Below are 230255 nucleotides of genomic sequence, written 5' to 3'. Positions count from 1 at the left end.
TGCAAGTTGGCATTTCCTTTCCTGCCAATGGAACCCCTGCATGCTTCCTTCAGAATCGGCCATATAAAAATACCTTAAAAGGAAGCTTGCCATGTGTCCTACCATAATGAGACATCCCCACAACCTAAATGTCTCTACCAGCTACAGCTTTCAAGAAAAGGCCATTAAAAATGAGGCTGCGTTTGCCATTTGCTGCGTAGTTGTGTTTAGCAAGCCTAACAGCGCTGCCTATACCGAGTGTGATATCTGGCAACCAAAACACATAATCACTGGTTCCACTTGGGACGCACTGACTTGTGACAAACAGGCCAAAAGGAAGGATGGGTAAATAACACAGGCCGACGGTCGTGCGCAAGTAACGCAGGGCGTAAAGCTTTGTAGGTGGTCCGCACGATCCTAAGAATAAAGAGTCGGGTTTCTGCAAAATGGCACGGTAGCTTTAGACAAAATGAAGCTACCGTGCCATTTTGTGCTTCAAGGGAGATTTCCAGCCTGTGTGGTTTTGCAGTGATGGATTATAGACCCCGGGGCAGTTGGCTTTCAGCGAAGTGAACCGCAGGTTTAAGTGGTGAGCCTCTGATTGTAGGGGTACGGGCCCTTTGCACGTGTGACTGATCAGCTGGCGGTTAAATGTGACGCTCGCTCCGTCTCGGCTGCCTCGCATGCCGCGCCAGCTAGCAAGCAAGCCGTCGGAGCAGCCCGTAATTACATTTCTAATTGCAGAATAATTAGGGCCGCCTGCGTTGCTCGTTAAGTCATTTGTCACCGTAGCCTCTAATGTAGCATAGAACAACACTCTAATTGCACCGAATGGAAAGTCTACATGGTAGGGAGCGTTTCACTACCTGTGGCCCGGGGTGCACCACATAAATGGTAGACTCTTTTAGTTTATCATCCTTATTATTATCATTATTATTATTATGATTATTATTACTATTATTATTATTATGATGATTTTCCTTAAGGTATAAAAGTAGAGTGAGCAGTGAATGAGACCAAAAAAAGGCTCCAGCCCCGGTAACAGAAGGCCTGCTGCTCACAGCTGTACAAACAGCTGACCCGTGCTCTTTGTGACACACCAAATACATATTCATACATTTGTAAGATCATCCAAACACACCACGGCTCGCTCTCGCTGAGCGTATCTCCCATTTCCACGGTATTTATCTTTACAGGATTTCCTCTAAATACATCAATTGTCAAACAAATTGTGCAAACTGCTGGCACGGCCACACACTGTGAAATGCTTTCTTTTGGCATTTCTCGCTGTTCCCCCAGCAGTTATGCTACATAACTCCCAAAGTTGGAATGAAGTCCCGGGTTGGACCGGGAGGCTGCCGTTTGTCAGAGCAACAGCTCGGCTTTTTTCCTTTCCAGCGTTAAATGTGTCATCATGATTCACTCTGCAGCGGCGGCGGCGGCGGCGGCCACCTCGCCAAAAAGCCGGCGCAGGTTTGTCACCGGTTGTGGACGGGCATCTGTGTGTGTCGGTCAGCTGTCGGAGCGGCTCGCGTCTGTCAGGGCTGTGAATGCACAGCTGGATGTAATGAACCGTGAATCTGTGCCAAGCCCCGGCCTGTTTCAGCAACACACACCTGCTCCAGCTGCAGCTACCTGCCCACAGCCGGATGATCAACCCCCCCCTCCCCCCAAAAAAAAGCCTCGTTTATTACCATCTGTTTAGCAGGACAGACGCTTCGTCCAGCTTTGGCTGAATCAGAGGCTACCCTGCTATAAAACTGGAGAATTTAAGAGTGTGTGTGTTTTATAATCAACTTGTTTTCCTGTCTCTGCCTCCCCCTCCCCACCTATTTAACCTTTACTTAGTCAGGGAAATTCTTCAGAGAGCCGGGCTCCCTTTTCCGAGGAAGTGCTGAGTATTCGTTAAGCATAACAACAGAAGGCAGCATCACACAATGAGCACGATAAATAAAAGATAAGAAAAGCAGAGGGGAGCGTAGATCAAAGTGAACTGATAGAAATGAACTGCCTTTGGACCTGTTGAGGCGGCGGGAGGCAGCCTTTACCTTTCCTAAGTGAGGATGAATTAGACCACCGTGGAGGAGAGAGCAAAGGCTTGGCTCCTTGCCTGCGGCTTGATGGAGGAGAGCTATGAACTCTGGGAAATGAGGATCTAAACAGGCTGTAGATCACTGGAGCCCACTGGCTCTGTCTCTATCAGACATCCTCTCTGTCTGACTCAAAAACACACACACACACAGAGAGAGAGAGAGAGTCTCTATCTAGATTAATCTCAGGGGAGGGAATCAATCAAGCGGCCCGATGGCGTCTCCGAGAGCCCCGGGGCCTTGATGGCCTCGCTGACAGAGAGTGATGTGTCTGGGTGCTTTAGAGCGATCCGCACAAAAATCTCCTTTCCATTGCTCCCTATGGAGATGACAGAGTGTGAGGGTTCACTCTGTCTTTCCCAATTCTCCCTCTACATACACCTTTATCTCTTGTTTCTCTCCTCCTTGTCACCTCTCTCTCTCTCTCTCTCTCTCTCTCTCTCTCTCTCTCTCTCTCTCTCTCTCGGTTGTGTGTCCCAGGAACAGAGAATATTTAAGTGACTCTGCTATCATTTTCGCATCATTTTGACAGCTCCGCTCCGTGAAACTGCACATGAAAGCGCTCGTCGGTGACCTGCGTTGGCAGTCCCCATTTACGGCGCGCAGCCTCGGCTTTAACCAGCGCTGTCCCCAGGATCGAGTGCTCCTATTTGGATAAAACAATCCGAAAAACGCAGCCTTGGCTCAGCCAGCAGGGGAGCGCCTCTCACAGGAGCCCTCCGTCGCTCCCTTCACGCCGAGATTTCCACAGGTTAATGGATTAAGAAAAAAAAAAAAAAAACAAGAGTTTTCTTATTGAGGAATTATGGGCTGCAATTTACATTACATTTCAAAATTAATGGCCAGGGTATAAAGTGAGCTGTGAAGTTGGTATTTATGCAGGCACTGCGTTTTTGTCATTATAGTAATTTATGGTAATCTGCGCTCATAATTCATGATAATTGGGGGAAAAATTTGTTTTTTATTTGAGGTTGTGATTTCATTTATTACACCTCAGTAGAAAATGTGCAGCCACACGCTAAATACTGCAGAACTGGATAAAAGAACGGCCCATTTACGGGGACTTTGAGCAACATGTGATATTGTGTTTAAGACAATGCACTCGCTTGGATCAGTATGGAACACAGATACTGTATTTCATTTTGGAGCGAGTGCATGAAAGTGACGTCTCCCTTTAATGATATCATTTAGCTCTGTTGTTTCATCACAGTGTTTAATGTGCACCGTGCGGCTTCTGTCTTTGTACATATAACACATTCCAAAACTAGGGCCCTGTCTTACTGCCAAGCCTTTTGTTGGAGGAAAAATCTCTTTATATGTTCAAGACTTCCTCTATTCATACCACTTCGCACATGTTTAAACCCATTTTAGGGCTCTTCAGGGGGAGACAAGAGGTCAACAGTGAATGTAAAATAGAAGTGGTGTTCATCATCTAAAGCTGGAAACCTAGAGATTGATTTTATTTACTTATTTATCTATTCAGTGTCTAACGGTTCCAACATTAAGATGAAAATATATGATGGCCATCCCCATGCGCAATTATGTCTCATAAGTTGCAGCAGTTGTTACACAGATTTGGTGCAAAATTTAACCACTTTTGACCAGTTGAGAATTGATAAACAGGGTCATAAATCCCTCCAAAGCACCACACTGAGACACCAAGACCTTGAGGAGCACCACAGAAAAATTCACTCTGTGATTTGATGTCAATAAAATTGAATCAAATTTGGCTCATTGAATCCACAAGAGTCTCAGTCAAACCCAAATTATGCAGCTCCAAGACTGTTTAGGCCCCAGTCTGCACAAATACACCATTTTACAACAGGCCAAAAGTGGCCCAAACTGCATGGGATTAGCATAGGATGGGCATGTGTGCAAAGGGGAGAGCTGTGGGTGCCCATAGAACCCATTTTCATTCAGATATCTGAAGGTCAGAGGTCAAGGGACCCCTTTGAAAATGTATTTATGATATTTAGCTGCCTTGCTGACAACTATGACGTATTTGGCACCGATGGATTCCTTAGGTTGTCTAGTATTATGTAACAGCATCTTCACTAGCTTTGAAAGCTTTAAAACTGAGTCTGCTAGAGCCTCTGAAAGGCAGCATGTTGGTCAGGCCCCCGGGCGGGTCGTCTGACTTCTAAGAGGGGGGAAATGCACAAGTAGTCAGTCAAATGGTCAAAAAAAAAGACAGACCTCTGAGGTCACAAAACAAGAGTGTGTGCAGCACACCTTGAAACGCCACAGAACTTCACTCAAAGTGGTGAATGTGCTTTGCCTCCAGACAAACCACTTCTTTCAGAAGAGCAAATTCCCCTTGAGGCATTGTGGCCTAAACAGTAAATGTGGACTGACACCAGCGCTTCAGTGCAAAGACTTTAAACTTTGTTTAAAGGAACAGTTCAACCAAAGTAGAGCAAAGACCAGCAAACTGTACGTATCCACCTCCAGTGAATATAAATCAGAGGCAGAAAGTTACAGTTTGGCAGCAGGAAATAGTTTCCAGTGATAGCCAGTGAAAGGCTGTGGATCATATCAGGCACATGTGTGACTGTTTTTGGACAGAGTTGTTGTTGTTGAGTGTTTCACCAGTAAATTTTTGATGGTTTGAGCTCCACAAAACAAAACACTGTGCTGAGGTGAGACTGGACATCAACACATCATACAAAAATGATCTGGATGGACACACTGCACTCGAGGTAAGTGAGAACATATTTTGTTTTTGTGCACTGGGTGAACTGTTCCTTTAAGCAACTTCTACAGAAGTAAAACTAGACAATGAAAAATATCAATAACTTTCTGATAGGCCTCTGAGGACCGGTTTCACGAGCACAGCCTAAAATGACTGCGCTATGATTGATTACCTAAAGTCGCAACCTAGCATCTCATTGTCTGGGGAGAGATGATAATTAAAAATAACTCTCGCTTAATAATTTTGTTATGTGAACCATGTTGACTCTTTGATCCATGCACGTCTGATCTGTGCACCAACACCCATCTCCATCTAAATGATCCTCGTGTTATCATTAATATCGAGCTGCCTGTTCTGTTGTCTGCGCTTGCCTTTGATATTTATCAAGCCATCTTTCATGCTGATGGAACCCCATTAGCTACAGACGCTTTCAGGTCAATATGTTGACTTAATTAGATGCAGCTCACACTATAAATAACTGTCCTTGACCCACGTGCACACCTCATCCAGGCGATGGCGTTCACTAACAGGGGGACATTGTGAAGGCAGAGTGACGATAAGATGCTCTAAGTGCATAGAGGGATGCCACATGAGGAGCGGTTAGTCATACTAGCACCAAGGTGCCATAAGATGCTGTTGTCATTCATTTGCATTTACTTGAGCTGTGAATGCAAATATGAACCATTCAAAACCTTGGAGGAAATCATCACTATACACCATCAGCAAGAGACAGCTAATCAAAAACAGGCAGACACGAGATGGGAAAAACAGACCTGCGGAAGTGTGTTGATAAAATCCATTTTTTAACGTCTGGGAAATGGGAAACTCCCCGGTCAAGTCTGTTGTTTTCATGTACAAAAACAGTGCTTTCAAAAATGGTTCAATACAATCCAGAGAAATAAGGAGAGGGCTGGTAGGATTTTGCAAAAATGAAACACATACTTCAGCTGAACCTCAGGCAACACTGATTGAAAATATGATATATAGATCAGTGTCTGCAGGTATGTTTATTAAGCTGTTATCTTTTGCCTATTGCCGTCTATGTGCTTTTTTTCCCCCTGTATGTGTGAATCGAGCTGGAACAAACATGTAATTTTTTCTCAAGCTGCTTCCAATCCTCTCATTTGTTCCGAGTCTATTGTTTGCACTCGCTGTACGGAGTGAATGAGCGATCACCCTCACATGCCAGTGAGGAAATGAACGGTGAGGAAGTCAAACTGCTGTGAGCCCGTCGCCCCTCTGGTGACACGACTGGATGCCCGCATTGGTTTTTCTCTCCCCCAGCAAGACATGAACAGCAGGAGCGCCGGGAGAGGAGAAGATGTTGTTGTTCTCCTCAGGCAGCGGCCCCCGACACCTCTTCCCATCAATACCCCCCATCTACCTTTGATGTCCTATAAATAGAAACCCTCTCATTCTGATCATAATGAAGCCAGTGTTGAGGAATATGCCCGCCTGGTGCGCTGACTGTTGTATCAACTTGAAGTAAAATACATAAAAACAGTACTGCCTTTAGATTACTAAGGCTGTTTTTACATCTCCTAATGATGGAGCAGTGAATCGCACTCAAGTCAGGGATCAAAACAGAGCATTTCTCTCCTCCGGTGCATTTCGTTTGTGCAGGTTAGAGGAGCCTAACTAAACTCTGACCGCTTTCAGGTGAACCCCGGAGCAGATCATTTCACTGTGAGCGAGAAAACCATCTGGACGAAAAGCCGAGCATTCTGGGTTTACTTACCTGATATCACTATCCGATGACGGTGTGTCTTCTCTGGAACCTATGTATCAATTCATTATTCACCACCTGGAGCCATGACAGCACTTGACATTCAGCGGCGGCCTCAAATCTAACAACACTGCACAAGGATCACTTGCAGGGTGCCAAATTAAATGTTTGGCTTGCATGCTAAGGGCTGGTAAACTGCAGAGAACAGCCTGTCAGCAGTGTTCTTTACTGGCGAAAATAATCAAAATATTACTACTACTCCATTTGAAACTTGTCCATTCAGTTGGCAATGGATCATGTTTTGTTTGATTCATTTCAAACTCTAACACAACTCCAACCAGACGGGGTGGAAGGCGAACCTCACTGATTTATATTTGTTTAGCATTTAGCGCCAACGTCAGCCCTGATCACTGCCCTGAGGACAGAGCTCCTACAAAAAATGGTGCTTTGAGAGAAAAAAATCCCCAAAGAAACAGCATTTTACCTGAGTGAAAATTTATCTCCAGCTCTTGTTCTGACCAGAGCCCAGTGGGGTGCGCGTGGTTCCACAGGAGGGGGGCCGCTACGCCATGTCTGCTCCTCTCTCCCTTTAAAAGCTCCTGCGGGGTGGAGAGGCAGACCTGTCTCATGATGAAGGCGACATTTCACCACAGCCAACATTCAAATGTCGCCGTAGGAGGCATTTGAGTGTGTCATCTCTGTGTGTATCACTCTCCGCCTGGAAAAATTGCATGCACCCTTCTAGATTGCCTCTCTGCATGTTTTCAGTCGGCGGCATATAAGCATGTAAGTAAGAAGAAAGGGGTTAAAAAAAAAAAAGGAGGGAAAGAGACTGGGGTGGGGATGTGTGATGGATGAACGGGTGCTTGGAAGGATGGAGGGCGGTTGGATCAAGAGATGGATGCAAGAAAGGAGCATGCTGTGGCATTGTTTAATTAGTGAGAGCCAGGGTTATTGTGTCTCACTTTGACTGATCCAATTACTCTGATAGAAATAATATTTTCTTCTTCTGTGAACATGTCTGACAGCAGAGTGCTGGAGGTTAACCGTAGAGAGACATGCTGGAAGAAAGACTTTGAAAGTGATCACAGCGAGTGGATCAGCTGCAGATCACAGGGGAGATGCTGTAGGTGGAAGGTCACAGTTTTGTAGGGCTGTAATGTGTGTGTGTGTGTGTGTGTGTGTGTGTGTGTGTGTAAGAAACAGAGAAATGGAGTGAGTCAGTGAGGGTGTGACTATTACAGTGGGTGGATGCTGCACAACTTAATAGGCCACACTGGAGACTAAAGACACTCAGTCAATTCAAGGTCACAAAATCTCAAAAGATTATACAAAAAAGCTGCTGGAAAAGAGAAAAATGTCCCTGCAGTGAGGTGTTTAATGAATTGAGACGTCCTCAAAGATGGTCGGCCGAGATCAATCCCAGGTCGCAAGCTGCTGGGCACGGGGAGGAGGAGGTGACGTGAAAACAAGCGATCAGGATCCAGCCCAGCACTTCTGCGACAGTGTAGGAAAATGAAGCTCCGCAGATCCACCAACTAGAGAGAAATAACTCCACAGAAAAGGCCAGTACCCGTTAAACATTTCCTCAACAAATCTAAAACACGTAGAGCCATCACTCTACTTCAATCTATGCCGATATGAGCTGTAAGGAAAAGTTGTTTGCTGATGATGTACCTGAATAAATTACAGAAAGTTACAGAATAGTTTTTGTCCTGTGTGTGAATGCTCATGTGAATGCAAGTGTGTGCAAGTGTGTTCATGTAAATACGATAGGAGGGCGAAAATAATTTGATGACTTCCTCAGGTTGCCTTTTATAGGAACTAGCTATTTTTCCTTGCACATGAACACAACTGAAGTGCTTCGGTCAACAGCTGTCCATGCATCCGCCAACAGCAGTGAGGTCTTTGATTAGTAATTTTGAAACATGTTTAATGCTTTTATACTTAAATACTTACAAGAATTGAGCTGTATGGACTGTTGTATACATGGTTAGCTGGTTTTTGTAATATTAATTGTGTGTGAATACAAAATGCAGACTCCAGCATGCTGGCCATTAACCAAGTGCTCTAGCCGGTAAGATGAATAGACCTTCTTCACAGCAGCCATTTTAACACGAAGTAGAGGCAGAAATAAGCCCCATGTTTTACTAATGGCATTAATAAATGTCCTGTTCCATAGACCTGCATGGAACAGAGCCAAAGAGTTATTAATGTCATTGGTAACACCTGTGTTTACCCTGCTGTTTCGTGTCAGAATGACTGCGGTCAAAAAGGACGACTGAAAAATGAAATGCATGTTCATGTGGCAAAGACATTTCCCTTGCATCACTTATGAGTGTGTTTGTTACTTTTACTGTGCTGTATTATTCTAGTCTCACTGGGTTGGCAGCTTTTGGTGTACCTTTTGGCCAAAGGGTGAGCTAAATGTCATGGCGAAGGCTTCTACAAAACGACCTACAAAGAAAGAAATGACTCCTAAAGTCATTTATTTGACTTTAATGAGACTTGTGACTATTAACATCATTTTGGATATCATTTATTAATCACAACCTGGCTTGGTGTCGTATATTTAAATATATGTTGTGTTCTTACAGATAGTTCTGTGTCCCAGTCCAGGGAAACAGAGTGCCAGTAACGTCCACCCCACTATCTATCACTTCCCTGCCTCAGATGGAGAATACACTTGTGTGAAAAGATGGACGTCCAGCCCAGAGAGGACAGACTGTCTTTTCTCACTTATACGTCTCTGGTGTGCACCAGGCTCTCTCTTGTTAAATTATATGTGCAATATAAATTGTAAATACATATGCAACTGATGCATATTGGTTATAAATTATTCAGCGAGAACAACACTCTGCACAACACATGCCTTGCTGTGCATACATACTTACCTCGGTATTTTATTCATTATTCCTCTTTCTTTCTTTCTCGTTACCTTGTTGTTCTTGTCTCTTTTGTTTTTGAATAATAGATGTGAGCACTACTGTAAACCAGAGTCAAATTCTCTGTATGCATGAGCACACCTGGCCAGTAAATTGATTGTATTTTGGATATTATTTGGTTTGCCGAGGCTACTGTATTATGTGTGCTTGAAAGTATGTTTCTGTCGTTAATGCACATTTCATATTCCATGATGGAGTCAGAATTGTCGGCTCAGAGAGGTGATGGTTTTTAAAAGCTAAGGTAAGCTACGCTAAGGACGTAGTTGGAAAAAATAATCTCCTGTCCTTGTGTGTGCGTTCTCAAAATGTTGCAGCATCAGACGAGGGTCTACGTAAAGATAATTCTCTTGTTATGCTTTTTCCCAGGTGCTGTAAAGAGAAGGAACATGAAGGCCACAGAAAATGAAATTGAGGCAGCCACGGGACTTCATTTGAAACATTACATTAAATCAAATTACCCTGAATGTTTTGATAAAGTCCTTAATACCCTGTAGGCCGTCTTATTTAAGAGTATTAAGAAATCTAATTGTGCTTTCTCTGTACCCCAAAGAGGCTCAAGAATTAGTTTAGAATTACTTTTCCATGAAAAACAATGGTATCCCTGGATATCGTTTGTAAATTTGTTAAGCATTCAGTATATGTTGGCATAATGGCACACCTAATTATTTTTACATAAGGGGTGGGATTTAACACAAATGCCTGAATAAATATGAGGCTTCCTTATCGCAGGTGCCTTAGGATTTAAGCATACATTGGCCTATTGGGTGCAAATGTTTGGTTTGTTATGAAATGTGGGCGATGTTTCATTGTGTACTGATGAAGCTCTACAAGTAGTACATGAGCTGGAACCATAACATAACGGTGGGATCATTTAAGATTATGAACAGTTTGAACAGCATTTATCTTTAATATCAGCCCCTCCATCAGACGTCATATCAACTTCCATTTGAATTCCGCAATCCCGCTTCTGGGATTCCTGGACAGCAGTGTTGCAGTCCAGTAATCCACTGCAACACCGTCATCTTTACGATACTCGCTCTGTGAAATGCACCTCTTCACATGAACCAGCATTTCCACACCCTCCTTGACAGGTCTCTCCCCACTGCTCTTGTCCACGAGGAACTGGAAACAAAGAGAAGGGGAACAAAACCCACCGTGCACATCCACAGCAAGGGCTCAGTTCAAAGTTGAGGAGAAAACTCGCCTGTTGGGATCTTGCATCAGGCCGCTCTCCTTCTTTCCCTGACATCAGCACAGGTCATGCGCACATCAAAGTCGTCATCACCAGCAGACGCTCCAGCTGCAGACGGGACAGGCAGACGCTCCCGAGTGCAGGTCATTGCCCAGGCAAAACAATGTAAAAAGGATTTGCACTTGCCTCAGTGCCCTTCAGGCAACGCGAGCCTCTCTCGGTTTCTCGCTCATGTTGGGTGGCCCCAAACTTCAGCGAGGCATGTGGCTTTGTTCCGCCAACTCTCTGTCTCAGCCTGGCCCAGCTGCCTGCCGTCAGCCCGTTCCGTTGTTTGCTTGTCTTGTCAGCCCTTCTTCCCCCTTCGCTCCCCACCCTGGTGCTGTTTCATTCCACTTTGTACCAAGCCCGGCGCAGATTGCTTGATTGAGAATTCAGCAGCTGGTGTGGTCTGACTGTCCGCAGCTGGCAGGGGATTCCCAAGGGAGGATCATAAGTATCTGCATCATAAGTAGTGCAAACAATCACTAAAGACGAGTAGAAACTGCTCATCTCTCCATTTGTTCATGAAAGCGTGTGTAGAGAGATTGTTCAGTATTCCATGATCACATTTTTCATATCTTTGGTTCATTTACAGTAGAAAACTTCACTTTGGTTCACACTGTCCAATTACAAAGTAAGGCCTTTAGCCAAAAGTAACATGGACTCAGTTTCTGTATTTAAGCGTGATGACTTTGTCTGTGCTCTTTGCCGTACAGCTGACCTTCTCTGCTGGTCATACCACATAAGAGCACATGACGAAAAAGTATAATAATATCATTCCAGAATGCAGACTTTGGCTTGCCCTTGGTTGATTTTGCTACGCTAGGCTTTATGAGTAACCACTCCCTATCAGATGTCAATATGTGTCCTCTTATATGTTTTTTTTTTTTTTTTCTTTGTGGAGTTGGTTCAGATTACGGTCACACTTAACACGACGCATCACAGTTCACTTCGAAGAGGACGGAGACCTGCACTTTCAGCAAGGTGCAGTTTTTTTGTGCCAGCTGAGTTCAAATGTCCTTGTGCTAACCTGGCCGGTGCAACTCAACCCCTTGCCTCAAATGTCCCCTCGAATAACTTCAAAGTTAGACGGGGTGACCCGGTGGTTCACCTGGTAGAGCTCATGCCACACATGAGGGCTGAGGCCTTGCTGCAGCGGCCTCGACTCCCCTCTCTCTCCTCTGCCTGTCCTGTCACTATCTAATGAAGCAGAAATACAAAAAAAAGTGAGATTTTTTTTGGGCACTTACAAAATACTTGGGCTGAGCGTCACTGAAACTACATCATACTTTACATCATATGTTACATCATACTGACAAATTCAATCCCCAGATGCCATTGTTTTATGGCTGCAGCATTACATTCCTACTGGTCCAAGTGGTTTTTAACTCACATTTTATTCACATTCAAATTTATTTTGTTTTATTTTATATTATTTTACTCATGTGATTGTTTTAATTGTGTTGACTTATGTGCAATGGTTTATTTTGTATGCTATCCACCTTTTTGTGGCCTCAATTTCTGCTCTGTGAAGCACATTTTGCTTCTACCTGAAATGAAATGGGCTACATAAATAAAATGCTCACTTGCTTACAAATGGGAATTAAAATGGAAAATACCTAGACGTCTATCTAGAATCATATTCAAAATATCTAGATGTTTTGTCCCTCATGTTATACACATTACCCTGTAGTTGAGCAGCACATATTTGGGAGTTGTGTGGGTTTTTGAACAGAGCTCAGCTGGTCAACATGCATTTTATAGAATGACAAACCCACCAATAAGACTCGCAGGGAAGAAGTGCCACTCCAAAAACACTGATGAGAGAGCGGATGGGAAAATACTGATGTGTGTGTGTGAACAAACATTTGTGTGTAGCAGTGTGTAAAAGTTTCACTTGTACATCACTTAAGTACAGGTTACAGTAACTCAATACAGAAGCCTCAGAGACCATTTCACCCTGCTAATGCAGCCTTCAATACACCAATATACATAATGCATACTGTATATTTTTCCATATAGCTTCCATATGGCTGAGAAAAACACTTTCCTGTTTTAGCTATGCACCTTGCCCTGGCATGCACATCCATCTACTCCTATAGGATATAAACGCTATTTTTAGAGCGAGGTTAGGTTAAAGGCAAGTTTCCCCAAGGACAAACATTATATGTCAGAATATGTAAAGATCCTACACACATGCAATCTGAAAGGGAAAAACACTCATTGTTGAGTTTGCATGACAAAATAAAGCCTCCAGTGCACACAGAGTGGAGAGGCAATAAAAAAAAAGGCTATAAAATGTGACAGACTGAACTTGTCATCAGTATTTGTTTCCATCTCCAACGATATTTGAATTTAATCTCTGCTATTGATCATTGCTCAGAAATAGTTAGTGAAGGAAAACATGAACTGTGAGTGTCCTGCCGAGGCTGATCCCAAATTTTGACTTTCGTGTCACTATAACAGCCGACATCGCCTTCATTTTCAAAACTGCTTGACAACCTTGAGACCAAGCCAACTATTCACACCAGACTCTAATTTGTCAAATATGCTCAAGTCAGACGGCATACAAAGTTGATCCAAGAGCAGTCATGAAAAAAAGCACAGCACTCAAGCCTGTAATAGAAAAGGGGGGGGAAATCTCCTCCTGGAAATTAATAATATTTACATCTCAATTTGTATTGCTTAACATTACTGTCACTGAACATCCTACACAGAAAAATCACTGAAAATAATAGATAAAAGAGATTCTGCTGGCTGACGATAATTTTCATTATGTAATTCTTGACAAGTCAAGCATAATTTGCTTTGTTGTTGCAGTTATGAGGACGGGTTCGGTTGTTGCCCCGGAGAAAATAGCTCAAGGTGAGATCATTTCTGTTGTGCCGGCTTGGAGTGCTATACTGACTTAGGTCATGTTGGGTTTATGTTGTTATGCCCTGTAAGAATATGCGTAGTTTTGTGTATTCCTGCCTGTATTTATATACTCATTTATGGCAGTTTATAATTCCACAAACCTAAATGACTAATGCACATCCCTGGGTTCACTGTAAAGCAAGCACTTACATTTCCTGTGGTGTGCTTATCTTAATTACAGCCTTAATGACTGGTGAAGGATTAAACAGGAAAAAAAAAAAAAAAAAACAGTATAATAATAAACAAATAAATAATACGTTCCCTTTTGCAAGAATGAAAGCGTCACCGGGACTGTACTGTTCCAAAATGAATGAAGCAATCCTAAATATAGACTGGAGAACAGCACAATTTTGAGACATGACACAAAGCTGAGAAATTGTTTTGAAGGCTGCACACTCATTTGTTTTGGTTTCACTCAAGCTCTGGTTTCCAAAATGGAGTATCTATTGTCTGCTGTAGCGCTGCTGCTGTGTCGCCATGCAGCGGCACTCTGCTTCCATGTTCAGCCTCCAGGGTGATACAGTGGCAGTGACTTTCCATTTCCTCCTCGGTCCTGGAGACACACTTGCCCTCAGTGACACCGTGCGGACCTCGACTGCCAGCCTTCATTCCAGCTGTTCTTGCCGTCTCAACAGCAGGCCAGAGTGCATCTCATGCAATTTTCGTCCTCGGCTCTTCGTACACTTTGCGCTTGAAAGATGCTCTCCAGGAGTCGTCTTAGGGTGTGCATTTTGTGAACTGCACAATCACTTGGCAGGTGCTATTGTCCATTCTGTGGCCTAAAGCGATCCACTATCTCCAGCTGAATCCATTTTTAGCTCCAGTTTGAGACTGTTCTCCTGCAAGAAAACAACCCTGTAGATCATACTAATTCAGGAAATGCTCCTCTGCTTCATATTGGAGGGTAGGAACAAACAACCTACTATATGTGGTCGTATGGGTTGGAGGATTTGTCCGGTTGTGGTGCATTTTGACAAAGCAGCTTCTCTTCTATCTTCTCCTTGTCTCTCATTGAATCTGTTGCCATGCAAATTCCATCGCCTTTTGTATCGCCTTTCCAACTCACAGGTTCTCTCCCACAGTTCCTCATTCTCTTAGGAAAATATGAAATTTCTTTGTTCATCTCTCCAACAGACTTCTTGCCACCTTACTTTTCTGCTATAAAGAAAGCTATGCTGTAGCCATTCTTTTTTATTTTGGCTGCTATCTCATCCAGTCTTTTGTCTTGCTTGTCAAAACCATCTATTAGAGGATATTTGCTCTGGTTCCATCTCACTGGTTCGTTGTTTTATTACAGTTTTTTGAGGGGTGGGAGGAGAAGCAATTCCGGGCTGTTTCGCTTCTTATGCATTATCTTTTTGTGATTCCAGTGGCATATTGGACAAAAAGGCTCACGTAAAGGTCTCCAAAGCTGTTCAGAAAAGAGTTGGAACTAGTATCTAAGCTGTAATTGTCACTTGACAGATAAGTGAGTTTGAATGATCAGTGAGTTTGAAATGGAAGATTGAAATGTTTTGACACATGACAGCACGTCCTGTTTTGGAATGAGCTTGACGAGATAAACCTATAATTGCACACGTTGTACTCACGTGCACGCACCGTCTGCTGCAAAAGGCTTTGCAAGTTCATTCCTCCTGGTGATCCAGCCCTGTGTTACACCTCATGTCCTGCAAGGTGCCACCACTGTGGGTTTAAGTCCCTTTTCCCTGCAGCAACCTGTTTAACACTCCACTCAACTCTTCTTCCCCCTGTCTCCCCAATGGTGGAATGAGCCAGCTCAGGAAAGTTTCCAAAATGTATATTGTGTCCAAAAATGACAACTCTTATCCATAAATCTTACCCCTTTTACCTATACTTTCCCACTTTTCTTGCAGTTTAATTGCCTAGAATGTTTACACAAAAAAAAAAAAAAAAATTGTACCTTTCCCTTCGTTATTAGGGGCATAGGAATACTTCTGTTGGCATGGTACCTTTGCACATTTGACCCTTGGACTCATTTGTCCATTTGTTGCTTGTTATAATGGCAGTGAGGGACTGTGAGCTCATTCTGCTGTTGCTCTCTCACTAAAGATATAAGACTGTCATCTAAATACATAAAATGTAAACTTCACATTGGCCCAGAGTGCATAGTTTTCTATGACATGATCCATTTTAAGGATATTTCAAGAGGCATAATGATGTGCAAATGAAAGGCAGTCATTAATTTTTCAGGAGACATAATTTCGTCTGGTGAGGGAAAAAAAATGACTTCCAAGAAATGTTACCCGCTTGTGAACCAAGTCCTCATGCATTATATATCAACCAACCGTGTCTTGTTAAGAAGAAAACCTGTGATGAACATTGTACAATTCAATAGCTCAGCAGCCTCTTTAAACTTGTGGCTTAATGGGACTGAACTTCCAATAAAAAAAATTGTGCAATTCAAGAGCTGAGCAGCATCCTACCCAAATCTGTAGTTTAACAAATATCTGCTGGTTTAAATGAAAGAAAATCCTACACTGCAGCAGGTGAGTGTTTTTCTACATTTGTAGCTTGTGGCTAGTGAGTAACTCAAACAATTTGGGCCAAACTCCATTCCACAGCTTTGGCCTTGACCCACCTCTAGGCAAAATGAAAAATGTCTGCTGACAAATGAGTCTGGCAAACAAAGATACCATGCAACATTAACCTGGAGTGTAGTGGTTTACTTTGCCCCAGATGCCTCAAATAATGATTTATTGAAAATCCTCTGCGGCCGTCTGAAGGCATGGCTGAAGATCCATGATGGCATTGACTTGCTCCCTTAATTCAAAAGAAATCTGTTTTTCCTTCATTTCATTGTTAATTGGGTTACACGCGATGAGGTAGTTATGGTGCCTCATAATTAACCACCAGGACTGTTGAAAATTCACTGCTGAGAGCATTTACATCACTCTCATCATTTGCAATGCAATCCCCCGAGTATCCATTACCCGTAGGAGTGTAGTGGCACATTTGGGTGTGAGTGTGTGTGTCTGTTTATGCACACACACGTGCATTATTAAGTGAGTGATGACTGAGTGTCTGACTGTGTCTTGGGTCCGTCCTGAGCTCATCCCTTCTTCAGACCAGCGCATGTCAGCTGGGCAGGGCTTTTCCCACCCCCCTGCTGCTGGCCCTCTGAGTTCACCATGGGCCAGGCGATGCACGCAGCAATACTAATGAGCTAAGACTGATGACTAATGCACTTTAGGTTATATCATGACATAATGTGGAATTGTGTATTGGGAAAAGGAGGGAAGAGATACGAAGACGGCTGCACATTACAAATGTCAGTGGAACTGAAATCAAGGGAATCAAGGGAGTGAGGAACTGACCTGTTTCAGAGCAGCCATTGTGACATGAAATAGCAGAATAAACATAGGTGCCACTAATAATATTACACTTCTTCACAAAATGAAGAAGAAAATCCCAAAATACACATGTTCTGAATTTGTTCGGTATTTTAATGTCATGTGCAGTAAGAACAGATCCCTAAAGTATTTCTGACCAGCTCTGCTCTGGTGCCACCTGAATTTCTAGTGCCCTTCTTGCCTGATTTTGTGTCCTATTTACCTTTTTGCCATGTATGTCTGGTCACCGTGCTCCACTATTCTTATTTTAATCCTCATACACCTCTCAGGAGACCTTTACACTTTCGCCTGGCTGGCTAACACTGCAGAATAAGAATGTAAGCCTAGTCTAAATTGACTTGCCAACGCGGCCAAGTGACGTTGCTAATGCCAGAGGTTTGATTCCCCAAGGTTCACGCGCACAAAAGAAATGGATCCACTCGCAGCGCTGTGCAGTCTTGTGGAAAATGAAAAGTCAAAGGGCGTTTTCTCAACCCGAACTGGCAGTTTACTCAAGTTTTCTCACACATTCTGTCAGTTTTCTTTGGCCTGAGCCCAAGACCACATCGGCACACGTTTTAGCTAAATCTTGAAACGGTGTTAAGTGAGTAATGTTTTTCCCCTCTCATGGAGGCTGAGATGCTGTATGCCCAGATGACAGATCTAAAGGTCATTTTTTAATAAGTGTTTCCCTCTCCTTCACATACTCCACGCATTGAGTGTTTTGAGATTGCTGGGCACAGACGCATTTATTTGTGCAGTCCCTATTGCATTTTCTTGACCTCAGACCTCCACTTTGTGACCGTTCATAATGCCTCCAAGTAGTAATGGTATGTAATCCCTTTGGGAACACAGGACAGCCTGCCTTATTGCTATGGCACAATTGGAAAAAATACCCCAAATATAATAGACAAAAATAATAGCCACTTTACTGCTGTGTAACAAGAACAGCTGTAATATGTGGATGAGTGGATTAATGTTCTAAGCCTGTATTGTTTTATTGCTGTTATTATGCTGTTATTATGAACGTCATGATTATACAGTATCTGACTTTTGGAAATGATCAAAAATTGATATTTTAATGTTTGGACGCAAAGATTTTATATTGTTGTCAATAAAATTAACTAACTTACTAACTACAGTAAATGTTTTTATTGAACTATGATGATTTTGCAAACAAATTTGAAATAACGCTTCTTCAGTTTACACTGTCCACTGTGCAAAATTTTAAAATATGCATGACTCAGTATTTTTGATATTATTTTTGAAAGTGTGGTTTTGAGGTGTTTTTGGGGGGTGCTTGTTTGAGGTGAGTTTACACCAAAGATTCATAACGAGACGAGCTGAAACTTGGATCTACTTGTAAAAGAATGTGGGCTGCAACATTTTAAAGCCTGCCAGTTTAGGCCAGTGCAACAAGACAAGATGGTACATCGTCTCCCTAACTCTCTTGACTTCAGTGTCTCTGACAGCTTTCTTTTCTGTGGCTGCCTAGTTTGAAGCAATCCTCCATGCTGCCTTCACAGGAACGGGGCATCACAGTATCATCTATAGAATTTCAACGAACATGGCGTTTATCGTGTAAAGTGAGGAAAATGGACTCTCTCTTCCCCGTGGAGGAAACTAAGACACTCTTCCTCTTGAAATCATTCCTGTCTCCCGAGGATACACTGTGAATGCTGTATTTTCGCCATGGTTACAGTTTTGTAAGAGGGATATTCTGCTGTTGGACTTACCCTGAACGCAACTTAGTTTCTAGCATCCAGACCACAGGACAGCCTACATATCCACTGGCTTTTTTCCCCAGTAGCCTCAGACTTCTTCCTTGGTAGGCTGCTTTTATCTTCTGTCGGAATAATTTATACCTCTTGTTGGTGATCACTAAATCTAATTTAAGTTTGAATGTCAAACTTCTAACTGCTGCATTTGTTTGACACTCTTTTATTTCTATTCAGATTTCTATTCAGATGGGTTTTCTGCTCCCTGGGAAACTAATGATAATATATTCCAACTGTCCAGTTAAATTAAATCTGTTATTTGGCATTCAATGACATGCTTTTTTTTTAATGATGTAATAATAATCAACATTAATATTCAGTGAAGACAGCTACCTTCATTTTATTTGATGGGTGACGATAAGGGACCTGGATAATATTCCGTTTGTTCCCCTCGGAGGCGATGTCGAGCAGTGGAGGTTATATTTCCGCCTTGATCCATGCAGTGCGCTGTTCCACAGCTCCACAACTACAGCTCAGTTCATCAAGCGGTAGTTTATAGTCACTGTTGCTCAATTGCCACTTTGTTAAGCTAATTGGAGCGCCGCTGTAGTAACTTCCTCAGCAAGAAGGCAGCAGGCCTAACCTGGCTTACCTGGAGATATCGCTCTTCTAGGCAAATTATCCTAACAAAGTGGGAATTTAACAAGAGTGACTATAATCTACTGCCTGATTTTGTAAAGTGAACCTTCTGTAGCCCTGGATTATTTTTGCCTGCAAAGTATTGTGGGTTTTTGTACTGAAAGATGATTGATGAGTTTTGGCCCTGTAGAGTTGAATTGAGTTGTAGTTGTGAACCTCATGCTGCGCCTCCAGTCCAGCACACCGGACGGATCGAGACAAAAATGTAACCTCCATTGCTCGACATTGTCCGTGACTGGAATAAAGAGAAGAGACCTCAAAAAAACAGAACCTGTCCTTTAATATCCCATTTTCACTGATACTAATGTTCTCCTCACACTTCAAGCTGATGAAAAAAATAATCTCCCAAAATGTGAATTTCTTTGAAAGACCATATCACTGTGACTGCAATACCATATCTATGCAAATATGATCTACTTACCATTTTCCAGAATATGCCACTTTGTTTTAGACGTTTTAATGTGTTTTTCCCATCTTGAAGCCAGTCATTCCTTTCAGTAGGCCTGCTCTACAAGATTCAGTTCAGAACCTGTCCTGACTTGAGAAGGCTGAATGTCCTCCGTTGTGTTCACATGCTGGTTAGGAAGCTCCGACATCCAGGACCTCATCATTACATTTCCCTTCTATTTGTTCAGAAAAATCAAATCCAGACAAAAATCAATAAGTAAACATGAGATATTGTGAAAAGAGCCTTGTGAATTTTGCTTGTTGTTGTAAAGCCAATAAAACAACAACTGTGTTACCTAGCTATGAAGTACAACCTTTATTTCAGATTTATCAATAGCACATGCATGCACCAGCCCCCTGTGCTGACCCAGAAACCAATGCAATAACAGAAAATAGTCCCAGAGGAAAACATTGTTTTATAAACTAAATTCAAAATCCCACAGCTTCCAAACTTAAATGATTGACTGACTGACTGATTGATTGATTGACTGATTGACTGAATTTATCGATAATGATATATTTCATATATAACTGAATAATTCATGCAGCTTCAGCAAGAGGCAATCTGTCAAAAGAATAAACACAAGAAGGCCCAAGAACATATTTCCATTGTGCTCCTTCACCTTATACCTCACTTTAATTTTCAGGTTTATAACCTGAATTTCTTTCTTTTTTTTTTTTTTTTTTTTTTTTTTTTTTTTTAGTAGAAAAATCAATTAATCTAAAACAAAAAAGTATATTACACTTTGAAAAACTCTGGAAATTGATGATGTAAGGGATGCTTGCAGTTTAGTTAAAGGGCTAAAACATGCAAAAGAACAAGTATGGTCTTTTAATGTGGTCTATATGATAATAATAATGCAAAAAACATAAAGTCAGTGTGATGGGAAAGCTAAAAGCTTTATCATCAAGGGTCTTAGATAAATGTTTTGCAATGTTTGTGGCAACTAAGATAAACTGCTTTTTATGACACTGTCCAATTAAGGTTATCTGAAAGGGGGGCCAAATTAGCTGCGGCATACTGTGGAGCGATGTTGTCGCGCTGCAGTGCAGAGCTCTAATGTACTTCAAGATGGGGTCAGATAGAATGGACATCTTAAAAGCCACAGAGTGAGTTTATCACCCGGGGCAGCAGCCATGAAGGGCTGAGATACAATCCCTCTCCCGACCACAGAACACCTCTCTATCAATCCCGTTTCCCGCAATGCCGTCCCTTGGAGAAATGCTATCCTGAGCCGACAGGAACACGCCTGACAGGCTGAGCAGAATTTATATTGCTTTATCTCTTTATCCCGTTCTCTGGGTTTGGTCAAATGCCCCGCAAAAGCTGCAACTCTCACAAACACACGGGCATGTAACACATACACTGTGCATACTTGAGGGAAGACTTGCACACACATGAATCAAAGCCACCTACACACAGGTACACAAACCCAGGCACGAACATAAATCTGTACATCCACACACACACACACACACACTCAGTCACTGAAGGAATGCTGTGCAGATGCTCTCCTAAACTTTCTAAGATGCTGACACTCACCCAGCCCTCCAGCTCAAATCCAGCCTAAGCCTACTTATTGACCTAAACCGGCACTAGTGCCAAGAGGAGTTTGATCCTAGTAGCGGCTTTTCCCCTGATTTGTTTTGACATGATTTTATTTCCCTCCTTGTCTCTTCCCTCTCCAGCTCATTCACCACTTTCTTCCTCCCGTATCCTCTCTCTCTTCCTCAGTCTGCCGTTGCTCCCATATGGCCTTTTGATCCCTTTGATTTACAGAAAACAGTCATCTCCAGCGACCTTGGGGGGCCTTCAATGGGATTAGACACTCATGCTGTCAGGGTTAGAGGGATGCTGGTTGCTTCTGGAGATGTTAGAGGTGGAATAGGATAGGAGGAGAGGCAGTGGGCAGGAAAACACCTCAAGGGCGCTGATCTCCGAGCCGATGGAGAACTAAAAATAATTACATGGGGTTTCTGATTTATGCCCTCACGCAGGCTCGGAGATCAGCCTTTTCACCCCCCGCTTTGCCGTCTGATTCACTACGTTGTAACCCCGGCTCTGAGTCTGCAGGTGTCAGTATATATGAGGAGGTATAGGAGGGAAAAGCGCAGATTTGTACTGTAGTGCAGGGAGAGGAAAGGCAGGAGAGCGGCTGCCTCCAAGGCCACGGAGATCCACAGCAGCTTTCAAATGTCAGACCTCCATGCCCCGGCTTCACTTTTTAATCCAAAATGAATCATAAAAAGGTTACTTAGAAATATCACTGAGCTCTCAGAACACTCTGGGAAGAAATGCTGAAGCAGTGTGGTTGCCAAAACAAGATTACCAGCGCTTTGGTACATTGGAGCGGAGCACACAGCGTTCTCTTTGCCTCTTTTCTTACACTAGAACTGTAAAGCCCCTCTCGTTTTTTAGGAGTCGGATACTGTAAGATGCATGGAAATTCAGTTTGACCCAAAACTGCCTCTGGTCCGAGCTTAGTGAGGCTTTGAGGTCCAGGGGCTCGGCCATGAAGCTTGGCTTTGGCCTGTGATATCAAGATGTTTGCGGTTTCCGTTATCCTGCTTACTGTGCTGAGATTAAGGGGGGATTTCAGTCCCAAATTGAATTTGGTCAGATGATCCCTTTATGCACTGATACAGTGCAAACACCTCTTTATTTCCATGAAAGCTGTCTAAAATGATAGTAACTTGTTTGTATATAAGCGTGTGTGCTTGACTTTCCTGTCTGTGAGATGCTGTTTGTTAGCTCATGGAGCTGAATGGACATAATAGGTGAATGGGTCAGCTGGGACACTGAGGTCAGTGTAATATGAGTCTGTAGCTCCTTCAGTCTGTAGATTCAAAAGTTTCTCAGTAGCCATAAAACCTAGTAATTCATAAGCCTGTTGGGGGAGAGTGTGATTAAAAAATGCAGTTTAATAAAATCACCAAATGACAAATATTTCATACACTCACTCACTGTAAAAATTGATTATCACATAAGGAGGAGATTGCTCACTGGTCCACATAGAATCCCCTTGCTCCAGAGGTGGTAAGTAAATCATAAATCTACTCCTCTGGCCACTGTATTTGGGAGCAGCACAACTTTTGGAGAACTTTTCAAAAATATAAACATCTCGTTGAAGTCATTTTGATGTTGTGCTTTTTCATGAGAACGTTTAACTTTACAGTCTAACAGGTGAAATAACATGTGTCATCACTTTAGTAAAATAATCATTCTGGATACTGTAAGTCAGGTAATTTATATTCCCAGATGGGATCATATTTCCAATCTTAGGCCAAAAATGACCAGTCAGTCACACCAAAGCGGAACACCTAGTAATTTCCTAGACAATAAACTGACCTACAGTACTTGATCTCATAACCCTCTCTTCCTCTGCATGTTTGACACTAACTTTTGGGAAAGTGTTGTCCTCCTCAGTCTCCTCTAAATGCTGCGCTGTACTTCGCTGTCGTTCCCTCCCACACACCAGATTGTTGTCGACTCTGGTTGTTTGCAAGGGGCATCTGAAATCGATAACAGAACAATGTCTCTTATTACTTATTACATTTCCACACCTTGACAGAGGCTCTCCAGACCGGATCAATGTGGACACATACCCACACACACACTCACACACACAAGGAGTACACAGAACCCCCCCCCCCCCCCCCCCCAACACGAACAAACACCTCAAGGTCTCCTTCATGTCTGAGCGACCACAGAAATTATGTGCTGATGACACCTAAACAGATCGTGTAATTACTTTTGCCCTGCTGGCCCTGGCCTGCAGTGGAAATTTTCAACTCCTAAAGCAGGTTATTACCACCCAGGAATAATGTGTGTATGTGAGTGTGTGTGTGCACTAGCATTTGTGCAGGCTTGTGTGTACATTAATGCATGCATGTGTAGCGGTTAGCACAAATAATATGACTGTCCAGTGCAATTTAAATGCCATATTCAGAACAGGTGTTTTTTTTTTTTAGACTTTTGTCCTAGTTAGAAACAAAGGAAAGTCAAACATAGCAGCCTCTTTACTTACTGTATTTTTATTTTAAACAATCAACCAATTTTTCAGGCAGAGTCGTCTTCTTCAGGGTTTCAAGACACAAAATTTTAAAGTTGCAGGAAAGAGAGAAAAGAAATCAGAGGTTAGACACCCCAGAAAAAGTCCTCCTGATGATTTGATAATCCTGGGAGCCTCGTGGCTGTCAGGTCTGGGGCCATCAGGCAGTTTTAATTGTCACCTGTCCAGACAGAGAATTACAGGTAGCAGCACTAAATAGATAGGTCTTGATCTCGCTCCGAATGATGAAACTTTGATCTCCATCATCACGCAGCTTGCTGCACAAAGGGTCTCTCAGAGTGGGGTCTTTCTAATGTAGACCCACTGTGTTCCCTCCTGCCAGGTTTGATGGTTACCACAACGCCACCACGGCGCGCCATTCTCATCTGTTCTTTTCAAAGCTGGCAGGCAAAGGTCATCTTTGTTTTGTCTGGAGACTTTCTGCTCACTAAGCTTTGAATCCATGCTGAAATTTATTTCCTGCTGATGTAGATACTGCGGGCGATTGACCAGTTGGCATGTTTATTCTCTAAATGTGTCATCAGGCAGGTGTCGGACACTACAGGACCAGCAGTCTAAATCCACCCTGACGTCTTCATTAAATGCATTGCCTGAAAATAATATACTTATCCTCAAATGCGCTCATTTATTGTGCCTCCGGGCGCATGTTGTTTTCAACTGCATCAGGGCAAAAACATCGTATTTTTGTGTGTATTAATAGATTTAAACCTACAGGTCCACTGCAAACAAGAAGTGGGAACAAGGCAAGGCCTCATGACACTGAGAGCTGCAGGTAACCTCTGCTTAATACATAAGCCTTGCTTCAGCACTGAGGATGAAACAGTGTTTAATACTCTGGCATGAGAAGAAGACAATGTTCCACAAAAGGTCACGCATTTTTTACTTTTAATTAGTGGTCAAAAGTAGTTCCAACTCACATTAACAAGCACAGATATTTTAAGTTTCAGAGATAGAAATTAGACTCCGCAAGATTTCAGGTGAGCTGAGTCTGGACTGCAATGTGCCCACCACTGGCTCCATAGTGTCCAGCATCCACTTGATGGACCAGCTATATTAGAAACATACTGATCTCGCTGCCTGATCAATAACATATAGTATTTAACAGTATTTGTTAATCAACAGGAAATTAATTTCAGCGTCCACGGCCAAAAGCAAAGATGACCTTTGCTGTCATCGCTCAAAGGAGCAAAATAAAATATGGAGCTCTATGGTAGTGTTGTGTTGATAATGAAATCTCCAGAGATCAGTGAGAGGGGCTGCAATGAGTTTGGAACATATAATTTGAGCATATACAACACAACTTGGAATATGAATGGGGAATTCCTGGAGATGAATTGTTCAGAAGCAATAAATAATACCTGCAATTAGTTCACAGATCTACTAAATCAGTGGTTATGTCTTCTTCATGTGGGTTTACATACAAACAGCAAGGTGCATACTGCCACCTGCTGTGCTGGAATGTGTACTGTTGTTTATGGTCTCGCTCCTTTGCTGGCAGGATCTCAGCCTCCTCCAGAAGTGTCTTCTGCTGAGCTGGAGAGAGGAGGGAGTAATGATTTGTCACTGATGAACCATGCAGTACATCCATCCCACACAGGGATGTCATTATAGCACTGACAAAAACACTCTAAATGCCCCATGCATTTCAAGCACTGCCCGTTGGCTATATAGTGAACCATGTAGCAGAGAAAACAATTTTCTACCAGAATATGCAATACTCAAGATGCAATGCAATGAGATTTATGAATACTGGACTGTTTACACCTGCAGCGTGTATGTAAGTAGCCTCATAATGACATGCTTAAGCAACACTGAAACAATAAATGAGTGAGAGTAATATAGTCCATATCAATTTATTCAGTGAAAGAAAATGTCTCTTTTTTTCTTTCGGAATATAAACTGGGAAGTACAAAGAAAATAGTTCCTGCTACTTCCTCATGCATTTCCCACGCTTTCATTTGTACTTTGCCATGTTTTTTTTAACCCCTTAAATGCTGTTTTTTCCTCTTAAATTACCTTAAATAGCTTCAGTGTTTGAAAAGGGTAGTTTCACTTTGGTTTTTTCTATATTGTAGAACAATGCCACCTATATGTTGATTGCAACACTTCACTGATGTGACATGACACTCATATTTATTTAAATATTCAAACCTAAGATGCCATTGTTTTAATGGCTGCATTACATCAAAAAGAAAATACAACGATATCTCGTTGTTATTATAACTGTGTTGTTATGACAGTAACAATAAAATTATTGTATTGTAAAATATCTAGTGGTTTTGTGCATCATTTTATACAGATTTTCTGTTGTTCAACAGGACATGTTTGGAAGCCGTAGGATCTCCACTAGAATTTAAAATGGAGTTCTGTTGGATTTGAACAAATCTCTGCCTTGCTGCAACCCACTGATGGGACTGGCAGGGTTAAAGAGGTTTTAACCTTTCCTTATCAAGGCCAGGATTTTTGCCTCTCTCAGCACTGCCTTCCTTCACATTAAGTTAGACTCCTTGGGGCTACCTAGAAAGCAGCTGTTGTACTGAGAATCTCCGCTTGATTTTACTCTTGCTCAAGGGCACCTTGGCAGTAGTTGTTGAGGGAGAAGTAAGCATTACCCATCAGCTTTTCCCAACCAGGGACTGAAGCCAGCGATGCACCATTCACAGCTCCACCCTTTCTGTGGTTAAGTCCCTCAGCTTAGGATTAGGTCAGGTGAGGCTTTACCGCAGCAGGTAGACCTTTTCTGTGTGTCGGATCAGGCTCACTGCAGCATGCGGTCCCCTGTAGGATCTTATTCACTCCTGCCAGCTCCTTCAATGGGGCAGCACATGCCTCCTGTCACTGTAATTCTTTCCAGTCATCGCACTCCTGCTAATGCTCGCCGTCCCTGACAAAACCTCTCAGGTGCCCTCACCTCACCAGGGATGCAGCATTCATATTTCAGGTGTCGCTCACACAAATACACATGAAATGCATGCAGTCATTCATAAATGCACACATATATACACTCGAAGGAAAGGGACATTGTAGTCAAAAGAGGTAGAAATATAGAATTTGAGCACTTTCGTTGACCTTGTTACTCTGGCTTTAGTGCGCAGTTCAGCTCATGCACAGTGGTGATGGGTTACATTTCTCCCTGCTCTTACATGCCAGTGGGATCAGTTTTTTCACAGACTGAGCATCAACCACGCACATTTGTAGACACACTCAAACAGATGCTTTTTAATGATTACTGCTCAGCAGGGCAATTTAGTCCAGTGAGAAGAGCCGATGTGTCAGTGTCCCCTCCTACATATTTCCCATCCTGGACAAGATGAAAACACACTGCCGATTAAATTGTCATAACCTCATAGATCACAGCATCACCAGCTGAAACCCTTCAAGCCAAGAAGACAAGAATAAAAGAACAGAAAAAAACAGTGTGAAAGTAAAGAACATATGCAGAGGTTTGCCTCACAGATCGGATCCAGTGAAATTATTGCTCTACCAGGATTCTTTGCCACGCTGCATGTTTTCTTTTTGGTCGATAAAATATGTCCAGGCTTTGGAAGAATCAACTGTCAAACCTTTCATTCGACTCTCTGTTTCCTCTCTCTAACTCTCATTACTTTCCATGGTATGCAAGAAAGAAAAAAAAAAAGAAAAAAAGGCTAAGTTGAATAGAATGCTCAGTGCTCATTTTAACCTCTTTAACCTGGCTGGTCCCATTGATGGTTCATCATTACAAATGCATGCTGTGAAGCCGAGTTTTAGTCAAACCCACAGCACTTTATTTTAAATTCTGATAGACATCCCATGGTTTCTAAAGACACCAAATATGTAAGTACTGCTGCATTACAGGGAAATGTGTATAAATGATGCACAAGCCATCTAGATACTTTCAATTTGTTGTAATCCTGCAGCCATAAAACAATGCCATCTTGGATTTGAATATTTCATTCAGCGTAAGGGTGATGTAGCTTAAATGAAGCAGTGCAGGTACACAATATGGATGTAACTTTGTCTTACAAGATGGAATAAAAATGTTTTTCTAACTTTGAAGCAATGGGGGAAATCAAGGAAAAATCAGAGCTCAAGGGGTTAAAACAAATATTTGTAGCTCCACATCCTAAAAAAAAATCCCTTTTACTTGCACTTTCTAAAAAATTTGGCAGTCAGTGTGTGAGTTGCCTTGATGTATTGCTCTCTACCGACGGAACGCCGAGTGGATAGTGGAAAGTGGAGAGCATTCTCCAGGGAGCATGGGGGAATATTGACAGCCTCTCTCTGTCTCCATTTGTCCTCGCCTGATGAGAGAAATAGGGGGTTTAAAGAAGGATGGACAGCATGGCGCATTCATGCAGAGATCAATCAATATCGCAGGGAATTTAGCCCACGGGGCCTTGAGAGCCTGGGGTAGTGATCAGAGGAGGATTCATGTAATGGTGAAATGGACGGACGGATGAGAGATTAGAGCTACAGAAGAATTGATTGTCAAGAGAAGTGCCCGTGCCTGTTTATTCCATAGCTCCCTACACACCCCGTTTGATCACTTACTGAAATGATGAAATCAATAAATAAATATATTTCATGCGTGCTCGCTGATCCGCCCTTTGCTAAAAGGGAGCACAAAACCTGGAAAAACCGAGAAGTGCTCCTTCCGATTTCTGTTGAATCTTTCATGTGCAAAGATGTGTTTGCCCCTCCAGTGATGACCCATCCGCACTTAAGTTCAAGTGAAGTGCAATTTCTTTATTTGCTCCATGGGACCAAGAACGCTCAGCACATCCTTGTTAATTCCATTCACAAACAAAAGCAGCTGTTTTTTTTTTTTTTTAAGGCACTAAAAGACTCTCTTTAAAAATGGACAGAGGTTCACTTTTATCTCAAAAGGAAGTTCCTTAATCTGGATGAGAGCACGCACAAAGAACAAAAGAAGCCGTCTTAACTTTGAAAAGGCTTGATGAATATTCAAAGGAGGCGACCATGATGGAAAAATCTGTATCATCCTGTGCATTTCTTACAACAAGAAGAGATGTGATTGGAGACACCAAATAAATGGTCCTGCAGAGATTGGTGCGTTTATTCTGTGTCTCCATTATAAACATCTTCCAAATAAAATACAAAATTGTCTTAGAGCTGATCCTTAATCCTTCCTCTCGGAGTCTTTTTTTTTTTAAGGTTCCTAAGCATGAAAAATCATTTGTGCCTCATTTCACACATAATAGTTGTTATGAAGGCTGGTGTTTTGCAACATATTTCATCAGCCTTTATGCCACTCTCGAATGAGTATTTCAAAACATGCCTGGAAAACACTTTGAATGAGTTGAATGAGATGTCACCGGAATATTTTAAACCTTCTGCAGTGTGTTATATGTGCATAAATATCCTGTAGATGTTTGTACCTATCATTTGAATCATCAAAGGCGGTATTGTAACTTCAGACTTTTCCCAGCGTCTCGCTGTTATTCATTGTTGGTAAGAAGGAGACTAGCTTGCTCAGCTGTGTGTTGCTTTCAGCTGCCTGCAGCAGTGTGAAGACACAACAGCCCCCATAGTGCAACAGCATTTAGAGGAGAGACAGTTTAAGTGTGTGCCCCCGCTATTCCCTGTGCACTGGCCAAAACAGAACAATAGTTCGGGTATACAGAGACTCTGTGGCGTGTGATTACTGTGTGAGCTTTAATGCAGCTTTTCATTTTTGTCTGGTAGGTTGAAGATTATGATTGAATGCGGGTCATACTTTACCGCTTGCCAAAAAACAAACCCGTCCAAAAATGTGTCAGTTTTGCTCTCCAAAAAGGCGACGTTCTCTGCAAAGATGGCAGGAGAAGACAGTTTCTCGCAGTCAGCCTGGCTGGCTGATGGTGAGATCTCCTTGCCTTGCTGTGTGAAAGCTCCACATGAACTTTCCAGCACCCCAGACAACCACCGTCTCTACGGCTGATGCACTTCATAAGGGCACGTTTTTGTGGCTATTTGCTGCACCTACTGGACAAAAGTGAAAGGGTTTTTTGTTGTTCTGTGATATTCTCTATTACAGCTTTAATTTAATCATCCATAGGTACCAAATGAACACCAAATGCATGATTATAACATAATAAGCTTTAAAGTAAATTCTGCCATAGGCTTCGTCACAGGGAACTGTTTCATAAATTGCAGGGTTGTGTTTGCAGCTGGCTCACACACACTGTTTTGGCAGCAAAAGATGAGCATAAAACCCTGAAGCTGACCTCAACTGTCCTGCCTTGTCCGACTGCCCTACAAAGTACATAATAGTGCTAAATGTAAATATAACCATCACTACCTGCCACACACAGAGAGAGACTACATGTACAGCACCATTTTTTTTCCTCAAGTCCACACTTTTTTCCAAAAAGTCTGCCTATAACAAAAGGTTTTTCTCTCACAGAGATTTTTCCATATTTGATAGTCCTCCAGCACTGAATAATGATGATTCTTGACCTTGTCACAAAAATTCTTAAATCATGAAAGAGCATAAACTCATTTTCATTTTCTTCAAATAATTGACAGAACCAGGAACACATAGATCTTTTTTCTTCATTAAATTGAATTTGACATAGTTATCAATACAAAACATTTCTTATCAACATGCCATTTTTCTTGAAAACTCCAAAACACTGATTCTTTTATTTCTTTATTATTGACCTTCTCACGATGTATGCTTCCTCACAGCCTGCAATCTGACACGAGGTGTGTCACGACCTGGCTCAAGGGAAGGACAAAATGTGGAGACCACACATGACTTTAACGTAAAAAGATAAATGTATTCAAATAAACTGAATTAATTGTGCAGTCAGTAATCAGTAGTGTGGGAAGTGTGTAGATGAATGAGGATGTGTGTGTGTGTGTGTGTGTGTGTGTGTGTGTGTGTGTGTGTGTGTGTGTGCGTGCGTAGAAAAACAATAAAATAACTCAACCGAAACCAACCAAACCAGGCAAACAAAAGGAGGACTCCAGGCACCTATATATATAGGGGCAGCCCCACCCCAATCTCAGGTGCCAACCATCTCCCTAAGAGACCACTCCCAGCTGCAGCCTTCCACAGCCTCCTCACACAGAGGGAGAGGACCTAAAGGCCAAGGGCCGTCACAGGTGTGAACACACTCTGTCCAGTGGCCACCCACTGGTATATCCCATATTAAGAGGTTCTTACACAGCCTTTCATTATCCATGCTCACTAATCTGTTCCAGAGTCTACCAACTGATTATAGTATACTAACTTATTATAGTCAACACACACATACACACACATCTTCATGCACATAGTAAAGTTACCCCTCCTGAAGCCCAGTGAGTGTGTGTACACCGCTTGTAAAACACTCTGCAAGAACACTGTGAACCGAACAGCCTTAAAATGTTAAAGATTCTTTGTTCTAATAAGACCTAATAACACATCATATTCTATTGTGTATGGCCATGAGTTGTGAAAATACTGTCAGCTCAAAGAAATTCATGTTAAATGTTGAATTGACAAATTGAAGACTAGTTTCTTTATCAGTCTTTGCTGTTCAGTCATTGCTGTGATGCCCGGAACAAGATGGAGGAAAGCCCGAGTTGGGGATTTAGAAATTCAGGCAGCCCTTTATTTTGTTCCCTTTGGGAGAAAGTATGTGATCGTCATCATGAGGAATTACGTTTTTACACCTCCTATGTCTATTTTAGATTCCCATTCCCTCCATGTCTGCTGAGGAGTTCAATTTTCTTCTTTTTAAATATTGTAGAATTTTACAGAACAACGTCCCAATCTCTGCTGTCAGCCACTGAGGTTTTATCATACACCAAAGAGATGAGTGCCCCCTACTGGCTCTGCAAATCCACTGCCAGCATTTACTGGTCTCCAGTTTGAGTTCTGCCCCAGGCTATTCATGCATAGCTCCAAACACAATCTAGCAGTGTCATGCACAGAGCATGTGCTGACTTTAGATGTCTTTTTACATTCCTCCTTCAATCGTTCTCCTCTTCCAGACAGTCCTCTTGCTGTTATCTCCTCATATACAGTATAGAGATGAGATGAGATGAGATAAGACAGCACTTCACTGATGTCCTCGGGGAAATTCAGTCACCACAGCAGCATCTAAAGAGTAACTAACCCCAAACCCAATCTTCTGTGAAGCCTGACCTCTAATACAGCAGAATAGGAAGTACAGTAAAGTAAAAACTACCACTACTACCATTACTAGTACTATCCCTACTACTACCACTGATTGAAAGATTTCAAAGGCAGTTAAGGCTGTCGATGAGGTGAAGTCCCACTTCACCTCTGCCTTTATACTTACATTTCCAGATCTTACTCAGCAGTTTGTGGTGGAGGTGGATGCCTATAACCCAGAAGTCAGTTGAGGATCAGAAGCTCCATCCTTGTGGGTTTTTTTTTTTCTCCTATTGATGATGTCGGCAACCGCAAGCTGCTGGTGGTTAAACTGGCACTGGTGGCACAGGAACTGGTTGGAGAGAGCAGAGAAGCCTTTTGTGGCCTGGATAGATCACAAGAACCTCAATAGCATCCATTTGGCCAGGCAGTTGAACTCCAGTCAAGCCAGGGGGGAATTATTCTTTAACTGTTTTGACTTCCCTCTCCTGCCACCCAGGGTCTGAGAATAGCAAGCCTGACGCATTATCCCACCAGTTCCAGCCTGCCAGTTCCCCAGCACATCCTGAGCACATTCTCCCACCCACCTGGAAACTGAAGACAAGGTTATAGGCCTCACAATCAATATCCCTCTCCTGGTGCTTGTCCTATTAAAACGCTTGTATATTCCTGTCACTCTCAATCCTCAGGTTCTTCGGTGAAATGAACCCTGGCTGCTGCATCTGTGTTTGTGGTGGCCCTCCATGGAGGAAGACAGAAAGGAGTTTATTGCTGCCTGTCACATCGTCACATCTGCGTCCAACAGAAGACCTACTGACAGGTTCCCTTCGGGCTCCTCCAGCCCTTAACTGTGCCTCTTCATTCTTGGTCCCATTGATTGTAACACAGTCATCCTCACTGTTGTAGACTGTTTTTCCCAATCTGGGAATTTCATCCCCTTACCCAAACTACTCACTGCCAAAGAAACTGCTGAAATTAGCTTCTATCATGTGTTTCTTCTTCATGGCCTCACCAGTGATGTTATCTCTGATAGGGGGTCACAATTCACCCCTCGTTTCTGGTCTGAGTTCTGTAGGCTCCTGGGAGCTTCCATAAGTCTTGCCTCTGGATTTCACCCTCAGTCCAAAGGTCAAAGCAAATGAATGAATCTGGAGAGGGAGACTGCCCGATGTTGCCTCTCATCACATAATCCTTCCTTCTGAGTCAAACATCTCGTCTGGGTCGAATATGCACATAACACACCGCCCAGCAAATCCACAGTTCTCTTCTCATTGCAGTGCTCCATAGGTTACCAACCTCCGCTTTTCCACAAGCAGGAGAAGGAGGGTGGTATCCCCTCAGTCCAGGCCTTTATCTACCGGAGAACCTGGATGCAGGCGCCCTCCACTCTCATTGTACTTCCCTCTGTAGCACCAAAAGACGCCATTGCCCTGCACCCCAATACATCCCAGGACAGAATGTCTGGATCTCCACTCAGCACCTGCCCATTCAGATGGAGAGCAGGAAGCTGGCCCCCAGGTTCATGACAGCATTCCCCATCTCCAAGGTCATTAACTGTGGTGGTTGGCCTTCATCTTCCCTGGTCTATGATGATCCACCCTATATTCTAGCCCTTACCCTGGTGGACTAGGAGTGCTATGGATACTAAAAGCACTCCTTTGTCTCTCCCACAGCATCCTGGACCCATCCCTAATCAGCCTGGTGGGACGTCAGGGGCCGTTCCCAGAGAAGGGGGGAGGGAGCTCTGCCACAATTTAGTATGCAATTGCATGTTTTGTAATTTGTCCATGTTTCTTGTTTTCTTGTCATTTTAGGTCCAGTCACACCCTTCAGTCTCATCTCGTTCACCTGTGTGTTCCCTGCCTATCTACTCACCTGCATTCCATTCCCTCCTTAGTCCCTCTGTGTATACATACCTGTCCAGTTGCATTCTCTCGCTGCCATATTGTCTGGTGTGTTTTGCCTGGGTTTCCAGTGTCCTGTTTTGTGTGTCCCTGCCTGCCTTTTCATGACCTGTGGACTGCTTGGATTCTTGCCTGCCCGTTTTCAGATTTGTTTCCCCTTTGATCGCATTACCTTGTCTGTCGTTTTAGTCTGAACTCTGAGTAAACAGCTGTTACTTGAACTTGCTTGTGTGTGGTTGTGCTTTTGGGTTCAAGACTGTCTCCAGTTATTACAAATGTAATCGAATCCATCTCACTACAGCCAAGACTGAGTGCAGTTTAATGTGAAACACATTAACACGTTTAGTTTGGGATTTGTTCAGACAATCATTGAATGTGGGTACAAAACAGTCACCCATTTATTTTCACAGTTAAATGGATAAACTAAGCTATGCATCCATTGTACATGGGCAGTAATAAAAGGGTAATACCCACTACTCAAGTCAACACATTCTCCCTTAATCCATATAATGTTGTTTCTGCTAATATTCACAAATTGTAATTAGAATGACTCTTTCTCTTTAAACAATTGAGGGACTTTCTGAGCCATGTAAAGGACAAGGATATTCTGCATAAAGGTCTCAAAAACCCCTGGTCCATCTCCTTGTCCAGTCCTGTCTGACCTGGTTACAATGAACTTTGGATTTGATAACGCTGGAACTGTGTTAAAAGTCAAACACAAACCATGAATCACACCATACACACATCCGCACTCGCGCAAGCACCCATGCACACACACACACACACACACACACACACACGTGGTAATGTGCAGGTTACATATTGACACTGCTGCCTGCTGCATTCACGTCAACAGAGTTGTGTCACTCTCTTTCCCTCTCTCTCTCTGTCTCACTTATCCATCATTAGGTCTTTTGTACTGTGTTTGTAATAGACTCTGCATCCGCTGTAATCTACTCATTTGTGAACCATGATGAATTGATATCCAGTGACACATTTAACTCTCTAAAATATTAAAAATGTTTATAGTGTTCTCATATGTTAATTTCCACATTTTAAAGCTATGAAATGAACTGTCTATTCTTCTGCAGGCACTTTACAGGCAGCAATTAAAATAAGCCATGATCATTTTAAGTGTGAACAACCTTTTCTGCTACACATTTACTTTTGGCCAAATTTGCATTTCCTATTGCAGGACTGCCACAACGAGTTCACTGCTCTGCTCAACACATTCCCAGGAAATGCTATGCAAAACATCCAAAACATATAACTCCATGTCCAGGCAAATGGGGGAACTTAGGCAAGGGCGGACTGGCGTATGGGGAAACCGGGGATTTCCCCGGTGGGCCGGGCCACAAGACAAAGAAGATGCAAAAGAAAAAGAAAGGGGAAAAAGTCTAGCGCAACGGCTAACAGCGTCGGACAGCTATTGTGACAGGCTCCGCACTTCACTCCACACTCCGCTCCACTGGATCAGCTGGAGAGGTCAGGAAATGAAGCTGGTCAACGTCTTGGGCCATCAAATGTCTACAAGACTACCTGTCAAACACCGGGCAAACAGCTGATTTCTCCACTGTAAGTGGAGAGCTTTGGTTGACTACAGCCCTAGTAAACACCTGGTTCGGTTTGTGTCGCGTTTTTTTTTTTTTTTTTATATCACGATTTTGGTTTGTTTTGTACATTAGAGGGACAAAAAAGAAGAAAAAAACACTACAGTTTCTAGTGTTCTATGTCTTTGTCATACAGTATGAAATCAACAAATATTCTTCCCAAAGCAAAAGTCTCCTTGGACTATTTAAAACAAACATAAAAGTATAGTATATAGTATTCATTAATCATCAGTGTGTGCTTACAGTGGATGTGTGTGCAACACTGCACTGTGTAGGGTGTGATGTGTGATTTTTTTTTTTTTTTTTTTTTTTTTAGTTTTCAGCAAGATCCTCCGTGAATTTTATGGAGCTTTAATTTCTATAATAAAGACAATGAAATCCCTGAGAAAAATTTCCACGGAGATTCCAAGGAAAATCTGCTGAGGCAGATTCAGCACCACGGACAGTACCTGGAAGATTTTCCACGGAGATATGCAGGCTGTAACTTTGTTCTTGTTATTAATGTGTTAATGTTCAGTTATCAGTTATTAATTAGCCTATTAATCATAGGCCATTGATTTAATTAATTTGTCAATTTGTTTGCATCTGTACATTGAAATGAACATTTAATAAATCAACACATCTGTGAAAGCTGTGGTCTTTATTTCAGAGGTAAATTAATAACAGCCTGAAAAGGTGATTCTATAACTCTGTTCAGCCTTAATGTGACTGCTTACTGTCCTTACTTTTGCTGCTTAGCCACATTAATCGGAGCTGACGTTAAATTGGGGGAGTTTATTAAAAGATCTCATGTGTTTCCACTGAAACGGAGAGAAAACCAGCAAAAAACTTTGATATTTTGAGAGCGAAATGCCCACAGTATGAATACATTTTGATTATACATTTTATTTTGTTGGTAATAGTTGTGTAATCGCATTGTATTTTGTATGAGTTTTTTTTTTTTGTATGAAGTCATCATTTTCATTCATAGTATAGGTTAAAAGTCAAAGCATTTTACTCAATGGCCTTGGTGCCCTGGCATGTGGCCTTAATGCCCTCAAAAAAGTTGCAACACCAAAGGCCAAATGGCCTTGCCCCTAAAATTGTGTAATTCCTACCCTGTCCACCACTGCTGTTGGCTTTTGTTTCAAGAAATTGTTTGAGATGAGGAAATCACCAGTGTATGCTTCTACTTAAATGCCCTACTTTCATGATATAATATCACTGTAGCGTGAACTTTTTACATTTTCCATAAATTTGACCCAAAAGCCAAATATCCCTAACTTTTTGTGAGTAGTGTATGTATATATATATATATATATATATATATATATATATATATATATACAGAAGAGGTCCTGGCTAGTTTTGCGCCCTGGGCGAACCATCCCCCCCCCCCCCCCCCCCCCCCCCCCCCCCCCCACCACATCAGGCCTATCATTTGTTAACATCCTATTAACTAAGAATAACACACTAGAAATTACTCATAAAGCTATATCACATATAGCTTACAAAATGTCATGTCAGTGTATAGGAAGTTATTTAGGTTACCATAGACCCACGTATAGCAAAAAAAAATTAAAAATTCCACAGTCAGGACGTATTGTTTACCAAATCCACAGACTAACAGGCCAATGTGAACTTGCACTTGTTGTGTTGCAAACACAAACTAGCCTATGGGTGAAATTAATTCCATGACATGATGCCTAAAATTCTAATAGTTGCTAGTTCAGCAAAACTAAAAAAAAAAAAAAAAAAAAACTTCTGTGGCTAAGTGGCAACATATTAGCAAGAGGCTAATAAATAGGGTATAGGCTACTGTTTCATTACATGCACAATTAACGTCACGCATAGAGACTTGCATACCTTTATCTTTTGAACGTTTTTCCTCTTCTTCTCTCCTTCTCTTTCTGAACTGGGCACCTGATGTTTTTTTTTGGCCTTTTGTCCATGATACTCCATTGACTTTTTGTTGTTGTTGTTGTTGTTGGTTTTTTTTTTTTTGTTTGTTTTTTTAACATAACCCAATAAATTACATGTAGCTATAAGGGGTCTATATTAATTTTATGAATGAAATACAATTTATTTGGAAGCAGCAGTTTGTGTTGTTTGGCCTGGGATCATTCATATCAGAGGTTAGTCTATCCCCCGCCCCCCTCCCCTTTGCTTTTCCTGAGACTCACAACCTGCTCGAAAAACGAGGGGCCTAGAACTGCAGGTCCAGGACCGCGGTGGAGTTTTACAGTCGTCCAGACCAGTAGGTGTCGCTGTCACGGAAAAACGAGGGGGCTAGAACTGTGGGTCCTGTACTGCGGGTCCAGTCCAGTAGGTGTCGCTGCGAGGGGCCTAGAACTGCGGGTCCCAAAACTGCGGGCCTGAATCTGCAGTCTCCGGGTCTGCAGACATGATCCCCCGCGCCCCCCTCCCCCGCGCCTTTTCTTCTGGCACACACGACCTGTATACATGACTCTCAGCAGCAAGTTGACGTGATAGTAGGGGCGCCTTAGCGCCCGCTGCACCGACTTGACATGGAAATGAGCGATATTAGTCTAGAAAGGTTTTTTTTGTTTTGTTTTGTTTTTTTTTGCGGACGCACTTTTTTTTTTTTTGGACGGCGCTTGTGCGCCCCCAAGTAGATTGCGCCCTGGGCGGTTGCCCACATTGCCCATAGCAAAAACCGTCCCTGCATATATATATATATATATATATATATATATATATATATATATATATATATATATATATATATATATATATATATATATACATATATATATATATATATATATATACATATATACATATATACATATATTTCATTTTACTTGTTGCTTTTTTAACAGCTATATAGCAAGCAAGTGCAAGGGGCACCAAATGATTAAGACAACAACTGGGCCTTTACAATTTATCATAATTTTTGGACATTATCCCACATGCAGGCGACTTTTTTTCTCTTGCTCGAACACGTTTATAAGAGCAAGAATTTACTTTCGTTTTCCGCGCAGCGGATCATTCAGTCTCAACAGGCTTGGACTTTACTGTCTAAGACTGTTTGACATCTCCTCTCTTCTACTGCATTTTTCTTAGTAGTGGCTATATCGGGTCAAGAAGTAGAAGTATAAGTTTTTGGACTAAAGGACTAAAGGCAAGGGCCTCAAGACAACAAACTAACCGACACTGTGAGTCTCAGTTTTTTTTTTCCTTTCATTTATTTATTTATTTTGTTCGTTTGTTTGTTTCTTAGCAAAGTCCTCAGTAGAACTTTGTCTTACATTATCGTTTGGTCCAAGTTTTGTTTAGTAGACTGCAGACAGTTCAGTGTTGGGATCATCACGGACACGTTCTGAGTTTGACTTTCGCTGCGGGTGAAAAGTATTTGAGTTGTCTTTCCCTCCCTCTCTCTCTGTCCCGTGTCTGTCAGCTGCTGTGTCTTCTGTTACGTCGCTTCATCTTAGATCTGTAGTAGCGGATCGTGCTTTTTAAATCACTCTTGTTTAAAACCAATTTTGAGGGATCTTGTGGCAGGAACTGCCATGAGGGTTTTGGTGTTTTGTACAGCTCAGCTCTATGTTAGCTCCACTGCTCTTCCTGTTGATTCGCAGTGAGGCTCCTTCCTCCTCTGTGCATTGTAACTGCATGAAGTTGTCATTTTTCTATTTGGTAATCGTGGTCAGGCCTGAGAGATTTGCTTAACCCTTAGATGCATACGTGGGGTCAAAAATGACCCCGGAGGTGTTTTTTTTTTTTTTTGCAATATCTTAGTCATTTTAAATTTTTATCATTTAATCTTCCATGTATTCCTCAAATAGGTTGTCTTTGAAATGAGGCCATTTGGATTTGTATCTAACTGTTATATTTTTTAAGTAATTGCATTTTTTATATCAATACCCCTCTCTTCCATACGTGGGGTCAAAAATGACCCCAAGCATTTTCTATGGAATTTCAAGGGTTAACCCTAGGAACCTTTGATTTTTATCAACTGTGAATGTCAGGTATACATCTAGTGTTGATCCACACATCTAATGCCAGCAGTCTCACCACCCTGAAGGTTATTTTTACACAGCAACATACATGTAAGTATTATCATCATTTTTATACCTCAGAATATATATATGATGACTGGAAGGTATCCCACACCTACCAACCTACATCACTGAAGCAATGGGAAGGTGTAGAATGACAAAAGCTGCAATCCAGTCACAGGAGAGAAGTAGACAGGGCCAGCAGAAGGGAGAGAGGTGTAAGATATGTCCAAGAAACAAAGATCGCAAAGCCAGCAATAGTGTTGGAAATGCAGTGACCCTGTGTGCAGCGTTTACAGCCACAAACAAGTAGTTTGTAACAGCTGCTCACAGTGAGAAGAGAGAAGACACGTGTGTGTACATATGTGTGGCCGTGCATAGACAGACAGACAGACGGACAGACAAACAATGAATGTTGCTGTTTTGATAGCTGCATTGATAGCAATATTTTGATCAAATGAAAGAAGGTGATAAATTAGGGCTACTCAACTTAAGATGGCTCAGGGGCTACTCAGCAAAATTCAGCTGTGTCCAAGGGCCACAAGCTAAACATGTCTGTCCTGTTTTGGACATTTAAATAATAACTTTGTCAAATGAATGAAACATACAGAAAACAGCTACATTTCCATCCAAGGCCAAACCTCACTGAATAAAAGATTGTCATGCAATGATTAATGATGAAATGATCAGGTTACAACAAAATGAGGCTTTATTCCCAAAAAGATTAGATAGAATAACATTTTTATTATATGATAGTGGTGGGCCGCATAAAAATGACGTACGGGCTGCATGTGGCCCCTGGGCCATGGGTTGAGTAGCCCTGTGAGTAATGAACATGTAAAACATGAAATCATTCTTGTGTTGACCAAAATATAAGAATCATTATTTTAAAACCAAAATGAAGAAATATTGCCTTAAACACATTGTTTCTAATAGGGATAATTTTTGGATGTTTACTTTTTTTGACCTATTTAAAATATGTTTTTTGATAAAATGTTTATTAAAAGTGATAAATGGACATGTCAAACATGAAATAATTCTTTTGTTGACTAAAATACAATACAAATCATCATCTTTAACCAAAATGAAAGACATTTCTGAAGTTTACAGCGTAAAACCCATTCATTTCAATTGGGGTCATTTTTGACCCCACTCATGGAAGAGTGTAGGGTTTGGTGAGCCATGCATCTAAGGGTTAATGAAACAATTAAGTTTTGCACAAAACAGATGCATGCTGCTTTAGACTAAAACGTTCCGTACTGGGATGCAGAATTGTAAAACTTTTTCTGTGTTGGACTGTCACTGCAGGCAAACGAAAATGGGAAGTGAACAGAACATCCTCCAGAAGAAGGGCTACAAAATTGAAAGAGAAACAGAACATGGCGTTGTAGTCACAAAGACTGATGACACATTTCTGATCAGAGAGATCAGTTTTGCACAGGTAAGTGTTGAGTTTGTAACAGATTGTACCTTTGTCAGCACCAGAGAACATGTGCACACTGTCAGGACTATGACTATGACTGCGAGGAAGGAACCCAAACGCACGACTCACGAGTACAACTTAAATCTTTTAATGCCAAAGTAACAGAAGTATCAAACAAAGTTACAACAGAAATTCACTATAACAAAGTAGCAACCAAAATCACTCTTAACGAGGAATACAACCAAAGGCAGGACAAAGTATCAAAAGAACCAGAAAGCAAAACTATGACAAAACAAAGTAACAAAGGAAATACAAAACCTGACTTGACTTGGTTAGACTTGACGTGACAAGGAACATGCAGGACGAAGCAGGACCAAACAAGACGAAGCAGGACGAACTCGCACAGGACAAAGGGAAACACGGACTATATATACACACACACACAAGGTAATGGGGAACAGGTGGGGAACAAAAATCTCCAGGGCGGAAGTCTATGGACGAGGCGGTGCTCTGGCGGACGACCAGGGCGCAAGGATCCATGGACGAGGCGGTGCTCTGGCGGACGACCAGGGCGCAAGGATCCATGGACGAGGCGGTGCTCTGGCGGACGGCCAGGGCGCAAGGAACCATGGACGAGGCGGAGCTCTGGCGGACGGCCAGGGCGCAGGGAACCATGGACGAGGCGGTGCTCTGGCGGACGGCCAGGGCGCAGGGAACCATGGACGAGGCGGTGCTCTGGCGGACGGCCAGGGCGCAGGGAACCATGGACGAGGCGGTGCTCTGGCGGACGGCCAGGGCGCAGGGAACCATGGACGAGGCGGTGCTCTGGCAGACGGCCAGAGTGCTGGCGGTCAAGGCGGACCCACCCTGGATGGCTGCAGTGTGGGTGGGACCACACTGCAGAGCGACCATAACGTACTGCAGTGCAGACTTGGGACCGCCAGGCAGCGGAAGCAGCAGGGTGAACTCTGGACCGCCGGACAGCGGCGACGTGGACTCTGGACCGCAGGACAGCGGCGACGTGGACTCGGGGCCGCAGGGCAGCGGCGACGTGGACTCGGGGCCGCAGGGCAGCGGCGACGTGGACTCGGGGCCGCCGGGCAGCGGCGGCAGAAACGTGGACTCGGGACCGCCGGGCAGCGGCAACGGCAACGTGGACTCGGGACCGCCGGGCAGCGGCAACGTCCACTCCAGGCCGCCGGGCAGCGGCAACGTCCACTCCAGGAACTTGAACAGGGACTGGGGTCTGGGCAGCCAGTCGGGCTCGGGGAACTGTGACATGGACTGGGGCCGGGACAGCCAGTCGGACTCGAGGTACTGTGACTGTGACATGGACTGGGGCAGTGGGTCCGGCTTGGGGAACTGTGACAGGAACCTGGGCAGCCAGTCTGGTACGGGGAACTGGGACAAGGGCAGTGGCTGGAACACCCAGTCTGGCTCGGGGCACTGGGACAGGGGCAGCCAGTCCGGTTCGGGGTACTGGGGCAGGAACCAAGACCGGGTCCGGAACAGCCGGTCGGGCTTGGCAAACTGTGACATGGACTGGGGCAGCCAGTCTGGACCTGGGAACTGGGACCGGGGCAGCCACTTGGGTTCGAGGTACTGTGACAGTGACATGGACCGGAGCAACCTGTCTGACCCTGGGAATTGGGACAGGTACTGCTCGGCTGCTAAGGCTAGTAGCTGGGCCTGCTAGGTCGCAGAGGCTAATAGCTGGACCTGCTAGACTGCAGGGGTCAGTAGCTGGAATTGCTAGGCTGCTTGGGCTGCTAGGACTGGTAGCTGGGCTAGCTAGGCTGCTTGGACTGGTAGGGCTGGTAGCCTTGCTGCTTGGGCTGGTAGCTAGGCTAGCTAGGCTGCTATGGCTGGTAGCTTGGCTGCTTGGACTGGTAGCTAGGCTAGCTAGGCTGCTATGGCTGGTAGCCTGGCTGCTTGGACTGGTAGCTGGGCTAGCTAGGTTGCTTGGACTGCTATGGCTGGTAGCTTGGCTGCTGGGACTGGTGGTTTGACTCACTTGGCTGCTGGGGCTCGTGGCTTGACTCACTTGGTTGCTGGGGCTCGTGGCTTGACTCACTTGGTTGCTGGGGCTCGTGGCTTGACTCAATTGACTGCTGGGGCTCGTGGCTTGACACACTGGGCTGCTTGGGCTCCGGGCTAAGCTTGCCAGGGTGCCGAGGCTGATGGCTGGGCTGCGACTAGCACGCTGTAGACCCGCAAGCCGGCGCCTGGCCAGCTGGTGGCTACGAGGGCCCCCAAAGGCCAGTCGGGTTCCCTGAAATGGGCTCTGGAACGGAGCAGCAGGACAGGCAACAGGGAGCTGCTGTGGCACATGAGACTGGGGTGCAGGTCGGGAGGACATATCAGTCCACAGCCTCTGACAAAATATAATAACTTCTGCTGGTGTCATTTCCCGCTTGGTCATTGTGTCAGCTGTTCTGAGTCGGCTGGGTTCTGGCTGGCGAGTTCGTTCTGTCGGAACTATGACTACAAGGATTGACTGCGAGGAAGGAACCCAAACGCACGACTCACGAGAGTACAACTTAAATCTTTTAATGCCAAAGTAACAAAGGAAATACAAAACCTGACTTGACTTGGTTAGACTTGACGTGACAAGGAACATGCAGGACGAAGCAGGACCAAACAAGACGAAGCAGGACGAACTCGCACAGGACAAAGGGAAACACGGACTATATATACACACAAGGTAATGGGGAACAGGTGGAAACAATCAGGGCGTGGCAGACAATCAGACTAGAGGGAAACACACAAGGGGAAGGGCAAGTGACCTGACACAAGAGGAGAGTGGGATGTCAAAATAAAACAGGAAGTCACGAGACAAGACACAAGCACAAAACCTAACAAAACAAAACATAATTTTCATGGCACACACACCAAGCCCCTGTTTTTGTACGGGCACACTGTGCATCAGGTTTATCACCTCAGCTCATGTGGTGTGTTCATCTGTTTCACCTTGATATTGATCTCTTAAGACAGAAAAACATATCTATATGAATTCAGCCTTAACACAAAGGGCTAACTGATTGCTGAGGAGAGCGGATTATCACACAGCACTGAGAACAGCAGAATAGTATTGGATCACTGATCAGAGGATGGAGCTGCTGTCATTACATGGAAGCGTCCAGGTTTTAAGTGTGATGTGGGGGACAGTGGAGGGAGACCAGCAGAGACATAACCTCAGGGACAGGGGATGCAGAGGGAGGCAACAGGACTTCTGTAGGAGCTACAGGCTCAAACCTGTGACCCAGCAGATCCAGTGTGCTCAGAGACGGGCCCTCTGGCAGACCATTCTTACAGCAGTGGTGTTTTTGACAGGTGCCCGCGGAAACTAAGGCAGATTTACTGAACGAGATAGAAATCCTCAAGACAACAAAACATCCACATATTGTGAGCACTGAGAATTCTTTTGAAGGTAAGATTTAAATTGATTTGGAATATAAAGTTTCCATAATATGTAGTTCCTTTTTCAATGCAAAGCACCTCTGTAAACTGTAGATTAAACTCACTCTCGCATTCACTCACTCACTGACTCACACAGTAAACTGTAGATTAAACTCACTCTCACATTCACTCACTCACTGGGCTCTAGTTTCGCAGACTGGGCGAGGCGGGGGCGCAGCACAGCTGTGCTTCGCCAACTGGGTGTGGCCAGGTGGATTTTGCAAGTTTGGCACGCCGTTCTCGGTGGCGCAAGTACTCCGCCATTCCTCCTACCGGCGGAAGGGAGGAGAGAAGGCGTGGAGTGGGTTTGACACAGCCGATTCACATTTAACCAATCAAATGAGCCCCTGTCCTCACCTTTAAATGCGCTGCACAAAGGCGTAATGAAAGTTTACACAATTGACATGGAGGAAGAGAGCAGCCGCGACACACACTAAGGACATTGAGGCCAGTCTTGGCTGCTGGAATGTTGCCGGAGCTACCTGCCATCCATCTATCCACACATTCATCTTCCTCATTCCTGTCTTTCCATTACCTACCTGCCTCGCATCTCTCTTTTTCCAGCTCTGTCACCGTCTGTTAAAGTTATTGATTTTTACAAGCAAATATAAATTTAACTGAAGCCCCCATTTTTCATGAATGTTTTTACCTCAAAGGATAATCCTTGCCATCTTCATATAAATACATCTTTGTTTTGCAACTTTCGACTCCATGACTTACTGATGCAACAACACACTAGAGATTAAAACAAAATCCGGTTCATGAAAGCTTTTACATTCGCTGTTGTAACCGCCCAGTATCTGGCAAGGAACTGATGCATTTTACATTTTTGATTTGTGTGGAATATTTATATATGGAAGAACTGGGTAGTTAACATGAGCAGCACCAGACACCATGACTGGAAAAGACATCACCATACTGGACACATTGTTTGACTGACAGGTGATCAGGTTGGGTTTCCATTACGCATGCCAAACGGTGCCCATCTCCTTTGATCTGACATCAGTTGTGACGGGACAGTCGATATGGAGATAAATTTATGTGCTGATTGAGACAGTAGCATTGAATAGTGGTTTTTGTGGGTATTTATTGCATTGTTGCCTGACATTCTGGAAATCTGCCTGTGAGGTTTTGGTGACGTGTGCGCACTGTGCGCCGGTCAGCCAAACTTCCACTACACCGGCTGCGCTCCGCCTGCGCTGACAGTAGACCTGGTTTCAGCTGGTGAGCTTTCAGCGCTTTTGGCACGAAACTGTCACTATGCCAAGCTTAATCTGTTGACACCCCCCCTTGTTGCGCCGCCACTCCCATCTCAGCACACGTCGGTCTGCCAAACTAACGGTTCGGTTTGCTCCATCTGGATGTGGCAGCTTGCTGCTTCTTACATGGCAGTGTAGCAAAATTACTACTCCCTCCCTCTCTCTCTCTCTCTCTCTCTCTCTCTCTCTCTCTCTCTCACTCTCACACACACACACACACACACACACACACACACACACATACACACACACACACACACTTGCCAGTGCAACAGCTGTGCACATTCAACTGATGTTACATCAGGAGAACTGATGCACATGCAATGAAAACATGTTCTCTTTTCACAAGAACATTAATAAAAGAAGTGTGAAAATATACATTTATAAATTTAAAATACAAAAATTAATTGGTTTTGGGAGGAATTGAGCCTTACCTGGTAGGTTGTTGTGGCTTTGCCAGAACATTATTCAATAACTTTGTTTACAATAAAGCCAATTAGGATGAACTTAGCTCACATCTAATTAGTTAATATTAACCTCCTGTTCAGATAGGCTATGAATTGGTTTCCAGTCATTTTAAAATAACTGTACTAGACTGCAGATAGTTAGGGGCCGGGCAGCCTAAGCTGCCAGGACCCTCTTGTATTCCTGCGTTTTCTTCTTCTTTCTTTCTTTCTTTCTTTCTTTCTTTCTTTCTTTCTTCTTCAAGGAAGGCCTACTTCCCATGCACGAAAAATCACCAAATTTTGCACAAAGGTCCAGTCCAAGCCCAGAGTGGCTAATCGGGAGGACCGGGATAATTCTCGGTGGGCCGGTCTGATGTTTGGGCCGCGAGGGCCGGTGTTCACTTTTTTTATTTTTTATTTTTTGGGGGCCGGTGTTCAGTCCAGTCATGGCAGTGGGTTGATCACCTTTATTTTTTTTATTTATTTTTTTTTTTTTGCAGACGCACCCTGACGTAACACGTCCATGCACTCGGTCAGTGGTGTTTCAAAGATGGAAAGTAGAAAGAGCAAGGGTGGCGCGGAGAAGGCAAGAATTAAAAAGAGGAAAGCTCTGGAAACAGACGCAGCTAAATGTGCTAAAATTGGCGACTTTTTCACTAAAACGAGCTCACGGTTTGAAACGACAAATGAGGACAATGAAACGGGTAAGGCAAGATGTTGAACTTCCTGCCTGCAAACCACCGTTCAAGTTAATTAAATATCAAGTCAATGAATTGTGTGGTGTTGTGACATATAACCAGTGGCGGTTCTGTCTATGTTGCCGCCCTAGGCGAAATTACTGGCTTGCGCCCTTCCATGTTACTACTCCTACTGCGGCGGCAGTCGGCCGCGGCGCCGGCCGCTCACCTGTTAGATCCGACAGACCTGACCGGGCGGTACAGGCCGGTGCCGCGGCCACCCCGCCCGATACCGACCGGTGCCGCGGCCGACCTGCCTGATGCAGGCCGGTGTCTTTTTTTATTCAAACAAGATTTTGTCCATATAAAAAGTAGCCTATTTTTCCGAAAAAGCGTCTTGCAAAAGAGGGGTTGTCTTAAAATCAGGGTCGTCTTTTATGCGGGTCAATATGGTAGTCTAGAAAACTAGCGATTGTTTTTTTTTTTTTTTTGTTTGTTTGTTTTTGGAGGGCACTCGTTCGCCCCCAAGTAGATTGCGCCCTGGGCGGTTGCCCACATTGCCCATAGCAAAAACCGTCCCTGCATATAACATAACCTTATATAATTTAAATAATAGTATGATGCAACGCCACATAACTGGGAAACTTTGTCTTGTAGCCCCTCAGAGTCAGAAGCAAGATCCAGCACCAAGCACCAGCCATGAGCCCACAAGTCCAGAGTGGGCAGGTAGGATTGCTCATTGAATGATTATTAGAATTAATATAATGAAGAGTATGGTGTAGACCTGCTCTATATGAAAAGTGTCCTGAGATGCTAGATGATTCAGCACTACATTAATGAAACTGACCTGAATTGATCAGAAGGCTTTGTAAAAAGGGAAGATTTGTGCTGAGAATTATGACAATTTCAAAAATGTGATTTGGTGTCAGAAGCAGAGCCAGGAGCCAGTGGTGATGTGGGGATTGCTCCTGTCAGTATGGAAGGAACAGGTGAGCTGTTGTAACAGAGTGTGAGAACAAGCAAGCATTAGTTCCAATACAACCACTTTCTATGCTCAAACGATAGTAGTGACCCGTTATATTTTTTGATTTTAATAATAATAGGTCGTGATCTAAAGTGGGCCGGTCTGAGGCATGAAACTCCAGGGCTGAAAATGAGTCCCACTCCGGCCCTGAACTTAGGCATCAGCACACAGGGTCACAGATTCCTAATGTGTAAACAGTTCTGTTTATCTGCTGCTCTTTCAGTCCTAATGGGTTGAGCTAGTGACATTTCAATTCAAATGCACCGTCAACACACACCTGTGACTAATTTAGATATTGGGACTGTAACTACACACATATGGCAGCATCACAGCTACACACACACCCGTGACTACATCACAGTTAATTTTAGGATTCAAACACCCGACTGTGACTGCATCATGGTTAATTTCAGGATGCATACACACACCTGATTGTGACGTACTTAATCCATGTACACCTGTGGCTGCATCATGGTTAATTTAGATATTAATTAAGATTGTAAGTATTTAAATATAAGTGCTAACCGGATCACTACTCAAACTGGTAGGCCTACTTCTGTCATACTCAGCAATTACTTTGTTTGGCTGCTGTTCAAGAACTATTTTGCTAGGGTTAAAAAAAAAAAACAAAAAAAAAACGCAGAATTATTACAGAATGAAAATCAAAGATTTCTTGATTTTTTTTTTTTTTTTTTTTTTTTAAATATCAGTGTTATGTAATGCAATAGCCAGTTTATTAAAGCAATAGCCCAATGTTTCCTGATCTGTGGCTTATTGCTTCAACCAATTCTTTTTTCTCTGACATGACCTACTGTACGTTTTTAACTGAATCAATAAAGCAAGGCTACTCTAGGCACGCCTCTTCGGCCACCACAATGCTCTCCACAGCTGTACTTGAACAGAACAGGGGTTTTAAGCTGCAGCATGAGGCAATTGCGCAATCGGCGCATGCTACACGGGACATTTCCTACGTGTCAGCAGAACTGAGGCGAGAAGAGGAGCCGGGACCCCGGTAAGAGCGAACAGCGCTTACTCTTAATTTCCAGCTTTATGCCTCTTCGTGCAAATCAACTTCTGAATGACGAGCTATGTGGGCTCCAGTTTACTCCGTGCTCTCTGGATGACAGCACACCTGCTTATCTGTAGCTGACCGCTCTCGGATGATTTGTATGCAGCGATAGCCAAGGGCTTGATGTAATAAGGAGGTGAGGGAATTCCCATGGCGTTTATGATCGTCCACAGACCTTTTTCCCTACAATGATTATTCATGCGCACTCGCTCCCTCCCCTCACATCGGACGCATCCCAGTGGTCAGCTCTCCACCTGGCGACCACCTCCTCTGTGCGCCACGGTGGTCACGTTATTTAAACACCACCACGAGGTGCAGCCTGCCACAGAGGGTTTATTGATAATAACCTCCTTATAATTCAGACGATCGTTAGGCTAATTGAGCAGACTGCCCAGGCCTGTAGAGTAATCTCTCAATCAATACAAATCAACCAAAGCCAAACATGGAGAAAGGTATGAGCAGGGTGAAACTGGGTGATGGTGGGGGATTGACTTCAAACGTGTGTTTAAGTGTGTGGTAATGTTGGACGCAGAGGTTTGGACTGGCTTGGCTGCTGGTGCTGCCATATACTGCTCTGTCCAAATTGTTCATTCAGCTGGTGGAAGTAATCCTTTACTGCTGTGAATGCTGGGCTGGAATGTATCACTGACTCACTGGAGCTGTCAGCTGTCAAATGATCTGTGTATTATGGCTTGCTTGAAAGATAAACACTCTTCTTTAACTGTAGATAATCAGGGATAGCAGAGGGTAAGCCCTACTCAGTGTCATTTTTCAAGTTTTTTATCAGAAGAATAGAGCTGACCCACAATTTTAGACTGACAGAAATCTTAATTATGTCAGTTATTATATGTATGTTCATATATGTATATATTATGTTGCTCTTCTGCTGATGTCTTTGTCTTGTTTGATCATGACTGACTGGAGTTCATAGTGTACCTGCTGATTTATTTCCCACCAGGTATCTGTTACCATAAACACGTTATGACAGACCAAAGCTGACTAGTACTCTTGATCAACAGTTATGTGGTGTTTACTTAATTTGCCACTACCATGACTCATGTATGAGGGATCTTTCTTTTGGCACTGTAAAGCCTGCTGAAATGTTTACTCCAGCAATAAGAATTGAAGCTACTTGGCAGCCTGGATAAAGCTGGGATTTTTCACTTCACTTGCTTGAGAGTTCCTCCCATTTTTTTTTTTTTTAACTGGCAGCTGGGAAGTGTCTTGTTTAATAATTAGTGTGGTGATTGCAACAGCCACTGGAATACAGTCAAACCAGTTATTTTGACGACCTGTCTAGTCAGCTGGCTCCTACTTGGCAGGCAGGGAAAACTGCAGCAGGTGAATTCCTTGTTTCTAAATTGTCTGTGAGCTTGTAGCTAAAGGAGGACTTAAGTGCAGTATATCATAACCACCGTATTGTGGGAAAACAACATTGTTGCTGTACAGTTGCCACATTGGTGTATTGTTTTGAGGTTGTGGTAATCAGATTTGACAGATTGTTAATCTGTGTGCCAGACTTGCCTTCCATGGGGTTTTAGGTTTGAAGAATTTTAGTTCAAAAGTTCAGTTGCATGCAATGTTGAAATGAACCAAAAATAAAGATTCAAGGTCATCTGAGATCATTTTGCTTTTATTTATTTATTTACAACTTGATAGGGAAATTTGCAGATAGGGGTTGTCAATTTTGGCACAGCATCTCTGAGGAAATGCAATTAGTACAACCTGTTATAGAAGCCATTTAGAGTTCTTCCAGACTTCCTCTAATTATAATGCAATACTAAAATGCTTATATCCAATTTGATTACAGAAATTTGCTGAGCAGGCATTCATGAGTCAGCAGTTGTCACTTTGTCTTCAGTGCTCAGTCTATTTAAATCTTAGCTGAGCTGATAGCGCTATTGTTTTACATTTAAATTCATATTCTCATCCATAGTACCATTACTGCAGTTGCTATTTAGCCTCATTCTATTTACGTTTTACCCAATTCTATGTACTATACAGTTGCCATATAATTTGTCCTCATCATCTTCTCCTGTGTGGCACCTTGACAGTCCGTGCCACCATGACAGAGTTCTGGAAGGAGCACTCTAAGGAGGCCACCGTGGAGGAGATGATGCTGGACCCCCACGCCAAAGAGCTGACAAAAGAGGAGCTGCCTGAGATCCTCTCCCTGCTGCCCTGCATGGCCGGAAAGAGGGTGCTGGAGCTGGGAGCTGGGATTGGGTAAGTGTGCATGTGTATGCATGGTTAGTCTGTCAGAAGTGAGAGTGGCAATGTGTGAGTATGTGTTCATGTGTGTGTGTGTGAGAGAGAGAGAGAGAGAGGTCATATTGGTTCACATATGCTCTGATAATGTGTCCTTGGTGAATCTCACCACCAACCCACAGGACATGTGAGTTCAGTTTTACAACTCTGTGTAGGCATGTTGATTTATGCAAACACACACACACACACACACACACATACACACACACACACACACACACACACACACACATACATACGCAGGCACATCAAACACTCCCCTGTGTCTCTGCAGTCGCTTCACCAGCCACCTGCTGACCAAAGCCAACCACGTGACTGCCGTCGACTTTATGGAAAGTTTCGTGGCGAGGAACAAACAGGATAATGGTCACTATAGCAACGCCACTTTCATCCAGGCTGACGTCACAAAGCTGGACTTTCCCAAAAACAGGTCAAAAATTTTATATCTATAAAGATGGAAGTTTGATTTACCTTGGTTTCCTAAGCACAGTAAGCAGCTCTGTGCTGCAGAAATAATGGGCCCAAACAAAGTGTACCTTTTTGCTCAGGTGTAAAATGAATGGGCAGCTTGGCATTTTGGAATTTAGTTGGTTGTTTTTCCTCACAGTTGTTATCAAGTTTACTTGAAATGGCCTCTTAGCATTTCCTCTTAGCTTTTGTCGTAAAGACCAAAGGCACAGTCGGGTCCAGGCATGCAGTATCACTTCAGAGGAAATGACAATGTAATATCAAATTTAAAGCACTGACAAATGTAAATAAGACAAATTTAATTAAGTTGCAGAGAGGAAAAAATTACCAATTGAAAAGGTGTTCCTGATCATGTTCAGCTGTAACCTGTGTATTCATGTGTGCTTTAATGGTCTCCTCAGCTTCGACATTGTCTTTTCCAACTGGCTGATGATGTACCTGTGTGATGAGGAGCTGAAGTCCTTGATAGAGAAGATGCTGAGCTGGTTGGTGCCTGGAGGGTTCTTCTTCTTCAGGGAGTCTTGCAACCACCAGTCAGGTACTGAACTTACTGTAAAACTGTCACACTTATGTTTCGTCTGTTTCAAGCCATACGCCCATATTCACCGGTCAGCCTTCACAGGGAAGGAGGGCAAAGATGACCAAAGTGTGCAGTGCAAGGCATTATTGTTACAAACTACTTACAAACTAATAAATACAAACTTACAAACTAATAAAATAAGATTTTAAGAGAAATTTCGCTGACTTTCTCAGTTGAGTCTGAGTGTTACAGTACAACCTTGCTGGTCCCATCAATAGTTTGCATGAGAGCTTTATTAGACTCAGAGATATTTATTTTAAATTTGATAAGACATCCAAAGGATGTGCTTTCTCAAAAAGGTTAAATGCATTAGATGCAGAACATTAGATAACATTTATTTGAAGGAAACCCAGATTTCCTTCAACAGTAAATAATAATGATGGATTGCATTTATATAGCACTGTATCTAGATACACAAAATGCTTTACAGTGAAGGGAGGTAAATCAGCTCACCTCACCATTGTGTAACACCCACCAAACAGGGCTAAATATCTTCTTTAGGTGGAAACATTTTGCCATGCATCATTCTTTCCATCACTTTTGTAAGACTGAAGCTACTTAAAGGGACATTTAAGGGGAAAAAATCATACCTCAAGGACTTAACAAATGTACTTGATATATCATTTTCATCATTTTTACTACAACGTAAAGAAACATTGTTTTTTATATCCAGGTGATTGTAAGAGGGACTTCAACCCCACCCACTACCGCACACAGGTACAATACAGCCACCTGATGACATCAGCTCAGTGGGAGGAGCCACATGGAGCAGAAAAGTTTGGGTTCGACATAGTGCTAACAAAGAAAGTTCAGACCTATGTTAAGGTATGACCGTCAAATGAGACAATGCAACTGAGTGTGCAAATGATGTGACTATGCATACAACATTTTTCTGGCTCAGTTGCACCTGATGAAGAAATATCATCCTGTCCTCTCTCTCCTGCCTTGCTCATCCTGTCTCCACTCTCCTCCAACTCTTCCTCCTTCAGATGAAGAACAACCAGAATCAGATCTGCTGGCTGCTGGAGAAAGTTTCCCGCTCCTCTGCCACCCAGGGCGGCTTCACCACGTTCCAGCAGTTTCTGGACAACCAGCAGTACACCCGCCGTGGAATCCTGCACTATGAGAAGATGTTTGGGGCTGGATACGTCAGCACCGGTGGGCCCAGTACGACCAAGGTATGAAGACAAGTCTAGAAAAGACCACAGATTTGGCACTGCTACTGGGTCCCAGAAAAGTCTGTAGCAGAAAAGAATCAGCAAGCACGGTTTTGGATTGGATTGGACAGCATTTTAAAAACCAAAGACGTTCTGAGCCGATTGTGATATTGTAATAGCAAAATTTAAATGCATCCTGAGGAAGAAAGAAATGTGTTGGTCACTTTTAACTTTTCAGACTATCAAAGAAAAAAATTGCCTGAACAGCCCGCTTTTGGAAAAGTATATTAATTTAACAAACCAAAAACTAAAGCAAGTAACAGCAGGAAATATTTTTACTCCCAAAAAAGAAATTTCAATGTATTGTCCAAATATGGGTATGAATCTGAAACTTTTTGATTCCTGCATTTTTAGACTTTGTGGTGGAACTATTTTTTCAGCATGGTAGGCCTACATACAGAGTATTGCTAACAATGATAAGACCAAGACCAATAGCAGACCAAGATGGCCGCAGAGACAAGTAAGAGCTGAGGCAGCTCCAACAAACACGTCCAAAACTCAGAAATGTAACGGATAAAAATGTGCTCCAGTATGTAAGTGTGACACGAGATGGTCCAGTAATACTCTTTTTTAAATCACCGACCTCCACTACGACAAGGTAAGCTCACAAAATCAACGAGAAAGTGAGCGTTTGTTTTTGGTGCCACGCGGGTGAACTAAAATCTGCGCCTGCAACACATCAGACGGTAGCACCCACCCCCTTTTTTCTCCGGACGATAGTGTTTTGTAGTAATTTAAACTGCAAGTTAAACAAACAACATGACGAGTCGTAAAGAGCCCAAAGGCGCACGGTCAAAACGCGCCCGTGCGTTTTTGGGTTCCAGTGACACAGAAGAAAGTACAGCATTCAGTGTCGAGGACCGGGAGATGTTGTGTTTAATATCTACTCAACTTCAAAAGCTGGACATTTTAAATGAACTAAAATCAGACGTGACAGAACTGAAAAACTCAGTGGAGTACAATAACGCACTAATTGAGGAAATAAAAAAGGAAAACAAAATGCTCAAAAAGGAAGTCGCACATTTACAGGCAGTAACAACAACACTGTCTAACAAAAATGCAAAACTCAAAGCGACCCTTCTAGATCTCCAATGCAGAAGCATGCGGGATAATCTCCTGTTTATGGGGATTGAAGAAAGGGAGGTGGAAACGTATGAAACATCGGAGGCCACAGTGAGGCAATTTTTGAATGAACAATTAAAAATCCCAGAAGAGGAAGTCAAAAACATCCGCCTTGAACGAGTGCATAGGCTTGGACCTCGAAAGGGGCAGAATACAGAGAAACCAAGACCTCTGGTGGCAAAATTTGCGAGCGGAAAATGTAAGGATCAGATCCTTGGCCTCAGCAAGAGATTGAAGGGAACACAGTTTTACCTGAGCAACCAATACCCAGCGGAAATAGTGGAAAAGCGACGAAAGCTTATCCCAATCATGAATGCGTTTAGACAAAAAGATAATAAAGTCCGCCTGGTTGTTGATAAACTATATGTGAATGGAGAACTGTATAGAGGAGATGGTTATCTCCGGGAAAAACATGGACAACAACAAGAGAATGAGGGCGAATGACGTCACTGTACCTGCGGATAGGAGGACATGGATTGGTTACGAGAGTCCTTGTGTTTATCATGCTCCTAGCAACGCGAGCCTCCAGGGAGTGGGGTGCATTCAAGAGCACCACGTTTTTGTTTGTTTTTTTCTCTTTCTCTGTTTTCTTTCTTCTTATTAGGGTTATTATTTTTTAACATTTATTTTCCTATCCTTTTGATCTTGTTTGTCTAACATGTTGTTTAAAAATTATTATTATTTTATTTATTTATCTATATATTTTTTTTCTCTTTATTATTAGGCTATTTTTCCTTTTTTGAGTGATATTAAGACGAGTTTTGGACGGGGTTCTTTCCCTAGGCTTTTGCAAAACAAAAAACAGTGGGATGATGGGTGGGATTCTTGGTACATGTTGTTTGTTTTATGTTTTTGTTTTTCAAGTAGATTATGTGGTTGATGTGGTACAAGAGGGATTTTTTTTTTCTTTTTTTCTCTTTTTTCTTTTTTGTTTATAAGAAAAATAAATAAAGGTTTTGAAAAACACCCAGATTTAACAACAGTAAAGTAATGGACGAAATAGGTATTGCCAGTTATAATTGCAATGGTCTTGCTGACAGTAAAAAAAGATGTACTATATTTTCGTGGCTGAAAGCAAAGAAACAGCATATTTTTTGTTTACAAGAAACACACTCAACAAAGGAAGATGAGGTATCATGGGCTAAACAGTGGGATGGTACAATCTATTTTTCCCATGGTCAGAGAAATTCAAAAGGTGCTATGATACTCATCAAGAACCAATTTCAGTTTAATTTTTGTTCTGTTCATACAGACCTGTTTGGAAGATGGATAATTTTGAGCTTAAATATACAAGGTGAAATATATTGGATAATTAACATATACGGACCAAACACAGATAATCCTGTTTTTTTTGAGGAAATAGGTGATCAACTGTATGGTACTAACAGTAGAATCATTATGGTAGGGGATTTTAACTCGGCCATAGATGGAACTTTGGATCGAAAAGGAAAAACTGTAAAAAATTACCACCCACAAGCTGTGGCAAAAATTCTAAATCTTATGGACAGTTTGGATTTAGTTGATATCTGGCGTCTCAAAAACCCTGATTTAATTAGATATACTTGGAGAAGACAAAATCAAGCTAGTAGAATTGATTATTTTTTGATTTCATTTTCTTTAATTTCAAAAGTAACAAGTGTCTCAATTGAAGATAAAGTAAGATCTGACCACCACCTTATTTCACTGAACCTGTCAACTGTGGAGAATAGGCGTGGCCCAGGGTATTGGAAATTTAACCAGAGTCTCCTCCTGGATGAGGAATTTATCCATAAGACTGAAAGGTTTATTAGCGATTATTTCACCCATAATAGCCGCACAGCAAATCCCCTGACGGTCTGGGATGCCTTCAAATGTACTTTCCGAGGACATGTAATTGCATATGCATCCTGGAAAAATAAAAACAAGAAATCAAAAGAGAAAATCTTAAATGCTGAAATAGATGAACTGACAAGTTACATAGATAAATCTGCAGATGCATCAAATGACCTGGTAAATGCTCTGGAAATTAAACAGAAGGAATTGGACTTAATAATGGAGGACAGAGCTCGAAAAAATTACTATTATAAACGAGCAGAATGGATGGAAAAAGGAGAAAAATGTACAAAATTTTTTTTGAGACTCCAGCAAAGGAACTTTTCCAAGAAAAACATCACTAAGCTTATATCAAATAATGGGCAGGTGTTACACACACAGCCAGATATCTTGAAGGAGGAGGAAAAATATTTTACAAAGCTGTTTTCCTTTCAGCCACAAATTACCCAATTAGATAACGAAATACGCCATAGTTTCTTTCCAGAGAACTATGACAAACAATTATCAGTAACTCAGAAAGAGCTTTGTGAAGGCTTGATCACTGAAGAGGAACTGCTTTCTGCTATAATGTCCTTTAAAGAAGGTAAAACCCCCGGATTAGATGGTATACCCATAGAAGTTTACCAAAAATTTTACAATCTTGTTAAAAAACCACTGCTCTCCTGTTTTAATTTTACATATGATGTGGGATACCTTTCAAATTCACAAAAGGAGGGCCTTATTTCCTTATTGTTAAAACAAGAATCTAATGGCCAATATAAGGACCCAGTGCATCTAAAAAAGTGGAGACCCATTACACTTCAATGCTATGATGCTAAGATTCTTGCAAAGTGCATAGCTCATAGAATAAAGAAGGTACTTTCAGACATTATTCATCAGGACCAGTCAGGATTTATGCAAGGTCGTTTTATTGGCAATAATATAAGACAGCTGTTGGAAACTATAGAACACTATGAATTAAATGAAAAGGCTGGTCTGGTATTTATTGCTGATTTGGAAAAAGCCTTTGACAAGGTTCGTTTGGATTTTATTTTTAAGAGTTTGAGATTCTTTCATTTTGGTGAATCTCTGATTAAATGGATTAGGGCCCTATATAAGGACACTAGTTGCAAAATTCTCAATAATGGATATACCTCAGAGCCAGTGCCTTTATTAAGAGGAGTCAAACAAGGATGTCCTTTGTCTCCATATCTGTTTATTATTGCTATAGAAATGTTGGCCATCAAAGTGAGATCAAACAGTGAAGTGGAGGGATTAGAGATAGGAGGTCTACAAACAAAAATGTCCTTGTATGCGGACGATGCTAGTTTCCTCTTGAGTCCAAAACAAACTTGCTTAGAAGCTCTCCTCAAAGATTTGGAGCTTTTCTCAAAGATATCTGGGTTAAAACCAAACTTTGGAAAATGTTTAATTTTGAGAATGGGTACATTAAAAGGTACAAATTTTAGGTTACCATGTAAATTCCCGATTACGTGGACAGATGGACCAGTAAAAGTACTAGGGATAGTGATTCCAGAAAATATAAATGATCTATGCACCATAAATTTTAATAATAAAATGGCCAAGGTTGACAAAATTTTACAACCTTGGACAGGAAAAACCCTAACTTTATATGGAAAGATCTCCCTGGTTAATTCCTTGGTAGTTTCACAATTTACAAACCTCCTCATGTCCCTACCGACTCCTTCTCAGTCCTTTTTCAAGGCATTTGAACAAAAGATCTTTGGCTTCCTCTGGAGTAATAAACCAGAAAAAATTAAAAGAAGTGTTATTTACAACAATGATTATGGACAGGGTGGGTTAAAATTATTAAATCTGGAAGCCCTGTGCCTTACATTAAAGGCTGTTTTTGTTCAAAAACTATATTTTAATAAGGATTGGTTTTCAGCGAGGCTACTGGAAGAAAATCATCCTCTGTTAAAAAAAAGGTTATACCCTTTTCTACAAATTCAGGGTAGCCACTTGGGTCACATAGACACTATACTCCAAAACACATCTCTGTTTCTAAAGGAGGCAATCCAGAGCTGGCTTTGTTTCCAGTTCCACCCCCCAGAAACTAAACATGAAATTTTACAACAGCCTTTATGGATGAATTCAAATATCATGATTGAAGGAAAACCCATCTTCTGGAAGACCCTCTTTGACCACGGAGTTTGCTTTATAAATGATATTGTTAATGACAAGGGAAAACTAATGAAGTATAATGAATTTACCGAAAGATATGGCTCAATTTGTTACATTCAAGCCTTCAACCAACTGATTTCTGCGATAAAAAAGCAATGGAAAAGGAAAATCAGTGCTGAGGATTCCAAGTTATTAGTTTGTCAGCCAGCAATAAAAAATTTGTGTTGGCTAAAAAATAACAAGATAAATCGCAGTATTTACAACTTTTATCTGACACGGAAATCCCTAGCTATTATACCCAACAATACATACAAAAAGTGGGAGGATCTTTTTGATTGCCCTATTCCGTGGAATCAGGTTTTTGGCTTGATATATAAAACAACAGCCGACGCATTCGCTAGGTATTTCCAAATAAAAATAATATATAATTTCTTAGCTACAAAAAAAATGCTTAAGATTTGGGGCATTAGTGACACTGATGTATGCAGATTTTGCTCTGAGGAGACCAAGTCGTCAGTTCATCTGTTTTGGTATTGTCGGGTGGTGTCTGCCTTCTGGAGGGAGGTACAGGATATGTGTTCCGACATAGGTCTGCACCTGGAGCTAGATTTTTTTTCCATAATGCTGGGGGACGTTAAGGAGGAAAAGAATTACATTATTAACTTAATAATCTTACTGGGGAAAAGGTTCATCTATAAAGCATCCAATAATGAGTTCTTAAATGTTCATAGATTCAAAAGTTTTGTTAAATACCAATTTATTTTGGAGAGTTTTATCACAGATAGACAGTATCACATGGAAAGATGGAGACAGTTCATTGAAGCTGAGGGGTGGTGAAAAGAAAAGAAAGGAAACAAGGAGGAAAGGGAAGGAGGAGAGGGAAAAAAAAAATAACAAACTAATTTGATTATTTAAACGATCAATGCTGAGCCATTGCAGTGTTTAGCATTACAGACAGGATCCCCTTGTTACAGTGCTTGTACTTGTTAGTTTTTGTTTTTGTTTTGTTTTGTTTTGTTTTGTTTTGTTTTGTTTTTTTGTTTGGTGTCATTCGCTTATTGGATACTTTTCTTATGTTGTCTTGTTTTTGTTTTTGTCTGCCTTGTGCTTGTGAAGTGGATGGTTGCCTGTTACTGCCACCTGATTATTTGTTGGTTTTTTCCCCAAAAGAAAAAAAAAAAAAAATGTGTATGCATGTGCATGTGTATGTATGTATATATATGTATGTGTGTACGTGTGTATGAATGTATATGTGTATGTATATGTGTATGTATATGTATGTATATATATGTACGTACGGATGGATGGATGTATGTGTGTGTATGTGAATGTATGTATGTGTATATAGTTATGTATATGTATATATATATATATATATATATATATGTGTGGGTGTATATAAAAACGAAAGAGAAAGAAAAAGATAAAAAATAAAGAAAATAAAATTTGGTCCCCATTAGGGGTGGTGGTGGATGGGAAGAAAAAAAAAAAAAAAAAAAAAAAAAATGATAAGGAAGGAGATGTGGAAATCTATACTATGGCATTAAAATTGGACCTCAGTCCTATTCCTAGTCCTTATTTACCCAACAACAGATATGCTGAACTCTTCAAGGTATGACAAGGTGTTGTTTTTTCACCGACAGGTCTTTGAGTATAACGAATGAATCTGTTTGTCATTTGTGGTAACAGGAGTTTGTGGACCTCCTGAACTTGAGGCCAGGCCAGCGGGTGCTGGACATTGGCTGTGGAATTGGTGGAGGAAACTTCTACATGGCAAAGGTGAGATCAAAGGAAACAGTGACAGTGATGATGACACTGGCCATGATAATACAAGAATGTTGCTGATAATTTCATCAATAATAATAATAATAATAATAATACATTTTATTTGTTATGGCGCCTTTCATGGCACTCAAGGTCGCCTTACAGTAAAAAAAATAAATACAGAATACAGCAATGACAGAAAAAACACAGCATAAAAACATCACAGAAAACACAGCAAGAAAACATCATAGAAAATAGCATAAAAAGAAAACATATATATATATATATATATATATATATATATATATGTATACACACATACATATACATATACCACATACCCAAAAATACATACATACATAGATATAAAATGGAACAAAACAGTTACAGTGAGTAGGCTATCTTGAACAGGTGAGTTTTGAGTTTGGATTTGAACAAGGGAAGAGAGTCAATGTTACGGATGTCAGATGGAGGAGAGTTCCAGAGTTGGGGAGCAGAGCGGCTGAAAGCTCTGCTCCCCATAGTGCTAAGACGGGAGGTGGGTACAGAGAGGTGGAGGGAGGAGGAAGACCTGAGGCAGCGAGAAGGGGTGATGATACGGAGGAGATCAGACAGATGGGGGGGGCGAGGTTGTGGATGGCCTTAAAGGTATACAGAAGGATTTTGAAGTTGATTCTGAATTTGACCGGGAGCCAGTGAAGCTGCTGGAGGACGGGAGTGATGTGATGAAAGGAGGGGGTTCTAGAAATGATACGGGCTGCAGAATTCTGGACCAGTTGAAGCTTATGGAGGGATTTGTGAGGGGCACCAAAGAGGAGTGAGTTGCAATAGTCGAGGCGGGAGGTGACGAGGCTGTGAACTAGGATGGCAGTGGAGTGAGGGGTGAGAGATGGGCGGAGACGGTTAATGTTGCGTAGATGGAAATATGAAGAGCGGGTTATGTTATTGATGTGAGAATGGAAGGACAGTGAGCTGTCGAGGATGACACCCAGGCTCTTAACCTGGGGGGAGGGGGACACTGTGGAACTGTCAATGGTGAGGGAAAAACTGTTGGCTTTGGATAAGGTGGATTTGGTACCGACTAGGAGGAGTTCTGTTTTATCACTGTTGAGTTTAAGAAAGTTTGAGGTGAACCAGGATTTAATTTCTGAGAGGCAGTGGGTGAGGTAGGAGGGTGGGAGAGAGGAGTCGGGTTTACTGGACAGGTAGAGCTGGGTGTCATCCGCGAAGCAGTGAAAATGGATACCAAATTTTCGGAAGATATTGCCAAGTGGGAGGAGGTAGGTAATGAAGAGGAGGGGCCCCAGGACAGAGCCCTGGGGCACACCAGAAGTGACGGGGGAGGGCTGTGAAGTGAAGGATTTAAGTTGGATGAACTGAGTGCGGCCTGTGAGGTAGGAGTGAAACCAGAGCAGGGGGGTGTGAGTGATGCCTATGGAGGAGAGTCTATTGAGGAGGGTGGCGTGAGAAACAGTGTCAAAGGCTGCAGTCAGATCGAGGAGAATGAGGATGGAAAGTAAACCGGAGTCAGCTGCCGTGAGGAGGTCGTTAGTGATTTTTATGAGGGCTGTTTCTGTGCTGTGGCGGGGACGGAAACCGGACTGGAATTGTTCATAGAGACTGTTTTGGGTGAGGTGGGAGTGAAGTTGAGAGGCAACAATTTTCTCAAGAATTTTGGAGATGAAGGGAAGGTGAGAGATGGGGCGGAGGTTATTGAAATCATTTGGGTCTGAACCAGGTTTTTTCAAGATTGGACTGACAGCTGCAGATTTGAAAGGAGCAGGAACAATTCCAGTGGACAGTGAAGAGTGGATAATGGCTGAAATGAAAGGGAGCAGAGAGGGGAGACAGGATTTGACCAGGACTGTGGGGAGGGGATCTAACTGACAGGATGAGGGCTTGGACTTGCTGATGAGGTCAGAGATTATTGAGGGATGAGGGAGATCAAAGTTGGAAAGAGTTTGACAAAGAGGGAGGAGTTCAGAGGAGGAGAGGGGTGAGGAAGTGGAGCCCAGGTGTTGGTGGATTTTATTGACCTTCTCTTTGAAAAATAGGAGGAGAGAATTGCAGGTGTCTGAGGAGTACAGGTGGGTGGGGAGGGAGTCAGGGGGATGAATGATGCGGTTAAAAACAGAGAAAAGAGTCTTGGTGTTGGCAGCATTAGAGCAGATAAGTCCGGAGTAATATTGTGATTTAGCTTGGGAGATGGAGTCCTTATATAGAGATAACTGAGCTATGTAGATGTCTTTATGGATGGTGAGACCAGTTTTCCTGAAGAGTCGTTCAAGCTGTCGATTTTTGGATTTCATGGAGCGGAGATCGGGGGTGAACCAGGGGGCAGACCGAGTAAAGAAAACAGAGCGAGACTTGACAGGAGCGAGTGAGTTGAGAATGTTTGTGAGACCATTGTTGTACTGCATGACAAGCTCATCGGGAGTGGAAGAGGAGTCCGGAGTCAGGGTGGCGATGCAGGAGGAGAGGGAGTCCAAGTTAATGCCCTTAATATTGCGATAAGAGATGACACGGGGTGGTTTGGAGATGGAGAGCCGGAGGGTGACATTGAATGAGAGTAGGAAATGGTCCGTAATATGGAGTTCATCAGCAGTGCAGTTAGAGGGGGTGAGACCAGAGCAGCAAATTAAGTCCAGTGTGTGACCTTTAGTGTGTGTGGGAAAATCTGCGAACTGGTGGAAACCAAAACTGTCAAGTGATGAAGAGAAGTCAATGGTAAGGGGAAGAGCAGGATTGTCCATGTGTATATTGAAATCCCCCAGTAGAATTACATTGGGTGAGAGCGTGGAGAGGTGGGTGAGGAGGGCAGAGAATTCATTTAAAAAGTCACAATGAGGCTTGGGGGGACGGTAGACTGTGGCAATGATGGTGGGAGTGGGACCGGATAATTGACAGACAAGGCATTCTAGTGAGGAGAGGGGAGGCACGGCGACTGGAAGAACCTTCCACTTCTCGCGGTAAATTATCGCGAGACCCCCTCCACGTCCCGAGCCACGAGGATTACAAATGTAACAAAACCCCGGAGGAGTAGAGTCGTTGAGCTGGGAAAAGTCACCAGGAACTTGCCAAGTCTCATTTAAACAGAGAAAGTCGATTTTGCGGTCATTAAGGAGATCCTGGACCAGATGTCCTTTACCGGTGAGGGAGCGGATGTTGAGTAGACCAAATTTGACACTGGTGTTAGTAGGCTTATGAGATGAGGATGCAGGGGCACTCAGTTTTATGCATGATAGGTTATTTTTATTCACTGTATTGAAAATGACACTCGGGCGGAGGGGTCTGACGGTTATGATGGTCTGAATGGGGAGGCCGGTGGCAGGGGGGTGTAATGACAGCAGGGGCCTGTAGGGGGAGCTGGCGGCAGTGATATACTGAGAGGGTGCAGTAGAAGAAGAGGGCGGGACCTGTGTGTGTGAGCGTGAGTGAGGAGTAAACAGTCAATCACGTGGATATGATTGAATAGTAAACTGCAGGTTGGATTTTAACATGTGGTTGCCAAATTTGTTTGGGTGGATACCGTCGGGCTTGAGAAGGGATTGACGATTCCAGAAGAGGTTGAAGTTGTCTATGAAGGCTAAACTGAGTGCCCTGCAGGTAGTCTGGAGCCAGGTGTGGAGCTGAAGGACTCTAGTGAACTTTCCCTGCCCACGACCGTAAGGAGAGAGCGGTCCACTGATGAAGATGGATTTCCCGGAGCTGGCTAGGAGCTGTAAAAGTTTTAAGAATTGTGATTTGGTTACCTCGGATTGATGAAGGGACGTGTCATTTATCCCGACATGGAGAATAATTCTGTGGATGGAGGAGGGCAGTGTGTTGAGCAGATCTGGAAGTTTATTCAGGATAACTAGGACTGTGGCTCCGGGGAAACAATGTGTAATGGCATTAACAAAACGGATGTGTCTGGTTGTTGAGTCCCCGATGATTAAGGTAGTTGGAGGAAAAAGTGGGCGAGGGGAGGCTGACTGTGGGCTCTCTGGGCTGGATGAGGTCGGGGGAGTGGTCGGTGGAGGAGACGGCGTCGCTGAACGGACAGACAGGCGGGGGCGAGCGCGCTGTGGTGCAGGTGTAAACAACGGTATGGAGCGGAAAGTCTTACGGAGAGTGGAGCGCTCAGGTATGGCTGCAGGAAGCCTCGGAGATGACGGTGGGCCCTGGTAACCCTGAGACGGTGGTGGAGGAGAAGAAGGAGAGCCCTGGGGGTCCCCATCAACAGGAAGGAAGGCGAGGGGGGCAAACTTATTCACCAGCTGGATCCTGCGATGAGGAGAGCGGGAGGAGGAGCGTCCGTTGCCGGGAGCAGAGACCAGGCACCAGGGCTCAGGGCCCGATGGAGTGGAGCTGGCCAGGGCCCTCGGCCTGGCCCCCTGACGAGTCCAGGTGCCATCAGAAGCGGCGTCAGGCGGGGGGTTAACAGCGGCGACAGCAGGCACCGGAGGAGGAGTAGCTTCAGTGGCTTTGAGAGCGGCGACAGGACCGGAGGCAGCAGCGTCAGGGGCAGCAACAGAGCCGGGAGCACAGAGGGAGTCGGTTTGTGGAGGGTTGAGGGTGATGGTATCCATTAGCGCCTCGGCGTCACGGAGTTGATATAAAGTGGATATACGTCCTTCCAGTTCTGTGATCTTCTCGGCGAGGCGGGAGCAGCTGATACAACCGGAGGGGGAGGTAAGAGGAGCCATGATGTATGTGTGTATGGTACCTGGGGGAGAGGGAAGGAGAGGAGGCCAGTACACGGGCTAGGGTGCACAGTATTATGACCACTTAACTATTAGATCTTAGCAGTCGCTAACAGGCAGGGCACGGGCACTTACACGGAGGGGCTCCCACAACGGAGCCCACAACGTTAAAGCGGTGTTAGATGCGGTGATCCACAGAGAGGGTAGCAGAGAGGGTATTAGAGCAGGGCGTCAAGATGTGGGACTTACCGGCACGGGCCCAGAAATGGGCCCGGTGCGGAGATCAGGCGTCGAGTGTAAAAGGAGCAGCTAGAAACCCAGTGAAATCCACGGTTGGTGGCAGCTATGCGGTTGCTCTGATGAATTTTCCCACGCTGTCAGTGTAGGCCGGGGTAGTGTTAAACTGATAGAAACACTAATAGCACATATCCAATGAGTAGAGAGGTAAATCCGGCCGAGGAATAGGTATAAAAAATGGCTGAAGTCCAACAGATAATAAAAAAGATGCTAAAACATAATATAAAACGGTTTGAAAGTCGCGGGTTTAGGGAGAGCACCGACTGACAGCTGCAGACGCCGACGCATGCGTAGTCCTACTGCCACAGATACTATGCTCTGCTTGTGTGTTGAACTCAAAGGCTGACTGACTCAGGCTGAAGTGATAATAATGAGGGCAATAATGAGGACTATAACTATGGCCATTACTTTTCAGACATTTGGCGTGGAGGTACTTGGCTTGGACTTGTCAGAAAACATGGTGGACATTGCAATGGAGAGGGCGATAGCTGAGAAGCTGCCATTAGTAAGTCTGATGGTTATGATGTGATCAGTCAAATGAAAGTTAAATGTCCAAAACTTGGTAATGCTACTGAAAGTCGAAGCATGGGATTCAGGACTTAATATCATCCTGCTTGAGAACAACAAGTGCTCTCTTGACCATTGACAGGATAGTGTATCATTAAAAGAATAATCAGAAACCACCCTCCCTCTGCCTCAGGTCCACTTTGAAGTGGCCGATGCCACCAAGCGGACATTCCCAGAAGGCTCCTTTGATGTGATCTACAGCAGAGACACCATCCTTCACATAGCCGACAAGCTGGCCCTCTTCAAACGCTTCCATGTGAGTGCCTCAAAGTTTCCTCAGTGGGGTTAGCTCCAGATCACAAATTTTTCTCCAACTTTGAAGTAGAACTGAAATTTTCATTTAGCAGCCATGTACACTTATTATGTTGCAAGCACGTTTTTGAACCAATCAAGGCTAACAGTTAGTTCCTTTGGCACACAGTGTCTTGTAACATTACATTATTGTTTAACCTGGCACAACTTTTCTGACATACATATTGTTTTATTCTCTTTTCCCCGTGTTCAGTCATGGTTGAAACCTGGAGGCCAGCTGCTGATCAGTGACTACTGCTGTGGGGAGAAGCCCTGGACCCCTCAGTTCCAGGCCTACGTCAAGCAGAGAGGCTATATGCTCTACACACCTGCACAGTATGGCAAGGTAAATATAGACTGGAGCCTAAATATATGGTGTTCCACATAAGCAACTTTATGGAAGTTGGCCCATTGGTTATCCCGCCCAATATCTGATGACAGAATTGATGCCAAAATGACGTCTGTGTCTGTCCACTGCAAAAGGCTTTAGCTGTCATTATGGTAAATAATTGTAGGCAATAGTATAATCCAAAGTATGAAGCTAAACATCTTATTCATTCATAGTTGGTATTTTGAATATTCCATGGTTTGTAGATTCCTAGCTTCAGAAAACAAATTTGCAGTAGTTATCTGTAGCAAAGTCCAGCACAAATAAAGAGCACCAAAAAAAAAAAACCTTTGCTATCTGGCAAACGTCACCATGTTCCTGTGAAAATTAAACAATTTGCGCTCAAAGTCTCAAGAACAGGGGATTCTTCTGTTGAAAGTGCATTATTTTTTGCGAGTTTTATGTCTATTTAACCCCTATTTAAGCCTGACAGATTAAGCCTGACTTGTAGCTGCTGTAAGTTCTGTTTTTGTCACTTTTAAGGATGATGCTAATCACCATTGTGGCCAGAACAGAGGCACAGACGTGTTTTTCGTACAGTCCAGAGGTATTTCAGGAGGTCTGATTACTCAAAGTTCCTCCCCAGCAAAGGTTCAGGCCATCATATCATAAGATTTGTAGGCCTATATGAACACTACGTTCATACTTGTGGGCCTGTGGTTCCTGCTGTATAATTAAATAAGGATATACAATCGCCACAGTACAATACAACACAATAAAAAGTTTCTGAACCGTTTCATGGTCGGGGCAGAACCATTACTGGGTCCAGAACTGGACTGAGGTCTGCTAATTGGTGACACCTGATCCAGTCTCTACTGAGTAAAGTAGCCTATAAGCCAAATTCCCAAAATGTCCAAACTTTCTTTCAGAGAAGGAGCTCAGAAAAAGTATATAGTGTGTCCACTCATTAGATGCACTACTTGAACGGGCAGTGCCTCTGTCTGTGTGCCTGCAGTTCATCGAGCAGGCTGGTTTCACCAACGTGCGAGCAGAGGACCGGACAGCTCAGTTCATCCAGGGGATTAAGACAGAGCTGGAGAGAGCAGAGGCCATCAAGGATGAGTTCATTCAGGTACGAATGCACTCACACACACACACACACACACACACATAGAAAGACAGACACAGAGAGACAAGACATTCCATCATCCTATCTATTGTATGTTCATGTCTATGAAACAATGGAATATTCAAGATTAGCTTTTAACAAAGAATTGTTTTTTGTCTTAATGCATTTAGTTTTCTATGTCTTTTATCAGTATCATATCTCTTTTACTGTGGCGTGCTTTCTATTTTTCCATTTCTTTTGTTTTTATTCTGCTGTGAAACACATCAAATTGTTGATATATGAAATCTGCTAAAAAAACAAAAAACAAAAAAAAAAACAAGGATTATTGTTATTATTGTGTGTGTGTGACAGTCTTTTGCTCTTCATGCCTGCCTCTACGCTGTGCAGGAGTTCTCTGAAGAGGACTATTTAGCCATTGTGAACGGATGGAAAGACAAACTGCAGCGCTGCAACACTGGAGACCAACGATGGGGACTCTTCCATGCAACAAGAGACTGAATGATTTGCCGAGGACAAGGGGAGATGAGAGAGGGAGTGTCCCTTCGCTGGAGCAGCAGTCTGTGTCTTGGTCTGTGTAGGACGCACTGCTAGACGTCTGACACTCTGATGCAGATTAGAACTTGAGAAAACGCCTCACAGTGATTGTTTGTACAGCTGGAAATGACAGAGGTGCTTAACTTCAAGTGAGGGGCTGTCACCGTGCCAGTCATTCTCAAACTGCATTTTACTCTTTACAATATCTTCCAGGATTCTTTCCAACCATTCAGGGGATTCAGTCAACCTGACTGAATATGCTCAGCAAAGATTTATTGCCCGAATTTAAGTGAAATGATTTGAAATGATTTGCCAATAAATTTAGAGGGAAATGGTTGTTGTTTATTTATATCTGATAATTATGTTGGTGCAGTATACTCTACTATTTCCAAAGCCATACTCTGTACATGTCTCCATCACATTTCTAATAACTCTTCAAAGTAGAAATTGGAGGAAAAGATTCAGTTTGAGTGAAAGAAAACAATCCAGTTAAATGTCTTCTTCTGGTGCAGCAGGCTCATTTAGCCTAATACACTTTGTGAAGGGTTAACTCAGCGGGCTCCAAACGTATTTGAAAGTTCAACAGCAGCACAATGCAAACAGAGGCTGTTGCCACACTGCACAGTATCTGGCTTTGAGCTGGTCAAGCAGGCAGTGCACCATGACACCGACATGAAAAACTGTTTCCATGGTGATGCAACGAGGTCACACCGTGTAGAGCAAAATGCAACAAGTGAGTGAGAGCACATGGGTCTGCAGTACCTCTGACCCTGCTGCCGCACACAATACACAGTGAGCATGCACTGATAAAACAGAGCGCTATCATACAGCACTATTGTGTTTTGAAGCCCAGCACAAGCAGTGTGCACAGAGATATGACTGAACGCAAACTAATAACAAAAATGTGAAGCTGTAATGTGCATTTTTTAAACAGAAAAATAACAGTAAATGAATAGGAAATATGGTACATTATTAGTCTGTCAGTTTTTCATGCACAATAAACTTTGCATGGATATAGCTGTGCATGTCCAACTAAGGGTGAGGAGAGCAGGATGTGCGATCAGTTTCCTGCCACCAGGTGAAAAGTTGCATATTGTAGCTTTAAAACAATTGCTCAGTGTTCAGTTAGTGTCAAAGAGCTGCCTTGTAACATACCAACACCGTGAAACAATTCAAATTCTTGTTCCTGACAAACACACCTGATTGTGCTTCTCACAGAAGCACTATCAGTACAGTACAGTACAGTTTCCCGCAAGTCATTGTGTTTTCTTGTATTTTGGAAGTCATCTAAACACTGATTTTTTTTATTTTATTTATTTATTTATTTTTTTTACATATAGTTTGATTGAGTGAAAAAAAAAGTACCTGGAGAGGAAAAGGTGTCCTTGAAAGTAAAACAAGCATGTTATGTCTAACAGCTGTCGGCTTGTGGCACAGGAGGAAAGGTCAGGGGTCACCCAGATTGCAAGGTTTCATGCTCTTCCAACACAAAAGCTGTCACAGAATTACAGCCCTTACAACCATCACTAGCTGCACTGGCACTGTTACGGCACCTGGGCCTGCTGGTGGCAGTGTGGGGACAGTCAGAGTCATCAAAGCTCAGAGGTGTCATCATCTGTCCCACATGCATATATGAGTGATTTAACCATATTTCATGGTGAGGCCTCCCCACTGGCTCACCATATAGAGTACACACCATGTAATACTAATGCTACGCTGCAGTGTCCTGGGTTTGAATCCTGCACAGACCCTTGCCTGCATGCCCCCCCTCTCTGCCTTTCCCCACACAAATCTTTAAAAAAGAAAAAAAAAAACTGGTTGTGCATCAAACATATTTGGAAATACCGTATTTCCCCAATTAATCGCCCGGGCGTTTAATACGCAAAATCAACTTGGACCCCAGGCGTTTAGAAGAACCAGGCGGCTATTCGCTGCAGGCCTTTATTTATTTTTGCACAGACCTGCACCAGGCCATTATGGAGATGACAGTTACTGTCCAACAAATTTATAGTTGGTCATTTCAGATTACGGTACACCCTTTTTTCTAACGTTAGCTAGCTCTCTTATTTTGACAGAAAACGGAAGTGCCGCACAGTTACTGTGCGGCTAACTGTTTACTTCTGTAAAAATAAGGTGAATAGCCTTATTTTGGGTTACCTCAATATAATGCAAATAATCACCCCGGCGGTTATTTGGGTGGGCGTTTAATACGCAAAACGGGCGCAGACTCCAGGTGTTTATAAGAACCAGGCGGCTATTTGCGGCCCAGCGATTAATTGGTGAAATACGGTATGATGCTCTGGACATAACTGATGTCCAACCGGACAACACAGTGACTCTAGGCGAAATTACTGGCTTGCGCCCTTCCATGTTACTACTCCTACTGCGGCGGCAGTCGGCCGCGGCGCCGGCCGCTCACCTGTTAGATCCGACAGACCTGACCGGGCGGTACAGGCCGGTGCCGCGGCCACCCCGCCCGATACCGACCGGTGCCGCGGCCGACCTGCCTGATGCAGGCCGGTGTCTTTTTTTATTCAAACAAGATTTTGTCCATATAAAAAGTAGCCTATTTTTCCGAAAAAGCGTCTTGCAAAAGAGGGGTTGTCTTAAAATCAGGGTCGTCTTTTATGCGGGTCAATATGGTAGTCTAGAAAACTAGCGATTGTTTTTTTTTTTTTTTTTTTTTTTTTTTTTTTTGAGGACGCACTTTTCTTTCTTTTTCTTTTTTTTTTGTTTGTTTGTTTTTGGAGGGCACTCGTTCGCCCCCAAGTAGATTGCGCCCTGGGCGGTTGCCCACATTGCCCATAGCAAAAACCGTCCCTGCATATAACATAACCTTATATAATTTAAATAATAGTATGATGCAACGCCACATAACCGGGAAACTTTGTCTTGTAGCCCCTCAGAGTCAGAAGCAAGATCCAGCACCAAGCACCAGCCATGAGCCCACAAGTCCAGAGTGGGCAGGTAGGATTGCTCATTGAATGATTATTAGAATTAATATAATGAAGAGTATGGTGTAGACCTGCTCTATATGAAAAGTGTCCTGAGATGCTAGATGATTCAGCACTACATTAATGAAACTGACCTGAATTGATCAGAAGGCTTTGTAAAAAGGGAAGATTTGTGCTGAGAATTATGACAATTTCAAAAATGTGATTTGGTGTCAGAAGCAGAGCCAGGAGCCAGTGGTGATGTGGGGATTGCTCCTGTCAGTATGGAAGGAACAGGTGAGCTGTTGTAACAGAGTGTGAGAACAAGCAAGCATTAGTTCCAATACAACCACTTTCTATGCTCAAACGATAGTAGTGACCCGTTATATTTTTTGATTTTAATAATAATAGGTCGTGATCTAAAGTGGGCCGGTCTGAGGCATGAAACTCCAGGGCTGAAAATGAGTCCCACTCCGGCCCTGAACTTAGGCATCAGCACACAGGGTCACAGATTCCTAATGTGTAAACAGTTCTGTTTATCTGCTGCTCTTTCAGTCCTAATGGGTTGAGCTAGTGACATTTCAATTCAAATGCACCGTCAACACACACCTGTGACTAATTTAGATATTGGGACTGTAACTACACACATATGGCAGCATCACAGCTACACACACACCCGTGACTACATCACAGTTAATTTTAGGATTCAAACACCCGACTGTGACTGCATCATGGTTAATTTCAGGATACATACACACACCTGATTGTGACGTACTTAATCCATGTACACCTGTGGCTGCATCATGGTTAATTTAGATATTAATTAAGATTGTAAGTATTTAAATATAAGTGCTAACCGGATCACTACTCAAACTGGTAGGCCTACTTCTGTCATACTCAGCAATTACTTTGTTTGGCTGCTGTTCAAGAACTATTTTGCTAGGGTTAAAAAAAAAACAAAAAAAAAAACGCAGAATTATTACAGAATGAAAATCAAAGATTTCTTGATTTTTTTTTTTTTTTTTTTTTTTTTAAATATCAGTGTTATGTAATGCAATAGCCAGTTTATTAAAGCAATAGCCCAATGTTTCCTGATCTGTGGCTTATTGCTTCAACCAATTCTTTTTTCTCTGACATGACCTACTGTACGTTTTTAACTGAATCAATAAAGCAAGGCTACTCTAGGCACGCCTCTTCGGCCACCACAATGCTCTCCACAGCTGTACTTGAACAGAACAGGGGTTTTAAGCTGCAGCATGAGGCAATTGCGCAATCGGCGCATGCTACACGGGACATTTCCTACGTGTCAGCAGAACTGAGGCGAGAAGAGGAGCCGGGACCCCGGTAAGAGCGAACAGCGCTTACTCTTAATTTCCAGCTTTATGCCTCTTCGTGCAAATCAACTTCTGAATGACGAGCTATGTGGGCTCCAGTTTACTCCGTGCTCTCTGGATGACAGCACACCTGCTTATCTGTAGCTGACCGCTCTCGGATGATTTGTATGCAGCGATAGCCAAGGGCTTGATGTAATAAGGAGGTGAGGGAATTCCCATGGCGTTTATGATCGTCCACAGACCCTTTTCCCTACAATGATTATTCATGCGCACTCGCTCCCTCCCCTCACATCGGACGCATCCCAGTGGTCAGCGTTCCACCTGGCGACCACCTCCTCTGTGCGCCATGGTGGTCACGTTATTTAAACACCACCACGAGGTGCAGCCTGCCACAGAGGGTTTATTGATAATAACCTCCTTATAATTCAGACGATCGTTAGGCTAATTGAGCAGACTGCCCAGGCCTGTAGAGTAATTTCTCAATCAATACAAATCAACCAAAGCCAAACATGGAGAAAGGTATGAGCAGGGTGAAACTGGGTGATGGTGGGGGATTGACTTCAAACGTGTGTTTAAGTGTGTGGTAATGTTGGACGCAGAGGTTTGGACTGGCTTGGCTGCTGGTGCTGCCATATACTGCTCTGTCCAAATTGTTCATTCAGCTGGTGGAAGTAATCCTTTACTGCTGTGAATGCTGGGCTGGAATGTATCACTGACTCACTGGAGCTGTCAGCTGTCAAATGATCTGTGTATTATGGCTTGCTTGAAAGATAAACACTCTTCTTTAACTGTAGATAATCAGGGATAGCAGAGGGTAAGCCCTACTCAGTGTCATTTTTCAAGTTTTTTATCAGAAGAATAGAGCTGACCCACAATTTTAGACTGACAGAAATCTTAATTATGTCAGTTATTATATGTATGTTCATATATGTATATATTATGTTGCTCTTCTGCTGATGTCTTTGTCTTGTTTGATCATGACTGACTGGAGTTCATAGTGTACCTGCTGATTTATTTCCCACCAGGTATCTGTTACCATAAACACGTTATGACAGACCAAAGCTGACTAGTACTCTTGATCAACAGTTATGTGGTGTTTACTTAATTTGCCACTACCATGACTCATGTATGAGGGATCTTTCTTTTGGCACTGTAAAGCCTGCTGAAATGTTTACTCCAGCAATAAGAATTGAAGCTACTTGGCAGCCTGGATAAAGCTGGGATTTTTCACTTCACTTGCTTGAGAGTTCCTCCCAATTTTTTTTTTTTTTTTTAACTGGCAGCTGGGAAGTGTCTTGTTAAATAATTAGTGTGGTGATTGCAACAGCCACTGGAATACAGTCAAACCAGTTATTTTGACGGCCTGTCTAGTCAGCTGGCTCCTACTTGGCAGGCAGGGAAAACTGCAGCAGGTGAATTCCTTGTTTCTAAATTGTCTGTGAGCTTGTAGCTAAAGGAGGACTTAAGTGCAGTATATCATAACCACTGTATTGTGGGAAAATTCATCCAACATTGTTGCTGTACAGTTGCCACATTGGTGTATTGTTTTGAGGTTGTGGTAATCAGATTTGACAGATTGTTAATCTGTGTGCCAGACTTGCCTTCCATGGGGTTTTAGGTTTGAAGAATTTTAGTTCAAAAGTTCAGTTGCATGCAATGTTGAAATGAACCAAAAATAAAGATTCAAGGTCATCTGAGATCATTTTGCTTTTATTTATTTATTTACAACTTGATAGGGAAATTTGCAGATGGGGGTTGTCAATTTTGGCACAGCATGTCTGAGGAAATGCAATTAGTACAACCTGTTATAGAAGCCATTTAGAGTTCTTCCAGACTTCCTCTAATTATAATGCAATACTAAAATGCTTATATCCAATTTGATTACAGAAATTTGCTGAGCAGGCATTCATGAGTCAGCAGTTGTCACTTTGTCTTCAGTGCTCAAGTCTATTTAAATCTTAGCTGAGCCGATAGCGCTATTGTTTTACATTTAAATTCATATTCTCATCCATAGTACCATTACTGCAGTTGCTATTTAGCCTCATTCTATTTACGTTTTACCCAATTCTGTGTACTATACAGTTGCCATATAATTTGTCCTCGTCATCTTCTCCTGTGTGGCACCTTGACAGTCCGTGCCACCATGACAGAGTTCTGGAAGGAGCACTCTAAGGAGGCCACCGTGGAGGAGATGATGCTGGACTCCCACGCCAAAGAGCTGACTAAAGAGGAGCTGCCTGAGATCCTCTCCCTGCTGCCCTGCATGGCCGGAAAGAGGGTGCTAGAGCTGGGAGCTGGAATTGGGTAAGTGTGCATGTGTATGCATGGTTAGTCTGTCAGAAGGGAGAGTGGCAATGTGTGAGTGTGTGTTCATGTGTGTGTGAGAGAGAGAGAGTGAGAGAGGTCATATTGGTTCACATATGCTCTGATAATGTGTCCTTGGTGAATCTCACCACCAACCCACAGGACATGTGAGTTCAGTTTTACAACTCTGTGTAGGTCATGTTGATTTATGCAAACACACACACACACACACACACACACACACACACACACACACATACATACGCAGGCACATCAAACACTCCCCTGTGTCTCTGCAGTCGCTTCACCAGCCACCTGCTGACCAAAGCCAACCATGTGACTGCCGTCGACTTTATGGAAAGTTTTGTGGCGAGGAACAAACAGGATAATGGTCACTATAGCAACGCCACTTTCATCCAGGCTGACGTCACAAAGCTGGACTTTCCCAAAAACAGGTCAAAAATTTTATATCTATAAAGATGGAAGTTTGATTTACCTTGGTTTCCTAAGCACAGTAAGCAGCTCTGTGCTGCAGAAATAATGGGCCCAAACAAAGTGTACCTTTTTGCTCAGGTGTAAAATGAATGGGCAGCTTGGCATTTTGGAATTTAGTTGGTTGTTTTTCCTCACAGTTGTTATCAAGTTTACTTGAAATGGCCTCTTAGCATTTCCTCTTAGCTTTTGTCGTAAAGACCAAAGGCACAGCCGGGTCCAGGCATGCAGTATCATTTCAGAGGAAATGACAATGTAATATCAAATTTAAAGCACTGACAAATGTAAATAAGACAAATTTAATTAAGTTGCAGTGAGGAAAACATTACCAATTGAAAAGGTGTACCTGATCATGTTCAGCTGTAACCTGTGTATTCATGTGTGCTTTAATGGTCTCCTCAGCTTCGACATTGTCTTTTCCAACTGGCTGATGATGTACCTGTGTGACGAGGAGCTGAAGTCCTTGATAGAGAAGATGCTGAGCTGGTTGGTGCCTGGAGGGTTCTTCTTCTTCAGGGAGTCTTGCAACCACCAGTCAGGTACTGAACTTACTGTAAAAATGTCACACTTATGTTTCGTCTGTTTCAAGCCATAGACCTAAAACACATCCACATTCACCGGTCAGCCTTCACAGGGAAGGAGGGCAAAGATGACCGAAGTGTGCAGTGCAAGGCATTATTGTTACAAACTACTTACAAACTAATAAATACAAACTTACAAACTGATAAAATAAGATTTTAAGAGAAATTTCGCTGACTTTCTCAGTTGAGTCTTGCAGTTGAGTGTTACAGTACAACCTTGCTGGTCCCATCAATAGTTTGCATGAGAGCTTTATTAGACCCAGAGATATTTATTTTAAATTTGATAAGACATCCAAAGGATGTGCTTTCTCAAAAAGGTTAAAATGCATTAGATGCAGAACATTAGATAACATTTATTTGAAGGAAACCCAGATTTCCTTCAACAGTAAATAATAATTATGGATTGCATTTATATAGCACTGTATCTAGATACACAAAATGCTTTACAGTGAAGGGAGGTAAATCAGCTCACCTCACCCTTGCGTAACACCCACCAAACAGGGCTAAATATCTTCTTTAGGTGGAAACATTTTGCCATGCATCATTCTTTCCATCACTTTTGTAAGACTGAAGCTACTTAAAGGGACATTTAAGGGAAAAATCATACCTCAAGGACTTAACAAATGTACTTGATATATCATTTTCATCATTTTTACCACAACGTAAAGAAACATTGATTTTTATATCCAGGTGATTGTAAGAGGGACTTCAACCCCACCCACTACCGCACACAGGCACAATACAGCCACCTGATGACATCAGCTCAGTGGGAGGAGCCACAGGGAGCAGAAAAGTTTGGGTTCGACATAGTGCTAACAAAGAAAGTTCAGACCTATGTAAAGGTATGACCGTCAAATGAGACAATGCAACTGAGTGTGCAAATGATGTGACTATGCATACAACATTTTTCTGGCTCAGTTGCACCTGATGAAGAAATATCATCCTGTCCTCTCTCTCCTGCCTTTCTCATCCTGTCCCACCCTCCTCCAACTTTTCCTCCTTCAGATGAAGAACAACCAGAATCAGATCTGCTGGCTGCTGGAGAAAGTTTCCCGCTCCTCTGCCACCCAGGGCGGCTTCACCACGTTCCAGCAGTTTCTGGACAACCAGCAGTACACCCGCCGTGGAATCCTGCGCTATGAGAAGATGTTTGGGGCTGGATACGTCAGCACCGGTGGGCCCAGCACGACCAAGGTATGAAGACAACTCTAGAAAAGACCACAGATTTGGCACTGCTACTGGGTCTCAGAAATGTCTGTAGCAGAAAAGAATCAGCAAGCACGGTTTTGGATTGGACAGCATTTTAAAAACCAAAGACGTTCCGAGCCGATTTCGATATTGTAATAGCAAAATTTAAAAGCATCCTGAGGAAGAAAGAAACATGTTAACTTTTCAGACTATGAAAGAAAAAATTGCCTGAACAACCCGCTTTTGGAAAAGTATATTAATTTAACAAACCAAAAACTAAAGCAAGTAACAGCAGGAAATATTTTTACTCCCAAAAAAGAAATTTCAATGTATTGTCCAAATATGGGTATGAATCTGAAACTTTTTGATTCCTGCATTTTTGGACTTTGTGGTGGAACTATATTTTCAGCATGGTAGGCCTACATACAGAGTATTGCTAAAAATGATAAGGAAGGAGATGTGGAAATCTATACTATGGCATTAAAATTGGACCTCAGTCTTATTCCTAGTCCTTATTTACCCAACTATAGGTGTGACAAGGTGTTGTTTTTTCACCGACAGGTCTTTGAGTATAACAAATTAATCTGTTTGTCATTTGTGGTAACAGGAGTTTGTGGACCTCCTGAACTTGAGGCCAGGCCAGAGGGTGCTGGACATTGGCTGTGGAATTGGTGGAGGAAACTTCTACATGGCAAAGGTGAGATCAAAGGAAACAGTGACAGTGATGATGACACTGGTCATGATAATACAAGAATGTTGCTGATAATTTCATCAATAATGAGGACTATAACGATGACCATTACTTTTCAGACATTTGGCGTGGAGGTACTTGGCTTGGACTTGTCAGAAAACATGGTTGACATTGCAATGGAGAGGGCGATAGCTGAGAAGCTGCCATTAGTAAGTCTGATGGTTATGATGTGATCAGTCAAATGAAAGTTAACTGTCCAAAACTTGGTAATGCTACTGAAAGTCAAAGCATGGGATTCAGGACTTAATATCATCCTGCTTGAGAACAACAAGTGCTCTCTTGACCATTGACAGGATAGTGTATCATTAAAAGAATAATCAGAAACCACCCTCCCTCTGCCTCAGGTCCACTTTGAAGTGGCCGATGCCACCAAGCGGACATTCCCAGAAGGCTCCTTTGATGTGATCTACAGCAGAGACACCATCCTTCACATAGCCGACAAGCTGGCCCTCTTCAAACGCTTCCATGTGAGTGCCTCAAAGTTTCCTCAGTGGGGTTAGCTCCATATCACAAACTTTTCTCCAACTTTGAAGTAGAACTGAAATTTTCATTTAGCAGCCATGTACACTTATTATGTTGCAAGCAAGTTTTTGAACCAATCAAGGCTAACAGTTAGTTCCTTTGGCACACAGTGTCTTGTAACATTACATTATTGTTTAACCTGGCCCAACTTTTATGACTTACATGTTGTTTTATTCTCTTTTCCCTGTGTTCAGTCATGGTTGAAGCCTGGAGGCCAGCTGCTGATCAGTGACTACTGCTGTGGGGAGAAGCCCTGGATCCCTCAGTTCCAGGCCTATGTCAAGCAGAGAGGCTATATCCTCTACACACCTGCACAGTATGGCAAGGTAAACATAGACTGGAGCCTAAATATATGGTGTTCCATATAAGCAACTTTATGGAAGTTGGCCCATTGGTTATCCCGCCCAATATCTGATGACAGAATTGATGCCAAAATGACGTCCACTGCAAAAGGCTTTAGCTGTCATTATGGTAAATAATTGTAGGCAATAGTATAATCCAAAGTATGAAGCTAAACATCTTATTCATTCATAGTTGGTATTTTGAATATTCCATGGTTTGTAGATTCCTAGCTTCAGAAAACAAATTTGCAGTAGTTATCTGTAGCAAAGTCCAGCACAAATAAAGAGCACCAAAAAAAAAAAAAAAAAAAAAAAACCTTTGCTATCTGGCAAACGTCACCCTCTTCCTGTGAAAATTAAACAATTTGCGCTCAAAGTCTCAAGAACAGGGGATTCTGCTGTTGAAAGTGCATTGTTTTTGTCGAGATTTATGTCTATTTAACCCCTATTTAAGCCTGTCAGCCTGACTTGTAGCTGCTATAAGTTCTGTTTTTGTCACTTTTAAGGATGATGCTAATCACCTTAGCACAGACGTGTTTTTCGTACAGTCCAGAGGTATTCAGTTAAAATTTTAGGAGGTCTGAGTACTCAAAGTTCTTCCCCAGCAAAGGTTCAAGCCATCATATCATAAGATTTGTAGGCCTATATGAATGTAGTCTACATGTGGGTCTGTGGTTCCTGCTGTATAATTAAATAAGGATATACAATCACCACAATACAACACAACACAATAAAAAGTTTCTGAACCGTTTCATGGTCGGGTCCAGAATTGGACTGAGGTCTGCTAATTGGTGACACCTGATCCAGTCTCTACTGGGTAAAGTAGCTTATAAGCCAAACTCCCAAAATGTCCAAACTTTCTTTCAGAGAAGGAGCTCAGAAAAAGTATATAGTGTGTCCACTCATTAGATGCACTACTTGAACGGGCGGTGCCTCTGTCTGTGTGCCTGCAGTTCATCGAGCAGGCTGGTTTCACCAACGTGCGAGCAGAGGACCGGACAGCTCAGTTCATCCAGGTGATTAAGACAGAGCTGGAGAGAGCAGAGGCCATCAAGGATGAGTTCATTCAGGTAGGAATGCACTCACAGACACACACACACACACACACATAGAAAGACAGACACAGAGAGACAAGACATTCCATCATCCTATCTATTGTATGTCCATGTCCATGAAACAATGGAATATTCAAGATTAGCTTTTAACAAAGAATTAGTTTTCTATGTCTTTTATCAGTATCATATCTCTTTTACTGTGGTGTGCTTTCTATTTTTTCCATTTCTTTTGATTTTATTCTGCTGTGAAACACATCAAATTGTTGATAAATGAAATCTGCTAAAAAAAAACAAAACAAAACAAAAAAAACAAGGATTATTGTTATTATTCTGTGTGTGTGACAGTCTTTTGCTCTTCATGCCTGCCTCTACCCTGTGCAGGAGTTCTCTGAAGAGGACTATTTAGCCATCGTGAACGGATGGAAAGACAAACTGCAGCGCTGCAACACTGGAGACCAACGATGGGGACTCTTCCATGCAACAAGAGACTGAGTGATTTGCCGAGGACAAGGGGAGATGAGAGAGGGAGTGTCCCTTCGCTGGAGCAGCAGTCTGTGTCTTGGTCTGTGTAGGACGCACTGCTAGACGTCTGACACTCTGATGCAGATTAGAACTTGAGAAAACGCCTCACAGTGATTGTTTGTACAGCTGGAAATGACAGAGGTGCTTAACTTCAAGTGAGGGGCTGTCACCGTGCCAGTCATTCTCAAACTGCATTTTACTCTTTACAATATCTTCCAGGATTCTTTCCAACCATTCAGGGGATTCAGTCAACCTGACTGAATATGCTCAGCAAAGATTTATTGCCCGAATTTAAGTGAAATGATTTGAAATGATTTGCCAATAAATTTAGAGGGAAATGGTTGTTGTTTATTTATATCTGATAATTATGTTGGTGCAGTACACTCTACTATATCCAAAGCCATACTCTGTACATGTCTCCATCACATTTCTAATAACTCTTCAAAGTAGAAATTGGAGGAAAAGATTCAGCTTGAGTGAAAGAAAACAATCCAGTTAAGTGTCTTCTTCTGGTGCAGCAGGCTCATTTAGCCTAATACACTTTGTGAAGGGTTAACTCAGCGGGCTCCAAACGTATTTGAAAGTTCAACAGCAGCACAATGCAAACAGAGGCTGTTGCCACACTGCACCGTATCTGGCTTTGAGCTGGTCAAGCAGGCAGTGCACCATGACACCAACATGAAAAACTGTTTCAATGGTGATGCAACGAGGTCACACAGTGTAGAGCAAAATGCAACAAGTGAGTGAGAGCACATGGGTCTGCGGTACCTCTGACCCCGCTGCCGCATACAATACACAGTGAGCATGCACTGATAAAACAGAGCGCTATCACACAGCACTATTGTGTTTTGAAGCCCAGCACAAGCAGTGTGCACAGAGATATGACTGAACGCAAACTAATAACAAAAATGTGAAGCTGTAATGTGCATTTTTTTAAACAGAAAAATAACAGTAAATGAATAGGAAATATGGTACATTATTAGTCTGTCAGTTTTTCATGCACAATAAACTTTGCATGTCCAACTAAGGGTGAGGAGAGCAGGATGTGCAATCAGTTTCCTGCCACCAGGTGAAAAGTTGCATATTGTAGCTTTAAAACAATTGCTCAGTGTTCAGTTAGTGTCAAAGAGCTGCCTTGTAACATACCAACACCGTGAAACAATTCAAATTCTTGTTCCTGACAAACACACCTGATTGTGCTTCTCACAGAAGCACTATCAGTACAGTACAGTTTCCCACAAGTCATTGTGTTTTCTTGTATTTTGGAAGTCATCTAAACACTGATTTTTTTTATTTTATTTATTTATTTTTACATATAGTTTGTTGGGCACTTTTTGCCTTGGTCATGATTGAGTGAAAAAAAAAAGTACCTGGAGAGGAAAAGGTGTCCTTGAAAGTAAAACAAGGATGTTATGTCAAACAGCTGTCGGCTTGTGGCACAGGAGGAAAGGTCAGGGGTCACCCAGATTGCAAGGTTTCATGCTCTTCCAACACAAAAGCTGTCACAGAATTACAGCCCTTACAACCATCACTAGCTGCACTGGCACTGTTACGGCACCTGGGCCTGCTGGTGGCAGTGTGGGGACAGTCACAGTCATCAAAGCTCAGAGGTGTCATCATCTGTCCCACATGCATATATGAGTGATTTAACCATATTTCATGGTGAGGCCTCCCCACTGGCTCACCATATAGAGTACACACCATGTAATACTAATGCTACGCTGCAGTGTCCTGGGTTTGAATCCTGCACAGACCCTTGCCTGCATGCCCCCTCTCTGCCTTGTCTGTGTCTAATAAAGCAGAAATGTTCCCCAAACAAATCTTTAAAAAAGGAAAAAAAAAAAAAAAAAAATGTCCAACTGGACAACACAGTGACTCAAGAGACTGGCTTCTGAGGTTAATCTCAGAATATCCTAGATTAAAGTAGAATTATGAGACAAAGAGGGGTTAGGGAGGGTCTAGCCCAAATTATGATATCAAAGCAGAATTCTACCTCAAATGTCAGAATTAAGTCTCCAAATAAATTAGATTGATATCATGCATTTTTTTTATTTTCATGTGGCCCTAATCCTCCTTTGTAAAGAAAGAAAGAAAGAAAGAAAGAAAGAAAAAGATTGCCACTTATATTTTTTTTACAGCTTCCTCACCATTCACGCTTGCCACATACTAACCAGTTTGTCCCAGAAAGTTCTTTAATTGGCTCCGCTCACTGAGGTTTAATCCTCAATTCATCAAGTGAGATTATCTGCCTCAAGAACACCTGTAATCCCAGTTGCAGGTGCTTTTAAACCCTTAACAGATATATCCGATATATCCCTCCGTCCACACTCTCTCACTGTGCTTTTTTTTTTTTTTTTTTTTTTTTTTTAAAGTTCACACTCGCTGCTTTCGCTTTGCTCTCAACTTCCTCTTAACAGGAGGAGAGGCTGCACTCTGTGTGCACGCGGCGCCCGCCACAGCGTCTCTGTGCGCACGAGGACAGAGAGCGAGTGAGAGAGTGAGAGAGAGAGAGAGAGAGAGAGAGAGAGAGAGAGAGAGTATATTCGTGAAACATGGCGAGGTTGAGCGAGCATGGGATTCGTCTGAGTTCCGTATGTATTATTTCTAATATGTATATCGTGTTTGGGTGCAGCATGCAGAGTTATACCTGTTGAGAAACAATGAAGGTGATTTTTAACAAAGTGCAGCGCGGCTCAGCGGCTTCTGTAATGTCTCCTGCAGATGAGCCCTTCCTTCCTGAGCAGCAACTCTACGAGTCACACCTGGCCGTTCAGCGCCGTGGCGGAGTTGATAGGTACAGTATGACCGCGAGCTTCAGCTTCAGCCTCGGCGTGACTTTCCAGCTGCGTCGCCACAGCACCTTTACTGCCTTTGCACTTGTTGCCTGTGTCCTGTTGACACACAGCGCCACGGCCTGTGTGGATTCAAAGGCACTGGTCTCTGTAAATGGACTGCATGGACTTCCTCTATTTCACTCCCTAGCTAATAACTGTGTTATGTCCCCATTTTTATTGTGTCTGTGGGTTAAAGTGACCTTACTGTATTTTATAGCAGTGTCTGTCTCCTAGTTAAGGTAGCACTGGTATAGGTATATTGACGCTTACAGTTTTGCTGTGATCTTTCCTGTGGGATGACTGCACTTTGTCTTCATGTATGTGTGAGAAATTTAAACAGGGCCTATATGCCGAGGGCTTTCCCCCTATAAAGAGACGGTTCACTAAGTCTTTCTGCAGGATTATATTTCCTTTGATTGTCACATTTGTTCATACATGAGACATGACGCACCCTGTCAACAATGCCGTTCCTCCACTCTGCTCTGTTATTGGCTTAGACGTGCTGTCTGTCTGTTGGAGGCTTGCAGGAGGAGCAGATTATTTAGGAAGTGTACTGTGCACAGGCAGTTATGCAGATGAGTGTGTGTGTGTGTGTGGTGTGTGTGTGTGTGTGTGTGTGTGTGTGCGCACGCACTTCCTGCACCCCTCTGTGCGTATGTGGTTTCTCTTCAGTCCACCTTTGCTCCAGATTTCTCCTCAGAACAGTTAAACCTTCCAAAATGTAATGTGTAAATTACACAAGCTTCTTTAGTCATCATCTCTTAAATTGCAGACACAACAAAAAATCATAATGTTCTTGTAGTAATCAGATAGGGACGTCGTGAGTTTAAAGGGACTTTATGCAATTTATCCTCAGGGCTCAATAAAGTATGTCTGATTCTGATTCTGATATACTTTATTGTTCTTGTATAGATTTTAAAGATTGTACCATTCTATAAAATTGCTGAAGGGGTTTCTAGCAGGGGTGGGAAAGATGCTATTAACACATTTTCCAAACAATAACAAAGGTGTCTCACCCCGGAAAATGTGAAATCGTTTTCCAATGAACAGGAATCAGTCAGGCTCGTTTTTCTTGATTACTGTTATTGTTGTTGTCGGTAATTACCTGCAAGGCTACACCAGGCTGTTGTGAACCACACAAAATGTCTTATTAAAAGACCAAATGTTAAAAATCCACAGCAATTTATTTGACCTGTAAGTAAAATAGGCTTCACGTTCGAACAGGTTTAAAAGTGCAAATTGCTATGGCAACTTCTTTAATGTTTAAAACTTGAACAAATTAAGTGCACAGCAGTGCATTGTCAACTACAAGTAAGATTTTATTCATAGTAATGATGTCTACAATTTTTTGATTTTTCTAATTTGACTGCAGTACCAGCACATGCCACTGTTGCGCTGTATGGTGATCAGCACAATGCATTTGGGAGGCATGGCCGAAGATGAAGAAAACTTCTGTGTTCACTAGCTACAGCCTGTCTAACAGACTGTTGTGGGGGCAGTAGAGGTAGATTAACTACACAGATACTACAGAAATACTTCAGGTGGCATTGTGTGTGTGCGTCTGTCACGTATCGAACTATGGATCTGCACTGATGGCAATGCATCCTTCATTTTGATTTGCATAGCAACTGCAACATGTACATGACAGATAGCTAAAGGCAACAACAAATACACCTCATAGGAACTCAGATGTGCATCTTTGTAAATTCAATTGAAAATTCAAATATTGATACTTGGTACAAGTGTATCAATAATGTATCACAAGAGAAAATATTGTGATATATCGACATTTCAATATTTTGTCCCACGTTCTAGTTCTAGTGTGTCCCTGGTACTCAATAGTGAGTTTATCTTATTTAATATTTTAAGCTTGCGTAATTTATCTCCTATAGTATGGTCCTGCTATAGTATTCTTACTGTATAGAAACTTTTTTTACACTTCTAATTGCTATAGGATTTCTGTTGCCTTAGGATTAAGTGTTCTAACAAAACGATTCAAAAGGATTAGACTTACATTAGTTGCTACCTGTTGAAAGATTTCATTTTAACGTCATTCCTTTGTGAGAGCAGCTGTCACATTTTTCTAAAACGTGGATTTATGGTTGTCAGACAGCTGGCCATAGTGCCCCTTCCTCTTGCAGAAGTGCAGAGACACCAAACAGTGTTAGGGTGTTGTTTTCTCCCTTACCCTCTCTCTCGCTCTCTCTCACACACACACACACATACACACACACACACACTTTCTCCCTCTCTCTCTCTCTCTCTCTCTCACACACTCTCTCTCATATTTACCAGACAATGCGTCAGATCCTGGCGTAACTGCTAAACAGATCTGGATCGATGTCATTGAGGAGTCGGGTCAGCTCTGTCTCACCTTCACTGATAATGGCAGTGGCATGACCCCCAGTAAGCTGCACAAGATGCTCAGGTGAGGGCTACACACACACACACACAAACACACAAGCCAACTGAGACTGAAATATTATCAAAAATGCAGTATGTGTGTGCAATATCCAAGTCACAGGAGCTGCATTGTTTTATTGGGATAAAAATAATCATCGATAATACCATTATGCATTATGCATTTTGGTGCTAGAGATGCCTTGGCCTATAAATCCTATTCTGAAGACATAAGTAAACATGTATGTTTTGCACAGACGTCAGCGAACATGATCATCATTTTAATTGTGTTTTTAGTGAAAACGAAAATTATAATGCCAAATTAGCTTTCCCACCAAAATCGTGAATCATCACAATCGCAATATCCGGCCAAAAAAACTGCAATATGATTTTTTCACCAAGTTGTCTGACCCTAGTATCCACACACTATCTCACATCAAGATGCTTCACAAATGCAGCTAAAAAACACATGCACAGTATTTCTCTTGCCTGCTCAAACCACAGAAAATGAGTCACCACAAACCAGCATGTGGGCTCAAACACACACACACACACACACACACACACACACACACATACACACACACAGACACAGAGATACACATTTCACAGTGTCCGTCAAACACACCCACACTCCCTTGATGATAAGCTTGTATTTACGCCCATGCACCCACAAATACACATGCACACTTCCTCCTTCTAATGTGTCACTCCACCTCTTCTAGCTTTGGCTTCACAGAAAAGGGTTCGGGTAAAGCCAGCCAGCAGGCTATCGGCATATACGGGAACGGCTTTAAGTCTGGCTCCATGCGTCTGGGCCGTGATGCCCTCATCTTCACCAAGAACGGGGGCTGCCAGAGCGTGGGCATGCTGTCCCAGACCTACCTGGAAAACATCAAGGCCCAGGCTGTCATCGTCCCCATCGTCCCCTTCAACCAGCAGAACAATATCCTCACCACAGAGAGAGGGAGGGGCGAATGTTGTAGGCAGCTGTATGAGTGAGCGTGTGTGTGTGTGAAGCCATTGGTTCACATGTGCTCGTACATGTGAACCAGATGTATTTGTTGCAACACACTTATTGCACATTATTGCACAACACACTCATGGCCCCTATATATGTCTACATATACATGTAGACATGTATAGGGGCCATGCCTAACATTTTTCAGCATCAGTGTAAGAGTTTCGAATCGTGATGTACTGGTTTCATTGTGCACTGCAAATAACGCAGAGGGTCAACTTACTGCGAGTGAAGATGTTTGGATTCAAATGACAAAAAACGCAGAAAAAGCACGTAATTTGATGATTGAATCTACATGGCTCTCATTATCGATCTGACTCACATGTTTATTCTGTTTTTTGTCTGTTACGTCTGAGGGGTCTGCACTTAAGCCAAGGCAGTTTGGCTTGGTGCACCTTCAAATTACTGGAAACAAATGGGACCATGGTACAGTGATGCTATATTGTGGGTGATAGCGTGTTTCAAAAGTAAAGACCACATTTCCTGGCTTCGTTCAGCAGAGAAAATAACACTGAAGATAATATGTTGGTAATGATCTTTTCACCAGACTCCCTCTACCATGGCGTCCTCTTCTTGTATTGTGCCATAAAGCATTAACCCTTGTGCTGTAAAGAAAAAAAGTGTATAGGCTGGTGTAAGCTCCAGGTTTATCAGAGATGGTCTCATTGGTTTACATAATTAATGTGGTAATGATTTATTGATGTTGAAATGCTACACAAAGCATATTTAAAATGCCCACTGCTGTCTGCTGTTTCCATTTGCACATATGCTCAAGCATCACTGCACCTCCAGTATATGGACCAGAGCAAGGTCATCACTATTTAAGCTCCCTGATGCCCTCTCCTTGACCCAGTGTTACAGCAGCTGGTGGTGACTGAGGACTCGGAGGCCAGTCTGGCAGCCATCCTCGAACACTCTCTCATCAACTCCCTGGAGCAGCTCCTTGCACACTTTGACTCCATCCCTTCTAAAAAAGGCACCAAGATCCTCATCTGGAACATCCGCCGGTCAGAAGCTCACATCCGTGCTGACACCTGTCTGTTGCTTAAGTTTGAGGATTGCTGGAATTTGCAGTGGCTAGCAAATCGTTAACATTTTCAGCTAGGTTGAAATGTCAGAAAGTACAGGTAGAGCTTTATGGGGTCAGGGTTCAAAGTTAGAACAATGAAAACACAGGCGCACCGGCAGGCAAATAGGCATGAACGCACACATGCCCGCAGCTTATGCAGACAAATTTATGCATAGTGACACACTGTCAAACACTCATCCACAGAGGAGTGATACAAAGCATGTCAGTACCTGCTCTAACCACTAACCTCTCCAACTGATCCTGAAGGGCTAAGGACGGCAAGTCAGAGCTGGACTTTGAGACTGATGTCACTGACATCCGTATGCCTGAGATCCACATAGAGGAGCTGAAGAAGGACCTGAAGAACAGTGGCTCCCAGAGAGCTGAGCAGAATATCCCAGACATGGACTACTCTCTCAGGGTAAGACATGGCTGGAGGTTAAATGTGCTATACAGTCTATAACATTTTAAAGTACTGCCCCACTCAAAAAAGGTGCTTTTCTTATGTTTATGTCCCCTAAAATGCCTGACCCCGACTATTCTGACTTATATCTGTGCAAAGTTTGCATATTCATAGATCCCTGTATTTTTAATGAGGACAAGGTTTAGTGTTATATTTAAGCAGTTTTAAGGCAGAAAGGGATGTTTTTTTTCATCCCTTTTCAAGAAACTTATCAATGTGCAATACTGACAATCGGAAATTATTTTTTAGGGGCTTAATAAATGGATGGAGGAGGACAATATGTCAGTGTCAAATTAACTGCTTTGATTTGCAGGAATTACAGTAAAAAAAAAATGAGATCATGATAGATACAATTGTCAGCCTCTATTTCATGCTAAGGTTATGGTTATTGCCAGTTATTGCTTGTTCCATAAAATCACAGTCATGTTTCCCATAAGCTATTTTAATGGGAAATGACACAGAAAATCTCACTACTTATGCTATCTTGTTATCACTCTATCTTTTTTCTCTTTTTTTTACTGAAGAGGATAAGCATGCAGTAAATTCATCCACTCACTCCTAAACCTTTCAATACATCTGCACTTGAAAAACAAGAAGAACTTGAAATTTCCATCAGTGTTGTAAATCAGTTGAGAGGGTTTGAAATGCATATGATTGTGGCAATGGTAATAGTTGTTTACAGTGTCAAAATTAATGATTTGTTGGTGTTAGACTACTTACATGTAGCAGGCTTAGAGAATACTTTTAAATTTCCGTGTAGCTGACAGTTTGCAGCTGGTGAGAGGCTGTTTCTCAAATCAGGACAGACTATTTGAAAACAAGGTTCCTGAATTTTAATTTGTCATCAGCTCTTTAACACTCCAGTGTAGCCATATGATCAGCGTTTTTTGGTATCACAAAGCAAAATCTTTAGTCAAGTCACTGTCTTTCATTATAGTACTTCTGCTCAATCAGTTCTCTCTGTCTGTCTCTCTCTCTCTTATCTCTCATCTCTCTCTCTCTCTCTCTCTCTCTCTCTCTCTCTCTCTCCCTCCCTCCCTCAGGCCTACCTCAGTATCTTGTACCTGAAGCCCAGGACTCAGATCATACTGAGAGGGAAGAAGGTTCTTGCCAAGTTGGTGGCAAAGAGACTCACACACATCGAGCATGATGTGTATAAACCCCACTTCAGTGTATCCTAACTCTGTGTGTGTATGTGTGTGTGTGTGTGTGTGTGTGTGTGTGTGTGTGTGTGAGAGAGAGAGAGTGAGAGAGAGAGAGGGAGTGTGAATACACCATTGTTTTTTTGGTTAATAGTGTTTTGTCACTGTGACTCAGTTGGACACAGCCCTTTCCACGTAAATTACACATCAGCTTTTTGGAAATGCGCATGTAGGGGTGGATGTGAGCTGCTCAGTTTGAATCAAATGGAACATTTACTGTAATGTGCAACTGGGTTTCTGCATAACTCCCTCTTTGATTCCTCTGGGGAAAAATGTATTTTGAAAATCCTAAGCCAAATAATAACCATTGCTGGTAACAACTGGTCATTTTTCCAACTTAACCTTGACTGGTGGCTGTTAGAAAGAGAGAGTAAAGGTGACCTTTGGACTGAACCCAAAGAACAAAGAGCACTATGGCATCATGATGTACCACAAGAACCGGCTCATCAAGTCCTATGAGAAAGTGGGCTGCCAGATCAAGGTATGGGAAAGACACTGTATGCCTCAAAGGAAAACTCCAGTGTTTTGGGTAAAATACCATTTTCTGACTTACCCAGACTGAAACAAGATGATGGGTACCATTTTCACCTCTGTACGTCCAGTGGTTCAGTTCCTATGGGTAGCATTTCATGTTAGCTTAGCATAAAGACTTGAAATCTATGGGAGTCATTAGCCTAGTTTCATTAAGTGAAAAAAATCAACCTTACAGCAACTCTGAAGCTATTTTATTTACACATTGTACCATTTGTATTTGAATTACACATCTTGGGATTAATGATTAATTTTTTTTTTAAACAAGAGTCATTTTAGGAGAAGTAAGTCAGAGGTAAGTCAGTAAAAAGGTATTTTGCCCAAACCATTGGAGTATTCCTTTAAAGGTAGACGGGTACACAGCACTGCCATGTTTTTGTGTAAATGCTGTTAGAATAAAGAGATAATAAAATCGGTCTGTTCCTCTGCCTTTACGTCCCGCCTTCCCTCCATCATTCTCTACAGTCTTCAGGTCAGAGGGCAGGAGTCGGGGTCATCGGCGTCATCGAGTGTAACTTTCTCAAACCTGCTCACAACAAGCAAGACTTTGAGTATACCAAAGAATACAGGTACACCATGAACACATACAGACGCACAAACAGGCAAAAAAAACAGAGATTTTGGCCTCACAAGCTCTCTTGTAGTCACTCGGCGCGATACCTGGCAAACAAACCATACCAGCGCACACAGTCATGTGCAAGTGTAGCCACCGTGAGTGAAGCAGCTGTTCCTTTAAGTCCATTCATTTTCTGCAGATCAGAATAATCACAATCAACCAGTTTGTTGCTGCAGAAAAACTGATCATAGCTGAACTTTTGACATATATTACTGCCTTCTGTGATTCCCAGGTTTCTTTCCTCTGTTGACAAAAAGTTGACTGCCTGTGTCTTTGCTAGTGTAGATCCAGATGGTTATGCTGCTCCCACCAATCAAACCATTTGGCTGCAACAACTCACTGTGTCATTAACTGTTTTTTTCCAATTCAGTGGCACTTTTACGTTACCATAGGAACCACCGAGACCAAGATACTCAACCTTGTGAGGCAGTTTTCCGTAAATGAGATGGCAGGTTGCACTTATACTGCAGTAATAATGATAACATGAACACCAGTGACTATTGAAAGCTTTATTTTCCTGTCTCCAGATTGACCTTGGGCGCCTTGGGCCTGAAACTCAATGACTACTGGAGAGAGGTGACAGTGAAGAGGGCCAGAGAGAGAGAGTTTCATGCTATGGAGAGGAAAGGTGAAAAGGAGGAGAGCCAGGAGATCAACGAGTGAGTCATGATTGTTTTTGTTATAGTTGCTGACTCATCAGTTGGGCTTTTTGTGGAGACCGTGTCTGCCTCCCCCACTCTGTGCACACCATGAGTACCAAAATGAAGTATCAATCAGCTGTTTGCTGAAACAATGCCATGAGTAGCTGAGGTGCAAGTGGTCGGTTCATCTGGTTCATCAGGTTCTAATTCCTGTGAAGTCGTGCCATGTCATGCACGGTCTGTTTTTATATGGGGCTGTATTACAAGGTGATGAAATGCAGTGTACAATGCTACAGTGGTTAAAAGACATAACAGCCTGTCTGAACCTACACAGCACCATTAGCTTCAGACCCTCAGTGAAGACAGGGAAAAGTCATAAGGAATAAAAGAAGCCTTGGGCAGACCAAGTCAAAGGGGAGTTTAGCATGAAGTATGTGTCAGGGCTAGGGCTGGGTGATACATGGATTGAACTGATTAATTCAATGTATGTTTTAAATCCATGAAAAAAATGGCTGAATTGCAAAATCAAGATTTCTACCACACATATTAGCGGTAAAACAGTCACTGAGTGCTCTGTCATACAAGCCCCAATTCATTCATCTACACAGAACTTGCATGCCCAGAAACTCATGTGCAGTCCACCAGTCTCATGATCATGCCTGCAAACATTCCCATCAGTAAGTAGTAAGAGTTACTGAACAACAAGAAAAATCTTGATTAAAATAAAAATCAGGATTTTATTTTTTGGCCATATTGCATGGCCTTAGCTGGGACAAAACAACAAAATGGACTGTAACAGTGAGATAAGAAATCAAATGAAGACAAACATGGTGAGGCAGAAAGAAGGGATTTCAGTGAGCTAGGCAAGCACTAACCTCCACAAAGTCTGTATTTGAAATGGCAGATATAGAACCATTGACACTGTGAAATTATTACATGGACAAGATCTTCAGTATCCTCTGCAGAACTGACAGTGACTAGCAAACTAGGAAGATGGGAGTTGCCTGATAACCTTCACCTTTCAAGCAGGAACCTGTGAATTCAACTGAAAGTGAAATCAGACAGTACTTTCCCATAGCAGAAACCAGAGAGCCCCGACGCTGAAATGGATACCTTGAGCTGTTTTTCGTGCAATCATGTAGAAGCTGACCTTGCAAACTTTCACAAGTTTCAGGTTTGACATTGCGCAACCAGATGGGCTTTCTTGAAAAGGCACTTCTCAACTAGAAGGAGTAGTGTTCCCGCTGCAGGATCACATCAGCAGGACTTTAACCACAAAACAAAGTGCTTCAGTGCTGATGAAAGGGCAAGAGAAACATGAGAGGAACCAATCTGAACAAGCAAAACAGAGCATGCACATTATATATAAAGAGGTAAAAGACATTCGCACTGAAAGGCCATTTAGTAAGTGTAGGGCACAGTGCAACAAAATGTGTCCCATGATGAAGCCACTGGGTGGAAACATGGCGCTCTTGTTCGTAGCTTTGACAGACATGTTCATGTACACAAGTCTACACCCCCGCAAGATCACTGGATTAGCATGAATTTTGCCTTTTGGTGGAAGGACTTCCCCTTTAAGTTGTATGCCTGTTTTAAGCTTGACTGATAGTGTGTGTGTTTGTGTGTGTGTGTGTGTGTGTGTGTGTAGGAGTCCCATGTGGTTACAGTGTGAAGAATGCCTTAAATGGAGAAGCGTCCCCCCGGGTCATTACAGCGTCACTCCTGAAAACTGGAACTGCAGCCAGAACCCCAACCCACGCTTCAGGTGTGTGTGTGAGTGTGTGTGCAATAATAATGACTGCATTTACACTTCCCTGCTTGCGTGTGTCTGTACTGTACTGAGTATATATGAACGCCTTTATTACATATGGGTACATTTGTTTATATTCAAGTGATTATGAAACCACTTACTTATTTCTACAACCGCTGCATTACTTTATCTTGGAGTGGTCACAGGTCGGAGGGTGATAGGCGGTGGCTGTAGCGATGGCCAATCAAATCACCCGCTGTCCCCTTTCAAGAACACAAAAACACATCCCTTTCACAGGGCATCGTTTTATTATGCACCTTGTGTAAGCCACCAAGGGCAGATCATACCCTGATGTGAACTCCTGAGGTATATCTTAGTTCTGCTCTTTTGAGAACTGAGTGGCATCCATCATTCTTTACCACATCATAGCAAGGTGGGGTACTCTCCCCCTTTGAAACCTCATAGTCTGCCTTTAAGTGATTAAACAGGATGCGCTCAGTTAGACATTTGTTGAAGCATTTATGTCAAAGTGAAATTAGCAACATAGATTTTAAAAAAAAGGACTTTGGACAGGTCTTTTTATATATGTGCTTCAGGAACTGTGCCACCTGACGTCACAAAAATAGCATATATGCAGAAAAAGAGGCATGGATAAGTGGAAGTGCAAAAACTGTGCCCCCCTTTTGCTACAAGAAATGCCATGGTGAACCAGGAAGTTAAATGAATGGTGCAGTTGGGAAGAAATCAGCCTTTGCATATCGCTGGGTCAGCGTGCCTGATCTGCACTGGCATGAAAACAGGGCCCCACAGCGCATACCTATATGGCATAGTAGCTCCAGCCTGTGCCTGGAACTGGTTCAGTAAACAGAAATAAATAAATAAATATTTCAGAAACCACTGGGGAACAGATATGTGCTTAAATAGCTTTGGAAACTGTGCCAGTGTGTGAGCGTGTCTGTGTGTTTGTTGTAATAGAGGAGCCTTTAGCTGAACTGGAGTTGACAGCACGGCACTGTCTGCTATACCAGGTCTGTCTGTGTCTGTGGTTTGTCTTGTAGGAGCTGTTCTTCACCAGAGGAAGCAGAGGAAAGTGAAGAGATGTTAACACCCAGCTACCAAAAAACCCACAAGAAACAGTAAATTCCCATTCCCATCATCCTCTCTCTCTCTCTCTCTCTCTCTCTCTCTCTCTCTCTCTCTCTCTCTCTCTCTCTCTCTCTCTCTCTCTCTCTCCCTCTCTTTCTCTCTGTTTTTGTCTACCTCTGTGTTAGCTGGTGTATAGAAGGGAGTCTCACACTGTTATTTTCAGAATATGTGTCCCCACCCATCTGCCTGTTTGCATCTGCATGTGGGCTCTCACGCTCTTTTGTGGTTTCTACCTGACAGTTTCATGCTCTTATTTCCAGTGTGTGCACAAGCCCACGTGTGTGTGTGTGTGTGTGTGTGTGTGTGTGTGTGTGTGTGTGTGTGCACATGTGTGTATTTGTGTGCATGTGTCGGTATTTTTCAGTCTGACACTAAGATAAAGGTTTAGTTTATACCACATTTTAAATGACACACCTACACCGAAATGTACTGAAATGAGCATTGCAAGTCAGTTTTTCTAGTTTACAGCATAGTTGTGATGCATTTTAGCATATAAGGAATATTATAATGAGCTGTTTTTGGCCAGTATATGTAATGCACATTTCAAGGATTCAAGGATTCAAGGAACTTTATTGTCATACCAGCTCACATTTACATGTTAGTGGTACGAAATTAGCACTCAGGTCCTGGTATAAGCCTAAATAAATAAAGAGAGAAAGGTAAAAAAGAAGTGTAAATATAAAATATAAGTACAAGCAGTATATATAAATATAAACAATATGTGTGAATATAAACAGTATGTATAACTATAAACAGTATATATAAATAAATATACAGCCTATAAATATAAGTAGTACATATATATCTATCTATCTATCTATCTATATCTATATATATATATATAAACAGCCTATATATAAACAGCCTATATATAAACGGTGTATATATATGTATATATATATATATATATATATATATATACACAGTCAGTGCTGAAATTTGAATTGAACACTGTTGTCATTAAGCGGGGCTAACTCTTTTGTTTTCCCAGATTATGATTGGCAGGGGAATTCTAAAACTTGAAATGTTGCAAATATTTTTTTTTTTTTTTTTTTTTTTTGACTGCTGATTGGTAGCATTTTTCCCGCTTTAATCTGGTATGTCTTTCACACATACATAAAACTGAACTGAATCTCTAACAATTCTCAGAGGTGAATCAGAGTTCATTCACGTCATTTTAGAATTATTATGGTAATGAAGCAATCCTGTTCTGTTCTTCTGTGCAACAAGAAAATTGAGCCATGTAAAACTAGACTGACCCACATATGGTATGTTTGCTTTCTTCAACTGTGCCTCTGTTTACTTTCCGCAGTGAGTACTCCAAAAGCAGGAAACGAGAAAAATCACTGGAGGTCGGTGTAAACTGTCTTGCTGAAACTTAGCAAGCCTGTTAATAAAACAAAATGTTGTTTGGCTCCCACGCTTTCATACATATTGCATGAACTGTGTTTGCTTGTGTGTGTTCCAGGTGTGCGGGTTCCAAGAAACGGAGCCAAAACATCAAATGGTGTCACGTAGTTCATCTGAGCCTTGCCAGCCCACCTTCCAGCCCCAACATACAGCTGATGACACATTCACTGAACCGTCACACACCAAGGACACACATGCACAAGACCAAACACACACTGATCACCTTCTGGATCATCATGAGGATATACACAGTGGAGATGATGCACAGATACAAGAGGAAGTTGCGCTAGAAAACACACAAACACAAGAGGGACACACTGGAAAAGATGTGAACGTGCGAGACCCGGCAGAGTTTATGCAAGAAAAGGGCATGCAAGGACAGCATGCAGAAAATGACACCAGTGATGAAGCCACACAAACTCTTGAGGATTCAAAGAGCGGCAAAAAGACGGAGACAAACATAGAGCCAGAGCAGAGAGAGGAAGACAAAGTGGAAAAATTAAGGTGAGGATATACTGCAGGCACACTGTATGTGCATACACGAACATCAGATCATAAAACCACAGGGGCTTGAACGGAGCCAGCTAGTTATGAGCGGCACGTTCACGCTCTGTTTATGTGCTAAAATTGTTTATTGAGACCTGTTTTGCCGTGCTGAGAGATAGAAATACAGTATTCTGGATTAGCAGACCATGGGAGCAGGGATATTTCACCACCATGTGGACATGATGATACAAAATTCAGGTAACTAACCCAATACTCTACCGCTGTTCAATTTTGCTTCATATAGGAATTCGGAAATAAGATCAGACAAACTTGCTGCTTCTTTGGATACACATACCGTTGTTTCACATTCTCATTGTTACTGGTTAGGCATCTTTGCATGATAAATATGTAATAGTTAAATGAATTCCCTGTGGTGGGTACTGACTTGGACTTCTGGAACGCCACAGTTGCACTCCGTGACATGTCTCCAAGTTGGCTTGATCAGCAAGCTCTGAAAATATCAAGCACATCTCCAGCACCTTGAATCAACATTTAGTTGAGGTGAATTCAAAGGTGTGTGTGTACGCTCACACAGACTGACTAGCTGTTTGTTTTCTATAGCCTCAAAAGGAAAATATCGTGGCCACTGTGCCACCTGAAAAAGGTGTCTCGCCCTTGGGAGGAGCAACAGCCTGACTTGGAGGACATGGCAGAGGAGGTGCACCCTGGGAGAGATGCCACTAAGCCCCAGACACCGTCATGGGAGAAGACCAAGCAGGACAGTGGCGGCCGTGTAGAGAAGCCAGGTGACACTGCCCAACATGCCTCCAGCCTTGCCTGGACTCACTCACCCCCGCCGACCCAGACTGTCATGGTATCTCCGCTGAGTCGAAACGAGGGCCCATGGAGCAGGCCGCTGCCTCCAGAGGGAGGGGACAGGGAGGCAATAATGCAGAAGCTGGCCGGACTGGAGAAGGAGGCCCAGAGGCTTCGGAAGCTGCTCTGCCTAGAAGTCACGAAGACAACTCAAGGAACAATGACAACCGCTAACACCAGCGCTGAGAAGCCACCAGGCAGGACAGAGACACTGCCAGCCTCCACAGAAGCCAGAGAGGTCGGCTGCCAGACGGAGGTGGGTGAGGTCATGTGTGGATTTGTAGCAGGTCAGGGTTTGTGTCAAAGTATTTGTGTCAAGCTAGCTCCGGTTCAGAAAGTTGCATTTGAACACACCGCCAGACTACAGCCAGTGGCAAACTACCACATGTGTTCTGCGCCTGCGTGAGAAGGAATAACTCTTCATACCAGCAGGTGGTGGTAGTCTGTATTCGTCATTCAAAAAAGGAAACTGCAAGACACTGGAATGCAGATGGTAAACAAAGCAGTGTTTGCTTACCCTTTTCACACGACTCTCACTACAATCAGTTTTGTGATATAGCTGCTCCTAATTGAGAATATGTCTGATAAGAAGTCGCCAATAGCACTGGTGTTGTAAGCCGCTGGTCTTTTGATTGTGGAAGAAGAAAAGAAAAGGCAAAGGTCTGTTTCTCTTCTTGGGCACTAATTTGCCAAGCTGAACAGCCAATCAGAGTGATCCCATCCCCGCTGCTGATTCAGCATACTCAAACGTCTGAAAAGGCACCAACAGGAGTCCCACTTGTGTGCCAGACACACCACAGAAAACTAGGCCCATAGAAGCTCACCGATGGCCAAACACTGACCAACACCAACAGCTGACCAGCTGCTTGGTGAGTCACAGCCTTAAGTGATAGCAGTACAATATGTGACGTAATATGCTTTTTTCAACAAATATGGCCAACATCAGCTGACATGGAAAAACAAAAACAACCTGAACAGGGCACGCTGCTATTGTTGAAAAACTCCATTACTGAAAGATTCTGTTTGTCAGGTCAGTGGATTTGCATATTTATTTGCATATTTATTTCAACACAGCTGATGGAAACACACTTGCTCACATTTTATTGTTTTTGTTATATTTCAAAGTTTAGCTTAAAATTTGTTTTATAGTTGGTTGACACCACAGAGTAGCCAAAGCAATTTTTAATTTTTCAACAATAGCTAAAACTGAGATTGGATTTTTTGGTTTTTCTCATTTCCTAATCTGTGATGGAGTACTATAGAGGAAGTGTAAGACCCTATGAATTGGGAAAGAGGGAGGAAGTGACTGCAACAGTCACAGCGCTTTTCCAGGGATATTCCAGTGAGCGCAACAGTCAAAGAAGCTTACATGTCTAGATCACCTAAATTATAGGCAGCCAGTATGACCGTGTGGAGAGTTGAGCAGTAGATTGTAAAGTGATCTTTTACTGTGCGTCCCAGCATCAGAGCTCGACTTCATCCAGTGAGCAGAGCCAGAAGCCTGGTAATGATCAGCCTGAGCAGGACAGACCCAGGAGGGACAAGAGTGAAAGCCAGAGCAGGACGAGAGTCACTGACAGTGAGAGCCGCTTACTCGAAGACATCAGGTCAGTATTCCCACTCAAAGATGGCACATACACACATACCAACGAGACCACACCAAGAGCATATGAATTTGAAATAGTTTATTGTAAAGTGGATAACCAAGATGACTTAGGAGGGAAGGATTGAAGGCTCAGAGGGAGGAATGAGGGATTAAGAACTGAGGGATGGGGGTGAGGGTCAAGGAATTAAGGGATGAGAGTCGAGGGATGAGAGGATGGAGTGATGAAGTAATGGATGAAGGTTGAGTGATGAAGGGATGAGGGTCAAGGGATAAAAGGATGGAGGGTGAGGGATGAAACAATGAGGGTCGAGGAATGAATGGATGAGGGTCGAGGGGTGAAGATATGAGGGTTAAGGGATGAAGGAATGAAGGGATGGAGGGATGGAGGGATGGAGGGATGAAAGGTGAGTGATGAAGGGATGAGGGTTGAGGTATGATGGGGTGAGAGTCAAGGGATGGAGGGATACAGTGTTAGGGATCCATTAGCTGTGGCAAATAAATATTTTTGCCACCTTCTCACTGTTTTTATCACTTCTTCAAGCCCATAATATTTAGTCATATTCTTCCTTCCCTTCCCCTGAAATTTCACTCTCATTTTCCTTGATCTTTGGGTTAACTCTCTCTGGTTAGCAGGAACAACTGAGCATCCAGCTGAGACAATGGACAGTCCCAGTTCTGCATAAAAACTTGTTAAAAACGTGTTTTTACTGTTTTAAGATGCACATATATGTTTAAGTTGCCCTAGACAGAAATTTGAGATTTTAATGAGTGAAATGTGAATGAACAGTGTGAGTTGTCTAGTCCTGATAGTGGCTGTGTTGTCTGGGCCCCATCCAGCGTGGCACAGGAGAGCCTGCGTGGGATGCGCAACAACGTGGTGGTGCTTCTCTCCGCCCTCCTGCCCCAGCTGGACCTGGCTGGCATCAGCATGGAGACGTCCGACGTGGACAACATCCTGCAGCAGATCATAGACGTCAACGCGCTGAAACTATGATTGTTTGTCCACGTCTCTGTTACATGTTTCCACTGGCTGTTTGGCTTGTCTTCTCCCTGTCTGTTTTATACACCGGTCGATTTGAAATGAATTGAAATGACTACACCTACTTGTAAAAAGTCAAGTGCATCACAAATAATGTAGATATGCTCGAATGTTTTGACCAGACCTGACCAGATCTAGCTTGACAGTTCACCATCACTCTGAGCATTACTGTACAACACTGCGACATAGTTCAGCATTTTTTTGTTTATTGATGAGGCCTGTAATCTGTGTTGAATCCTGAAAAAGTCTTGCAATGTGTGATTCTTGCTACAGTTATCTGAACATTTTTGTTTTAATTTATAAAGGAGTGACAGAGTGCCTTTTTCCCTTTTTGAGTCCATTGTTACTATTTAAATGTGTTTTATACAGATGTTGCTGATTTGCAACTGTTTTTTCTGGTATGCAGTAAAAAAAAAAAAAAGTTTTAAACCAGATACACTGAGTTGTCTTATTTGCCATTGATTTGCCAGCCTCTGCATTAGGTAAATGGAAATTGCAGAACTGCAATGACTCTTATTGGCCAGCAGGGGGATGTGAAACCATGCTACATTTCCTTTACATTTCTCATTTGTTAAGGGCAGCCAGTCTAGCGCATTGCCAGGTTATGGCAGCTCAGAAAAGTGTTCTGTCAGTACACACGCTGTCGCAGCTTGTATCAGTTTCCAGCTCAGTTTTGTTCAGTTTATTTCAGCTGAATGTTAATTGTTCTCTATGGAGCCGTTTGTTGCAGTAAACAAATACAGACAAAAAACATCACATTAAAGGTTACAAATAAGTACAATATATGTATGGATCAAAATAAATAATCATGGATATAAATATGAAAATACAGGCACTAAAATAGAGCAGGGAAGTGGCAGGTAGGAGTTTGGAGGATGCAAAGTGGCCTGCACAGCTGTGGGCCAGGGCTCAGCAAAACATCATTTGACACCAGAGCTCTCAACTCTCACATCCACTGAAGCTGAAGGGGGACAAAATATGACTTCGTCAATGTGATACATCAATAGGGGTTTAAAAATGTTATTCTAATTTTTCCATATTTGTTAAGCAGCCTCACCAGTATTGTAATATATAATGTAATAATAATAATAATTTTAAAATTATTATTATTGTTATTATTATTATTATTATTGTTGTTATTATTATATAATGTAACCCAAGAGATGACCCGCACAAAATACTTAGAGTTACTTTAAGATAAGTTGAACTATAAAACTGCCATAAGTAACTGAAATGAAAAATGAGCCAAAACAATTTTTGCTATTATATACTGAATATTTTTCATTTTTGTAAAAAAAAAATAAAAAATCAGTAACTCAGCAGTAACATCTAGGTTGTCACATGTAGCCTACCTGTTATCAGTAGGTAAACTAACGGGACACAGGTGGACCAGGCAACCGGTGTTGTAGTTAGAGTAGATTAATATTGCAACGTTACAGGCTGTCTGTTCCGTTACTACCCAGACGTGAATGTTGCTCCCCATTTGATTTACAAGCGCGGCTATAAAACAGCTCAGGGTCCCAAAGACGACAGGCAGAAACAGAGGAGAGACAAGCCAAACCAATATTAAGAGGCACAAGACCAGAAAAAAGTAGCCTAAATGTTTAAAAAGAAAAAAAAATCTATCAATATATGTAGAGCGAGCGCACATGCTCTCGCATAGACGAACTACCACACGCCCCCACGTGCTCTCTCTCTCTCTCTCTCTCTCTCTCTCTCTCTCTCTCTCTCTCTCTCTCTCTCTCTCTCTCTCTGTAGCCGGGCCCTTTAAATATTTTCCCCCGCAGGAGGAGTGCCAGAGCCGGCTGTCTCTGCCTGCCTGGCCCGGGACACGGAGGAGTGGACAGGTGCGCACACGCTGCGATGGGAGCGCCACTTCTGCTGCTGCTGCCGCTCGTCTGCGCGCTGGGGGAGGCGCAGCTGCCTGCTAAAGCCACGAGGGAGTATTACATAGCCGCTGTGGAGATCGGATGGGACTATATCTACCTGGACGATGTTGACCCAGCGTCTGACCAAAGGTGAACTTTTTTTTTTTTAACCCCAGCTTAAGCAACCAACTCTTTATATGCAGGCAGCACACTGCAAAAGATGCCAGTCTGAACAGGTTATTTATACTTTTAAATAATTTTTAAAGTCTTGTTTATGATTATTATTTATTTGACTTAATTTTTTATTGTATTTTTGGACAGGATGGACAACAGTTTCGATTGCTTCCATGACAAACAATCTTTTCTTCTGGAATTTTCTTGACAGTTGTTCACATCTTGAAATTAGACACAATGTGGCAAATATCATCAGGGAAATGGCACAAGGGATGAAAAGCTGGTTGATTACCCTTGGTAAATGGGAAATCACACCAACTGCAGATATTAAAATTTGTTTCAGAAAAAGAATTTTAAGACTTATCTCTGGAAGTTTCATATGAAAGAGATTTTTGCAGTGTATTCTCACAGAGCCCTGCTCTGACTGTCATTCAAAAAACTAGCCTACCTCATTCATTTTTAATGATCTATATTATTTTGTTAAGCTGATTTTATTTTAACCTGCTGTCACTGTTTGGCTTTAGGAGGAGATCTAAAGATGCTCCCCAGAAATACATCAAAGCTGTCTATAGGGAGTATTCAGATTCCACATACTCAGTCCCCAAGTCTCGGCCTGCCTGGGCAGGTGGGTCTATGTCACATCTATTATAAATATGGTATTGTGAGATATTTGTACAACTTATTATTATTCCATTAAGGACAATCCAGTCAATTGAATATAAATTCAGACTATTTTCTCCCAAAGCCAGATCCAACAGAAATAAACCCTGACTGATGACTTGTTGATGCAGTGATGTCTGGTTGCAGGTATCCAGGGCCCAGTGATCCATGGCCAGGCCGGTGACAGGGTGGTGGTCCACTTCAAAAACCTGGCGTCCCAGCCCTACAGTATCAGCCCTGTAGGGGTCACCTACTGGAAACAGTCCGAGGGTAAGAGCAGTTTTGGGACAATGAACTGAAGTTAGCCTCTTTTTTTGATGATACCATCATTTTAACTTTGTACTCATTTGTTGACTCGTAGTTTTTTCCATGTGCAATCCATAACACACCATAGCTTAGTCAACAGCGGGCTATTTTTTCTTCTCAGAATTTTTTTTGGAGCTGTAATGTGAAATCCACATCACAGCGCACATGAGTCAACAGCAAATAAAACTGCTTACTCAAGCCTGTGCTGTACCAGTGCCAGACTGACTTTTACAGCATTAGGAGTAAATGCAAGCCAGATCTCCACACCCACGCGACTTCCTAGAGTCTGAAGTATTTCATGACACCCAGAGATAAGCTGAGTGAACAGAAGCTGTTTATCTTGAAAGGTCAGGTAGTGAGGATGCAAAGCAAACCTTAATGCAGTGCAACAATAGAACAGAGGATGGCAGTAATAAGCTAAAAGGCCTGTTGGGAAAATATAAAGGAAGAAGAACTGACAATAATGATGATGATGATCAATTATGTGCATTAATGAGCATTAATGAGTTAGATAAGTAGAGGCTTCAGCAGTATGGGGATTTCTTTATTTCTTGAATCCAATTTACTGCCAAAAAGTAAATCACAAACAGATGTAACTTCATGCTGTAAAAAGTGCAGCCAGTAGTGCCTGAATTCATCCTGCCTCTGCAGCTCTTTAAAGCCACAAACTCAGTACTACAGCATGAGCTCCCATGCAGCAACCTGAAATGTAACTGGCTGCACTGTCTTTGAATGATGTGTCTGTGATCAATCCACAGGTTATTATGTACTTTGTACTACAGCATGTGCCTTGTCAGATTCAGAGGGGTCATGAGGGAGCACGGAGGTTTAACACCCTTTACTGAAAGCATTAGCATAGATCCTAGTCCTGTTATCATGTCCCGGCTAAACCTCCTGGGCTCAGCGGCTTTAAACTCACTCATGACACACTGTACGGTAATCTGTCCTGCCGGAGCGGGGCTTTAGGAGATATTTCTAATCCAATCAAGGTGTAAAATAAAGAGTCAAGCAAGGGGAACAGTTTGTGTGTGTGTGTGTGTATGTGTGTGTGTGTGTGATTGTGTCAGTGCAAGTGAGCGCTCATACCATGAGTCAGCACTTCCCCAGTATGTTTTTTTTTTTTTTTTTTTTTTTTTTTTTAATGTCAGAGGAGCTTGAGTGGTTTTGGATTCATGTCCACATGGATACTATACAACAGTTTAAATCTCTTTTATAGTATCCATCTCACATGTCATAATACAAATGTCAATCCCAAGCATTTCTAAAAGTAGTATTATTCTAGTGTATTGGTGTATTGGTGTTGGGATTTATGTATAAGCTACTGGATGCCTAAATTTCGTTGGGGATCAATAAAGTATCTGTCTATCTATCTATCTATCTAGCTATCTATCTGTGGTATTCAGTGGATTGTATATAGTATCTTTTATCTTCTATGATATTACTAAATTATATTCTGTGGTAAAGTTTTGGAGCCTCCATAGACGCATAATAATCATAATAATCATAATAATCTTTTGAAAAGTTAGCGTATAATTCCTGTAGTTTATTTTATCTTTTTCACAAGGGGATTCTTCGTGGAATTTATCCGAATACCTTCTCTCTTTCTGTGTATTTCCAGGAGCGGGGTACGATGATGCCACGGCAGGCCAAGAGAAGGAGGATGACGCTGTTCCTCCTGGAGGATACTATGAGTATGTGTGGGACATCAGCCCCAAGGACAGTCCCACGGCCAGCGACCCAGAGTGCCTCACCTACTCCTACTCGTCCAAGGTGGACACAGTCCGAGACACCAACTCAGGACTCATTGGGCCGCTGCTCATCTGCAAGTCAGGTAAGTGCACAGGGGAGCATCTTGATCTGTGGTGGATCGGATGCACACACACGCATACACACAGACATGCACTGACACACACGCACTGACGCGCACACACAGATAGCTGCACCTACAGGCATAGCCATTAGCTCTTGTTTTCAATGAGTGAGCTTCATTGCTCTTTAAAGCACTTTGTGACTCACTTTTCAAAGGTGCGTTATGACGACTTGGCACAAACTTTATTTTTGGGGGAGGAAAAGCTGCCCTGGAGCACTGCAAACAAAATCTCTATTATAATGACTCATTTAGTCTCATAATTCTCTGTTAAAATCTTGTTTTTCTTGCCAGTGGGATGGGATAATCCCACTTGTTTCCAACGCTACTCAGCTTGTTTCCAGCATTTTCCTGGATTAGGTGTCATTTCTTGATCGCAGTGGGCTGATCTGCCTTATTCTGCCTTGTTTTTTACCTATGTCGGCTATACTTCTTGGCAGAAATATCCTGAAACAATTGAAACTGCATTAGAAGCGGTGGTTTGGATCGGTGAAATGAATCACAGTTTTTGTTTTGGGTTCAAAATCGCTGCATATTTCATCAGTAAGAAGATTTCTGGGACTTGTATAGCCATGTTGTGTGTGTTTGTGTGTGTTCTCTCAGGTGCCTTCACAGAGGATGGCAAGAGGAGGAAGCTGGAGTTTGTCTTGCTGTTTGCTGTGTTTGATGAGACCAGGAGCTGGTATGGAGAGGTCGGGGAGAGGAAGAGCAGAGAGAAGTTCAAGAAGAGCAGCGGCAGGAAAGAATACCACACCATCAATGGATATATCAACTCAACGTTACCCGGTAACACATCCGGCTGCTCGCGCTCGACATGGAATTAGTTCCAGGAATCTTGTTGTAATGATAAGCTTCGATAACACCATGCTCAGGGTGTCAGCGGCAGTACATGTTCCACACAGGAATGAAACCTCATTCTGTTTGTGTGTGTGCGTGCATGTGTGTGTGTGTGTGTGTGTGTGTAAATAGGTTTGACCATGTGTCAGAGCCGCGATTATGTGTTTTGGCATCTGATTGGGATGGGCACAGCTCCAGAAATCCACTCCATTCAGTTTCAGGATCACTCTTTGCGGGTAAGTCTTCACAAAGAAGCATCCAGAACTCTGTGGCAACCATCTTTCAAACTCTGAGGTTTCCACAATTGGAATTAGAAGTTTATGAGAAAATTACTGCAAAGTCAAAAAATGAAATGTAGGTCAAAATAGCTTTATATATGCTTGTACATATAAACAATCAATAATGCCTAAGTTTAATAAAGGAAATTCAGTTAAAGCCAGCTTCTTTAAAATATTTTTAGAATCTTTCCCATACACATTACTGGCTATATCTTCTCTTGCTTAGTAAACTCGTAGATTACCACTGTGTGTTATTTTAATTTCATAATATCTAACATGTAAACTGAGAACAATCACCAGTAGTTTAGCTATATCTAAAAACTCCTTTCACCAGAGCAGTTAAAGATTTTTCTAATATAACTTAACCTTCAAATTTATTTATCAATATCTACTACAACTTCTTTGGTTTGTCAGGTGATGACCCATCGTAAAGTAACCCTGGAGATGACCCCTATGACCTTCATCACAGCAGAGATGAAACCCACCGCCGTCGGCCGCTTCCTTATCAGCTGTCAGATACATGCCCACCACGACGGTAAGAGAAGCCGGTTGACATTTCCACATGGTTAAAAAAAAAAAAAAAAAAAAAAAAAAACAGTGCTTCAGGCCATAGCTTCAGGCTCTGGCTCTGAAATTCATTGAGCTTTTTCGCCTTTGATCTCGATAATGACTCTGAACCGCTGTGCTCACCAGCTGGCATGAGCGCCTTCTTCACGGTAGAGGACTGCCCTGAACCGGTCTCTCTGCCCGGCCCCGACCTGCGTAAAGTCAAACATTATGAGGACTACAGTGAGTACGGTGAGGAATATCCCGACGATGGAGTGTTTGAGATCGTGAACATGCAGCCAAAAAGGCCACGGGCGCAAATCAGGGCCAGCAGGGGCCAGCAGTCTAAAACCTGGGTGCATTACATCGCGGCTGAGGAGATCACCTGGGACTACGCCCCTCACCTCAAACCCACAGACAGGTAGGGGGGAGGAGAGGGAAGACAGGTACCAAGAGAATAATCACTAAATATGGCTGCTGGAGAATATTTGATTGAGAATGAATTGAACTGATCGCCTATGGATCAGGCTGGGGATACTAGTCAAGAATAACTTCGTTGGTTTACAATCAGAGTCGCAAAAGTTAGTTTCCTTTAAAAAACATTTGTGTAAATAGGTCTAGTATTAAATAAACTTGCAAAATGAAATTTATCATTTATTTTTGCTGTTACTGCCCACTATGCCATTTCAGTGAGCTGCAGTCAGATTACTTCCCTACTTCTCCGCATCAACTGGGCTACCAGTATAAGAAGGTGGCGTATGTAGAATACACAGATGACACATTCACCCAAAGGAAAAACCCCGCCACAACGCTGATCGGCCCGCTTCTGAAAGGAGAGATCGGCGATCAGTTCCATGTGAGTGAGACTCAAAATTCTGTGTTATCAGGTGTGGAAAGTGATGTTTAATGTGTGTGAGGAGTTTGGGCCAAGCAGTCAAAAATGCACAAGCAATAAGAAGAAAAGTAAAGGATATTATGGAGCTCTGTCTGTGTGAAGGCATGTATCTTTGTATGACTTTTTTTTTCACAACTCCTTTTGGTTTAAATCCGCTTCCAGATCATTTTTAAGAACCTGGCCAGTCGCCCTTTTAACATCTACCCCAATGGCCTCACCAAGATCTCTCCACTGCAGAACTCCGCAAACGGTGAGCTTAAGCATGGCCGGAAAGTGTGACGGAAATATCGACTTTCAAATTAGATTGCTTTCTCTCATTTTGAGTGCCAGTACACAAGGCTGTCTCATGAAAGCGCTTTTAATGAAATTAAATGAAAGGGAAAAGTGGTGTGAAATAGTTGTTTTCTTTACCACTGTGATATTTTTGTCAATCTATGTTCACTATATTTGTCCATTTCTTTCACTTACAAATCAATCAACAAAGGCAGTGTTATATTTTTTTGAGCATGATTGGATGTTGTAATTACTTCTGTATCTTAAGTAATCTCTGTTGGTCTTAATCTTAGCTACATCATATTCTCTGCTGCTGCTGTGGCTCAAATTCCCCTGTGAGACCATCAAAGTTTCATCTAATCTCTTCTAATTAAAAACAGTAGAGGGGAAGGACTTACGTTCCATGGGAGTCCCCCCCAATGGGACATTCGGTTATGTTTGGAGGCTGACAGCTGATGATGGGCCTCTGGAGGGAGACCCCAAGTGTCTGACCCACCTGTACCAGAGCACCATCTCTCCAGAGCGGGACCTGGCCTCGGGGCTGGTGGGGATACTGCTCATCTGCAAGTATGAAGCCATCGACACCAGAGGACGCCTGGTGAGTATAACTATACACTGATATTTATCTTCACTCCCAAGAAAGCCCTGCAGGACAATGACAGTGGTCAAAACTGTGAACAAACAGAGTCACTGTCTTTTTAGCCCGGCCGCCTTGAGGTTTATTTCCATTTAAGCAGAAATATGAATCCAAACAATGTCACTTCACACCAGAATTAATATCAGTTAATATCCTTTGTCTCTTTCTCTGTGTGTCTGAATCTGTGGTTGGGTCCAGTTGAGTGCAGACAAGCGGTGGACCCTGGTCTTTGCTGTGTTTGATGAGAACAGAAGTTGGTACATCAACGAAAACATCGAGAACTACAGCCAGGACCCCTCTAAGATCGACCCCAACGATCCTGACTTCTACAGCTCCAATGTCATTTACAGTGAGTTCACCATATCTCACCTTTGTAGGATGAAGTCACTTCTGTATTTTGAAGGTGAAAAAATTGTTTTGAAAGTTGTGAACGTTATTAAGAATGTTATACGTTTATGTTTCATATAACAATGGCCATTATGATTTATTCAAATCTTCTTTTCATTCCATTAAATATTTTCTGCCCCATTTGATGTGGGTTAGGTGTAACTTTGGTAACTCAGCTGAGTAAAATGAGTATATTTTACCACATGAATGAAATGTGTCACAGATTCCCTTATGGCCAAGACAGCAATATTGTACTGCTTTGTTTGTTGATGTTTGCATGTTAGACGAGTACCAGCCTACCCATTTCAAATTCATCTGACTCTCATACTACTGCCACAGAACCAACTGAGTATCACATCAAATATCAGTATCACATCCAAAACCTCAAACTGTGAATGTGTTTGTGTACTTCCAGGTGTGAACGGCATCATGTTCAGCGGGCGCCAGTTTGCGATGTGTCAAAGTGATGTCACTTTCTGGCATGTGGCCAACGTGGGCACCCAGAGCGACTTCCTCTCCATCTACTTCACAGGAAACCTCTTCCAACAGGACGACGTCTTCCAGTCTGTCCTCACACTGTTCCCCATGACTGGCGAGACTGTTCCCATGGAGACCGAGCTGACAGGTAGAGTCTTAGGTTGGAATTTCAGTCATTTTTGTGGCGACAGAGCTACTCTAGGTGCATCATAATCTCAGTGGTTGAGTTAAACCTCAATCATCAGTCAGAAACCCCAGTATGGAGCACAGGTAATCTAAGTGCCAAATAAAATGGCAAAGAAGGAACTCAAAATGTACAGTAAATTAAAATCAAAATGGCAATCATTCATTAAGGACCATGACATTCATAGTTCAAGTCAGCAGGCTAACTCGCTTATCCACTTTATTTGGATGTAGGCTCATGTGGTTTCCTTGAGCTTGAAGCGTCATCTAGGTTAACTAGCTAACCTAAGTAATTAAGTTATGGCTGACTGCATTTTTCTCAGTCAGCTGGAAGAGCACTGGCTTCATGACTTGGCCAGAGCAGCTGTGATTCTTTGGCTCCCACGTCTGCAGTTTGACTCAGACATTTACCATTCATAAGCTCCAGGATCCCAAGGAACCCTCAAAGAAGCTCCAGAAATGAAAAACGCCCCTCCAGAAGCTGTGAGCTGAAGTAAAGCACTTGCTGGAACCCACTGAGGCTGTCAGAGGTTCCTGCAAGAGCTTATAGGCTGTTAGGCGCTCTTCCAGTAACCTTATCCTGTGGAAAGGTTCTTTGAGCAACCTTGAATACCCCGCTGGATATCTGGATACCATTCCCATATGGAAAAGTTTTGTGCTGTACTTAAAATGTATTTTTAATTTCCTTGCATCCCCTATTGGATCTTAAAGATCCTTTTAGTTTTCACAGTGTATTATCTGATCAAAATAAGAATTATCTGTCTTAGGACTTTGAAATGAATCACCAATATGTGTATTCTGTCTCTCACCTGAGTCAGAAGTCTCTTTATATTAGTGCAGATGTTCCAGTTAGGATGGTAAAATAGTTTTAGCATTCCTATTCAGTTGCCCTACAGGTTTAAGGTACATGTACGTAAATGCCAATGGTATGTAAGGATTAGAAATTGTTACACATTGAAAGTGTTACTATAAATGAATCATTGCTACTTGTCCTTGGCATGACTTGCTAGACTTTCATCCTGTCAACTCTTATCTGTTTCCTCTTTCAGGTGAATGGGAGATCAGTGCCTTTGATGGCAGCCTCAAGAGCCGGGGGATGAGTGTCCGCTACACAGTTCGGCCCTGTGACAGCGGAGACCTGTTGGTTGATAACGAAGATGAGGATGATGAACTCGCTGACTATATTGACCAGATAGAACAACCAAGGCCAAGGAGCTTAAGAGCCCAAAATCGCACAGTGATGGTCCGGTTATGCAAGAAACCCCTCTCTCTCTACAACACAAACACTACATTGTCAGTGAACACTTCTGACAATGTCACACAGGATGCTTCTGGGTCAACTGGAGCTGAAGGAGAAGAGTTAGTGTGCGAGGTAAGGAATGTGACTGTGACAGCATCAGAGGGGGACAATGGCAACACAACGTCAGAAGAAGAAATCCCACAGGATATCTTGGAGGAACTGGAAAGAGATGGGGAATGGACGGCATCAGTGGCCCAGGATGCAGTCGAACCTGGGGAACAAGGTGAGAGAAGACAGAAAAGAGAGGCAATTGAAGACTGGAAGGAAGGACTTCTGGATTCTGGAGTACTGCAAGACGGAGGAACTGGGATAGAGGTTGTGGGAGAGGCTGTGGAAAACAGGACTGACACTGGTGTCAACATGAAATGTGAGCGAAGAGGCGAAATGGCGTTTAAAAAGAATGACACACAGGCAGATCTTGAACAAAGCAATGAAATCGTACCAAACCACGATCCACTGCTGAGCAGGAGGGACTCAACTTTAGATCCAAGTGGTTCACAGGAACTGGGCCAAAATCTCCTGCCAGAAAACAACATTCAGCCTGAACTTGAAGTGCAGACCTTGGAAGCTCTACACCTGGATTACTACAACTATACTAATGAGAACCACACTGAAACATCTCTGTCTCTAGATTATGATGACTACAATCTAGAGGTACTGTGTGTGTGTGTGTGTGTGTGTGTGTGTGTGTGCATTAAGTTTGCATGCTTCATGTCATAGGTTGGATGCTAACTTCAGCTTCAAAAAATTCAAGTTCCACATCCCCTTACGTGTATGCTAAAATATGTTACAGGATAACAACAGAACTTCAAATATGTTCGGTTTCGACTACGTGGACCCACGCTCCGCAGATAACAGTTATCACCACTACTACATTGCCGCTGAGGAAATCACGTGGAATTATGGCATCAAACTACCAAACCAGTTCATCAAACCCAGGTTTGGAAAAATCTTTCCTTAATGCACAGTTATTATATTCTTTATATTCATTGGGTTACCTGATCTATGTGAGAAATATGAACTAGGTGAACTTAGGATGGAAAACTTGGAAACTCTTAGCCACTGCAAATACTGCAACTGTAACATTACAACTACAAATTTCCTGCAAATACGAAACTGTGTTCAACAGTCTCTCATAATGTTGCCATTGCTCAGAAATAGGTAAAAGAATAACAGTTACCAATTGAGGAACTGTGTTTAAAACAGACACCTAAGCAAACGTTTAAAGCAGTTGTACTGATTCATGCCCTGCCCTCTTCAGTGAGATGCGTCGTGGGATGAGGAAGTTCCTACCAGAGTATAAGAAGGTGGTGTTTCGGGCCTACAAGGATAAAGACTTCCTTCATCCTGTGGCAAGAGGAGAACTCCAGGAACATTTGGGAATCATGGGGCCTACCATTAGAGCAGAGATCAACAATATCCTCACAGTGAGTGGGAGCTAAGCAATCAGCTTTCCCCTCAAAAAACTGTCACCATGAAAAAAGCACGTGTTCTCCGTATCTATTTGCACACTGACACTGCTCAGTATGCAACAGTTTTCCAGTCGTTATGTGGAGGACTGTTTGTCCACTCATAAGCTGATATGGCCCTGGAGCAGCTGTTCAAATTAATTTTGATGGATGTGGATTAACAAACATTTGCACAGAGTAACAGTGAATGATTTTGCTGCATTTAATCTATCTACAAAAAAATTATATAAAATAATTAAAAATAATGCAATGATTTTGTGAAAAAATGCCTTTGTTTTCTTGGTGTTGGTTCAAACATTTTACACCTACAAAATCAAAGTGGTTTTCCCCTCTGTCTTTTTCAAGGTGACCTTTAAGAACAAGGCATCCAGGCCGTACTCCTTTCACCTCCAGGGAGTGTATGACCGCAGCCAGGGGGTCGGCTTTGCCCAGACCCACGCCTCCTCTGCGCCAGCTGGGGTCCCAGGGGAGGCCGTGCCCCCCGGGGAGGCCCGAGTTTTCAACTGGAGAATAACCAGGACACAAGGTCCCTCCAGCAACGAATTTGACTGCAAGGCTGGAGCCTACTATTCCACCGTGGACAAGGTGTGTGCATGTGTTAATCACTAATCTGCTCATCTTTCTGTCTCATATGTGTCCTTGTTTGTGACTCTCCCCATTTATGCATGTGTAGTTTTAGTTGTGCTTCATTTTCTCGCAGTCTCATCTTTGCTTTTATTTCAATTTTATTCACTGTGTTTTTAAACTAAGTTTTAGTTTAAAATAAGCTTTAACCATGTTTCTTTGCAGGAAAGGGACCTTCACTCAGGTCTGATTGGGCCACTGATCATATGTAAGCCTGGAACCCTCAAGACCCGCATGAAACTGCAACCCGGCGTTCAGGAGTATTCTCTGCTCTTCCACACCTTTGATGAAACCAAAAGTTGGTACTGGGAGGAGAATCTGCAGAAGTACTGCACCCCACCCTGCCAGGCCAACCTCGGAGACCCCTGGTTCCACGTCAGCAACAAGTTTTCAGGTGAGGAGAGTGAAAATAGGGATAACATAGGGCTAAAAATAGGGAAACAGTGGAAACAATAAATTCCCACCAATCCCCAGTATGTCACTACTCTGTTTCTTCTCTTCATGACAAAACAGGTTTCTTTACCAACATTTTCTGGTCAATCTCCTCCTTGTTTCTTTACAACAATTTTGTCAAGTCAGTTCACATTCTTCATAGAGATTGGCTGATTGATGAAAAAAAAAAAGCAGTTGACGTCGTAGCACCTTTTCTGTAAAACATCAGCTGTTTCCAACTGCAGCTTTTGTTGCATTTGTTTATCATATCCACATTTCAGAGCACAGCCCACAACTCCACCCACAACCTCACCTGCATCAGTGATGCAACTGTTGAGATGGTGGAGTGCTTCAAATATCTCAAACTCACCCTGGAAAATAAACACCATTCCACTGACATCCATAAATGCTGCCAGCAGACTATCTGACATCTGCAAACTCAAAGCACTCTCTGTTGCCCCCTAGCTTCTATTGCTGCTCTACAAAAGTATAATGCAAACAGTTCTCCTCTACTGTTCCCCTTGTCTTTTCATCATGTCAACTGCCTCCAGCAGGAATAGACTCACACACATCACATATAACACCTCCAAAATCATTGGCCTTTCCACCCGCAACCTGTCAGACCTTAATAGCAGAGCTATCACACAGAGAGCACGCACCGTTGCACATGACTCCAGGCACCCGCTCAACCCATTCTTCACACCACTTCCATCTGAGCACAGACACAGAACCCTGGTCTGGAGACCGGCACGCTATAGCAGGAATAACAGGAATAATAGCATTATTAAGCAAAACACCCCTGTAACCACTGGATACAGGTGCTACATATATAAATTTGTTTGCATAAATATGGATGTTGTCCTTGGTAAAGGGCACCAAAGAATCTATATCTTTAATACTGCTCTCAAAAATAATACCAGCCTTTTTTTCATAGCAATAAATGGCTATGTGGCGGAGACACTTCCTGGTCTGTTGGTTGCCCAGCACCAGCCAGTCAGGTGGCATCTTCTAAATGTTGGGAGTGACGGGGAATACCATGCTGTGAACTTCCACGGCTTGTCTTTCAGCGTCCACACGAAACAGGAACACCGTATGGGCGTCTACAACCTCTATCCTGGTAAACACCAACACATGAGCACAAATGATCATATTCATATGTACCTATAGCACTTTCTACATTTTGGAATATTAATTGTTAAATGCAGAGCTGCGGAGCTCCAATCTGCAAACTTTCTATCTCTTCTTTTAACCGACTCTCTCACCTCCACACTCACACCCTTGCTGCTGATGTATTGTAGGAGTGTTTGGCACAATAGAGATGAGACCCCCCACAGTGGGCACTTGGTTGGTAGAGTGCACCATCGGAGAATACCAGCTGGCCGGCATGAGGGCTAAACTTCTGGTCTATAATCCACGTAAGTACACACACTCTGTTCATTATAAAATCCAATAGAACAACGGACCAAGTCATTCTCAGTGAATGTGCCACAGTTCATTGAAAGCAATAAATGCGATTTTGCAATACTAGGAATTTGATTATGTGTCAGAGCCTTCCTGACAAATAATTGCCATGACACATTTCTGAGGTAAACACTCAAACAGGTCAACCTGTTTCATCCTTTCCAACCATGTGCAAATACCAAAACTGTGTGCCATTTCTAAGACTCTTCATATAATAATGAATTATATCCCAGTTTCAGCCTCATATGGCTGTGGGTTTGAATAAAATACCATACTGGTATGTCTGGCTTCATGTCTGCACTCTATGTACTGCACGGGTATCTAAAGTGCCCAGATCTGGATTTTGGGAATTCTTGGAGTCATGATTAGGTACAGCTGGAGTTCTGATGTGCATCGGTGAATGGAATTTCCTCATGCTGGCTTTACAGGGTGTATCTTGCCTCTGGGGATGAAGTCGGGAAGGATTGAGGATTCTCAGATTACTGCATCAAATCACATAGGTAAAGACTGTTTTTTTTTGTTTGTTTGTTGTTTTTGAGGAGGTTAACCGTCACTTAACAAAGCTAATGGGCCAAGAGGACTCTCTAATTTAAAATCTCTGGCTAGTTAAACCTATATAAACACAACGCAAACAAGGACTCACTCCAGGCTTGTGCTGTTTGCCCACTGAAATCGCAAAACCTGAAAATGATTAATATTGGCACATGGACTATATAATGGTGTGTGTGTGTGTGTGTGTGTGTGTGTGTGTGTGTGTGTTTTGTGCATCCAGGCAGTTGGGAGCCCAGGTTGGCCAGGCTGGAGCAGTCTGGTTATATCAACGCCTGGATGGGCAAGAATAGGATGTCATGGATACAGGTGAGACATGAAGCAGTTATTCTCTGCCCGGCATGTGTCATTATTACAAGGATACAAGGATACAAGGAAGTTTATTTGTCATTATACAACAGGTTGAATAATGAAATTAAAGATTATTATTATTATTACACCATTATTACAGTGTTTCAGTGGGCCTCATGCAAAATTGATCTTAAAAAATGTTCTTAAAAGTGCCTAAAAGCAGATTTTTTTTTTCATGCATGAGGCCTAATGTGTGTGTGTGTGTGTGTCTTTGTGTGTGTTCCTAGGTGGATCTCCAGAGGCCCACATTGCTGCATGGTGTCCAGACCCAGGGAGTCAGGGCTTACCTGAGGGACAACTACATCACCCACTTCACCATCTCCTACAGCCTGGACGAGGAGACGTGGACCACGTACCGAGGCAACAGCACCAGGCCGGCCTACGTATGTCATCTACTATTGGCAAAAGCTATTCTTTTTGGGGTTTTTTTTGTTTGTTTGTTTGTTTGGCTGGAATATTTCACCCAAATGCTATCCATCATGCACTTACTTTGAGTAGTCTTGACTGTCCAAAAACAAGAAGAAGTTTTAATTGCATGCCTCATAAAGAACACAGATCCTCAAAACGGTAGCCTCTTCAGTCAGCATGGAGTAGATCAGCAACTTAGAGAAACAGCAGCAAAAAAAAAAAAAAAAAAAAAAAAAAAAGATATGAACACATTTTCAAATTTCCAATTTTTGTGTATATAATCTAAGTCCCATTTTTATGGTTTGTACCTCCAGCAAAGGATCTATAAATCTTCAAAGTCTGTGCGGGTTTAATGAGAACACATGAGCCACTCATTGTTTCCCCATTACAGCTAATTTTATTACAAGGACAATGAGCTATGTAGAGAGTTTTGCCCATATTTTCCATGAAGTACAAAGACAGCTTGGTTGCATAAAGTCAATTACAGTACAAAAACTGCTAAATTAACCACTTATCTCAGTGTAGCCGGGGAGTGAGCGGGACACGTGGCCAATGAGCAGCTCTGTGAACGTACAGGCCAGTCCTCGTGCATGAAAGCGTTTTCTGGAAATGGTTATTTAGCTTTTTTTTCTTTTCTTTTCTTTTCTTATTTTTTTACCGGAATTACACTGGTTTAGGAGACTGGAGAATAAAAACCTTGGATTATGCCACTCAGAGTCGGAGAATTTGAAACAGACGTGTTCATATCCTTTTTGCTGCTGTTTATCAAAGTCACCGATCGACTGTATGCTAACAAAGGTGGCTGCTCTTCCTGGAGTCTGTGTGATTCAAACTTTTCAGTCAGACATTCAGGACAGCTCAGGGTGAGGACCGGAAACAAAATATTGCGTGGGATTTTGGGTGAAGTGCTCCTCTAACAGCTGATAGACACTGCTTAATGTGTAGCAGCAGTGTGATATTGACTTCATCAGGTGATTTATATGTTGTTTTTCCAAATATTCACTTACGCCCAAGTAAGTGTTCCTGAGAAACTTGGCGCATGTCATTCCTATTCCAGTAGAACTCTGCACCATTTGAGTCCCTAGATATCATTAAAGGTTTTAATGTGGTATTTTCTCTGTAATGCATAAAAGCATTTCTGCAAAATTAGTTTGCAGATACCAAGAATCACCACTAGTTTGTCACCATTTCCAACAGGTTCTGTCTACCAGTTTGCCTCAGGTTTAATGTATAATGAACAGACCCAATCCAATCCAATCCAATCCACTTTATTTATATAGCACAATTTAACAAACACAAGGTTTTCCAAAGTGCTGCACAGCAAGATAAAACACCACAAAATAACACAACAAAAGCAGAATAAAAAGGTAAAAAAAAAAACACAGTAGGATAACACGATAAAATAAGATAAGATCAATTAAAATAAAATCAGATAAAGTAAATAATAATAATAATAATAATAATAAAATAATAAAACAAAATAGGATAGAATAAATAAAATATATAAAAAATATATTAAAATATTAAAATAAAAAAATATTAAAATAAAATAAAATAATAAAATAAAAATAAAATAAAGTAGTATTACAATTATAATTTTAATAGAATAAAATAATGTAAAATGCACTGCCCGCACAGCATAAAAGAAAAAAAAAAATGCACATATAAAATCATAAATCATAAAATCATAAATCCTACATGCTATCAAAAGCTAAAGAAAAGAAGTGGGTTTTAAGAAGGGTTTTAAAATGAGATAGTGAGGAGGCCTGCCTAATGTGCAGCGGCAATCGATTCCAAAGTGTTGGAGCCGCTACGGCAAAAGCTCATTCCCCTCTGAGCTTTAACCTAAATTTCGGCACGGTCAGGAGCAGCTGGTCAGCTGACCTAAGAGAGCGGCTCGGAGAGTAGGGGAGCAGCAGCTCAGAAAGGTAGGGTGGGGCAAGGCCATTCAGGGCTTTAAAAGCAAATAAAAGGATTTTAAAATGAATCCTAAAATGGACAGGCAGCCAGTGGAGTGAAGCTAAAATAGGTGAAATGTGCTCATACTTGCTTGTGCCAGTTAAAAGACGTGCAGCAGCATTTTGTACAAGTTGAAGACGGGCAATGAAGGATCCACTAACCCCCATGTAAAGTGAATTACAATAATCCAGCCGAGTGGTCACAAAGGCGTGGATTACAGTTTCAAATTGCTGTCTCTGAAGGACAGGTTTAATTTTTGCCAGCTGCCTTAACTGGAAGAAGCTTGACTTCACCACTGCTTTAATCTGGCTGTCAAAATTTAGCTCTGTGTCCACTTTTACCCCCAGATTTTTCACAATTGGCTTGAGATACTGTGCCAGAGATCCCAGATCAACTAAGGGAGTCACAGAAGTGCCACCAAAGACCATGACTTCTGTCTTTTCTTCATTAAAATTCAAAAAATTTAATGACATCCACGCTTTAAGTTCATGTAAACATTTAAGTAATGGTTTGACACAGAAGGAGTCAGCCCTTTTAAGGGGGACATAGATCTGACTGTCATCCGCATAACAGTGAAAAGAAATGCCATGTTTCCTGAGAATGGAATCAAGTGGGAGTAAATACAGGGAAAATAAAAGAGGGCCAAGCACAGAGCCCTGTGGAACCCCACATGAGAGAGGAGCAGTGGAGGACACAGAAAGTCCGTTGTGACAGGTAAGACCTGAACCATTCAAGTGCTGATGCCCACCCACTGCTCCAACCGAGCAATCAGGATGTCATGGTCCACTGTATCAAATGCTGCTGTCAAATCTAACAGTACAAGGACAACACAGTGACCAGAGTCAGTAGCTAAAAAGATATCATTAAAAACTCTTGCGCTGATTCTGTGCTGTGCATTGTTTTAAAACCGGATTGGAAAGTCTCAAGAATATTCTGTTCATTTAAAAAGTCAATAAGTTGTGAATAGACAGTCTTCTCTAAGATTTTAGAAAGGAACGGCAATTTAGAGATGGGCCTGAAATTTGCTAAAACAGTGGGATCCAGCCCAGGTTTTTTTTAACAAAGGTTGCACAACTGCATGTTTAAAGTTTACAGGGACCACTCCAGAGGACAGGCTGCTATTAATAACTGTGAGAAAGGATGGCCCAACTGTGGGGAAAACCTCCTTAAAAAGTCGGGGGGGGAACAGTATCATCTGGAGAACCTGAGGGCTTCAGTTGACCGACAATCTTCTGCACAAAGGGCAGGGTCACAGGCTCAAACGTGTCCAAAACAGCAGGGCAGGGGACAGACACTGAAGGATCAGACACAGGGAGTGAAATAAGTGCTCTGGTAGAGGTGACCTTATCAATGAAGAATTTAAGAAAGTTTTCACACACAGCAGGAGAGGCCTCAATTCCGACTGTCTGTGGTGCATTCAGAGCGGAGTTGATAACTTTACTTTAACACACGAGGCTTGTGGCAGTTTAATAGAACAATATCGGAAAAATACTTTCTTTTAGCCTCTTTCACAGTGGATTGATAATGACGCCAGCGGCCCCTCAACATTTGGAAAGACACTTGCAATTTGTCCTTTTTCCACTTGCGCTCTGCTCTGCGACACTCCTGCCTGGCAGCACAGGTTGTTTCATTGAGCCAGGGCTCCGGTTTAGTTTTAGATTTTTGCTGCCTGGTCTTAAACGGAGCTGCAATGTTTATGCCAGTCTGACAGGTGTCGAGAAACCACGAGTTGATAGCCTCTCATAGACCATCAGAACTGGCAGGAAGTTGAAAATAATGAAATGTGTTGTTGAAAAGCAGGTAACTGAGATGGTTCATTTTATATTTTTAAGAAATCCTATGTAAAATACCTCAAAGAGTAAACCAGTCTGCTTTGCGTGGCTCTGTTGCAGATTTTTTACGGCAACATGGATGGCTCCAGGGTGAAAGACAACCACCTCTCTCCACCAATCGTGGCTCGCTACGTCAGGATTCAGCCGCTGAACTCTGTGAGAAACCCGGCTCTGAGGATGGAGCTGCTCGGCTGCGACGTCAACAGTGAGTTGTACTGAGGCAGCTTTCTCACTTTTAGCTTTACATTGTCAAAGTGCAGAGGCTGATTGTGCTTTATCTGTGTGTGTGTGTGTGTGTGTGTGTGTGTGTGTGTGTCACACCAGGCTGCTCTCTCCCTCTCGGACTTCAGTGGAGGCAGATTCCTGACAGCAGCTTTAGCGCCTCCTCAGTTCATTCATCTTTCCTGCGTGTCTGGAGCCCTACCCTCGCTCGCCTCCACCAGGATGGCAGCGTCAACGCCTGGAGGCCAGAGGTGCAAACACACACACACACACATACACCTTTTTTTTTTCTTAAAGCAAAACATGTTATAGTTCCATTAACCCTCACTTCAGTAAAGAAGCTGTGCTGTGCCATCACCCCCCTCTCACGCTGGTTCCTAACAGAACACCATGACTTGAACAGCACAAAAGAGGAAGTAGCAGCTGGATGTACGACTGACACTGATAGTTAACACCAGCGAAAACACTGAGCATAGTCGTTTTGACCTCAAATAGTGGTTGCGTTGTCATTTTGCAGCTTTAACCTGCCTCTAACCTGTTGCCATTAGTGGAAAACTGGACTTGCAGTATTCCGGTAGTCACTCACTCAATACTGTGTAAACCTGCAGGCTTGCTTCTGTTTGGTCCAGTGGTGAGAAGGCCAGCTTGTATGCAGAGCAATGCCACTAAAGTGAGAATTAGGACAGTCATCAGAACTGATTAAATGTTTTTATATTTTATGATATGAAATACATTTTTCAAAGTATCAGAAGTTATTATTATTGTGTTTTTGTACTAATTTCCAATAAAGAAATAAGAAAGGGACAATGGGAAAGAGCACAAAATAAAGTTAATGCCTACATCCTGAAACCAAATTGGATCCTATTTGTCATTTCAGTGAGCTATTCAGCCACATTTTGCAAAGCGATGTGATTGGCTGACATCATTCCTGCCACAGTGCCATTGAGCACTATGGTAGAAACCAGTGTCATGAATGCTGTTTTTCCACAATGTGAATTCTCCTCTACTATGTACTCTCCCCTGTATTTTTTTTTTTTTTTCCTCTTTTGGGCTGCACACGTTGTCCTCTCACGCTGCCTCTCCTCTCTCACCCTAAAATCTCTGTACCTATCCATTTACTCATTTTCCACCTCTCCTCTCCTCTTCTGATTTCCTCTCCGACATTTCACTTATCACTCCACTGCACTGAGCTGCAGAGGTGTGATTTGTCCTCCTATCAGACTGCTGACAGCTTCAAGGTCACAAGTCAAGCAGGAGTGCTTGTGATCGCTGGACTGTGTTTAGTGACCGTGTGCCAACTATTACACAGATCATTTTGGAGAGCTGAATGGTGAATTATATGCTGGTTGATGGTAGTCTATGTTGCTATAATGATATAAAATGCTATAATGAAGCTATAACACTGGCTCAATAAACAGACTGTGGCTGAAAGCTGTTACAGCAATTTTCACCTAAACATGTATAGATATAGAGCATTGATCCTTGAACATTCAAGATTTTCAGATTGGGTTTGCAAAAATTAAATCACTAAAGTGGTGACTGTTTCATTGTTTTAGAGGGATTTTTCCTGCCACTCAGTGCCCTTTTCCCATCACTTATGCTGTCATTCTTCTCCATAATAATGAATGGATCCATGCATTCATGGTAAATGCATGTGACTATACTTTGTGCAGTCCCATCTTGCCACAATAATATAGTGGGAAAAAAAATGCGCTGGCAGAAAATAAATTTATTTCCTGGTTGACATAACTGGCTTTGGCCCGTAAGGGGAAGTGGCTAGGTGTGTTGTGTTCCCTTTGACCCCCTCCACCCTGGTTTCCAAATAACAGGACGTTCTTGAGTTACATCTTTTCCTTTCTTTTGTCTGTGCTTTTTGATCTTGACTTTTTACTCGATGCATGTAAAACCTTTTGTCTCTGTCCTCCTCCTCGCTAGAACAACAACCCCCACGAGTGGCTGCAGGTTGACTTGCTGAGAGTGCGGCGCATCACAGGGGTGGTGACCCAGGGAGCGCGCTCACTGCTGACCCAGATGATGGTGACAGAGTTCTCGGTGACTGTCAGTCCGGACGGACAGTCCTGGAGCAGCGCGTTGGAGGAGGAGTCGCAGAGAGAAAAGGTAGGGAGACACACACTGTCGTCAGATCAGTTGGTTTGCCAGTGCAGCAGGTCAATATTTGCCCTTTATTGTGAAGCAAATACTGGCAGTCTTATCCACCTCTGATATGATGGAAGTTCCTCTTTGACCACAGCCGTACATACACTGCAAAATAATTCATTTAAGTCATTTTAAGTTTCCTACCACTAAATTAGTTTTGGCAGATTGCCTTGTCTTAAAGCACCATTTGTTTGGCCCATTTACCACAATTTACCCATATTTTACACTGCAAACCATATTAGTCCAGTCATTTTATGACTCAAGGTCAAACAAATTGCAACAGAAACAAATTCAATTGATTTTGTATCCTCAACATGTCCTGAGTGAGGGAAAAAAAAAGTCCCGAAGAATCCCACTGGGGGAAAGTTTCAAAAAAGACCAAAATATAGCCCATTCAAACGCCTATTCACTTTTTTTCTCATGTGAATAGGGTAAAAATTTTAACCTCTAGGTATCACCATGAAAATTGCTGAGTTGATTACTTACCTTAAGACAAATAAAAAATGTATTGCAACTGAGTTTGTTTCTGTTGCAATTTGTTTGACGTTGACACCTTATTTGGCTTAAAATTACTGGACTATATTGCAAATCATGGGGTTGTTTACCGCTGCTTGTAGTAAAACTAATATGAATGACTTTATTATAGAGATGGAATATTGGTCTCTGAGAGTTCATTTTCAAATTGTAATGGATGGAAAGCAATGGCTGGATAAAGGGGGGAATTATATCACAATTCTAAAATATGACTGTCTGCTTTGGGAAAATATTAGCAGAAACAGTGTTTCAGTATCACCCCTTAAAAATAAAAGCAAAGACCCAGTGACATGTTAAACAAACACGCAGGGAGAAATCCAGCATAGCAGAGGGAGAGCTCCGTTCTTCCTGCCATTAACCTCACTGTAGCTGCTGCTGCTCTTTATCTGCATCACTCTGTGTGTGAGATTTACCCCCCAAAACAGCTAAACAGCATCACCAATCAGTTGAAAATAGAAAGTTGAAATAGAATTAATGTGTTTTAGAGTGGAGTTTTCCTTTGAAGAGCTGCTAACCTGAACTGTTTTAGTATGCCATAATATAATGCTACTTCAGTGGCTTTTTCCATCATGATAAGAATAAAATTCATAGTGTGCTTAAAATGTTTGATATGAAAACTGTCAGATTTTAAGATATTCTCTCCTCATATTTTTTGCTCTTCTTCATTCTCCTCCATCCTCCACCTCCTTGTCTACACCATTGTCATTCCTCTCCTCATCCCTCTCTCCTCTCCTTCCTCAGATTTTCATAGGAAACAACGACCCAGACGAGGAAGCCGTGACCCTGTTTGACCCTCCTCTGTTTGGCCAATTCCTCCGTATCCACCCGCGGGGCTGGGTCAACGACATCGCCTTGCGTCTGGAGGTGCTGGGCTGCGACACGCAGCCGCGCTTCTGAGACCACCGGGTCCCGTGGTGCAGCTCCGCACCAAGGCCCGACACCCCATGAAATCCACCCTGAGGGGAATATTTGATACCAGTAGTTGTGATAAACCCACCGGCAGCATGTCATCATTATAGGCGGCTCCGTGTTCACTGTGTTGTGTGTTTTCCTTAACTAGCTGCAGCTTAAAGAAGCGGTGCAAAATTAAAATTGTTCAACAGAGACAGTTGTAAAGTTATATGTTAACTATTGGAGTTAGGGTTAGGGTTAGGGTTGTATTTGCTTCAGTACAGCACTCTACTGAGTAACTCTCCACAGCACGCCTATTGAATGTAACCACATGTAAATATGTCAGTCTGGATGGATGTATACAGTTTGAACGATATTGTGTATCACTGGGAAAGTTTGTATTTCTGTATATTGCTGGTTTATTATAGTTTAAATAAAGAATGAATTTTGAAGAGTTTCAACATGAAAACATTTATGGCCTGAAGCACAGGAACATTGACAAACACAAATCTCTTTCATCTCCACACGAAATATAAGCTTTTTATGCATGCTTTCAAACATCAAACCTAGCTCAAGTGTGTGTGCACTTGTGTTGAAGTGTGTATGAAGCTTCAAATGTGGATTAATCATTTTTAAACTAAGGCAAAGTCAGCACTTCTCGTTTCTCCTTGTATTGAAAACAAATCATAATCATCTAGCATTTTTCCTCAGGACTGCTTCCTCCATTCTGTCTTGTTCCTCATCTCCATGACACAGAGTGGTAGCGCATTTCTGTCTTTGCTTTGGTGTTCTTTCTTCATTCTAGTTAAGGGAAAACATGTGTATCTGTGTTCTTTCTCGCGGACCGTTTAATCTGTCTGCAGTCCATAATGTTCCTGAACTGTTATTGCGGCTTATCCGCCTCTAGCAGGCTCCCTCGCAAGAAACAATGAGCGACCGGCTCAAATATTGTTTTGTTGCAAGTTCAAATATGCAGTGGTCGTGAAGAGAGGAAGCTCCATGTTTGCCGCTGGTAGACGGGGATAAAACAATGATGTGATTGGATGGGAATTGGCAAGATCAACAAGGTGTGTTGATCTTGCTCGTCTGTGTGAAGGCAGAGTGAAAAACACCAGCGCGGTGTTTTTGGAGGACTATCTGCTGCACCCTGCAGCCACATGTATCCACCTTTATCAGCTCATTATCAGTGGAGGAACTTTCCAGGGAGGAGGTGTGTTTGGTTTGGAAGACAAAGTGACAGACTGGACAGGACAAGCGTTGGCAGAGCCGTGGCAGTAACACATTATGCCGGGCTGTCACACCTTATCGCTTTCAAAACAACCACACAATGTCCACCTCCACCTCAACAACAGATGAGCCACCTGTATTGTACTCAGCTCCCATATAACCCCCCACCCCAATTTTTTACACCCATTTTAGGGGGGGCAGGGGATCCTGAAGGGAAACACAGGGTCAAAAGTAGATGCCAAATCAAAGCGGTGAAAGCTGTCAAATTATTAAAGTCATAAATCTGTAATAAACATTGTGTTTTGGTTAGGCACTGATTCAAATGTGGAAAGTCCAGAGTGTATGAGGGTTAGAACATTATGATGGAAGTTCATGATTTGGTGCAAAATGTAACCAAAACAAAAAACACATTAGAACACCAAGACTTGGAGGAACAACATTGAAAAATTCGTGCTTTGATTTGGTGTCAAAAACATTTGACATTCGCAGATTTCTGTAAGAACTGCATTTTTAGGTGAATGGATCACAGAAATTGCTCAGAAACTCCCTTTATTGTCAGTATACCTAGAAAACCAGACACCCTCTGAATGCCTGCGGCCTCTAGTTTGCGGTCAGGTTTGATGAGGCTGACTATAGGTCATTTTATACAGTGACGTCAAGCTTCAAAAAAATGGTCTGACTACAATGAGATGGCTCCTATGGGGGCTAACATCATCACACATGAATCAAATGTGGCTCACTGACTCCACAAGAGGCTCAGCTTTCCAGTCAAACCCAATTTATGCAACTCCAACACTGTTTAGGCCCCGGGCAGTAGACATACACCATTTTAGAATAGGCGTAAAGAACACATTTGCACTGCGTACAAACAGCTGCAAAGGGAAAATGCATGGGTGCCCATAGAACCCATTCACATTCAGATATCTTAAGGTTAGAGGTCACGGGACTCCTTTGAAAATGACCATGTCAGATTTTCCCTTGCTAAAATTTAGCCAAACTTTGGAGCAATATTTTGCCCCCCTTGGCATGCTTGGTACAAACAGATTCCGTAGGTGATCTGGTTTCATTCTGAGCCCATTCTGTGGACCAAAAGAAACAACAGCAAGCCGACTCCGTGCTACGACTATCTATCAGCTCTAGTTGGTGGCATGGTGTTCTGGCTGTGTGAAAGAGACCTTTAATCTGAACCAAGCGGCATGAATACGAGCCACAGGAACATCATAATATTTCACTTGTAGATACCAGGGTGTTACAACACGTTGGCACAGACCCACATGCTGGAGGAACGGGTCCACAGGGTCTTCCTCTGCTGATTCCTCTTTCATTTTGCAGCAGATTAAACACTTCAGGATGTTGCTGCTTTCAACAGGAAGCCAAAGTTGCTCTTTTGCAAGTTAAGAGTCTTGGGGAGTTTTTTTTTTTTTTTGGAACTTCCAGAAAATCTCTGACTTTCTTTGTAAAGTTCAGCTCTTTTTCTAATGTTCAGCTTTTCTTTGCCTGCCAGCAAAAGCCCACCCCACACACACACAAGTTACTTGAGATTTTATTCTCTTCCCCAAGTCCGGCGTAAGATACTCATTTTATTACTGATGATTTTCTTAAATAAATTAGTGTGAAGAAATTGAAATTGTCAGTACCCAGAGAAAAACATGAGACCCAGGACACACGGAGAATGAAGCAGCTGTTGGCTATTTTACTATTTAACTTTTTAATGTAACTATTAACTGAGTGCTGACAGATTTCCTGGTCAGTGGAACAACATCATCATTGCTCTTCACACACATGATACTGGCTGTGGTGCTTCACTTCTCAGTGAAAGCAGACTCTGGTGCTAGGTGCCACATTTTCCTGAGTCACATCATGCTAATTTTTAATAGGATGAGGAATCTGTGTCCTGGTTGGCAGATTAGTGAGGGAAAGTTTCCAGTGAAATGGCAGGAAGGAAGCTGGTGTGACACAACAGAAAACATGACCGCTGTGTTATCACCATCTTACATCACTTCCTGCCGTGACCAAGGACTTTAAAGCTCATAACTGAAATACTGGAGTAGAGTAAAGCCTATCTAAATCTTTCTTCTTCTTCCTCTTTCGTCCTTCATTGTAACATTTATGACATTGCTATTAATCTAGAGGCGATGACTGAGTGTACTTGCTTTGATTCATGAACATTAATAGGATATGAAGGAGGTGAGCCAGAAATTGGCAGTGTGTTCACATGATAAAATAACATTCCATATTTCATTCTAGTAAAATGTGAAACCCATTTCAGCATAGTAAACTACCTGACACTGCAACACAAAGGCACCGTGATGGATGTATCCGCTCTCTTAACGTCAACCCTAATAAAGTTGAAACAATGTTGGAGCAGCAAAAACACGGCCATACTTTCTACGGCTGAAGTGGAGCAGATAGCTATTTTTAACCCAGACAACATGATTTCCAGCTAGTGAGTTGAGAGACTGCCTCTTTTTGAGATTTAATGCAAATTTTCTAGTTAATATAAGCAACCACAGAGCATGTTTTTGTAAATAATTCTCAGGCAGTTGCGGCTCAGCGCTGTGTGCGCATGCATGCATTTAGTTGATTCCCACAAATTTCCATTGTGACGACACTGACTACTTACGACAAAATCTGAAACTCCCCACGGCAAGCTTTCACAACCAGGCAAAATCAATAAAAATTGTGTTTATGTTCTCGGCCTGTTTAAGTCATCTGAGTGATATTCAAGGGAGAAATATATCTTAGAGAATCTGCCTTTCTTATAGATGCCACTTCTGAAACAATGTGTGGTTGCACTGGCATATCTGCCAGTTCAAATTTTTAGACCTCAACAGGCAGTCTAATGATAGTGATTTTCATGCCTTTACTGCAACTAAGGGATTCAGTGCTTCTCTGTTGGTTGAGGAAATCCTCTGACGTCTTGGGCTTATGAAACCCTTTCAAAATTCCATTGGGTAACCTCAAAAAATGGCTTCTCACTACACAAAAAATAACATGTTTCTCTGAGTTCTTGATCAACTTTGAGAAGTTCTCACTCTCTTGTGTAATTGGGCAAATGTGGAAAACCCACTAACAAGGACATGTTGATTGTAACACTTTGTTTTGCAGCAGCGGTGTAGAAGTATTATTACTGATTATAATGTAAATGGCCAAAAAAAATGATTTTCTCATTAGTGTTGTTGATACTGGTAGGGTCCCTCAGTAAATGAAACTCAAGTCTTTTGCCCACACATTTGGCTTTTTTCATAAACTGCCCATTAGTTAGTCACTGAATGTGGATCTATTGGACCAGCATGTTCTCAAAGCATGTGATATGGCCTGTGTCCTCTGTATTTGCATCCATTAACTGTAAGTAATGAGAGAGGGGGGTCCTCTGCTGGACTGTCAACACTGTTACATCAGTCACAGTGCTGACACGGTGGCTTGCTAAAACTAGTTTTCTCTGCATGGGGACACCTGCTGGCCATAATGACCACTTCCCATTGTGCACTAAAGCCATTAGTAAAATTCAAAAGGAAAGTAGTACAAAAGTATTGAACTACCTAAACATTACATCTACAGGGGGTTTAATGACAGCCCATTCTAAATCCATAGGCATTAATATGGAGTTGGTCCCCTTTTGCAGCTCTAACAGTTTCCACTCTTGGAAGGCTTTCTATAAGATTTTGTGTGTCTGTGTGAATTTTTGTTTATCCGGAAGAGCATTTGTGAGCTCAGATACTGATGTTGATGAGAGGGCCTGGCTTGCAATCTCTGTTCTAGTTCATCCCAAAGGTGTTGGATGGGGTTGAGGTCGGGGCTCTGCGGAGGCCAGTCAAGTTCTTCCACACCAAACTCACCCAGCCATGGCTTTATGGAGCTGCTTTGTGCACTGGGGCTCAGTCATGCTGGGACAGAGAAGGGCCTTCCCCAAACTGTTCCTACAAAGTTGGAAGCAGAGAATTGTCCAAAATGTCTCGGTGAGCTGAAGCATTAAGATTTCCCTTCACTGGAACTAAGAGTCCGAGGCCGACCCCAGAAAAACCAGCCCTCCTCCACCAAACTTTACAGTCGGCACAATGCAGTCAGGCAGGGAACGTTCTCCTGGCGTTCACCAAACTCAGACTCGTCCATCAGACCGCCAGATAGAGAAGTGCGATTGGTCACTCCACAGAACATGTTTCCAGTGGCAGCATTCTTTACACCGCTCCATCCGATGCTTGGCGTTGTGCTTGGTGATGTAAAGCTTGCATGCAGCCATTCGGCCATGGAAACCCATGCCATGAAGCTCCTGGCGTACAGTTTTTGTGCTGATGTTGATGCCAGAGGAGGTTGGGAGCTCTGCAGTTATTGAGCCAGCAGAGCGTCAGACACTTTTATGCACGATAGGCCTCAGTGCTCGGCGACCCCGCTCTGTAACTTTACATGGTCTGCCACCTGGTGGCTGAGTTGCTGTGGTTCGTAAAGGCTTCCACTTTGTAATAATACCACTTACAGCTGATGGTGGAATATGTAGGATGGAAGAAACTTCATGCAATAGTGGCATCCTATTACATTACTATGACAGCACCACACTTGAACTCAGTGAGCTCTTTAGAACAACCCCATTCATTCACAAATGTTTGTAAAGGCAGACTGCATGGCTAGGTATTTGATTTTATATACCTGTGGCAATGGGACTGAATGAAACATCTGAATTCAGTAGTTAAGAGATGTGTCCCAATACTTTTGTCCATATAGTGTAGCTTGCCTGCAACATTTTAATTTGCCATTCCTGTATTTCATCATGTTTTCATTCAACTTACCATCCACCCCTCAATGCTTTAAATGTTGTGAGAAAATGACGGCTCTCTCTCAAGCCCAGTGCCTCACTTGCACGCAGCCAGACATCTATTATGCGAGGTGAAACCAGCTCTGGGTTGCAGTGTACTGCTCAAGGTTGACTTTTGGATTTCTTATACAGCACTTCTGGGTATAATATCGCTGTACACATACATCTACAGGTACCCTTGAATTTTCTGTGTGCACAGCTGCAAAATAACCAGAAGTACTGTGTAAGAATAGCAGGCTCCTTTGAGGCTGCAAATCCCATCAACGGTATGATTCATGAAAAGAGTGTTTCCTGTTAATGTTTCCACAGGAAGAGGCAGTGTAGATCCCAAGGCCCGTGTGGACAAGAAAGGTGATTCCTGTCAAACAACTGATCATGAACCAGAGCCAGCTTCCCAGCATTTCTAGATACTCCCTAAAATCTTATATACCCTTTTTACTGCTGAGGTGGTTTTTCTTTTAAGGATATACAGTACAATACAATACAATAGGTTTGATAAACACACTGCAAAAATCTTTAAATTTTAAAATCTTTTTTGCTTAAAAAGTATTTTTTCCAATACATATCATATTTTGCATATCATTTTTTCCTTAATCTGAAGTTATATTCTTGATACTAGTGTTGCAATCTGCCTCATTCTGTTTGAAAATATTGATAACTCTTACTAGAAAAAAAAAAGAACTGACTGAACAACAGAGGTGCACACTGCACACTGGCAAAATGGGTCAACCGTTTCAATGGAAACAAGGTCTTACAGCAGCATATAACACTAATTGACTTGTTAACAACAAAGCTTTTTTCTGTGTGCAAGGACCATTAGTCGCTCTGTTCTGTTCTGTTCGTTTTTTTTTTTTTTTTTTTTTTTTATCAAAAACTGAGAGGAAAACTCAACGGCTCCACAAGTGATTTATTGTCTGTCCTGTAAACACAATAGCTGGCTGTATGTACATTCTGAGCTCCGTTGCTTTTCTTGGAAATGATTCAGCCAAGTGTGCTCTTTAGACTCAGCGTGATTGGCTGGCTGGCTGCGAGATACCGAGGTCAAACGGGGGAATGAGGAGTCAAGGGAGGCCATGATGCCTGAGTGAACTCAACCATGTTGCCATGGCGATGGGAGTTGATCAGAGTTTAAACACACCTTCCACGCGTCCCCGTAATGCAGAGCAGGATTTTTCTTTTGATTCGCTACGACTTTAAAATGGAGATGAACCTGTAAAGAATCTCTGAGGTTTAACTTCCACCGTGATTGCATGAAAACCCCGAGGAGCTCAGGCTCAGGTGGAAGCAGGGAGGCTGAAAATGCACGGCTGCAGTGCAACAAAATAAGGACAACCAGCGGCAACAGGGATTGTTATTATCATATTACACCTTTATTGTTGGTTTAATAAAAAATGTTTGTTTTGATACAGATTCAAAATAACTTCACCAAAAACACAGAAATTACATATTTTCTAGCAGCATAACTTAATTTCAAATCTCGTGATGTCACTAGCCTTGTTAGAACGTTTCGTTGAAGGACTAAAAAAAAAAAAAAGAAAAAAAGAATATGTAGCTATATAAAAGGGTTGAGGGTGATGGAAAAAAAAGAGGCTGATAGTTGTAGGAAGTCAGGAGAGGCAACAGAGTTTAAAATGCAGCAACCTTATTGAAGGTTAGAGAGAGAGAGAGAGTTGAGGTGACATGGTATTAACAGAGCTCCACATATCTATTTCAATAACTAAGGCTCTAGGAAAGTGCTGGCCTGGGTCCATACAGAAATATAAACATGAATATAGATCACCAGCAGTTCTAGAAAAGTCTGAATATTTGAGGATATGAAAAAAGACAATATTCATGTCGCCTACTCATAAGCATAATTAATAACATAAAAACATGGAGAGTATATACTCTAAAAACATATGAATAATGCGGTCTTACAGAGGAGAGTTTCTAGAACATATGGTGCATGACTATTTCAAGGTCTATAAATTATTTAAAGTCCAGGCAACGACAATAAAGAATTGTTTTATTTCCATAACAAAAAAAAAAAAAAAAATGAAATCTGATGACTGCGGGGCCAGCAACAGTGCGAGCATACATGTTGGACATTATCCACGTCAGCCCATGAATTGCTGACCTTTGCATGATTCGGCTTCATAATTTATAGACCTTCAGTTACCCTGTAAACAGGGAGATTATGTTCCAGATATTGTGTGCATGGTTCCAGGCTGAAGAAAAGCAGATGATTTAAACAGTAAGATGGGACTGAGGTCAGAGGAGCGGAGCAATGGCATCCCGCAGAATAAAACTTAATGTTACAAGGTTAGATCGCCCATAAATGTTGATTTGAATTTTTTACGTAAGCCTACGCTTAGCGGCATGTAACTAACAAAACCCTGGTGCCCTGAATCTCTGCCTCTGTGGCTTTGACCTGCCTGTGTCACTGGCATGCACCAACTAAAGAAAACCAAGTCTAATGGAGTATTGACCAGTTTGATTGATTGGTAAAAACGGATCTAAAATTCCAACAATTCTCCAAAATCTTTCGACCTGTTAGAAAAAAAAAAAAAATAGGAAAAATCTTACAAATTCTAAAAACAAGTGGTATGGTTTCTATTTCACAGATTAGGTAACAAACAAGGGGGAGCTTCTGTAGCTTAAGATCTTCTTGAGACCACCGCAGGCGCTCCAGCTTCGAGTGCTACAACTAGGAGATAAATGCAAACTTGACATTCAAGTAAGCACTGATCCGTTTGAGTTTCTCATTAGACGTTTTAGAAAGCTTGATCATATAAAGTGGTCACACCAAGGGGACCACGAGCCCAGCAATGCTGCATAGAGAGCGAGACTTTGGCAGCCAAACACTGGTTCAGCAGACACCATGCAACCACCCATCAATCACTCACCTCTTACATTACCAAATATTATTTTACTCAGAACAGAAACACTAACTCTACAGTTTTCCAGTAGTTCTCTGTCATAACGCAGAAGACAATTTGCGGTTAATTGGTAGTTAATCATCACCAAGAACACTGCGTACACATCTTGGTGCATGTCCGTTTTCTCTATGTGGGTCTACAGTAACAGTGATGACTCATGGGTGAGGCTGACTCAGAGGTGAGATCAAGTGAGGAGGCCATTATGACAGACCCAGCACTGATGATGCATATAAAAAAGAGGCAACAAGAGACTAGACAGTGTCCTGTTGCCATAGAGGCTTTGCAGTTGTGGCACAAATCTCTTAGCAACCATGTCTGGTGCCACCATGGAGGTCCAGTGGAGAGCACAAATTAAAGATAAATACAGAACAACTGGGATAAAATACAGAGATACCTGAAAAGACTGTCGTGTTGCAGGCTGAAGGTGCTTGACAGTAATAAGGTATAACTGTCTCCAAACGTAGGTAACAGTGAGAAAATAAACTCATGTCTTTAGTCATAATCTACATAAAATCACAGCTGTATCTTGACAACAGTCAGCTCAGTCAGGGTTGCTAGCAAAGCAGCCAGTGTTAACGCTGACATGCGACAACCAGCTAATGCTAATAGCAAGTATTTTCATCTACAATATTCACCGCCAAACACATTGTCAGAGGCTATGAAACTGGGTGAATTTCACATAGGAGTTATATTAGACGTTATTTATTTCATTAGTGAACAGAAATCACGCCCACTGAAGTTTCAGTGGTGAAACTAGTCGGTATCTAACGTTAGCCAACATTAGTGATTAAGCTGAATTCAAAACTGAGTTGAATATTCATGGTAAAGACTCATTTGTTTTAGCAAAAACCATGTCTAACGTATCACCTGTAAGAGGCAATTAAATATTTTAATTTTTTCTGTTTTGTTTTGTTTTGTTTCACAGTGAGTAAAGAACACAAAACTGGTACAACTTTGTGGAAGTGGGGAAACAGTCAGTTCACTGTCAGCAGCTGTAATATATCTATAATATATCTGCTGAGCTGTGTTGAGAGATATTTTTTAAAGTGGTTAACAGCTGCTAACAGCTACTGTTGTCCAAAAACTGACGACCTCCAATATGGCCACCAGAGAGTGCATTATGTCACTTAATGCCTGCTGTTGTAACTAATTACAACCACTTCTTCATTCACTCGTCACAAAAAACTTCAGAGATGGTATCTCTCTGTTTTCGGTGATATTTTACTTTGCACTCTTTAAAACTTCAACTGGACTTCTAAAGCCAAGTTTACCTGTAAAGGGACATTATTTTGTTAAACGACTTAGCCGGTTTACTACGCTGCACACATACTTTAAGATTATTACCCACTATCTTTCCAATTGTACCATACCTCTTCATGTTATAAAGCATGCATGCAGTGCAGTGAATGGGCAACAACATGCAAAAAAAAAAAATAATAAAAACATAATGATCCTTTTAATGAGGAAAGATGATACCAGCTGCTCAGTCCTGGGGAAATGGGCTGGGGGTATATGGCAAGGAGAAGCTGTTGAAAATTGGCCCAAGTGGAGAACGAGGTAACAGAGGAAGAAAGGAGAAGGTTGAGAACAATGGAGCAGAGGAACCCGCAAGACAAACAAGGAAGGATAGATCTTAAAGTTGATTATATCAACTGTTAGATTTTGACCCCTTCCCTTATGGGGTGTGCATGTTTCACAGTTCCTCTCAAGTGATTTGACATATTTTTCCTAAGTTTCAGGCTCTCAGAACTGTTATTATAGCCATGGAAATAGTCCAAATCCATAGCAAACTTATGATAAAATTTTCATAGAAACCAAATATTGACATGAAAGTTACATGTGATATATTGAATAGATAATATTCCAGGCTATATCTGCACATAGAGCTGAATATTAGAAAGTTACACAGTCCCTTTTTCTGTGATTGCAAAATTTATGCATAATTTGTTGATGCAGCATTTTCATTTACAGTCATCTGTTCATCTGTTCCACTGAATTCTGGAAATACTAGCTAGTCATAGCTGTCATGAAAAAGTTACATTGTTTTAAGCAATGACTTTATTAGTCAATTCCTTGTTTATTTATGATGGAGGTTTGTGATTTGAGCGAAGCTAGTGAAAATGAGTTTAGGACCACGGACCTTTATTTGAAGCATTCTGCATGGACAAATGATGATGTATATACATAATGAAAATGTACAGCACAGTCACATTTTCAAATGTGACTTTTGATGGCTTCATTGACTGTGTTTGAGAGCATGGACCTTAGTTTGGAGAAAAGTGTCAAATCAGTTGAGCAAAACTGCAAATTATTTTCCATGTGGTACCTAAGGAAACACTAGTGAGGTTTTGGAGGAAGCAATGTTGATTGAGAACAGGCTTTTGGCAGCTGACACTGCTGCACGGTAGCAGCTTTGTGGCTCTGAAACCCAGTTCTGACTGCAAAAACAAACCACATCTAATATGAACCGTGAAAACATGAAGTTAAGAATGCCATCATGTCCAACTGAATTACTGAGGTATAGATGTACTTTGCTATTCAAAACGGATCATCCTATAACATTAGCACCGAAAAACTACACCCAGCAGTGAGGTAAGTGTAGCTTTTAAGTCCTAAAGCATTCATGACACAAAAGCCAAGAGAATCATGGCATTGAAAGCCAAGTAGAGCACTGACAGATGAGAATGCCACAGTAATACCATGCTAGTTCATTGTCTTAAGTGGTATGAGGGCATTTCCTTACTTGGTCTCAATTCCCATCTCTGCTGTCCATTCTGCTATGCATAAAACCACAGAGTGTAACTTGAATAGTCAGTTGTTACATCCCTGCTCCACATCTGTTCACTACTTTAATTGTTCAACAGAACATGTAATCTCAGGAGGTAAGTGGTCCAAAGGTTTATGAAACAAAACAGGAACTGTAATCCGTCCTCTTGAGGGAATATCTAAATGAGGCAGTGTGTTTTTTTGTTTTAGGAGTTCGACTTTACAATAAGCGGAAGAAGCAGCAAGGACTCAGGACAAGAGTAAACTAAAGCAGCAAATCATCAACCTGTGTGTGTTATGCTTGGGGGAGATGGCCTGATGAGGGCTCAAGTCACTGGCAGCACTGATCTCAAAAGTCCCCTCATCAACAGATTGTGTCATGGCGATTTCACATTACATGAACTGCTTCTTTTATCCAAATACAGATGCATACGCGCGTACACTCACACACACACACTCACACATGAGGAAAAGGATAGAAAATGCCGTATTGTCTTTCAATCCATGAAAATTCATGCTACAAAAAGCTGTCGATGTCGTGTTAGGACTCTCTGATTTTAACCATTGCAAGTTAAGCAAGCGCACAGTACTTCAGTGTGCACAGTACAAAAAAACGATTTGTGAATGATTTCTCAAAAGCATCACAATAAACAATAAAACAAACTCCTGAAACTCTTGCTTTGTTAAAAACGACCAGCGATGCAATCACAAACACAGTGTCACGTGGAATATTTTAGCACCCCGTCAACAGTTTGTCAGGCCGACAAAATTTTTAGAAATGCATGCATTGAGGGAAAAAAAAAAGCTGAGCGTTAAGGCCGTGAAGGATTATAAGAAGACCTTTATCATATGTAGTGTCTAGTTTCCTTGGTTCAGGCAGCAGACTCACAGCTCTAACATGGCACACCATCTGTTGACTGTGATTGCATAAGTTCATCTGCAATAAGGTGCATATTCACAAGTGGCTTGTATCAAAAAATGTGGAAAAAAAAACCTACCAAACACTTTGCGTAATTGGCGTTCAAATCTGTGTGACGGGTCCAGTGGAATCAGGAGCTTCCACAGTCACACATCTGGCATGCATGTGTGCAAGCTGACAGAATAGATGAAGTGATTTCGATAAGGTCTTACCCCGGATGTGAACTACAGTATAGTACAGTGTGCGGTGAAGTGACAGTCCGGCAGTTGATCTCTTTTCTGAAAAGACTTGCCTGTTATCTCCTGTGGCATTTATAACAGATATTCCCCTTGCAGCTGTAACAGTAGAACACACGGACAACAGACAGGACCTGCAAACTGATCATGGTAAGTTGTACACCTATAGATAGTGACTAGAACTAAACGCTAAAAAACACATTGCATTAAAAATAAAATGCGTGAAGTGCTGCATAAAGTATAAATTTGTCCCTTCAGTAACTCTTATTTTCTATGCCTCTTTTGTGATAAACTGTCATTACAAAATCTAAAAATAAAGCATATAAATCATTTACAGACTCAAAAAGCAAATGTAGTTACATAAGTGCTCCAATGCCAGAAGCTACAATTTTTGAATTAAAATCTTTTGATTTCTCTTCTCTTGGAGGTCTTAAGCAACCCATGGCCTGTTTACAATTCAGGTTCTCAACAGAATAAAATGACATTAGAATCCTAAATGATTATAGAGATAAAACGAGGGTTGAGATTGTGTTAACGCTTATCCAGGTTATTGATTTGGACTGTCCAACTCTGTTTTGCTTTCCTTTTGTCCTCACAGGCTTCAAAGTAGCTTCTAGCTACGGTGAACTTTTCTTCGCCTCTCCACCTCAGAGCAAGAAGAAGTCAAGGAGGGAGAGGAGAGTCCGTAGGGTGAGGGGTTAAAAGTCAGTCAACAGGAAGTTCATGGTTAAGGGTTAGGGGACTGGAGCAGAGCCCTATGTATGGAAACTGTGGCCCACATGTAGGGCTCTGGTCCGAGGCAAGGGGACGCAAAGGGTGGGCAAAAGGTGCTGGTGGGCTGAATCCCTACAAGAAAGCAAAAGGAAAGTAAAATATTACAATAAGCAAACAGAGTGTTTACATACTTGTGCATCCGTACATTCACATAAGCCATTTGAATTATTACAGAACACACTTGTACATGTGTGTATTACCTTTGAATAGTGCTACTCAAATGTGCGTCTCCACGTCGGTGTAGCCAGGCAGGATGTCTCCATTGGAGCAGCTCTTGAGCTCCTCTGCTGGCGGGGCAGAGGGCAGCATGTGGGCAGTAGTGGACATCTCTTCTGGAACTGCCCCTGCCTGGCCTCGCTGAAGCCTGTGGTGTATCAGGGGGACAAAGAAAAGCACCACACCCCCGACCATTGGAGGCACCCCGGCCAGAGAGAAGGCCACCGTGTAGTTCCCAAAGTAATCGTGGAGGAGACCTGGGCAGCGGAGGCAGGGGGACACAACTTCAGTTATCCTACCTGCCCTCTGGTTATCCTACTGAAACACTGAGTCACTCTTTCACAATGAATCCACAATGGCAATGATGCCCCATTTTGACTGAAATATGATGACTATTGTTAAGTATAATAAAAATCTCATTAGGTTAGATATAATAACCACTTAGTTAAGGTTAAGGAAAGCTGAGGTTTAGACATAAAAAACATTTGGTTAAGGTCATAGAAACATTATGTTTAGACATAACCACTTGGTTAAAGTAAGGGAAATGTCAGGATTAGGCAGCAAAACAGAAACTAGACAATGTCTCGGTCACACATGAATGGTCTTGCTGGAAACAGGAATCGAACTAACCATGCACTACAACCGCCTCCCTTTACGGACTTTCTCATTCTTTGCACATATTTTTATATTTCTTATTTCTTTCTATGTCTTACATGATTGATTGATTGATTGATTGATTGATTATTTTATTTAAGTGTCATGCTTCAATTTCAGAAGCCCAGCCCATATGGACTGACAAGACACTGTTGTACACATTACAAACCATGCTCAAACATACAACAACAGCGAAAATAAATATCAGAATAAATCAGGAATACAAAGCCAAATCCAAATCCAGGCACTTCCAAAATATACCCCTCAGGTTTTGCATGAATTAAACAAAATATGCTGTCTTCTTTTCCAGGCCTTGGAAATAAAATTTGCAGTCTTAAATACCTCCTTATGAAAGAGCCATTTCAGTTTCTGGCCATCATCTACCCAGAATAGCTCAGGTTTTGGTTTTGCATGGCCTCAAATAAATTACAATTTAATTCCTCTTTTAAGAACTGAGCAACTGCAACTGACCCAATTTCCCCTCAGGAATAAATAAAATATTTCTGATTCTGATTCTGATTTATAGTACATCACCATCCCCCACCAAAGGGTGCCTTTTGGCTTCTAATCGGTGCCTTTTGTGTCAATATCAGGCGTGACTGCAGCTTGGTGAGGGGTGGTATTTGATGCCCTGGGAATCAGAATGGGCTGGCATATTTGATGAGGCTGTAACCAGTTTGACTAGCTTGGCATCTGTTTAAGGTAATCAGCATTACATAGCCTATTTCTTGACAATTCAGAATGTCCTAGATGACTGAAAAATTTCACTTAAGGCTTTCATAATTAAGGTGTAATGTTTCATTTTAAAGTACTTATCTAGATTCTAAATTATTCACTGTATGCAATGATGTACCTGTGGTGGTAGTCTATTGAGCTTTTGTGGGTTAGGGTGAGTTTATTTTGTGACTTTGATGCGTTTCACCTACAGTATGAGAAGTTAAAGTAATTTTCAATGATTATCAGGAACTGTGTTTATTTGTATATTAGGTCTTTTTTTGTTTGTTTGTCACTCAGTGCAAGTGATCTTAAGAGATAGAGGTAGTAAATCACTAATCCAGTTGTCAGAAAGTATTTATTCTTAGTCTTATGTTACTTCTACTTATATGTTATTGTAAATCTTATTTTAAATACAAAGTGTTGACAGTCAGATGGTTTGTGAGGGACAATTACAAAGACATTGTTTCAACCACAGGCATTTCAGATATGCACAGTCCAACCAGGACTCATAAAACTCCTACAGTCACATGGCAACATCAGCAGATCTAGAGGGATGTAGATACAGATGCTTGCCCTGCTGACAAGTAAAAATAAATGTATACCATACAAAGATTTGCTAACTCTGGCCAAATTGTTCTTTAGCTCCAAAGTTATAAACATATCTTAATACCATGTCATCTAAAAAGGAACACAAAGTGAGTGACAATTTTGCGTGAAAACCTCTTTAAGAACAGGTCTGAATCACTGGCAAGGGAATTCTAAAGATGGCATATTGAATTTGGTTAGTTATTCTGCATAATTACATGACTGCAGCCCTCTATACATTTTAAAAGCTGGCTGGAATCTTTAGTGAACTACTGTATCGTTCATTGCATTTTGTAAAGTCATGCCCAAAATGGTGTAACCACTAAATACTTCACAACATATTCTATCAGGTTCTATTTTGTGGTTTGAACAATACGTTCCAATAGAAACTGTTTAAATTCAGCCTTTTTGCAACAAACTTGAGCTGTATGTGTTGAACTGGCTCCCTTCAATACATATAAGTACAGGGATTTTATGGATTTTGTTATCTCTAATTCAGAGAGGATACACAGAGCATATAAAATGTGTTTGACTTTTCCCACAGCATTCAGGTCCAGTTCACCCTGCCACTATTTATTGGTACAGATATAGGTCCTGCTTCAGTAAACTCTTCTTTCATCATTTTATACTGGAAGTCAGCTAAGAAATGGGTAGCTATGGCATAGTTGGTCATGTATAGTTCACCCTTTGTATTTTCTTTCATGTAGCTGTTGCTTGAAGTAAAGTAAACAAACTGTAGCTCACAGCAATATGACATAAGGTGAGCAAGTTATTCATATGTGACACTTGGAGTTTATTCTACTGCTCAAAATATGACTTGGCACTATGAAGGACATGAGAGAAGTAACAGGGGTATATAGTTTCACTGTGTTAAGACTTGTAAATACATTCTTACTCAAGTATAAATCAATACCAGCAAGATCCAATATGTAGATACAAGTGATATTCTCATCATTAACCAACAAACCCGCTGTGTCGCCTAAAATAGCCTAACTTGATAGAGATTACTCTGACTGTCCATCAAACACTTCTACATGAATACAGTACGTATTTGTAGGTTTGACATTAATACTTGTGTTCTATAACGATGTAATTGTGAAAAGAAACTACCACTTGCTTTTTAGATAGAATTGTGTTAAGAGTTGCAAAATTAGTATGTTTTGGTGACTTTTGAGGGCATGAATCTTAGCTTAGAGAAACATGTCGAATTGGTTGGGGAAAACTGTATATGCAGTTGGGGCTCAACATCCAGAAATGGAAAGCTACAAAGACCAAAAGTCTGAGGCCACTATCAAGAATGATTTTGTTACAGAATTTGTTGATATACAAATTTTTAGTCAGATGAGATTATTTATTTTTTCACTAATACAAGTAAAAATTAAATGCAAAATTTCTAAATATTTGATGTGCCCACTTTTTGACTTTTGACTTTGACTTGCATTAATTCCTCAGGTTGTGCAGAATTTGAGGTGAGGAACTTCTACAAATTGAAGAGGAGGAATGGGGTTCAATGGTTGGATCCCACTGATCCACTGGAATGATATCGTCTAACTCTTGGAGCTGGGTTGGAGCCAATCCTTCACTGCCTGGACATTCTTTCATTCTTCTCTTTGGCTTGAGGAAACCCCTGCCCATGGTCACCAAATTTAGTCTGGCCAAGCCGACACTTCTGGACGCTCCTAGGACCATGTGACTACCACATCAACATTATAGGCAACAGAACATTATAGGTCACAGAACCATGGACTCAACAGAGCCCACTGGGGATGCAGAGGGCAGCCTTCTCCTGGTTCTTATGCACCAAGGGCACCTCCCAATACCCTTTCAGCTCGAGAATGAAAATTAATCATGTCTGCACAATCCTCTCAAAGAGATCATTAGCCCAAAGCATACCCTACTAAGTAAATTCAGAAATCTTATTTTACTTATGAAAGTCAGTGCTGAACCTTGGGGTTCATTCAGGTTTGACATTTGAGCAAACCAAGCACTCTGTGTCCTGCCTGCTCTAAAAGTGTGAAGCTGGACCCACATCCCATGGGCATATGGATCTGGTGTGGGATGAGGTCAGTGTGTCCTGGCAGTGAAATTGGTCCAGGCGCACCTGCTGATACTGTGAAAGGGACATATCTAGCCCTACTGCCACTGCCACTCATGCAGGGGACGACACTTGTGTTGAGAAGGAAACAAACTTGACTCCTAGTCGTATCCATCTCTTAAAGAGCCTCAACAAGTATATTTGTTCTGTTTTTCATTTACCTTGTTGGCCAACCTTACTGTAGTTGATCTTTTTTTTACTTCTCTAGTGTGGTGCAGGGTCCTTGCCACGATGCCAGGAATCTGTTTTCAGCTACAGCACAATTACCAGAACCAATTCCACAACCTTGAATCCAAGGAGGGGAGTTAAATTGCAGTCTTTTCTGTTCCTATTGGCCTGCCATATGTGAATTTGATTCAAATGCACAATGATGCTGTGATGAGGACCAGGCCAAGCTGTCCTCCAGGCCAGTGATCATACAGAAACTTAACAGGGAAAATCCCAGGGAGGTTTGCAGGACCTCTCTGACAGAAAAAAAAAAAAAAACATATGGAAACAACTTGTCCCAGTTCTTCCATTACATAGATCTATTGTCTAACATAGCATCTGTTTTTAGTCTTACTGAACATTCCAAATAAGCTATCACTTTGGAGATGTTACACTGGCATACGCAAGTGTTTTATCTGCAAAAACTGACAAAGACTGGCTATGATCCATGACATAAATTGAGTGCTCTAGTCTGTCTGCATTTTAATGGGGATGCAGCCCATGTGAAGAGTCACAATATCTCCCACGCAATATTCTTTGCTGTGATCTCAGGGAAGTCATCTGCGGATACTGAGTAGTGTAGTCTGCAGTGGCCAAGATGTATTGATGTTCTCTTGACATCAGGAGAGGGCCAACAATATGCAATCCACCTTGCACAAAGGGAACCTCAGTGGGATACTAAAGGGCCCTAGTAAAAAGGCAGTGGTTCATGCTTTTTACAAAACCGGTTGGGTGGGAAAATTTTTCTTCATCTCTGCTGAAATGTCTTGAGCTTACACTTTATCACTTTTACCTGGCTGCGCACATGTAGACTCATTCCAGCAGTCAGAAACAAACTGATCTTGCTTTCCCTCATGTACCAAGTTTGGGGGAAAGGAAAAAATAACCCACCTTCCTCTGCTGGAGCCTGTGAGGCTGTCAGAGGAGGAGCTATATTGGAGGTTGGTGAAGCCTTCTCCCTCAAAGTCCAACTAGGAAAACTCACTCTTCTCAGGCCCTTTCCAAGGGATGTTACCTCTCTTCTGGTGTGTCCAAGTGCATTAGCCATAAACCCCCGGAAAGTAAGATCTGCTGCCACGCCACTGACACCTGAAGCTGTCCCTTATGAGTAACCAGGGCCGGCTTTTGGCATAGGCGGTATAGGCAGTTGCCTAGGGCGCCATCTGCTGGAGGGGCGCCGGCACCGGTTATTTACCGGCGGGATACCGGCGGGTTTTTGTTGGCGTCTGGGAGAGGTGGGGGGAATGGAAGGGTGCAAGGGAGTAATTTTGCCTAGAGCGCCAACATAGGCAGAGCCGGCACTGTGAGTAACAATTGTTCTTCTAAGACTGGACATATCGTGATTGTCTCCTCCGGATGAGCTTCACAGGTGAACAAAGTATTCCAGTTTCATAAGCATTTCTCTAGCTCTATGTATCAGTTCACAATAATGTATTCTAAAAGTATCAACTTAGTTTTTGATAAATTAAAATGATCATATTAAAATAAACAGCTCTTGGTAGAGGACACAGACTTTTGGACCCCACTGCATATGCTAAGACATAGCAACATAGGAGACCATGGTGTTTTATAAGGAATGCTGTCCAAGTATGTTTGAGGGCTAACAGAGAGTGGCCAGAAAGAGCAGGAGTCTGGAAACATGAGTCATGTGTCTGAGACATTAATGCTCTGCCCACCCCCTGTAGTGCTGTTGACTATACTCCCACTACTGGAGAGGTGACTGGAGAAGAGAATGGCAAAGAAAAGATGTATATATAGAAGAAATACGAAGAGACATGAAGGGATTTGAGAACTTAGGATGGGGCAGGAAGAGAAGCAGTACAGAGGTCAATATCATGGGTAAAAGAGCCTGTATTGCACCCACTAAGTCACCAGGCTCTTAAGGCCGGATTATGGTTCTGCGGAGACTCGATGCAACGCAAAGCAATTCTCCGCCACAACGCTATGGGCCACGTTTTTTTCTGCAGACCTACTTAGACCCTGTGGCGTATGGTCGCTGCTCTTCCTGTTGTTGTGCCGGCAGCGCCAATTTTAAAAGGAGCAGCAGTCGATCCAGATCCAGCATGATACAAACTTTCCAAACAATTTGAAATCAACCGACGAGTCAAGATACGATCACAACAGCAGTTCTTTTAAAAATGATGCTGCCGGCACAACAATAGGACGTGACTCTGGAGGGGCGAAATGCCGGAAATGATGTAGATCGGCGGATCAATCATAGTTCTTGTTGTCAGTGGGGGGCCTGTGTTGGGGGCTGCGTGGGGTCCGCGTAGTTACAATTTTTCGGAGGTGCGCGGCAAGGTTCTGCGGCGGTCGCACAACCTCCGTAAGCTTCGCACAACCCCCGTACGCTCCGCTTACGCAGAAGCATAATCCGGCCTTTAGACTTTGCACTTAGCCTGAGCCTGCCTCTGTATGTGCCTGTTCCTGAAGACAAATCACCAGAGACAGTCTGTCTCTGGCCATAGGCCCAGAACTCTGTAAACACTTTCCTGTGTGCATTGCATTGTATTCTGCTATCCATGTGTCTCCTTTCCACTTCTTCTGTTATTAATCAACTTGTTATCTACAGGTACTGCCAAGGTTCTGAAGACTTAAGAAACTGATACTCTGTATTAGTCAAATCAGATTTGCACTACCTCTAGGGGTGAAAACATGACAAAAAGAGGAACAAGCTTCTTACCAGCAATGGGTGGTCCTGCTGTCATGGGAATAGCCATGAGGCCTAGAAGGTAGCCTATGGCCTGTGAGGCCTGCATGGGCCCAACCAGCTCAAATGCTATGGGAGCCATGATGGTGAGAAAACATCCGTCACACAGCCCCAGGAACACACAAACCACCACCAGCGCCTCAAACACTGAGCACTGAGGAATCATCATGGACATCAGGCCCAGAGCAATGAAGGATATCACCTAAAATGGATTGGAGAAATATAAGTCATTGTCACTGCCATTGTCATTATGTAATACTCTTATTTCTGTAAGATTTTGCTCAGAGACTGCTACTGAAAACAGCTGATTGGGACATTTACAGCAACACCAATACTGACTGTATTGTTTAAAAAAAAAAAAAAAAAAAAAAAAAAACTACGAGAGAAGAAAGAAGAGAGAGAGAGGAGGTTGGCTAAGTAGCCCCTTTTCAACCGCTAGGTTTTCTATTTGTCTTTTTCATTGTGTTAATCTTTGGTGTCTATTAATGCTGTAAAGCAGATGGGCATAATAAGCAAAAATCACATGGAACTGGTTTTAACTCTGATGTCTCTAAACCACAATCACAAAGGGAGCTACATATGCAAGTCATACTAAACTGAATGTCAGTTACCAGTATGGTCTATTACTAGTTTTATATGTGGGTTTTCAATGCAACATGAGGCAACTGAGTTCCACAGTGGCCAGTACGTGGGTTACAAAACACTTCAAAAATATTTAATCTGAAAAGGACAATCTCAGAAACTATTAACATGGACAGATAGCTACTAAGCAGGATATCTGCTAAACATACTAATGTATGGTCTCAAAGATTACAGAGGTGACTCAGTTCACCTCTGTGGAACAAAAACTGAACTATGAGCTTCATGAAGCTGGAATTTATGTCAGAGCAGCCATTTGGAAACCTCTTGTATCCAAGCCAGAACACAGACACATTACCTGGTGTAAAAGTTGCAAACCTGGACCACTAAGCGATGAAAAAGGTGATCCAATAAGTCATCTTTTAGCTTTTTCCTACATATAAATTTGGTTTAATGTTTGGTGAAAGCCAAACGGTAACTGCAACCCACAAAGTCTTATGACAGCTGTTGAACATAGTGGTTGGTCTGATCTGGTTATCGGTGGTTGCTCTGCATGGATGCATGATAGCTTAGAAACATGAGGCTACCTTACAGAGCACATTCCCATATTCCAATATGATAATGCATTCATGCACATCACTAAACAAACTCAGGGATGGTTTCATGAACACCAGAATGAAGTTTAACCTTTAAGGGAAGTTATGGAGCAAAGAGCAAGGAGCAGATTTGCACTCCCTTTATCCCTAAACAATGCGAGAGGTTTTCCTTCTTACAGAAAGGCTCGATATCCCACCAGTCTCCGTTCAGGACTTGTATAACAGCATGACAGGGGGAACTCAAACTTTTCTGAAAGCAAAGAATGCACTACTCCTTATAAATAAAAGTACATTTCGTCTGTGACTTTTCATATGTATTTTGTTGATATAACATCATGCAACTAAGCTATGTGAGGTGACAAAGATCTGACAGAGCTAAATTAATTCCCCTATCACCCACAGTTACCTATTTAAGACAGTTCAGCTTGTATCCACTGACAACAATAAAAGCCAAAGGGCTGGAAACATTTGCACAAAATTTAACTTCGTAAAATATCAGCCCTGCTGAATGCACCATGTGTCTTTTGAAGGAGAGCACACTCAAGCTGCTAAATTATCTTAAGATGTCAGCATGTTGCTTCTACCAAGTTAATATATTACCCATAAAAACTCATGAGAGTACATAATTCAGATTAGTTGAGGATTATAACTAGTATAACAGAACTAAAGGCTAAACATTATTTATTCATCTGAATCACATCCTTTGTATATGTTAAGCAACACATTTATTAGCTGTGTGCTTTGGCTGTTTGCACAATTTCTATAGAGGGTTATTCTGCCAATCTAGCGTAACTGTTAATTGTTTCTACACATCTAAGCAAATCGACTGATGCTGTCGCATTACACTGAGCTCAGAGTTCGTAAGTGCATTACTGGGAACAGTGAAGGCAGGTTTTGTGCTTAAACAATGAGCAAAAATGTGCTACCTCCAATCCCTTCACAATAACCACATTGTAAAAGTCTAAAAAATACAATGATTATTTACCTCTGGTTAAAAGGATGGTATTTCACTAACAAAGTCTTCAGCAAGCAAAAGCTTTCCATCTCATAAAAGATTTCTTTCCCAGCCAGTATGTTTCTTTATTGAGACAGCAGGGGAGAAACTCAGAGCAGCTCACTGTAAACACATTCTCTTTCTCAAGAGGCCCTGAAACCCTGAAGTCTGTTTACCATTTCTTATGTTCTTTGCACAGTCTAAAAAGCCTGATAACACAAGTGGGGGATTACAAATTTTTATTTTTTCATTACATCACACAGATGAACACATTTTGAAACTTGAAAGGTTTTGGATCTTAAATAACCTGCAGTGTAGTATCCCCTCTGCTGAACTACACACCTCATTAACAGCATTCAGAGGGAGTGTGACGGGGAAACACTGGCCAACACAGTCTGTGTATTACATGTGTGTGTTTGCACTGAGCAGAAACTGTATGCCAGTATGAAATAGAGCGGTAAATGTCAATTCCTATTTATATTCGCCTCTCAAACTGTTCCGAAGCACTGCGCTTTTCCCCCTTCTCTTTGGGCTGAAATTCTCCCTACCAGGCTCAAGCAGTATAATTCTTCTGGCTGCATTAAAGCTTCTTTTGATTTCATACTGGGAATGTGCACAAATTTGAGTCTGAGACTCATTTATCTGCACTCTAATATGCCATTTATGAGGCTAATTAGCCCTGAATCCAAATCAAATAATCTCAGTTTCAACCCAATGTAATATTGGGCAAATCATGGCAACGCAGTGATGCAACCTGAACATGATCTAACACTGAACACAGAACAATAGCACTGGCATATAACAAAGACTATACAGCATTTTAAAAAAGCACATTTTCGCAGTTAACCCTAAGACTGTGGTTATGCTGACTTTTGTTTTGAAAATGTCAAAGTTCTCTCCAATAATTAACATTACTACACTTCCTCTGTAATTACATAACTGTCTAACACTGACATAAAAATGGAGTCATTATTCAGGAATGTGCCTTCTTGTTGTTATGCATTCACCAATATGTGATGAAATGAAGGTCATGGCAAGCATTCCTGTTTTGTACATGTGTTTAAATGACAATGGCCATATTTCTCAATAAAAATTCAGACAAAAGTCAGTATTATATCAAAAGCAATCGGCCCATTGCCTATCAAACAAAGTGTCAAACTGACTATGAGTTTCAGGCTAGCTTATGCTTTGTGATCACATTTTTCTTTTCTCATTTTCCTGCTCATCTGCTAAAAACAAACTAAAAAACCTACTTAAAAAAGGATAAAATTCACTGTCAACATAGTGCAAAATGGTAAGAATTAATAAATTGGTAATAGTGACAGATTTAAAGTGAGACCTGAGGCAATGTTAGTGGTTCAGTGGTTCTGCATAGACGGCCCTCTTATATCTCAACACTCCAGTCCCATGCAACATTTCTTTCTACTGTTTCCCTCGCTGAGGTTTCAGTAAAACTACTAAATACCAAAGAAAACGTGGATTGCCCATGCTCTATAAAGAAATATGGTGTTTTCAGGTTGTTCCTCACCTGCATGTAGATTTTCTTGAGCCCGGGAATGAGGTCCCCGATCTTGCCGAAGGCAAGGCGCCCCACCCCAGACGATGCTCCTATGCACACCAGCAGCACCCATTCCTTCTGAGTCTCCTTGAACTGCTTCTTGACGAAGTTAATCTGAGACACAGACAGAAACAAGACAGATCCAATTCAGAGTCCTGTCTGCCTGTATAGTGGACACTGTAATTGTGCTTGAAGAAACTCAAGACGCTGCCAGCAATGTAAGGATGAGCTGGTATTCAAGCAGCATATATATCACGCAACCTGCGAGTAACATATGACCTCTTTCATGTGTTTTTCCAATACATTACGCTTCCTGTCTGAGACGTCAATGAACTCAGCAAGAAGTGGGTGTGTGTTTAGGAGAGTAAAGGAGAATTCTGCATCTATAACCCCCAAACCAAGCACTTGAAACAACAAATCTCGTCACCCACAGGCCTTTGGAAAAGCGGGACAGGAAGACCCAAATGCATATAGGTCAGGCACTCCCACTCCTCTCCGCCACGACCTTCAAATCAGATCCAAAACATGAAACCACCCTCTGAGGTCTTTCCTGAACAGCAGCATGCTGGCCCTTGTGAACTATTTGCGTTGCTTTGAAGGGTGCTACATGCCAGGGGCTGACATCAATGGCCATAGGATAGGCATGTTTAGTGATACAGAGAGGCCATACAGGAGAGGTTTCCTGAGGTGGCGGAGCCAATACAAAGGCCGGGGCTTTGTTTACATCTGGGCCTGGGCCTGAAACAACAGGCCTGACAGAGGGAGGCCGGAGCTGGAACATCCGACATCTGGATTTAGGGAGACTGACTTTACAGATTTACCTTCCATCTTCCTCCTTCAATCACTATCTCACTCTCTCCTTCCATTGCTCTCCGTCACCGTCTCTTCCAAAATCAAATTACTGTCATGGCTCAATAAGAGGCATGGCCATCAAATGTGGATTCTTTTATGGAAAGCGGGGGTAGAGTTCTGTTTTTTGATCAGCATTCCCAACAGAGATTCTTACAAATGCTATCATGCATTCCTCTGCCCTCTCCCTGAGCCCCACAGAGAATGAATGGCAGCAGCCCACCCACTGCGCTGTAGTGACTCCAACATAAATCTCTCACACTCTCTCTCTCTTTCGCTCTCACACACACTATTGTCTCTCTGCTCTCTACAACTCCACTGAAAATTTTACATTAAACAGCAGACGACCTGAACTACATCATTTTTATATCACACATAATGTTAAGTAACTCCCTTTAATCAACAGCATAACTTTGTTGACATAATTTCAAACAAGCATCAAAAAAAGAGGCAGGGATCCCTGTTTTCACTGAAGTCACATCCCAAAAATATCCAAGGACATCACGGCACATCTTCCCGTTTAGGAAATGTTTATACAAAACTGTCACTGGGGGAAGACTGTGAAGTACACAACGCCGCGCATGTATGAGTATCCATACACAATTTAATATTAACATCTATCAGACTTTAACATCATCTAACAAAACACTGACTTCTTTGTTACACTGCACGCTTCTTCAAGTTAAATTTAAGCATTATGCATATTATTGTCATGACAGCTCAGTTGAAATAAAACAACCAATTTTACAATTGTACATATGAAATTGAAAACAGCTATAGATTTAAGCAGAATAGTCTGCATGACTGGGGCTCAATTCTCACTGGAAAAACAGCAACCTCAAAAATGACAACATGAAAACCTAAAACAAATGCCAAAAAAGGTCCACCCAAAACAGCAGTGAATAGTTCCCCCAAAAAAACTCTTCACCTCAAAGGGCTTTGGATTATGTTGGGTATCCATGTCTATATTTTTGGAAATAGCTGGTGCTGTTGGGTTTTTCAGGCGTAGATTTCTGATGGTTTGAGATCCAAAAACCAACATCCATCCAGCCCATTGTACTGGGCTGAACAGAGATTGAAAACCTCAATAAATCACACAGAAACTGGATGGATAGATTGCAGTAGGAATTAGTGGGAAGTACTTTTTAGTATTTTCAGTGAACTGTTCCTTTAAGACTTGAAAAGCTTGTATTCAAAGCATTTTTTCAGGACCAACAAACACTCTGTATACACTACACTTTTTAAATGTATAAAAGAATGCCAAAAGAAGTTCTTACCAAATGGATATATGGGACAAAGTAGCCGAGCACAGCTGTGGCAACTCCGAATGCCCACACTCTGTAGGTGATGATGTGAAACACACGCAGGTTGAAGTACTTCCTGACCTGAGCCAGGGTCTTGCTCCACCAGCTCCCCCCCTGGGCAGTGGCCACCTGATTTTGAGGTTCAGCATGGCTGGGACCCATGCCTGGAGGTCCCATGCCTCCTCCAGCAGGTAGTAAAGGTTTGAAGGTTAATGCCAGCAGGGCCTGGACAAGCATGAAGAGGCTTAGGATCTGGAAGGTCCTGCTGAGGCCCAGCGGTACCACCACTTTCTGGAGGAGAACCGGGAGGCCCATGGAGAAGAGGCTGGCACCGGCCGTCACCACTCCATTAGCCAGGCCCAGGCGTTGGCGGAAGTAGTGGCCGAGGATTACCAGCGAAGGCTGGAAGGCGAAGGAGGAGCCGCAGCCAAACAGAATGCCGTAAGTGAAATAGCGAAGGCTAAGGGAGCTGAGAGGAAAAATAAACAGGAGAATGGTGTGAAGATGGTGAGAGAAAGCAATGGAGATGGTGATACGATGTCGACTAGGGGGTTTATTTTGAAGTTGAAATTTTTGTTGATTTGCTTTGTTCAACAGTCAGAAAGTGATTATACATAAACAAGCTGTAAAGTATCACAAGACACGCAGTTCGTAAAAAGTACATTTCTTGTAGTTAAACATCAAGTAGCACTTTTGAATTTATTTTCACTCCACAACCCCATGCTTGCATCTGATTTTTTTGTGATTTATGTTGATCTGTCTTGTTTAAGTTGAGCTATGGATCTGTTCTCCCATACAACTTACATTTGACAACAATAGAAACTGACAGTTATGTCAAAAAGTCATGGAGACTGACAATAACAAAGGACATCACATCTGTTTTTGTACCAACAATTATGTCTCTTGCTTCAAACACATTCAGGTTATGGTTTGTCCCTTTGGGTTTTGGCTGAAATGAGGCCAAATACCAAATACCAATCTAGCCATCTATTCAGCTTTAATTTGATTCTTGTGGTTCCTTGTCCTCCATGTGAACACTGGCTCTGTCAATCCACCATGGGCACCAAAATTATGTCTGAAGTGAATAACATATGATTTGCACATTATCATAGCAATACTGACCAATTGGCGATTTGAGCATTTGGATACAAGATGCATGTAAGTCACATACTTCAGGATCTGATTCTGCACCACACACCCATGTGGTAAATTATCATTAAAACAATGAAACTACAGACAGCTGTGGCTGTTCACACCTATGGTAACCTTTGAGACAACATAAAATTCTTCAATAAATGTTTCTTACTTTGCAAAGGCTGAACTGAGCAGCCCTATGAAGGCCAAGGTAGCCCCGCTGACAGCTGTCTTCCTGCAGCCAAAGTGGTCTGTGAACATGCTGACAACTGGCGAACAGAAGAAGATCATGCCCATCGCCAGAGCCCCCACCCAGGCTGGAGAGGAGAAAGAATTCAACAAGTCAGTATAGCCCAACAAGAGTCATCTGGAGAATCATTTGGAAACCTCATATCCTCAAGCTAGCACCTAAAGAAAAGACTATCTTAGACCTGCACCTACCTCAAGCTCCTACCGTGAAATGCATTGTGTGCTGTACTAATTTAAATTTATCAAGGCAACTCAACTGATGTATAAACTCAAATATTACATGGGCATATGGATTCCCTTTCTATATGTTGCGTCACTGTGGCACCACCAAAGTAACAATACCCTGATTCTGCCATGTCTAGACACTGCGTTAAGTGTAATCTTCAAACACAGTGTCTACAGTTCACATTTAAACTCATTCCCTACAAAGTATGCAGCTGGAGGATTTGCCTCAAAGCAGCTTTAGTATTTACTAATCTGTTATATAGTCAAGCAATTGTTAAAAACTGTATGTAGGTCGTCCCACACGAGATGACGAGTAGGAAAGAATTTTCACACACATAGGAGAATGAGAAAACAGCATGAAAAAATTATGCCTTTTGCAAAAATACAGCTATGTCTACCAGCTCAAATGGAAACATGCCACTTGAGTCTTTGGCTAAAGATTTGAGTACATAAATTAAATATGCATTCAAAACAACAAAGTGACTATGCATGTCACCTTGTTATCCCTGATTGGCTCCATCGCTTTGTTTGTGTACCCGTGTGCCACCTGCAATGTCACTTGAGGTCGCAGTCAAAGGTATGTCTGTTCCAGTGTGATCCTGAATGCATGGCCGTCATGTTCAATCAGTATCAACTTGCAGGCAAGTTTCATGAATCGGATAGGGCAAATTGCATGAGGATCTATTTGCAGTGGCTTTTTAAAATGAACGCCTATGGGTGCAAATATACTTTTTTTTTAATCTATACTTGTCCGTATCATCTAATGTGATTTGCTATTAATGTAAATCTATGCAACACTCCTGTTTATCACGGTATTGCTTTAGGCATACATCAGACAAGCTTTATACAATTTCTCAAGGTGATTAGGCGGATCAAACTGGATAATTGCAGCCTGTGGTATAACATCCATCCAAAGTTAAAAAATAAAGAGGCAGAGTCATCCGACTAGGACAGCCTGTACCCTGAAGCGTAAACAAACAATTGTCTGGGTCCAGTCTCCTGGGGACCAAAGGTAGCTTTAATGTCTGCCATGGTGTCTGGACTGTGGCCCTCACTGACCCAACAGGTCGATAGGATTGAGACTGGAGCCAGCTATTTAAAGGACCATACTGGTTCTTGCCTTTTCACTGTTAACTCCATTTTCCAAAGCATACCATTCCATTTTAGACGTTAGAATGCATTTTCCTTACTGTTTAGACATCCAGTAGTTTGCATTCATATTATTATGCCATAAAAGTCAACATTCAGAAGGTTGAAACTTTCTTGAGATAGGTACTGTAATGCATCTCAAAAACACTCCACCTGGGTATATTTTGGTCAAACTTACTTTACTGTTGCATAATCCTCTATTTTAATGCCCACCTTATCTCGAAAGGTGTACACATCTTCTGCTGCATTCACATATTGGTTATAAGATTTGACATCCAGATACTTGGAATGAATGGACACTAACGGCTGGATAAAAACGAAGGAAAATTAATATCGGAGTTTCTAAAATGTGATTGCTTGCTCTTAGAAAAGATACGTGAAGCACATTCATTGTCGGGTTGGACAATGATAAAAGCACGTCATCATATTGGCTTTAAAATGAATATCAGCATATTGGATATCAGCCCAAAATCCAATATTGTGCATCCCTGATAAAAAATAAATAAATAAATAAATATGGCTTGTTTCACATAACTTTAGCTGATGTAGCTTGCTGATTTTGCCCAGTGAATGTGTACATTTTTAAAAACATTATTAGCATTTTATATCTATATCTACTAGTGCCTCTACAGGAGAGATTTGATGGTCTCTGCAATTAGGTGGAAAAAAAATATGTGTGTATATCAGCATCAGCAATCAGCCAAAGGAAGTGAAAAATATCAGTATATCAGTATCTCAGATGTCGGCAAGGTATGGCATGGTATGGTTCTTTAAGGTGGATTTAACACCTGAACACTTAAACACACACAAAATGGGTAATTCCAGTAAATATTAAAAAATACAGTATGGTTTAAAAATGATGAGTAGAAATGTAAGGTATTTATGCAGTGCAGCAAATGAGCTAAAACATACAAAAACATCAAGATGGTACTTTAAAAGCTGATGGACAGGCGGAATGACCAATGAACATACACACAGACGCTCACTCACACACACACACACACACAAGCCAAGTTCAGTGTGAACCATGACCATTACAGCACTACACAAACAGAATCAATGAATCGCTGTCTCTGTTGTGGGAGTTGACCAAAACATGCTGTACTCCATCTATACATATGCTAGTACACAGTGTACGACTCTGCTCAGTGAGCACTACAAAGTCCATTTCTGTAGAGTTTTAGGGAGGGACTGTACCCTGGCCTTTCTATGGTTTGTTTATCCAAATGTGAGAAGAAAGGAGGAATTCTCCCATTTAACATGTACTTCATACACCATGCTGATGTCCCCTACCATTTTGTTGGTGTTTGCTCAAGCACAAAGGGCTAGGCCTCAGGACAGGCATTAGAGGCCAAATTCCCCTACCTCCAGAGGTCAGTTTTAGTCCAGTGGCCTGAAATGGACCGGAGATGAACCTGAAGTGCACGAAGAATTCACCGCCACAACCTGGCCCTGTTGTTTTTGTTCTAAGAGTTTGAACTTGCGACCCAGCATGCACAAAAACACTTAGCATTGTCTTGAGAGTACATTTTACATTACACTGCGTCACAGGCATCTAGCTGATGCTCTTATTCAACAGAGAAAAACAATAGGTGCAACAGTGAGGTAAGATTAAAGCTACATTTCAGCAGCACTCAACTCAGCTCTGGTGAACCATCATACACAACAAAGACAGGAGGGCGAAATGGTGAAGTTGCAACAGATCACTCAGTCACTGTACTCAAGTCAGGGGATGGGGGTGGGGGGTTGGCATCCCAGAGGCACTTTTGCATGACATCCTCATTGCTTGATTGAACTGTTATGGAACTGAGAATGTCTCAGTGCTAGGATGAGAAAACCTGTCTCTATTTTCTTCCTGCAGAGCCCCAGAGAGGCTCTCTACATGTAAAATATTAAGACACATATCAGTCTCCAAAGCCGCGTTGTGCAAGAACTCTTTGTTCCGTTATGATGTAATGCACATTTTGGATTTCATACAGTTTGCTCTATGGGGCTATATGTATCAGTTGCCAGTATTGAAACAATTAGCCCGAAGGTGCCCCAATGCAAACAACATGGGCTTGTTCTTCCTTGGTTTTGAATACAGCAAACGTGTCGTGGTATAATGGATGTTATTCAGCATCTAGCAAATGGCCTTATAAAGAGAGATTCACAAAAGCTAGAAAAGTGCGAAGTGCAAGGACAAGTGCAAAGAACAAAGAGAGAACTTCATCAAAAAGAAAAAGACATCATGGTAGTGGACACATGGAGGCAAAAACAAGTCTCTCAAGCATTGTCTCTTCATTTCAAAACTAGCAACGCATCTGTTCAGTGAGATATTTCTTTTGAGTGCTGTCACTGGTTATATAGAGTAAGTGTAAAGAGAGAACATGCTGCATTTTGTGGGGGCCCAAGAAACCTTGACTGAGCTCAATGCTTTATTCCAACAAATCCCCTCCTGCACGCTTTCCATCTACACCCCTTCCAGAACTGATGCAGGATGAACGTTTGATTTAGCCTTTTTGAATATTAGATGGACTCGATTTCAGTGGCCACAGTTCTGTTATGTAATGACCCATTAAACAATCCAAGAAATGCCACTGACTTTACTTTGGATTGTCAATTTGCCCCAGGAACCTCAACCACCAAAAGGATTTTCTTTGTGGATCCAATGTGGAGCGTAATATCTGTGTGGCAGGTAAGTACAGTCTCCCTTTTGGGACTGTTTTGAATGGCAATGCATGCTCATGTGGATGTGTGCACAACCAAAACACATGATTTGCACATACTCATTAACTTGTTTCAAGACAGTGGGTGGATAGACACAAGAAATTAGACTGCATCTCCAATCAGAGGCAAACAAAATGTTGCCTCCAAGTCCTATCCCTGCACCTTCTCCTCTATTCCCTAGCCACTGTGTTTTGCCCCCTCTTTCCCCTGCCCTGGCACATGCAAAGGATTTCAACGGAGTGAACAGAGTGCACTCATTACCGAGAATTAAGTCTGAACACTTCAAAATAAAAGAGAAAGAACATTTAGAGCGAGACTGTAGCAAAAAGGGACAGAGATGTATGTGTGTGTGAGTGCGTGTGTGGGTGTGTGTGTGTAGCTGTGGGGGGGGGGGACAAGCCTTCCTCTCTTTATGTGACGGATGCAGTCTGACAGCAAGAGAAAGAGAGAGAGAGAGAGGGGAGAGAGATACAGAGAGAGCAGAATGCTGTTTGATATTTAAAGAGACAGTGTCGTCGCTCATCAGCTGATTGCAATAGAGAGACACTGCTCTGTTCGGTGCATGTGTGCGCTCAAATGCACATATGGTCACCGAGTACATTCGCATTAGGCCATGCATGTAGGCAGAAATGAGTAAGACTGCATTAAGGCACAGCCTGCTCGCATATATGCATATGTGCTTGAGCAGACGAGCATGAGTATGTGTGCATTTTGAATGCCAGTTCTGTCATCTGTGTGTGCAGAGCAGGAGCAGGTCGCGGATGATCTTCATAAACATGCCGGGCCCGCCAGACAACCCTGGCTCTGCTTCCACTGTCACCACACAGTGATGCCTATTAACACACAGGGACGTGAAAGCTGGAAAATACACACAACCTGCTGAAGAAAAACAAGCAGGAGCACGCACTGAAACCCCGCGTAGCTCTGTGTGAATCACAGCAGTTGCACACAGCCTCGTGATGGGCATTCAATAAAATATTGATTTTCCAAAATGTGTCGGCACTCAAAATATTGTGTATTTTCTAACGTCTAAAATGAACGACTCCAAGAATCCAGCTATAAGATGCCGTTGCTGAAATGTCTTTGACTGAATACATCAACCAGGAAATATATATATACAATTATGTGATTAGTCCTGTCGCTGCACATCTGTTCATTGTCAACTGTGAGGTTTGAAAACATGAGAGGAAGATAAATGAGGCCTCAGTGTGTGTGGCTTCTAAGCCAAAAATAAATCAAAAGGCAACATTTTATTTTTTCCCACATTACCAAATGATAAGAAAGTAAATAAACCAGTAAATAAGAAAGTTGACGTCATAGTCTTTTTGCACACACATTCTTTAGAGACTGCCATAGCATTTCAGCAGATTTTTTTGTTAAAGTTGGTGTAAAGTTTAAAAAAAAAAAAAAAAAAAAAAAAAAAAAAAAAAGGCTCTTGATGTTCACATTAGTCATGGCTGACAACGCTTTGACTCCACAGGCTGAATCACAAGCCTCAAGTTATATGGCCCAGCATCTGATGGATTCACTTGGGGCTTTCCTGTTAAGCATAACCTCCGAGCTAAAGCAAATTATTTGTGGTGACAATATTTCACTTGTTGGAACTGAAATAGCTACTTGTCTTTCTGGCGCTGCAACAATAAATTAGCAAATGCTGTCATAGCTAAGACTGCTGCAGCACTCATTTGAACTTACACTTTGAAGGCTTATAGTAGCAGAGTTGATGTGAGAAAGTCCATGACTGATGCCATTGTTAGCTAAAGCTCCATATTCAGATTGAGGCGATTTGCTAGCTTTAACCTCTTGTAATAGAACATTAGATCAGTGAAATAATCCTGACTAAAATGTGGCTTTGTATCAAGGAACAGCGCAAAACCAGCTGATGTGCCAGTGGGCTCACAGCTACTGTTACTCCCTACCCTTTATTGAGCTGAACAGGAGATAATAGGCTGTCAACCAAACGGGGCAGGAGGGATAAAAACTGACTCTGAGGTGTGAAAGTAGCTTCTAATCCCCAGCAAAACCAATCTTTGAGTCTTTGACTCAGGAGAAATTAAGTAATACGCCTCTCTCTGCATAAAAAGGACTTCAGCTGCATGATGTTGAAAACACGAATAATAATAATAATGACACTGCAATGAGAAATTACATATATTAGTTTCTGAGCCATTAAAACTGCAGTACGTAAGTTTCCAGTTCTGAATGATTTGTCTCCCTCTACTGGCAGTGAATTAAATGCGCTAACACAACACATTTCAGTTCACGCAGTGTGACGGGTTGAGAGCTGGGTGTTATTTACTATAACATCATGACAGCCGCATCACTTCATCTGTATTGCTCCACTATGCCGGCTGCCAAAAGGATATGACATTTTCTGTGTTACTAACAATGGATATGTAACTTTTAGCTTTGTGACTTTATGAACTGCATAGCTTTCACAGGTTCTGGTTTGAATTATGAGCCTGAAGAAGAAAACGATAACAGGGTGAACGTCACCATTCGTGAGGTTACCGTAAACTTTTTCAGCAATTGGTTAAAAAGTGGCACTGTAACAGATGTAACGTTGCACGTGGGCTAATGTATTCATTTACGGAACTACGTTTGCATGGAGTGTAATTAAAAACAATATTTATTACTTTTTTCAGTGTTTCATTTGAGATAACAATATTGCTGCTACAAAATCACTGCTGTTATATATGCCACAGAACACTCGAGGCCTGTGTGTTCAATTTAAAAATACACTTGTGGTTCTCATGGGAATGCCTGTCAATCTACACGTGCAAAGAAAAAGGGAAGGAAAAAAAACTTTGAGAGACAGGGACTCATCAGATGAGATGATGCAGTTTTGATTTATTTGAATTATGCAATTCCAGTAGACTGTGTTAACTGTGGCTGAGGTAAAAACAAGTCACTTAAGAGCAACTGTGCACCAGGAGTGTTGCCGCAGAAACCAGCACCAGTTTTATCGGTGGGTGACAGGTTAACCATCATTGTGTGAACTCGTTTGGAATTTGACTCAACATAACAATCATTTATTGGTATGGAAAAAGTTCAGTACTGCAGCTTTAATATAAAAAAAAAATCCACAATCTTCCAACTTGTGATAAAAAATTAAAAGAGAGTATGTCCCATTGAACCAGTAAATGGTAAATGTTTTACCATCCAGCCCGTTTACCAAATTGGCCTTTGAGTGAACTTCTGCTAAAACCTTGTAAGTTCCACTTACCATGTATGAAGGTTAGGCTATGGCTGGAATGTGCGTGCAAAAAAAAAATCATTTTCTTGTTTGTTTGTGTGGTTTCAGCAGGTTTTGCAAGAGTATGTTCTTGTTTCCATCTGTCTGTGTGTACCTGCCAGAGCTGTGGACTATCAGCACACAAAGACCCCTGATCCGATCTGAACCCATTCCCCTGCCCTCTGGAATGCCAAACATGCCACAGTACTCCCTGATCTGCCAACCTGGGATTTCAAGCTGCCCTGGAGATGCTGGTGAAATCTGGGAAAGTAGGCCTGCACTTCACATAGACCAGCAGTATCCTGATAGTTAGAGAGGAGAGCTTGTGACAGAGTCTCCTGGGTGGGGAAAATATGGGCACGGAGGTTCCTCCTTGACCACAGTTACACAAAAACTGCATAAAAACAGCGGTGATTTTTTTTACTCATATGCTTTTTTTCATTTGTTTAATTGTTTAATAATTTTTGTTTGCAAATTAGTTCCTCATTTAAAGGCCAAATGGATGCCATAGTATCCCCACTGAATAGGATATTCTACAGCAAACCCTAGAAGAATTTCATTAGTGGGTTTCAGTGGACGTTTGGTCTAAATGCTGTTTCAGAAGCTTTTTCCACCCTGACAGCATCTACCAAATATAGGCTATTGGCAGCGTTGCTACCAAAACAGCTGTAAAACCTGTATCTGTTGAACCCTTACTCCACTGACTTTATTTGTGTAACACTTTTCCAACACCAAGTTGATACAGTGTTTCACAATCAAGCTAAACAAACTACACAGAAACAGGGTTATGCAAGGAAAGCAGAGGACAGCAGCATAAAAAAAAAAGACCCAAACATAAAGGTATGGGACATGACTGCCAAAGTTCCCTTGTGCAAAGCGTGCGATCCCAAATTGCTTCAGTTAACGGCTGAAAAAAAAGTAAATGCAATTGCCTTTAAACACGAAGCAAACATTACACAGTTTACTGGACTTCAAACAACTCCCGCTCTGAAAGACGGCACCCATGACACAAAGCTTCACTATAGGGAGACATTTTTTTTTGACATTTTGCTGCAATAAATAATGGACACAGTTAATTTCCCATTTTTGTTAGTATTACAGTGCATCTGTATATGACCAAATCATGTTTTTTGTGTGCTGATTAAAAAAAAAGCTGCAGTAGCTGCTGTGTTTGTTCATGACAGCCAGGCTAGACTTTGAAGTTTGAAACATGGACATTTGCCTGTGCACATTAGCCAGTTTTGGATCATTTTGTTCCCACATGCCAGTCCCTAAATCTGAATGAGTGTCGTGTTACCGCTGTTCAACAAAGGCACGCAACTCACTGTAGTCATTATGAGCCATTCTGAACTACTGGACATGATTCATTATGTGGGTTGCAGAGAAGTGCTCCTGTCATCTTGAGGCCTTTGGCCATATTCGCTTGTAGCTGTTTGATTTCCTGCGACCAAGTCAGTCTATGGCTTGTGTACGTGCATTTGTGCGACTGTATAAATTCAATGTGCTTTTGTTTAAAGAATTAAACTTCTGGCCCACGGAGCACATGTTAGATTTAATGGATTCTGTAAGCCTCTTAGTGCCCAAATGCTATTGTCAGTGTTGATTATTAGCCTGTCCAGGTCAGGCTGCAGTTGTAGTCAAAGTAATACCTGCTCTCGTCATTTCATTACTGATGCATAAGGGGGTATCATCCTTGCTTAGATGCACATTTTCTCCTCAGGACCCTGCACTCTCGCTAATCTTCATGGATGTACCTGCAGTGCTGTGTGTGTTCGTCTCTATAATAGCACCGTATTTCTGAAGCTCATTTTGCTCAATGAATCCGTGTCTCCCCAAACTCTGCGATTGATTTATCTCCACACTAAAACTGAAATGAGGCAGATGAAGTTTTCTTTTTTCTTTTTTCTTTTTTTTTTTTGTTAAGGAGCACGGTTTCTTTGTCTTGCGCCCGTTCTGTGTTACACTGCTGGTAGACAGATGGAAATTATTTCAGGGATCAATGAAAAATTCATCACTCACTCACTCAGTCCCTTTCTTCTGCACTCCCACCCACATTCGCAGTTTTTGAGAACTCTATAGAGACAGAAACGGTCCTGCAGCTTGAACTCCTGAACTGAACTATCACCCATGTTAAACCACAAACATCACAACATCGGCTGTATACTCCCCACCGATTACGCAAGTGCCGTGCAGTAATTTTACAGTTATGTTACATTTGATACTCATACTTGACACATACCTTGCCCCCTTGGCACTTTGCTGTGCTAGTAATGGCTGCTATGACAATGGTTGCTTTGGAAAACCATCATTCCTGGATTAACCATGCTTCTATGATAACATAAGATAACATCAGCTGCTTGATGGATGCCTTTATCCAAGGCAACTTGAAGTATCACGCACATTTTTAGCTTGGGTTACCACAACAGGTATGGAAGTATTCGTGCCATGCTGTAATCACTGAGCTAGAGAGGCCCATCTGCAACTCATAACTCACTAACCTCTGCTTCATTACTTCTTTAAATTAAAAAGGCCCCGCTCTGCACCCCACCTCATACCTCCCTTTGCAGTCCATCTTACAGAACTGCCGCCCGGAGCCACCCTCACAAATACTTAAGACAAAAGGTCCTTCCCAGTACATGAGACCCTCTTCAAAGATCTCTGTTCCCCTCTTCAAGCTTTATAAATAACTGCGGTAATCAAGCCCTGTGTGCAGGACCTGATAGGGATCTCTAATCAAGATTTAACTCCATTGCAATATTTCCTCACCACACCCCTCCCATTTAGCCTTATGCAATGAGGGTCTGAACAAATCGGCACTAAATCACGTTTCTTTGGATATGTCAAAATGGTTACATGCTGTCCTTGTAGTGAGTAAAACTGTTTTGTGCATTATGCAAAAATGTAGAATCGGGATGTTTCTTGTTGACAGTGAGACACATGTAGATTCAGCCACATTACACGTTTGTTCCACATTTATTTCAGTTGAGGCGTAAGGTCATTCGCTTCAGCTGATCCCCTGTAATTTTGCATAGTTCACCTTTAACTCCTGCGTCAAGGGACAGTTGTTGCACGGCTCTCACACTAGCAGCGACTCAATCAGTCATGTCAAGGCAGGTATTTCTCCTTCAGCAGCACCAAATGGTTTGTGCAACAAAAAAAAAAAAACATTACTGAAATGGGTTACGTGTGATCAAAGACATGCATGCCCACCCGCTGTCGTTCCTTTCAGCACATTTTTGCATCTTTCCAAACACTGTGCCAATCCGGCTGACAAACTGGCTGAAAACTGTGTGTTTATACAATCTTTCAACTGTTACCTAATTCAGTGTCATCATTTTTCATTCTTTGTAACTACTTTTGCAATTCATGTCTGGCACTTTTATTGTATATCTTATTGTATTTTTACACAAATTACTTTGCAACACGCTTGGACACATTGGGGCGAAACACACAGAGGTTTGATTTTTATAGTCTGCAGCCTCGCAGAATGGATAGTTGGCTGCACAGAGCCATTATACCTACAACTGCAACTACTGTACAGTAGCTAAGCTCTTCTCCTCTGTTTTCTGCAGTTGCTGAGGGGGAGGATGATGACCAGCCGTCTCATTTAATCCTTTTACATATGAGAACAGTGAATGATCTTTATGATGAAGCCCATCCAAGGGGCCTGCTGGACATAAAATCCTCAATAAGCCTGAACAAAGGAAAACAGGATGGAAATGTCTTGATAGCAGAGATGCCCACTGATGCTTACAATGCTTACACATGCTTATAAGACATGCAGAATGTTTACTTATAGTAGCCTACTACAAGTCATATCTGCATGCATGACGAACCTATATAATTGGAGACACTGTCAACTGGATACTGAACTGGTAAAATGGGACCATTTTGTATGTGGAAAGGGAACTTCCTAAAAATCCTAGAAACTTTGTAGAATTGCATAAACAAAATCAGTTGTCCAACACATGGAAACATGCATTTTAAAACTGGCCAACATAAGCCAACATAAGCAATCTTTATAATTACTCTAAAACATGATATAATCTAAATGTGATTGTGCACTGATATTCATTTAATGCATTATTTACCTTCTTCCATTTTAAAATGTATGTCTCCATGTGCTGGACAACCGATTTCTGGACTGTGACAATTAGAATTTTTTTTTTTCTTATTTTGATAAGAGTGCTCTAAATCACTCGTAAAAAATTTCTCTTCCTTAAGGGAAAAGCGAAAATAAAAGCAAAAAAACATTGGTGAATCCCAGTAATCAGCGGGTACTAACAAAATAAGAACAAATTGTGGATACAAACAAAAGTAAGAGGAAATTTGTTCCTATATTGCCTCCTGCATCTGGCCCTTTGTGTCTCACAAAACCTGAAACGAACAGGAGCACGCTCACAATGCCCCGCAACATTGCAATTTCCTATATAGACAGCCAAGTTTCCAATGCGAACATAGTCACGAAGATGCTCATGACTTTTTCTTGCCACCTGAGCCAAGTTTTCTCCTTTCTGTACTTTTCTTCCATGTTCCTGGGTTGAACTTGTCGCAGTGAAGAGTCGGGGAAGCGTAATCTGTTCCTCCCCTTGAAATTAACCATTGGTGGTGATGGTGGAACTTGTCACAAAGTGTAGCACTCCACCCAAATGTTACAAAATCACACACACACACACACACACACACACACACACACACACACACACACACACACACACACACACACACAAAACAGTAAATGGTGCTGTCAGGGGATAGGTTTTGATTGGTGAATGGGGAAGTTATGGCAGCCAACTACCAAATCTTGAGCCATTTAACTTTTTATGCATATGTTAAAATTGTTTGTGCTTTGGTATTTGCAAAAAGGTGTTTCTCCTTTGATATTTATGTTTATTATTGCCTATGTATTGATATGAATTTCATGTATCTATTTGCAGATCATGAGTGTCTGATTACTTGAGTGGAGGCATCTGTGTATTTATATTGCAAGTTGATAGAGGTTAAACTAACGCTGGTGATGGTTTAGTAGAGGTTAAACTAACGCTGGTGATGGTTTAGTAGAGGTTAAACTAACGCTGGTGATGGTTTAGTGACAGGACTTTGTCTATTTCTACCTTTCGCCCTGATGCTGTATTTATTTTAAAGAAGTGATCTGCAAGACTACATTCCTGTGTGCTGATTTCTTCTGTGCATATATGAAGTTGTTGGTTCAGACCGTGCACCTGATGTGCACACAACTCAAGGCCAAAGGAACATCTTGTTTCAGCTTTTGAGTTTCACTTTATCGTTGTTCTAACAATGGCAGAAAATGTCGGGGCAAGTATAGAATGAGCTGACGACAAGGGATCATCAGCAAGATATCTTAACTTTCACTTAGGGACAAATTCATATGCACAAATCACGAGTGAACCGTCTCATATATCCAAGCAGGATTTTCTCATCTGCTTTCCATTCACTTGCGTTTGACGCTATCATAGCCAGTCCCCATTTGAAGCACCCAGGGAAGAGTGGGGTGAACTGAACATCCTCTAGTAAAAGCTTGTGATATAATCCTCAACAGATTGGCTTAGAAGATCAAGGGTACAACAGCAAAGCAAAGCATTTTAGAGAGACAGGGAGAGAAATATTGACCTTGTTCTGTTAAGTCCATATGTACGGTATTTACTGTGGCCAATGGAAAATCAGTTACTGGAATGAAACCATCATATGAGGACTTACATATGAGGTACATAAACAAGGACAAAGCAGCTTCATATGTACCTATATAGCGATCCCTGATGAACCGCCAGAGAAAGGTTCACATAAAAGGTACGGAAATGTTTGGCATAGGGGGCCACAGGCCAAAATTTAACACACCCAGCCAGCTGCAGGCCAAAACTAGCACTATCTGGTACTTATTACATTGAAATGTGGTGTGTACTGGTTAGAGGTTGGAAAATGATTGGATTGTCTTTGTTTACCTGTGACGTCCTGGGTTCAAATGTGCCCAAGGGCATTTGTCACTTGTCATTGCCCTCTTTCTCCCCCAGCCTTTCCTGGTTGGGTTGTCTCATCTACCCAACATAGGCAAAATGCCAAATAATAATATCAAAAACTTGCCAGTTATAGAATATTCTCCATTCTGTTGATGATTTAGGAAGGGGGCAGAAAGTTCTGCAGGCCCAAGTTTGAAAAGCCCTGGCTCATTATTTCGATTGGCAGGGTCACACTTTTTAGGTGTGCTCACAAGGTGGGAAACTGTCTGCAGGCCAGATGTCTGTGGGGCAATGCTATATTACTTAGCCAGTAATGTAGCATTGTAAGTAATGGGGGGAAGTCTTTCTGAAGGGGCTATTTATGACAAACTAAAGTGTATTTGCAGCAGCTGCTTAACAGAAGAAGAATAATGACTGGAAATAAAGAATGCAATAAGTGCATGTTTTTCCCAGTGAGTTTAATGCCTCCCTATTAGTCGTTTATTGTAACCAAGAATGATCCTCTCTGAGACCACCACCAGCAACACTATGGGTTGATAGGTGGTATTGTGAGCATGAAAGATTTTCAAAATATGTCAAATCCCCCCTGTGAACAACCATAATATGCAGACTTTGTGTGAACTGTAATGACACATGTGGTATGTAGCACCGTGCTGAGCGTGCTACTCACAGCATGCGGTGAAATGTAAGCCCACCTAAAATCAGCACATCCACCGTCTGATTAAGACCCAGATTTTCGGATGAATGTGAGTCTTTCTAACATGATTTTCTAGCATAAATCGTACTAACTGTGTGTGAAAACCGAATATTCTCATTAAGGGAAGAGAATAAATAAGTGCTTTCCTGAAAACATGATTGTTACATAATTGCTCATAAAGGTGGTTGTTTGCTTCATGATGACTGGAAATCATCATGTTTACCCACCTTTTCATGTGCCACTGCATCAGTTATTCTAACTACGCGTGCCATCTCTGGCAAAACAGTCATCTCTGTCCACCAGCTCAAATGTTATTTGAGGAAACATGGATGCAATGCGAGTGCTTTCTCCTCAAATGAACCGACCAATCGTCTCCACCTGGTACTCACCCACTTTGAACTGAGCCGCCTTGTCTTCTGGGTCTGTGTGCTCCTTCTCCAGCATTATGTGCAGGATGCCGAAAGAGTTCTGGATCCCGAAGATCGATCCACTGCACCAGGTTGCGGCAAAAACCACCAGCCAGCCGAACCCTCCCTCAGGCGGGACGACGCCGGCACCGGGTCCCCGCATCTGGGCCCCAGACTGGTACTCAGAAGTCGGGGAGAGTGGCGGCTTGCACCCCGCCTCGATCAGCTGCACCGTGCTGTCCTCCTGCGCGATTTTACACTCGCTGTCTGGCGTCTGCTCAGCCTTGCTCATCTCCGGGTCTCGGGGAGCATCTCTGTGCTCCATCTCCGGGTCGGCAGTCTGCTGCTCCGTCCGGGATTCTCCGCTGGACGGCTCGGCTTGGTTGTCTACCCCGTTTATCCCCATGCTGTCTGGTCCCGTGGAGAGGTTACTGCGGGCTCTTGGCGCACACGCATCAGATATAGGTCACTGACATAAGAGTACGGATTTGAATTACAGATTCAGTGTCCGTCAAAATGTGCTACACAACACTCGGTCCTGTACTGCTAGACGAGCCTCCTTACACGCCGCTTGTTGTAGTCCAAGTCTGAGCTTCAACTTCAGCGAGACCCCTACGTGCAACTGTAAAATGTGTCATAGTGGTCAGGCGCAAAGTCTGTGTTTTGCAAACTATCGGCGAGCACCGCCAATTTCTCATTCTATAGAAACAAGGTATTTCCCGGGACAATGTGCAGGGGCAAAAACCATGTGTTTACTTTGGGCTTCCTTGCTCGGGTGCGAAAAAAAAAAAGGATCATTAGCCTGTGAAAACGTCCGCTCAGCCTCTTTACAGTATTGTCCTCTCTCTCTCAGCCCAAACACGGTCCACAACATCCCCCGATCAGTAAAGAAATGGTGGCAGGCTCCTCCTCTTTCATTGGATATGTTTATGCAAGGTAAATATGAAGTACGAAGGCCTGTAGAAGTCCCGGAGGTTGTCTCGACCAAGTGTCAACACAGAATACGGCCTTCATTCAACAGCTTGCCCCCGCCTCCTCCTCCCCCCGGGCGCACCAAGGGGCGGCACCAATGGCCGCACTCCATACGGTCTGTAGGACGGATTCACGGCTCGACCGTCACCGGACTCACAAAGAGGCCCGGGTGTTTCGCAGCCTCACCTGATCACTCTGGGACGGTTAACGCTCCTCAAACGTCGCGTCGGCATAAAGTTGCTCCGTCAGCGCCGTACCAGCCGGAGTTTGGACGGAAACATCTAAAACAAGCCGTTGATAACAGCGTCTAAGGAGCAGTGCGCCCAGGCGTCGCGACATTGTAATTTCCGTATGTCACGTTATGCACCCCGCTTCAAAAACACATATTTGTAATTTTCAATGAAAGAGTGTTTCCTTCTTTCGAGATGTTTCACTCGTGCCCACTTCCGTCTTCGCTGAAACCCCCCCGGGCAAGACGAGACAAATGAGCGAAGGCGTGCTTTTGAATCCCTCTGCTCAGCGAGAGGCAAAGTAGATTGAGCTTTTTAGCTTAATTTAATATCTAACTATGGTCTCGTGAACGTAAGAGCTAATGACTATTTATGTAAATCAGCAGTCTATAAGTTAAAACATTTTCGTTGAACAAGAGGCGGGAGATTGACGCCTCGTGTGTTCCTCCAAGTTCGTATTGTAGACAGTTTTACGCATGTGCGAGTTGATTTCCTGTGAATGTGCTTTTCCGGTTTATCTGACGAATGTGTCAATTATCTTGATCGCTATTGATCTTTGGTCAATTTGGGCATGACTTTTTTTAAATCACAAACAAAGCCGAAATAGTATACAGTAGTATGCACAATGTAAGCTTTCAAACAGCTGTTCATAAAAAAAAAAACCTGGTCAGGCGGTGAATAATTTTAATCGGTATATGTTTTAGAGCTTCTTAGTGATTGTGAAAAGATGGTTTGGTGTCTAAAACTCCCAAGTTTGCGGGCGAGTTACTATATTGTTTGATAACACATGGGTGTACGTGCACTTTTTTACATTGGGATGAACAGTCGCAAATATACAATACACCAACCTATTGTTAATGTATCTTGAAAAAACGAGATCAGATTTAAAAGCACTCATAAATCCACGTCATCTATCTATCTAGTTATGCACGAAACTTTTATGAAAATGAAATTTTGGAAATTTTCAAGTGGGAAAGGGCCGCGTAACCGCTGTGATCTGACTAGTTCCCCCTGTGAATCCTTCCAATGAACTTCTCCAAAATTCAAGTTTGAGTTTCACTGTGCAGTAGCCAGCATGCACCACTGGGAGGGGCTACAACTCTGCAGCTAGAGTGACTCGGGGCAGTGAGAGTCTGGACAAACATGGGAGTTAGAGACACACTTGACCCCTCTGTTAGGGTATGTTTTATTCCGTTTCAAGACAAATGCCAATCAAAAATGCCAACAAATTCAGGCAGCGACATCGTAAAGAACTGTAGGATCGATGTAACTGGCTTCCCTCCACTTTCCTGTACCTTACCGCAATTTCAGCAAATTTCCATACTGATCAATTATTATTGACTTGTGGCCGGTTATTGCCAACTAGTACTTATGATCATACCTTCAGCAATAGTGCTCGGCTCAGTCTGTCTATGGAGGACTAATTTTGATTTAGGCTGCACAGGAAACCACACAAAACTGAACCTCTGAACACAGGAAACTGCAGTAAACACAGGTGTTATGAATTACATTAATTACAGTTCTGTCCCATTTAGGTCTAACAGAGCCAGGGTGTTGTTGTTGTTCACGCTGGCTCTCAGGAAACACTCTGCTACATCTGGTATGGAGCTGAACCTTCATTAATATCATTACTAACATATGTCAGGACCTGCTATTTCATTTCAAAATGACTGCTCTGAAAAAAATCTGTTTTGCTGTTTTCGGTATAAAATATTTATAAATGTACAGGTAAGGACACTTGAAGGGACCTGTTTCAGTTTGGGGCGGTGGGTCAGCACCCCTGTCCCGCCCACTACAACACCCCCCGCTGTAGGCCAGGTGCTCTTCTGTCATTAATTCACTGAGCTGTTTGATAATGCACAATCAAAAATGCCATCCAAATCATAGGACACATTTGAACTCATTCACTCTCGCTATTTTTTTTCCAAGTGTATTTGAATAGGCTTGTTTGAGTTAATGAGATATGAATGTGAATATGCACATAGTAAATAAGCCGCTTTCAAAGTCATGGGAATTTGTCTTCAAACAGGCCTGCTGCGTCATCACATATCTGCTTCCAATTATCCCTTTTTAAGAATAGTGAGATCGGATAGCGCGCTCTGCCTCCGCACTGTTAGAGCTCAAAAATAGCCACATGTCGAGTCCAGTTACAGGACCACACCAGAATTCTTATAGAGTGAAGTGGTGGGGTCACAGGTCATGGGGATAAGGTCAATATTGTTTCCTGTGTAAGGCAGCATTCCTTAAATCCTCAGAGAGGTGTGAGTAGGCTAGGGAATGAGCCATTGAGTAACATACGCGGGGGCCTGCATATTTCTGAGTCTAATAAAGACAGAAAATATGTTTCGTTTTACTGGCATGGGGGAAGGAGAGAAATCCCCGCTTTTGAAAACTGGGTTAAAGTGGAGAAAAAGAGATTGCATCCAGCAGCAACATGCTGCGGTGGGTTTGTAGTGGAATCAGTATTAAGTTTTGGTGAGGGTTAGACCTGCACATGACGCATGACCCACGTGCTCCAACATGCCGTGGTGGTGGGAGTGGGGATTGGTGCTCGCTGGCGCCAACATTTTATCATGACTCACTCTCTTATGGTTCCTTTTCTGGCTTTGGGCCCTGGTGGATTTTGTCAGGTTGGTCTGTAGCTGTCAGAGGAACGGAGGGAAAACAACGCCTCCATAATGTTTGCTGTGTTGTAAGTGAGTAGTGTCAACCAGTTTAAACAGCAGTGCAAACGTTGCATCTTTACTCATCAGAGTGCACTGGCATGTTGGAGGACCACCGAAGACAAAACAGTGCAGCTTATCAGTGGTGACAATCTGGGTGCAGTTACGTGTTGGCCCCCACATCCAATGCTTGGTTTCACCTGAAAGCCGTCTGTGTGCCTCCACACACTCTGCCGCCAATGACCAACATGTCTGGGATCAGGACTCTTTACCCTGAATGTGAACTGGTGTGAGGACATGTGGGCGTTTTCAATTTCATTTTCATTTTTACCCCGTGTATGAACAAAATGAACAATAGAAACAGAAAGCTCAGTTCGTTCAGTTTTACATTTTTTTAAATCAGTGTTTCATGTTAATCTATTTTGTTTATAGTATATATAAAACTTGGCAGTCACAAAAAACACATAATACAATGTAAGACACATGGGGCCCTTTGTTTTTCATAGTGATGAGTGAGAAAGCTCCTCCTGCAGGCAGAGCCAAATATGGTCGTGAAGTGGGCAGGGCTACATCAGGCACCCAGGGGTCCAAAAGTAAAAATCCCACTGATCTTCCCAAAAGCAGATTTACATGACACCCGGTTTGAGCTTCTCCAGCACTTGGATAGGCCCGAAACTCATCCGAGTAAAGAGCAGCTGTGTGGAAATAATTAAAGTTTGTTGATCATTTCTCCTACACATTTCTCTCCTTATGATGAAACACGCTCATTGTGCCGAGATCCTCAGGCCAAACTCTGTTCCCTTTCCCAAAGTCTCTGCTACAAACTAAAGAGATCAGGCCTTCCGCTTCTCAGAACACACACGTATGAAGCTGCTTTTAACTCGATTCTGATGCTTTAATCTTTGTTTTTATTTTGTTTTTTCTTATATATTTTTTGTTTCTTTATTTGTCAGTTTATTGTTTTTATATTCATATAATCGCCCCTGTAATAATTGCTTTGTTGATGCTTTTCGTCTTTTTTCCCATGTCTTCCATTACTTTATTTTTAAGTATAGCTCTGTAACTCTGTTTTTAATAAGATGCTACATAAATAAGTAATAAATAATTATTTCAGCAATTAGGGTACAGCATTTTGTTCCTGATTGCAACCAGCAATGCAATATTATACAATATTATAATGAATATATTTGAATATATTTCACAGCTTTAGTTGCTGTCTTTGCCATAGTAACGGTCAGTGAGGCTTATGGGTATTGTGGTATTTTTGCCACTTGACATACTTAAGCGTACCTGACCCACTTTACTACTAATCTCGTCTTTTGCCCTTTGTTCTCTCTTAATTTGAACCTTCTCTCTCTCTCTCTCTCTCTCTCTCTCTCTCTCTCTCTCTCTCTCTCTCTCTCTCTCTCTCTCTGTGTGTGTGTGTGTGTGTGTGTGTGTGTGTGTGCTTGAGAGAGAGAATAAAATGCAACATTTTCATATCCGTCTGTATATCTATCTATACCTCTTCCCACAGATATTCATGCAACAATGTTCAAAATAGCTGTGTGATAATGAATCAATCATTCTGTCACAGAGACAGTGATGAAGCTGTTGCGTCACTGCTAATAATAACTAATAGAGTTTCTCAATCATGAGCGTGATGCGGTGTCCACGAAGCGGCCCACGCCCATGAAAGAGGCATTTTATTACTATTAGTATTATTTGCCACTTTAGCATCGGATAGTGTTTATATGTGTAAATGCTTGTTTTTGTAAATTTTGGCCGTTCCAGTGAAGTTACCTTTGGAAATAACAGCATATGGCCATGTACTATATTGTAACTGTGCTGGTAAGAATCAAGAGACAGCATTTATGCATCCATCAGCGTACAGTTCCTTGAGACAGACGGGAGTGGGCATGAATCACTTAAGTTCTGATAAGATTCAGCAACCACATGTGGCGCATCCCGTCGTTTTGACCTGATTCAGATGAAGGCGTCGATTTCAAGGACGTGCCAGTCATCTGACCGGGCGCTGCTCCCACACAGACGAGTGTGACATCTGAACATCAAGGCAAAAGTCAGTTCAAGTTTTTGTGTTTGTTAGAAGCAACATGGGACTGTTCAAATAAACTGGGGTGGAAGTGGAATGGAATAAACCAGAAAGGAAAGAGTCTCCTGTTGTCTGCTGTGTGTGATGCGGGTGCTCGGGGATCGGGATACGCACCAACTTGTTCACTTTGCCAGCTTTCCCCCCTAAAAGGCCCCGTTTAAAAGGCTTTGTGCGCCGCCTCCTGCATGTCACAATAGGGGTGGTATGGGGTGGAGAGGCTTTATAATAAACATACAAAATGAATTCTTGCACCACCTCCCTATCCGCGGGCACACACCTGCACAATCTGCACCATGATGAATTTACGCCTCGCTCTTTTCTCGAGAGTACACTCCGGCAGAGTGCAGAGGGAATTTGTAACACAGCTTTTACGCAAATAATCGAAAGCAGACGCCTATAGTACACCCAACTGATTACACAAACACATACTACAACAAGCACCAGCCTGCCTCCTGCTGCTGCTGAGCAAATTAATATGCTGTGCAGCACGCAGGCAAACAGTGACACACTCCCCCTCCTCCCTGTGCCACTCTCTCTCTCACTCACACACACACACGAGTCATGACGGGGGGTGTGGGGGTGATGAGAGAGAGGGGGAAGAAGTGGAAAAAGACAGAAGACAGGCAACATGAAAGAGAGAGAGAGAGAGAGAGAGAGAGAGAGAGAGAGAGAGAGAGAGAGAGAGAGAGAGAGGCACATGGGGTATGAAATGAGGGGGTGTTACGGAGGAGGAGAGAGTTTTGTGGGAACAAAATAAGACGGTGAGCGCAGAGGACGATAGTGAGCAAAGCCTGCAAGCGGTGCGAACAGAGAAAGAGAAAGAGAGAAGGAATATCTCAAGTATCCATCCCCAAACCCATCCAACAGGTACAGTAACCCATTTTCATCCCTCTTGCTGTCTTTTCTGTTTTGCTCACTCCATTGCTATGGTGACACGTCTGCTGAGCTCAGCTGCGAGGCACAGGGAGGCTGGATGTTTATTAGTGGAGATGTGCTCGTCGGTGGCGGCCACTTAACTTAGGCAATAGAGAGGTCCCTCTGAGTCCCAGTGTAAGCTCGCCTTCCCTAAAAGCAGGCGAGACCTTTGAAGTTGAATTGAGCGTCGGGTTCCCACAGAATCTGTCTGGCCCGCTGCCAGGACAGAATGGAGCGCTGACAGGGTCACCAAGGCTTTTATTTTAATCTCCAGGACACCGCATTTGTCTTCAGTATGTAAACGGGTTTCTATCAAATGGGCTGTATGAGCATAGTTACATGTCACGTTAGAAGATTAACATGTTTCCTGATGCACAAAGCCTATTTATAGCTGAATTGTGATGTTTAAAACAGTGTCTGAGGAGTCCTGGCGGCTGAAATCAGGCCTGGGTCACATGCCTCACAGCTATACAAATACTGCCCATCTCTCTATTTAAAACAAAATGAAAAAAAAAAAAAAAAAAAGTTAAAATTAGTTTCTTACCCTTAGTGCCGCTGTAGTCCATTGTTGTTGTTCTTTTCTACTGTAACTGACATGTCACTGTTCTATCTTCTGTTTTCATTTTCCTCTTTTTTATTGAAACAAAGAGACCATGTCAGACAATAAACTATACTTTAGGCCTACATATAACACAATACAATAGTGAATGTTATGCATACTTATATATACTGAATGAAGTACTCTTCCTTCAACCCTTCCTTATTCACTTAGCAAGTTCATTCTCTGCCAGTCAAAGTTACTGCAGGCCATTCACAACCTGTTAGGTAAAAAGTCATCAAAATTCATACTTAAATAAAAGTAAAGATTCTTCATCTGAAAACTACTTGAGTAAAAGTGAAAGTCACTGTTTCACAAATACTTAAGTAAAAGTCCAAAAGTATCTGGTATTAAGTGTACTAAAGTATTCAAAAGTGAAAGTAAATTGTGCTGAATTTTTAAAAAAGCCCCTTTCCTCCTGATATTTATTGAAAAGTAGCTTCTGTAAAATAAATAAAATTTTAAAAAATAAATAAATAAATAAATAAATAAAATTTTCTTGAAGACATCAAGATTAAGACAGTAAAAAAATATTTTTTTAAAATGTGATACAAACTAAAAATTTTATTGTGTGGGCTTTGTAGCAAATATTTCAGTTTCATAATTCAAATTTTCAGCAAAATAAACTTGAAATTTAAGTGACTCTAACCGAAAGAATGCTTGCTGAGTTTGTCAAGTACAAGACAGGCCCAACTTTCTCTGAACGCAGCACAGCTTCTTCCACATTTTAGAACCTTTTTTTTTTTCTTTTTCTTTTTTTTTTTTTTGGGGGGGGGGGGGGGGGGGTACAATCTCCAGGCGTATTTGACAAAAAGGGCGTTTAAAATGTTATTGTTGGACTGTGGTGAAGGCAGGCAAGAGGCACGAGGTGTGAGTTTCTCCTCACTAAAGCAAGTCATAAGGTTGTGGATGTAAATGAGCATAAAGAGACGAACAGAAAGACAAAACAGCTGTCCCCTACGGCTGATTACGTCTTCTTGTATGCAGCTCAGTGCCTGCTTGCGGCTTAAATAATGATCGGCTGCTCCTTTCCAATCACAGATACTGGGTCCATACTAGTCGGCTGGAAAAAACCCATCATTCACAACAGATCCAGCAACCCACCCCTGATATTTTGTAACAAGCAAACAAAGGTAGGCAGGGCAATTGCAGTGGAGTAAAAGTATGCATTTCGTTTTCAAAATGTAGTGTAGTTAAAGTGAAAATAAACAGAGACTTGAGTAAAGTACACATTCCTTGAAAAAAAAAATAGTTAAGGTTGCACCGCTATTCACAAACAAATCCCACAGAAAGAGGAGCCCGTCCTAACAAACTCATCAGGTTCCCTGAAATACATGGGATAATCTCTCAAAAGGAACCACAGGCTATGCTTTTTCATGGCATAATCATACAGTCAGTGGACATCAAGCCATGAATGCAGGATTGACAGATGTGCAGCAAACAACAGTGGTCCTGAGCTGCTTGCTGTTTTTGCCACACCAGGACCACCTTGTATTGGATTCATAACTATTTTCTATCCATCTGTGGGTGGACTAAAGACCAAAACATAGTAGTGGGAATTGTCTAATTAAATTAAAAATAAGTGCACAAAACATCAAACTTGCTGTGTAGACTGGGAGTTGCATGTAATTCTGAAATATTTCATGTGATTTATTTGATCCGGTGATTTTCTTGCCATTATAAAGATGTTTATAGAGGACAACTCCAAGATCCTTTTCCTGACTATACTTCCTACTTTATTTTGTTTTATCTACCAGAAGCAGTTGATAATATGTATAGGTAATCACTATTAACCTATTAACAAGTGTCGATGCTCTCACAGTAAGGTTTTCTAGTAGATTTAAATTCATGCCAGTTTTATAGAAAGTTCAAATAAGTCCTCAGTTGATGGACAACAATAAAAGTGTTTTGGGGAAATATGAAACTCATCTTGTAATTGCTGGGGGAATTTTATTGGTTTGTCCATATGTGCGTCTTGAATTTTTGTGATGCCTTCCAATCCATAAAACCCGCATCTCTGCAAATGTGCTCAAAATTGGGATAACTAGTAACAGGAGACAAAAAAAAAAAAAATACATTGTGAACTTATTCCAAATTGCATATGCAATTTAAGGACTCGAGTACATTTTTGACTATGAAATATTCTTTAAACTTAAACTGTACGCCACATAGAAAAAAAAAAAAAACATGAATACATGATCACACACACTATTAAATCTGCAGAGGACTGTAATGTATTTGGTGATCACATTTAATTGGAAAGCCCAGTGACATTACTGTAAATTGCTGTACAACTTATCCACCTTGTTGGAGTTGGGGTTTTGTCATTTTAAACTAGGATGCTTATTTTTCCAGATAAACCAGGAAAATACACAGTGTATTGCTTGGAATAGTTTTGACAGGATTAACTTGGGAAGCATCTGTATTGGATGGCGTGGCCAAACAATCATCTTAATAACTGCTAAAATAGCTCAAGGCTATTTTAATTTTGGTCACAACACGATCCAAGTTAAATTTAATCTTGGTTAATTCTCGATGTGCTATTTTGAGTGCTGAGTCACTATGTCACTCAGCTGTTACTACTCTTGATTCAACGATGAGCCAACTGCTACAACTTCTAGTGATGTCATTTTCCTCTTTCCACCTTCTCCCACCAGTTTCCACTTCCTCTCTTTATGTTTCCTCTAAGACTCTAAGAACTGGCACTACAGATATTATTTTTACACAAGCTGCAACTGAATCAGCATAGAGGAAGACTGATATTCTCTATTAGACTCTGTCAAGAACACAATATTCACCGTGTCATTAACCAACCCATTTGATGCTACATCATTTTTGCCATTCTCAGGAATCAATGCTGTTATTTCTGTCCACAGAGATGATGTCACTGTACAGGAACCTGGCCGTGCTTCTTGTTCTCCTGACCTCTGGTTCCTCTCCTCCTTTCATCCTCAACGCCCATGCTCTTCCCACTCCCATTCCTCCCAAACAACCGCGAATCATGACTCCCATTGAGTTTGATGGTGACTATGACTACTATTCTTCTCCCAGCGCAACTCCCGTCCTCATGTATAACTCCGGGCCCTGCCAGTACAACCCCTGCGTGGAAAATCAGGAGCCCTGCATCAGTCTTTCAGAGCGAACTGGGTGCCTCTGTCCTGGAGTCAGTGGGGCCGACCAGCCCCCTCATGCTCCACAGCTTCAAGCGCTGGTCCCGGTCAGTGATGAGGGTGGCAGTGGGAAGATAGAGGTCCAGTGGTGTGCCCCTTCCTCGGTGGTAACTGGGTACAGAGTGCTGGTCAAGGGATCTAAAAGCAAACCACTGGAGTTTGGTGACACAAAGCGACGGGGATTGCTGGGGTCTTTGGAGGCTGGAGCCAGGGTGTGTGTGGAGGCAGTGAACAAGGCAGGACACAGCATCGCAACAGAGTTCTCCTGCCAAAGATATGACCCCCCCGATTCTTCCAACCAAACACTGACAGGGGGGGTTATAGGGGGAGGAGTGGCCATCCTCCTCCTCCTCCTCCTCACCGTGACAGCTGTGATCCTCTGGAAGAGGAGAGCAGCAAACAAAGGACAGACGGATCCAAGTGAGGGGCTGGGGAATCCTTCTTACACCAAAGATGGAAAACAGTGAACCAGAGCGTTGGAGTACAGACACCATCCGTCCCAGCTGCAGCGACAGGTCCCTCGAGACACCACGTCATACAGCAACAAGCTGACGAGCAACAAAGCTACATAGGACTCAAAAAACTCTAGGGGGACAGTGCCATAACCAGTCATAAAATGTATAGGTTTTTATGCTCCTGTTTCAAGGAATGTACATTACTCTGTACTGAAATATGTTTTTTAAAAAAGTAAAGAAAAAGAACTTTGCAGTTTGTGGAATAACACTAACAAATGGCTAGCAATCGTTGGTTTTGTGCCTGAAAAAAACTGCAGGTTTATTTGCTGGCAAATTAACTTCTGTAGGTTTACAGTGTTTTAATCATAAAGTAGATTAAATTAATTGTAAGTATTAAACTTTAAGATATACTGATATAAACTTTTGTAATGAACTAAAGCCTGTTTTTAATAAAAGTGTGTAAAATGTCTTGTTTGAGTCATAGTTTTTGCTGGTAAGGGTTTGTGTCTGTTTATCAGTGTTAATTTGTATGTTCTCTTCACTTTTTCTTTTTTTTTTTTGAACATGTATTTATGAATATAGAACTTCTCATAGAGGACACACACAAACAGTGCATCATGATGTCATTGTTAGTAGACTAAAGAACAAATAAATAAATAAAAATAAATAAATGAGGTATGGGGTTTTACACACAGAAAATGTACAGAAATGTATAATTGGCCAGTTGCCTTCTAAACAAAAGTCAAACATTAAAAAAAAAAAAAAAAAAAAATACTCAGGAGCAAAGTAAGTCTTCACATAAGACTCGTGAATCAAAATAACAAGAATCAGTATAAATCCCCACAAATCCTTCTTGGTTTTTTACATTTTTACTTGTATAAAAAATATGAGGAATATCAAAATTTAGAATGTCATTTGTCTTAATGATAACCAGTGTTTATTATCTAGCCGCAGTCTTCAATCAAGTGTCAACTTTTATTTTGAAACGCGTCGAAACTGAGCGCTTGGTCTGATTGGCTAAGCGTTTAGTCAATTACTGAACTATAGATCCCGCCTTCCATTGATATCCGAGCCAATAAGGCGTCAGCAGACGGCGGCATGAGGAAGACGCGGTGCTAAAACATGACAGCACAGCTCTCACACACAGTCACAACACAACACACACACAGAAAGACACAATGGCAAGCGCAGGTGAGTGTGCACACTGAGCAAAAAGCCTTTCTCTCATTTCAGTGTATTACGACTGTTCACTTATCTCACTTGTGTCTGAGTTGTGTGACTTTGTGAATGAGGTGAAGGAGCTGTGACGTTAGCCAACCTGTTGTAGTTCCTCACATAATGTAGTTATCACACTGTAGTGACAGGCCTTGTGACAGTTATGTTACATGTTACTGGCATTAACTACATGTTACACTGTCTTAAATATGAAATCATTCAAACTGGCAAGCGCTGGGTGAGGAAAAGCAGTGTTTGCTATAATAATACTTGGCTAGCATTTTCTTATAGATATGTCAAATGAGGGGAAGGTTAGTCAGAGTGACTCAGCACAAAAATAAGATCTAAGCTCAACCCAAAGACAACCTGGGAAACCAGCTAACACCACAGGTTGCCAAGGAGCATCATCCTTTTGTTTAGAGCCATTTCAAGACAAGCATAAATCACAGCCAGGAGTTACAATAAGACTTCTCCCATGGCTCACTAAGGTTTTCCTGCCTTTGTTTTACTGCCTTAAAATGAATGAAAGTTCACACGTTTTATATCATGAAAACCACATTTGAAGTCCCTCGACAAAGGCTTTGACATTGTGAGCGGTGTCTGTGTCAGGTCATTCAATAGGACACTTGAAATGGTATTTTTACTGTGGAATTGTAACACTGGAGTCTATGGCCATAGAAAGTGAATGGGTCATGGCAAGGTGAGCCACAAAGAAATAAATGTCCTGATTTTCAGGTATGGCAGGAGTATGACCAGGAGTGTGGGTTTGGAATCAGAGTTATTAGTTTTATGTTTTTCATTAGTTTTTATTTTAATTTTGATTTTTGTCTTCAGTTCAGTGTAGAGTCGGTCAGTTTCCAGAGGTGGTACAAAGGTGGTACATGTAAACATCCCAGTCTCACTAATGGCCCTTTTCCATTAGTATCTACTCGGCTCGACTCAGCTCGCCTCGGCTCGACTCTACTCGCCTCGACACGGTTTAGGTGGTTTTCCATTACAGTTGAGTCGCACCTCGCCGTGGGTGGAGTCGCGGCGCACCGTCCAGCTCTGGATTCTTTGGGCCGCCAACAAGCTCAGAAAAGTCTCCACGTCTTTATTTGACCGCGGTCGCGGTTTGCTTGCCATTTTCCGACTTTGACAACTTCACTGACGCACGGCCGCTGTTGCCGTTTTTTTTTTTTTTTTTTAAATGTCGGGTTTTGTTTTCGTGCGGGAGTCGCTCTCGTCACTCCCTGTCCAATCAGTTGCCTGCACGGCGTTAACGTCACATTTTCAGCTCGACTCAGCTCGACTCAGCTCGCTTGGAACCCCGGCTGAGTAGGTGCTAAAATGGGACCTGCTAGCAGGTACTACGACCTAATGGAAAAGCTCTTAAACCGAGTAGAGTCGAGCCGAGTCGAGCTGAGTCGAGCTGAGTAGGTACTAGTGGAAAAGGGGCATAAATCATGAAGCACCAATGCCTCCTCATGCCTGCTGCGTTGATGAATTTGACCAAATTGACAAAGACTAAAACTGAAGGCATTTCCTCTATATTTGTGTTTTAGTTCAGTAGGTTTTGTAAGGACACAAAATCATTTCAGTTAGTTTTCATTTTTCCCATGAAGTCTAGTTTCTATTTTTATTTCAGTACACTACATGTTTTGTTTTTTTTTCCAAATTAAGTTTTTATTTTTAGTTCAGTTTTATTTGGAATGAGTGTTTTTTTCTCACTCATAAAATACAATATACAGTTAGGTCTGTACGTATTTGGACAATGACTCAATATACATAATTTTGCCCTTGTACACCACCACAGTGGATTTGAAATGGAGTAATCAAGACGTGATTGAAGTGCAGACTTTCAGCTTTAATTTAAGGGGTTGAATAAAAATATGGCATTAACCCTTTAGGAATTACAGACAGTTTTGTACATCGTCACCCCTTTTTAAGTCATTGGACACTTTACTAAAAAGCAGTTTCAGGGCCAGGAGTGGCCTTTTTCCTCATTATTCTATGACAAATTAAGAAAATAATAGGTTAGAAATTATTTGCAATTGTTTGCACTTGCATTTGGTAGCTGTTTAGCAGAACCCTCAGCATACAATCCAAAGAGGTGTCCATGCAGGTGAAGGAGGCCGTCATTAGGCTCAAAAAGCAAAAAAAAAAATCTAGCAGACACACAACAACTTTAGGAGTAGCCAAATCAACAGTTTGGTATATCCTGAAAAAGAGGGAATGCACTTCTAAGTTCAGCAACACCAAAAGGCCTGGAAGACGTCTAAAGTGGATGACCGGAGAATTCTTTCCCTGGTGAAGAAAAACTCATTCACAAAATCTAGGGAAGTCATGAGACATTTGCGAGAAAATAAATACAGAGGGTGAACAGGTCCAAACCACTGGTGTCACTCAAGAACAGGAGGGCCAGATTACACTTTACCAGAAAGCATCTAAAAGAAAGCCTGCCCAATTCTGGAAAAGGTTCTTTGGACAGATGAAACGAAGATTAACTTGTACCAGTATGATGAAAAAACTGAATGTGAATCAATATATATAATAAAACGGTATATTGTGTAGGGGGTTGGTGCCATTCAAGCCGTAACATTCTTGAAACACTGATTTTTCAAAAAGTCTTTGGGAGAAATAATGAGTAAGTAAGTAAATAAAGGTTTATTCATATAGCTCTTTTTAAAACATACAGTTACAAAGTGCGTCACATGTGGAAAATGAAAAAAAAAAATTCACAGAAAAAGAAATACTTAAGACAGAGAAGACACAGGAAGAATGGGACATTTACTCAAGGAACCTGGTGCTGAAGAAGTTGGCGTTAATGTTGCAGCTTTATTGCTGGACTGGCTTGTCCTGCTTCCAAAAAGGTTGCTGAGCTGACCAGTCACCTAGGTTACTGGCCAGTAGTGATGTTCTCCGTCAGTCTCCTCAAACGGGGGGCAGTCTATTGGTGGTGACAGATAGGACACGCTGGCAAAAGCCCAAATGTCACTGATTTGTTTGTGAAACTATGAGGTTTTGGCTTAGCTTTGGCTTATTCAGTGTTTCCTTATGGGACCTGTGAAGAGAGCCAATTTATTATTTACCACAGTTGATTTCATGTGTGTGTGATTCGCTGCCAAGACATTAGACAGTATTTGGCGGAACTAAACCTATCCTAATCCCAGAACTGCAAACTTGTTCAAACTTGCAAATATCTCAAGTTAAGAATTTCACCATTTAATGAAGCAGACCATGAGTTAGCGTTTGCATGCCATACCACATTACGGTTAAGCAAGGGTATTGTGCCCTTACTCACACACCGTGTCTGATGTAAAAGTACAGACACAAACATGAGGGAGCAATCTTCTTAAGTGGAATGTTCCATGAAGATGGAGGTGGGAGTCTGAGTTTTTATCTGTGCTCAGCACGATGCACCTTGTACAGGTTTGTCCCACATTTTGTAGGCTGTTATCACCATTCCAGGGATCTGACATCGACATCAGTGCTATTTAACAATTCAATAAAACAAGAAAATAACATCAAGTAGCACAGAGATTTCTGACAGTTCTTATGACAATATTACTGTCAAGGTATCATTCTCCAGGTTTACGAAATGAGTACACAGACAGTGGCCACCTCATGTAAGTCTTTTAATGAATTCTTATGCTTGTGACGTAGGCTTATCAATTACAGCTTAATCTGTCTTGGCAAAAAAAGTAAATGGTGCAATGTCACTGTGGGTGTCCAACAATAAAGTCCAGAGTTCTTCCAGCGCAACCACATTGTGTGCGTCTCCCACCACCAGATAACAAGGATATCTCCTATGAAGATCTGAAAGTCCTCCTGGAGAAGGGCCAGAGCCTCCTTCTGGTTGATGTCCGTTCTCAAGAGGAGGTGGATAAAGGACGGATCCCAGGATCCATCCACATTCCAGGTGAGCACCACCCACTCATTTTTGTGGAAAAGAAAGAATATCCATTGTCTCGCTATGCTGGTTTTGCTTTGTGGTGCTTCATTTTCTTGTCCTGTGTTTTATCAGTTGCTATGCATGTTAATTAAAACCATAGTCCTCCTCAGGATGCAGGGCTAGGGTTTCACTTGGACTAAGGGAAATGCAACAGTTGGCAGCGTATTGATGTTGGCCGATTTTTCAGGTTACAAAAGGTTTCAGAATAGCTGTTTATGTCCCTCTCCCAATTGATCCAACAGTTACCTTTCTTTCTTTCTTTCTTTCTGTCTTTCTTTCTTGCTTTCTTGCTTCCTTCTTCCCCCAGTTGATGCAGTCGGGAACGCCTTGGCACTGGATCCTGCAGAATTCAAGGCCACTTACGGGGTGACCAAGCCACCGCTGGATGCCCCAGAGCTGGTGTTTCACTGCCAGATGGGCAGACGAGGAGGTTTGGCCACAGACACGGCACGAGAATTAGGATATAAGAGGTAAAAAGAAATAAAGAAAGAAATATTGGTTATCATTGCACATAGTAAACACAGCTCGTCTTTCTGTTATATGCAGACAGCTCAAGTCTCTGGTTCCTGTGTTACCCTAACAAGCCTCCCTGCTTCTGCTTTATATATCACCACTGAACACATGACTCCTTCTTACCTAGCTGTGTATTTTTGACAACTCTCCCCCTCTGTGCCTCTGTCCTCTGTTTCAGTGCGCGCAATTATGCTGGAGGATACAAGGAGTGGTCTGAGAAAGAGGGAAAGTGATTTGTCCAGAGCAAAAGCCTTATACATCTGCACACATAACAACTTTGAGAGCTAAATGGGCAAAATGAAAAAATATATTGCTGTTTACTTTTCTTTCTCTGACACCTTTCTATGATCCACTGGATTTAAAATGTTGATCAATAAAAAAAAAAATGCTCACATTCATTTTTCTTCAGTGTGTACTTTTTGATCACTTGGAGAAAAAAAACATGAAACCAGCTCTGTAAAATGACAATTCCTTTGTGAAGAACCGATTTCTGAGTAATACTGAAATATAAATGATCAAATTAAGCATTGCTGATCCCTAACTCAATAACCTCTAGTCCGTCCTCCCTCAACTAATTGATTGTGAAGTTTGCAGAGCTTCTCTGTATGATGCAGATCTATGCTGGGAGACATTTGTTTTGAATAATCACCATGTGATGTGTATCATAGCAACCTTTTGTTGCGTGGAGTGTACATATAGAACTAGCCAAAAATGACACTGAACTTGGCCCCTCCATTGACCAAAGTTAAAACAGACCTTATGAGATATTCAAACTTGCCGATCTTGTTATGTAATCTTTGCTATTAAATACCCAATAAATGCCATTTCCTGTCATTCTATAGGCTGACTTATTATTGACCATAAGAAGCTGGAAGACTTTTCATCAACATTCATGCAAGCTTTTAACTCTGACAAACAGCACCATCAGCTTCAAGTGTGGCTTGTTAAAGTTTGTGAGGTTGATTCTTAGAAGCAATAATGAGTTGGTTAATCTGCTTTAACCCCAGGATGCATGCAAAAAACCTACATGAATGCATAAAGGGGGTTATAATAACCCATACTGAGATCAATGGTTTTCATCCTAGTGAAGATGCCCTGTTTTTAATTAATTTCAAGCTAAGAATTACATCATACACAAGTGTTTTCATTTTTAATAATATTTATTGTTTCACTTCCCATGAACATTTACTGAGAGTGTTTACTAAGAATGTTTAGAAAGAAAAGATTTAATGTCAGAACATCAGAGTTTTTGTTTAGGACTTACTGAGAATGGTCTGGTTTTTGTGTATGGAAGTGTGTTGGTGTGTGCATCTACATCAGCTCTTATGACAGATCATGTTGCTGCACTCTTTGCAGACAGGAGTAGCACAGAAGCTCTAACACACATAGATTGGACTTTCCTATCTGTGGCGTTAAGGCAGATTTTACACCACTAAAGTTTTACTGCTCCTTGAGGTCTCCTTTCCCCTGTAGTCACCTCACACTTTCCCATTTCCCACAGTGATGTGGCTGTGAGCATGGGGGTTTTCTCTGAAGTCTTGAGAAAAGAATACTTGAATATCTCTGATACAGACTACGCCCAGTGGCTACTTTATTACGTCCATCTGCACAGTCTAATACAATCCAATCCAACTGTTCTGCCATAACGTTTACTTTTCTGCTGCCTATAATGCTCAGGTTTTCCTTATGGCACAGTAATAGAGGTGTTCATTCACTTCTATGTTTGGCATTGAGCTCATAGTTAGTGCTGCTGTTGTACTGGACTGATTTTTATTGAGAGCTGTTTCTACTATTCTAGATTTTCCTAGATTAAAAAATGTGATTGTGAATGTGATGACACTGATGATATCAGCAAATTCAGAGTAAGTGATGTGGGGCAAAAAGATGAATGATTTGAATTTGCATATCAAATGATGAAATGTTCTTATGAATGAATCAGACAAAAAAACTAATCAATTTGAAAAGAAAAACAAAATCCCAAAGGAAATAAATACGGTCATCTTGACCTCCTTTATGCATTCTAGGGGCGGTGATGCAAAAAGTGATATTTGCAAAACCTATGACCATGAAACATGAATTTCACATTGCTAAGGGTCACAAACAATGTTTTTGCAGAATAACCTACACTTACTATAGTGTAGAAAGCATTGTAGATGTTAAAATATGGCCCAAAAAAAAAAAAAAAAAAAAAAAAAAAATCACAGAATCAGGTCATTTTTACCTTCTTAATGCACTAGCCTACACATTTATCTAGGTGTTGAATTAAAGCTAGTTTTACTTGGCTCTGAAAACAAGAAAGGTTGATATGTTTATGAAAGGCTCCTGCTTCTCAGTGCAGTAAATAGCACCCATTATGTTGCAGTTATTTGCAACATATCTAAATAAACTGACCTACCAAGACATCGTCCTTTTTATGTGTTGTAAATGAGAAATGTACAGAGCGAGCAATACCCCCAATAGTCCGAAAAAAGTCCACTTAAATAAATTTAGTTGTTAAGTTAAGGCAGGTTAAGGTTAGGGGAAACAGAGATGGATGCAAACCTCATGCAGTCACTGAACTCCAACACCTGCACAGTGTGTGTTTTCGGCGCAGTGGGTGTTTGTTTTGTTGTTTTGTAGTAATAATGGACATTATTGCGACTGTGGGTTTTTCAGAATAAAGGCCCGGCGGACCAATGGCACGGCGCGGCATTTGGCGGGCAGCCAGCGTCGCAGCTGTCTGGTGACGGTGGCGACAGTAAAGATGCTTAAAGAAATACAGCAGGTAATTTTTCTAGATAATTGAGTAATTATTGCTGTTTGTTAATATATTTGGCTGTTGCCGCACAGTTCCACATTAAATTTTACAATAGGCTACCATTGGAGCTCAACAGGAGGGCTAGCCACCTGCTAGCTAACTTAGCTAACTCACCTCGGCTGACGTCTAAGCTAGCTCTGTCTGTGCAATTGAAATTTCAGGTTTTACGGCTGCTCATGCTTTTGAGGAAGCAGAGAGTGCAACAGGGTTTGAAGTCTGCAGGCGGACTCTTGGTCCTGCTGTGGACTGGACCCGGTCCTGCTGACCAAAACTGCTCTGGTAAGCCGGAGAAAGTCCCAGATAGCTGCACTACTGAGCCCTGTGGTATCCCCGGGGTCAGCTGAGAAACACATCTGTGCTGTACTTTAGAAATCCATGTGCAAGGTATAAAACTTTGCTCTTAGATTCATAATCTGTGGAGTAGAGATTTACACATGGGTCTAAATATCCAAGTGCCTAAAGAATTGCCCTACGATGATGTGTTTATCTCCTATTTGATACTATCATGAATGATAATTGTATGCCAGTTCGATATGTATGAGTTTCTTAAGTATTGCAATTCAATATTACAGTTTGTTGCAGTGTTTGTTTTTTATCCTCTATTTTGTGGATCTAAGGTTTCATAAAGCTGTGATTATGTTAAAGGTCACATTGGGTCATTTTATACAGTGATGTCAAGTTTCAACAAGTGGTCTCACTACAATGAGTGGCAGGGGCAGATCCAGGTCTGGGTCCAGCAAGCCCTTTTTCAAACACTGAGAGACTGCATTAGTTTTTATCTCTCCCTGCCTGCTGTTGTCTGTCACTCTTGACATCATTTGGCCACAGAAAATGCACTTTCCAGTCTGCATGAAACAGTTCAATTTTGACCCCTCCTTCTCCCCTCCTTTACTTGCTTTTTCTTTGTTTTCTCTCTTTTGCTGTGATCAGCAACAGTCTGACACGACCAGGTTAAGGCTTTGATTTTAGCTTTGTGTTTGTGTTTGAGGTACAGCCCAGCCCAGCTCTTATTGAAACACTCTTATGGTACGTAACATCATTGTTGGTTAAGTGATACTCACCGGTTAGTACCATAATCAATGCCAGTGGTTTTGTTACTGTGACAGAGGTGGCAGTAGTGTTTTGTGGACTAGCTTTCTACATCCGTACTCGATATGTGTATGCTGATGTGTGAGCACACACACACTAACACATACACACACACTCACACACGTTAGAAATTTCCCTTTTGTGACGTTGTGGTAAACTTCCTTTATCTGGAAAACCATGATGATCTATCCGTTCTTTCAGCTGGTTTAGGCTGTCCTCACCATAATTTGCTCTCATAACTTTTATATTTGCACTGATTGCCCATTTTTTATCACTAGCAGTGACCACTGTGTTATGAATCATCTTTCTCTCTATATTTTACCAAGTGAAATTTGTGATTATTTGGTGTCCTCAGTTCTAGTAACCTATCAGTCATACAATATTTTACCCTGTAAAATCATTTCATCGATTTCTATTCCTTTATGGACTATGTCACCTTCCACAGATAGAGAATTACTACATTTGAATGTTGTTATCTGTAAAAGACAGAAGGTCTCACCCTTCAAGGAATTCTGTGTCACGGGTATGTCGGCAATGACTCCCTCTGCCTCGATCTATCAGTGACTCATCTCTGAAACTTTTTTGTGTGGAGGCAGCGATGTCAGACTCCCAGAGTCCACTTGCACAGCATTTTCTGTACATCCGAAGGCAGAGAAAGGAATCTCATCAGGGTGCCATCTGGGGTGCTGCGTTTTTGGTGGAACTTCAATAAATGATGAGACTCACTTGTCTTTTGTGGTTATTTATTTGAGCTCAATAAGTCTCCATGGAGAGGAGCAGTGTCCACATGCACACGCTGCTGCATTGCAGAGACTGGCCTCCTGAGTTGAGTATGCAATAGAGTTTTATAGCCCACATGAGGAAACTGCTTATTGTCTTTTGTCTTTTTGCACAGCATCTGACACAGATAAACGGGTGACTTCTGCCGACACTTCTGCATTTGCACGCTCAACAGTTTGTCGCTACTTTGCAAGTGGAAAAGTACAGATACAGCTTATTGTTTTGTGAGGCAGATGATGTGTTTCACGCCATTCATGAAGCATGATAGAGGTTATAGTAATTTCCACACTTAATTTCCTGTCTTTTAATTTTGTGTTCTGTGTAATATTGTGAAATTTCTATCTTTAGTTAGGTGGAGGCTTCAGTGAAGCCCACTGCGGTGTATGGTGTTTGCTCTCTTCATTATTTTTATGTATTTTAAATTGTGCAAAAAATAACCCTAGCTAACTAACTAACTAACTGACTAAGGCTATGGCATGTCTTACTGTGTAAAAATGTCCAAGCATCAACAAATGCTCTGGCAGCGGGAAAACAAGCTGTTTACATCTTTTGAACAAACTGTTTCCAGCTGTGCAAGTTGCACAACAGGAATGTTTAATCCCCACATAAACCCTGTTTTGTTGCTCCAGAAAAGGTATTGTGGATAGGTCTGACCCACAGCGTGCCCTAAAAGCACCAGTTAAACTGTCACTGATGTTCACATAATCTAACAGTCTTTTTCTGACCCAGTGGCGGGTGCGGGCCCCTGGTGTTCAGGTATTAAAACGGAGACTCTCCAACCTGGTATGTAAACACGCAAATAGTCACATACCCACATCCTCCGATTTACTGGATGACACTTGTTTGCATTTTTGCTGCATCAGTCCTCACAGAATTGCATCAGAAACTGTCTCCCTGTGCGGGCCCCTTCCCCGAACCTGACCCAGAGGAACTGTGTGCCTTTGCTGATCTGCACGGTTCCCTCCGAGTCCTCCTCTCCTTTCAGGTGCCCGTGTTTGAAGATTACTGTTCCAACGGCAAATGTCTTCTACAGACATCCCTTTGCCCTGATAATCGATGTCTGTGGCTGAGCACTCTGCGAAACATCTTGAACAAATTAAGCACCAGACTTAACCCCCCAAGCATTTTTCCAAGAATATGGCAACTTAAGAATGTCCACAGAAAACTCTCAAGACTGCTAATGTGGGAATATTTTGCTGATCTTATATATTATGACTAGAATTATTCCAAGTGCTGCTTATTTTAACCAAATTGGACCTAAATACAACTGGTGTGCAGTGGAATCTAGTTCTAGATGTGAATTTGTTATATGCCGTTTAAATGTAATGTATGATGACTGGATCAGTGAGCCTGTGTCTGTGTGTGATGTGTTATCTCTGTTTATTCTTTTGTACTGTGCAGGTTAGAGGACAGTTCAGTGCAGAGAGGCGTGCTCATTTAGAGGCTTTCCTCCACAGATTCAGTCTGGCCAACACAGAGGTAGGAAAGGAAGACTTACTCCCAATGACGAGCTTACAGATTGGCACCAAAATATTGACTATCCTCGTCATTTGCACAGGTCAAAATCTACCTTTCTTTCAAATCAGATGAGGAGATCTGCCAACGTGTATTTAGGTATGACAGCATACAAACATTGTGAATCTAGCAAATTTCTCCTGCTTGAAAAATGACCTTGCATAATTAATAATTTAACCAATTTTAGCTCCTTTACATAAGTATTGTGCTGCTAAGCATCCCATCACTGTGTGTTACACTGAATTTGGTGTGGTAGTGTGTTTATCAGTTGATTACTTGGTGCATCTGTTCTTGTAGCGTCACAATTAAGAGCAGACTTTTGCTGAAAGGCCAGCCCCCACTGACTTTGGATGTTACCTGCAAAAAACAGTCAGTAGCACTGATGCTCTTATTTATACATCTGTGATTATGTGTGTTAGTGTTGCTTTACCCACAGCATTAAAAAAACATATTGGAAATTGGTTTATATATGCACGTTCATGTCTTAGATTCTTTCTTTGGTCTTTTCAAGGCCTCCAGTGTGTGTTGGGAGAGGAGCCTGGTGTCAGGGAGGCCACCCTGTCTTTGGAGCCAGGTTGCCACTCAGTATCCCTCCAGAAGCCATGGACCACGGCCTGTATGGGGAGCTCAGCCTCCAGCTCGTCACCCTGCTCAGCCCCTGTGTGCTGCAGTACCCCAACCTGGCAACCCATCTCGCTCACATACAAATATCCTTTACTGATTGCATCATGAGATGGACACACACATATATACAGGACAGACATGAGCACACACTCTTCCTTGACTCCATATGTGACCAAGTGTTGGTGTACAACCCCAGTAATGTTCCTGTGCTCGGCCCCTCGGCCTTCCTCCACCAGCTGCCTGCTCGTCTGGACTGTGAGGAGCTCGGCCTGCAGGGCCTCCGTTACTCCTCCTGCACGGGTACGCAGCAAACACTTCTGGGAAGAACACATACATACTGATGGTCTTTATAAATATTGGTGGGTCCTATGCAAGAGATACTGTGTGTTGTGTTAGTAAGGCAGCTTTATGGCACATATGACTGTTTATAATATGATTTGGTTCAAAAGGGTTTTATGTAGTACAGCACAACGTGACACTGCAGTGTACTGAATTGTGATTTCTTGGAAACTGATTTTGCTTTTGGTCTGTTTTACATAAATTGGGCAACATCCAGTTGCACAAAATAACAAGCAGCTTTTCCATTTTCCTTGTCTAACAAAATAGGCAGCATAAAACTATACTCCTGTGATCTTTGCCACACATTCTGAAGAACTGATGTGGTTATTTTTCCCAGACAGACTCAGGACACAATTCTAATGAATTTAAGGTTAAAGTGTCAGAGTGATTTAATACTGAAGGTATTAAGATGATTAACAAAAGGTAAGTGGTTATTATAATATGCCCAACCTAGCTATGTGCCTTCCATTGCCACAATGCTACGCACATGGTGTACTTGTTACAGCCCGATTTAATGGCCCTGCAGCTTTTAACCAGTATGGACTGGCAGAGATTGTCATCACAAAAGTTAATTATGTTTTCCCTTATTCTCCTCTGACTTTTATTTTAACATTTCCTCTGCAGATCTTGTAGACAGCTGTGGCACTGTGTACACTGTAGAGCATGGAAACTATGCCGAGCCACAACAGGAACGGAGTCCAGCCCCCGTGCAGCAGGGTCTCTCACTTTTCCTCTTCCTCCAGCACAGTGACCCATTTACCTCCCAGCTATCTGATGTTATGGGTGAGAAGCAGCTGCATGTGCTTTGCTTGGCTGAACCTGGTTGTACTTTTATTTTTCCAGCCTTTTGCTAAAACCATATTAATTGGTCTCTGTAATTCCAAAAAGGTCTACACACGTGTTATGCAGAGAAGTGGAACTTTAATGAATACTTTTAAAATATGTCACCGTACCATACTTTGCAAGTGGGTGGAATCACAACCTAACCTAAACAAATATACTGAGCACAGCAGTGCTCTCAACAAAACAAAACAACTCTTAATAATGTTAGCATCCAGTCCACAGTGACAGCGGGGACGTTTTTCAATCTCGTGCAGCCACAGAGGAGCTGTTAGAGCACCACCTAGAGGCTATTCTGAACAACAACAGGCGGGCAGTGACAGAGGCCCTGCAGGCCGAGCTGAAGAACACACTTAAAGCCCAAAGTCAGAGAAGCAAGGCAAGCCGAGTCTGAGACACACACATACACAACACCTGCCAGGATGGGAGTCTCTGTTTAATAGTGAGGTGTTACATACAGTATACTGTATATCATTGTATGTTCATGGGTGTGGTGCCATGTCAGGACCAGGAGAAGCTGAACTCGGCCTTTGAGGTGATGCTCAGCTCTGCTATGAGTATCATAACCAGCAGCAGCAACATGAACTTCAGGACTGCCTGCCTAGACAGCATGAAGGTATGCTGAAGGAATTTAATCAGTCTGTACAAGCTAGGAGTTCATTCAAGAGGTAGAAGGGAATATTCACCACCAAACATGAACATTCAGCTGCAAACACTAAATGCTGTTGCAGTTTTTGCCTTGTTATGAAAAACACACTAACAGGAAAAATCAAACTCAAATCCAAACATGTAATAAAACAGGTGTTAGTTTCAGTGCAGAGGTTTCAAAATGTGACTTTTGGATTGAGATAGCCAAAAGGAGGTTCACTTGACTGTTTCACAAACTTCATTTTGACGTGTGCTGTAAAGTAAACATGTGCGAACTTGTAAAATATCACTCTAAATTTTGATAAATATCTGCATTTGAGGTACGTGGTACTCATGAACTACCAGCATCTCTCCATGGGTCACTGAGGAGGGTGTCATCGTGGAAGTTCACTCCCAGGAGCAGGTGCTTCTCTGCCCAGGTGAGTGAGACAGTGCGGTGAGGATCAGTTGCTATACAGATCCTAAACTAGTTCTCAAGCTTTGTTTCAGATATTGGATGTCCAAGTGATCCAAAATCAAACCTTATGTTCTTTAATTACCTCCACAGGTGGAGAAAACCCCTGATAGTAGGGAGCCCTCCAGCAATGAGATCTGATCACATCTGCTTTTTATTTGAGAAGGTCTTGGAGTGAATACTGTGGAAGCAATACTTCTTGGTGTGGATATTGTTTGCAAGTTAAGGTGTGGTGTTGCTGTGTGTGAAACAATGTGTAGATAACTGAAATGTCTGTTATAACTATGAAATATATTTATTTTTATTGCTTACACTGTGTTGTGTGTTACAGTGGAATTCATTGTCATAACCAGTTTCCCAGACATGGATATTAGCACAGTCCTTAGATGGAGCGCTTTAGTAGAAACAAGTCAGGCCAGAATAAGAATTAGTTTACTCAGTGGCTACATTTGCGCACACCTGATATTTGCCCTTTTGTGTTTTGTGTTCATGAAATGAGTATAGCAAAGGAAATATACATAGCTTACACAATGTACATATTCAGAGTGTTTCCCTAGTGGTTTCCAAAGAGAGGCTGAGGCACAGCCAGTGGTCCCTGAGAGGTTTCCACACGTCTGCAGCAAAGTTAGGAATACCAATAGGTTAATTACACAAATATTTAATTGACTAGGAATTTTCCAAAGTGTAGAATGTAGAAGAATCACTATTTTAATATAGTTTATTCTCAGTACTTTAAGTGCAGATAATTATGCAATTTGATATTTAACTAAGAGAGCAAAGATCTTAATTCCCTAGTGAGGGTCCCAAGGTTTAAAATTGATTGAATGAGCGTCTGGTCTAGTTTGTGTCTAACAGGGAGTAAAATGTTTCAGAGACCTTGAACAAAACAGTTTCACCCAAAAATATATTGACAGAGGACTGAAAGTCCCATCTGAATTTCCTAGGCTTAAAAGACAGCAAACGACACTAATTTTGCATTATGCAGTGGGGATCAGTCCAAGGGCCAGAGTTTTCTCCAAAAAAAAAAAAAAAACATATCCAAATGCTGTGAATCTACAACAGGCGTATTCTGTTTAAAATAAACCCATTCATAGTGTATAAGGGCTGGTGTGCAATCATTTTGACAGTCAAGAAAAGCTACAAAAAAACAACCGGAGAAGGCACTAGGTGGCACATTATACATTTGCTATACGTCCGGGCTGTGGCGTTTACTTCCGCTTCACGTTGTTTTTGGCAGTGACGTAATTCCGGCCGCCAACACCGACAGCTATTTTTCGCGGCAAAATGAAACATGCAGAGACAGTAAATACATGTTGATATCGCCTATAATTCTTGCGTTTTCCAGCTAATTGGTATTCGTGTCGATATTCGCAGAGTGAGATTTGGTGGTTGTGTTGTTATGACGGAAGGGAGCGCCGAGCGGCCACACTAGCAAACTATCGGCACAGCGCTGGACCCTGCAGCTGTCTGTCCTGGTTTCTACAGCTTTATTGTTTGATTTTCTGCAGACTAGGCTAACAGACTGTAAATTAGACAATGGCGTCGGTCACTGCAGAAAGCATCAAGATGGAGATGGAAATGTTCGGCATGGATTGCCAAGACGAGTCCATACTGGACAAGAGTGAGTAACGCAGCCTAACATTTGATGATAATGTGAATTTAATAGTTCAATCCAGCAAGCAGGAGTAGCGTCACTGTCACACCCACTGAGTATGAGTGACTTGGTGTGAGGATACTTCAGCAAGTAAAAGGAAAACGCTGGTTAAAGAGGTCAACAAATAGATCCAGAAGAGATTTCCAGTGTGTCCACAAAACTTGACTTACTATTTAAAGCATGACAATTAATTAAACTGTCATGACTTCCTTGATACTTACATCAACATCACCAGGGCTAATTTATGGACATAAGACTACATTTTAGTTTGATCAACTTATAATGTTATACCCAAGACTCCCAATGAAAAGCAGAGATCATTTTCCACCTCACACACATTTATGTTGCCTTATTGCACAGGCCTTGATCTGTTTGTTATATTTGCACAATTAACAGCATCTCTCCTTCTCCGTCTCCTGTCTCCTCAGTGCTGGAGCAGTGTCTCTGTAACAGGCTGCAGGCGGACGAGCTCATGGCGGAGTGGGTGGCCTTCAGCACCACCAAAAACAGTCTGAAACTCAGCATGGACACCCTGGAGCAGTTTGAGCATGAGGTGACAGGAACACACTGATTGGTTTTCACTGTTTCAGAGGATTTGTGTGTCTCGTACTGGTGTCCTCAAAGAAGAAGTATGTGTTTAATGTGTATGTTTGTTTGCTGCACAGGTTTTGACCAAGAAGAGCAAATCCAAGCACAGCATCAAGAGAGAGGACCCGCTTAACAGAACCAGAGACATCCACTCACTGCAGGACTTGTATCCTCAACAAAACCACATACACACACCCGTGTCAAGCAGCACGGCTTTTTGAAGCTTTTTTAATCTGTTGTCTGGTCGGTTGGCATTGTGTTATAAACCCTGACATACTGTGTCCAGAATCAAAGCTGAAGAAGAGGAGGAGAATCTGCTTGACTCGTACTCTACTCCTGCCAAGGTAAGCTGTCATGATGATTTTGTGGGGAATTGTCAGCTCACTGACATGGACAACAAACACACACATCCCAACAACAGGTGCCGAACCTGAAGAAGGAAAGAGTCTGCACACTTATATTAGCTCCTAAAGTGTGTGTGTGTGTGTTTTAACACCTGTGCAGAGCCGGTGTTTGTGTGTGCATGCTGCTCTTCATTAGATAGCAAATAGACAGCGCACTCAAAACACTCCTTTGTATGGATGCTAATACACGTACAAATCTAGGGAGTACATAAGTGTAAAATTCACTGATTAAAAATAACATCATTTTAGGTTGTTATTGAGTAGCAAAATGAAAAAGAACCTCAGAGTTATGATCTAAAAGCGTGTTAGTTTGGGAGTACACTCGCTGTTGAGGTCTGTACTTGCACAGATATACAGCCCACAAATGCTCAGCTGTTCTTGTTTTGTGTGTGTGCCTGTCTGCGTGTGGGTGTGTGTGTGTGCGCAGGGCTCCCAGAAACGTGCTCTCACCACCCCGGAGCACCCTCACTCTAAGAGGAGTGCGGCTCTGCTGGCCAGCCCGGGCCTGCTGCTGTCTCCTGCCAGCTTCTCTCCCAGGTACAGCAACAGCAAACAACACACACCTGGAGGCACCACAGAAAGCAGGTTTACTGACTGAACTGAGTGTTTTAACCTGGAGTTTAGAGAAATCTGCTTCTTTCGGCTCCAAGAAGCAAGATTAGATGTACTACTCAGGATCCAGTTGTCAAGGACTTTTGTCACTTTGTTTCCGTGATCCTGTTGGCACTGAAGTCTGTATTATTATCATTAACCGTCACAGTGACCAGTTTCTTAGTTGCAAATAGTTACAAAGCCTGGTGTTCTTGCTTGGCGAGAAAGTGACAACTCCAGCTTCTTTCATTGGTGTTTAAGATATTTTTAGATTCGCTTCAGTGTTAAAATAGATAATCTAATAGCTTTAAATAGTATCTCCTGTTAATCTGTTCAAGTTTGTCCTGTGTGCTATTTGTTGTGAGGATGGCTGCTGTGAAAGAGGGCTGTCTGTTGGATGATGTCATTTCACATGTTCCCAGTAAAGCTCAACTGGTTTCAATTTTCTTAAATGATTTTCCTGATCTGTCCTATCCCAGCTTTTATGACCATGTCGCTATTTTCAAGGAAATTCTTGGTGAAATTTGCAAACAGCCTTTTTCACTAGTTTAAATAATTAAATCACATACATGAGTTTTTTTTTTTTTTTTTTTTTTTTTAAACAGAGATACTCAATCTTGTTTCCCTCTCAGAATTAAGCCTCTTTTTTGGCAGGATACTATACTTTGACCCAACTGTCCTGTCTTTTTTTTTTTTTTTTTTTGCAGTGCAACTCCCTCCCAGAAGTACAGCCAGCGCGGGGCTAAAGGGGAGGTGGTGGTGACGTTCGGGGCTGTCCAGGGCACTCGCTGGGCAGGGAGGAAGAGTCCAGGCTCAGGGCTCCAGCTGGAGCTGCTGGAAAGCCCTGAAGACACACTCCACTGCAGCTACAAGTACATGTTTCAGAGGCTGCGCGATGTTCGAAACGGTGAGAGACGACAAGAGGAGAGTTCAATTCCTGAGGAAGCAAAAGCACAATTGTATCATCCGTACATGTGTATAAAGACAGAATCAGCCCTGACTGTTCAGTTCAGCTCAGGTCAAGGCTCCTCTGCAAAATAAGTCAATTATAGAAAATGAAGTTAATCATGTTGAAAAAGTCTTGCAAATTAGATCTTAAAAAATAAGCATGAAAACTGCTCTGACTTCATGTTATGTACTTGCAGCACCCGATGTTACTTCACATATACTTTTGTGATATTTTTTTTGTTGCAAAGGATAATTTATATCTTGATAACCTGTGCAGCAGACATCATACAGAACTCTTGACTAAACCCAAATCTTGTCAAGAGATTGCGGTAGGGAATGTTTATAAAATAAAAAGTATAGAAGAAAATGGGAGAAATGTTGTCAGTTTATTTCAGCATGGGCTGTACTAAGAGTAGTTATAGAAGTGAGATGTTCACATATCTGTAACAGTCGGTGTCTGTCCTCACCAGTGTTGACAGAGAAGATTGAGGAGCTCGGGGAGAGTCTGAGGTCTAACTTCAACATCGAGGAGTTCTCCCCCGTCTCTCTGCCCGCTCAGGTAATAACACCAACAACGATAGACATTTTTCACAGTCGCCATTTAACATGAAATATCAGATTTCATGTGTTAGACTTACACAAGAGAATCTTAATTGTCTTTAGTTAAACCTGCTACTCATGTCAAAATAGCTGCTGTGAAGAAGATCCTTTTGAAAATTTGACAGTACTTGTTTGACTCAGTAAAATGTTTAATTTGAAGCTAGGCTGCTGGTAGACCTGGCAGCCCTTTGTAGGAATAATAAACCAAGTATTTTCTGCTCACTTTGTTCCTGCAGGTAAAACATGCCTACCATTAGTTGTTATTACTAGCAGTAATTGTGCTTTTTCTGCACGTTGTCCATCTTTTACTCCAACTAACCTGGGCTAGATAGAAATGACTGTGCGACTTTGTGTAATTTATATTTGCTTATTTTGTGTGTGTGTGTGTGTGTGTGTGTTACTGTCATTCCACCTGTAGGACAGTATAACTGTGTTGGGCCAGGTGTGCTGCGACAGTAATGGAAAACTGAACGCCCAGTCTGTTCTGTTGGAGGTGGGCCCAGAGCAAGGCGGGCAGCAAGTGTCCGTCGACCTATCAGAGCTCAGAGAGTACTCACTGTTTCCTGGTCAGGTGAGCAGAGGGATCCCTCCCTCTTCAATAATGCTGTATGATGTTTGTGTTAAAGAACAAAAATTCCTGAGACATCTGTCATTTTCTCGCCTGGCTCATACTTCTCGTGTCCTTATTCCTAATTTTGTTGGTACAGAAATATTCTAGGGTCACGGATGTGTTTCTTGCATCTGTTGTCAGGGGGCACTCTTGTAAGAAAGGCTCAGTGTAATATATTTTACTGTTGCTAAATGTGGTGTAGCTGTAAGAGTTGAGACAAGCACACACACTGAGTGGTGGTTTCTCCTTTGCCTGTGCACTGAGGTTCGTGTGCAGCAGGTTATAGCGCCACCTAGAGGAACAGAGCATGCCAAGGACCTGGGAGTGAGACTCACCCAGCGTCTGACCGAGAACTCTGACAGCTACTTCTGTTATTTATTTTATTTTATGATATATTTGATTGAGACAAGCACAGTATATGTAATTAAAATGAAGTCAGTCATCCATCCTGCGTTCCAGGTGGTCGTGATGGAGGGGATGAACACAACAGGAAGACGGCTGGTGGCTTCTAAACTCTATGAGGTCAGCCGCTCTCTACCCGACAAAACCCGTCATAACAAATTTGCTCACTGCAGATGCATGAAAAGCAGAAGATAAAGTTTCTAAATCAGTAGCTGCATTTCCTTAAAACACTCAGATTAATTGCTAAGGAATAACACGTCTGTTTACGGCAAATAAAACGACCAAAAATGTCACTTTTTTCTCTATTGAATGAAATGTTTATCCACCTCAAGTGAGCTTATAAACTTCACCCCAGCAAAATGTGCATAAAAACTGATTGATGGAAACAGCCGTATAGTTAACTTGTAATTAGAAATCCTTGCCTGTTTCTGTCTCCTTGATAGTCTTGTCTTTTTCAGGGAGTGCCTCTTCCCTTCTACTCCCCTGAGGTGAAACAGGAGATGGATGAAGGTAAGATGTGATGAGGATGGACCTGAACAGTGCAGGTGGTCGGGTCTGAGGTCCTAATGGGGCGTAACTGTCCAGCCTAGTTAAAGAGCTGTAATCACCCTGGGTACACCGTTTTACTTTTCTGTGTCTCTCACTGTGTCATCTTTGCTCTTGTAGTTCCCGAGCCGCTGAGTGTACTGGTGGCCTGTGGACCGTACACCCCATCGGACAGCCTGACCTTTGACCCTCTGCTGGACCTGATCAGCATCATTGTCCGGGACCGTCCCGATGTCTGCCTGCTGGTACGTTCACTGTTTCTGCTGCATCACCATCTCTCGATATTTGTTGGCATACAGCCACACAAAGGAGCCACAAGTGATAGAGTTCTCATCGGGCCTGAAAATTAAGACCCGACCCGACCCGGGCCTGACTGGGCCAGCCCGAGGCCCGACCCGACCCGACTAATTAGCCGAACTTTAGGCCCGACAGCCCGATAAAGCCCGAAAAAAAAAATCGCCAAATTCGCCATTATTTAGCAGAGCCGGTCGGCCGCGGCACCGGGGCACCATCAGTCGGTATCAGGCGAGCCGGCCGCGGCACCGGCCAGCATGAGGTAGCTCACCTGTCAGATCCGGCAGACCTGACGGGTGGGCGCGGTATCGGACGGTGCCGCGTCCGGCCCGCCTGATGCCGACTGATGGTGCCGCGGCATGTGCGGGTCAATACGGTAGTCTAGAAAACTGGAGATTTTTTTTTTTTTCTCGTGCGCCCCCAAGTAGATTGCGCCCTGGGCAGTTGCACCGCCCATAGCAAAAACCGTCCCAGCTGCCGAGTCTGCCAGCACAGCGGGATACTGCTGCAACTCTCTCTCTTGTTTGCGCTGCGCTCGCACAGCTGGTTGTCTGTCACTGAAAGTTTAGCCTCCAAATCCAATCCAGTCTCTCACTCTCTCCACCAGTCACATAAAAATGAAACGTCATAATCAATAACACAACACATAATTCTATTTTTTTATTTAAAAAAAAAAAAATCCCCCACAGAACCCGAAGCCCGACCCGACCCGCCCAATTCATGTAAATTTTAGGCCCGACCCGACCCGGGTCGGGTTCGGGCAGAATATGAGAACTCTAACAAGTGATGCATGATGTGGTCAAAATGTCTGCCTTTCATCAGTATCTGTTGCAAAACACAAATAACTAGCTTTTAAACCTCAGCCACTCTGTTATTACATGTCTGTATGACACGACTGTGTGTCTGTTCCTCAACTCTTCTCCACTCTTTTTCCACTCTTCTGTTTTTCCTCAGCTGGGACCTTTTGTGGATTCTAAACATGAACAAATTGAGGTAAGTTCAACAGCAATCAACTCTGCACCAAAAGACCAGGGGTTTTTTTTGTTTTAGACAAGTCTGACTTCAACCATTCCCTGTCTGGTCTTGCCCTCTGGTTAACTATTTTTTATATTTAAAATATGAATTATTTATTATCTGTGGGGGATCTTACAGCCTGTGCATACACTTCGGGACCTAAGGAGAATCTTAAAAAAAATTTGTCCAGCAGCCCAGTCCAAGTCAACTGCTCACATTTCTGCAGGATTAACATTCCTCTGAGGAGCAAACTCTGTCTAGATCTGTAACTCACAACAGACCATCTCAATGTTCCTCCACCAGAAAGCCCAGGTGACTGAGACCTTTGAGGCCATTTTCATGAGATGTATTGAAACCATCGTGGAAGGGACCAAAAGGTACGTCTCAGCCACCCGAACGGGCATCATCTTCACCGTACCTTGTAGATTTGTGCCCCAGTCTAAAACACTGGCACTCATTTAATGCAAGACCACCAAAATGTGTTTTCACCACTTATGAAGCCGTGTCCTTGTCAGTGTGTAACCCTGGTCCACCTCTCCCCCGTGCAGTGTCGGCTGTCGCCTGGTGTTTGTTCCCTCGCACAGAGACATCCACCACCACTTCATCTACCCTCAGCCTCCCTTCACCCTGCCAGACCTGAGCAAGGACCAGGCCCAGGTAAGAGAAGCTGGACTGTAGGAGCATATCTTTGGCCTTGATTTCCTGGATATTTTCCCCTTTACAAGAATAGTGGCTTGCAAAAACAATCTGACATTGACATAGAGTTTTTCATTAGCAGTGTCTCATTTTGTATTAATTTATCTGGGGCGCTCCCACCACCACAACTGGAAAATTACAAAGTGAAGTGGTTCACATATGCTGTAATACCCAGTTTAAAGCTGGATATTTTGATATTCTGCTGTTGACTGTAGGCAACATGTGAGTTTAGCATCGACAAGGTAGATCTCAACAGACTTGAAACAAACTAATAGAAGGCCTATCAGCCCTAACATTAACCTGAGTTGTAGTCTTGTACTTTTCCATCAACTTTTATTTACGCTTTACAATTGGGAAAAATTGTTTTATGCATTGAAAATGGCAAGGCCAAAGTTGGGTAAATAGCTTTCACCATGCTACCAGATATCAAACCGCTTATCAGCAAGAGTCAAACAGTAGAACTAAACTGAAAAAATGTTTTCTGTTCAAAGTGCAGCCACACCTCGTAATTGGTCTTGTGCACTTTGTAACGCTTATCTGTCTGTGTTGTGCAGCGTGTGACCTTGGTCCCCGACCCCTGCACCCTCCTGATTGAAGGTGTGACCTTTGGCCTGACGTCCACTGACATCCTGTTCCACATGAGTGCAGAGGAAATCAGCTGGTGAGCAAATCTGTGTGAGGGTGCAGAACTGTGCATCAGAACGACCCACTGATAGCTTTGTTAGAAATGACTCGCCCTGCTTTGATCTAACTTCAAGTCAGGTTCTGTCCGGGTTCAACCAAAAAGCACGAGGGATGGTTGCATCAGATCCCGTGCACTGGTAAATATGTCAAATGCATGTCATCACTACACAGTGTTGTGTTGACAGTGATCCTTCTTTGTGTTGTAGCGCTCCGGGATCAGACAGATTCTCTCGCATCCTGAAGCACATGCTGACCCAGAGGAGGTAAGTGGAACAATAATAACCAGGGCTCATAGTCAGGCTTTTGTTTTGAAGCCACACCACATCATCAGCCACTGTGTCCTTTTTGTTTGTGTAGCTACTACCCGCTGTACCCCCCTGTGGAGGAGGTGAACATGGACTATGAGAAGTTGCAGAGCTACGGCCAGATGCCTCTCACCCCCGACGTCCTCATCGTTCCCTCTGAGCTGCGCTACTTCATTAAGGTACGGAGCTCCCTTACTTACTAACAGTCTAGACACACCAGAAAAGCGATTTATAGTAAGTGAAACATGAAATTGTTGACTTGAATTCAAGAGTAAGGAGGACAGAGATTATAGAGGACAGTTGAGTACCTAGATTGTGGGAATAGTTCTTAATTTAAATCCTCATCTTCGCCTGTCCCTAGGACGTGATTGGCTGCGTATGTGTCAATCCCGGACGACTGACCAAAGGCCAGGTGGGCGGGACCTATGGCAGACTGCTTATCCAGCGCAGCACCTCATTGGAGGATGGGAAGAGAGTCAGTCCTTGTTTGGCCGGTCAGGTGGTTAAGATCTAATGCCAACAGAGACCCGTTGATGTAAATAGGAACCCAGTGGACCATAAAATCCGACTCACTCTTTGGTTTATTTTTGTACAACAGCCAGATGTTGTGTGGCTCGATCAGCAGACATGTACTACTAGCTGTCACAATCCTCACATTTTTCAATAAATTATTTTCTCTCTAAATGTGCCATTTTATATACTTTGCAGTCCTCTCCATTCCTCTGTTACCCTTTAATTTGTATGTCTGCCACTGAAGTTGTTTCAGTTGTGCAGGAGAGAGCCGACTAAAATATAAAAGTTCCTACCAGAGGCTGCCTGCCGTGCCAGAAAGGAAAATTACATGATAGCTTGACGTTTGTGCTGCATGGTTCATTCAAAGAAAGAAATGTCTGCACACTGAACTGACATCACTGTACTTTACTTTGATCTTCAAACATACCGACCAGCCGCTGACACGGGGGGGTCTGCCCGCAGTGTGAGAGATGTTTGGATCGCTGATGAGAATATTGCATCATTTAGAACATTTGTTACAACACACACACACACACACACTCAGTGTTTGATCAAAGTTGATGACAGTTTGTACGAGCGCCTTTTTCATGTCATCAAAGGTTCAAGATCAACATCTGTGATGCCAAAACATGTCTTATTGCACCAGAAACATTTAGTCACCTTTGTGCTGTGTAATACATGGATTTAACCCTAAATAACAGGCAGGTTTTGTCCTTCACTCTGAGCTCCGACAGGAAGAACGCTTCATTTTTAGTCATAGAAATGGTCAAACTCATCAGAGTCGTCTTCGGCTGTGTTTTTCTCTCTGCCCAGCTCCATGGAGACATTTTCCAGGTCTTCCACTATGGCTGGAAAATATATGAAACATCAGAAATGGTAATTTAATGTGTTTTTTTTTTTTTGAGTAATCCTCCGTGGTGTGAGTGTAATGAATGGTTGTTTGATAGGTGCAGAATATCCACACAACAGCATGCTACCCCAAAACATTTATTTTCAGTAACACATACATTTCAACCTCAGTTGGTCTTCCTCAGGTGTGTCAGTTACAGTAACCTTGGTGATGTACACATCACAAACATGACGAGGATACACAAAGGTACAATACACATTTAGTCTTGTCACAATAACATGCAAATCATGCTTTACAGTGTCAAACTGTGAGGTATGACTTGATTTTCTACTCAAACTATTTGGGAATGTCTTTATATTTGGACCCCTTTTTATCTGGTTGATGAGTAATTGATTGTTATGGTCTACTTTGTGTCTTTGGATATTTGGTAAGTGGACTTGTGATGCATATTAACTACTGAACTATGATACAAATAATGGTGTCACTCATGGGTTTTTCTTTTTTAATGATTTGATGAAAAACTTGGGGAGATATTAGCACGTGTTTTTGTAATAGGATCAAGTGTGTATTGTAAGTGTGTGTTGTGTACCACTTTTGTGATGTGTATGGTGTCACTCCCTGTTTTAAAATGTATTAACAGGCCAAGGGTTTTGTAATTGCACACCTGAGGAGACTAACTGATGTCAAAACGTATGTGTTACTCACAATAATAATGCAGATATTAAACATTTATCATTTGATCTTTTATCCTGCACCAGCATGGATACGCCAAGATATTGAATCAAAGTTTGAATCTGTATTGACCGACCATACCTTTAGGTTTGTCTTCAGCTTTCGGGACATTTTCTCTGAAAATGGGAAAAGATGAGACATGAAATCTATAATGTTGTATTTGGTATCACTGGAAATAAGAAAAACGTCACTCACTTTTTCTTCTGCGTTTCTGCTTGAGGTGCGAGGAGACTTTCAATATCATCATCCTCATCCTTGAATTCATCAGAGCTTTCTGTCTCGCCCTCCTGTTCATCATCATCATCATCATCATCTTCCTCATCACCAGTTGCCTCCTCTTCCTCAGGAATACTGTGTATTATGGTTTTAGATCTAAAAACAAAACATGGTGTATTTGAGCTCTCACAGGCAGAAACATGGTACAAGTATGAAAGTTCAACACAGTAATGGACTATTTTACCTGGGTGCCTGCGGTACGATGATGCTGTCCTCTGAATCTCTGTCCTCCTCTGGCTCTTGACTCCTCTGCTTCTCTTCCTCATCTTCCTCCTCGTCGGACTCCTCCTCATCCTCCTCTGTCTTGTCTGCACTTCCTTTTCTGACACCCTCTTCCATCTCACCATCCTGAGACACATCCTCATCCTTCTCGCTGCCCTCGCACTCATGCTCCTCCACCTCCTCTTCCTCCTCTGCGGTGCTGTTTCTTCCAGGTGCCTCCTTCTCATCATCATCGTCCTCCAATTTGTCTTCTTCCTCATCATCTGCCAGGCTGCTCTCCTCATCGTCGTCGTCATCATCGTCACCGTCTTTGTCTGTTTCTGCCGCTTCCTTCTCACGACCCTCTCCCTCTTCGTCTTTGTCCCCTCTGCTACTCTCCTGCTCCTCTGATCCCTCGGCACCTTCATCTTCAGTCTTTTCACTGCCGCGCTCTGACTTCTCCGCTGGACTTCCTGACTCCTCTCCACAACTCTCTGACTTGTTGTCAGGACTTTGATTCCCCTGTCTTTCACTCCTGGGTCCCTCCTTTTGACTCCCTGAGTCCTCCTGAGGAACTGGACTCGCTTCCTTGTCACTCTCAGAGTCATCTCCCTCTCCCTCGCTGCTGGTCCTTTCCCTTGTCGTCTCCATCCTTGGCGGTTTGACAGACAGTCCTGCGCTCCTTCTCCTCCCCCTCTGGGTCCTGCTGCTGCTGCTGCCTTTCCCTGATGAAGTATCGCTCTCCGAGCCTTGAGCCACTGAGGCCGAGGCAGCGACAACAGTACTAGAAGCCCCAGATGATCTGAAATAAGGGGTGCAAAAGCACAATATTTAATTGATAGAATTGCATTTAAAGAGGCTTGTGGGTAGATTGGATTGATTGCTAAGTCAACAGGCAGGTGAGGAGGGTTGTTCAGTACAGCATATATGAAAGACAGGAGCATGTGTATATAACTGAACTGGTACATCACAATAAAGGCAAACGGGAGAGTAGATCATTACTCCTGAGAGCCGTCCTCTTCTCCGGCTGAGGAACTACGCTCTGTTCTTCCCGTCTTTGCCCTCCTCCTCCTCTTCTCCCTGCCGCCGCTCTTTCTGCTTCCCTGACTGGAGTCCCTGCCGCTCTCACTGGACAGACGGACTGGGTGTTTGCCCAGACACACACACACATCAGGGACAAGCCGTAACACACCGGCACCACACAGAAAGATAAGTGCATAAGAACAGATATAGATAATAGATATATAGAGATATACAGTGGTGGAAAAAAGTTTTCGGACACCCCAGGCATTTGTGAAATATTGCATTAAGAATCCCTCTTAGGTCTTCAAGTGCAATTTCTTTTAGTACAGTCACAGCCAAAATACTAAACAAATCCTAAAAAAAAAAACATTAAAAACTTAAAATTGATTGGTTTCATAAAAAGACAGAAGAAATTTTGAGTATTGGGTCATTTTGGTACCAGTGATGAAGGTCGTTCTTTTCATTAAAAGACGCAATTTTTGTTGCCAAGCTTGGTGTCTATATAAAGCCAGCACATTTGAAAATTCTTCAGACACAAAAATGGCTAAAACAAGGAACCTAACGCAGGAAACACGGCTGAAAATAAAGATTAAACTGTCAAGAATTTAGTTTTATTAGTTTTTCTTGTAAACAATAAACAAAAAAATATAATTTGTATTTGTTTGTATCTGTCTAATCCAGCCACACCTTTTGAAACACAAAAAAGATTTTTCCACAAATATTTCATGATAATATTTGAGATTGTGTAAAATTTTAAGGGTGTCTGAAAACTTTTTTCCACCACTGTATGTATATAGATATATATTTAAGGGTGTAACAGCTCAGTTTCACAGTTTCATGGTTTTGGGGTCACAGTTCAGCTCAGTATATATTTGTTGCACTTGAAATACAGGGGAAAAACTCAAACTCTCTAACAACAAAACCTCAAAATATGCCTTTACTAGACATTTCACACTGCTTTTAAATGCAAAATCATTACTTTTACCTCCACATATATTGTAATATTCATAAAGGAATACCATACAGTATATATAGGTTAAGTATGGCAGTCGTGAAAATATGGTCTTTTGTTATTTAGCATATTTTCATGGCGAAGGCTTAAAGTAACTGAGCTCATCCACCCAGGCAGGTGTTGGTTTATTATTAATTTAAAATGTGGATTTTCATTCATTCATCTGATGTATGCCAAACACCCATCCCTTAACCAGTGGATAAAAAAAAAAAAAAAAAAGATTGATTGGATAGTTTTGGGTTGGCTACACAGGCTTGGCTATTCCGAAACATCTCTGATCATTTTTTCTGCTGAATGACGTGCCTCTCAAGAAAGTGTGAGTGTCAAACTGAACCATGCAGATTTTTCAGGAGAACCATTTACTCCCCTGATCATTTTGTCTCCTCTCACCTGGTTTGACGTCCAGCTCTTGGGACAAGCCGCTGCTCCTGCCTCCTCTCCCGCTGCCTCTCTCAGAGCTTGGGCCTGTGCTCCTCTCAGCTCCCACCTCCACACCTTGCATCACCCCCCACCCGGGAGGCTCTGCCATGAAGGGCCGAGCCCAGAGAGCCTCGTGACCCGCGGGGAACCCGGCTACGCCATCAGACCGGGACCGGGCGTGGTCCATCTGCAGGGGAGTCCAGCCCAGTGGCCTCGGCTGGGGCAGGGAGTGATGATGACTGGGTGTGGAGGTGAAGCGGTGAGGCTGTTGAAAGCTTGGCAGTGGATGGAAGGCTGAAGGGGCATGGGAGGAGCCTTGGGGTTGGCAGGGTGTTCTGCTGGGGAAACCAGCTGAGTGGGGATGGCAGTGGGTCGGCCAGGACGACTGCATGGAGGGGGCTGGGGGACGAGACGGGCCATCTTTGTCGTAGTGTGGGCAGCTGTTTTGGCTGTAGTATCCCGGGTGTTTATCTGCTGCAGTTTTCTGTGGCTGTGTGGGAGGACCTAAGACACGGTGAGACTTTTATTACAGAACAGAAAGGAACCACAAGACTCTTGGCGTTCCCTGTCTTGCATCCTGAAATTCCACATTGCATAAAATCAATATCCAGTGGGAAACCTAATAAATGCGACTATCAAATTTAAAAGAGAAGCACGGCAAACCTTGTGAAAGTGAAGGTTGGGCTTCAGCCGAGGGCATCATCACCTGCTCCTCCTCTATCTTCTTCAGATACTCCGTCAGATAAACCTCCATCCTTTGCTGCAGAAACAACATTATCTGTCTCACTGACATTATCATTGTCTTCCACATGGGAGATGTACGTGTGCACAAAGGCACTCTGGCATTGTACACTGTGATGGAGAGAACTACCAGTGAACTGCGGGCACCTTCTGAGCGGAAAGTGTTTTCTCCTTGAGCTGCTGCTGCCAGCGGGGGGAGTTCTCCTCCAGGTACCGCTCATACTCCATCTGCACAGGTCAGAGGTCACAGAGTGAGTGTGGGGCTGACAGAAAGTAAATATTAGACAAACAGAAAGTAAATATTAGGCATTTAAAGTCATCAAATAGTCTTAAATTTGAATGATTAGGTCTTAATAAGATATATTTTTGAAAAAATTAGTCAAGTTTTCCTGCGTCAGAGTTAGGGTAGTGCCTGCATCTGTGTGTGTGTGTGTGTGTGTGTGTGTGTGTGTGTGTGTGTGTGTGTGTGTGTGTGTGTGTGTGTGTGTGTGTGTGTCTCCTCTCACCCTGATGGTCTTCATGGTCGCTGTGCGAGTCACCATGTCTCTCAGGGTGTCCTGGGCTCTTTCAAAGTCCTGCAGCAGCTGCTTGTTGCGCAGCCGGGCCTTGCGCTCTCTCTCCTGCAGCTGCAGCCAGCGCCGCTGCAGCTCCACAGCCCTGCTGCAGGAAACACAAACACACACACACACAAGTTTAGAGTGACACAAGCACTGCACACTGTATGCATGACGCTGCCTCCCTGCTTCGTGTGTGCTTTTTAAAATTGATTTGTGTGTGGACTTACAGATGTTGGTCTCTCTGAGAGGTTGAAGCGTCACGTTGCAGCTCCATCCTCCTGTGCTCACTGAGAGAGGGAGCGTCACAGTGACTTTAAAGGAACATTTCAGCCAAAACCTAAAATATTACCTACCTATGGATGAATGGATGGATGAATAGATAGATGGATAGATGGATCACTACACATACCCAGTTACCCCCAGAGCAACTGATCCATATCACATACTTTCAATTTCCTGCCAAAGAACACCAAGAACATTTATCTATCTAAATCATGCTGTGGATTATGTCTGGTACTGGACAGACTGGAAACCTCGCCCAACAAGTGTGTGTGCTCAGGCTATTCCCTGACAGAGTTAAAGCAGCTCACCTCCTCTTCAGACTCCGCTCTCCTCCTTTTGTTGCAGTGCGGAGCGTCTCTCTGTCTGTGCGGCTCAGATGCCAGGGAGACAGTGAATTCTCCTCCAGTGCAGCCATGATCACAGGCTTTCAGCCGGTGGACAGATTACCCGGGATTAAGGCCTGAGCTCTGGGGGGAGGAACTGTATACGTGCTGCCTATCCAGTGCTGAGCACCATGTCAGGGCTTAAGTGCAACATTTATGTTCATCAAGTTGGAAATTTAGTTAGTTCCAATTTGATTATATGACATTTCTTCCATATCATCTGCTCATACGCCATTTGGAAACAAAGGCAGATGGCACTGTCTTCCTGCTGGCAGCTTATATGATGTGACTGAGGTGTCATCCAATTGGCTGCCCTTGTGCTGTCAGAGCAGCAAATAAAAACAAATATATATATATATATATTTTTTTTTGTCATTTTGGGGGGGAATTTTGTTTTACGTTTTTTATAATTAATTTTTAAGCAGGGTTTTTTTTTGAGAATTTCCATTTTTTTTCAGATTTTTGGAGAAATTACACTCACATTTTTCAAACACTCTCATTTTAATAACTAGAATTTTGTGCTATTTTTTTTTATCACTTTTGACAATTTTATGGTAATTTGCTGATTATCTAACTAGTTTTTTCTAATCTTGTAAAAAAGAAAACATTCATGTCTAGCTCAGATAGATATTGTGTCGAGAAAATAAAAAAACGTACGTGCTATTTTCGACACATCTTCAGTACATACAATATGTTTGTAACTTTTAAATACAAAACATCAATGTTAATAATCTTCCTAATAATACCAAGGCAGTGTATGTTATCCCAGGCTATACGTTGATTAGTTTATAACATATAATTACGAACCACATAAATCATCATATAGAACATGCCAGTTTTATTCACAAACTTTATTAAACGAATATAATACACGACAAATCACATGCAAGTCTCCTCACCTGCTCAGTGCTGCTAAATATACTCAAAGTATTTTAAAATTACTATTTGCTGTGTTTGAATTTAATCAAGCTCTTACTCAAGATATAAACAACAGTAAAAAAGATATAATAATATAAAGTTAATTTTTCATCGCCTTTATAAGAAGCGCTTGATGTTTTGAACTCCATGTTTTATGTCTACATGGGCGTAGCCTGTTGTTTCCTGCGGAACTAACAGTGTGCTGCCTCAGTTGCCCGGTGATGTATTTTCAGGAAACACATGTTGTTTTCTTGTAGCATGGGACATCACGGCGGGGAGCGGGGACGGCCTCAACACACAACATCAGCAGTTGTATTTTATTTCAGAGTCATTAGTATTATAGCTGCCCGACTTGCTCTGGATGTAAGGTCGCTGTTTTGATCCGCAGCGGAGCAGAAACGTCGCTGTCAGTCGAGTGGCTAAGCTAACAGCTAGCACCGTCCGTCTGGGAAAGCAGTCCTCCCGCCGAGCAGCGCTCCGCCAGCCTGTCAGATCAAAACACGGAGAGGTGAGGGGGCAGGGAACATGACCAGCATCGCCAGCAGCGTCTTCTGCCGGGTCGAGAGGGTGTGCCGCCACCTGCCCGTGGTGCTCAACACCTTCCTGGTGTTCTCCATCACCGGGGAGGTGAGCTACCTGGTGCTGGTGGAGGCTCCGCTGGAGGCGGACCAGAAGAAGAGCGAGTGGTCCGCCTGGTGGAAGGCGGTCCACCTGCTGGCCCAGTACTTCATGTTGGGCAACATCTGCTGGAACGCCTCCCTGTTCCTGAAGACCAGCCCGAGCATCAGGGGCGTGTTCCTGGGGGGAGAGGGCATGGGCCAGGGCTGGAGGTAAGGACATGCTGGAGGGACTGACACTCACAGGATTTTAACTTTAAAAAATCACACAGCACCAAAGGACCCGAACGTGTCAAGTTTGTTTGTAGCCGAGATACGTTTGTGATTTAATTGATTGTGATTTAAACAGGAGATTTTAGGGCTGCTGTCATGATACTTAGCTTCCCATTCTATATGCATTGCAATTCTACAAGTACTGTGATTCAATATTTATGATTTAATGTGATTGTTGTTTTTTAAGTTATCCTCTAGTTTGTGGATGTAAAGTTTCACGGGGCTGTGATTATCCTCGAGGTCACAAAAGGTCATTTTACACAGTGACATCATGTTTTTAAAAGAAAAAAATAGTCTCACTACAGTGAACAGCACAGCACAGCCTGGTCAGAAGGTGTACTAATGGCACAGAACCAGAAAGTGTGAACCAGTATCTCCTCCTAACATCAAGTATGGAATTCCTCAGCCATTTCCTGGAATGTAATCTTTTCACGACTTAATAAATTAGTTAGTTAAATTAATAAGTAAGTTAGTATCACAACATGCAGTTTTGAATGAGGTTTCCTGGCAGTGCAGTATAATATGCTTGCCCTTAGGCAGCTAGCATGATAATAACATCATTGTTAAAAATAAATAAATAAATAAATAAAAATAAAAAACAGAAAATTCCACAGCATCTTGAATGAGATAACATTGTAGTAACTATGGATGACAGACACCAGTCCACTGCCGCTGGTGTAAAATAGGCTATTTATATCAAAGTTTTCTATTACTGGCATAGGAATAGCAAACAATTTGACCAATAGCAGTGAATTACATGGGAAATCACAGCAAACCGTCTTGACTGTCTTCTTTTTCATGACACCTGTTACTTCTAGAAAACACTGTGTATCAACCTGGTGTCAACAGCAGACATCACCTGTGAAACAAGCTGCGGTGCGTGAAAAAACTTCTCTTTCTTTCCGCAGGTACTGTTACACGTGCGAGACGCACACACCCCCGCGCTGCTCCCACTGCTACGACTGCAAGGTGTGTGTGCTGCGACGGGACCACCACTGCGTCTTCTTTGGCCAATGCGTGGGCTTCCGCAACTACCGCTACTTCCTGAGCTGCTTGCTGTTCATGTGGTCAGGCCTTCTGTATGCCGTGGTGATGAACGCCGAGGTCTTCATCGTCATACTGAAGGAGGGCGTGACCGTGCACAGCGTGCTGCTGCTGCTGATTCCCTGGATCATGCTCGTCTCAGGTTGGATCCGCTTTCTCCAGTATTCATTATCCTTTATGTGGCTGTGATGGGATTTACTTAAACCTTTTCACTTGTTTTTAAGTACACCTGCAGTGCAGAATTGGAAAAAAATCTAGTTATAAGGAAATCTAATGGATCAGGACATACAGATGGCAGTCACTGGGTTTTCCATCATGTTTAACTTCAAAAGTCCTTTGCATTCTTGAGCCCTAAGCCAACCTGAGTCCTGCATTTACCGAGGCATAGGGCTTTCACTTAATTCACACTTGTACTGATTAAGCCAAGCCTCACAGTAAGGCCTGGGTTAAAGGAGTCACTTGAAAATCAAAGCCCAGGGATAATGTCGTCTTAACACTTGTAGCAGCGTTTTGATTGGACAACAAACATTCTGTGCTTTTCTGCGTGTTGCTTTTGTTCTAACTTTTCTAACCTTGATTCATACCGCAGACCATAACCATGACTTTTGTGGATCAGGGATAAACCTGCTCAGGAGTGAGGTTTAGGAAGCCCCAGGGAGTGCTAGGCAGTGGGATATGCCACAGTCTAAAGTTGGAAGTGTGAAAGGACTGAGGTCCCGGCTGAGTGCAGTGGGAGAAGGGCTGACACGGGTTACAGATCTGTGTGTCATGGAGTGCTGAGAACACCAAACACTACGAGGGAAGATTTCACTGACTAGCTCCTTGTCCTCTGGTTGAAGGTGTGTGAATCAGAGAAAGCATCTGGGCTGTGAGAATGGGGTGTTAGTCTCACTGCACACACCCTACATGTTGCATGTCATCCTATGGTTCATGTAATGTGCTTAGTATGGCAGTATCCCACTCCAGTCTCAGCCCTGCTGGCCCTAGCATTTGGTTGAAAGGAGCACCTGCACCTCTTGGCACTCAGTGGCACATGGCTCTGTATCACTGACCTGGCATTTCTAATTGTGACCCAGCTGGTTTGTGAGGATGTGGACAATGGGCTGTTTCAGCCTGGGAGATGGAGTGATACCCAGCAGGACGCTGCGGTGAGAAATTAACGTTTTATTTTTCCGAGGGCATTTTAAGTTCCATTGAATTTGACATTTAAGGACAGTTTGCTACTGTCTTTGCCTTTGTCTAGCTGTGAAATCTTATTTCCGCGTTGCATATTAGCAGTTAAACATTCGTACTGCTAAGATTAATCTAAAATTGTAATACACACCCACATAAACAGAGAAACAGTCAGACTTTGTTTTAATGCTTCAGGCTGCGTACTGTTTTTCTGTTGTTCTCTCCCAGAAAACACCCCAGTCCTAGCCTCCCACAGATCACCTGTGGTAGCCCACTGGGGGCAGTAGTGCCATTCATGCATGTGACAACCTAATAAGCGTGGAAAAGGTGAAAAAGGGCACTCCTGTGGGTACTCATAATTACTTTCCCCTCATATTTAATTTCGCAGTCAATTTATGAACTGTAAAGGGCATTTTTGCCCCGAGCCCTCAGTGATTTCCTCTGTGCACGTGGTTCATAGTTTCAGTTACTGAAACTGAGATGGAGCTAAGAAACGTAACTGAAGGAGGGCTGGGCAATATGGGCAAAATCAAGATATTTTTAACTAATACCTAACTGTCAATATGGTGATGAGATTATAAGAAACCCAGGGAGAGACAGTGCCTCTGCCACATCACATTATTATGATGTCTAACATATCCCAGATGTGTAATATCACAGTATTGATGTGATATCGATGTGTTGCCCAGCCCTTATCTAAAAAAGTAAGTGGTCCCAATTAGGGCTGTAGTCTGTTAGTCGACTGGACGATTTATTGGTGGATACGATACTATTACGATACTATTTTCAGAAATCATAGGCTGTGATATTGCGTAGGTGCACGTGATGCAACGCTGTCAGAGCCGATCGACTCCAGTGTGTCATTCAGTGCAAAATAATTAGGTCAAAAATGATTTAATATACTGCAAATACTAGTTGTTTATGTTTATTTATAATTCATTTAGGCGGACAAGGCTACCAGGTAGGCTACTGCCCAGTTAATTAATCTAAAAATAGTAACTTTTTTTTTTTTTTTTGTATTCCCGCTGCCCCCCAATTAGTCGACTTTTGGTCGAAATTTCAGGACTTTAGTCGACCAAGATTTTCCTTGGTTGACTACAGCCCTAATCCCAAGCATGATGTGCCGTTATCCCTCCTCTCCCTCTAGGCCAGGTGTCGGCGCGTGCCTTTGCCTTCGCCTTCATCGCCGACACATGCGTGGTGGGCTTCCTGCTCGTCTCGGCTTTCCTCTTCTTCCACGTCTTCCTGCTGCTGCGCGGGCAGACCACCAGGGAGTGGTACTCGTCCCGCCGGCCGTACAGCCTCGGAGTCCTGGGGAACCTGCGCCACGGCCTGGGCCCCCGCTGGTACCTCTGCTGGCTCAGCCCGCTCATCCCTTCGCCTCCGCCTGGGGATGGGATACACTTCCAGGTGACGGGGTCGCTGGAGCCCATGCGATAACAGCGGATCAGACCGGCCATCCCTTTATCCCGCAGCTGTGACGGGGAGTGTTATCGGGAGCGGCGGCCAGGAAGGCAACAGGTGTCGTGGAAATTCACAGAGCTTGGCGAATGGGTAGCTTGAGTTGTGTGTGGTTATTAATGGACCTGTGTTTGGGATCTTACTGAGTATAAACTTCCACCAGCTTCTTTGACGCACTGTCCTAGCTTGTGCTGAGAGAGGGGTCTGTTGTTGACAGCACAGTAGCCTTGACCTAAACAGTATCTCTGCACTGCATAACGAGGCTGGCCTCACAAGGAAAACAGCAAAACTATCTGTGTTCCTTTGGAATTCTGAGCACTGAAAATTATTTTTTTTATTATTGGTTGATGATTTGTGATTTTTTTTTAAATCCTCACTTAGTAAAAAAAAAAAAAAATCTTTACCTATGCCCCCTAACATTGACTCTCAGTTGGCTCTTGTTAGTGGGACTTGCTGATTTTTGTAGATGTCAAAGTTTCATGAAGGAGTTGGCCACTTGGCTGCGTATTTGCTGCATAAACTCCAGATGCCTGATTCTGCCTGAGAGTCATTAGGATTTGGCTTGCACTGTTTTCTCGAAACACCATCCTTAGCCTCTTGTCCACGGACTTACACTGAGCATTCTCCGTGATCTGTTTTCAGGCATTCACTGGACATTTCCATCGCTGTGCCAAGGTGGGCTTTGGAAACCAATCTTAATGCTGTCTTTGTGAAACTATGGCATAACCCGATGCAAGCATGACTAAATCCATTGCCAGAAATAGTATATGTTCGAAATGTAGTGTTGCAGACAGTATACAAGGTATGTGAGGTATTCGTTCAAAGTGTATTGGTTACAGTGTTAACAGTCGAACTGTGTTGATGCGAGCAGGCTTACTTCATATTACCGTGTTGCCAGGAAAAACTTACCTGCTCTCCTCCAGCATGACCTCGATTGATCCAGCAGCTTGTCTTACAGCATTTCTTGCCAATCAGACTTTAGGTACCTCGTAAAAATTATTTTTTTCTCTTTTGCACCTAGAATGGTTTAACTCTTCTTAATCTGCTGGCCTTGAAATGCAATCTCAAAGAACACACCTTTATTTCGACAGGTGCTTCTGCTTGTCTTAGTCGAAAATGCAACAGCACGACTAGTGTATTGTTCTTTGTAAATACTGTATATTGATTTGCCTGTTTCATGTTGCTCCTGAAGTTTTACACTTTCATACTATTTATGATGTGGTCCATAATTTTTGTTTTTTGAATGATTTGAAAAATGAGATTTAACGACACTACATGTTTCAGGAGCAAGGAACCATTCAAATTGGGTGGGGTTTAGTTTGGTTTACATTCATTGCTCTCTTTGATTTATTGTGGGTTATATTCTGTTGAAAAATTGTAATAAAATTTGGATTTGAAAACTTCCCTATAAAATTCTTGAGATAATTTTCAATCACAGTCCTTGAGCCTCTCACAGCAGTCACTGCACTGTTGACTAACATTTATCAGACAAATTAGACCACAAATAAGATACTGCCGATGTAATTGTGCAATTATATAATAATTATGCAATTATTTTTCTGTATGACTGTGAACACCCAATGACAGAATCTAGGTAATTATGTACGCACTCACTTTCTTGACCGGTATATCTAAAAGATATCACTTGCTTTTAAAATCTCTGAAGAAGACTGAGTTTAAACACATTTAATAAAGGCTTTTTAATTTTTGTGAAGCAGTGTACCATGTTTTTTTTTTTTTATGCGCTATTTCTGAAAGCCAGTGGAGACCGAATAAACTGCTGAAATCTCAACAAACACACTGCAGATCATTTTTTCGTTTAACTGAGATATGTCCTCCACAGTGAACCTGCTGGGCAGGACAGACCAGCAGCTGTCCAGTGTCTCAAGCTGCCTGCCCCCAGCAGCACACAGCAGCTCCATGAGGACCCCTGCTGGTTGAACACAGTTCCTGCATTACACATCAGAGAGCTGTGCTCAGTCCAACCTCCAGCTGAACAGAAAGCTCACCACAAAAACATCATTCAGCTGAATGTGTTTGCACAGACTGCCCTTTAAGAGTTAAACACACGTGCTATATTGCAACTTCCTGTTTCCACTAAGGAACCAAAATGTCAAGTTTCATCATGAGCCACACCTAAAATTCACTTTATGAAGGGCTCAAGTGCACAAAAAGTATCCACCCCTAGATAATTCAGTTTTGCTCAGTTTTTTTTTTCAGTGTGCTTCATCTTTAAAGTTGGTTCCAGGTGAAGCCCAGGCCTCTTATAGTCTATATTATCATTATAACATCTCTTATGGCTTCGGGTATGGTATTCCATAATTTTGGAGCATAACCATACCATTTTACCACATTATGTTTAATAACATGCTATATCACTGTCATGGCAGCCTGACAGCAGCCTCAGTGTGAGACGGCCCACACTTCCCTAGTCCTAAACATCACATCATTTAGATCAGGGGATCTCCAGAACCTTACTCCTGCCTGCAGTGTGGTGAGGGGCGGAAACACATGGAGTAAGTTCTGATCAGTGTGGAGAACTGACCTGAGTTGTGTAAAAGTGGCTCAGTGTGCAGACATAAGTATGCAAGATGATGCAGACAGCACAGGCAGTAATGAGCGGGATGGAGCCGGGCTGTCAGGACTGGGGTTACAGGCAGTACTCGAGTTGAGGGGGGATGAGGGTGGATGGCATCCCCCCTGGATTAAAAACGGTCAAAATCATCCCCCCTGTAAAACTGCCATCCTCACTTTTCATCAAGTGAAAAAAATTGACCATCCCCCCTGAATTTTTTGTACAACTCGACTACTGGTTACAGGGATGGATGCGGATCATGCATCTGTATTTACATTTGTGCGTGCCTGGCGCCTCGCTGTGACGCCGCTCACTGACTGGGGCGCCCCACCCAAGTAAAGCGCTCCCTGGTGGTCTCGTCAGTGACACCAGGAAAACACCCCTCCCTCCCTCCTCACTCCTCACACCCGCACGGAGGATCAGCAGCAGCGGGATTCAGATTTAGGGCAGAAGAGGAGCGACAGCGCTCTGACTCAAGGATTATTTTTCTTTGCTGGTGCGTCCACTGGCTGGTCGGTGGTTCATTTGTGTTTGCGTGTCGGCAGGAACTGACTACCGAGTGGGGCGCTCTGGACAAGGATGCTGCGCTGGTGCTGATGGACTAGATGCTGGGATGATGCTGGGATGATAACCCACGACAGCCGGTCTCCTGTGCGTGCATGGAGCCCCCCGTCACAATATCTTAAAACCCTATAAAGAGAAAAAAAAAAAAAAAAAAAAAAAAAAAAACATCTTAAAGATCTTAACCCAGTCTAGGCTGAAACAAAGAGACCGGACCGGTGTGAGGACCAGCGGCGACATGTTCTGAGCGGAGAGCCGGAGAGCGGTGGCCGGTGGCGGGATGAAGGCGCCGAGGAAGCCGAGGAGGACGCAGCTCCTCCCGCGGTTCTGCGTCTGCGGAGTCGGTCTGCTAGCAGCCGCCTGGATCCTCCACTACCCTGAAATCACAGGTGCCTCCCCAAAATTTAGAGAAAGCGGATTATTTTCTGATTCATGCTCATCGATTGCCCATTCACACACACACACACACACACACACACACACACACACACACACAAATCATAACAAGCATATAACACTGTAGTGATAAATAAATCATAATAACCTATAATACATACACTAAATGATTATGTTGGTAATGCCACAGGAAATTAAACAATTACCATGAAGCATGGTCATAATGAACTCATCACGGAGTTCCTCTGACACGCCATGTAAATCACGATGGGAATATGGAAATGTGATATTTGCATTAGAGCAAAGACCCAGACAATGTGGATTACCCACTGTAGTCCAAGATGAAGCCTTTGCGTGCAGCAAGTATGCAAAATGGTGACAGTGTATCATTGAACTCTGTGATACATTTCCATAAGATAAACAATATATTTCCATATGATAAGGAACCTGTGTATTGATATGCCTGTCCTCCTTTTAGGCTCCCATAGACCCACTGTGGACGGAGTCTTTGTCTGGTCTAAGAGAGAGCTAAGCCAGGAGAGAAGAGAGGACAACCAGACCTCCAGCACCCCTAGATCTGGTGGGACATGTTGCCCCATGTTCATGCATGTGTGTGTGAGAAAGAAGACAGACAAATGTCATTTTAGTTCTAAGAACAAGAAAGAAAAAAAAAAAAGATATTTATGAGAGCCTTGAGTTGGACTGAAGATTGTTATTACCATTAACACTAGGTTTAGGTTAATTTGGGGTAGTCTAGTCACGCAGTGCTGCAGGTTGCATGTAGCGCCTGGAAAATCCTTACAAGTATGGCAACACCAGGATGTGTGTATGTGTATGTGTGTGTGTGCGTGAGAGAGAGAGAGAGAGAGAGAGAGAGAGAAACAGGGGCAGTGAAGGGGTGTGTGAGCTTGTCTTTTTAAATTCATTTAAACCCCCCCCTCTCCCTCTCATCCGTGCATCGATCTTCCCCTCCAGTCAACCTGGCTCTGCCTGTCTTCATTTCTTCAAACTCTGCACATAGATGCTTAAACACAGTTAAGCCTTTGAGGACTCGGTTGCTAGGAAACTGAATGCTGAATTTCTGGTTGGGTGCCGTGCGCATCTGGAGCTGTTCAAAGTGCCTGCCCTGCTGTAATGACCCGCCGATTAGTACCTCCTCATCAGCGGATCTGTCATCACTCACATGTATTTGGCTGCACTTCTGCCTGGAAAGACACAGAGACTGAGAGAGCTCGTCTGTGTGTGTGTGTGTGTGCATCAGTGTGTGGGACTCGTGGCGTAAATTGCTCCAATCTCAACTTCAGGGCTGCAGCCGGCTACCATAATCACTGCAATTCATAATACTTGTGCAGGGAGCACAGTGATGGGCAAAAGTTGTGTTTGATTGTGTTTGATATTGTTGATATTGCATGAGGAAAGAAAGGCAGGTGAGATGGAAAAAAAGAAGGCTTGCTCAAACAATACTGCAGGGTAATAAAAAGAGAATAACATACTTATCTGTGGAAAGTTAAGTCCTTTCAGATATTGAAATACCCTTTCCAGAACCAAATTTTCAAGAGCATCATCTAATAGAGTGTTATCATCTGTTCCTTGTAAGTAATAATAATAATGCACTGGGAGATGGTGTCACTCCTCCACCCTACTTTATCTTCCTACACTGATGTTTGGGCTCTAATGACCCATCATCCTTAGTGGCAGATTTATAAATGCTCAATCATGACAAAACCACATAAGTGAGAGAGAAAAGTTGAGCGACAGAGACGCAGTGTGCCGTGGCGTTGGTTTGAACTCGCACTGTGAAGCGGCGCAAGACGAAAACACATCCTTGCTGTTTGAAAGAGGCTGATGGTGATGGATGGGCCTAATTCAGCCAAGTTAAATGTCTCTAAAAGGTTTTGTTTTTGTTTTTTTTAGACTGAATCAATAGCTTCTGGAAAGTAGGAGAAAACAATGTTAGAACTTAAATGGCAGGGCATAGATACCGCAAGGAATAGTGAAAAGTAATGAGAGGAGCGATTTAGGAGAAGGAGATGGACACAAAAAGCGCAATTATAATGCAACCGGTTTGGGTCACATGACTGCGGCACCACTTTAACCTCAAGCCGCCAAGGGCCCTTGTTGCTAGGGGATACAGGAGGACACACATCCAACACAATCATACACACACTCTCTCTCTTTCTCCTACACACACACACACACACACACACACACACACACTTCATTGACCACCTCATCATGAAGTGGGTCTCTCTCTCTCTCTCTCTCTGTCTCTCTCGCTCTCTCCGTCTCTCTCAGCTATCCATGAGTTTCCCGAGGACATCTTCACTCTGAAGCAGAGGAGACAGGGAGCGGTACTCCTTCATGTTCTCTGTGTGAGTAATGGCTGCGCCTGCAGGACGGCCAGAATTTGCAGTGAAAGAAAGCTCATTTTGATACAGCCAGTACAAACACACAGTGCACACATCCAGCCAATAAGGTGTCTTTGGTGCTTCCTAGGCTGTGTACATGTTTCACGCCCTGGCCATAGTGTGTGACGTTTATTTTGTGCCATCACTGGAAAAGATATCAGAGGTATGACCTTTTCAAATTTTTTATTTGTTACAAATGATTTTTAGCGTTGTTTCTTAGGAGTCTTCACAGTGTGTTTTTTGAGGATGTTGGTATAATACCACTGACTCTCCCAGCCTCAGCCTTTAAAGTTTTAGCTCTCGCTCTCTGATCTCGTCTCCTCCAGAACCTTCAACTCAGCGAGGATGTTGCCGGGGCAACCTTCATGGCAGCTGGGAGCTCCGCGCCCGAACTTTTCACCTCCCTGATTGGTCAGTGTGATTTTCATCCAACTGCCTACACAACCTGATTGGTCAATCTCCAATCACCCGCAATCATATTGAACTTTACCTGATTGTTAGAGAGGAAAGTCAAGTGTTTCCAGGTAGAAGATGGTGCAGTTGATGAGAGCTTGATGTCATCAGTACCAGCCCAATAGCTTGTAGGGTTTTTTTTTCCATTGAATGGACTGTATGTGTGTGTACATTCTCTCTCTAATGTTAGCCATAACCAACTCATGCCTAACTCTAACCCTAACCCTAACGTTAACCAGTGAGCCAAAATAACCACTCAAAATGACTTTGCGATCCTTTAAAAAAAATATATATCAGTGTACTGTGTGCTCATGCTGGCAGTGTACTGGTGATATTGTATTGGGATCTGGAAATAGGATAGGCTACTGTGTAATTTTCCCTGTATAACATATTCTCATATCGTCAGTCCCATGTCTTCTGTGCTTGCAAAAAAAAAAGAAAAAAGAAAATTTTCACCAGTGACATACACCAGAAGTAATAAAGCAGTTGGAAATACAGGCAAAGTATGAAAGAAAAAAATAGGTGAATACATTTTATGACTTGATAGTTTGCCCAGACCATCAAATCAGCCCTGCAGGCCAGATGTTGTCACAGGTTACATCTAACAATCCCAGCCACAAACAAATGTGGTCTGATGTGAAAAAAATGTCAAAATATTTCAGATGGAAGTTTAAAAAAAAAAAAGAGGGCTGTAGAAAGTCTTGATTTTTTCCATTGTGCAAGCTTGACATAAACAATTTTTACTGATGATTCATGGCATTCTCTCACTTTGGCTTTCTCTGTCTGTCTTTGTAGGCGTGTTCATCACAAAGGGAGACCTGGGCGTGGGAACTATAGTGGGATCAGCTGTTTTTAACATCCTGGTCATCATCGGCATTTGTGGCATCTTCTCTGGACAGGTACACACACTGACAGGAGACCACCGGGTCCAACCTCACTCTCCTGAGCTGCATGATGCCAAATCTAAAAAGAAAACACACCAGACATCAACTCAGATAGACCCAAACCTGTTTTTAATTGGTTCCTGTTGCTATAAAATAACTCAAATAATGGAGTGCGCTTTTAGTGTCTTGACCGTGGAATTACATGTTAATACTTTTTGCTTTGTTTTGTGTGTGTGTGTGTGTGTGTGTGTCCACTCTCCTAGCCCATCTCTCTGAGCTGGTGGCCTCTGTTCCGTGATTCTGTCTTCTACATCCTGTCCATAGTGGTGCTTATCCTGGTGAGAAACCCTCCTGTCACACTTAAGCATCACTCAGTCTGGGTTCCTCTCAGTGTTTAACACACACTCAGAGGTCTAGTGCCTCTTTTAGGATGAGGTGATCTTTCCTTGTGGCCCTCGACCACCGGCAGGCCCTTAACCTCCAGCTTTCCCCCTTGAAATGATGCAGATTTAACTGTAAACCTCCATGCCTGCAAATCTTTAATATGCAGCAAAATATTATTTATTTTTTCTGAAAGTGCATCTGCTGCCTACCAGTCACAACAGGAAGACTAAAGCAAATATAATTGAGGTTATCATCAGCAGTAATTACCTTGAACAAGTGGAGGCATGGTTTGATTTAGAGCTGCAAACAGCAAACTGCATGCTTGATTAAATGTATAAATAAATAAAAATAGTTGAAACATTTCAGTGTGACTTGATGCTCCTTTGATCATTTGGAACATTGCGTAATCACAGCTTATTTTGGTTTGATTTTCAGGTGATCTTTGATGAGCAAGTCATATGGTGAGACTGATGAAAACTTTTTAATGAGCCAGCCTCCCCTGTTGCTTGGCTACTAGACGAGCTTGAAAGATGCAGCTGATTTTCAGTGTAACGCATGTGATGTTTTGATATTTGCGAGTGTGTGTGTGTGTGTGTGTGTGTGTGTGTGTGTGTGTTTCAGGTGGGAGACCATCATCCTGATCTCTATGTATGGAATCTACATCCTCATCATGAAGTGAGTTCCTTGCTCTCTCTACTTCCAAAAATTCAACCAGTCCTTCCAAGCAAGGTCTGAATGGCTGATGTGTGTGTGTGTGTGTGTGTATAGGTTTAACAGGTCTCTGTGCAGCTGGGTGGAGAGACACTGCAGCAGAGGAGGTCAGCCGTGCCTGAGCAGCCTGCGCCGGACCACTGCCGTCGGACATGTTGGAGACTGTGATACAGACATGGTGCCGCTGAAGCCAGGTGTGTTTGTGCGTGTGCGTGTGTGTGTGTGTGTGTGAGAGAGAGAGAGAGAGAGAGAGAGATGGTAGTAGAAAGAACGACAGAAATCATCCAATGCTGCTTTCCTCCTAGCACAGCTTGGAAACTAATGATTACAAATGTTCTTGTGATACATTACAAACAAATGTAATGAAATGTGTTTGTGTGTGTGCACATCTAAAAGTCTTCTCAGTTTCGGAGGCATGTTAGTGAGTCCTAGTGACACAGTTTAGACTGCCAGATGAGCCCGTTTCTATTCCTCTGTGGGTTTCCATCAGGCTGAAATAGAACTAGTCCACCTTGATGGACAAGTGGGTTTGTTCACTTCTTTCACTGTCATTCTCTGTTCCTCTTTTTTGTGTTTCCTTTAACAATATTTTTGTTTTTATATTTCTACTTTCTCTCTTCTACTGACAACTCCTCATCACCCTCTCCTTTGACAACTATTCATCCATCGACCATCAATATTTACATCTCTCTGTACAATCCTTAACCCCCATATTTCCAACCCTCTCTTCCTCCATCTGTCTGTCTGCTCCTCCATTCCTCCCCACCTCTCTCCTGCTCCATCGTCACTCCTCCCTCCCTCCCCAGACTTGTGCGTGGTGGCCGGCCAGGACTCGGGGGTGGCGATGGTGGACGAGCTGCTGAGCCTGCAACCCCACCAGCTCTCGTTCTCAGAGGCAAGCCTCCGCCTTCTCATCACCCCGCATTTCCCCCCCTTCACTCGCCTGCGCATGGCAGGACGCATGGTCATCAACGAGGTACACCGCACGCGCGCCCACCCGCACATCTGAGGCCAGTCAGGCTATTCTGTCACGACACAACCGCACCGCGCCAAGGTGTTTGCCGCCGGGTCGGTGGGTATTGACGAGGGCTATGTGTGGCATTTTTAAAACGACCGTACCAGTGATTTTGCACATTAACGTAACGGCTTCAAAATGTATGTACTTCATGTTTCTGCTGATCTTCTCTCAAAGCAAGCATCCATATTTTAGAACTCCACACTGCAAAAACTCAAAATCTTACCAAGATTATTTCTCTTATTTCAAGTCAAAAATGTCTTATTACTAGTCAAAATATCTCATTGCACTTAAAATAAGACATGATCACCTCAGAAGTAACTTGTTTTTAGACAATTGTCTCTTGTTTCAAGTGAAAATTTGCTTGTTTCATTGGCAAAATTTGTTGCTTGTTTCTAGCTCATTTTCACTTATTTCAAGTGAATTTTCACTTTTTCCACTGGCAAATTTTGCCAATGAAACAAGCAAATTTTCACTTGAAACAAGAGACAATTGTCTAAAAAACAAGTTACTTCTGAGGTGATCATGTCTTATTTTAAGTGTAATGAGATATTTTGACTAGTAATAAGACATTTTTGACTTGAAATAAGACAAATACTCTTGGTAAGATTTTGTGTTTTTGCAGTGCAGTATAAATTTTCCTACTTTTTATCCTTTTATTCAAGCTTTTACTTTAGAGACTTTCTTCACCATAATAAACTCATCCACATTAGTTTTCCTGAACGCAGCAGCACTGTTGTGTTTTGATGACTTGAAATTGGGCGGAGTAGACAGGAAACTTTTGCTTTACACAGCCAATGTCCAGTTCGGTAAAACTTGGTAGGTAAAACTTGAAAATCTAGGCATTTTGATAAGAAGTTGTGAAATCTTTAGTCCGCCTGCATGATTTGCAACTTGTTGTGTTGCAATGTAACTGTGGTAAACATTCCACAACACTGGTATGGTCCTTTAAATATCAATATATCATTGGCAAATTAACTGCAATACTTAAGTATGATTAATGAAAACAAATATGGTCCAGGTGACTGGAGGCCTGGAGTTGACACCTGTGGTATTATGTAGTGTTTGTCAGAATTAAGACGACATTTCCCATCAACCCCTTTGAGGACGTTGCTGTCTGTCCCTTCACCTGATCCAGGCTGCCAACTTTTCTCAGCAATGGCTCCATTTCTGTATAGCATTATGTCTCTGTATTAATGTGGTAATTACTTATTGATATTGAAATGCTGCACAAAGCCCCGTGTTGGCAGGGCAGGCAGGTAAACAAAGACACCGTGTTTGTATTGCCGTTCTGCACAGAGAAGTGGCATAATTGCTCGTGTCAAAGAGGCAGCAACAATCAGAGAGGATACACACATGGCCTGCATTAGGGGTGCACCGATCGATTGGCCCGAGATCAGACGGGACAATTTTTAGCCCGTACAGTTCAGACTGGGACGAGCAGGTCTGTCTGACTGTAAAGTTGATTGTTTTTATTTGAACAATGTTGAACAGTTCCAACAGTGTTTTAACAGTTTCACATGTCAAACATTGTGAAACAGTTTTTAAACAGGACAAAAACCACCAAACAAGGTGGTTCTGGCGCTGGGCTGAATCGGAATCAGCCATGAAAAATCCAGTCAGTGCGTCCCTAATGTACATGCTCACACAAACACAAACACCAACACACCACTGTTTGGCATAATGCATGATTTTACTTTGGACGTGAAAGCACACCACCGTCCTGTCCTCAAATCTGCTTCTTCACTCAGCTTCTTGTATGTTTGCATGCTGGTGCCAAACGAAGGCACCACTGCCCTGCTGTCCCGTGCTCTGTCCCGTGCTCTGTCCCGTGCTCTGTCATGTGCCATGCCGAGCCTTCAGGTGTATTTGAAGACGAGCCAGGCTGTCAGATCACTCCTTCACCCCGAGCTCACATTCTTAGCTCCACAAATGTCAAAGATGAAGCTAACCAGAGTCTTCCTCTCGAGTCATCTCCCTGCTTTCTTTATTTCGTTCCTTCTTTCTGTCCTCTGACTGCACTCCCATCCCTCCCTCCCGCAGAGGCAGAGGCTGATCCGGGCTCGAGGAGGACTGGATGAGGGCGGAGGTACTGGCGAGGAGGGGGCGGGCACCAGCGGGCCGTGGGGCAGAGAGAACGGGGCGACGGCAGAGGGAGACAGGCCGCCGCTGGAGGGAGAGCGGGAGAAAGAGATGGGGGAGACAGTCGGGGGAGCACAGCCTAAAGAGGAGGAGGAGGAGGAGGATCAAGAGGAGGAGGACGAGGAGAGGGTCCCTTTCAAACCCTTTGTTTTGCCAGGTAAGCTGCAGAGATGAGCAGAAAAACACCCCAAGGCACGAGATTCACTCAGAGAAACATTTCTTGAAGGTGTGGCTGCTCTGGAGGCAGGAATTGGCAAATTGGCAAAAAAAAAAAAAAAAAAAGTTTTTATCCCCTAAAATGTCTGACCTTGACTATACTGACGTCGCCCAGGCCGGCTTGAATTGCTACATCAAAAATCCCACAGCTGAAGCCCGTCAGCTGACAGGGTGCTGCCTTGCCTGTTATTAACAGCTCCACTGGTGGCTGTCAGTGATTTCCCACATCAGGCTTTTATTTTCAAAAGATCAACCAGGCCAACTGGAAACGGCTGCTTCACATGAATATAATCAGTGAAACTAAGAGATTTACTGAAAAAAAAATCATGATTAGATTTTCAAACATAGCACATTTTCATGACTGCGGCAGGACGTCCTTGTTCTGAGAACAGAGCTCTGGTTACGAGCTGGTGTGCCAGCGGGCAGGGGGGTGGGCGGGGTCTATTTGCATATTTATAGATTTATGCATTTAATGAGGGCAGGGTTTACAGTTACATTTAAGCCATTTTAAGGCACTAAAGGGTGTTTTTTCATGGAAAAAATACACAATATTGATGATCAGAGATGATTTTTCGGGGCTTAGTAAATGGCTGGAAGGTTAGGCTTTAACTCAACCAATGAAACTATTTACGACTACAGATGAGCCTTGCTTCAGATTAATGTTTACTTGACCTCTGTTGACATTTTGGTAACTTTATCCCAGGATTTAGCCACTTTCTTAGAGCCTCCCCTGGCAACTTTCTCTCTCAAAACCAAAAAAGTGACAAATCAAAGCTATTTTTTCACGCCATGGGGAGCAGAGTAAATCCACAGCCACAGCATCTGACGGCTGCTTCTGAGCACATTCCTTCCTACATGCAGTAGAGCCTCCTCCTTTGGCTGAGAAGGGTTGGCTGTAGCAAATATATGGATATTCAAATTAGCATATATCAGCTGAAAAGACTAAGTGTAACTCAAAGTCCAGTTGCTTGTATCATTGAGTCCAAAATTGGACTCATTGATGCTCGCAAACAGTATTGTTTCCTGTTTTTCCATGGGAGCCTTGTCTGCATGACAGATGTACACACCACCAATGGAGCTAATTAAAAAGGATAATATTAATTCCAGTATGCACACACTCACACACTCACACAGACCTACTAACACACACAGGCTTTACCACATGGATAATTTAGAAGTTTAGATGAAACTTTAATGATCCCTGCAGGGCAGTTGGGTAATTTGTGTGCATGTGCCTTTTGTGTGTGTGTGTGTGTGTGTGTGTGTGTGTGTCTTTTCCTCAGATTCTTGGTGCGACCGTCTGAAGTGGCTGATGTCCTGGCCCGTGAGCATTCTGCTCCACTGCACCATCCCCGACTGTAACCTGCCACAGTGGCAGCGCTGGTACCTGCTCACCTTCCTGTCCTCCACTCTGTGGATCGCCCTCTTCTCCTACCTCATGGTCTGGATGGTACGAAACACACACACACACACACACACACACACACACACTGACACATGCAGACAATCTCACTCCTCTGTGCCTCTGTCTAGGTGACCATCATCAGCTACACACTTGGAATCCCAGAAGTCATCATGGGAATCACCTTCCTGGCAGCCGGGACCAGCGTTCCCGACTGCATGGCCAGCCTCATTGTCGCCCGCCAAGGTGTGTGTGTGTGTGTGTGTGTTTGTGGGTATACGTGCAGTTGCCACGTTAAACATTCACACCTTTGCTATTGTGCATTTTTTGTGCCACAAGTTTAGTTCTGTGGGGCTGTATCGCTTTTCTGGAGAAAATGTTTCATTTTGAATAGACGTTATGAATTACTTTCAAAATCGCTCTAATTTGACTTTCCTTGCTGTGAAGCCCCTTCAGTACATCTCAATGTAAATTACACTTTCAGTTTCTGAAATGTCAAGGAAAATAAAACTCACAGTATTATCCCTCCCTCACTACATGCATTGTCATTGTTATGGTCTTTTTATGGTATGTGTTTTCACGTGAGATTTGTGTGTGTGTGTGTGTGTGTGTGTTGCAGGCATGGGGGACATGGCTGTGTCCAACTCCATCGGCAGTAATATCTTTGATGTGCTGCTGGGCCTGGGTTTCCCTTGGGCGCTGAGGACACTCATAGTCAACTATGGATCAGTGGTAACATCAGCCACTCGCCTTACATCACATCCCATACACTCGTCTTTCTGACCCATAAGCAATTTTCAAACTCTGTGACTCCAGTTATTTCCCAGTGGAAAACCTTCAAGTAGAGAAAAATAAAGACATGATAAAATCTCTTTCTGCTGGAAGGACACGGTCAGGCTGCACAGGTAAAGTGCAGAGGAAATGTAAAATTTATCAGGTCTGAGGTGGGACCTGAGAAGAAAGAGTGTCAGCCTCCTTATATGGGTCATTTGTTTCTTGAATTCCTAGGAAGAGAAACAGAAATGCAGTCCTGTGGTACTGCATTGACCTCTTATCCACCTTTTAGTCAAGAAATCCACATTGAATGAGATTATTATACAGAAAAAAACTATTTTAACTCTACGGTCATATACCGACTGTGTGTCTCCTCCGAGATTCTCTCTCTGGGTTTAGGCGACTACCAGCCAAAAGTTAAACTGCACACATCACGCCCATGTTGGCCAGCTCGGCCAGTCTGCAATGAATTATGCCAAAGGACACCTGAGGGACGAGAGTAAAATGGATTTCACACTTTGCTGTCGCTTCCTGTGGGCGGAACAGATTTGCTAGTGGAAATCTTCCCGTTGGTAAATCATTGAGTTATCTGAAATCAACAGTAAACATCAGGTGTTGAGAAGGTCGAGGGAAAGTGGATACAACCAGAGGTTTTGCGTACTTTTTTAAGTACTTGTTAGTTAGAAATTTTGCTTTTACGGCAAAGTACAGGCAAAAAAAATACAAATGTGTTCTCGTGGCCTGTTGTAAAATAGTGTGTTTGTGCAGACTGGGGCTTAAACAGTCTTGGAGTTGCATCAATTGGGTTTGACTGGAAAGCTGAGACTCTTGTGGATTCAATGAGCCACAACTGATTCATGTGTGACGATGTAAAACCCCCATAGCAGCCATTTCAATGTAGTCAGACCATTTTTTGAAATGTCACTGTGTAAAATGACCTATAGTGACCTCTAGGAGAATCACAGCCTCATGAAACTTTACAAACTAGAGAACGAGGGCATTCAGAGGATGTCTGGTTTTCTAGATATACTGACAATTGATCCCCTCGGTTATCAATAAAAGCATTTCTGATTCTGATTCTGAACGTTTCTGAGACATTTGCAGAATAGCATGTTCATTATCCTTTCAGCGGAAACTCATACCGAAATCTCCAAATGTCAAACGTTTTTGAGACCGACTCAAAGCATGAATTTTTCTGTCATGTTCCTCAAGGTCTTGGTGTCCTAATGTGGTATTTTGGAGGGATTTTTGACCATTTTTATTATTTCTTGAGTGGTCAAAATGGATTTTACACCAAATCTGTGGAACAAATTGTATCAACCCAAAAATTGCAGCAACAGCTTCTGAGACATAAGTGAGCATGGGAATGGATATCATACGCTTCCATCATGACGTTCGAACACTTATACACTCTGGACTTTCAACAATTGAATCGGCGCCCAACCGAAACACAATGTTTATCACAGATTTATGACTATAATAAGTTGAGACACAGCCCTGAGCTGCATTTCAAGAGATGATGTATAGCACTTCTATTTGGCATCTACGTTTGTCCATTTATTTACTTTGAAGTCTCCCTCCGCCTTCCCAAATGGCTCTAAAGAGAGGGGAGGAATGGTAAGCTGGTTAAGGAAAATATCAGCATATTTCTAACACTCGTTGCACCACTGGTTACAACTTAAAGGTAAATTGCACCACATAAGCCACAGGAACACACTAAGGATGTTAAAGTGGTCATATCTAACAGATCCAGAGTAAGTAAGGGTGGATTTTTCGCTCCAGTGAATTCAGTTTCTGAAAGCCGTGCGTCCTGTTGGTTTCAGGTGTACATCAACAGCAAAGGCCTGGTGTACTCGGTGATCCTGCTGCTGGCCTCGGTCACACTTACCGTGAGTACACACACCCCCTGCACTCTCCACCTTGACTGACAGCTGCTGCCCCTCTGCGGTGCTTACATGCCCTCACTCTGCCCTCCTCAGGTCCTGAGTGTCCATCTGAACCGCTGGAGGCTGGACCGCAAGCTGGGACTCTGTCTCATGCTGCTGTACGCCATCTTCCTCCTCTGCTCCATCGGCTTCGAGAGGCTGTAGAGGATACACTCCATCACACACACACACACACGCATACAGAGTCATACACACAGGTGCACACAGACAAATCAGACGGTCAAACACATGGACTTGCTCGAGTGTTCGTTTCCTACATCCACTGCTGCCATTATTGATCAAGTGTATGGACAGATGAATTTGTGATTGGTTTACAAATAGCGTGACCACTGTATGAATGACATTGGCTGCCTGGAAGTTACATGGTTTACCTTTGATAACTGAGTATTTTACATACTTTTATACAAAGCACTGTCTAGCCCACATTTTGAAAATGCACTGTCACAAAAAACAAATTGATAAAGTGCTGAATTTGTACTGCACCTACACTTCTTCCTTGTACCTGCGAGGTGTTATTTTGAGAGAACATTGCGCTTTATGACTGCCACAAGTAACCTCAATGACCAGATGTTCATAAATGTAGATTTATTCAGTATGTAGTCGCTTCTCAGTCGGTGCGGTTATTTCATGTATAGTTTTATTGTAGAGTTCTCCTCACGCCTGTGTGTGTGTTGTCGTGTACGATAAAGCATGGCTGGCGCTCCAGACGATTGCACTAAGCCACTGTTGTCTTGGCTTGTAAATAATATCGGCCCCCTCTTTCCTAAAAGTGTCTTAAGACAGCGATCATGTTTTTTGTGCTGGCTCACAGTGGAAGAAAGAAGGGCTTTTAGGAAAACTCGCCCTTTGGAGAGAAATTTCAGTGTGTATGAGTGAAATAAAATACCCTGTTCTGTGAGAGTGTTTGGTGCTTTAATATGATTCCTGCTTACACTGAGTTCAGTTTTTATCTTCATGTGTATGTTCACTAAATGTTTGTGTATGTACTGAGGAAGAAAAAAAATCAGTATGCGTGATACATGCTCAAAAATGCATGATCATCAAACAGAAAGAGTCTCCTCCCAGCTGCTGAAGATAAGTTGCACTCAGACAGTCTTCACACTATCGTTATGGTCTTGGATGTTTTAGTTTTGGGTTGTATTGGATTGTACCTCCAGAAAAAGTAGAGGTGCACCAACACTGACAGTAGTTGTAGATCTGGGGTTACGGTCAGGTATCAACGGGCCAGAGAGAACTTCTCCAATGCCGAAATCTGCACTGCAAAAATTCAAATGCAAAAAAAAATCTGATATTTGGTGTTGAAATCTTGTTTTCTTCAAACAACTGAAAAAATCTGCCGCTGGGATGAGATCATCCCACTTGTTTCTAACGCTCATCAGCTTGTTGTCCTTTTCTCGATCCTAGTGGGCTGATCTGCCTGATTCTGCTTTGTTTCTCCATGTTTATACTTGTTCCTGGAAAATTTCCTGAAACAAATGAAGTTGCAATGGTAACGTGAGATTATCTCATCCCGCTGGCAGATTTTGTTGCTTATTG

General features: G+C 42.4%; 12 protein-coding genes across 17 annotated transcripts; 10 read left to right on the top strand and 2 right to left on the bottom strand.

Moving 5' to 3' along the window:
• The first annotated feature begins 47686 nt into the window (after nt 1-47686).
• Nucleotides 47687-68334, top strand: LOC115366463 (phosphoethanolamine N-methyltransferase 3-like). 2 transcript variants are annotated; one of them, XM_030061922.1, is made up of 12 exons: nt 47687-47723; nt 50882-51053; nt 51370-51525; nt 51965-52101; nt 52817-52968; nt 53133-53321; nt 60108-60197; nt 65580-65669; nt 65865-65987; nt 66237-66368; nt 67366-67482; nt 67867-68334. In XM_030061922.1, exons 1-12 carry the CDS (start codon nt 47711-47713, stop codon nt 67975-67977), a joined length of 1482 nt encoding a protein of 493 aa, XP_029917782.1. In that variant the 5' UTR covers nt 47687-47710; the 3' UTR covers nt 67978-68334. The 2 variants fall into 2 exon arrangements, with proteins under 2 accessions (XP_029917782.1, XP_029917783.1); XM_030061923.1 differs by lacking the exon at nt 47687-47723 and adding an exon at nt 48483-48770.
• A 3668-nt stretch (nt 68335-72002) lies between these two features.
• Nucleotides 72003-80363, top strand: pmt (phosphoethanolamine methyltransferase). 2 transcript variants are annotated; one of them, XM_030061926.1, is made up of 12 exons: nt 72003-72290; nt 74413-74584; nt 74884-75039; nt 75479-75615; nt 76348-76499; nt 76663-76851; nt 77453-77542; nt 77656-77745; nt 77941-78063; nt 78313-78444; nt 79413-79529; nt 79896-80363. In XM_030061926.1, exons 2-12 carry the CDS (start codon nt 74424-74426, stop codon nt 80004-80006), a joined length of 1458 nt encoding a protein of 485 aa, XP_029917786.1. In that variant the 5' UTR covers nt 72003-72290; nt 74413-74423; the 3' UTR covers nt 80007-80363. The 2 variants fall into 2 exon arrangements, with proteins under 2 accessions (XP_029917786.1, XP_029917785.1); XM_030061925.1 differs by lacking the exon at nt 72003-72290 and adding an exon at nt 72714-72799.
• A 2195-nt stretch (nt 80364-82558) lies between these two features.
• Nucleotides 82559-99454, top strand: LOC115366462 (MORC family CW-type zinc finger protein 3). Its single transcript, XM_030061921.1, has 17 exons — nt 82559-82627; nt 82758-82830; nt 85166-85298; nt 85996-86216; nt 87151-87298; nt 87628-87781; nt 88867-88995; nt 89387-89506; nt 90022-90125; nt 90700-90831; nt 92462-92578; nt 93622-93699; nt 95022-95061; nt 95178-95623; nt 96227-96737; nt 97943-98088; nt 98925-99454. The coding sequence occupies exons 1-17, from the start codon at nt 82589-82591 to the stop codon at nt 99079-99081; spliced, it is 2748 nt and encodes a 915-aa protein (XP_029917781.1). The 5' UTR covers nt 82559-82588; the 3' UTR covers nt 99082-99454.
• A 1499-nt stretch (nt 99455-100953) lies between these two features.
• Nucleotides 100954-123155, top strand: f8 (coagulation factor VIII, procoagulant component). Of its 2 annotated transcripts, XM_030062749.1 has the most exons (27): nt 100954-101144; nt 101693-101793; nt 101976-102098; nt 103753-103965; nt 104605-104787; nt 104971-105074; nt 105531-105651; nt 105810-106083; nt 106353-106518; nt 106720-106807; nt 107211-107428; nt 107666-107816; nt 108270-108479; nt 109564-110468; nt 110608-110753; nt 111076-111241; nt 111629-111868; nt 112073-112301; nt 113274-113456; nt 113638-113754; nt 114229-114300; nt 114573-114658; nt 114928-115083; nt 118960-119104; nt 119224-119372; nt 121057-121239; nt 122554-123155. In XM_030062749.1, the coding sequence occupies exons 1-27, from the start codon at nt 100990-100992 to the stop codon at nt 122707-122709; spliced, it is 5040 nt and encodes a 1679-aa protein (XP_029918609.1). In that variant the 5' UTR covers nt 100954-100989; the 3' UTR covers nt 122710-123155. The 2 variants fall into 2 exon arrangements, with proteins under 2 accessions (XP_029918609.1, XP_029918610.1); XM_030062750.1 differs by lacking the exon at nt 101693-101793 and having other exon boundaries at nt 101032-101144.
• Nucleotides 123156-130088: 6933 nt separating this feature from the next.
• On the bottom strand, nt 130089-166647 carry slc16a2 (solute carrier family 16 member 2). The gene is made up of 7 exons (XM_030061888.1): nt 165180-166647; nt 150724-150868; nt 149391-149886; nt 147235-147378; nt 143511-143739; nt 136554-136826; nt 130089-136425 (listed from the first exon to the last, which is right to left on the bottom strand). Exons 1-6 carry the CDS (start codon nt 165601-165603, stop codon nt 136570-136572), a joined length of 1695 nt encoding a protein of 564 aa, XP_029917748.1. The 5' UTR covers nt 165604-166647; the 3' UTR covers nt 130089-136425; nt 136554-136569.
• Nucleotides 166648-171833: 5186 nt separating this feature from the next.
• On the top strand, nt 171834-176761 carry LOC115366129 (LRRN4 C-terminal-like protein). Its single transcript, XM_030061389.1, has 2 exons — nt 171834-172021; nt 175544-176761. Exon 2 carries the CDS (start codon nt 175546-175548, stop codon nt 176302-176304), a length of 759 nt encoding a protein of 252 aa, XP_029917249.1. The 5' UTR covers nt 171834-172021; nt 175544-175545; the 3' UTR covers nt 176305-176761.
• A 589-nt stretch (nt 176762-177350) lies between these two features.
• On the top strand, nt 177351-182352 carry tstd1 (thiosulfate sulfurtransferase like domain containing 1). The gene is made up of 4 exons (XM_030061268.1): nt 177351-177483; nt 181280-181408; nt 181749-181911; nt 182133-182352. The coding sequence occupies exons 1-4, from the start codon at nt 177471-177473 to the stop codon at nt 182185-182187; spliced, it is 360 nt and encodes a 119-aa protein (XP_029917128.1). The 5' UTR covers nt 177351-177470; the 3' UTR covers nt 182188-182352.
• Nucleotides 182353-184612: 2260 nt separating this feature from the next.
• top6bl (TOP6B like initiator of meiotic double strand breaks) lies at nt 184613-191406 on the top strand. Its single transcript, XM_030062180.1, has 14 exons — nt 184613-184718; nt 184913-185030; nt 187350-187403; nt 187484-187605; nt 188022-188099; nt 188179-188234; nt 188433-188504; nt 188647-188842; nt 188936-189059; nt 189723-189881; nt 190196-190317; nt 190444-190554; nt 190907-191005; nt 191134-191406. The coding sequence occupies exons 1-14, from the start codon at nt 184698-184700 to the stop codon at nt 191179-191181; spliced, it is 1380 nt and encodes a 459-aa protein (XP_029918040.1). The 5' UTR covers nt 184613-184697; the 3' UTR covers nt 191182-191406.
• Nucleotides 191407-192262: 856 nt separating this feature from the next.
• pola2 (polymerase (DNA directed), alpha 2) lies at nt 192263-201059 on the top strand. Its single transcript, XM_030062179.1, has 18 exons — nt 192263-192661; nt 193123-193247; nt 193360-193448; nt 193569-193626; nt 194114-194223; nt 194985-195184; nt 195696-195784; nt 196244-196396; nt 196895-196957; nt 197296-197347; nt 197504-197628; nt 198632-198670; nt 198995-199068; nt 199240-199348; nt 199942-200048; nt 200278-200334; nt 200429-200555; nt 200738-201059. Exons 1-18 carry the CDS (start codon nt 192577-192579, stop codon nt 200888-200890), a joined length of 1815 nt encoding a protein of 604 aa, XP_029918039.1. The 5' UTR covers nt 192263-192576; the 3' UTR covers nt 200891-201059.
• Nucleotides 201060-201552: 493 nt separating this feature from the next.
• Nucleotides 201553-207413, bottom strand: LOC115366636 (RNA polymerase-associated protein LEO1). Of its 3 annotated transcripts, none has more exons than XM_030062176.1 (11): nt 207292-207413; nt 206929-206988; nt 206651-206804; nt 206292-206372; nt 206067-206163; nt 205374-205907; nt 203951-204089; nt 202932-203750; nt 202667-202843; nt 202553-202587; nt 201553-201737 (listed from the first exon to the last, which is right to left on the bottom strand). In XM_030062176.1, exons 1-11 carry the CDS (start codon nt 207396-207398, stop codon nt 201640-201642), a joined length of 2301 nt encoding a protein of 766 aa, XP_029918036.1. In that variant the 5' UTR covers nt 207399-207413; the 3' UTR covers nt 201553-201639. The 3 variants fall into 3 exon arrangements, with proteins under 3 accessions (XP_029918036.1, XP_029918037.1, XP_029918038.1); XM_030062177.1 differs by having other exon boundaries at nt 206067-206160; XM_030062178.1 differs by lacking the exons at nt 206651-206804; nt 206929-206988; nt 207292-207413 and having other exon boundaries at nt 206067-206160; nt 206275-206372.
• A 1396-nt stretch (nt 207414-208809) lies between these two features.
• On the top strand, nt 208810-214567 carry zdhhc24 (zDHHC palmitoyltransferase 24). The gene is made up of 3 exons (XM_030062173.1): nt 208810-209114; nt 210083-210360; nt 212539-214567. The coding sequence occupies exons 1-3, from the start codon at nt 208810-208812 to the stop codon at nt 212829-212831; spliced, it is 876 nt and encodes a 291-aa protein (XP_029918033.1). The 3' UTR covers nt 212832-214567.
• A 1689-nt stretch (nt 214568-216256) lies between these two features.
• Nucleotides 216257-229531, top strand: LOC115366634 (sodium/potassium/calcium exchanger 3-like). Its single transcript, XM_030062174.1, has 17 exons — nt 216257-216377; nt 216863-216964; nt 218680-218756; nt 218881-218955; nt 219119-219203; nt 220041-220144; nt 220393-220467; nt 220949-220974; nt 221135-221188; nt 221282-221418; nt 222031-222200; nt 224283-224538; nt 225881-226047; nt 226131-226245; nt 226619-226731; nt 228597-228662; nt 228753-229531. Exons 1-17 carry the CDS (start codon nt 216269-216271, stop codon nt 228861-228863), a joined length of 1842 nt encoding a protein of 613 aa, XP_029918034.1. The 5' UTR covers nt 216257-216268; the 3' UTR covers nt 228864-229531.
• The last annotated feature ends 724 nt before the right edge of the window (nt 229532-230255 follow it).

Source organism: Myripristis murdjan, chromosome 10 (genome assembly GCF_902150065.1).
Source record: "Myripristis murdjan chromosome 10, fMyrMur1.1, whole genome shotgun sequence".
Lineage (NCBI taxonomy): Eukaryota > Metazoa > Chordata > Actinopteri > Holocentriformes > Holocentridae > Myripristis > Myripristis murdjan.
The sequence above is the reverse complement of the archived record's forward strand: the minus strand, read 5'-3'. Positions and strand labels throughout refer to the sequence as shown.

Bases quoted from the DNA above. Each gene is read 5' to 3' on its own strand.
- slc16a2 (XM_030061888.1), bottom strand. From the start codon at position 165,603: ATGGGGATAAACGGGGTAGACAACCAAGCCGAGCCGTCCAGCGGAGAA. The intron at 150,869-165,179 runs GTGAGTACCAGG...TCTCCTCTCCAG, and splicing joins GGCGGCTCAGTTCAAAGTGG to CCTGGGTGGGGGCTCTGGCG. The intron at 143,740-147,234 runs GTGAGGAACAAC...AATCCATTTTAG, and splicing joins TCAAGAAAATCTACATGCAG to GTGATATCCTTCATTGCTCT.
- LOC115366129 (XM_030061389.1), top strand. From the start codon at position 175,546: ATGATGTCACTGTACAGGAACCTGGCCGTGCTTCTTGTTCTCCTGACC.
- LOC115366462 (XM_030061921.1), top strand. From the start codon at position 82,589: ATGGCGAGGTTGAGCGAGCATGGGATTCGTCTGAGTTCC. The intron at 87,299-87,627 runs GTCAGAAGCTCA...CTGATCCTGAAG, and splicing joins CTCATCTGGAACATCCGCCG to GGCTAAGGACGGCAAGTCAG. The intron at 88,996-89,386 runs GTATCCTAACTC...GGTGGCTGTTAG, and splicing joins TGTATAAACCCCACTTCAGT to AAAGAGAGAGTAAAGGTGAC.
- LOC115366634 (XM_030062174.1), top strand. From the start codon at position 216,269: ATGAAGGCGCCGAGGAAGCCGAGGAGGACGCAGCTCCTCCCGCGGTTC. The intron at 216,965-218,679 runs GTGGGACATGTT...CGTCTCTCTCAG, and splicing joins CTCCAGCACCCCTAGATCTG to CTATCCATGAGTTTCCCGAG. The intron at 220,975-221,134 runs GTGAGACTGATG...TGTGTGTTTCAG, and splicing joins TTTGATGAGCAAGTCATATG to GTGGGAGACCATCATCCTGA.
- LOC115366463 (XM_030061922.1), top strand. The intron at 52,969-53,132 runs GTATGACCGTCA...TTCCTCCTTCAG, and splicing joins AAGTTCAGACCTATGTTAAG to ATGAAGAACAACCAGAATCA. The intron at 67,483-67,866 runs GTACGAATGCAC...TACGCTGTGCAG, and splicing joins TCAAGGATGAGTTCATTCAG to GAGTTCTCTGAAGAGGACTA.
- zdhhc24 (XM_030062173.1), top strand. From the start codon at position 208,810: ATGACCAGCATCGCCAGCAGCGTCTTCTGCCGGGTCGAGAGGGTGTGC. The intron at 209,115-210,082 runs GTAAGGACATGC...TTCTTTCCGCAG, and splicing joins GGCATGGGCCAGGGCTGGAG to GTACTGTTACACGTGCGAGA. The intron at 210,361-212,538 runs GTTGGATCCGCT...CTCTCCCTCTAG, and splicing joins CTGGATCATGCTCGTCTCAG to GCCAGGTGTCGGCGCGTGCC.
- pmt (XM_030061925.1), top strand. The intron at 77,746-77,940 runs GTAAGTCTGATG...CCTCTGCCTCAG, and splicing joins TAGCTGAGAAGCTGCCATTA to GTCCACTTTGAAGTGGCCGA. The intron at 79,530-79,895 runs GTAGGAATGCAC...TACCCTGTGCAG, and splicing joins TCAAGGATGAGTTCATTCAG to GAGTTCTCTGAAGAGGACTA.
- tstd1 (XM_030061268.1), top strand. The intron at 181,409-181,748 runs GTGAGCACCACC...TTCTTCCCCCAG, and splicing joins AGGATCCATCCACATTCCAG to TTGATGCAGTCGGGAACGCC. The intron at 181,912-182,132 runs GTAAAAAGAAAT...CCTCTGTTTCAG, and splicing joins CGAGAATTAGGATATAAGAG to TGCGCGCAATTATGCTGGAG.
- LOC115366636 (XM_030062176.1), bottom strand. From the start codon at position 207,398: ATGGCTGCACTGGAGGAGAATTCACTGTCTCCCTGGCATCTGAGCCGC. The intron at 206,805-206,928 runs GTAAGTCCACAC...TGTTTCCTGCAG, and splicing joins TCTCAGAGAGACCAACATCT to CAGGGCTGTGGAGCTGCAGC. The intron at 201,738-202,552 runs GTATGGTCGGTC...TATATTTTCCAG, and splicing joins AGCTGAAGACAAACCTAAAG to CCATAGTGGAAGACCTGGAA.
- pola2 (XM_030062179.1), top strand. From the start codon at position 192,577: ATGGCGTCGGTCACTGCAGAAAGCATCAAGATGGAGATGGAAATGTTC. The intron at 197,629-198,631 runs GTACGTTCACTG...GTTTTTCCTCAG, and splicing joins GTCCCGATGTCTGCCTGCTG to CTGGGACCTTTTGTGGATTC. The intron at 200,049-200,277 runs GTGAGCAAATCT...TTTGTGTTGTAG, and splicing joins AGTGCAGAGGAAATCAGCTG to CGCTCCGGGATCAGACAGAT.
- f8 (XM_030062749.1), top strand. From the start codon at position 100,990: ATGGGAGCGCCACTTCTGCTGCTGCTGCCGCTCGTCTGCGCGCTGGGG. The intron at 111,869-112,072 runs GTGTGTGCATGT...GTTTCTTTGCAG, and splicing joins ACTATTCCACCGTGGACAAG to GAAAGGGACCTTCACTCAGG. The intron at 114,301-114,572 runs GTAAAGACTGTT...TTGTGCATCCAG, and splicing joins TACTGCATCAAATCACATAG to GCAGTTGGGAGCCCAGGTTG.
- top6bl (XM_030062180.1), top strand. From the start codon at position 184,698: ATGCTTAAAGAAATACAGCAG. The intron at 187,606-188,021 runs GTGCCCGTGTTT...TGTACTGTGCAG, and splicing joins GAGTCCTCCTCTCCTTTCAG to GTTAGAGGACAGTTCAGTGC. The intron at 188,505-188,646 runs GTCAGTAGCACT...GGTCTTTTCAAG, and splicing joins GATGTTACCTGCAAAAAACA to GCCTCCAGTGTGTGTTGGGA.